The sequence below is a fragment of the Balaenoptera acutorostrata genome, chromosome 9 (assembly GCF_949987535.1).
Source record: "Balaenoptera acutorostrata chromosome 9, mBalAcu1.1, whole genome shotgun sequence".
Classification (NCBI taxonomy): Eukaryota; Metazoa; Chordata; class Mammalia; order Artiodactyla; family Balaenopteridae; genus Balaenoptera; species Balaenoptera acutorostrata.
Window position 1 is genome coordinate 23,548,317 of NC_080072.1, and position 243,793 is coordinate 23,792,109.

Genomic DNA, 243,793 nt, shown 5'->3' on the forward strand with positions numbered 1-243,793 from the left:
AAATAGCACTTGGCTTGAGAAGTATCACAAGTCAGAAAGATGATGTTTCATAAAGAATGAAACCTCCTACAATATCATAGTGTTATGTTTGGAAGTCCAGACACATCTCAACCCCCCATCAACAGGTTTTTCTTTATCCTAACTTTAACCCTCAGAGGTTGGAAGAGAAAACTGTGAAGCAAAAACTTAGGATTCAGCCTCAAGTCTTCTCATCCACTCAGCCTCCCCATATGTAATCCCTCACTGAGTCCCATCAACCCCATCTCCACTATAGGTCCTGAATCCATCCACTTCTCTCCACCTTCACTATTAACACCTAAGCCACCATCACCCCCCACTTGGATGACTGCAAAACCAGCCACATAGCGGGTCATCTTGCTTCTTCTCCTGACTCCATCTCAACACCAGCAAGCAGAGTTGATCTCTTTAAAATATAAAGCACATCAAAGACTTCAAAAAAAAAAACCTCCATGGCTTCCCGTAGCACAGAGATTAAAATCCAACTCCCTACCATGACCTCCAGTGTCATACAATCTCAGGACCCCCCTACCTGCCTCAGTTATCTCCAACAACCTTTGCTTTCTCTCATTACACTCCAGCCACGCAGGCTTTCCTTATGTTTCTCTGGTCACCAAGCTTTTCCCACTTTAGGGTCTTGTCCTAGCTATTGGCTCAAAAAGGAACACACTTTCTCCTGGTCATTGCAAGCCTGGCCCCATCTTGCCACTATGGTCTCAGCTTACCTGTAACCTCCTTAACGAGGTTTTCCCTTTTCACCCAAATGCTCTCTTTCACTTCATCCAGGTTGGCGTTCCTCACAGCAGTTATCAGCAATACACGTTCTGTCTTTGCTGCTGCAACTCCAGAGTGCCAGTGCCCTGCTTATCAGAAGCACTCAATAAATATTTATTGTCTGTAGGAAAACTTGCAGAGCCATCCAGGAGCTTGTGCTTAGTTGCTACCTAGTATGAAAAATAACAAATTCACTCCAAAAAACAAAAGTGCAATAAAAGAAGCTGAGGGATTTGTTTGCTGACTTACTTGGGATTTAATTACATTGAGGATTTTGATGAAAAGAAGGAAAAATATTGTAGTACATTATGGTGCTAATGTGTGGGAGTTTTCATTGTTTACCCCTGTCTCCTTCCTGGGGTATTATTAATGAGCCAACTATCTTGTATGTGATAATGTATTACAATGAGTTGCGTTGGGTTGTGGGTCAAGATAAAATAGCAGAGTCCAATTTAAGCAAAATGCCATTTGCTTGGTGAACGGCAGACTCATTTCACGCTTGCTTCTCTCCTTCTGCACTTTAGCTGTGCTCACCCTGAGTTGAACAGCGCCAGCCTCCCTCCCATCTAGGGAGGGATGGGAGGAGGTAGATGAACCAGCTGCTCAGCAATCGAATTTGACCTCTGAGAAAACAAGCATCAAGGTGGCCCCTCCAACGGCCACTCATCGCAAAGGCTCACCACCTTGCCTTTGAATGATAGAGGGATTCTTGACAGCCACCTCTGATCTTCTGAAAATACGGGCAGGTATTCACCACCTGGTTACTCTCAGAGCAGCTCCTGGGCCAAAGCAGGGCACTGACCCCAGGGACGTGGCCTTCTAGTTCAACAGACGACCTTCAAAAGACAGGCAGCCCCTTACGCCCACCTGCATTAACTGTCAGCTGCACACAAGAGAGTACAGTGGTGGGAATGCCCCTCTTATCTCCGGCTTTCATTGCTGTGGTGGAGAGAAGCTGCTCTTGTGGGCCGAGAGGGATGGGTTTCAAGGGTTTCTTTGCTTTTGATGTCAACCCTTCACCACCGCAAGATGAACATGTGCCATCTGTGGTGTAGTGTCTGACGGGGGAGGGGGATGGGCGGGCAAATACACACAGATGCTGGTATGTGCCACTGATGCCACATCATCCGGAGGAGCCATCTCTCCCCAAAAGAACACAGGGCTCAACTTCTAGAAAGTAAGGTCTCTTTACTTCTCCCCTTAGCTATGGAATGTCAATAACTCATGTGAAGCAATGAGTCTAGCTAGGGTAGTACTAGTTCACCACTGGGTTCCCCAGGATACTGCACTGACTTCTCTTTCCTGTATCAAAACTGGCCTCTCTGTGATGTTACTAAGTATTTAGCCATTCATGTTTCTTCTCCCACATCTCATCTAATATGATGGTGAACATGTGGTAAACACTCAGTTGACGCTTAGTGTTCTCTTAATACTTTCTATTTTGATTAATTATGGCTTAAAATGTACAGACTGTCAAATTTGGGGAAAATGAACATGGGAGCACACTTTTAGCAAAGTGCAATTCATTTCTCATTCTAAACTGTGGTGATGGCACTGGACAGGTTATTTATTTGATACATAGCTTATTAGAGCTTAATTTCACCATAATGAGAAGTGATCACTTTGGGTACCATCTGTATAAAACCCTTTGTGATCCTTGAAAATTGAGGACCATAACTAAACAGGATCTAGTAGACTCATTTAGGCCAACAAATACAGAAGCCATTATGTAAGTGAAGAAATTTTCCAGAAATACCCTGACCAGCACTTTACTCAGTCCCTGACTTGTAAGGGACTCACATTTCCTTATTGTTTTGAACACAGAAACATCTCAAGTCCAACACCCAAGCCCTCATCTGCAACTTGCACATATTCTTCTTGTTTGTCTTAAATGAAAGCCCCTTCTCCAGAGTTCTGGGCACCTGCACACCAGTAGCCAGGTGTTCAACTGTTCAAACACAAAACATCCACCAACATGTACCTGTCTCTGTTACACTTATACTCGGTGGGATTGGGGGAAGCAGAAACCGATGCTATAGGCAAAGCTCACAGGGCAGAACAATAAACAGGAATAGAGCTGAAGAAACAAATGCTGCAGGTTTTTTCCCCAGAGAAAGGTTAGCAAACTCAATTTTAGCAAAACAAAAAGGTAACACAGACTAACCAAACTGTGGATTTCATTCACATTTGAAAATAAGTTGGATTCACTGCAAAATAATATAAATATATATACACATGAAATATATATTGTATATATATATATAGATATAAAAACATCGAGTCATCAGAAGTCATTAGAGTCAATACATCAATAACAGGATAATACTATAACCAAAGCATTTAAAGAAAAGCATAAACTACTCTCCAGAAACTAAAGTCTCCTCAGGAATCAGTTGACCTTTATTTTTCAAGCTAAATCCTCTATAAGTTCAAGACAATGACCTTCTTAAATCCAAAGGACTTAGGAAATCATTTTTGCAAAGACATCTGATACCATGGTTTTTTTTCCCCAAAAATGCCCCAATATGTCTGTGATTCAAATACTTTCCAGGTTTTCCCATCTTTGTGGGTAAAAATAAGAAGAATTAGCAGTTTTTTCTGCATGGTTGTTAAACACCCTAATTACTTCAAGCACCATTACCACCACTTGCACATAAGCCATCCTTTGAAAATACTTTTTAACCTAAACTAAAATTCATGCTAATTTCTTCTGAGATATAGCCAATGTTAACACAATTTGGAGAGTTATTGGATTTACTTTTTTAATCTTAACAGGGATGTCAATATTCTAAATGCACACAATGGAGATAATCTACTACCACCTGAAGTGGAACCAACAACAAAAATCTTTAGAAAGACTGCACATTTTTATAGAGATGCAAAGTATTACAATTATTTATCATGTACCATAACCTTTATTACTGACTTGCCATTATTTTGATACTAAAATGTCTTCCTACATTCCTTCATGCAAAATTCACTTACATTAGAATCATATTGTTGGGTCTTTTTTTCCTCCCGTTTTTGTACTGGATGGAATTACTTTTTCTGATTGTTCTCTTAATAAATCAACGTTCTGGTGCAGCTTGTGCAGACATTTTGCATTTCGTTTCTTTATCATAAATTCAATGGATTAACAAATCATGACATTAACTATTTGTTTCTAAAAACAAAATGTAACAAAAGAACCAGACAGTAGATAAACATTAGTTGAATGAACAAATCTTAATGGGATCCATTTTTGTGGCACTCTTCCTGGATTCTGTTAAGTAAATGAAGCCAGATAAGAACCATAATACGTAAGAGGCAGTGCTTCCTAAAGATGCAAGAATGAATGAGATTTGGTGTTTGCCTTTGGAGTCGGTGATGGGGGTGGGGGTGGGGGTTCCAGTGAGGGGGGAACATGTACACAAGGCAGAATGTGACAAGTAGCAACAGTGTTGCAAAGTGATATCCAGGTTCTGGGGAAGATGAAATTATACCTGGTTGGGAGAATCAGAAATGTTTCATGGAGGATGTGACCCTTGAGGTGCATCTTAAAGGATGAGGAAAAATTCACTGGGCAGAAATGAAGGGTGACCATCCAGAAAGAATGAACAATAAGAAGAAAAGCATGAAGGTGGGAGGCAACATTTGGGAACCACATGTAGTCAGTTTTGTCTGTATCATGGGGGTACAAGGCAATAGGGCCTTGGATGCTAAATTGAGAAGTTTTTAATAATCAGCAGGCAATGAGCAGCTAGTAGTAGTTTTGAAACAAGATAGTAACATGAAGATGAATATGGAAACAATGTGCAAAACAAGCCAGAATGGCAAGAATAGAGGCATTTAGAGACTAATTGGGAAGTAGGAAGGCTTCCTGGAGGAGATAAGTAAAAATGAAGTCTCGGGGCTTCCCTGGTGGTGCAGTGGTTGAGAGTCTGCCTGCCAATGCAGGGGACACGGGTTCGAGCCCTGGTCTGGGAAGATCCCACATGCCACGGAGCAACTGGGCCCGTGAGCCACAATTACTGAGCTTGCGCATCTGGAGCCTGTGCTCCGCAACAAGAGAGGCCGCGATAGTGAGAGGCCCGCACACCGCGATGAAGAGTGGCCCCCGCTTGTCGCAACTAGAGAAAGCCCTCGCACAGAAACGAAGACCCAACACAGCCATAAATAAATTACAAATTTTAAAAAATAAAATAAAATGGCGTTAGAGAATTAGCAATACATTAAAAAAAAAAAAATGAAGTCTTGAATAATGGCCAGGGGGTTACAGAGGAGAGATTGGAATGAAAAGGTAGCGCAGAGGCCAAAATAATAGCCTCTGGCAACCAATGTGGTGCCATAAACAGAAACAGGAACATCAGGAAGAGAAAAGGGAGCTGCTTTAGAGGATGGAGTGCCTAACACATGAATGCCTCGTACATTCCAAAGGCAACCCAGCCAAAGACCCAGCACCTAATGCATCGCTTCCCTCTCTGAGCGTTAGGGATCCTAGAACTTACCTAGCCTCCACTTGTTCACACCCGACGCTTTCTACAACATGCTGGGAATACCCAAGTCCCTCTTGGCATCTCCATCTCTTATGGCTCATTCATTCAGCATCATGAACACAAGTGCTTCCCATCGAGGGGCACCATGCTCATCCTTATCAAGGATGAGACGCTACCTTCACTCTCTCAATTCTAATCGTCTAGCCCTGATGCAGCTCTGGCATGCTGTCCTGATCCCTCTGGATGTGGTTTCTTGGTGTTTGTTTGCTTTTCATGGAATTGGCTTTACTGTTTAGCAGATTTAAAAATAATACAAAATTCAAAAAAGAAAATAATATGCACCTTCCAATAAAAACGTGGAAGATAAAGTTGAGAAAAATCTCAGAAAACAGAGCAAAAAGAAAGAAAACAGAAGAGAGTACGAAAACATTGTAGTAGCATCTAAGAAGTTCAATATCCAAAAAGCGAACATTCTAGAAAGAAAGAAAAGAGGAAATGGAAGGAAGCAAGTCATCAAAAAATAATTCAAGACAATTTCCCAGAACTAAGGATGTAGCTTTCCCGACTAAAAGGCTACTGAGTGCCCAGGACAAAAAATGAAAATAGACCTGTGTCAACACTGATCATCGTAAATTTTCAGAATACTGGAGATAACGAAATCATAGAAACTTCCAGAGAGAGAACAATATAGCCTGGCACACACATCCCTCCAGTGGAGTCTTCCCCCAATACAATACAGCCCTATCCCCTTTCCACCATCTCCTCCCGAACGTAAGTCAGATTTTGTCTCTCCTCTGTTTAAAAACCTCTTGTGGTTCACATGACACTCAAAATAAATAAAAGTGTAATGAAAATGAGGGAATTAGGCTTTAAGACCACCTCTAAAATGTGATGCCTCTTATGAGCATTAACATTATTGAATGAATGGATAAAGGCTTCTGCTTTACAGGCAGCTACCAAAATGGAATTTTTCTCCTTCCTACCTCACTCTTTAAGTTCTGTTTTCTTTTTCCCTTTCCAGTTTTCCTTTAGTCATCAGTCCACACTTTTTAATGTAGAATGTTGGCAATATCAGTATTGTATCACATGAATGGCTCCTCAATAGGGTTTTTAATGTTAAGAAGTCATAACAAGGTTTCAAAAGAACAACTGAGAAGTGGGTCAAGTTTCCATGTGAACCAAGAATCTCTCAATTTTCCATGGAGTTGTGGCAAGGAAAAGAAGGAACAGATTGGATGGAACAGTTCAGGCCAATCAGGTGAGGCTTCCCAAATTTGCCTGGGCCATCGGATTGTCATGAGTCTAAGAAGTAAGAATATATACCAAAAGTGCTCAGTATCTGTCTAACTGAACTGAATCAATGAAATGGACCTCTGGGTTCTTCAAACTAATAAGCTCATACTTTAGGTGTGATTCATTCAGTAAATATTTATTGAACACCTACTTTATTGCAGGTCCTTTTCAGGTGTTGGGGACACAGCAATAAACAGACAGAGGAGGTCCATGCCCTCTTGCAGTTTATGATCTCATGGGAGAGTCAGATAAGACACAGACAAGGTAAGATAATGGGATAAACCAGGACGGAGTGAAGGTTGTAAGAATGGGATTAGATAGGGTGGTCAAGAGAGAGACTCTGGGGAGACACATTTCACCTGAGACCTGAATAATGAGAAGGACCCAGCTACACCAAGACTTGGGAAGACCAATCAGAAAGAAGAGTGAGAGCAAAGGTCCTACGGTGGAAACAAGGTGGAGTGCTTGAAAAACAAAAAAGAATATGAACTGGTTAGAACATAATAAAAAATGAGGAAGAAGGTACAAGATGAGATTGGAGAAGTAAATAGGGGCCATAGGGTGTAAGGGCTGGGTAGGCCAGGGTGAAAAGTATCGATTTCTCTTCCACATATGGAGAAATATTTTTCTAGGAAATTCTAAGATTGTCTCTTTCATGTCATTTCCCATGCTATTGTGCTCATGTACTTTCGACCGCCAAGAAACAAGCCAATGAAATGAAAATTTTTTGTTTTTCTTTTTCATACTTTAATTCATCCATACAATTACCTAGCACATAAGGAAAATTTATTCTTTTAAATGAGGATATAGCTCTATCTCATTCATGGGAAAAGAAATTTATTGATGAAGGAATCAAGGAAGTTCAATATCAGGTCTAAGTACTTTTTCTCCTTGTGCAACTCCCCATAAGATGGATCCTGAAGGAATAAGATTGCTTGGAGTGCCACCGCACTGAACAAGCTAGGGCTGGTATTGCAGGCCTGGAGTGAAATTTTCTCCATTCAAGTTCGTTCGTGTTGTAACTGCTACATTATTTCAAGATACTCTTTTCTTCTTCCTTCCCATTTTGGTGTATACATGCAGGAGCTTCTCCTTATTTTCTACTCTTTCTTTTCCTCAATGTCACTACCTAATCCGGGTAAGCATTATCTATCAATACAAGCTCAGGCTTCTTCTAAAGGCACTTGGTTAGGGTTTGCCAACCAACGTAAAATAAACCATTCACATCGATTCAAGGGACCCATAAAGCTGAAAGTCATAGAGGAGTATTTGCTAGTTAGGGGAAGAGTAATGGTACAGTTCAGACAAAACTATTTCATTCAAAGGCCTTAAGGGACCCATTTTCCAGTGTCACTTTTGCTGTAATGCACAATTGCCCCAAATAATGTAGGAATCAAAAATTTCCAAAGGGGGGGACTTCCCTGGTGGTGCAGTGGTGAAGAATCTGCCTGCCAATGCAGGGGACACAGGTTCGAGCCCTGCTCCAGGAACATCCCACATGCCACGGAGCAACTAAGCCCATGCGCCACAACTACAGAGCCTGTGCTCTAGAGCCCATGAGCCACAGCTACTGAGCACACGTGCCACAACTACTGAAGCCCGCACACCTAAAGCCTGTGCTCCACAAGAGAAGCCGCCGCAATGAGAAGCCTGCGCACCGCAACGAAGACCCAATGCACCCAAAAATAAATAAATGAATTACTTAAATTTATTTTTTAAAAAATTTCCAAAAGGAATGAAGCCAATAATACACCAACTCTACAGATAGAAGGCTCTACAGTAACGTTCACCTGCCATGTACCCTGCCTAGTTAATGGAATACTCTGTCAAAGTGTAATTCTTTTTGAATACTTAGTTTTGTTTCTTCTATTATAAAACTATTTAAGTCCATAGAATTGGGATGTCTTAAAAATGGTGAAGTCTTTCTTTATGTAAAATACCAAAATGCTATGTGTATATATATTACGTCAAAAGAGATCCTCTGGTCTTATGAACATTATGTCACAATGCAGTTGTCTCAAGTCAGCATGTGTGTATAGATTGCATGCTAAAATCTTGTTTTAACCTCACAGTTGCTCCCTTGTCCCCTCATTGCATCAAATCCTTGCTAGTTCTACCTCCAAATCTCTAATCAAATCCATACTTTCCACATCCACCTACACTGCCTTAATTCTGGCTCTTATCTCCCACGCAAACTCTTCTAACAGCCTCCAATCAAAAAGTCCTACTGATTCTTCCTGGCCAGCCTCAAATGTCACCTCCTCTTTGAAGATTCCCCAGCTCTCCAAGGCATAATTCAATAACTCCAACTTGCTTTGCCCAGTAGCTCTTAGTACACATTACTCTTACAAAACTGATTACACTCTACTGCAGTGCTGTCAAATAAAAATACACAAGCCACATATGTAATTTGAAATGTTCTAGTAGCCTCATTAAAAAGGTAAAAAGAAATTGGTAATTTTTAATAATATATTTTATTTAACCAGATAGACCCAAAATAAAATTTCAACATGTAATCAATACAAAAATAAAACAAGATAGTTTATAATTTTTCATATTAATTCTTTGAAATCCAATGTGCATTTTACATTTATAGCATATTTTAGACACTAAGTTGTCATCAAAAATAAATGATCTGGGCTTCCCTGGTGGCGCAGTGGTTGAGAATCTGCCTGCCAATGCAGGGGACACGGGTTCGAGCCCTGGTCTGGGAAGATCCCACATGCCATGGTGCAACTGGGCCTGTGAGCCACAACTACTGAGCCTGCGCATCTGGAGCCTGTGCTCCGCAACAAGAGAGGCCGCAATAGTGAGAGGCCCACGCACCACGATGAAGAGTGGCCCCCGCTTGCCGCAACTAGAGAAAGCCCTCACACAGAAACGAAGACCCAACACAGCCAAACATAAAAAAAAATAAAATAAAAAACAAAGTCCTGTAGAATTAAAAAAAATAAATAAAAAAAAAATAAATGATCTGTATTTAGATGTCATAAAATTTACAACTGAAAAAGTAGATTCACATACCCAAGTTGTTCCAAATGGACTTGAGAGTTTTATAAGTGCATCAAATATCAACTTTATATTTTAAATGAAAATAAAATTAACATTTAAAAATCAGTTCCTCAGTCACACTAGTGGCTAGTGGCTATGATGTTGGACAGTGCAGCTCTACCGTAATTATTTGTTTATACATTTGTCTTCCCCACTACGTCAGACCATGTCTAATTTACTTGTATCCTCCCCATTGCCCAGCATAGGTTTGGCACATAAATGCTGTTTTGTGAAAGTCTTTTGACTAGATGAAGAAAAATAGATGTGGAAATCACCTGACTATAGCAATATTAAATCAAGAGCATTTTTTGTAAGGAATATAAATGGCAGTTTTTATGAATATATACACACACACACACAAGCACAGGCCTGTATGAAAACTAATTAAGACTAAGAAAAAAAAAAAAAAAAGACTAAGTACATTTGAAATTGGTGCAGCTGGTATGGAAAACAGTATGGTAGTTCCTCAAAAAACGAAAAAGAGAGTTGCCATATGATCCTGAAATCCCACTCCTGGGCATAGATCTAGACAAAATTATAATTCAAAAAGATACATGCACCGCAATGTTCATAGCAGCACCATTTACAATAGCCAAGATATGGAAACAGCCTTAAATGTCTATCAACAGATGAATGGATAAAGAAGATATGGTGTATATATATATATATATATATATATATATATATATATATATATATATATATATAATGGAATACTACTCAGCCATAAAAAAGAATGAAGTAATGTCATTTGCAGCAACATGGATGGACCTAGAGATTATCATACTGAGTGAACCAAGTCAGAAAGAGAAAGACAAATACCATATGCTATCACTTATATGTGGAATCTAATATATGACACAAATGAACTTATCTAGGAAACAGAAACAGACTCACAGACATAGACAACAGACTTGTGGTTGCCAGGGTGTCGGGGTGGGCGGGAGGCAGGGGAGGAATGGATGGGGAGTTTGGGATTAGCAGATGCAAACTATTATATACAGCAGCAGTCCCCAACATTTTTGGCACCACGGACCGGTTTTGTGGAAGACAATTTTTCCACAGACTAGGATGCGGGGGGGATGGTTTTGGGATGATTCAAGCACATTACATTTATTGTGCACTTTATTTCTATTATTATTACATAGTAATATATAATGAAATAATTACACAACTCACCATGATGCAGAATCAGTGGGAGCCCTGAGCTTGTTTTCACTTGCCACTCATTGATAGGGTTTTGATATAAGTCTGCAAGCAACTGATTTATTATGGTCTCTGTGCAGTCAAGCCTCTCTGCTAATGATAATCTGTATTTGCAGCCGCTCCCCAGCACTAGCATCACCACCTCAGCTCCACCTCAGATCATCAGGCATTAGATTCTCATAAGGAGCGCGCAACCTAGATCCCTTGCATGCACGGTTCACAGCAGGGTTCGCGCTCCTATGACAATCTAATGACACTGCTGATCTGACAGGAGGCGGAGCTCAGGTGGTAATGCAATTGATGGGGAGCGGCTGTCAATACAGATGAAGCTTTGCTTGCTCACCCGCCCACTGCTCACTTTCTGCTGTGCGGCCCGGATCCTAACAGGCCACAGATGGATACCGGTCCGTGGCCCGGGGGTTGGGGACCCCTGATATATAGAATGGATAAGCAAGGTCCTACTATATAGCACAGGGAACTATATTCAGTATCCTGTAATAAACCATAATGGAAGAGAAAAAATAGAAATAAAATATATACAGTCAAAGAAAAAAAAGACCAAGTACATTTGATTTGTTACTGATTCCTTCAATGATAAAAATTACTTCATACATACTATTCCCCCTTCGTCTGTGCCTTCACCACTTTTTCTTCTCCCTTTAAAGCATTCGTGGGTATTTTACACAATTAGCACTTCCTAATAGTTTTTACATTTTCTAGTTGTCTTCTCTATCTATGCCTTGCCTTCTCAAATTATATTGTAAACTTCTGGAAATAGAGATCATTCCTTGTACTTTGTAACTTTCCTCACACATGGCTGAATAGCAATAACAAAGTGCAAGAATTTAATATATGACATATAATCAATTCTCAGATGCTTTCTTTTTCAGTAAAGTCTTTTCCCAATCAATCCTAGAAGCCCAACCTCTCAGCACTCACATTCATACCACTATCTGTGGATAGCTGAGACCAGTGACCTACCACATAATCAGTTCTTCTCTGTGTTTTGCATGTTCAATTGCCCTTCCTCCCCAAGGGGGCGGGATGAAATTTCCAGGCTTCGTTAAAACACCCCACATTACCTAGTTTCCGCACTCTCATCAGATGGACCCTTCTGTAGGCGTTGCTTCCTGTCCCCGTTTGCCACCTCCATCTCCCCCGACCAGCCATGGATGCAGCCACGTGACAGAAGAGAACTCTGTAAGGGTAGAGAGCTCTTTGGTCTTTTTAGTCTCATCTCCCTACTGACAGATAACTCTGATAAATCAACGCACACACACATTTCCACAAAAAGGATTATAGTAGGTATATATTTTATTGTAAAGTTGCTCGAATAAGAACAAAATAAAAATAAACACGAAGATGTCTTGGTGGATCAGTCACGGGGTTTCTCTAAGTCTGTGCTCTTGCTCTTTTGCTTGCATAGCTCTTTGATGGCATCTATCTCTGCAGGAGTGAACTTGGGGGTCAGCATCACAGCGTCATAATCAAATTCTTCATCAAGTGAGAAGGGCCGAACTTCATCTCCGACTATCTATAAAAGGTAACAAACGAGGAAAATAACATATAATCATTGTAAATGAAGATAAAGTTGAAAACATAAACTGTCTATTAATATTTAAACTTTTTTTAGACTTCAGCACTCTGAGCTGATTAAGCTGTTTTTAAGTAAAGGAATAAATTCAATTATTCAATTTGACCTAATTTAAGCCTCTTAACATGCCCCATTTGTACCATCCTGCATCTGAATGAACATCATTAACTAATTCTGCCCACGGCAAGAATCAGAAAGTCTCTCTTGTACACATTCATTACATTTTCACCATTTGTAGTGTTAGGGCTACAGGCATATGGAAAAACTAAGAGTTATATTCAAATGTGAGAAAATATACCTTAAGATTTTGGTCAACCTTAAGGACACTTTTACCATTTACTAAAAAAGACTTGTAGCAATAAAACATCATTTTCAAAGATAAAAATACTCTATGCTTAATATACTTACTTCTTCAGATAATACTTTGGCCAATAACAGCAGGAATTAAAACACATAGTAGCACCCTAAATTAAAAAGTCCAGGATCCTTTCTTCCTACCAAGAATTTTAAAAATATTACAGAATTTATCTGCAACTCAGAGTAGCTGCAAAGAGATGTAATAATTTTGTATCTACTTATTCATAATCTGTGAATTTTAAAGACTTCCTAAAGGAAGGTAGATTAAAAAAAGCACATTTTCCAATAAACAAGAGATTCAATGCCTTAAATCTCACTGTATCACCCCTTAAAAGGCCTCTCCAAAAGCAAATGCTGTGTGATACAATGAAATCACCCAGCACCTCTATGTAGCTCTGTATTATGTATGGTGATGCTGAAATAATTGAAAAGGATGGCTTATGCAAGAATGAAAAAAATGCCCTGAAGCTATAATCAGCTTTCAATATTCTTGCATGGAAAATGATCTCGTTTAGTGGCTTTTGCAATGTTCTTGAAAATGGAGCATCTAGCTCAGCAACTGTGTACTGTTACCAAAGGTGCAAAAAAAAAAAAAAAAAAAAAACCACCCCAAAACATGAAAAGTAGATATCTCCTATCTGTTTAGCAAGTTGCATCTTGTAGTTGGGTGTGCAGTGCTAATAGCAAACACCCAGCCATCTATCATCCTTTCTCAGTAAAACCAGCACGAGAACAAATTTCAGAGACTTGCTCACTTCCTCTTTGTTAGAAAGTGTCTGTGTGCTTTCCTGACAAAGGTAATGATGGGAGCTGCCACTGAGTGAGTCCCCACCATGCGCCAGCCCCAGTACTAGGAACCGTGCAGGCATTAGCAGTAATCTTCAAACAACCCATCTTACAAAGCTCTGAAAGGTTAAGTAACTTACCAAGGCTACACAGTTAGTAAGGAAGAGAAGCAAGATTTGAATCCCGGGTGACCTGTAGATAAAGCTTCACCGTCGCAACAAAAAACACCAGCAAAGATCGACCTTGAAGTTTTCACTAAGCCAAGTCATAGCTCTTTGGGAGAAAAGATATTTTCTAAATAAGCTAAAAAATTCTCACAGCCTATCATAAAAAAATGCACTCAAGGATCCACATAAAACCATGACTATCTTTAAAAGAGCAGCTGTACCCTGGAAGCAAATCAGTCTGCCGAGTGGCTAATCTGTCCATTTAGGTCACTTTCTGAAAATAAAATTTATCGTCACCACAAAGTGACAGTGGGGTAATATGGCTAAGACCAGCTCAAATGAAGAAACACATACACAAGGACACAGTATGCTCATTTCCTGAATAGAAGCATCCTTGCCGTCTCTAACTCTATCCAGCAGTAAGCGCTGAGGTTTGCAGGCCTGGTCCTGGCAGAGGACGAGAAAGAGCCCCCTCTCTGCCAGTGCTTCTGTCTGAAGGGATTTTTGCTGCCCATGGACACCTGGTTGAAGACCTGCCATCCACATGTCCACCAAGTTTCAGGCTGCCCATTGCACTAGGACTTTGAACCTTATCTTGAGGCCTCTAAAACCTGCCTAGACCTTACTAGCCACTCTCACTAGATGCAGTCACTTTGCCTTCACCCAGCTCCCTCTGAGGCTGGAAAGCGGGTTCAAATTAGACAAATCCCTTTGCTGAGCTAAAATCCCAGCGAGACCATACCATCCTCCCCGCTCCCTCACATGCCCACCTCCCTGCCCTCTATGTGTTCACTCCGTAAACACTCACTGAGCGCTTAATGTGAATTAGATACTGGGAACACAAGGATGAAGAGAAGCAAAATCTGTGCCCACGAGGTTTTATAACTTCAGGGAGAAGACGGAAGTAAATGAGTGATTTCATTATCATGTTCCATGCTCCCCAACAGAGGGATGCAGAAAGGTCTAAAGAAGCACAGAGGGTTAAGTGCTGAAGCTTAACTTACTCTCAACTGAGTATGGCCACTCTCCAGAAAATCCTACTCACCTCCCCACTCATCACCCCACTCAGGACCCACCTTTTATCAGCAACCCAGACAGACTAAGGCTTGTATGTTGAACTTCCAGACTCTCTGACGAGGGCTGACTCCCGTGACCAAGTTAGTCCTTTCTCCCAGATAGGGTCCAACCCACCACCTTCTTACTCCTCTCCCTTCCCCAGGGTCCCCATATACCTTTCGGCCATAATATCCAACAGTATGGATCTAGAGATATAGAAATTTATCCTTAAGTGAAAAGTTTTTATTTTCCTTTAAGTTCTTTTTCATACACTTAAATTTTTCTCTATTGTGGAGCATGATTTCCTTCATCAGTCATTTGTTATTAACCGAAACAGCAACAAGGAATAAGTTTCTAGCTAGCCAATAAATATATGAGGCCGACACAAGAATTATTCATTTACAATACACTTGAAAATATAAAAATATACTTATAAATGTCTTCACTTAGAAACTGAGTTATTAACAGCAGCTATCTTTGATAGATTAATTCCTTAGGCAATCAGTTAAATGCTGAAATATAAAAGCAAGAAACCAAGAAGAAGAATAATTTCATATCTGCAATGCCAAAATATGATACTCAAGACCTTTCAAAACATTTTGGGGGTACCACTGTCTCTCTATACTGCAAGGTGGCCAGTACATCTCTGGATCAAAATGTCAGAGGAATAGTCTCCTGAAATCATTCAGATATATTCCATTCTTTCCACAAACGTTTATTAAAATCTAGGCACTGTGTAGGTGCTGAGGATACAAAGATGCAGACTTGTATGAAATCACAGAGAAATGAGATAGACACATCAACAGATCATTATAGTAAAATGTAGTAAGTACACATGGTATAGTTAGAAGGTGACAGGAACAGAGAAGGAACACCTAACCCAGCCCAGGTTGGAAGGCATTGGGAAGGATTCAGAGGAGGCTTTCTGGAAGAGGTGCTATCTAAGCAGAATCTTCAAGGGTAATATTATTTAACAAGGTTGAGGGGCTTCCCTGGTGGCGCAGTGGTTGAGAATCTGCCTGCCAATGCAGGGGACACGGGTTTGAGCCCCGGTCTGGGAAGATCCCACATGCCGCGAGCAGCTGGGCCCGTGAGCCACAATTACTGAGCCTGCGCGTCTGGAGCCTGTGCTCCGCAACAAGAGAGGCCGCGATAGTGAGAGGCCCGCGAACCGCGATTAAGAGTGGCCCCCGCTCGCCGCAACTAGAGAGAGCCCTCGCACAGAAACGAAGACCCAGCACAGCCATAAAAATAAAGGAATTCCTTTAAAAAGAAAAAAGTTTAAAAAAAAAAAAAAAAAAAAACAAGGTTGAGGGAAGACGAGCTTTGCAGACAAAAGCAGGTCTCGTGAAGAGGCCAAGTCAGAAACACACAGAATTTCACACGTGTGTATCTGCGAGTAGTTCAGTGTTGTCGGAGCAGAAAATGTCAGGTAGAGAACGGCAAGAGATGAAGATGGTACCAGATCATGACAGGTCTTATAAGCTATTTTTCCCAGAGATGATGAAAAGTCGCTGAAGGATTTTTTGAAAGCAGGTAGACACTTGGTATCTGTGCATTTCGAATAAATGTCTTCCTTCATTCAAATGTTAACTGAGCACCTACAATGAGACACAGGCGTGCAGAGAACAGAAGGAGACCCTGCCCTCTTGGAGGGTACATCAAGATAGATCACGCTGAAGACTGAACAGAGGGTAGACTGGGAGTCGGGAGACCAGTCAGGGGCCTGTGAAGCAGTCCAGACAAGATCATGAGAACAGGGCATTGAGAGCAGATATTTTAAAATATCAGAAAGTAAAATTAACAGCACTTGATGACTGATTTGGATATAGGAAGGGAAGAAGAGCAAGAACGCAGGAAGAGAAGCGGGTAAAGATAAGCTCAGTTTTTAACATGTTCATTTGAATGTACCTCAAGGAATCCAGATAGAATTGTCAACAGGCAATTGAACCCACAAACCTGAAGCTCAGCAAAAGGTCTGAAGCTGGAGATACAGATTTGGAGACATAAGCACAAAAGGTAGTAACCTATAGATGAAAACAGATCCAAGTATGCAAGTGGGAAGAGCTGTAGGTTTAGCATGGAACCCTGAGGAGCACCAACTCCTAAGGGAAGCATGGAGGGAAAAACCCCAAAGGAGGCAGGGAAAGAACACTCAGAGAAATACACAAAGAATCTGAGAAGAGCTGGGAAGAGAGAACCAGTGGACCATGAGTGTCAGGGAAAATCAATGGTAAAAAACACAGTGGAGAGTCCCATTAAAATAAAGACTGAAAAGTGTCCATTGGGATGATTGGCAATGATTAAGTACCTTTATTCTGAATATGTCCAGGCAGGTGATTAGACCAAGGGCATTTTGCAATGAACTGAATGAGGAGTGAGGGGAAAGGAAGCAGGGTCAATTAGAGGAGTCGAGTCTGTTGGTTTCTGAAGTCTGTATGAAAAGGGAGAAAAAAGAGCAGACAATAGCCAAGAGGGGTCCAAGGTAAAGGGAAGGTTGTTTTTTCTTTAGTTTTCTTTCATTTTGTTAAGGATGGGAGAGACTTAAACATGTTTACACATTGAGGGCAATGAACCAATAGAGAAGGAAAGAGACAATGACCCTAACCATCTTATTATACCAGAAAATCACTCCCAGTAGCAAGGAAAAGTTTCCTGATTATTTGTTCATTCAATACTTATTGCATGTCTCCTATATGCAAAGCACTGAACTCGGCACTAGTTCTGACTTTTTTGCATTTTAATTAAGTAACCTTATAGAGACACACACGAGTGAATGTAGGGTCTTCTAAGACGAGGGGCATATATGTAATTCAAAGTGAACCCTGATGTACACTGCAGTTCAGAACACATCACTGTGATCTTCAAAATGACAGCTTTTCAAATACTGTAAAGCTGCAGTTCTATTTATGCATTTCAGCTGTTGGCTACTGTGGCACACTTTGGGAATTCTCTTCTTTCAAGTTAGGTTCATTTTGAGGTTCTAAGATATAAGGCTCCAAGTTTTTTAGATTGCAAACTGAACTTCTGACTTATTTCAAAGAGCAGAATTCGTGCAATGGAACACCAAATCCCCTGCTACTAAACAGAAAACAACTGTGAATTAAGTTATTAACTTGTTATTTTTGCCTAAGGAGCTGAGAGAAACATGTGGATTTCAGGTGTCTAATTTCAAATCTAATTGCAATCTTTTTGTAGCCTCTCAGGGAATAGAATTTGTACACTATTAGAAAATTGCTAGTTTTCTTAAAATTGCCCACGTGATTTACTCTAAGAGGGACACTATTACAGAAGGAATCATTTTCATTCATAGTACCACGTAGGCAAATTAAAGTAAATAGAACTAATGCTCAAATCAATAATAGCAGCATTTAGCTGTAGGTTATCTTACACAGTAATATGGTAAATAAACTGTCTATACAGGTGAAAAATTTTAGAGTCCCATTTTGAATTGGAAAAACAGGCAATCTCCCATTAAAATACTACAAAAGTTTCTTCAATGACCTCTTCTATATCTTGGGAAGTAGGACAAGAACTCAATTTTTCATTTTCTTAATGTGAACTCTTTTTGTTCAGTAAAGCTGTTCAAAACTTCCAGAATTCATCAAAATAGAGTAACTACGGCAAGAAGTTATTCACAAAGGGAAAGTGGAAGGCTCTTGAAAAATGTTTGACTGTAAGGAGGAAATGCACATGTATAAAAGCAGTGATAAAATTAGGAAAAAAATTAAATGGGTCCAGTCCATATCAGGAAGTTACGGATTCTCATTAGGCAATTAAGAGGAAGTCAGGACATCCAGGATAAGTTTCATCTTTTGAGATTGACATCACAGAAAGCAACTACCATCTCTCATCCAAAATAGCCCATTGGTAGGTCCTTACAGGACATATGCTGGAAATTGGTGATTATGTTCTTTTACCTGCTTTGGGTATTTTAAAATAAGATCAATACTATTAAACCAAGGCAGAGTTGGTGTGGTATTGTGATTCTAGACAGTTCTGAAACATTTCTCTAACAAATAGTGGTTAGAAATTAAAATCCCACCCAAAATATTACTCCGGATATTTAAAAAGCAGCAAATTATTCATCTATGTCTCATTTTTGCCAACACAAAAATTGTTCATATCATTTTGATTCGAACATTTAAAAATTTTCACATTCTCTGGGAAGAAATTTATACTCCTTTTAAAGATACAACCATACACAGGGTTTTAACTAGCATTTTACTGGCTATATGATTGATTCCACAAATCATTCCATTTTTTTTTTTTTTAACCCATCAACTAAAACCATTTTGTAACAATTTCTATAATGGCACTAGGTGCCATTGACCACTGGCTGGTCCAATAATTTGTATGGTCACAACTGAAGTCAAGAACATGAACAAGTCTTTAAAAGAAACTGATTCCTGCTAGAAATCACCTTGCAATTATAGTTTCTTAATACTCAGAGAAAGCAATCTATAATTCAAAAAGCACGTTGAAAGGTGGCTATCTCCGCAAGTTTATCTGGTAAACAATTTGGGGTTTAATATAAGTCTGCAAGCATCCTAGATAGACTGCTGTGATGTCAGTGAACAAAAGTTCTATGAGAAAAGGGCAATTTAAAATTGAAATGTGTGGATTACTTCTGATTGAATGACTGCTTCCGTAACAGAATATCGTCAAGTGACAAGACTAGTACCCAAACAACTAAATAATCACGAAACACCCTAGTGTTTTTATTAGGAAGCAATAATAAAGAGCCCTTAACAACTTCTTGTGCCCATCCCCTTTTATGCTAGAGTTATAAAGGTGATAAAGGTCACTACCCAGCACCATCAGTAGCCTTGGCTGGCGCATGTTTGTTAAGTATATGTAGATGAGTTGCAAATGATGGTGAAAGATAGCTTTCAAGTTGTGCATTTGGGAGCGTTAACATGTGGCAGATTCCATTCTCCTGCGCTGGTGAAGCGCATGTCTAGATGACATTTCCCAGCCTCCCCAGTGACCAGATAGGAACATGCGACTAAGTGGTTGCCAATGGAATGTGAGCAGAGATGAAGAGCCCTGAGTCCTAAGCCTTGGGGGAACCTGCTGCCCCCATGCTCTCATCCCTTGCCCCTCCAGGTAGGACGGTGACCTGACTTGGAATATGCACATGAGGACAATGTCCTGAGGTGCAGTGGAGATCCAGAGAGAAGGAACCTGGGCCCTGGTGACCCCAGGGAACAGAACCACTGCTCACTTTAAAGGCTCTCTACAGACTGAAATGAGACATGAGAGAAATAAACTTCTATCTCCTTTCAGCCACTGATTTATTGTTGGGATTCCCTACTATAGCAGCCTGGCCTTACCTTAACTAATGCAAAATGTTTTTAGGACCTTGGAAACAATAATAAAAAGAAAAGTGGCCAGTGCAGACTAAAAGAGATAAGAAAACTTTCCATCCTTTCTCTTGCGGAGTCCCCAACTAGCACTGTCCCTGTAGCATGGCGAACATCATGACACAAACATAGTTTCCACGTAAAAACATAATTGCTCGCTCTGTGTGTTTAAAAGGGATTATACACATTAGAGAGAGACGGCAGTGAGAGGGACCCAATTAAGCAACCTGAATTGTAAATCTTCCCAAATCTCAGAAAAATACAGAAGCACACGGGTATAGTGGCATTTCTCGGAAAGGACTAGTTACAAAATCAAGGCAATTTCAAGAGGATTGAATTCCCTGTGGAGTACCTCTTCCCTTTGTTTGTCTGCTCCTTTTCCAGTGAGCCTTGGCTTCACTCCAGACATAAGAGGCTGGGCCACGGAAGGAATGTAAGAAGGAACACTCATGCTCATGTCCTGCTCCACCTCTCCTGGAAGCAGCAGCAAATCTGTCGAATACAAAATATTTCACTTGATCCCTTCATCAAGTCCACAATTGACCTAAGTCATCTAAAAGTCTATGATAGTCAAAAAAATGAGCAAATATGCTCAAGTAAAGCAGGTCCATTTCACAATGCCTGTCCTCACTTGGGAACTTGACTCAAGGGATTCTCCTTTCTATAAAATAGAAGTCGTCAGTGCACTAGTTTTTATTTTATAGTTGCAATGTTACAATCCATCCAAAAGGTCTGGGAGAAATGTTGTTTTGGGAATAACTTGATCACGCCTCTCACCCTCAACCCAATTTCTACTTCTACAGGAAAATAAGTCAAGAAGATGCTACTTTTGCCTCATTTTGCCATATTTTCCTGAGGGGGTGAAGAGAAAGAAAATGGTGTGCTGATTTCATCCTGTAACAATACGGCAATATTTCAAAAAAACATATTAAAAAACAATGATGCCAGAAGGAAGGAACTTTAACTTCCAGCAGCAAAATGAAATACTCTGTCATACTCAGAATGCATGGCCTACTTCTCAACGCATGCAAACAACAACAACAATGTGTTTCCGGCTTGTTTAGCACAATCACAAGAATTCAAAAGCCAATCTTGGTTTTTTGATCTATCCATTAGAAGTGGATGTGTTTCCTTATTTTTGCACGTGTGACAGAACATGGATGCATCACAGACAACTGATGACCTTCCGCAGCTTTCTCTGAAGACAGAAAAACAAACAGAAGCACAACAGGATCCCTCCTCCGTCTAAGTTTTCGCGGGACCAGAAGGGTTGCAACCAATAACTTGCAGCTGGCGCAAGATGCTGCCGCCTGCTATTCAATGATGATCCTAATTAAGACACTAATTAAGTTCTCAGTGGAAGTGATTAATTAACAACAGTCATGCCTTGGTTGTTGCCAAGGGCAGCATGTATGGGGAGATAACTGAGCAGCTATTGATATTCAAAAACTGAAACTTATTTGAAATACATCTCTCACCACTACAGCTATCACCTTCACAAAAGACATGATTACAAAATTCTTAAGACTTCAGCAACAGAGAACATGGCAAACAGCCTAGAAACTGAGCACGTGGGCAGGGGGATGGTGAAGAAGGAACTTCTACTATGATTAATTATTGAAATCATAGAATGTGAGCTGATTAATTAGGAGAAATAAGAACAATAATAATAGCTGGCATTTTACATGCATTAACTCAGCCAATCCTCTCAACAACTCTATTATTTCCTGTTTTACAGGCAATGAGCTCTAACACTGAGAGTCACCCCAGTCACCTCACTCAAGGCGCCACAGCTGCAGTCTGTCTGCGGAGCCCGTGCTCCTAGCTCATGATGTCACATCATGAACTTACTTTTAAGTAAGCATTTTCATCACATATCTTATTTAAAATCTATCAGATTGTACCTCCAAACTCAGGGCCAAGAAATGTCACTACGATAGCACATTAGCATGATTAGTAAGCGTTCAGGGCATTTTACAATTTTATAACCAGAAGGAATATTTTTTAATATATATTTCTTTTTTAAAAATTAATTTATTTATTTTGGCTGCGTTGGGTCTTCGTTGCTGTGTGCGGGCTTTCTCTAATTGCGGGGAGCGGGGGCTACTCTTCATTGTGGTGCGCGGGCTTCTCATTGTGGTGGCTTCTCCTGTTGTGGAGCACGGGCTCTAGGAGCATGGGCTTCAGTAATTGCAGCACGTGGGCTCAGTAGTTGTGGCGCACGGGCTTAGTTGCCCCGCGGCATGTGAGATCTTCCCGGACCAGGGATCGAACCCGTGTCCCCTGCACTGGCAGGCGGATTCTTAACCACTGCGCCACCAGGGAAGTCCCAGAGAAGTAATATTTTTAAATTCAATAAGGTTGGTGGAAAAACTGGCTTGCTAAGGTATCCCGTTATGAGTCCAAAGCTAATCTCCCTCACTGGTTAGGGGCCTGCCAACAAGAGAGGCAAGAAGAGAAAGGTTCAAGCCTCTTAATGCGAAAACCAATATCTACCATACCCATTGGCTGCCAGTGCAAACATCCCTTTGAATGTGAAATCAAAATCAATTCTGCTTTCAGAGCTATTTAAAATCTGATGGACAGTACTGTGCACCAGGAGGGACAACTCTGCAATTCCTTTGCTGAAACTCTTCACATCCCTCATGTGTTTGCGAAGAAGGGAGGGTTTTCAACAAAAATGGTTTCTTTCATAAGAATTCCACTGCCATGGGTACAATTCTTTCAAAACAACATGACTCAGTATCCACTGCATTTCCCATTCCTGTCATTTGTTTCTCCAGTGTAATAGTAAAATGCACAAACGCATAGCTGTTGGAGCCTAACACGACACCTTATATGTAGTAAATTCTCAGCACATACTTGCAGAAAGGAAATTAATTTCCTGCATCTCAACTTTTAAACTGAACAGCAAGTATGAAGAGTCTACCTATCCACAGGACATTGTGAATCATGCAAAATATGTACAGTCCTTTCCCTCAAAAACTAAATTTTTTTTACAGGAGTAGGATTTTTATACATAAAATCAGAGAATAAACAACACAAGAATTGAACTGCTTTAACTCTAAATAGGACAGATTTATAAAAGAGTGAAATCAATATGGACACGAATAGTCTGATAAGACACAAGTCATAAAGAAAGATACCTTATCTTTTAGCCATTTTACAATCACTGATGGGTTACTTATATATTCATTCTCTCAGGGGGAAAATGATTGTATTCATTGATGGTGGGGAATGGAATTTCTGAAGTTCTCTGCTAAGCTTTCCCAACTGAAATCTTATCTTTAAGACACTTCATCTGACCTTATTGTTTCTAAAACAATTAGTTTCCTTCTTAGCTAAATACCACCATCTTGACTGATGTGCTTTGTAGAGTTAAGGCAACTCTCAAAAACGAATCTTGATGTTGGATGGCAAGCCTGGTTGAAAGCATTTCAACCTCTTTCTCAACTACATGACAAGAATGTCCAACGTTTATAAACTATGTGTTTGTGCCATTTGTCTTTCTGTATTTAGCCAATGACCAGCAAGTCAAAGGTTATAATCATGTAATTTAATACAACATTAAAAAGTAAGCCATCTATCTGACATCTGATAATCTAGACAATAATAATATTTAGTCTGCCTGTCATATTTATAAAAATTAACCAATCCATTCCTTTGTTGCCATGTAGAAATGGCCAAACTTTCCTGAAATTTCAGGTGTTCCTCAAGACCAAAAAGGATACAGATAAGATATGCACTCAGGCCTCCTCTGCACATAGCTTCCAGCTATGATAGTTTATATCAGTGGTTCTTGTTCTTAAAATTTTTTGAAGACCCCAAAGAGCTTTTGTTTATGGGAGTTATATCTATCAATATTTACCATATTAGAAATTAAAATTTCAAATATTTGCTTATTGAATCATTAAAATACAAATTTTCAAATATTTGATTATTGAATCATTAAAATAATACTATCATATATTAAAATAAATATTTTTATTTAAAAAACCTCTTTTCCAAAAACAAAGAAAACAGAAGAGAAGCATTGTTTTACATTATCTGAATCTTTTAAATGTCTGTCATAAATAGAAGAAAGCTGGATTCTATATTTGCCTCTGCATTGAATTTTTGGAATATGCTGTTTCAGTTGATGAAAATGAAGAAACTCCAGTCTCACACAGGTATGTAGCTGGAAAGGGGAGGACTATTTTAATACTCCTTTTATATAACTGGGGATATTATTCTTTGATACAAATTAGATATTGACAAATGATAAAGGTTTTAAAAATAATTTCATTGTGCAATATGAAACCCTTTCAGTAAATTTTTCATACTCTTATGTTAAAATCCATTGGTCTATCTTACATGTTGAATGAATTGCGCTCCTGTGCATGATTTTGTCATCATATACTGGTTATTTGGAAAATGGTGGTTCACTGTGTTATGCAGATCTTTCAAATGTTGACATATTTCATTATGCAATATAAAAATCACATTAGTTAACATTACCAATTTTATCAGAAAAGGCTTTAAATATTGGGAAGCTGTCAAGCTCACAGTACTGGATATAAGTTTTCCAAAAATCCAATTTTCACTTGATCCATTGCCAATTTTATCATTGGCAATGAATACTGTCAGCTGTTGTCTTGTAGAGATGGGCTCACTTCATTCCTTTTTGAGAACTATACTTTGTCAGTCATTCTTTCAAGTAAAAACGTTGATCCATGAAAGAAAAAACAAAACAAAACGAAACAAGTTCAGCACACCACTCAATTGCACAAATGATTTTTCATGAAAAAATGTTTTTCATTTTTTCCATGAAAAACTTTTCATGTATCTCATGTATATGTGAAATACAACTGTTGTATTTCAGTATGCAGCAGAAGAGGTATACTCAAGCATCAAGGTTTAATAAAATTAATAATTTTTACCACTTCATCAAGGACATTTGCAATGGACACTGGCATTTGTTTTAACTACAAATTCAGGACAGTGAAGATTACAGTGACTACTAGTATAGTTTGGTGCTTCTACCTTGATTCACACTAAGTTACTAGCATCTTTACCCATCATTGCTTTTGCAACATCAGTGCAAACGTCAGCTTATTTGACCTTCAGACCTTGGGGTTTTCCAAGGAGCTCCCAGACCACATTTAATATGAATCTGACCCTCCCACCAAGAATATTAGAAAAGCTGAATATATGATAAAAAAATCAACTACTTAAAGGCATTAGAGAGCTACCAGGGAAGCCCAGAACTTGAGAGGCCAAGATCCTGGAGAGAAGGAAAGTAGTGAAAGTGAGTCTAAGAGTCTAAGCTGTTTTTCAACTTATGGCATTTACTGATTTGTAAGCAGAGGCTGAAAAACCAAGAAGTTTTAGAAGAAGAAGAAATAGGCTAAGAGGCTGAGAAGCTTAGCAGAACTACCAACAGGTTCACAGTGCTGTGAAGATAAAAAACGGAGTTCGGGATGTCCAAGAAGGAGGGGCTGTGATTTACCTTGAAGGGCTACACCCTAGCAGTAAGCAAGAACTAGAAGTACAGCAGCCCTCATAAAGCCTGAAACCCAGTCACCAAATCAGCTCAATCCCATATTGGATTAAGATGACCTATGACTACTCTAACTGCTAGCAAAATGTTGAAGAGAAGCTTTTCTAAAACAAGATTAAGATAATCATCCAGAGCATTATGTAATATTATAAAATACATAATATTTTATATACAATGTTCAGCATTCAAACAAAAATTTCCAGGTATACAGAGACACCAGATCAAAAGGGAAAATTAATAATATAAATGGACTCACAGGACATCTCAGTTATTGGAATTATGAGACATGAACTTTAAAATAATTGATTAATATATTCCAATAAATATATTACAAAAATGGAGAATTTTGGCAGGGAACTAAAATCTATAAAAATAGATATTCCAGACCTCTTGAAAACTATAATAACTGAAATACTGATGGCTTTAATATCATATTTGATACAATTCAAGAAACGATTACTGAACTAGAACATAGATAGTAGAAAATATTTGGACTGAAGAAAGAAAGGAAATAAAAAAGGATGGAAAATGCAGGAAAGAGCATAAGTGATATGTGGGACATGGTGAAAAGTCTGGGCACAGGTAATATTTGAAGACATAAGAACTGAGAATTTCCTAACATTTACAGGAATCTACAAACCCCAAGCAGAACAAATACAAAGTTAACAATGCCGGGGCATAGTGAAATTACTGAAAAACAAAAACAAAGAGAAAATCATAAAAGTAGTCAAATGAGGTAAAAAACATATTATCTTCCAACATACAACAGTCAGATTGACATTTGGTTTTTCGACAGTTTTCAATAGAGGAAAAATTAACACCATAACAGAATAGAATAGCATCTTACAAATTCTGAAAAAAAAATAATTACAAACCTAGAATTCTCTACCCAGCAAAAATAGGGGGCAATGAAACAATAATACGATAATACTCGATTAATCCAAGATAAGCCAAAATGAGTGAAGAAAAGAACATATAACTGGCAGGACAAGTAGAAAACAAAATAGTAAGATAAGAGATTTAAAGCCAAATATATCAGCAGCTACATTAAATGTAAATGGATTAAACACTCCAATTAGAAGATGAAGTTTTATTTGTGTGTGTATGTGTGTGTGTGTACATGCATATGAATAAACCATATGCCACTTTCAAGAGACACATTAATGAAAACTTACTTTGAGAAAAAAAAATAACTGCAAAATAAATAAAAGTGGAAATGTAAACAGAGGAAGATTACTGCCCATCCAAGGAGAAGGTCAGGAAGATCAGGGAAGAGTTACTTCATGGGTGGAGTTGGCATTTGACAGTGATAATAAATCATATCCCTCTACTTTAAATACAGAAATAAAAGAAAAATCCATACAGGAGTCAAAAAGATGGGGATCAAAATATGAGCTTTATAACTAATGGAGCTGACTTTGAAAATAGAGCTTGTCCTGCAGTCACAATTTGGCCTCTTATTTATCAAACTTTCCTTCCAAGTCTAGACCTTGGACTATCCCACCTGACAGGGAGTCTGCATAGATGACATGAATCCAGCCAGGTATAAGGAGAACCTCTTCACATCGCTAGAGCCCTTAGAGTAGGGGCTCAGAGAGTGATACCTCCAGACATTTGTCTAGAGATGGTTCTCAGCTTCAATTGCATGTTAGAGTCACCTGGGAAGCTTTAAAAACTGCCAATGCCCAGGACACACACCAGACTACTGGGAAAGGATCTCCAAAGGCAGGATCCAGGTATTGTCGGGTTTTTTTTAAGCTCCTCAAGTGATTCCAATGTATCTCTCAGGTTTAAAACCACCATGTAAGGCAGATCTGGGCCCCTTTTAAAGTGTGTCTACTATAAGAAAGGTGACACAGGCACAGAAGAGAGGACATACACCTTCCAAACAGCATGAACCCAAAAGAAGAAACAAAATGTCTCATCCATACACATCAGTTTTTTTCCCTAATCTCTCCAATTAGATAATGCCTTCCTTTTCCTTTGGGGAGAAATAAATAGAGGAATTATTGAAAGGGTGGAATTATCATCCCAATTCTGTTCTCTTCTCAGGAATGGAGTGGAAGCATTTGCCTTTGTGGTTGATATGGCTTTCAAGCTTGAATTTAATAGATGGATAAGTTTGCACATTAAAAAAAAACAAAACTGGAGGAACAGGGATAGAGGAACATTTCGAAGCAAGGATTTTTCCCTCTCAATGATCTCTTAGTGATCTTCTAAGCAATGAAAGAATGATTTTTAACAGTCCCAAGTGGAAAGTAAATGAAATGCCTAAACTCTATGTTGGCTGAAATATGCCATCTTCTCCCAGCTCAGGACCTTTACACACACTGTTCTTATGATGTTCCTATATTCTCTTACCCACCCCTCACCCAGTTAATAGTTACTCATCCTTTAGATCTCAGGCTCTCAGCACTTTCTCTGATCCATGGACAAATTAAATTCCCCTGCCATATGCTCTCATGAGATCTAGAGCATATGTAATTACATATTTGTGATATGTCTGATTCTTCCAATAAACTATGAATTTCCATAAGGACAGGAACCAGATCTGTTTTATTCTTTATTTTATTCCAGGATCCAGTCACAGTTGTTAAATATCTTTGAATAAGAGTCCAGGTCATTCATAGGCTACATAAAGCCTTAAAGTTGCAGATAAGGAAAGAATTTTTTAAAATAAGAGGGAGAGAGAGAGAAAATGATGCCTTCATTAGAACTGGGAGTACTGGAGAGCTTGAAAATGAAAATCAAATAAGGCTGCCAATCTTTGAGCAGGAACCAGTTGCCCGTTTTCATCCAACACAATCAACCATAGCATAAGTATACCCACTGGTCAAGAAACTTGTATAAGACAGTATAATTCTGAAAAGCAGACCTCAAAAAAGTCTCTTTGACCTTCTGCACTCATCCAGAGAACACGCCGGGCCAACTGAGGGGGTAAAAAATAAAGACGACCAGAAGATTCTTCCTACTCCAATGGCCAAAGCATAATAACTAATACCTATTCCAAATAATAATCTTTCCGGGTAACAGTCTGGAGCATGACAGTAACTAACCATCAGGTTAACTATCTTATCTCAAAGGAGGAAAAAATGGTTAATGTGACGTCAAATAAACACAGGGCACCAAACTCTGTGGCCAAGGTTCCCTCCAACAACTGGTCAAGAGCACAGCACTGAGTTGTCTGCTTGGAAAAACTATCTCCACCTGGGCTGCCAAAACAATAAGCCAAATACCAGGACAGAAACAAGCGCCTGAATCTTGGAGAATATTTATGAAAATGAAAAAGGTGAACAAATAAAGTCAGTGGTAGAAAAACAATACGCAACTCACTTCCTCGTTGCCCCAGGCAAATCTGTTCCTTAAACAATAATAACAGAATCTAATCAGTAAACCTCTCAGCTGCCAAAATTATACAAGCAACTTGCCTGTTTAAAATGTCACGTTTCCCGTCTGATATAAATATTCACCTTCTGCTCCCATTCCTGAAGTGTAATACAAATCAGACGTAATCTAAAATCCACCCTGGCACAACTATTTCTATCTTCTTTCCTTTCAAATGACCCAGATTGTGCATTATGAAAATTGTGAAGCTTGGTGGTCTTTTTGGTAATTGGAATAGATCACTGAAGCCTAGGTTGCTTTTTAGCCTTGGCTTTTCACATTATTTTACACCTGGGAAGGTCCTGACTAGCTCATCCAAGTCCACTGAGACTTGGCTCAGCCTCAGTAAGCTTTTATACACAAATGCAAAACTACCTGTTATCTGATTTCCAGAAAAATCATACTAGTGAGACATTTCTTTGCAATTTTTTAAACAACAGAAACAGATCTGGTAAAAAAAAAAAAAAAAACCTTCAAAGATGGTTAAAGAGGGACTTCCCTGGTGGTACAGTGGTTGAGAATCCACCTGCCAATGCAGGGGACACAGGTTTGATCCCTGGTCCGGGAAGACCCCACATGCTGTGGAGCAACTAAGCCTGTGTGCCACAACTACTGAGCCTGCGCTCTAGAGCCCATGAGCTGCAACTACTGAGCGTGCACTCTAGAGCCCGTGAGCTACAACTACTGAGCCTGCCCGCTGCAACTACTGAAGCCTGTGTGCTCTCGGGCCTGGGTGCCACGACTACTGAGCCTGCGTGCTGCAACTCCTGGAGCCTGTGCACCTAGAGCCCGTGCTGCGCAACAAGGGAAGCCACCACAATGAGAAGCACATGCACCACAGCGAAGAGTAGCCCCCGCGTGCCTCAACTAGAGAAAGACCCAACGCAGCCAAAAAAAAAAAAAAAAAAACTGTTTAAAGAAAACAGTGTGAAAATAATGGAAAAGGTAAGAAGACTAATTTAAAATACTGATACAACCAAAATCAGATTCGCTGGCTATGTAGGATTATGTCAGTATACAGACCTTCTCATTACTGGCAGAAAGCAAGAAGTGTAAACCATCACAAAAATGTTCAACCTGTGCACTTTTGTGCCCTCCTATGAAATTAATTTTATGTTGCAAAGGTATACAAGCAGACTCCAAGTATCATCCACAGATGAACTATATCAGAATCCCCTGGGGGTAGTAGTTAAAAATGCAGATCACTAGATGCCACAAAAGCCCTTCTGAGTTAGACTCCTTCTTAGGAACAGGACCCAGGAATCTGTTCCCTTTCCCCAAATCACCCAAAACCCAGAAACAGTGTGCTTGCTCCACAAATCTGGCTTTCTCATGAATCCTCAGCAATCCCTTCTAATCCAATCAGAGCCTCTAAACTGCTCTAATAAAGAAATTCAGAGATGCCTAAGGCATTAAAGTTAAGAGAACCTCTGTGTTTCTGTTAGATCTCTGTTCTCCCTTGAACCAAGCAAGTACGGGAAAAAATCTGCAAAGTCTACTGGTTAATAGAGTGCTTGAGTAACAGTGTTTTCAGTGGAGTAGTGTGATGTTTGGAAGCAGAATAAAAATGTTAATTGCTTCCAATTACCAAAGCCTCTCAAATTCAGGCAAACAGAGAAGCCAAAGCAGAGGCTTATACAGTCAGTTTACAGACAGTGGCCATCCCCCAACCAACTACACTCTGCACTTAAACTCCTGTGTGATTATAAAGAAGCCCCCTTCCCCAACAATAATGACCATAATCGCTGTTTATGACCACCTAAGGACTGTAAACAACAATCAAACACCAACAACCAAACCCCCATGGAAACTACCCCTTCCCTAACATGCAACTAATTTTGAGATATTCTTGCATATTAAATTAGGAATGAGAGTTTTCAAAACAAGTAACTCAAATTTTGAACATATTTCAAAGCCCCTTTGAGCAACAAAGGATACCTAGGCTTACACAGAAACGTTAACCAAGAAAGGAAAAGGCCTCATCTACATAAACCTCAGGGAAAGCCCCAGAAGAAACATTCACACTATATCTTTAGTTTTAATTGTTTGGTTTACATATTAATAAATATTTATAAAAGCAAAGATTTGGATTTTATTTTCTTTTTGTTTATTTTATGATCAATTCTCATAATTTTTATGATTTTTATGATCAACTGATATTTTAAGTAGCACTCAAAAATAATCTCAATTTACAACATGGTGCTTCTAAGAAATAAGGGTTTGACTTAAATGACTGAGACAATTATCCAAAAATCAATCAAATGGTAAATGGGGGGGGTGGGAGGAAGAACACTTTTCCTTCATTTAAGACCAAAGATGTTACAACCTTCAACAAGTTTTGTTTGACCTTTCAGCTGAAATCTTTATTATCGAAAAAGAGACTGGAGGACTCCAGTTTTTCCTGTCTCAGGGAAAGTAGAGGTAAGGATTGCCCCCCCAAAAAAAGAAAGAAAGAAAAGAAAAGCTGTCTAAAGTCTTATTTGTAGTTTCTAGAAAGAGGTCAAGCAGTGTAGAAAGGAAACATAAAGTATACCCTTACTCATTTGGGGCTTAATCTCTTCATCCAAGTCCAAATCTTCTAAATCAAGGAAGTTGTCTACCTAGAAAAGGATTAACATCATCTTTATGCAAACTAGACCTAGAGAAAAAAATGCAATTAAGAATCAGTGAATCCACTTCCACAACACTCAAGTGAGCAACTGAATCCCCTTTTCTCATTAACTTTTGAGTCCCAGATAGAGATCTTTGTGTTCACTGTGCTTTCCCAGAGACATCTGAAAGAAGCACTCAATCTGGAAGTTGGCCTGGATTTCCTAGGCACCACAGTAAGATCTCTATACTGAAAGGGAAAAAACAGTCTGGGAAGTTTTTGAAAAGTTTTTGTTCCTGATTCTATCCCAGAATATATACCACCATCAAGAGGGTCTGAAACAGTGTTTCTGTTTTTTGGTGTTGTTTTATTGCTTTTGCTCCTCAAGCAAATGATGGTGTTGGGTCTGGCTATTCTCCTAACAGTGTGCTTTAAACTCCAAAAAGAGAGTAGAAACTGAAGAAAGCAGGGGAGTAGGTTCATTCAAGACAAAATCATCCTGCCCCAGGTAATCACAAGAGAGGTGAACAGGGCAAAAAATCAAGTGTTCTCCCTTTCGAGCAAATAAAACTGAAAATTACTTCAAAGGTAAAAAGCAGAGCAAATGACCTTTACAGACAGTAGCAGCATTTCAATGTTGCTTTCCACTGCAAGGTGACAATGAGACATTTTAGATTAACAAAATGGTAACACTTCAGACATGAACCAATTCATCTCAGGTGAATATCAAAGAGTGTGAATAAACAAATGATTTCACCACTGGCACCAAGGCAGATCTGGTAAAGGCATGATGTCAAAATGCCTTTTATGCTTATGACCTAAAACATGTACATAACAAAATACCATAAAATTATAAATTTAGATCTCATCATTCGAATTCAAAACACAGCCTGGGTCTTTCTTCCCCACTCTCTACCTGCCAGACCATGGCTTGTAGCTTCCATTACTTGGAAGTACATAACTACAGTTATTTTTTGGCTTCCAAGTGACGCAAAAATTTATCTTCCATATGATGGTTTCAGTACTAAAACTTGAGAATCTGTTATATTGTCATTTCTCTTAATTAATGGTATATGTTCAAGGGGACGAGAGTCATGTTTCTCTATTGAAGCACCCCTTCCATTTGTGAAGCTTTGAGGAAAAAAGATCCAGAACCCAGCCAACCAAGGACAGTTTAAGATAATCAAACACCACTTTTTTTTTTAAAGCATATAGACAAAATCTGCTGAATTCTCCAAATTTGTATGACAGACAGCAAATGAGTCCTGTGAGGTTTTTATCGTTTTTATGCTCTTTCTGGGTTTTGGCCATGGAATAAAATTGAATCATGCCTTACCTTCACCTTTCCTGCCCGATTCAGATCACCTTGAAAGGAACTGCCAACTTTTTGGCCTTCATCCATCACTATCTGGGAAAACAAACAAAAAACATTGAGGACATATTGATGGGAACATGAAACAACTGAAAATAAAGGAGCTGATCTTGTAGCCCTTCAGGCACTAAAATTCCCTTTCCGTTTTCTGTTAATTAGCTATGCGTGACAAACCATGACACCTTAGTGACAGCAGATTCACTAAGTCATAGCAGCCGTCAGGGAATAGGTTCCAGGAGGTCTGACTTCTACTTCTGTCTTCTAGACTCATCTACAGTGTAACCTAGGGTAAATTATTTAACCTCAATTTTTTCATGTGTAAAATATGAACACTCCGCACCTCATTACCCCAGCTCCCATCCCATCCCAATGAACCTCTGAAGGACAAATCAGAGAATGCTAATACAACATTTTCAAGTCACTAGGAAAAAATACCGTGGAACAATTCTTTGCCTCTCACACACTGGTTAAAGACTCAATAGAAAATGTAATTCCCATTGCCAATGATTGCCAGTAGACAGTGAATCCTCTAGAAAGAAAAGTTCTTGTCCCATAATCACCTCACTGGAAAGAAGTTATAGAATTAAAGAATTATAGCCCTTCGCTGTATATAAACACACTTCTAATATGGAGATTTTTCTCCCTTGCATAAAACCATCATCTCATATACAATTCTGTCCACGATATCACAGGGGATACACGATGAGACAGAAAGTAGAAACTCAAATGGCTTAAAAAATAGAACAGCTTCCACTAGGATTCCTTGATAGTTACAAACCATAGCTAAAGAGAATGTGAATATAGTCTATGAAGTCTTGAAGATTAGGAATAGAGCATCTAACATTTATTTATTGACCAAATCTTGGAAGAACCAAGATAACATATTCTACTTTAAGTCTGAAGGACATGAATCCAGGACAGGTAAAAGAAACTCTCATTTACATAGAGAATTATAAAAAAGAACTCTTTTGTCCCAGAGGACAAGCTAAAATATAGACATAATTCCAAGAAAAACCTGTAGATGGCAGATCCTTAAGAGGTTTTTAACAAAAATTGGGGATAATTAAGTTACTATCATAAAAGTTGGCTGTTGAAATCATGAAATGTAATGATGATTTTCAGTAAAGTATCCCAAAGGCACTCCTTCTAAAATTAGGAGTCTGAGTTACTGATCCAATAGCTGTCTGATGTTTCTTATTATGCTCTCTTTCTTTTTTTTTAATTCATGATGAATTTTTTTTCTCTGTTCCTGTAAATGTGCTATGGTATTACCTGTTCCTCTTCTGAACACTGTGACGAAGTACGAAGAAAGATGGCTTTATTGCTAAGATGGTGATCATTTGGTTCATTTCTCTGAGTAAATTTTACTGAAGTAAAATTGTTTTCTGAAGAATTGGTGCCAAAGGCTCCTCTTCTGGTCACATTATCTGAAATGATAAATTACATAATATTAGAAAACACCCACCACATCCAGTCTAGTTTATTTTGTGTTTATAGAGAATCTTTCTTCCAAAACAAAAAAAATACTTTTCAAAAAAATCTACAAACTGAATGCTTGAAGCATTAAACACTCTTAACCTATAAAGTTATTTCTAAAAATGCATAGGAAGATAACACTATTTCATTCACTATTCAACAAACATTTATAAGTTTGTATCCAGCACTGTTCTCAGCCATTGTTAAAAGGTCAATAAAGTATTTGCAAGACTCTTGGACATTACCGATCTCATTTTTTTTCTAAATTTGAGGGTTTTTAAAAAAATATGGAGGCAATGTATAGATGATTTTCAAAAATTTGTAAAAGAAAAAGATTAAAATTAGAATATCACTCATAATCCTACAAGACAGAAAAGCTGCAACAAAATTTTTTCAGTGGCTATTTTTCTCATCTTTTATCTATTCACCCATAAACTTCTAAAAGTCAAATGGAATTGTACTGCACATACCATATTATAAGTCAACTTGAGAGCAATATTTTTTCATACTACTGCATATTCTGCATAATTTTAATGATTATAGAGAATTCCACTGTATATATTTAACATAGTTTATTTAACCAATTCCTATTCTCAACTATTTAAAACTATAAACAATGAATACATTTGTGCTAAATCTTTGCACATTCATGATTATGTCCTTAGGATAAGGAAAGAGTCTAAGATTCATCCTAAATTAAGAGAAAATTATGATAACATGATGTCATTAACAGAAATGTGGGGGACAAATTCAGATGAGAGAGAATGAATTAACCTTTGTCCATGCTGCATTTGAGATGCCAGTGGAAACTGTGAGGGAAATGTCCCAGAGGCAACCGCAAATGTAGGCTAAAATGTGGGAGAGAGATCACAACGATAGGTAAAGAGGTGGTAGTTGATTACACTGGGGCAGTGGTTTAAGCCATAAAATTATTTTTAATATTAGCAGCAATATTAAAATAAATAAGAGTTAACACTTACTTGAGGGTCAGACTTCTTTTATTATGCATCTCATAAATCTCATTTAAGCCTCACAACAACCCTAGAGGTAGGTACTGTTAGTATCCCCATTTTACAGGTGAAGAAACCAAGGCCTACAGAGAGATTAAATAATTTGTTCAAAGTTACACAGCTGGTAAGTAGCAGAGTGGGGATGTGAACCCAGGCCTTCCTAATCCAGCACTCACTGCTGTGCAACTTAGAATAGTACAGTAAATGAAGGGAAAGGGTTCTTAGAGAATAGAAGAATAAAGCAGAAAAAAAAGAAATTTTAAAATCCCAGAAAGGAGACAAAGGAGAAAAGTTTACAACAGTACAAGAAGAACCCAGGGCGCACGGCACATACTAAAACTAGAATTCCCCTGCTGCAAATGACAACAGCAAAACACAGGAATCTACTTCAAGGATCACTAGAAGAGTGACTAAGGGATTCAAAAGAGGCCAAGTGGCAGAAATCAAGCTACTGTCAGATTAGGGCACCCTGTTCCATCCCCTTACAATACTCCACCATGGAAAGATTCTGGAGACATGGGTTTGTTTTATTTGTGAGCAACCTGGGCAGGGATCTAACTGAAGGGGTTACAAAACAGCCTAACGCGCCAAAGTGGCATGTTTGTTTCTCTTGAGCCACTGGTTGCATGGCTTCAAAATCAGTAAAGATTCTTGTTGTTCTAATGATCTCAGCCTGGTGCAAGGCAGCCAGAATCCTCTGTTTGCTTCTGAATACCTCATCACTGGTAGAATTAAGACTTGTAGGGGGACTTCCCTGGTGGCACAGTGGCTAAGAATCCGCCTGCCAAAGCAGGAGGCACGGGTTCAGGCCCTGGTCTGCGAAGATCCCACATGCCGCAGAGCAACTAAGCCCGTGCGCCACAACTACTGAGCCTGCGCCCTAGAGCCCGCGAGCCACAACTACTGAAGTTCACGCGCCTAGAGCCTGTGCTCCGCGACAAGAGAAGCCACCACAGTGAGAAGCCCGCTCACCGCAACTAGAGAAAGCCCGCGCGCCGCAACTAGAGAAAGCCCGCGGGCAGCAACGAAGACCCAATGCAGCCAAATAAATAAACAAATAAATTTATTTAAAAAAAAAAAAGACTTGTAGGGATATCTATAGGACATTAACACAGAAATACTGTTGGGGAGCAGAGATAAGGTAGCCTAGCCTATAATACAGCATTAGCTCAATAAGCCAGAGAGGGAAAACACAAATATTTAATGCACCGCTTTTTCTTTCAAAGGGATTTATTAGCAAACACCACCAGCTCAGGCCAGCTCTCTCTACTGCCTCCTGCACCAGCACCCATGACTCCTAATTAGCTACTACTGGGACGGGTGACCCCTGCCTTGTGCCCCCAACAAATCCCTGCAAACTCTGATATGAAGCACTCGCCTTGGCTGCTGGGGGTGGAGGGGCTGAGGGGCTGAGTAAGGAAGGTGATGGGAGGGTTATAGGAACGCTGCTGGAGTAACCAGCACGATGCCAGGCCACAGAAGTGAGGACAAAATGGTCTTAGGACTTACCCTCCCTGACTTCTTCCTTTTTTACAGCCACAGTTATGGCTGTAAAATCATCAGTCCTAGGGCGGAGACAAGCAGTGGCAGCAGCGTGGAGCAAGATAGGCATGGAGATGCTTGGAAACAGGAGTGAGGAGGAATGAAAGGGTTCTTCAAACTTCATCAAAGTTAGAGGCAAGCAGACTTCCAGTGGCTCCCTGCCATTCCTCAGTGCCCTGTTCTAATAAGAGGCGGAATAGTTTCAGTTCTCCTTGCTTATCCTTTAAGTCTAGCACAACCTAAACCTAGTATTTCCTGAGAAAATACCGTGTACTCAGCACAACATTACTGTAATAATCTATTGATTTACATACTTGAAAACCACAGTGATGTCTGGGAAGAACAGATGTTCCGTGAGGACAAGTTCTGTTTGTTCTTATAATCACTCGGTGTACTCCTCTGCCATTTCCAATAAAACACCAGGTTATTTGACAAATAACCAGATGAAACTCCTTCAAAATAAAGAGCAAAATATAATGAAGTCCCAGCTTCTGATGCTGATGTGGAACGATGGTTGAGGTCTCAGATCTAACACAATTTCTTGTTTACTCTTTCAAAACTTCGTCCTTTCATAAAGATAAAGCTTTCATTTTTAAAATATGGAAAGATTCAGAAAAGAACTTGTTCTCTCTCTGACTGAACCTACAGTTTAAGACTCCTTCCTAAACCTTGAAAGCAGTTTCACAAGAGTAAGTACTATTTCACTCCAAAGACCCCGAAGGGCTTCTTACAAATGCTTTTATCATTTTTTTAAAAAACAGCACAAACAAAATCTCTTGGCAGAAGAAGATAGGAAAAAAGTCCTTTTTCAATATGATAATGACAAAATGCCAGATGTTGGCACAGCCCAGAATCCAAAGTGGCCTAAAGCCTGATTAGAGTGCCAGATGCTGCTTCCCAGAGTTATCCTGGTGGCCATCCAAACATGCCACCCAAGTGTGCGTTTCATCTTCTTCTGTTTCTGCTTTTCATCAGAGTCCTTTTCTACCTTTTCATCTTATCCCTAATGTTCCTTGCTTTGAAATAAGTGCCAGACATAATACACTTGGGAAATCTAACAGCAATATTTCAGAGAACAAGTCGGTTACTGAGACCTGAAAGAGTGTTTCTTTGGGCATTTCTGAGTCAAAACTTCAATACACATGAAACAAAGGTTTTTTGCTAAAGGTTTCATTATTCTGAAGCAATGGAATTTCAATGTTCTTTTGATACCAAACAGACAAGCTTCCAACAGATCTCCCTTACAAGGTCACCAACTACACCTACAATGTCTAATTTCAGGCCAAAGGAAAAGGTTACACTCCTGCAAAAGGTTGAAACTATGGACGCCTTGATAAATTAAATACCAATCGTAAATTGACTGTACATCTTCCAGATGAAAGCAGTCAGTTTCAGAGAACTCGGTTTTGAAAGAAACTTTTTAAAAATTCAAATTCATCCATTCAAAGGCCAGACTAGTGTCCATGAGCTGAGAAGAAAGTTTACACTTACAGGAAAGTTCTCACAGATCAACACAACCAACATCAGAATTCATGACCTAATTCTCCCAGCAACACCTGAGTGTCTGTTCTTCTGCACCATGGTCAACAGAAATACAAATCAGGAGCATGTTCTCAGTTGTGAAGAGATACTGAATATGTTGCTAAGGAGGAAAGAAAAAAATCACGGGGGGGAAATCGTGTGCAACACTGGGTAGTTGCAAAAAGCCTCCTGCCGAGAGCATAGGGGATAAGCAATCATGCTTATAACAAGACTGGGTACTCTGAAAGTCAGGGGGGTGATTTTCATATACTCCTAGCCTAAAGCAATGTTGCTGTGGACAATATTCACTCTTCATTTGCCCAGCCAAACTACTTCACTCCACTGCTTCTTGATCACATTCTCCTTGGTATATGGCCTCCCCTGAAGCGATAGTCATTAGGATTAAATAAGCAATTTAAAAACCAATCAATCATAAATCAGAATAAGTCCAAAGAAGCTAAATTCAGCAGACAAATGTCTTGTCTAAATTCCCTTTGCAGTGGTCTGAATTCCAACTGTTTCATGTTCTTCACTGGAAAGGGCACAGGGAGGAGAGGATTACCTTAGCCTGGCCAGTCAGGAATAACTGTACTTTCCCCGAGGCTGGATGATAATTGACTCATTATTCATAGACATAGCTCTCCAGCTGCCAAGACACAAATGCACAACCCTAGCTCAGAAAAAAAAAAAAAAAGTGTGTCAAAAGTCCAAGGTGAGGGACACAATAGCAGTAAGTTGACATTTTTTAAATATCCAGTGTTAGGCACTTACAGAGAGAAAAAAAAGTGAGGAAAGTGTAAAGTTGCTGTAAGTTTATTTTCAGGGAGAAAAGCTGAGTGGTAGTTGAGTTATGCAACTTATTCAACCCACAGGTTGTATCGTGGGCATCAACTATGTGCAAAGTGACCCAAGATGGGTAAGACCCAGTCCCTGCCCTTATGGAGCCTACAAACTAAGAAGTTAAGCCAGGTATGCAAACCACCCAAATAGAACACAACTAACGCAGAGGATATAAGGGAGCACAAAGTTAGAGAAGGGTGAAATCACAACTGGTTTGGGAGAATCACAGAAGGCTTCATATAGGAATGGGGAGTCTGAGCTGGGCTTTGAAAGACGGCTACGATTTCAGCAGGTGCGCCCTGTGAGGAGGTATCCCACAAAGGGAAAACTGCACAAACAAAGCTCCCAAGGTGGGAACACGTGGGGCCTGCGGAAGAACCACCATGTATTCCAGGAAGGCAGGAGCACATATTCTGCGATGCATGGAAGGACTGCTATTTGCAGGGCTTGACAAAAACTCTGTACTATACCAAGGCCCTTGGAAGTCATAACTAGAGCTGTGCTCTAAGATGAAATGGATGGAATGCAGCAGAGTGGTTCAGATACTTTCATACCAGAAAGTATGGCGCTACTGTGGCAATCCAGGTGAGAAGTAAAGGGAGCCTCAGCGATGGATTTAAGAAAGGAGAAAAGAGCTCACAAAGTAGGTTCTTTCTGTGTTTCTAGAACAGATATGAAGACACTGTCTCCAAGCAGTTATGTTTCCTCCCTCTAGATATCTCAGAATGTTCACCTTATCTTCCCATGGCAATCTGTATTATTCTTTTAGTTTAATTTGGCATGCCCCAGATAACGTAAAAACAACTACAACAACTAAACAATCTCTGTGATGGTGGCAGTAGATACTACAGCATGCTTGCAACCTGTCAAATGGATTACATGTTGGTGCAAAGAGGCCACACATATCATCCCATAAGATAAACTCACCTTCCCAACTGCTTTAGTCAAGGCCGCAGAAGGCAGCTGGTCCAGCGTGGGAGCAGATGCAGCGTATTTGAGCACAGCTTCCCTGAGCTCCCAGAATGCCTAACAGGGTGACACCTGTTGGTGACACTGTCTACACAAAGTAGGATCTTGTTTCTTTTTGTATCACTGTCCTTATCTACTTAAAAATTTCAAGTCTATGCACAAATGGTTTATTTTCTTAATAGGAAATATTTATGACAAGCAGGATCCTCCTAGTTCTTCAGCCAAATGCAGAGTCACGAGGCCATACGCTCATCCAGTGAAGAACTCAGGTAAGGATCTAGGTATCCATGAATAGTAGCTCCACCTCTCCATAGCTTTAGTGAGGTATATTTATAGAATTCACTTAAGTGTACAATTCAATAATTTTTAATACATAGAGTTGTCCAACCGTCACCACAATTACATTTTTAGATCATTTCCATCACCCCAAAAAGTCCCAGGTACTCATCTGTAGCCACTCCCCATTCCTACTGCCAACACAGGCAGCCACTAATCTACCTTTTACAGCTAAAGATATGCCTTTCCTAGACATTCCATATAAATACAATCATATGATACATGGTCTTTTGTACCTGACTTCTCCACTTAGAATGACATCTTTGAGGGTCATCCATGTTGTAGCATATATCAGTATTTCACTCCTTTTTATTGTCAAAAACTATTCCATTATCTGGATAGACCACATTTTGTTTTTCCATTCACCAGCTAATGGACATTTGGATTGTTTCCACATTTGGTACCCCCTTGATTCTAATACTGAGTTCGATCCAAAGACCACCATCACTAATCCAATTCCAAGAGGTGCCACGACATGCTGAAATCAACACAAAGGCCAACCACAGAGTCCCAGCTTCCCTTCACACCCCCACAAGGGGAAAAATGCATATAGTAACTGAAGCTACACCTCTGATCATCTTATTGTCTCATATGGTCACAGCCTTAGAAACATGATCCTGTTTTCTTCTTCAAATGTATCTGAAATCATCTGCAATTACCCTTCTTAGTTGTCCGTGCTCTATCTCTTCCCACTAAAATGTAAGCCTAAGGAGAATAGGGACCTCTCCAATTCCTGAAAGGGAAAATGTTGTTTCCCCATTCCCAAGGACATGTAATGATTAAGACTGGAAGGTAGACTGACACACTACACTTCACCCAGCGAGCTCACTGTGTGCTTAGCACCATGCTAGGCTGGAAGACTAGGAATTGGGAAAGTTAAAGGACATGACTTCTGCCTATGAGAAACAGAATCTATCCCCTTAAAACTTTTACTCACTCAAAGGCATAACATTCTGCATATCTTTCAGCCAGCATTTCCATGTCTAAGAATTTATCCAAAAAAATAACTAAATATGTGGGCAAAGATTTCATTACAAAGCCAAAAATGTCTGATCTATTCCCCTGAAAATTTTTACTTAATCAAGGCCTTACATTTTTTCATATCTTTGAACCAGTATTTCCATGTGTAAAAATTTATCCAAAGGCCATAAATAAGAAGGGTACAAAAATGTAGCTACCAAAAATTAATACTACTACTAATACAGCCAAAGTCATTACAAGGACCTACAAGGCTATCCACGCCTCATCCACCCCCACCTCCACACCCCCTGACCTCAGCTTCTCCTCCTCTCACCCCTGCTCAGGCCACTCTGGTCACTCTGGCCTCCTCGTTGTTCCTCAATCAGCCCAGGCACTGCTGTCACTAGGCCTCTGTACTAGTTGTTCCCTTGGCCTCAAATGCTTTTCCCTCAAGTCCCTGCAGGCTTAACTCCCTCTCTTCCTTCCAATCCTCATTCAGATTTTACCTTCCCATGGAGGCCTAACCAAATCACCCTACATAAAATTGCCACCTTACACCCCTGCTACCAGCACTCATGATCCTCCATACTCTGCTCTGTATTCTTTTTCTTTCCCAGAGAAATTACTGTTTTCTAACACAGATATTTTTCTTATTTGTTGTGTTTATTGTTTGTTGTCTATCTCCCCCTTACAGGATGCAAATTCCCTGAAGATAATGATCTTTGTCTCTTTTGTTCACTTATGTGAACAGCACTTCGCACATACTAGGTGTTCAATGAGCATTAACTGTATGAATGAGGATGTGCAATATAACATCATTTATAGAAACAAAAAATTCGAAATAACTTGTGTTCAACAAAAAGGATGGCTAAATAACTAATGGCCTATCCATACGATTACATACAATGCAGTCATGAAAAATACTGTTAAATAACCAAATTTATTGACATGGAAAGATGTTCATAACATAATGTTATATGAAAAAGCAAGTTACAAAAAGAGTACATAGTATGATCACACTTTTACAAAATAATTATAATAAATTTGCTGAATATATAAATGAATGAAACTATTAGGTTGAGCCCTTACTATAATTCAGGTACTATTAATATATACAAACATCTATGTGTATGTGTGTTTTATAGATATGTAATTATTTAATCCTAAGAATAAGCCTATGAGGTAGAGCCTATTACATCCATTTTATAGATAATAAAACTGAAGCTCAGAGATATTAAATAACTTTCCTAAAACCACCTAATTTGGAAGTAGCAGAGCTTAGGTTCAAATCCTGGTTGTCATCAAGTCTATATTCTTAACTAATAATTTATACATATATACAAATTAATCAACAGAAAAATTCAGGAAGGATGTATAATACACCCATGGTTTATCTCTAAGACACGGGATTATGGCTTTATTAACTAGATATAGGTTTGCCTACATGAAACAGATACCCAAAGTAACAATCAGTTAAACAAGATGGAAGTCTATTTCTCACTCATGCAATAGTACAGGTGTAGATAATTCAGGGCTAATATGGCTGTTCTGCTCCACAAAGTCATCCTAGAACCCAGGCACCTTCTATCTTTCTGCTCTGCCATTCCTAAGACACCACCCTTCTCCACATAATCCAGCATGAAGCACTACCGCACCCTTGCTCCAAGCAAGAGGATGAAGAAAGAGAAAGAAGCCTGGACATCTTTTTCCCTCTGTTATTAGTGAAGGCGTGGTTTAAGCTACTATATCAAGGAGGCATCAAAATAGAGCAGCTGAAATAAGAATTTTATTTCTCATGTGACAGTCTAGGGCAGGTAGACAGGCTCTGTTCCATGAGATGACCCAGGGATCCAGGCTGGTGGGGTGCTCTGCCATCCTCAGCACATGGCTTCCACCTTTGGGTCTAAGGAGTTGCTCTAATGACTGCCTAGTTCCTGCCAGGGGAAATTGAATTAAAAGGGTCCAGGGCACATTTCTTAAGGATTTGACCCAGAAGTTACACATATCAGTTCCCCTCACTTCTTACTGGCACATACTTAGTCAAATGGCTATACCCAACTGCAAGGGAGAATGAGAAATGTAATCTTCATTCTGAATGACCACAGAGTAGTTAAAAATTTTACTGCTGCAGAAAGAGTATGTTTTTTTGTTTTGCTGTATATGTGTATATGCATGTGTTTTGGTGCCTCTCTGTATTTTCTAATTTTCCTACCATGAACAAAAAAATAAACATTCATTTGTAGAGGTGAAAAGCATTTTCTTCAAACCCTCCATCCAGGGAGAACACATACATGCATCTCCTTCCTCCTTAAGCAGTCTTTCCTAGAAATACCAAAGAAAAATATACATATACATATATGATATTTTACATTTACATTTTTTAATATTTTGGATTCATGTTTCATTTAATATTTAACTTTGAGGTCCCTCTTTTAAATCACAGTTACCCCAATCATAAAATTTTACACTTGAGTAAATTTTTTAAACTTACAAAGTACCCTCATGTATGAAATACAGAGCAGAAAAGTTACCAAAAGCACAAAATTATTGGAGGGGCATTTCCTAAAAGTACATGCACCAAGATGCCTTCATAGCCTATGTGGTCTCCCAAGTCTCTTGCCTGTGCACTCGCTAATGGCAAAATACTCAGACACTCTTCTGGCAACAGTAGAAATAGACAGATTTCCCTGTGATTGGGTAACTTTGGCCTGCAGACACATGCACTATAATCTTTCAGACTTGGGACAGAATATATGCTGAACCAAAGCCCACCCTAAAATTCTGTAAGCTATCATATCCTAGCCTCTGTATCAGAGATTAGCAAGATCAAAGTAAAACCATTCCTGTAGTGCTTTGCTTTGGTAACACAGATAATAAAATTGGAACAATACAGAGAAGATTAGCACGGCCCCTGTGCAAACATGTCGCACAAATGCGTGAAGTGTTCCATATTTTTTGGAACTAGAGATTATCATACTAAGCGAAGTGAGTCAGAAAGAGAAAGACAAATACCATATGATATCACTTACATGTGGAATCTAAAATATGGCACAAAGGAACCTATCTATGAAACAGAAACAGACTCACAGACATAGAGAACAGACTGTGATTGCCAAGGGGGAGTGGGGTGGGAGAGGGATGGACTGGGAGTTTGGAGTTAGTAGATGCAAATTACTATATATAGAATAGATAAACAACAAGGTCCTACTGTAGAGCACAAGGAACTATGCTCAATATCCTGGGATAAACCATAATGGAAAAGAATATAAAAAGAACGTATATATGTGTATAACTGAGTCACTTTGCTGTATAGCAGAAATTAACACAACATTGTAAATCAACTATATTTCAATTAAAAAATCATTCCTGTAACATGTCATGCTTTTTCACTGTCAAAGTATCTTTTAAATAATATAAAATGATGACATTAAACTAAAGTTATATTTAAAGTAAAATAATTGTTCTTACACTTTGGGTGAAGAGTGTGGACAATTTCATGAAAGCTATGGAACTTATTCCTAGAGAAATACTATATATACAAAAGCACAGAATGTTGATGAATTCATCCATCTTCCCATGCCCCTCCTTAATCTCATTTAGGGTGTTTCTCAAAGCTGGTCTGAAAGTCAAGCTTCCTGGGCTGCACACTAGAACTAGTAATTCAGAATTGGGGGACTGATCCCCAGGAAGCTACATTTTAATAAGCATCTCCCAGGTGATCTTTGCATATACTCAAGGTAAGAGTCCCAAGTAAAGATTCTGTGGAGCAGAATCTAAAAATTTAGAACTAAAAAGAAGTTTCTGGGGGCTTCCCTGGTGGCGCAGTGGTTGAGAATCTGCCTGCCGGTGCAGGGGACACGGGTTCGAGCCCTGGTCTGGGAAGATCCCACATGCCACGGAGCAACTGGGCCCGTGAGCCACAATTACTGAGCCTGCGCGTCTGGAGCCTGTGCTCCGCAACAAGAGAGGCCGCGATAGTGAGAGGCCCGCGCACCACGATGAAGAGTGGCCCCCGCTCGCCACAACTAGAGAAAGCCCTCTCGCACAGAAACGAAGACCCAACACAGCCATAAAAAAAAAAAAAAAAAAAAAGTCAACTCAAGAAGTTTCTGATACCTCATCTTTGTCAAAGCACATAAATACCTTTGCCTGAAGGTTATGTGTAGACATATTATTTAGTCCATCCACCAGAGGCCAGTGTAGGATTATTCCCTGCATTGTATAGTGTTACACTACACAATACACACTATACATAGATACTACACAATACATACTATACATAATTGGTTTTAACTACTTCAGTGAAGAGGTGTGGAAAACTATACTGAAATATATAAAATTTTATAAAAATATAAAATACTGTAGACAGTATTTTACATTTTTTATATTGTATAATCAAGATTTCTTTAATATTTAACCTTGATGGTCCTCTTTTATTTTTTTTATTTTTTTTTATTTTTTAATATTTATTTATTTATTTATTTATTTATTTATGGCTGTGTTGGGTCTTCGTTTCTGTGCGAGGGCTTTCTGTAGTTGTGGCAAGCGGGGGCCACTCTTCATCGCGGTGCGCGGGCCTCTCACTATCGTGGCCTCTCTTGTTGCGGAGCACAGGCTCCAGATGCGCAGGCTCAGTAATTGTGGCTCACGGGCCTAGTTGCTCCGTGGCATGTGGGATCCTCCCAGACCAGGGCTCGAACCTGTGTCCCCTGCATTGGCAGGCGGATTCTCAACCACTGCGCCACCGAAGCCCTGATGTTCCTCTTTTAAATAATAAATAGTCCCCATAGTCATAACACTTGAGTAAATCTTCAAAACTTATCAAGTATCTTCATGTATATTTCATCTGATTCTCTCCATAACCACGAGACACCAAGCAGACAGAATTATCCCTGATTTATAGATTCAGAGAGAGTTAAGTGGCAGGACTGCAGTCTCAAAGAGTTAATAAATGCCTGGACCAGGTCTTCTGCATCCTACATTAGAACAGCATCCTTTCCATTACACTGGTCCTGCCCACAACAAAATAAGAAATATAAGGGCAGTATACTAAATTCTTCATAAAACTAAATTCCTCCAACCTAAGAAATTTCCCTTCATCTTGAGATCATGCCCTTCTGCCTGCCTACACAAAGATGCATCTACTCAAGACAACCTCTTTTATTCATATAGGTTGGAGAAAGCTGGAGTAATTTTTTTCTGTCTCCTTTATAAATAAATGCTTCCTAGAAGTTTTCAAACTTTATGAGGTAGAATAACCTCTTCTATATAAATCTGTAATAATATAGGACTCGTACATTGGCATATGAGAGCAATGCAAGAACAGACTTAAATTATACATGTCTCACACTCCCTCGTTTTTTTCAGAGTGCTCCAAGACATCCCTTGAATATAAAAAAAGCTTGAAGTAAAAAAAAGAAGAAAAAGTCTTTAAATCCGCTGTTCTAAGCATTCTTATTGCTCTTTTCTTAACTCGTATTAAGTGTTTATTCAATCTAAAATTGAGACTCGAAAAGCAAAGGCAATATTCTGGATACTGTTTTATGCATTGCCTTACCAATCAATCAACCTGTAACTGTACGTAGTCTACAAACATATAGATTGCTATTGTGCCTTCACACATCTAGAGCATTTGGAACACCCAGCACACAGAAATAAATAAGAACAACATATTTCTGTCCCATTCATCTTGTATTCCCAGATTCTAGCTCAATGCCTGAATTATAGCAGGAATACAGTCAATACAGAAATGACCTCAACATTAGCAAGAACTGGATTGATACTACAATTAGGGACTAAGCCCAATACCCAGAAATTAGATGACTGGCTATAAGTCACACAAAGCCTAATTTGGAGAAGGTGGAAAAAAAAGAGAAAATGGTACTTGATTCACAATCCCTTTTTTCTAATCGGGGATTCACACACTACAAAAACTAATACAAAGGCAGGCTAAGTCCGGAAAGAACATGAAAATGGTACAATGGTTCCTCACTGTGCTAAGGGAGCAATGGGCTGCAGAGTAAGCTAACTAGTGTTCACTTCAATCTATCCCACCTGGAATGAATCCAAATAGGAAGAAAAAAAAGACACAAAAAAATCTCATACTAGACTGATTGTGGTTGGATTTTCATATAAGGAAGATATGAGTTTGGTTACAATAAAGTTTCCTGTTTGTATCCCTTTGGGTTTAGCTGACCATTTCAAAGAAAATATTATTGTTCTATGGCTGAAAGAACATTTGCTAAAACCATCCAGATGTGAATATGTACCCATTCACTGAGTCAAAGGACACAGTCTCATGACCACCTCAGTTTCAAGTCCAATAATTCACTCTCTTCCATCAAGTATAACAACATATTGACAACAATAAGTAAAAATTAAAGAAAAATGCATATGAAACAAATGCGCATGCACTTAATATTGTTTAAATTGGCTACTTAAAGGTTGATAGTAACCATCTTAAAAGTTTCTTTGGCTACCAGTAATTCTTTGCTTGTGTTTTGTAAAAGTTCAAAATTCCATTTGCCTAAGAAAGTTCACCTCTCTAATTTATATGTACATATAAAATATACTATATAATATATATGTATATGTGTGTGTATTGAAAAGTTATAAAGAGAGAAATAAAATGATTCATTTATTTGGACATAAGTCAAATTTAAAACTTCACATAATATCTTATGTGTGTTTTACTGAGAAAACACACTAGAAAAGATATTTATTGCAAGAAAATGTGTTAAAAACACTGCCGAAAATAAATGTAATGATTGTAATTCAAAATGTTGTAAATACTTAAATACATTTTCTTTCCTTATCCAATTACACCTAGACTACAGCAGAGAAAACAAATGACTATCTATGGACCAAATACTCATGTGTAAAATGAATATGAATTGTTAACAACTGTGGCTGAAGATTTATGGTAATATCTCTAAAACAAAATGGCTTGATCAGCTCAAAATCCATCATAATTTGAGAGGGGGAAATTTCCTTCTGCAACTGAACCAGCAGTTTTCTGTGTTTCATAATTTGTCAATTTGTTCCCTAAGTGAAGTGATTTAGTGATGACAAAAGAAATAGAGAAACAAATGAAAATTGTTTAATGACAGTTTGCAGATGGTCCCCCAAAGAGAAAGAACAGGTTAAACAGCTGATGATGCTTCTTCCATAGGACTCTGCTATAAAGTAGTTCACTTCATCCAATACTTTTTTCTCCTTCAGTGTTCTATGTGATACTTGATGTTATGCTGTGATAAATAAGTCACATACAGATAGCTACTAAATGTATGATCAATATAAAACCATGAGCTTTTTTTCTTCTCCTTTTAGTCTTTTCAGCAATACCAAAAAAAAAAAATCAATCAATCAATCAATAACTGCTTCCTTATTCTCTCCCCTGGGACGCCAGGTTAATCAGGTGGGGTTTTTTTTTTAATTGCCTAGTTGCTTTTATTACCAAGTCCTCATATGATGCCTTCTACAAATTTCTCTTGAATTTAACATGCCAGTGGTCTATGTCTTAAGTTAAAGCAAGTTTACTGCTACTTGCTGTGCTATTTTCAATAGTGCACTTTACTGTTAAACTCACATTTGCAAAAGTGCTTCCCGAGTTGCCTTTTTTTCTTAATGTGGCTAATGTAAAAAAGGAAACAGAAAGACACTGCAAATGGCCTGTGAACTAAAAACACCACTCAATATTCAGTAGGGAATTAAATGACTGATAACAACAGCGCAGAAAATGTGGCTTAAGTGCCACCTGGAAGCATAAAGCTGGTCAGTTCGTTTCCAACTTCCGCTGGCAGGCAATCTGCCAGGTGCAAGGGTGTCAAAACAATGCTAAGCCTGCCGGTCTCTATCTAATACTCGACAGAAAACAACTGCAAAAGGCTTCACAGCGAGGATTATTTTTTGTTGTTGCGTTTTCTTTATGAGAGAAAGCTGTTTTTATGCTCTACTGAAATTCCTTTTCTGCTCTGAAATTGGTAAGAGGGCCAGCTGCTTTCTCTATTTTTCTCTGGGGTATTTTTCTACAGCAGATTTTAAATTCATTCTTCAGATGGGGAAAAGACTCTTCGTCCCTCTTTGGAAGTTTAAAGATGCATTTCTAACGTTCTAATTCAAAATAGCTTTGGGGACCAAAATGATATGTCAACTTCGGAAACATGCTGTTTTATGTGCTGTCACCAGTTTCATTTTTAATTACATTTTTCAGAAGTTGTCAAGGGTGAGTGGTGATATTCCTTTGGCTTAACTGACAACTCAAAAGTTATCAGTCCAGAAGTGTAAACCCAGTCCCAGCCCAAGATCCTGAGCTCATGACAGAACATACACTCATTAAGGGAAAAAATAAAAGGCTCCTGAAATGAGAACTTTGAACAAGTCACTTGGCCTCGGTGGGCCTCAGGATCTCCAGGCAAAACACTTGTGACTCATCTTTGTTTCTTTTCCCTAATCCTCTGTCAGTCACCTGTTACCAAGTACTGTCACTCTCACTTGCATTGGCCCTATTTTCCTTTCCATTTCCTCCTCCACGGCCCTAGTGGAGTCCGCTGCAACCGTATATGCATTTCTGCTCAGCCTCCTAGCTAAGCCAGTCTCCCTGACTCTAGCTGCTTCTCTCCTTCTTTGCCTCTATTTTCAAAATCACTTGCAGTGTGTGTGTGTGTGTGTGTTGAAATTCTACTATGGTTCCCAGTTAGCTAGTATATCAAATCCAAACTCGGGGCATCATGACATCAGGGCATCCTTTCGCGGGCTCTTCTTCCTGTGCCTAGCCATTAACTGTGGATGTTCTTTAGGGTTGGTCTGAGGCCCTCCTATCTGTGTTTCTGACATCCCTCGTTCTCTTATTTTCTTTTTGTTTCATTTATTCAACAAATATTTATTAAGCATTGATTTATTCTACATTACCAGACACTGCTTTAGACACTAGAATAATAATGGTGAACAAAACCCCCAAGCAATCAGCCATCATGGAGCTTACACTCTGGAGAAGTACAGAGTGTAAGCGTTTTGGGGTAGCACATCCATTCCTATGGCTCACGTTATCCACATGCCCGTGAATCCCAGATCTTGAGAACTGCCCGATGCTGTATGGAAGGCAGAAAAGCAAAATGGTTCAGGGTACGGGCTCTGGAGCCATAATGACTAGGCCCATAATCCAATGCCATCACTAACTAGTTACACGACCTTAGGCAGTTCTGTTAGGGCTGCCATAACAAAATACCACAGGCTAGGTGGCTGAAACAACACAAATTTATTTTCCCACACTTCTGGAGGCTAGAAGTCCGAGATCAAGGTGTAGGCAGGTCTGGTTTCTCCTGAGGCCCCTCACCTTAGCTTGCAAGTGGCTGCCTTCTCGCTGTGTCCTCCTGTGGTGTCTTCTCTGTGGCCAGGCATCCCTGGTGTCTCTTCTTATGAGGACACCAGTCATCCGAATTAGGACCCCACCTTTATGACCTCATTTAATCTTAATTACCTCTTAAAAGGCTCTGTCTCCAAATACAGTTGCCTTACTGGTTAGGGCTGCAACAGATAAATTTTGAAGGGACACAATTTAGTCCATAATAGCAATTTACTTAACCTTAAGCCTCGGTTTCCTCATCTGTAAGTTGAGAATAATAAAAATAATAAAAATTAAAAGTAAAAAAGAAATTCGCTAGGTAATTACAAAGATTGAGATGACCCAGGTAAAGTGCTAAGCATAATACCTAGTACTTAACAAATGTTAGCTGCTTATCAGTAAGAGAAGGTCAAACTCTCTCATGATTATTAAGATTATTAAAACCTAAGAAAAACTGAAACCTATTCAGAGGTTTTGAAACTAAGAGTGTGGGACAATCAAAGACTAGACCACCACCAGATTATAAAGCCACAGGCATAGCCATTTGTCCAGAACATTCAGACACACAATGTTCTACCTAAGGGGGAATTTAATTCAAATATTAACAAGTGTGAAGGGAGAAAGGGAGACTGAGATGACAGGATTTATTTTTTCAAATATATGTTGAGAGAACAATAAAATGCTAAAAGCATGAAGTATTGAAAGTGAAATGAGAATGGCATAAAGAAAACAAGAAACAAAATTACACATCAAAATCAGAAACAAGATCTTTGATCTCGACAGAAGAAAATAGGTTAAAGTAGATAAATATGGCAGTTGAGTAAAAAGCTATTATTATGTGGTAATATAGAAACTAGTAAATCTGGATCCTAGGGTGTGGTAATACAGAAACTGGTAAATCTGGATCCTAGGTATTTTAAGAATGAAATGAGAGAATGAAATACAAAGTCCTATTTAAGAGTTAATCATAAAATCACAGTAGATTCATTTCAATTTCCAAAGCATTTTAAGCTGAAGTTGGTAAAATTGGCAACCTTAATGGAAATTAATCATTTAACCTGAAGCACAAAATCATAACAATAATGGTATGTGTGTGTGTGTGTGTGTGTGTGTACGTGTGTACGTGTGTGTATGTGTGTGTGTGAGACTATGAGTGCTTGAGAACACAAACTATATCTTAATTGTTTTTGAGTCCTTAGCATCTAAAACAAGAAACTCAGATTATAACAAGACACACAGAGGATTACTGAATGAATAAATGAATGAATGCATGAACAGAAAATCAAGTATAATTATTTATATCTGTGTTTTTGTAACCTAAAAAAAGATGGAAACATAACAGATGAGGAAGAAGCATTTTCTCCTTTAGACAAATAGTCTAGTATAAATTAATTATATTCACAAAGAAACTGAAATACCAAAGATTGAAAGTCAGCCTCTTATCATTATCCACAGTAATGTCAAAAATATAATGTCTTCACTGATAATGAACAAAACCAAAATCTGCATGCTGATTTTCGAATACAAATCTTAAACTCGGTCTTACTTTCTTGAACTGATGACACTAATTAAGAATTCAATTATAAATGTCTGCTTAAAACTAATACGTAATAGGTCTCTTTAAACATTCTGACAAGACACTGGAGTTATCATCAACTATGCGCTGTGATTATTAAAACCAGAGCTGCTTTTTAAAAAAACTGCAAAACATGGTCAACATAAATGTACTGCAGTTACAGTTATGGTACAATATTAACAGTTTCCAACTGTTTTCCAAGCATCTGAAGCAGTAATGTGAATTTCTTCAATAAGGTTACAGTTTAATTTTTTCCAGGGAAATATTTTTAATAGGATTACTGACCCCTTTAACACTCTTGGAAAGAAAATGAATCCCATAAACATTCTGGCATGTAACTATTATAAAAATAAATAGAACAATCAGTGGAAATGGTAATGTACTTGAGATACTAAACTGACTAAAGAAATGTACATAAGTATATGTGGTGATAGCCAGTTTAACACAGAAAAGATTCCACTACGTATCAGCAAAACAACCAAATACACTAAGACAAATGAAAGGCTGGAAAGAAGGAGAAAACTTTGAAGAAACAGCTTTCATGTCTTCCGTCAAACAGAACTAACAAACAGAACACATTGACTGATCAATTCTGCTGGCTATCATTCAACTCTTAGGCCTGACCCTAAGTACTATTTGGTTTTACAGAAGGTATTTAAATGTTTCTGGGGGAAAAAAGCACACTTACTGATTTAAGACATATTTTTCCACTCACAAATCTTTGCTGTAGGAGGAATTTTTTCAGGTCATTAGTTTATAATGTGAACTGGCGCCTAGGGACATTTTGAAAGGGAAAAAACTAGTGAGCTTGGAGATGCAGTTTATATGACTTGTGTCATCATTTATTTCAGCTCAGTTTGGGGCCTAAAACTGAACTCAAAATGAAGTCACCACATCTGAAACAGTTTCTCTCAGCATGGAATGAGCATACAGAAATTTGAAAAAAGAATAGACCCCTTATCCCAAAAACAAAAACAGCATAACCTCCTTAAAATATCCAAGTCCTTGCAAGAAGTTCTTAGTCTTTCAGAGTACAAAAATAAAGTCAGCCTTCTGAATAAATTTCCGAAATAATTTGGATTATCAAAATGCCACTGGCATACCAAAATGCATTAATTCTGCCAGTTTTACCCTTGTTTCCATACCCTACCCCAGCCAGTCATACTGCCATGTTTGGCTCTGGAAAACATGGAACTAAATCATTAGGCTCAGAGAAAGCAAGCAAGCATCTTCCTAAATCCATGTGCATAGATTGAAAGATGATTTGGCCATCATCAAGATTAATTTGATCCACGTATCATGCCAAAATAGATCATTCACAGCCCAAGTTAACAAGAATTTCCTAAATTCTCTATTTCCCTTAAGTGTAAACAAAATAGATAATGATATTCCCACTACCTAGCACAATAAAAGAATCAGGTTGGAATCACTTTTCCTTTTCTTCATTATAACTACCCTTCTTTTACATTTCTTAAGGACACATGAACTATGACTTCAAATCATGAAGTCAGGTATCCTGAGATTGTCATGACCAGATGTACATTGGACTCCACTTAAGAGCTGAGTCAACAGTCTCCCGAATGTGGATCCCATGACCCAGAAAGGACCAAGGCTGAGAGCAAGAACCCAATGCCTACAGGAGCCACTTAAGGGAAGGAAGCAGGCAGGGTATACACAGGTTTTTCGAGTGTGTGAGAGCCAGAGAGTGTGTCCAACGAGGGAGGTCACATGGCAAGGGCTCCTGAACTCCAGCTGATATTGCCATCAGGGAAGTAAGAGGTAACCGACCTTCTCACTTAATCAGCAAAAAAAAGCAAATCAAGATCTTTATGTAAAATTTCCAACTTTTAACTATTGGTGCAATAAAACAACAATACTGCATGAGGCAACCAAACACATCACGAGAAACACACAGCACGGGTTTGGCCCTTAGGGTTTTAGTTATCACTCTGGTCTAAAAGGTTGTTTCCATTCTACAGAAAACATAGTATCATCATCATCACAACAACAACAACAATAATACTAATACCTAGCCTTCATTAAGCATGTATGTGCTAGCCATTATGCTAACAGTTTCACATGGATTATCTCAAATAACCTTCATCAACCTTTAAGGTACTATTATTATCCCCTCTTTACTCAATGACCTCCCCCCAAGGCAGAAAGTGGCTATGGCAGAATCCAAAAGTGTGCAGTGTACAAAAAACACCCTACACTATGCTAGATTTCTTCAATGTTTTCAATACGCTTTTAAAAACCTCCACTTTTTGCACTTGTGTTTCTTCAAAAATAAAACGAAGGGATTATACTAAATGACTTCTCAAGTCCTCTTCAGTTCTCAAATTCAATGGCTCTGACTCCATAATACAACTCTTGATTGGATAAAAATGTTAGTATTTACATGCATCAGTTGCAAACGCCCTGATGAGAATTACCTGATCAAAGAGATAGAATGAATGAATGCTCATTCAATAGTCTTTCTGAAAAAGACAGCAAAGACATAAAACTATAATAAAATTCATTGTCTCAGCTGCTATAGAAAGTTTACTTCTCCATTTTACCTTTTGAAAGATGAGTGAAAGTGCTCAGAAATTCTTCATATGTTTGCTCGTGACAATTAACAAACTTATCCAAGACTTCTTCAATATGCCGATCTTCATCCATCACCTCCAATTCTGGTATCTGGCAGGCATTCCTATTCATGAAGCCACTTTATCTGTAAGACAAAGAAAAACATGAGCTACAGAGAGTTGTGCAGTACCAGCCTCTCCCAAAAATACTCCAGATGTGTAGGTAGAAGAATTCCAAGGCCCTAAAAGGACAAATCAAGATAGTTAGTAGAGCAATAAACCCTAGTTCAAGAGACCAGAGTTTTATTCCTATCTCAACTGCTGAACTGTTAACTATCACAATTTTATTTTTGCTTCAGTTCCTCATTTCCATCCTCTTAATTCACAGAAATATCATCACACAGTTACACAATTAGAAACCCAAAATCTGTCAAGGTAAGGTGAACTTCAAAGAATATGTCAAACAACCACCCTTCCAATGACAACAATAGTGGCTAATATTTATTAGTTCCTTTTGAGCACTTATTAGGTAACAGGTGCTGTTCCGAGCACTTTTATGTTAACTTCATAAAAATTCTAGCTCAGATCACAGAGCCAGTAGGCAGAAGTGTCAGTTCTAGATGTGTGATCCTAGAACCCATGTCCTTAAGTACTTCACCATGTTTCTCTAACCATTGCATGACACACACACACCCGTCCATACTATTGCACTATTGCTGCCAAACAGCTGACTTGTCTGTACTTTAACACATCCAGACACTGGAAACTCTGAATGGTCCAAAGAAGCCTTTGGACAGCTCTATTAAAGCCTCCTTCTAAGACTGAGCCTAAATCTGTCTCCCTGTACCCTACCCCAACTGGTCCCGAGTCCCTGGATGGGACTGAATAATTTCAATCCTTTTTATCCGTGATATCCTTTCAAATATTTGAACAAGCCTATACTGTCCTTTCTCAATCTTCTCATTTCATTCACTTAATTTCTTTTTCAAAACCCAGCTCAGAATTCAGTTTCTCTTTGAAAGCTTTAGCTTCCCATCTCCCATCATCACAGGAAGAGCAAATCATAATTTCTGTGCTGCCTCTCTATACTGTGTCTACTGTTCCACTTATCACATTGTATTGTAAATAGCTGTATACATTTTTGTGTCCTCTATTAGACTTAGAGCCCGTGAAAGGCAGGGTCCATGTCTTTTCATAGCTCAGGAGGTGGCATAGAGCTGGCAGTCCATCAGTCTTAAGCTAAAATTACGCATTTGAGCAGGTACTATAGTCAGATATTGCTAGAAGCTGACAAGAGACTCAACTAAACCTGCCCAATCACTATATCTGTACCTTGTATGACATGGCTTTGGGTCCTTTCACCCTTCTGATCAATCTACCTGGAAAAGATTTCACACTGCCTGCATCTCTTTAAAATATGCCGTCCAGAAATGAAGACAAGACTCCAGGTATGGTCTGGAGACAGTGAGATTTGACTAACTCTCACATTCTAAATGTTACACTCCTGCTTTATACCTGAAGATCACGTTCACATGCTAGTGGCCCCTTCACATTGTCAGCTCATTGACTGCTTCGCTAACTAAATGCTTGTCAGCTAAGAAACAATGCCTCAATCCCTGAGGAGTTTGAACTTTGTTTTTAGTTGTGATATTTCATCTTGTTAAATTCCATTCATTCTGTGTGAAATATGATTCTTACACGGCTTTGAGAAAAATGACTATCTACAGAAAGCAGAAGAATAATGACAGCCTAAGCACCCAGTGTAATTCATGGGGGATAATAAAAAGGAGGGGTTCTCTGATACTGTATAGACACCATGGTTCTTCTATTTTTCCAAAACAAGAGTGAAAATCTGGTGTCTGTTATTAACTTTATTTATTTGGTATTTACCAAAAAGCTCAGAAAAAATAATAGTAAAACAAAAATGTATTCGTAGGATAATACCCAAAGTCACCTAGTGGCAAGACCTGACCTGAATTAATATGAAAGTGTTTATGACTTTTATTTATTCTATTTAAATAGTATAACTATTCATATGCTTCCCTGAAAAAATACTAATGGGCTTGCTTTTGAGGTGCTTTCCTGATCCCACTGGAGATTTTCTGTAATATGTGGCATTTGCCCTGATTACCTTTCTAAACTCCAAAAACTTCTGAATTCTGAAAGACATCTGACCCCAAGGGTTTTAAACCGGAATTGCGAAGCTACGAGAGCCTCCCAAGATTGCTATGAGGATTAGATGAATATACATGGGGCCTCAAGAAATGTCAGCCGTGATGATGATGATGATAATGGATCAGTCTTAGTACTCTGTCCTTTGTCTACATGAAGACATGTTTTGACTGTGACCCCTTTGACTTTGAAGGTACTAATATTACCCAAAGATCAATCAAGAGAATTCGTGATACATTACAACCCTAGATAAAACATGGTATTGTAGAAGTCCAAGTGAAAATAAAAAGTGTAGCTATGTGCCAACCCAAAATGAAAGAAACTGTTTCAAGCTATTTGTACCTGAAAATTAGATATAGGAAAAAGCACCAGTTACAGTGTATGCAAATTTACCTATAATACTGCCAGGCTTCAGCAATCCATAGTTTAATATATTATGCTTGCAGTTGCTAGATAATAAATAATGATAAGTTCAAAGGTGGCTATTATTTTACTATCAGTAGGACATGTACTTAATTACAAAAATGTCTGCTCTTCCAGAAGTGCATCCCAGCAAGATTCCAACACTGTATTACATCAATCTCTTTCTCAAGGCTTCTCAGGTAATCTACTTCTACAGGCAAAATATCAAACAGAAGCAGCCAGGTTGTATTTTATATTGCTGTAAATGCCTTCTCATGGATGCTTTAAGGGTGATAATAGAAATTTCTTTAAACTTCCTTTGCAATTCTCAAATTGGTGTATTTTGAGTATTTAGCCTTAACACATCTCAGTTTTACTAAAAGGCAAACAATCAACAGGCTGTACACAGCACAAATTCAAAATCTTTCAATGCCTTTAATTTTATTCATGTGGTTACCAGAATACAGGAGAGGTTGTTTTTACTGACTTTTTAAAGACTTTTGGAAAATCCAGTTTTACAAGCTGTCATTGTTTAGAGAGTTTAACAGATACCCACCTTCAAATTTAGAACTTTCCTTATCTATAAAAATATAAATAACCTCATGTTAAAAGTCCCCAGAGACTGACAGAGCAGATAATCATTTACCAGACAGTCAAGTGGTTTATGCAAATCTTAGTGGTTTTCTAGAAGGAAGCAATGCTTTTTCAGTTACCATTCACATTAGTTTGTGTTTTTACCATAAAGTATTTTTCTAAAAGAGAAAAAGGAAGAGAGAGAGAGACATATACTTGGATAACAGGATTCTTTGTTTTGGTTTGGTGTTTTGTTTTAAGGCTTAAAGCTCCACATAAAAGACCCAGAGCATATTGTGATAACTAAATGTATAACAACGCCAACTGGTAAATCAGAAGTAACACTTTCACAGTCACAGCACCCAGTAGGAACCACTGGGAGGATGTATTGCTCTGCTTGGACTACTGAACTTCACAGGGAGACCACAAGCTTCCTTAGGAGCACGGGTCTCTTCTTACTGAGTCACTGGGAGCTAGCAAGAAAGTCACATAACCTTCCTGGAGTCCCCTTTCCTACTAACAAATAATGAAACTAACGACCACTCACACTCAAGCCGGTTAGTGTCACCTGCTCTCTGAAAGGACATGTAACTAGATGAGGCTGGTACTGAACCCAAGTTTGACTGCTCACTGCTGGAAAGACCAATACTTGAGAGACAAGTGTTGGTGAAAATGGAAAAGCTGCTTTATTCAGGAGCTTATGCCATGGCTATAATTCCCCACTGTCAACCCTTCATTCCATTGCGATGGAATAGCAGCCACGGTCTGTCTTTTGTAACTTTTTCTAGGAGAGAGCAAAAGCAATGGTTGCAACATTGTATTATATACTCAGAGCCTTCAGTGAATGGTTTAGGAGTTTCAGTTTTTAATTGATCCTCCCCTGTCATCAAGTTCAGGTCCACTTGGGGCCAGCTGGTTGAACCCACAGGACATTATCTCGACAGTGTGGGGTCATAAATCAAGGCATTGGTTTAAGATAACAATCATGAAAAAAATTAAGTTGGGCTTGTTCTTCCTTTGTTTGTACATTCCCTCACTTCCCTAGATAGTAGCTGTTTGAATCTGCTCTTTGGAACTCAGACAAGATCTGGGAGACTAGAGCCTTTTTACAAACAAGAGGCAGGCAGAGGTCATGGGGTGGGGAGGGGGGTGTCTGTCTCAGGAAGGTCCCTGTAAAGGGTACCTGCTCCTTTACAGACATTATTATAAAATTTGGTATGTGGAATTATCACCATTGCTGTAGCATATCTTTGATGCTTATCTTCAGATCCCTGCTTCATGCGACTTAGCTAAACAAAACACAACTGTCAGAGACGAGAGTGATAAGCCTTAAGAAACAAGTCACCCTGAGCTAGTAGTGTCCTCTCAAAATACATAACCTGCTTTCTAATAGCACAGAAAGGTGTATGTCTGCAAAAAGGTTTGTTTGTGTTTTTTTAAATTGTGAGGTTTACCACTGATGCTTGAAAGTAATAAATAATAACACATTTTTAAAGAGTTGTGCAGGGGCTATCAAAGCCCACATTCTCAAATTCTCATAGTTCTTCTCAAGAAGCTCCTGCTGTGTGAAACATAAAATGGGGTATTTTAAAAAGAATTCACCTAGCCTGAGGAATGAAACCATCAACCTTGATACTTCAAAGGTTAGGTCTCCTTTTATACTTTGGAAAATGGACAAATCTCAAAAGACCAAACTACACTGTAAGGGTACAGATTTATTGACATGATAGAAGAGACCCGGTGTGAACTGATGGCTTCTGCCTTGACTGAACAACAACTATTTTGCATCCTATAATATTTTTTATGTCGCTTAGATCATATTAAGGAGTACGAAATCCAGTGACAGAAATTGCCAAAGATTCTCAGAGTTGAGAGAAACCTAAAGGTCATCTAGTCCAATCACAGAGAACAAATAAAGGAATCTGGAAAAGAAACTGTAAGTGAGGTTTTTGTCAACTAATGACTCTATTGATGAGCGGTATCATGTGGTTCTCGTATCACAAACAGTAATGAGATGCTCTTGATTATGATTTTTAAGACATACATGAAGTCATCAGGAACTTAAACAAAAAGCAGCAATCTCACCCTGGTTGGATGTATCCATGCATCTGACTACAACCATATTCTGTACCCCAATAACATACAAAACATGTTGAGACAAAGCACACACAAACACAGACACATATGCATATATACCATTGTTTTAGACATCTACCAGTAGGAACAAGAAAACAAAGGAAAAGAGGAAGGCATAAATACAAAACACCTTACAAAACAGAAAAGGATCTAAACTCCTTTACAGTTTATCAGGATGAGATAAAGACATACATTCTAGCATCTAAGAATACACAGCATTCCAATTTATAAGCTTCTCCCAACAAGCCTTTTCTAATACGTTAAAAAGCATGGAATTCTCCATTATCACCGAAAAAGCTGACAGTATAAGCCTCTGGACTTCCATATAAACTCCCCTAGGTACAAGCCTCTGCAGTGAATATTATGGAAAGCATTTGTGGGAGGCAGGAGAGGCTTAGGGCTGAATGTTGATTACAAAGCTTTAGAAGACAAAAGTTGTGTATTGTCATCTGTGCAGAGGTCTCAGAAGTACGCATGTCTTTGTTTTACTTTTTCCTTGACAAATGATCTCACCTTAAGGAAAAGAGAAAGAGAAGACACCCAGTAGAAGTTTACCAAGAAATGCTGGAACTCAGGCGTGTTGACTGTTTTCCTCTTGCAGAAAGCTCTGGAGGATGGGAATACTACTAATCTATAAAATTACATGTTTAAGCAGAAACTTTCCTCTTGAAAAATTTGCTTCCCTTTCCTGATCATCCATCCAAGTTACTGCAATGGGGTTTCTTGAGGCTATCATTCATTAAGCCCTGTTGTTCATCAGCAGATTGTATAAAATCAATTTTATTTCCCCAAAATATACTCTTCCTCCAAGCTGTTTAAGTCAATCCAGAAATGTCTACATTGACTCACTGAGGCAGGTCAACTATTAGACTGTTTTCAACTACACAGTTATTAATTCCATTAAACAAAAATGCAAACAGTTAAGCATTCAGAACTGCCTCTCCCTGCTCACTCCCTACTGTTTTTTTAAAAAGCAAATTACCTGTGGACATGGAAGCTGAAGGATATACCCATAAGACAAATTTCAGAAAATCCACTGTTTTTGAAAGCAGAAAGATACCTTTTCACTACCATTTTTTGTTTCTTAATTTGCTTTTTTGAAAAATTTAAGTCATGTGTAATCACAAGTCAATACCCTACCTTCACCCCCTAACAAAACTCCTACAAGCATATTAACTGACCTCTAGACTAGTACATTATATCAAGAAAAATGTACAATACACATATTTCAATCTTATTCAAAACTGATCTCCTAGCCTCAGGAATGTGATCAACTACCTCAGTGAGTTACAGACAATAACAGTGAGTTTTTCAGTGAAAAACTGATAAAGCTGTGAATCCCCTGATAAAGCTATGAATCCATAAGGCAGTAGAGTTTCTAAGTTAACTTTAGAGCTCTATAATCACGCAATAAGACTTCAATCATAAAAGATTTATTAGCTCAACTGTAATCCCACCTTCCCATGGGACGCAATGTCCCATTATTGCTCATTTTATCTGTACTGCATAACTACTGTGGCACAAAGGCATCTACTCTTAATTAAAATCATCCCTTTTTCTCCAGCTCCGGAGCCCGTCGGCCACACGCACGGTGCACAGCACTTTCACAAAACCAGAAAGCCTGCTTGAAAGCAACACCTGCACAGCTAGTTAGGAGCAGGTGTAGACCAACCAAACTAAATCAACTCTGCTTTTAGGAATTCATTTCCAAGTGTTTTGAAATGCCAGATCTTGCAAATAAAATTGACCCTTTCATTTGACATTCTCTTAAAAGAAATAAGATTTTAAAATGTATTTCTCAGCTATTTTTGATTCTAAATTCCTATGACCGTGGAATAATAAATGGGCCTTAAGAAGTAATACAGTGCTTCCCTAGCTTCCAATTTCTCTCAGCATTTTATTTGCAACTTTGCCTTGATGTACACCACATAACATACACACACACCAAGATAAAAACAATTTCTTTTTGCCATCATGGTTTCTATACTCAAAGGTAGAAATTAACATACACAAATTCCCTCCTTGTCTAAGAATAAAAATTTTTTTTTCTTTTTTTTTTTTTTTTTTTTAAAGATTTATTGATTGATTGATTGATTGCTATGTTGGGTCTTCGTTTCTCTGCTAGGGCTTTCTCTAGTTGCGGCAAGCGGGGGCCACTCTTCATCGCGGTGCGCGGGCCTCTCACTATCGTGGCCTCTCTTGTTGCGGAGCACAGGCTCCAGACGCGCAGGCTCAGTAGTTGTGGCTCACGGGCCCAGCTGCTCCGCGGCATGTGGGATCTTCCCAGACCAGGGCGCGAACCCGTGTCCCCTGCATTAGCAGGCAGATTCTCAACCACTGCACCACCAGGGAAGCCCCTAAGAATAAAAATTTTAAGTGCATTTTCTTTCTAGTACAACATTGTAAACACCTCTGAAATTTTGCTCCATTTTATTTTACAACTAAGTGTCCACCTTAAATCATGGAACATTCTGGTCAGGTGGCTGTATTCAATTCATTACTTTAAATAAAAAATGACAAAAAAAAATATGACAAGTCACTTGTCACATTCTTCTCTTGACAATCCATCATACTAACTGTAGATTGCTTCTTTCTATACGTTTCCTTTTCCTTCCTCTTTTCTCCTCTTGGCTAGTTTCAGTTGTGGCTTCTATCATGGGATTCATTCAACAGACCAAACATCTCCCTTTCCCACACTATTTATATTATTTCCTGAAAAATCAGCCACTTATTAAAAAAGTAAAAATTGTCTATGCCTATTTGAATGCTATGAAAAGCTGCCACTGACCTCATTTCAAACACTTGCTAACCCATTGAGCAACAATGTCATTTAAGTTTTTTCTCCATTTATAAGATGGGGATGGAAATGCCTGAGAGGTCACTGCATTTTTTAAGAAACACTGTCATGAGTTCACAAAACTGTGCTCCTCCCCTGCCCACCTCAACCCACCATGTACACACACCCCTGCAGCTATGTTACCCTTTCAAGTTTTTTAACTTTTCTGGCCTTAAGCAGTTTGAATGTAGGTATAAGGGGACTGGACTTGAAGTTGTCTTCCATCTCTGATGTTCTATTTTTCTCCAATTATGCTTCCTTTTCATTCAATTACTATGTCAGTATATCCCATTACTAAGTTTTTTATCTCCTCTGTGGAATAAAAATTATTCTACTCTGTAATGACACTGACTTGTATTCTTTAATTGTCCACTGTCTTTGGATTTAAGGCACGAGAAATCCATATATTTCAGTAGGAATTTGACTCTGCCCCTATAATTGTGATTGCTTGGTGAACTTTTAAGAACTTTTAAGAAAAGGTGAGCATAGGAAGAATGTAAAACATGTTTATCCACAATCAAAAAGTTGCTTCATCCTACTATCATGCATGTTCCTTAAGGGCAAGAGCTGAGTCTGTGATTTTTTTTTCCTAATTCTCCGCATGACTCTATACATAGTGGATACTCAATAAATATTGTCCATGACTTCACATTTAGTTTCTATGCTGAGGACTCTGGTAGACCGGGGGCTCTGAAGGAGATCACTGCGAGTCTAATGCTCTCCTAATGTGTGGCAAGGGCTCAGGGTTTAAAAATCCATTTCCAAATATGTTGCTGATTTCCAGTCTCTTTAGGAGACAACTAACCCATTTAGCAAAAAACTGCCTGTTTTCTGGTGTTAGTAGAATGCAAAGGCTAAGACACTTACCTAAACCTACCCCTGGTCTCTAGGTTGCATTTCTTACTTTATATTTACTGTGGAGATAACCAATATGTCAATTTTATGAGAGCTGTCACTGATGCTGGAATTTCAAGTGCCATAATCATTACACAACACCATGAATAGGTTAGAGAAATAACCCAATACTCTTTTGCAGACAAAGAAAAAAAAATCATCATGGAAGTAACAGAAGAGATGATGACACTTTTTTAAGGAATGGACCAACATTCCAAATGCAAGAATCAGCCAAACAACTGAGCTACTTGTCAGTTTTTTAGAAGTCAACCTTGAAAATATATCCTAAAATTTGGCAAAAAATGAAAATCTTCACTTACACAAATATATTTATGCCACCATCATCATTACACAAGATCTACTGAGTACACTCTTTATAACAGACAGTTTATATCCATTAATCCTCCCAGTAAGGCAGGTATCGTCCCTGTTTTAGAGATAAGGAAATTGAAGGTCAAAAAGGCCATTCAGCTAGTAAGTGGCAGAACTAAGACTCAACTCCAAATCTGTCTACCTCTGACCCCTGCATTCTATCATCTAAGCCACATAGAACCTGATTAAATGACCAACAATACTGAATAGTCAGATATATTTACTTAATGGAATTTTAGGCAACTAGTAAAAATTTTGGAAATAAAATATACATTTCATAGTATATATGAAATAATGTTACATTAAAAAGATAAAACAAAATTTAAATACATTCTTATCATAACTAAGTAAAAATATGTATACATTTGGATAAAAATTAGAATAGAGCACAAAGAAATGAAAAGTTTTATGGTCGGGAAATGGGCTTAATAAATGGTATACATTTTTCTTGATGTAACTGTTTTTAATGAATTGTTTAAAATTAGGTCAGCTACAGTAATCAAGACAGTGTGGTACCGGTGAAAGAATATACAAATAGATCAATGGAACAGAATAGAGAACCCAGAAATAGACCTACGTAAGTATAGCTAACTGATCTTTGACCAAGGAGCAAAGGCAATACAATGGAGCAAAGACAGTCTTTTCAACAAAGGGTTCTGGAACAACTGGACACCCACATGCAAAAACAGGAATCTAGACACAGACTTTATACCCTTCACAAGAATTAACTCAGAGTGGATCACAGACCTAAGTGTTAACAACAAAAATTATAAAACTCCTAGAAGATAACATAGAAGAAAACCTAGATGACCTTGGGTATGGCAATGACTTTTTAGATATAACAATAAAGGCACGATCCATGAAGGAAATAATTGATAAGCTGAACTTCATCAAAATTAAAAACTTATGCTCTCCAAAAGACACTAACAGGACTTCCCTGGTGGCACAGTGGTTAAGAATCCGCCTGCCAATTCAGGGGACACGGGTTCGATCCCTGGTCTGGGAAGATCCCACATGCCACAGAGCAACTAAGCCCGTGCACCACAACTCCTGAGCCTGTGCTCTACAGCCCATGAGCCACAACTACTGAAGCCCGTGTGCTCTAGGGCCCGCATGCTGCAACTACTGAGACTGTGTGCTGCAACTACTGAAGCCTGAGCGCCTAGAGCCCGTGCTCCACAACAAGAGAAACCACCACAAAGAGAAGCCCGCTACAACAAAGAGTAGCCCCCGCTCACCGCAACTAGAGAAAGCCCGTGCTCAGCAATGAAGACCCAATGCAGCCGAATAAATAAATAAATAAAACTATAAAAAGATAAAATAACGAAAGACACTGACAAGAGAATGAAAAGAAAAGCCACAGGATAGGAGAGAATACTTGCAAAGGACACATCTGGTAAAGAACCGTTATCCAAAATATACATAGAACTCTTAAAATACAATAATAAGAAGACAAACAACTTGATTAAAAAATGGACCAAACACCTTACTAGACACCTCACTAAAGAAGACATAGAGATGACAAGTAAGCAAATGAAAAGAAGCTCCACATCATATGTCATTAGGAAAATGAAAATTAAAACAAGATAACTACTACACACCTATTAGAATGGCCAAAATCCAGAACACTGACAACACCAACTGCTGGCTAGGATGTACAGCGACATGAACTCTCATTCATCGGTGGTGGTTATGCAAAATCACACGGCCACTTTGGAAGACAGTTTGGAGGTTTCTAACACAACTAAACATATTCTTACCATATGAATTATCAATAGTGCTCCTTGGTATTTACCCAAAGGAGTTGAAAACTTATGTCCACACAAAAACCTGAACATGGATCTTTGCAGCAGCTTTATTCATAATTGCCAAAACCTGAAAGCAACCAAGATGTCCTTCAGTAGGAAAATACAATAGATAAACTGTGGAATATCCAGACAATGGAATATTATTCAGAGCTAAAATGAAATGAGCTATCAAGTCATAAAAAGACTAGGAGGAAACTTAAATGTATATTACTAAGTGAAAGAAGCCAATCTGAAAACTATATGACATTCTGGAGTATGCAAAACTATGGAAACAGTAAAAAGATCAGTGGTTACCATGGATTGAGGGGAGGGAGCAACAAACAGGTGGAGCACAGAAAATTTTTAGGGCAGTGAAATTATTCTGCATGATACTATAATAGTAGATACATGCCAGTATACATTTGTCCAAACCCATCGAATGTACTTCACCAAGAGTGAATGTTAATGTAACTTTGAGTGATAATAATCTGTCAATGTAGGTTCATCGATTGTAACAAATGTACCTCTGGTGGGAGATGTTGGTAATGAGGGAGGCTATGAGTGAGTGGGGGGCACGAGGTATATGGGAACTCTCTGTACCTTCCACACAATTTTACTGCAAACCTAAAACTGCTCTAAAAACTTAGGTCTATTTTAAAAAATTAAGTCAGCTTTTTCATCTGTTCTCAACCCTTCGGTTTATTCTTCCTTTGATTATGAAACTTTGGAGTGGGAATGGGGAGGCTACTATCATAGTTTTTAAGACCACGGTGGAATATTTTCCTGGGCTGAGCACTTCAAAGACATTATCTCATTTAGTCTTTTTGCAACAATCTTTTGATGTAAATATTTCTATCCCCATTTCAGAGATGGGGAAAAAAGAGGCTTAAGGATTAAGATGACTCCACCTGGAAAATGGCAAAGCTGGCAGAGAAAACCAGGTCAGCTTGACTCTAAAGCCCATTTTCTTAATCATTCCACTATACAATATTACACAGCAGTTCCCTGATACAAAGTTGGTGGTAGGCCTCCCATAATCAGAACTCCTTCTAAGCCTTGCATTAAAGAAAATGAGACCATTGAGGAGCAATTCACGGTCAAAATAACTGACATTAGTATTAGTAGTCTCTGCTTTAGGAAAAGTAATTTCCCATTTGACTCATGATAGTATTTTTTAAATCATGTTAATTATTTAAACATTAAATATTAATGTTTAAATAATAAACATTATTATTAATGTTTAATTATATAAACATTATATTATTAATGTTTATTAAATGTTTAAATAATAAACATTTAATAAACATATTAAACATTCTAAAACGTTTTTAATAAATCAGGATTTTACCAGTTTTTTGGGTTTTTTTTTTTTTTGGTCTTTACAGTTAATAGTAGATTGTTTCCACTGTTCACCAGTAAGGAAACAGTTAAATCTTGAGGGTACACCCTGGTTGGATATCTCCCTTAACCGTCTAAAGAAAAAAAAAGGTCACAGTCAGTTACTCCCGTTAGATCAGTGTTCACTGGAACATCTGTAGGCACACATACATACTCTCTTTACCGTCATCCTTCTGCAGGCCACGGTCAGAGAGAGCAGTCAGTGAATCTTCCCCAAGTGCTGACATTTAATACCTGGTTTAGCGGCAAAGATTCAGAGAGGGGTGAGCAGTGCCCCTGGCCTTCAGGTAGGTCCAATAACTTCATTTCTACCAGAGCTAAGATACGGGAGCCTACGTTTGTCAACTTTAAGGGAAAGGTGCCCCCCTTCAGCAGTATGTTAGTTCCAGGTGGATTGGGTGTCTAGATGGGGACGGGATGATGTAGAATTTGGAAAGAGAGGGGCTTTCTGGTCTCAGGCTGCTGCAAGGATTTTATTCCTGTGGTATCAGTGTTGAAATTTTAATCTTAGTGCATAAATGCTTCTCTGGCGTAAGTGTCAGAAGGCAGACCTAATCCTGGTTTTACTGCCAGCAAAAAAATCAAACAATGTACACCTCAAACCTGATAAACCGTGCAAGATAGTGTTAATTCGTACACTAAACGACTGCAGTTACATGAGGTTACCTGCTATTTTGGAGCAATCAGGAAAACGGGCAACACTGATCAGCAAGATTTAATGCTTCCGAGTACAGTAGCTTTCTTTGGAAGGAAAAAAGTGTCAGTTCAGACACAGGAAACTACAAACCCAGACCTCACACCATTAGCCCTCTTTTGATTCTCAACTATGCCCTAGCTTCACAGTGAATAAATGAAAATCTCCCTGCTGAGGAATGTTAGCATGGGGTTGGGAGACTTGTATAAATTTATTGGTCCTATACTTCTGACCTTTAAAAAGAATCTTTAATGTGTTGACTTTGAAACTTCTTTCAGTCAAAGAACAGTGTCATTTTTTTCAAAATCTGCCTGTGTTTATCTGGCCTATTTAAAGAAAACCACTTCAGTAGATTATTTTAGTTCTAGTGTCACCTTTTAAAAACTCATTTAAAAACCAAGATGTGATGAATAGAGTCATAGTAAAACTGTGGAAAATATACTATAGTCTATTCCTGTGAAGACATATTTAAGTTAGCAAAGCAAAATTGCAAAAACTAAACAAGTATGGAATAATGTGAAAACACTTTCAATGTTCTTGTTCATTCTTTAAATACATAAGTCATCTGGCCATAGTTTAAAATGAATAATCTAAAAATTAAATACACAGATTCTTGAACTGTGTTACATGAAGAGGTAATTCATCTTAACAGTAATCAACTTTACCACTATTTTTAGGGCCCTGAAATTATGAGGTGAGCCAAATAGCAGGGCACCAAAGGGAGAACAGGTCAGAAATCTTTGGGGACCCAAAATAAGCTACAAAAAGGGGTAGTATTCCTTATGTCTTGCCCAAGAAAATATTTCTGTTTAATCTACAATAACCATGTTTTCACTTATGAGAAGCCAAAATCCCTATGAACTTTAAAATGAAGCCAATAGGTTACAATGAAAACTTCTTAATTTTTCATTTAAAAGCAAATGTTCTTGTTGTATGGTCACCCCTTGGGATCTGGGACCCATTACCTCTGTAGAGCTTGCCTTCCATCCCAATAATGGTCTTCACAGGTGTTTACAACAAGCAGGCTTTGGTGCTCCCTCTGCCCAAAAGTGAGCAACTCTCTAAAAATCATCACACATCATGCTGAGTGTAATCACATATGGTTTTCCTTTACTAAACTGAGCGCCAACAATATTTCCTTTCAGTTCCTATGGAGAGCATTTTCTTAGTTGCACAGATGCCTTCTCTCATGTATACCTGGATAGGCCACGAGTAAATAAAACACTTGCCCAGGTTATTTCATAAGCAAGGCAAGTTGCTGAACCTACAAACCACCATGGTCTGAGGAAGAAAAAGGCTTGCTTTCATAACCTTAGTAATAATCCTTCTCATTCACCAGTTCCTCATTTCGTTTAATAACCCACAAGATGATTATTAAAATATCACACCTTGAGGAGTCTCCCAAGTAAGCTAAACATAAGTAGAAGAGAATAATTAGCAATTAATTACACCTGATCTTCAAGGCAAACAGCCCCACCAAGATCTTATTAGACTGACCATAAACTCCACAAGGTCCAAAGAACCTTTGCAGGAGGAATAAAAATAAATTACAGCATCAATTAACATTTATTCAATACTTATTATGTACCAGCACATATGATCACATATGTGCTATGTGATTTACATGTGTCATCCCATTTATTCTCAAAAATAACTCAATGAATAGGTACTAATATTATCCCCATTTTGCAGATAAAAAAAGAAAAGAGACAAAAAACTTGCCCAAGATAGTTACACAGCAAATAACTTTTAGAGCCCAAATTTGGACTCAGACATTCCAACTTCAGAGTCTGCATATTTAATGAGGGGTTAGAGAAAGGGTAACAAGAAGAATGAAATATTTCCTGTTATTTAAACTGAACCCACCAGCAACTCCTCTGTTGTATATGTTTATCCAATTCTCACTAGTCTAAAAAATTATCAGTCTACACCCACTAACCAGATTCCCAGATCCTAAAGCCCTTCTAATCATCTCCAACATCATAAACATCATCTACCACAACTGGCATGTAACTGTGCATTAACAACCTTACTTTTTATAAGTTCAAGCATAATCGTCACAGCTATGACCTACAGCGTACAAAGCCCTGTCCTAAGTGCTTTGCATGTATTAACTTACTAATCACAACTTACATCAACCTGTTAGGTAGGTAAAATTATTATTTCATTTTACAAATGAGGAAACCGAGACACAAACCGGTTAAATTACTTGCCCAAGGTCACACAGTAAATGACAGAGCCAGGATTTGAATCCAGTCAGCCTTCAGCGTCCATACTCTTAGACACTGTTTTATACTGTTTTTGAAGCATATTAACAATTTATTCTTAAAAGTCAAGGAATCTGTGCTATTTTGTTTCCTTTAATCTTTAGTGCCTAGGACCTCACTCTGCAAACAGGGCGTGCATTTCCCATTAAGGCTCCTGACATCTCTCCAAGGTAAGTAATAATTTTTCTAAAAATTAAAATTTATCAAGCTTACTCCATCTAGTAAATACCTGTTTTAAAAAATCATACAAATATTACATTCTGAATAATTCTGGTACCTCTTTGCTTAATGCCTGCTTACAACAGAATTACTAATTACTTCCAAGGTTCTGGGGCTGGAAAGAGAGATCTGAAATAACAGCCACTAACTCTATTTTCTTATCCAAAAAGAGGGAGGAGTGGGGGCGGGGGGAGGAAGGGAGAAGGAGAGGTGTTTAGGAAACTTCTCTGCATCCCTAAAAGAACTCTAAAAACCGGAGCAAGAGCAGCTGAGAAAACAAATGGCCTTTGGCGTGGTATCCGCTAAAGTCTCATTACTGTATTTCCATGACTAAATACAGGAGTGGTAAAAAACCATTATCAGGTAAATTCTCCCCTGCACTCCAGGTATTCAGAGACTAACCTTTCGGTTCCGCAAAATAGTCATAGCTTTTTATTCTCTGTGCCCCCGTCAAACCCCCGCCCCATTAAGCTAAGGAGACCCGGGGGTGCAATTTTGACTCGAGCTCCAAAGCTCCAAAGAAGTCCGTGAGGACACCTGGGCCGGGAGTCTCTTCGGGCTGCGGCTTCCAGGCAACCCCGCTCTGGCCACAAGCAGCCCTGCTTCCTACTGGGTCACTTATTAATAAGAGGCCCCAGGAGAGGCTCCAACAACACCCGGGCGGGGGTAGCCAGACGCAGCTCCCGGTGCCGCAGCTTTCCCTTAACCCGGATATTGGGTCTGCGTCAGCCATTCTCACCTCTTCTTCCCTAGTTTTACGTCTTGGCTCCCATCTAGTCACTTCGCATTATTGGTGTCTTTATTCAGACAGACTCCTCTCGCGGAGCCACAGAGACAAACTATCGTAGCCACACATCCCATAGACAACGGATTCCTGGGAAATGTAGTTCTTTCTGCTGACAAGCGGTGAATCTTTAAGGGAAAAGGACTACAATTCCCAGAAGTCTAAGGGACGCTAGTCCATGTCTCAAACAGGTCCCAGATTCTTGAATGGTATTAAGCTGGAAGGTTCTGCTTCTCTTTGCTTACCTAGCTGCCTGAATTTTTGCTATTTTGCGAATTCAGGCCACTACGAGCTTGTGGGACAGCTCTTTTTTAAACATGCTTCTTACGTGTGAGGGGATCTAAGCACAGTGATTTTATATGAAGGGATGTAGTAAGGCAAAAAAAAATTTTGTAATTCTTTCAGGTAAAAGATCTATCCACGATCAGAAAATATGTCACTACAAATGGTAACAGTCGGTAATAACATAGCCTTAATTCAACCAGGCTTCTCATTAATGAATTTTGATGGGCAAGTTTTCTTCTTTGGCCAAAAAGGCTGGCCCAAAAGGTCTTGCCCCACTGGAGTTTTCCATTTTGATGTAAAGCATAACCATCTCAAACTGAAGCCTGCAGTTTTCTCTAAGGATTCCTGCTACCTTCCTCCTCTTCGTTATCCAGCCACTTGCACATTCAAAGGCAACTTAGAGTCTGAAAATCATCAGTACATCATCCATGGAGGGAAAACACCAAACAACGAGCTTTCAGATAAGATTTATATCATGTCTGTTGTTTGCAAGAACAACAAAAAAGTTACTTTTCGCTGCACAGAGAAAGACTTGGTAGGAGATGTTCCTGAAGGCAGGTATGGTCATTCCATTGATGTAGTGTATAGTCGCGGAAAAAGTGTGGGTGTTCTCTTTGGAGGACGGTCATACATACCTTCTGCCCAAAGAACCACAGAAAAATGGAACAGTGTAGCTGACTGCCTGCCCCATGTTTTCTTGGTGGATTTTGAATTTGGGTGCTCTACGTCATACATTCTTCCAGAACTTCAGGATGGGCTATCTTTTCACGTCTCCATTGCCAGAAATGATACCGTTTATATTTTAGGAGGCCATTCACTTGCCAATAACATCCGCCCTGCCAATCTATACAGAATAAGGGTTGATCTCCCTCTGGGTAGCCCAGCTGTGAATTGCACAGTCACGCCAAGAGGAATCTCTGTCTCCAGTGCAATCCTGACTCAAATAAGCAATGATGAATTTGTTATCATTGGTGGCTATCAGCTTGAAAATCAAAAAAGAATGGTCTGCAACATCATCTCTTTCGAGGACAACAAGATGGAAATTCGTGAGATGGAAACCCCAGATTGGACCCCAGATATTAAGCACAGCAAGATATGGTTTGGAAGCGACATGGGAAATGGAACTATTTTCCTCGGCATACCAGGAGACAATAAACAGGTTGTTTCAGAAGCATTCTATTTCTATATGTTGAAATGTGCTGAAGACGATGTGAATGAAGATCAGAAAACAGTCACAAATAGTCAGACATCAACAGAAGACCCAGGGGACTCCACTCCCTTTGAAGACTCAGAAGAGTTTTGTTTCAGTGCAGAAGCAAATAGTTTTGATGGTGATGATGAATTTGACACCTATAATGAAGATGATGAAGAAGATGAGTCTGAAACAGGGTATTGGATTACATGCTGCCCTACTTGTGATGTGGATATCAACACTTGGGTACCATTTTATTCAACTGAGCTCAACAAACCTGCCATGATTTACTGCTCTCATGGAGATGGGCATTGGGTCCATGCCCAGTGTATGGATCTGGCAGAAAGCACACTCATCCATCTGTCAGAAGGAAGCAACAAATATTATTGCAATGAGCATGTGGAGATAGCAAGAGCACTGCAAACCCCCAAAAGAGTTCTACCCTTAAAAAAGCCTCCACTGAAATCCCTCCACAAAAAGGGTTCTGGGAAAATTATTACTCCTGCCAAGAAATCCTTTCTTAGAAGGTTGTTTGATTAGTTCAACAAGACCCTTTCAGATTCAAGTGCATCAAAATTTTAAACCTATTTTAAAGAATCATAACAATGATAAAATGTATGTCCCTATTTTTGTTTACTGAAAATGTCTAATGTTTTCTTTTAGTTATACGAATGAAGTGCCAGGGGAAAGTGCTTATAATACAATTCTAACTACAGTCATTGTATTTAGACCTATACAGGACCTATAACCTATATTTTGAAAATATTTTACTCAGTTATCTTAATGAGAATTTATGATCTGAATTTTTTATTCAAGGAATCTTAAACACAAGAAGCAGTAATAATAATCGAGGTATGCTTATATCCCTTATAGGACTTTTGATAACAAATAATCCATAGAGCAGTTAAAACAAATTTAACCAGCAAAGAAACTAACACTCAAAGAAATTAAATGAATTATTTTGTGAACTATAGCAATTTGGTAGTTGACCAAAAACTAAAACTGAATCACCTGTATCCCACACAAATGTTCTTTGTACACCTCTAAGATGGCCACTTGACTATGCCCATGTACAGAAAACGCTATGAGGAGCTAGGTAGGTAGGTAGGTAGATAGATAGATAGATAGATAGATAGGAAGAAATAAATAATCTCCATTGACATGAAGGAAGAGAAAAAGAATCTACATCGTTTGTTACATTTTATCAAACTATCCACATGCACTTTCTTCAAAGGATTTCCCCCTCCCCATCATATGGTCCACAGATGATGAACCAAAGCTAGGCACTTGAACCAATTCTTTGAGAGATTGAATGAAAACTGCAGTCCACTGCTTCTTAGCTCTCTGAAACAGGGCACTAAGAAAGAACCACCAAATAAATCTCATGGAGAGGTTATTTCCCCAAGTAATATTGATTACTTACCCAAATAATAAAAGTTTAGAGAATTTGATAAAGTTAACAGGTAGATGATTTTAAAAGAGAAAAAAAGAAATGTACGTGTGTTTATGAGTCTAGTTAATATGTGGAGTTTGCTGCCAACGAAAGTTATAAAATCAGTGAGCTTGCTAAGGTTCAATTAGATACTTGCTAGAACTGAAATTAAAAGGACTGTTAATTTTGAGGCTTCACAATATCAATTGATAATTAGATGACCTTAGATACAAATGTCTTCCCTCCTGGAATATTTTTCTGGAAAAGCATTTCACTTTAGCCTAAGAGCTTAAACCATAGCCTCTTATTCATCAGTTTTCACTAAGAGTCCACAGTGTATAAGTTCTTATTGCCAAATTTAGGGGAAATATGAACCATACAGGAGATGAAATCCTGGAACAAAAGTTCTTCTGCTAATAGTTCCATGTTTCAGATACTGAAATTAATTTGAAAAAATTAAATCATGTTCACTTTGTTTCAGTAATGTTGCTTGATGAATATACCTTTTGAATAATTTGCTGTACCATTGTTTTGATTTTTGTTGTTTCCATCACCTATATAAAACTAATAAAATATGAAAATGTCTTCTGTCTATATTGATTTATTTCAATTATTAACATTTGTAGTTACCTAGTTGCAGGCAAAATGATACTGCTTAATTTTCTCAGGAGCTCTCTGTTTTATTTTTTAATCTGTTAGTAGAAAGTAGCACAAGTTGGAACTGAGATATCCTCCACAGGGTTCAAAAGGGTTATTCCCTCAAGGACTATATACGTTCTCTTATCTTGACTTGTCTTCAGTGACCAAGTGGCTAAAAAATAATTACCCATATTTGTTTTGTAATCAGTGAGATCAACATACGGTAATCTGAGTGATTCAATTATAAACTCACTGGGTTCTACAGTCAAGCTCAGATCTCATTAGCATAGCTGTTTGTGTGTGTGTGTGTGTGTGTGTGTGTGTGTCAAGAGCAAGTACTTTGGTTTTACTTACCATAAATTTTTGTAAAAATAGGTCTTTTAAGTCATCTCACCAATGAGTCCACCAGATGTGATTTTAAGATAATAAGGTTTCTTTTCTACTAAGCACATGCAAACTTTCAAATGAACCACATTAGAAGAGTATTCACTTATCCCAATGATATAATGCTTTTGCCGAAAACATTTCTAGGACTCACTTTTCAATCACCGTCAGAGCCTATGTTTCATTCCTTTGAAGATACTCAATAGTTAGAGATGGATTTGGTTTCTGGAAACAGACAAATGTCCAAAGTCTAGTAGGGTGTAACTCTCAGTATTATTGGCACTTTAGGCCCAAAAATGAAGTCTGAGATAACAAAATGGGTTTTCTGATATACCTCACAAATAGGTCCTAAAGGTAAGTCCCAAAACGCTTTACACAAGAATAATATCAATAAATAAGTATATGGCTTTCCAGAGTGACTATTTTAAGGGACTCTACTCATCTACAAGTACAAATGAGTTCAATGTGTTAGGAGGAGGGAAAGCATAGTGGAAAAGGAGTAGTTAGTCTAAAGGGTGAGATGAAGCTTGTCACGTTAGAGGAACTGAAAGAACACCAGTCTGGGGAACACATAGTAAACAAGGGGAGCATGGAGTGGCATAAGCATGGAGGGGTGAGCAGGGCAGGGGCCCCCAGTTTTTCATCAGTACAATAAAATCACATACAATTTCATTCCTATCATGTTGACCTGTCCCCTACTGCTTACCTCTCTATTTTACTACTCTCTTCACACTTTGTGCTCAGTCTCCAAAAATGCTGAACTGATAACATTTCTGGTGAGCAGCCCTAGTCGTTTCACAGGTACTCAGGGCCTTGGGGCAACCCATTCCTTCTGCAGGGCACACTTGCTCTCCTGCACTTTATAGCACCTGCCAATACCCTAGTCCATCTGGCCCACTCCTATCCACTCTTTACATCCCAGTTCAGACATCTGCTCCTCCTCCAGGAAGCCTCCTCCGAACCCCATCACCTCCTTAATAGCTGTAATGCTTACAAATCTCTGCTGATAGACTCAGAGTTACAAGAAATAAAACTGTATTTTTCTATACATCAACTCACATTACATTATGCATCCCTTTTCCTGTGCGTTGGAAATTTAGTTTTAATAAATTTAGAGTTCTCTGTGTTCACCCAACTTTTTCTCCAAGTTCCAGAAGAAATATAATGCTGAGGTGTCAGGAGTAGGAACGAGTGAGGGTGAAGTATCTGGTACTTAGGGTCATTGACCCGCCTCACTAGCTGCTTCTCAACATCCACGCTCCCACCTGGCCTGAGGTTAGCTTGGAAGATGACTCCTGGGTTGCACCTCAGCCTTAACCACAAGGTATTATAAGGTCTAGAATGCTCTCTCTCTCTCTGCCTCGTTCTCTCCCTCCCTCTCTCCTTCTCTCCCTCTCTCCCTCTCTCTCTCTCTCTCTCTCCCACTTTCAGGTCCCTTCTGGGATCACATGATGAGAAGATCTTTCTGCCCCTTCCTTTCCCAGCGTGGCCACAGTTCTCTCTGTGAGACCATCTAGGACTTGTCTATTTTCTGTACCACTCCTGGGCACATCTTCCTGCTCCTGCACCTTTACTGGGTCACAGAACCTCTTCCCAAGTTTCTCTGGCTAAACCACTTCATCACCGTTTGCCTCTGAAAGTCACTTGCTTCTTCCACTCTGTCAGGAAAGTGAGGTGCACCTTCGCTCTGCTCCTGACTTCCCCAAGCTTATCTGGGGTTTCTATTGTTCTCCCAACTCCATAGCTCAACCCATGGTATAGGATACTTTGTAATTTCTATATACCTAGTACTTAGCATAATGCCTGGCGTATTGTAGGCATTTAAATTGTCATTGAAATGAATTGAATTAAATTCTTCAGTGAGTTGCATCTGTATTCCAGTATGGGCAGTCAAAGTGACTTATTCATTGCCTAGCTTAACACTGATATAGATATTTAGAGTAAAATAGAGTGAATAAATTATACTAACTGAATAAGTAAGAGATGTAAGAATAAATGGAACCAACAAACTTCTGAGTGACCCCATAGATGAGAATAAGAAAATAAGTATTAGTCAGGATAATTGACACTGGCTGTGGTAACAAAAAAATCCCAAATACCAGTAAATTGTCACAAAGTTTATTTCTCACTCAAGCAGATTGCAATGCAGGTTTCCCTTATTAAGCTATCCATCTGAGTGGCATTCCTCCAAGATGTGTCCCAGGGAATCAGGCTTTTTCTGTTTGGCAACTCTACCATCTTCATCTTTATCTTGGATCCTGAAGACTTCAGATACAAGGAAAAGAAAGAACATGGAGAAGGCACACCCTCGTGCAAATGTTTCAGACTGCAAGTGATAGATTATTTCCTCTGACATTCCACTGATTAAAGAAACAAAAAAACAAAAACTAGTTGTATGTCCCCACCTAGATGCAAAGGGGCTGGGAAATGGGAAATATAGTTTAACTGTGTGCCCAGAAAAGGGAAATGGATGTGGTAAGCTTGAAGCCAATACCTGCTATAGCATATATTTAAACAGCCAGATGAAAGTCACAGTACCTTGAAGTAATAATGAAGGGTACTAACAGAGTCCTGTTAAAGTAGAAACAAAGCTCCATGCTCTTCAGACTCATTGCCCTTGTCTGTATTATCTTGTGCTTAGACTGTTTAAACAACCTCCTGACTTGGTCTCCCTGCCTCCACCATGGCCCCTCCAATCATCTGACTGTTCTGAGACCACAGAAATCATCCCAAAACGACATCACATAAGTGAAAACTTTCCTGTGATTCCCCATCTCCCATGAGGAAAAAAGATCCAAATGCCTCAGTATTATATGGGATGATTCTCTAGGCTCATCCCTCCTCTACCTTTACCCATTTTGTACATGATTCCTCATCAAAGCTGAACTTCTTCTATCTGGAAAACCCTTTCCCCTGGTGAATGATTACCATCCTTCAAGATTTGATTCAATCTTGAGGTTCTCGGTGAAGACTTCGGCCCAAGCAGAGCAAAGCACTCACGTTTGTGGCCAAGCCATCCCTCTTTCCCCACTGTTTGTCTTCATAGCATTTACCCACTTACATGACATTTATATGCCTGCCTTCTCTATTTGGCAGTGGGCTCCTAGAAAGCAACTTTGTATCCTTAGTACCAAGCATGGTTTCTGTTACATTATAGTTGCTCTGAAAATGTTTCTTGAATTAAGCTCACTGAATATGAACTGAAATGTACTCACTTCTGCAGTTGTCTTTCTATCTTTCCAGTCTTTAATAAATGAAGGATGAGATATGGAAATAAATCTGTGTTCTAAATATCTTGATCAATCAAACTATCCCATCTCATAGAACTTGGGAACAAAAAGTATGGTGAAATTCACAGAAAGAGATGAGGTGAGGTCTTGGGTTAAAATTATTCTCTTTTCTAGTGAAAAGAGTTCACACAAGATTAGAATGGATATCATGGTATATTTAGATAGAACAGGCAGTCATACTAATCCACAGTGCCAAGAATTCCAAATTATTTATATGCCACCAAATTCCATTCCAGTATAGAATATCGCTTTTTGTCTTGGAATTTACCATTTCCCAAACCTAATTCTGTCAGGAAACATCTAATATAGCCCACTTATTCCTAAGAGAACTAATACCTCATTCTGAAAGCCAAGAAGGAAAGGAAATTTCCGTGAGAAAGAAGGAAAAATGTCAGGGGAAGAAATGCTAACTTTATGAACAGGTGAGGCTGTCAAGTTGAGGATACTGCAGAATCTCCCTGCATCTTCTCCAGCCTAGAGTTGGACACAGTCACCTAACTAAGGGAGTGAGACATATGAATTAGCAGGCAGTGTGTAACCGATGTCAAAAATGTTTGAAATAGCGACTCCACCATTTAAATTTATATGCATAACCTTCTCAATCTTGGAAATCCTTTCACATTTAATACATTCCAAAAGCATTTCACTTGTGTCCCTCTCCTGGCGTGGCATGGATTGCAACAGTTACCTGCCTCAAACTCCTCAATGGTTTCCATTTGCACTTGAGGTAGGATCCAAAGTCTTTACCAAACCACAGAGTCCTACATGATGAGGCATGTGCCTGATTCTCTAGACTCATGCAGCACCCTCTTCCTCTCTATCTGCTTCTACCACACAGACCTTCCTTCAGTTCCTAAAACATCTCCAATCACTCTCCCACCTCAGTCTTCCCATAGGCTAAGTTGGCCCAGGTCTATCACCTCTCACCTGCCCTCACCCCACTCATCCTACCAGCCTCCATTAAAGATTCCTTCTTCCTAGACACTTCTCTGATTCCCCAGTTTAAATTCCATTGTCTTACTGTACTTTGATTGTACCTAGTACTTTTCCTTCATAACACATACTAGACTGTGGAGTCATGCATTTGCTAGGCTTATAGTTGATTCAATGTCTACCTCCACACAGTTCTTTGTAAGCAGAAACCATCTGTGTTCACCACTATATCTCTGGCGTGTGCCAAGCACACATTGCCTGCTCGTAGAAGACATCCTATAAATATTTGTTTTAAAAATAGGCTGAAGTAGTTACAAAAGGTATTGGGAATGATATAGAAATTAGCTGGACCTTAAAGTGTGAGGAGATGCTTCATTCTCAAATGCAGGGGGTAATGTTCAAATACTTGGTCAAAGGGTACAAACTTTCAGTTATGAGTAAGTTCTGAGGATCTAATGTGCAGCTTGGTGACTATATTAATGACACTGTACTGCCTTGTACACTTAAAATTTGTTAAAAGCGTAGATCCTAAGTGTTCTCACCGCACACACAAGAGGTAACTGTATGAGGCACTGGATGAGCTAATTAACTTGATTGTGAAAAGTATTTTACAATGTATATTTATATCAAATCATCACTTTAAACATATATAATTTTATTTGTCAATAATACCTCAATAAATCTGGGAAAAAATAGTACAAGGCAAGGATAGTAGGAGTTTTTTTTAAAAATCAGTGAAAGAAGAGGGTGCTGGAGCAGGTCCTTAAGGCTCCCTGCTGTGCCAAAAGTTAACTTGTTAGTTGCTGGATCTGAGTTCCTGGGGGACGGGGGTGGGGGAGGGCTGCAGGAACAGGGCCTTTGGGGAACAGGCTACCTACCTACAGGTACAAACATATTTCGATATTTAAAAAACTGGTATGGTTGCATGGAAGCAGCCGGGCTAAATCTGTGTTCTGAGTAGGAGGGAGCTTGGAAGTCTCCAGAAAGTGGCACTAAGTTACTTGAAATTTCACGGGTGATGTGGAGATGACAGACTAGTATGAAGGTAAGATGGACAGAACTAGGGGGAAGATTGCCAAGACGTGGTTCTGCCATTTTCTGGCTGAGATAAGCTTCAGGGACCACGTGTATAACATGAAGAAAATAGTGGTACTTACTCCAAAAGGATCCAATGAGAAAAACATATGCAAAGTGTCCACCACACTGTTTGGTCAGTGGTAGCTATCATTACTGTTGTTGTTACTGCTGCTTTTGTTGTTATCACTAGGAAAAGAACTGGTCAAAAGAACCTGGGCTCTAGCTCACTTCTACCATTATCTGTGTGGCCCTGGACAAGTCAGTTACTCTGACCAAAATGTTGGTATATGAATGTGTGAATTTTCTGGGGAACAGAGTCATATTTTTATCAGACTCTCAAAGGAGTTTAAATACGACTCATTTTCACATCCTACATTTACCTTAAGTATCTGGAACCAAATTGTCTCTCCTATAGTAGTATAAATTATACTCATTGTCACCATTCTGTTGCTTTTTATTATAAGATCACCAAATTTATTTTGTATTTCCCTCAAAAAAAAAAGTTACTTCATTTTTTTAAATGTTGCACTCAATATTATTATTTGAATACAAATCACAATACTCACTATTTTCAAATTTTAAACTTTTATTTCAAACACTTAAACATAAAGCTGTTCACAATAACCATAACATTAATAAGGAATGAAAATATTAAAATATAAAAATAAGTATTGAAACACATATTTTAATTGAAATCATTTGACATGAAAATACAGGTCCTTTGCATCAAATCATCAAATAAAACCATTGCATCCTGGTACCTGAATTTTTCCCAAAGCCAACACAAAAAATAGAAGAAGAAGAGTCTTGGAAGCCAGTAAACAAACTTTACAATTATTTGTATGAAAACAAAGTGAAGTGCAATTCCACAGAAAGAAAAATCTCACCAAAAACGAATGAGGTATATTTATGTAGATTACTATGGTTAAATGAAAAAAATAAAATAGGGACAAAATACCTACTCTTATTAAAAAAACCTCTTAACATTGAAAGAATAGTACCACCTCTCATACAATAACCAAAGACACATACATATCTGCAATCAAAAATCACTTGCATCTAAATGATGATTCATTTTCCCAACCACCACTGGTGCTTACAAACTCTACCTCCTAGCTGTGTGTAATTTGAATTCTGTTTGATCTAATGTGAGACCCACACGCTCAACCAAAAAAATCTTCATCATCTATATTTTGTGAAAACAAATTGAGGCAAAACTAAATTTCAGTTCACCTGGAAGGAAAAGACATCTTTTCCTCCTGCTCTTGCTTCTTGGTACATATTTATTAATCCCAAAGCACTTTTTGGCCTCATACTGACCATTCATCAATTTTCATCAACCATTATCACTGGTCCCTGCAGTGCACCTCAGTGGGTTGGCAGGAGAACTTGTAGAATCAGGTTTCATGGGAGAAAAATGCATTGCACTTCTCAAGTCTCAGCCTATACTTTAAAAAAAAAAAAAAAAAAGCTCCACTCAGTGTGGTGAATTTCCCTAGAGTGTGTGGTTGCATTTACAGTGGGCATTGTCAAAAATAAAACTTGAATATAAAACCAGGGTCTAGTATATTACAATCTCAACAGTGAGGGCGAAAACAACCATAGGCAGCATTTCTACATATTGAAATTCCTGCAGCCAGATGTTCCTGGGGTTTATCAAAATGTGATCTGATTAAGGGATTATTGGGAGGGTTGTGCTATAAATCATGTTGTTACTCACATGCATTCAGAATAGTTCCTAAATGCTAGAAAAGTTGAATTTAATATTGGAAAGTATTTACATTGCCACCAATCAATGTAGTAGAAGTGGGGAAAAAAATCTACAAACCAGCGCCAGCATGCTTCAGGGAGTAAGATGATTACATGAATTTAGCTGTTTATTAGTGCAGAGACATGCTGTAAGGATTAAATGGGATGAAGGAAAGTCATGGCTTCAAAGCCCATTTGTTTACAAAATGCAAAACTTAAACATTTTCAAGAAAAAATAAAATGAAAATATGTATATCTTTTTGACAACTAAATTACAAATGTCTTTGTAATTTATGTATTCTGTATATAAAAAGCAAGAAAAACCGCTGTATTTTTTAAATGGAAAAATACCAGGTTCAATCCCTGTAAAAGCACCAAATGCATACCATTTAGGATAATATCACTGATGCACGTTTGACAACCAAATTACAAAGCTCTTTGATATACTCTGTATGAAGAGTGGCAATTAAGGCCAATAAAATCAAAGGAAGAAAAGAAACTAATTAACACTAACATATCATTATGACTCACTAGCATATAAAATCCCACGCCTGCTCTAAACTGCCAGCAATTGGCAATTCCCAAATTTCTAAGGATACAGACAATAGTTTCCAAAAACTGGAGCCACCAGAGGTTTGGGAGACCCTTGGGAATTTTGGCAATTCTTTCTTCTAGCAAAAGGCCCGAAGCACACCAAGGACTTAAAACCCACCCATCCCTGCCCCCAAGAAATGTAATCCCAAGATTACAAACTATAGTGATTAGTTGTAGATTCTAAACAAATTATATTACTGCCTTATTTAAAAAAAGAAAAAAACAAAAAACAGTGGTTCATTTTCGTGGTAGGAACAACGTGGAATTTGGAGACAAAAGGACTGAGTTCAAATTCCAGATCAGGTATGTACCATCCCTGTAACTTTGGGCAAATCATTTAACTCTCCACCAAATGAGAATCATAACAATGCCTACCCCACAGAGTTGTAGTAAGGAAAAATGAGGCAAAATGAATGTGGAAATATTCTAAAAGTGGCAAAAAAACCACAACCCTCTACAAATGTTAACTCTTCCACTGTACCACGAGCAGACTCCATGTAAACTTAGCAGGTGAGAAAAGTACAAAGATATCCTGCTACAAAAATCTTAATATACTGAAAGTAAACTGATCATAATAGAAAAAAATAACACATTGCAAAGGGAAAAACTCCATGAAAACTGGATTTAGTAAAACTGACCCAGGTTTCAAATGAAGAAAACCTGGCAGAAATTTTCAGCAAGACATTGAATCTGTTTTCATACAGTAAACAAAACCAGATTTTAATAGCCTCTGTGGCTTTGAGATTGTATGGAAAAGCATTTGGAGAATCTAAATTAATTAAAAGTAAAAAATTAAAATCATACCTGGCTACTGATCGCTAAGTAACCATGTATTATCACAAGATTTAGTAACCAACTGCAGCTAACAGTTGTATTCTAACTTTATAATTGAAAAATCCATGGTACCAGATGATCTCCTAAACTCCAAGAGTTACAACAGAGACATCATTTAAATCCAGAAAAGGACTGATTTTCCCAAAATATTCCGGATGTAGGGTATTTCTGCATAAGTGTACCAAATGACAAAATGCACCAGGAGCATTGTCAAGGTCATTGTGCCATACAAATGTAAAATATTATTATTAGAGAAATCTGAAAAGCTTTCCTGAATCTTGTAGAATAAGCCCAAATATGTGAAATTTATAAAATAAATAATTCTACAAAAATGATATAGAAAACACATCTCAATATAAACTAGAATAACTGGGGAGGTGGTGGTAGATGGAAACCACAAGTCAAATTCCTTTCCTGCCTTCACTGGCTGTCCTTTGACAACCTTGACTTTGATTTTCCTGTCACTCGGTCACACATACACATATCTTTGTTCATCTCTGGTCCCCTGCAGTTACTCCTTTTCTCAGCTATTGAGCTTTCAAATAACTGATTTCTCCTGTTGCTTTTCTGAACTCCCTAAACGGCTCAAGCAATCAGCTCACCAGTTAGCCATTCCTGACATGGGTTCAGCATCTGTGGCCTCTCCAACCTACCACCGCTTGGGTGGTGAAGCCCCATACACAGGAGTGAAGGGTACCAGGAGAAGGTCACAATGCCACCCAGAGGAAAATGTATTTGCAAAACCAACTCATAAGTGGCTGCCCTGCTTAAAATTCCATTGAATCTTGAGGTTCTGGAGAGTTCTCTAGGTTTAATGAGTCCCCTAAGCTTCCCTGTGAGTTTATGGTAAACCCTGAAGTCTTCAGTGCATTATGAGCATTCATAAACTTCTGCAGGTATTTGGAGGTATACAACCAGTGATGTTTCAAGACATCTTCCATTTCGTAGTACTTGGACTGCCTGGCATTCATTTTCCGGAAGCGCCTGAACAATTTGTTGCCAGACTCATTTCCCTCGCTTGCCCAGGCCCCAATGGAGCCATCCCTCTCAATAATTTCAGGGACATGAGCCAGGGTTTTGTGAAAATAATTGGTGATTTTGCCCTCGTATCTATACTTGAACTTGGTGGAGAGGAGCTCAGCAAAACGCTGTGAATTGAAACTATACTGGCAGAGGGATTCTGGACACTCCTTAGCAGGGCATGATGATCGCCAGACGGGTTTCATCTTCAAATAAAGGTCCATTAGTTCCCTCAGAGCTTCGTGCCTCTCCTTGGAGGGAATTAATTCACAAACTGCTTCAACCGTCTCTTTGGTCATGAGCTTCCTGGCAAAGTTGCCATTCATCCTCATGATTGGTTTCAGATTCATCTTCTTCCGGAGGTGCTTGTCCAAGGCAGCCTGCCATCTTTTCCTCTCCTCTTTGGAGGCACTGGGGTTCTTATACACCTCCCCTATCTCCAGCTGGAAAATCTTGTAGAACTCAGCTGCGTTGCCGATGTCGCAGTGGAGTGCATCTATGGAAGGGACCGTCTCAATGAAGGGTTTGGCCGAGACCCCCTTCACCCGGTCCCGCAGTTCCTCCACCGTCTCGTGGTATGGGTTGGAACGCCAGACCTCATAGCGCTCCAGATTATCAACGTGGCTTCTGGTGATGGAGTGGAAGACAAGATTTTGAGAGGCTTCCAGGCGGGTGGCATCACAAAGGGTACAAATGTAGACTGAGCCCGAAGCCTCGAGGCCTTCCACTTCCCGGACAAGTTTCTCATCATACCCAGTGCCCCTAAAGATGAACTTGAAAGTCCGGAGGATGCCTCCCATCTCAAGCATTAATTTGCTGCTCTTCATGGCCTCCCTCTCGGCAATGAGAGGGCTCAGGATGGCCGTCAGGGTCTCGTGGTCAGACTCATCTGCCAGCATGAGGCACAAGGGCTTGCAACACAGTTCAGAGTTAGGCTTGGCTTCCTCAAACACCTTCACATTCTGTGACCCGTGAGCGATGGTGATTTTCATGATCGTGAAGGAAAACCGAACTGCCTTTTCCGGAACTGCTGGCCCACTGCCGTGCTTCTCGCCCACGTCTCCCATCCCATCACAAGACTCCTTCACCACTACAGTGAAGGGGCCATTCAGGTAGTCGTCAAGGTCTTGGTCTCTCATGCCCGCCAGGATGTCTTCTTCCATGTCCATCAGAGCAGACACCAAAGCTGAATCATAGCGGAAGCGCTTGGCGATGGTGTCCACCGGGTAATCGTCCACAGAGGAGGACAGTCCGGACAACCCATCAATAATGCCCACGTCAGTGCTGGAAGACACGTTCTTCAGAGGTGGCTGCCACTCAAAGGGGTGGTAGCCCGGCAGAAGGGCCTTCTCAGCAGTCCGAAGGGCATGCAAAGGCTGGAAAATCTGCCTCCCCGTGATGGCCTTCACAGTCCTGTACATCTTGTGGTACTGGCTGCAGCTGAGGAAGGTGTTGACACGGATGGCCAAGCAAACAGCCGGCTGCAGGCCGGAGCCCCGTCCCTGCATGATGGCCTCCAGCTCGTCGGCTTGTCTGTGCTCGTTCCTTGCCCTCAGAGCCAGCAGGAACAAGGTCAGGCACACTGACTTCACATCTCCACCTTCTTCTTTGTCAGCAAAAGCCTTGACTTGCAGCTTGAGCTCCCTCAGACGGTGCTTCTGAGCCCTCCGGGTCAGGGACAGGAGATGCTGGCGGGGCCGGCCCCCTTTATTAATATGCACGAAAGTCTCTTTCGATTCCTTGTGTCTTGAGACATGGTGATTATATTTTTCCAAGCTGACCTCCTCATTGCACTCTTTGGCTGGACATTTCACCATCAGGGTATTCAAGATGCTCAGAAAAGACTTCACTGGACTCTCCAGGTCAGTAGGGAAGCAGGGGTACCGGCAAGAAGGACAATAGCTTCCCATGACTTTGAGGCATCTGAGAATGCAGATCCTGCAAAATACATGCTTACAGCTGGTCTCTACAGGGTCCGCCAGAATGTGTTCACAAATTTGGCAGGAGATAGATTTCACAAAGCGCGCCGGGAAGTCCACTGCCAGGAGCTGGGTACTGAGATGTATCTTACTGCAGTTGGCAATCTTCTTCATCAGTTCCTTGTTGCTGATCCTGGCCTGAGCTCTCCTCTTGCGCCGACGGACTTCTCGAGCTCGGTCAATTACAGTTCTGAGTTTTTTGCTGAGCTGCGCGCTTGGCTGATGACCCTTCCTCTTGAGTCCCTGACGGGCAGTGTGGCAGATGTCACAGGATGTTGTGTGGGAGGACCACTCCATGGTTGCATTCCTTGGGGAGTAAGCCTCACACGGGGCACTGCTAAACTTCCTGTGCATGAAGCTCCAGCAGTTATGGCAGAACTCAGTGGGATGAATCGAGTCCACGTCGGCCTTCACATCGATCCGGAAAACCTTGGCAATGAGGTCTGGCCAGGACGTGGCCCTCTTTTCCTTCTTTCGTAAAAGGACTTGGGTTTTACCATCCACAGGCCCGTGGACTGGGTATCTCCTATTGTGCCCATCAGCTTTGAAAGGATTCCCGCAGATGCGGCAGAGATGTCTCAGGTTGGCTTGGTGCATAGCTTTGTCTCTTGCTTTCCTGTCATCATGGGATTTCTTCAGAAACTTTGGGTGGGGCTTCAATGCCGGTTGAGTCAGAGCTGCTTTCTGACCACCAGCCTTGTCCAGGACTGCTGGAGACTGCTCTAGAGAGGATTTCCCCTTGGAGGAATCTTGCTTTTCCGCTTGAGCATTTTCAGGCGCCTTTTCAAAGGATCTCACCCTGAATAGCTTAAATTTCCATTCTGAAAATTTAATATGTGGGTGCTGGATTTCGTCTGGGGCAGAACTGAGTCCCAGGGTGGGTGGCAAAGAGACAGCCATGCTGGCTGAGGTACCTGGAAACAATAAAAACAAGTCAGATTAGGAAAAAGTTTCAATATCCCACTGATGTACCTTGGAAGGAATACAAATTAGTACATTCAATTATTCACTTATTAACTCATCCAAAAAGATAAATATTAAACCTCCTATTTTAATATACTATGTTAGGTGCTGATCATATAGCAGAGAAGAGAGTCATTCCCTGTTCTGACAATGCTGATGGTCATTTATATCATGTATCTAATTACATGCAACACCATGGTTTATTTCACATATATATGCACAATCTTATTTTTTTAACTTATTATCTTTCATCGAGGTATAGTTGATGTACACTATTATATATGTACAATATTATTTCCCTTCCAGTGAAACCTTAAGGTCTTTGAGGACAGAATCCTTGAGTGATTTATCTCTGTCTCCCCAAGTTTCCTAGCACACATTATGTGCTCAGTAGTTATTTGCTGAATAAACGCAAGGAAAAGCTGTCTACTAAACCAAAGAAAAGTCATATTTTCTGCATTGTATCTGTCTCATTGCACTAGCTGGACAATATATTTCCAGCTTTTTAAAGCTGTCTCCTGGGAGGTTGGTTGTTGATTTCTTCCAAATGGAACATAAAGGGATGACAAAGCGACAAATCCAAAGAAACTAATTACTCAGTACGTGAAAGGATGAAGTGAATTTTGAGCATTATGAATGCATGCTAATAATAAGTATCATGGATAGTAATTACGCTTACAATTTTAATTAGCGAACGCTGCTATAAATTATAAGGTTGTTTCTCCATTAGGAACAAAACCCACAGAACTCTCTAAACCTGCAACACACCACAGTGTGCATGTACAAAGATTCTGAAGAATTTTAAGATGAAAATTTCAAGTATTTTCAGATAAAATTACACAGGCCATCCTGAAAGTCATTACTGGGCACTGGTCATTAGCTCTATAGTTTGTAATAAGAAGAGGTGGGAGTAATATTTTTCTTCTTTGAAAAACATTAGCAATTATACATTCCAGGAAACCCTAGCAATCTGGCTTGTGGTGTACACATCATGGAGCAGCAGAAAAAAGTCTAAAAATGCCATTTGAGTGTCTCTAGACCCAATTAGCCCAATATTCTCAAAATTCTTTAGTACACATAACTGGGAAAACAGCAACTGTATTTTCAGACTATCATCTATATTTCTCATATTTGCCTGGGTTAATACTCTTGACCTGCCAATTTTATCAAACAAAGTTTCCCCCTCAATTAACTAACTAACCAAACTGATGATATTTTTCCAGTCATGTGATCATGGAGACTAATCCTCAGATGAACACACTTTGCCCAGAGGTGGGATTTGGGGGTAGGGGTGGGAGAGGAAGCCACAAGGGTTGTCCTGACAGCTGCTAACAAAGCTTCCTGTCAGATCGCCCCTTTAAACCACTGAATTTTGTTGCATCTTGCATGCATTATGCTTCAGAGGTTTATGTTTTTCATAAAAACTAAAAGCCAACTTCCAGTCTTTGTTGAAAAGGAAATCCTGTTACCTTGTCCTATATGCAGAGCTGTGTGAGAACCAAACAGTTCCAAACCATTTCAAAGGTCTCATTAACATCAGAAATATTCAATATTTCATCTGCAGCCCAACCAACACCTCAGAGTTGTTTACAGTTCTATTATATTCCTAAATTCTGTCCTGGGTCAGGGCAGAGGACTTTCTGTGTCCCCTGCCCTCTGCCCCATTGCTTTGAACTCATTCCCAAGTGTCTTTTTTATTTATTTAGGCTTTCCCTTCCCTGTCTTTTTCTGCACTAGTTCTCTGGAATTCCAAGATAATATTTTGAGTTCTTCTTAAAAAAAAAAATGCATGACCATCTTTAGAGCTACTCAAGTTAAATACTGAACTTTCACAATGAGTAAGTCAACCACAAGGCATGTTGGAAGGCTCCCTAGAACTGTCTCCCCTCCCTACCCACCCCTCTCCTGACTGGCACTGGCCTGAAATGTTGGGTCAAAATCTGCCAAAATACATTTGTGTAACTACTCCCACAGAAAGAGTACCATCACCAAGCAGTTATTAGCCATTGACATCCAAATCAAATTTATTTATTAGATTGTTTTTCTACTTAATTGCTAAAAGTTTATCCAAACTAGAAGCAAGAGGGAGTGGGAGAAATGTGTTATTCTTCTTATTTTTAGGGGAACATACACCAAGATGCTAATAGTGGTGATCTGTGAAAGCTATAGGCGTTTTATATTTTTTATCTTTATCTATGATTTTTACTTCCTCTGAAATACACTTCCATTACTTTTAGAAGATAGAACTTTTAATAATTAGTCCTAATAAGATATCATTTATCTATCTGATTAGCAGAAATTAAAAATATTGATATTAATCAGCATTAATATAAGCATGGGGATTGCAGATATCTTCATACAGTCTTGGGAGAAGTGTAAATTGGTATAATATTTCTAGTGGAAATGTGACAATGTCTTTAAATTTTTAAAATATATATTATCTTTTGTGCAATAAATTTGCTTTTAGAAAGTTATCCTATAGAAACATTCCCACAGGTTATTCCCACAGTGATATTTATATGGAGAGAGACAGAGAGAGAGAAAGGAAAAAATTAAAAATCTGTTTAAAAGATTTGTTTGTTACTTTGAAAAATAGAAAACAGCATAAATGATCACCAATAGGGCACTATTAAATAAACTCTGGTCCAGATATACAATGGAAAACAACACAGAAATTTTAAATTTCTATATGCATTGATACATATGTGCAATTTCTATATACATCAAGATACAAAAAGATGCCCACATGACAAAGCAGAGACCAGAACAACAATAGCAAGTAAAATAAGACTTCATTTATGCATGTTTGTATATATCTGAAAATACAGAAAATCTGGAAGGATATGCACTAAAACCTTAACAATGTTAACTCTCTAGAAAATAGAATTGGCACTGGTAAGGAGATCTCTAATTTTCTGTTTAATTCATTTTTATATCATTAGAATGTTTCACAACAAATAGAGATTATTTTTTTAATTTTTGTGATATATTCACTTTAGGGGAAAAATGTTTTAAAGGCTAGATTTCTATGTACCCATAGTCTCTTTTCTGTATTTCTTCCTAAATTTCCCCCCAGAAAAGTTTAAGATTTGGCTAAGCCTCAAATCTGACCACCATTCTTAGCTTACCTTTCTTTTCTGGTAAACATGTTGAAAGGGGACTGAAATATGGACCTGCAGACAACATGAAGTTAGGACTATGAAAGAGTTATCTTGTCCTCATGGATTTTTTTTGTTTTTGACACTCAGGAATCTTGCAAATGCTTGATCTCCTCTCTTCTAACAAAAGGTCTCAGCAGTGGACCAGCCTCAGGCTCTACAAGGCGGGGTGGCTGTTGCTGGCTCAGCCCTGTTCCCATGGGCTCTGCCCTCTCAGCACTGCCATCACCTGCTATCACAGTTACAGGGCTCCTTCTCCCCACAGGGCGTGGATTCATTTTGACAAGCCGGTCTGGGGTGGCTTGGCTGGGGCAGAATCTGTCATTTGTATGAGTGCATCCTTAGTTATTTCGGGAGGTAGAACCACAGCAGTACCACCCCTGACTCCCAACCCAGCCCTACACACACACACCCTACACACACACACCCTACACACACAGACCCTACACACTCAGACCCTACACACACAAACGTACTGGTACTTGGTCCACAATCTCTCCTCTTAACATCTTCAACTTGGTCCATACACAATGTTCAAGTGTGGCCAAGAATTATCCCTTATTGTCACTGTCCCACTCATTTATTCGTTCATTCACTCCACAAATACTATTGTCTACTATTTGCCAAACATCAGCATCAAAAAGCTGAAAGCATCAAAAGACTTTTTATGTCTCAGGCATCCACAAAATGACCTGAAGATTCTGGTTCTTCCGCCAGGCAACTTCTTGCTTGAACCACTTCAGAAAGAGAAGTGCACTGTCACAGCCCCTGTTCAGGAATCCCATTCAAGAATGTAACCTCTGTGTAGGGTCTCTACAGTGGCAATTCTCAAAATTGCCATGTATCAGAATCACTAGGGAGCTTGTGTTTAAAAAAAAATATCATCAGGTCCCAGAGAGTCTGATTCTCCATCTGGGATGGAGTCCAGAAATCATATTTTTTAACAAGCATTTCAGTGATCCTGCTACTAGGGGCCCACAGGTCATGCTTTGACAAATACTGATCTCCTGCTTAGTCCGATCTAGTTCAGGAAATTCCTGGCAGTACTTGGCAAATACCTGAGCAAGTATACATTTCCTCCAACCCCGGAATTCGTTTGCTCCTGATTATATTTCTTGCCTGGACCAGCATGGTATTTTTTCCAAGTTCCTCACACCTTTCCTTCTGCTGATTCATTTTACAAATCCATTCAAGAAGCACTCCTTAGGGAATTCCCTGGCAGTCCACTAGTTAGTACTCTGAGCTTCCAATGCCGGGGGCCCACGTTCAATCCCTGTTTGGGGAACTAATATCCCCTGGTGTGGTGTGGACAAAGAAAAAAGGCACTCCTTAAACGCTTCCTTTGCCTGCAGCACTCATTTACAGTAATTCGGATATTTTGCATCTTCTCTATGAACCTACAGTGTCTTCCTCAACTTGGTTTTTTGTTCCTTTCCTATTTTCGTACATTAGAGAGAAAAACCAAATGTACGTCAGCTTCCCTTGCTCCCTCCTCTCATTCCCTGCAAGGAAAAAAGCCCAAGTACTTCTAAGTAGAAACATAAAAATGTAATAAATATTGTGACTCAAGGCATGAAAAATATGAGTGTTACCTTGCTCAGCAGGCTGCCTGGGCAAAGTGTTGGGATGTCTGCAATTTGGTTGATATTACTTGATATCAAAGAGAAGGCAGAGTGTGTCCTCCTGTCTTTCAGAGCAGACTGCTGCAATATTTATCAGCCTCCACTGTCCTTCCCAGCCTCCCCCACCACACAGGGCTAACCACAAATGATGGCAGCCAATCACAGGCCAGGAGCCCCCAGCCCCAGCTGGCACCTGGCTCCTCAGGAAGCTTAGCTGGGGGACCTGAGTGTAGAACCACACATGGGCGTGTGCTGGAACACTGCCAAAGCTGCCAGTTCACTCCCCAAGACTGTTTGGTTGGAAATGATCTTGTCAACATAATCTGGGGCTTCTGCCAGGGTTCTATAGCTCTGCGCCTCAGTTTCCTCATCTGTAAGATGGAAATACGAACTGTGTATACCTCAAAGAGTCAATGAGGTTATACAGTGAGAGTTATTATAAGAAAATACTTGGAACAGTGTCTGCCTTTAGTAGGTACTCATCAAATGCTAACGATATGATCATTTTTATCATAATTTTGAAATGACCTACCTGGTCAGTTCTCAGTCAGGTAAGTTTGTGCTCCTTGTAACAACATTACGTTTACATTACTAGAGTTTTGAAGTCACAGACCAGGATTTAAATCTTGCCTCAGGTCTTGGATTTATTACTTAAACTTTATGAGGTGCCATCTCCTCATGTACAGCCCAGGATTGATAATATTAGCCCCTATTGATAATATTAGCCCCTATTGATAATATTAGCCCCTATTGATAATATTAGCCCCTATTGATAATATTAGCCCCTATTGATAATATTAGCCCCTAGTTATCCAGAGCAATAGGCCAAGCTTCCAAGTGCTTTACATATCACTTACTTTTCACAACAATTCTATGCATTTGGTATTATTTTCTCCAAAGAAAAGCAACAGAAGTTTAGAGAAATGGAGAAACTTACCCACAGATACACTTCACTAAATAGTGAAGTGGGTTTCAAAGTGCATGTCCTTAACCACTTCGCTATTCTGTAAAAGGAGAATACTGAAAGCCATTGGCACCAATGGTGTGAGAATGACTCAAAAATGAGTCATCAGTCTACCTAGCACGGTCTCTGTTTCAAATCCCCTTTATAACTCTTAGACCAGCTTTATCCCCCAAGTGAGGGTGGCCTTGCTCTCATTTCATCTTCAGCAAAACTGTCAAAGAAGCGGGTGCAAGGATTTCTCTGCGCTGTGCTACCCTCTTTAGATACCTCTTGTATATCCCCACTATTTTTAACTCAGGCCTGTCCAATCACACAACAGTCGTGGGGGACACAGCTTCTGCTCATTAAGATAAAGAGTGAGCAGAAACCACTGCAATAATATGGGAGAGATGGCCTGTGGCTTCCAGGAGCTTCCGTTTGTTTATACCTAAGGTTCATATGACATCGTGAGGCTGGGCAGGTGGGAGCTGAGAAGTTCCTGAAGATGGAGCCCATGTTCAAATCAGCAGGAAGTAGGGTCTCTGGGATGTGGCTTTATGGGTCTTCATGTCCTCTTTGTACAAGGGGTCAAGTGGAGAGGAGTCACAGCATGGCTGACGTGGAAGAAGATTTCCTTCCCATCCATCCTCCCACACTGCAAAACCCTGCATCTCCACTGGACTTCCAGAAAGAAGAAGGGCCAGAGGTTCTTGCTTCACCTTGAAGGAAACAGGAAAACAGTAATAGCTCACAGAATTGGAACAAAGCATCAAGTCCCAGCTTCAGAGGATCAAGCTCCAGTTCCATAGACCCACTTAGAAGTTAAGTGACACTAGAGTGACCAACTGTCCCACTTTGCTTGGAACTTTCCTGGGTTCAGCCCTGAAAGTCCAAGGCAAACAGGGTCAGGGGGTCATCCTTCAACCCCAAGCCAGAGTTGGAAAATTTCTCCATCTCAAACATTCATAAATGGAGTCCTTTTCAATTTTTCTTAGGAAAGTTAGATGTTTAAAGAGACTCATTGAAGAATACACACCAGGCCATAGGGGCCAGGGGCATAAGTGTCAGACCAGATTAAACAAGAGCTTTATCTTTTTTGTGTCATATTTACCAAAAATTTCTGTACTGTTTAATTTTTTATCAGTCATATGTTCCTCTTAAAATAGAAAAAAAAAGATACACAATAAAATGTTAATAATTAATTTAAAATGAAGCAAAATAAAATATTGGGTGCATATGAAGAAACTCTTCTATTTTTTTATATGTGAAAGTCTGGATTTTTATACATCAGATTCTTCAAGAGCAGGATTTCCCATGTTTTCTTGTCCTTCCCCATTACACCTGGGGACCTCTTTCTCCCATCCATGTTGAAATCATGTCGCTGTCCCCTGTGCCCTGCTGAGAGATGACACCTCCATTGGATTACCAGGAAAACATGCTGAGCCCCTTTTCCTGGTCACTAAAATTCCACCCACTCTTCTCGTTTCAAATCTTTTCCCTGTGACAGACCCCACCTAGAGCAAACCCTGACTTCCATCATGAAACAGCAAAGTCAAAGCTGCCAAGATTTCCATGTTGCTCCAAGCAAATTAAAACTAAAATATGGCCAACAGATCTTGGCTAAATTTAACAGTAGGAAAAGGGCAAACTAGAGTTTGGATGATTTGATGCCAGGTCCCAGTGTTGAGTAGAGCCCTCCCGTCTGAGTGACTAGCTGTGGTTAATCCTAGAAGTGCGGACAGGGTCTGCACTGGCCCTGCTCCCTCTGGGCACATGCACTCTGCTGTCCCTCCCTTAACCTGTCTCTCCACCCAAGCCCCAAACCTGTAGACAGGTTGCCTACACTTATTCCCCTGGGCTCCCTGCAGGCTCTTTTAAAAGAACTTTTCAAATTCAGTTTCCTCCCAGACAGCCCAGAACTCCAGTTGCTGATATCAATCGAAATCTACTCCTGCAGCTGTGGTCTGAGAGTGTGAACACTGCACTTTGTGCTCTTATCATAATCCAGCAGATGCTGTTTACTGACACTGTGATTACATATATAAGCATGTATCTACATATTTCCAGCTCACAAAACTCTTGTCTTCTAACATCACCGAATCGAATGCCAGAGCTAGAAGGGAACTTAGAGGTTATCTGACCCAATGGATGTATCTTAGAGGCGAGAAACAGTACCTAAAGGGCAAAGTGTCCTGTTCAATGTCACAGGAGGGAATTAGTAGCAAAAATAGCATCACAAGCTGGTCTCTGGAGTCCCAAGACAAGATTCTTCCCACTACAGTGAAAAGGGAGCATTCCTCCCCTGCCCACCCGGATGCCTTCTTGCTTCTCTTAGCCTGGAAAGGAACTCGACTTGGCATCAAAGCAGAACCGTAACAGGTCATTGCTAGATTAGAGCCTTCAGTGATAATGCAAACTTGCCACAGCGCTGGTGGTAGAGAGCGAGCATCTCCACATGCTCGTTTCTCCCCCACTTTCCCAGTCTTGAAATTACTTTCTAATTAACTCAATGTGGATTATCCCTGTTAGTAAATTTTCTAATGTGTTATTAATTGCTGTCAACGTCAGCTGCAGCTCTTTCCCCACAAATTCAGGAGTGCCTTGGCGGGCTTTCTGCCGTTAGCTAAGCTGTTTTCTAAACAACTAGTGCCATCAAGTGGGCAAAAAAAGGCTATATCATTGAGTTATCGGGAAAAGTGTCAAGAAGTCTATGAACTAGTTCAGTAGTCAATAAGTTTGGTTCTCTTCTCTCCTCCATTTATCCCAACCTCTATCTTCCCTACCCATCCCCTCCACCATCACCTGCCTCTGTAGGAATCTCCCATAATTCCTATTGACTATGAAACAACATCAAAAGCTGAGATGGTCAAAGTAACTTGCTTAGGACCCCAGACCTAGTTAACTCTAGTCTTCCACTAAAATCAAGGGTCTAACCTGGAACTCACTATTTTGCTACTGCTATCTGGTCCCAGAAAATATGTAATAAATGCCTTCTCCCCATTCCTCAAACAAGTGAAGATGTAAGGAACATGTCTTCATGAGGGAATCTGAGGAATGAGAAGTGATGTCCAGTGTTTCGGACTCTACTAGACATCCTTTCTAAACTGGAGACATCTGTTCCATTTTCAGACCCCAAATATAGAAAGCCATTTCTTTCCTCCTCATTTCATTCAGCTGTATAAGGCCTAAGAATGAGTTCAAACATCAATGTAGAATGAATTTGATCTAAATGTCTCAGGGTTAGAATTCAAGTTTGAGAAATGGGCTTTCTCAAGCCTAGAGTAAACATAATGGCCTGGAACAACTAATTGCAGGACAGCAACAGATATCTTTACAAAAAGCCAAACTGGGCAACTATCCCAAGCTCTACAGTTTGGGGGCTCCAAAAATTTCATAATTGTTTTTGGAGAGTGAGAAAGGAATACTTTTAAACAAAAGTGATTTAACTATAATTTAATTTGACTTGTGTTTCTATCTATAGTTACTATGTGGCTTAATTTTCTATCTAATGAGAACAATTGCTAAGTTTTTAATAAATTTTAGTTAAAAACTATATTCCTTTTCAACTTATGAATAGTGGTTCTGGAAAGGCATAGGTAGAATCAGCTTCTAATTATATTTGTTCAAAAACCTGCCATTGAATTGTCGATAACACGTTTATAAAAAAAAACTTTAAAAATTACTATGTGATTTAAATGTATATCTTGTTATAAGTTTTTCCTGGGACATTCCTCCCTCCCAAAAAGAGTACAATTTTCATATGTGGATAAAAGCGCCCTTTACCACTATCATTACAGAAAGAAGTCTGTATCTTTATTTCCACATCTGAAGATAGTATTGCTAATAGTAATACTTTATTTATTTCATTATATAAGTTTCTATTAAAAAAGTCTGGATTCTACTCTTTCTTGTCTACATGTCAGTTTTAAAAAGTAACTTTGGGGAATTCCCTGACGGTCCAGTGTGTAGGGCTCTGCACTTTCACTGCCTTGGGCCTGGCTTCGATCCCTCGTCAGGGAACTAAGATCCCACGAGCTGCACAGGGCAGCCAAAAAAATAAAAATTAAAAATTAAAAAAAATAATAAATTTTTTAAATAATAAAGATAAAAAGTAACTTTGCTTTCTGACAAATAAGGGGAGATCAGTGAATTCAGCTTTAACTGAGATTGGCTGTTCCTTGTACTTCTTTCAAAGAAGAATTTACCTTCATTCTCCTCAAGCCCCCCTCAACATTTCCAGGATCTCCAATGCCCCCTTCAATCCCCCAAAATCACCAGCCATAACAAAAATCCATGATTATCTCTAATATGTACATATTACATATGTTATACTAGAAAAAAAAAGGTTCTTAGTAACATGATATCAGAATAGTCCTCAGACCTCAGGGCCTTTGTGGCTTCTCTGTTCCTCATGGACCACAGACCATTATGTAGAGACTTGCATAAAATTCCAGGAATCAACTCCAGGTTCCAGGGCCTTTTGGTCACCTGGATACATAGCTCCCTTTCTCCAACAAAGCTATTTCTCCTGGTAGTAATCAATAATAACATAGTATAATGTTGAAGTAACTTGTGGTTTATGCCTATGGATCTAAAGGTAGGCTGAATTATGTTCTCCTCAATTCGTATGCTGAAATCCTAACCCCCAGTACCTCAAAATGTGACTATTTTTCAAGATAGAGCCTTGAAAGGAGTGATTAAGTTAAAATAAGGTCATTAGAGTGATCCCTAATCCAATCTGACTTATGTCCTTATAAGAAGAAATTGGGACACACTGAGGCATGTGCAAGCACAGAGGAAAGACCACGTGAGGGCACAGTGAGAAGGTAGCTGTCTACAAGCCAAGGAGAGAGGCCTCAGAAGAAACTGACCTGAAGACCCCTTGATATCTGACTTCTAGCTTCCAGATCTGTGAGAAAATAAATTTCTATTGTTTAAGCCACCCAGTCTGTGGTATTTTGTTTCGGCAGCCCAAGAAGGCTAAGAAAGTAGAGATCAGTCTCTCATCTTGTACACACCTTTCACTCATCCACTCAAGGAGGAAGAGTTTCTTTGGATGGTCAAGTCTGAGGACGCTCACTAGACCTCAGTCTTAATGAGCAAATATGGCTATCGTGGCCACTATTATCTGTATAATGTTGGGCTCTGGTGTGGGGTACCCCAGGCTTTGGAGTGACATAAACCTGGGTTTAAATTCTAGCATCACCTCTTGCAAGCTGTGTGACCTTGGGCATATTTCTTAACCTCTCTGACTCCATTTCCTCATTTAAAAATGGGAATAATAATATGTACCTGGTAATGTTCTTGGGAGAATTAAATGAGTTAATACATGTAAGCTGCTTAGCACATTGTTAAGCACAACGTTGCCTCAAGAACTCCCAATCCTCCCACTCAAAACCATCCTCCCCACAACCTTTTTCATCAAAGGTAAATCCCCATTTCAAGGCAAACTCTTAAAGTCATCCTTCATTTCTTTCTTTCTCTAAATCCTCACATCCAATCAGTCACCAAATTCTCATCTTATTCATTTTACTTCTCTGATCAAAATCTTCCTGTTGTTCCCCACCTTGGGTTAAAGTAAAAGCCAAGGACCACACAAGGACTAACAAGGAGCATTTCTTCTTCTACCCACTTCACTACAGCCACACTGGCCTCTGTGCTGGTCCTCAAAAAGTCCATATATGCTGCCACTTGCTAGTCTCTCTGCCTGAAATATTACATTAGACACTGCCATGTTAGGGCTCTCCAGAGAAGCAGAACCTAGAGGAGATACCTCTATCCTTGGTATCTAGGACAGAAATTTATTATGAGGAATTGGCTCACATGACTGTGGAAACTGAGAAGTCCCATGATGCTCCATCTGTAAGCTAGAGACCCAGGAAAGCCAGTGGTGTGAGACCCAGTCCGAGGGCAGGAGAAAACTGACGTCCTCCCTCAAACAGCGAGAGAGAGAGAGAAGGGGGCGGGAAGGGAGAGAAAGTGCTCAAATTCTCCCTTTCTCCACATTTCTGTTCTATTCAGGCCCTTAACAGATTGGATGGTGCATGCCCACCCACATTGAGGAGGGCAAATTGCTTTACTCAGTCTACTGATTCAAATGTTTTTCTCATCCAGCAACATCCTCACAGACACACCTACAAATAACGTGTAGTCAAATATCTGGGCACCTGTAATCCAGTCAAGTCGTCACATAAAATTAACCATCACAGCTGCCTTTGACTTCTAGGAACTTGCAGTCTAATGTGGAATTAAGATAAACAAACCTGGAGTAGCAGGTAGGGTAGATAGAGGTAATGAGATAGAGAAGCACGAGTCAAGGGATACGAGATGTGCTTTCTGCTCTGTCACTATGGAGCTCTGTGACTTTGAACCATTCATGTAACCACTCGAGTGAGGATTTTCTCAGTTTAGTTTCTATAAACATGGGTAACACCTACTTTCCAGCATCCCTGGGGGATCAAATAATTAAATGAAAATGCCTGGCCCAAGAGTCTGACACTTGGTAAGTACTTAAAAAATATTAAGTGCTACATAGAAGGAGGGGAGGTGAGAATAGAACCACATTCCAGTTAAGTTTTGGGATCTGAGAGCACAGAGTAACTTCCTGGGTTGAGCCTGGGAAAATGAGCAAACTCCCACAGTTTCACTGCTGCATGATTGCATGAGGTCACACAGCAGAGCTGATAACACAGTGTGGGGTGCTGGGGATCAGAGGTCGGAGACAAGCCACGGGTTCTCTGATGCTGGAACAGTGAAAAGGACACAGACAGGTCAAGAGAGGACTTCACCACTACAAGGAGGAGAAGGCTGAGCTAGAGTCAGATGACCGGTGATGAAAAAGAGTTACGTCTGCAGATTCTGGGATGTGATCAAGACCACACCTGACAACCTGAACAGATGTCAGTCATGTCCCTACCCTCCATCTCCAGCCATGATGTCAGACATGTAGTAGTCACCAAGGAAGAAGGAGAGAGAGAACAAGAGAGAAAATCACAAGGACTGGCTAGTTTCATCTGAAATGACAGGGAAAACTAGGCATTGTTTAGATTAATTTTCCTGCCTTTGGATTGAATGGGGGCTCCTAGTGGAAAGGCTGCTGGCTTCTGAAAATAAAGACATTCACTTATGTGCAACTGAACTTTGTAACTGCTCTGCACATGATTGTATATATAGTTTCCATTTTTTCATATTTTTCTACATTGAAGGTAAATAAAATTTATAACAATAATTATTTGATTGATCAATTAAAAGGGAAAAATCAAAAATATAATTTAAGGCCCCAAGTTCAACTATTGACACCAAGCTCTATTGCCTTCACACAGCACCGCCAGCTCTTATACCCCTTTGATATGACTGAAAGTACCAGGTTTCTCATGCCTCTTAATGCCATGAAGACCACACTCCCAAATACTAATATGCTTTCTCCTAGCAAAGAGACCAGTGGAAGGGTGGCTGGCCAGAGACCCTCCCTGTGTGTCAGGCATTGCCATCGTGAAGGTCCAATGCCAAGCTCTGGTTACTTCTGGAGCAACCTCTTTTTCCTCTTGGGCATACTGGCCATAACAGGTGCCACTAGTCAATTATCTCGACTCTTCCAACTCAGCCTTTCAGTGAAACATTACAATAGAGGCCTCAGTTTCTTCATTTGTAGAAGCAAAAGGGAGGGGATGGGATGCCAGTATCTTTATAATTTCACGCTGTACCACATTCACGATTTTTGCCTTATCCAAATGCCACCTGCACCATTATTTGTTTAATATTTGTCTTTAAAGGAAGTTACCTTGTTTACTTAAATCAGTTTACTTAGAGAAGGATTTTGTACGTTATCAAAGGTTTGTAGCAGAAATACAATGTAGGAAGGAAAATGCTCTCTCTGTTAGAAAGAAAGGCGAGTGTGTGTCAAGGTCTACTGGCATCAAATAGACACTTTTTCCTTCCCAAATTAAAAAGGATTGAAAGAAAATTGGAAAAGCAATTCAGCGTTAACCTGCACCCAATGTTAATATGTCCCCACCTGAAGTCATCTTGTGTGCTACCTAAACTCATTTCATGCACCGCAATGAGACTTTGTTAAACATCAAAGGATGTGATGTCTGAGAATCCTCCCAACTCTAAGAAGCTGAGACTTGTGTCTGTTACAAATCATTGCATACCTGTCACTGAGCAGCTGACTGCGGAAAGTCAATTTGGGAACATGCCCAGTGGGTGGCAGGATTGAGACAGTGCTGTAGATGGAGACCTTTCTTAATATAGCTCCCCTTGTTTACAGCTCTCAGCCTGCCCGGTGCGCAGCAATTCCTCCTCACCTGCTGTTTTTCTACATCTGCCTCGAGGTCCCCGAGGAAAACAACAGACCAGCACATCACTTCATGTGGAAACCAGACTGGGGGCTCCAAAATACACACATTTGTTGGAAGAAGCCCCCAATTCCTTCACTCCTCATGGAATCTGCCTTCACCATTTAAACATAGGAAACTGAAAGGATCAAGAAGATCCCTGTGCCCTGGATCCAATTCGAGGTTTTAAACCAATCAACCAAATCTTCAGCATTTTTAAGCATAAGTATTGTGTTAGACAGAGATTAAAGAACTTAATAACCTGCTGCTTGCGAGCTAGTTTATTTGGGCAGATGATATTAAAGCTGTTGCTATTAATGAATGGAACAGATAGGGCATAACTGCTAAATTACATGCTAGAGACCATGAGAAATATAAAGTTTCAGAGGAGATTGAGGGAAGGCCATGGGGACCCTTCTTTCCCAATGCCCAATGAAAGTGCCCACAAAATCATCCAAAATGAGAGAAAATTTCAGCAGTACCAGATGTAAGTGAAAAAACTTAGACATATGCCAAGATCCCCAGAAGGAGTCTCTGTAGATGAGCAGAATGATGATAGGGTCTGTATTAGTTTGCTAGGGCTGCCATAACAAAATACAGACTGGGTGACTTAACCAGTAGAAATTTATTTCGGACAGTTCTGGAGGCTGGAAGCCCAAGATCAAGGTGTCATCAGGATTGGTTTCTCCCAGAACCTCTCTCCTTGGCTTGCAGGCCACTTTCTTGCTGTGTCCCCACATGGTCTTTCCCCTGTTCTTACAAATCCCTGCTGTCTCTTCTACTTCTTAAAAGGACACCAGTCCAATTGAATTAGGGTCCATTCACATGATCCCATTTAACCTTAATTACCCCTTTAAAGGCCCTATCTCCAAATATAGCCACATTGGCAGTTAGGGGTTCAACATGTGAATTTGGGGGGGGATATAGTTCAGTCCATAACAGGGTTCCAATCCACTCTTCAATTTTTGCAGAGAAAATAGTCTGGAAAGAAAATAGGCAAGAAAGGGGGAGGGAGGGGAAGAGGAGAAAGGGGAGGAAAGGGAAAGCTCATTGAGGATTGACCTGAAGCCCCCTTCTTGACAGCCTCAGGGATACCTTCCAACTCGGAGATGGGAAAGGAGGCTTCCCTGATGAACAGGGTTGCCCAAAACAGAAAGGCAAAGATCAGGATAGAGAATCTGCTTAGAGAAGCAGCTGTTCCAAGTATCTAGAAGCCAACTCCAAAGACAAGAATAAAAATCCATTTCAGGCAAGCAGCAATGCACTAGCCAGGAAATCAGGCAGAGGGGACAGGTTAAGGAGCCCCTCAAAAAGCCTCTCCCTAAAACCCCTTTTGCCTAACCACAGCTTTAGAGGCATATTAAAGTTTTCTCAGTTCAATGACGGTGTATTGGTTTTACCATACTAAAAATATGTTACAAAACTAAAAGGAGCCTGCAGAAGATACAATAAGCCAGGAACCTATCCCTATTTGCCTTCTTATCCTGTCAAATAAGAACGCTTTAAACAAGTAAGAACAATTTTACTGAGTCTCTTTGCATTTGCATTGAAGAGCTTTAAGTTTGGAAAGAAAGCTACCATTGTTTTTTCTTACAGGGAGACCTCATTTTTATTGCACGTCACTTTATTGCACTTCACAGATGCTGCAGTATTTTACAAATCGAAGGTTTTGGCAACCTTCCATTGAGCAAGTCTATCAGCGCCATTTTTCCAACAGCATTTGCTCACTTCGTGTCCCTGTCACAATTTGGTAGTTCTCACAATATTTCAAACTTTTTCATATTCGTTATGGAGATCTGTGATCAGTGATCTTTGATGTTACTACTGTAATTGTTTTGGGGCTCCATGAACCACGCCCAAATGAGATAGTGAACTTAATTGATACATGCTGTGTGTATTCTGACTGCTCCATCAACCAACTGTTCTTCCACCTCTCTCCCTCTCCTTGGGCCTCCTTATTCCCTGAGACAATTATCAAACTTAGGCCAATCAATAACCTTGCAATGGCTTCTAAGTGTTCAAGTGAAAGGAAGGGTTGCATGTCTCTTACTGCAAATCAAAAACTAGAAATGATTAAGCTTAGTGAGGAAGGCGTGTCAAAAGCTGAGATAGGTCTAAAGCTAGGCCTTTTACATGAAACTGTTGGCCAAGTTGTGAATGCAAAGGAAAACTTCTTGAAGGAAATTAAAAGTGATACTCCAGTGAACACACACAGCAAAATAGCCTTATTGCTGATATGGAGAAAGTTTGAGTGGTCTGGATAGAAGATCAAACCAGCCACAACTTTCCTTTAAACCAAAGCCTAATCCACAGCAAGGCCCTAACTCTCTTCAATTCTCTGAAGGCTGAGAGAGGTGAGGAAGCTGCAGAAGGAAGGTTTGAAGCTACCAGAGGTTGGTTGATAAGGTTTAAGGAAAGAAGCCATCTCCATAACGTAAAAGTGCAAGGTAAAGCAGCAAGTACTGATGTAGAAGCTGCAGCAAATTATCCAGAAGATCTAGCTAAGGTAAATAATTAAGGTGGCTACACTAAACAACAGATTTTCAAGGTAGACAAAACAGCCTTATATTGGAAGAAGATGCCATCTAAGACTTTCACAGCTAGAGAGGAAAAGTCAATGCTTGGCACCAAAGCTTCAAAGGATGGGCTTTTTCTGAAACAGAAGACAAATGGGAAAATATTTATTTACTTATGTTCCTATAAGGAATTGCCTCTGTTGAACAAGCAGTGTCCCTGATGAGAAGATAAACCAAGATAAGAAGGATGTGTAATGAAACTAACACCCAAGGAGAAGACATACAATGAATACATTGGATGCCATAAGAGACAAATTTGCAACTTACTGATATAGAAAACAAACTGGAGAAAAACTCTGAGATCACATAGGAAGTGAATGCAGAGATGAAAATAATGAGGAAAAGGTTAGGGATAGATATTATAGAATAAGTGAAATAGTGAACGGAAACCCACAGAATGGTGGGTGTTCCCCTAAAGATAATTGAATCCAGTCAAATCACATGGAAGAAAAGCATTACTCAAGGTAGCATTGAATTTTCCAGCACTAAACAAAGCTTTAGCTCTAGGAGAGCTCATCACCATACTCTGAAAAAGATAATGAACAGGGAGATCTCTTCCAAAGTGTAGGCTATTAAAATGTCAACACTTAAAGAGTAATAAAGATCATGAAAATATCCATTCATGGAAAAAAATTACCTTTGAAAAGGAAAAATTAAGAAATATGATCAATATAAAATGACGTTCATTATGCCAGTTATGCTTTTTCCTTGATTTCTACTGTGGGTAGGATAACTCTTGCTGCCCTGCATTGGTTTATTTTTGTTTTTATTTTTAATTTACCATAGATGATGATGATGAAGATAGATAGATAGATAGATAGATAAATAGACAAACAGACTGACTCCATCCTTTTATCTATCTATGCTACTTTTCTTTTTAACTTATTTTTTTAATGTGCTATAAAATATATTACACATACAGGAGAGTGCATAAAAACATTCATGTGTAAATCTCTTCCCCTTGAATCAGATAGAACCTGTGACTTGATGTAAGCAAGGGAATATGGCAAAGGTGATAATTATGTCTTTGACTATGCTACATCATATAAGACCCTGTCTTAGTAGCCCAGAGAGGGAAAATTTTCTTCCTTGCTGGTTGGAGGAAGTAAGCTTCCACATTGCAAGAGGGCCTATGGAGAATGTCGCCAGACAGGGAAAGGCCAGCAGCCTCTCTTAACTGAGAGCAGGCCACCAGACAATAGCCAGCAAGAAAACAGAGATCTCAGTCCTATAACCTCAAGGATCTGAATTCTGCCAACAGCCTAAGCTTGAAGCAGATTTTTCCCCAGTCAAGTTTCTGATGAATTTGCAGCCCAGTGAAACTCTGGGTATAGCTAAGCCTTGCCTGAATTCCTACCATACAGAAACAATGAGATAATGCAATAGCCAAGGGGTGAAAGCAACCCTTGTTTCCATCAAAGAATGAATGGGTAAACAGAATGTGATATATACATACAATGGAATATAATTATGCAGCCTTAAAAAGGAAGGACATTTTGACATATGCTACAACATGGATGAATCTTGATTCAATTATGCTAAGTGAAATAAGTCAGACACACAAAACAAATACAGTATGATTCTAAATACTTAAATGAGGTACTCAGAATAGTTAAATTTGTAGAGACAGAAGGTATAATGGTAGTTGCCAGGGGCTGGAGGAGGGGGGAAATGGAATGTTGTTTAATAGGACAGAGTTTCCATTTGGGAAGAAGAAAAAGCTCTAGGGGCGAATGGTGGTGATGGTTGCACAACAATGTGAATGTAATTAGTGTCACTGAATTGTACACTTAAAAATGGTGAAGATGCTAAATTTATGTCAAAAATTACATGATTGGATGGAAGTGTTGGCTAATATAATCATTTTGCAATATATAAATGTATCAAATCAACACATTGTACACCTTAAACTTACACAATGTTACATGTCAATTATATTTCAATAAAGCTGGAAAAAATAAAAATAATTTAAAAAAGAAACTGTGAGATAATAAATAGATGTTGTTTTAATCTGCTAAGTATGTGGTAATTTATTAAGCACCCTAGGAAAGTAATGAAGCATTCTATTCATTTATATATTATATATTAAATATATATTATATATTTATATATTATATTTAATATATAAATATATATTATATATACATATACAGTCTGATGAACACTTTAAAGTGAATACCCATAGAACTACTACTCAAATCAAGAAATAGTATATTGCCAACCAGCACCTTAAATGTCCTTGTGGGTCCCTTCTTATTCACACCCTAGAGCAAATGCTTTCTGGTTTTATTTTATACCTTTACTGTCTGGGAACACCACATGTTAAAACTGAAGGATACAACCCAAAGCTTTAATCAAATGTAAGTTTATAGGCCTAAATATATTTGTGATATTGTGATATAACAAGAAATATGTATTTGATCTTAATCCATGTTTTGTTGGATTTTTACCTAGGTTTTTTCAGGTTTTTTGAGCTATTGTAAATGATATTATATTTTAAATTCCAGTGTGCACAGGCTCACTGCTAGCATAATGAAATACAACTTTTTAAAATGGTTATCTTATATCCTGAGACCTCCTGACTCATTTTTTTAATTCTAGGAAGTGTGTGTGTGTGTATCCTGTAAGATTTTCTACATAGATAATCATATCATCTGCAAGTAGGGACAATTTTATTTCTTTCTTTGTGATTTGTATGCCTTCTACTTCCTTTCCTTGTCTTATTGCATTGAATACAACTTCCAGAACTATGTAATATAAGAGCAGTGCCATTGGCTATCCTTGCCTTGTTCCAATTCTTAGGGGAAAGCATTTAGTCTTTCACCATTAAGTATGTTAGATGTAGGTTCTTGGAAACACTCTATCAAGTTGAAAAAGTCCAAAGTGCTGATGAAAGAAATCATAGAAGATGTAAATAGAGACATACTATGTTCATTAATTGGAAGATTCAACATAATAAAGATGTCAGTTCTCCCACAAATTGAAGCATAGGTTTACCACAATTCCTATCAAAATCCCAGTAAAATATTTTTCAGATAGGCAATATTATTCTAAAATTTATATGGAAAATCAAGGGAACTAGAATAGCTAAAGCAATTTTTAAAACGAAATCAAAAGTAGGAGGAACTCATCTATTTGATTTCATGACAATAAATAACTACAATAATCAAGACTCTGTGGTATTATGGGAGAGATAGACATACAGATCAATGGGATAGAATAAAGGAACCAAAAATAGACCCACACAAATATACCCATTTATTTTACAAAGGTGCAAAAACAGTTCAATGGAGGAAAGATAGCCTTTTAAACAAGTGATGGTGGAGTAATTGGACACCCAAAGTCAAGAAAAGAAAGTAGCAAGAAATGGAAGGGGAGGAGGGAGGAAAGAAGAAAAGAAGGAAGGAAGGAAGGAAGGAAGGAAGGAAGGAAGGAAGGAAGGAAGGAAAGAAGGAAACCTAGTCTCACACTTTATACAAAAACTAATTCAAAATGGATCACAGTAAAAAGACTAAGAATATAATTAGAAAATAGGCAAAAGACATGAAGAGACATTTTGCCAAAGAGAATGTACAGGTGGCAATAAGCACATGGAAAGGTGCTACACATCATCAGCCATTAAGGGAGTGAAAATTACAACCACAGTAATATATCACTACACATCTATCAGAAAGGCTAATACAATAAATGTGAATCACACATACATTGTTGGTGAGAATGTATAATGATAGAGCCACTCTGGAAAACTATTTGGCAGTTTCTTAAAAAGCTAAAATACAAATACCATATGACTCAGTGATTGTACTCCTGGACATTTGACCCAGATAAATTAAAATTTATGTTCACACAAAAAACCTTATAAGAATGTTTATAACCAATTCCAATGCAAAAGTTTCCATACTATGTGATTCAATTCATGTGACATTCTTTTTTTTTTTTTTTTTTTTTTTAATGAGGATCTTGAATCAGATGCGTATGTTTGATTGATTGATTGATTGATTGATTTTGGCTGTGTTGGGTCTTCGTTTCTGTGCGAGGGCTTTCTCCAGTTGTGGCAAGCGGGGGCCACTCTTCATCGCGATGCGCGGGCCTCTCTCGTTGCGGAGCACAGGCTCCAGACGCGCAGGCTCAGCAGTTGTGGCTCACGGGCCCAGCCGCTCTGCGGCATGTGGGATCTTCCCAGGCCAGGGCTCGAACCCGTGTCCCCTGCATTAGCAGGCAGATTCTCAACCACTGCGCCACCAGGGAAGCCCCGTGACATTCTTGAAATGGTAAAATAATAGAAATGGAGAACAGATTAGTGGTTCCCAGGGTATAAGGAGGGTACAAGGAGTAGGGAACTAGGTATGGCTATAAAAGGGCAACATGGGGGATTCATGTGGTGATGGAAATATTCAGTATCTTGACTGGATCAATATCAAGATATTGTGATATTGTGCTATAGTTGTACAAGATGTTACCATTGGTGGAAATTGGGTAAAGGGTAAATGAGATTTCTCTGTATTATATCTCACAATTGCATATGAATCTACAATCATCTCAAAATTAAAGTTTATTTTTTTAAAGATTATATAATGACAAGCAAATGTAATTGCAAACTTGGGCTGGACCCTGGATGGAAAATCAAACCAAAGTAACAGCTCTAAAGGATTATTGGGGTAGAACTGAGGAGATTTAAATATGGTTGTATGTTAGATAATATTTATTGTACAAGTTAAATTTCTGAGTGTGATAATAGCATTGTGGTTATATAGGAACCTATATAACTGTCCTTGTTCTTAGTACACTGAATTATTTAGGGACAATATGATAATATGCAACTAGTTCTCAAGTAATTCATAAATAAGTTTTTTTGAAAACTCTCAAATAATTAAGGGAGGGGGGAGAAGGAGGGAAAAAGAGAGTGAGCAAGACAGCCAGCCAACATGGAACATTCCTGAAAGATAAGCAAATAGGCAAGAGTGATGATGAGGGAAACAGCCTCCATAATCAGTAGTTATGAACTCTGTCCCATACTAAGAATCTTTAATGTCCTATTTGCCTAGACAAACACCATCTCCTTTTCTAGTCCTTTAGAAAAATGCTGTAAACTTTTTATAAATCTTAAACATTTTACTGATCAGCTACTGTGACCTGTTTCAGTACCTTTAAATAGGCTTTTTCAAGTTTGCCAACTTATGTCTCCAAAGTATACCTTCCCCTCCTGTCTGGATGTCTTGGGGTCTCATCTTCCCCAGTGGAATGTCAGTAAGCTGCTAGGAAATTCCTAAAGGTGGCTTTAGATTGTACTCGTTAAAGTGTTGTGACGTTGATGAATGCAGGGATTGGGGTGTAGTGGTCCCCAGATCTGAGCAATAAGCACTCTCCTCCTTCCAGAATGTAGTCATATAAATAGCAAGGCCACGTTTAAAAACTTTGTTAGTCATTTTTTTTCCTTCACAGTGGTTTCTTCAGGAAAGTAGAAGTGAGTTTCAAAACTGTAAGGGGACATTTTTTGTTTTATATTTTTTACCTTCTGTAATGAATATTTTATCTTGTATGTGAGTTTTAATTTCTTTTTAAAGTTATTGGGGTATGTGGTATATGTATGTGTGTCCATTTGTTTTTTAAAATAATACACTAACCTAGAATCCTAAGGAGAATGAGTAAGATACACACCAAGAACTAGATGGAACAAAAATTGACAGTCATTCTGGGAAGTCATTTGAAACAGAAGTCATAAATATCCATAGCCTTTGACCTACCAATTTCCATTGAAGAAACCCATCTTAAAGTCGTAATTTGAAATGTGGGCAAAGATTCATCCACAAAAGTTCACTGACACGTTATAAAAGCAAATACTATAATAGAAATAATCTGATATTCAAACTTAGAGGAATAGTTAATTTATTACAGATGCAGGCATTTAGATAGGAAACTGCACATTTTTTAATATTATCTTGAGGCATTTTTAATTAATTAGGAAATGCTTGATGTAAGAAGTGAGATAAATATAAACTATTTTATGGGCTACAGAACTAAAGCTGATGAATCATTTCCAGTTTCCAATTGTGTTCCAATTTCTAATACTTTATTTCCTCTTTGGAGTCTGTTATTTGGCACTTTCCTAATTTAGTTTTGAGGAATTTCCTATCAGAAAACAATGCCTCTCTGGTCATGGGCAAAATGATCTCTCGTTTATTGATTTCTAGTGTTGACCCTTTATATCCCTAGTTCACTGGTGCAGAAAACAAAAAATGCAAATGACCCTTAATAAATGCCTTGAGAAGAAATTACCACCACCATCCTCAAGAAACCATTTTGGAAATCTTCCAATGTGCACATGTAGAATCTTCAAAGATCATTATTAGTTTAACAGAATTCTTACATGTTGTACCCCCTACAGAAACTCCTTCAGGAAAGCCTAGAAGATTAGCTATCATTCAGAACATGAAAATTACTTTGTTATAAGAAAGTAGTCAGTCCCATGTTATTCATCAAAGCAATGTTTTATTTAGAAAATCCAGAAAGAAATATACTCTGTTCTGGCAGAAACGGAGGTGAAAGTATGATATTTTTGGTGGATGAAATGCTGAAAGTTCAATTTGAAACTGAAAATTGTTTCGTCTTAACAATCACAAGCCATTAACAACAGCACCACGTGAAAAGGGTAAACGTGGGCAAAGGCTTCAGGAACCTGGAATGTGTCCTACTCTATGTGATGAAAAACTTAAGAGTGACAGCATTAACCCCCAAGCACACACACACCTTCCATTCCCTTTCATAGTAAAGCAGCTTTTAATTTACTTAATTTTGTCATTGTAATAATCCTCATTTAGGCTGTTTCCAACCTATGAAAGAATTGTATATTCTCCCCAAAGCATTTTTATTGAGTTATTTGCAACCAACTACATATTCTATAAAAACAATATTATTAATTGGGACTGGCTTTCCCTCTCCCCACCACTGTCTGCCCCACAAAAGACTATTTGACTCATACTGTATCTGAAAAAATGTTTGCAATGAAAGAGATACAATTACGGAAAATAATACTGTTGCATAAAAGACACATTATTTCAACTTCAATTGTGGACAATTCAGGGAAACTAAACATTTATTTATTTAACTGTCTTTTGGGGAAATTATATTATAAAATCTAATGAGGAACACTGGAAATATATCTCCTGTTCTTCCCACCAAGCAAGCTCACACCACAGTTCTGAACACTTCCTCTTTCGTGCCTCAGATTTTCTCTGCTTTCTGCTGCCTCTGTGAGAGTTTCTACACCTGGCAAGGAGCAGGAACTCACACACAAGAGACTTTTGAACTCAAGAGCCTTCCTGAATGGTAATCCTCTATTTGTTTCAAAATATAAATAAGCCAAACGCTTAAGTATACATTTTTGATTTTGTGTTCCAGTGCCATGATTAAGATTTTTGTTTTGTTTTGTTTTTTAAGGATCCTAATGTCCTGAAAGGTTTAACATTCTTCCATTCAAACATCAACCATGCAAAAATCTGACTGAGAAATTCATTCAATATGCAGATGTTGTATAGAAGCAGAGTTAAGCAGGAATGTTGTAATGTTAAAGCATAATTTTCAAAAACTTCAACACAAGACTGCCACAGAAATCGAGAATGAACACATTCTAAGATTTTATTCAGCCCATTAATTAATGAGAGAATTAGTAAGATGATAAAGCTGGTCCAGAGGAAGTTTGGAGAAACAGAGGTATTAAAGTCAGTCAAAGGAATGCTGAAATTTACCAGCTTAATAGATACAAATTAGTTAATATCCCATAGTGCATTAACCTCAGGGGGTATGTTTTTTTACTGGATGGAAATCTATGAGTTAATGTATAACTTCAGTGTCTGGTCTCTAATCAAATAGTAAATAGCAAAGTCAAACAGGAGAATTCTCAGACATAGATAATTAATTATTAGGCAAACATGTTAAACAATGACACTGTTGCCTTCCTCTTACTTTATTTCAGGTTTTGGATGATTTTTCTTCATAGTAATGCTTTTTAAAGTGTTTAGAAGAGACTGTACCAAGAGAAATCATAAGGTATTGTTTACCTTGGTGAAATACTCTGACCCTTAGCCCTGTAAGTTCAAAAGCTGATTTTTTTTTCCACCCAGTGTGCCTATACACTAACTCAGCTCACAGGAAGCAAATCTACAAATCAGACAAAAGCAATTTGTTTTCATTAAAAATATAACTCATGAATAGATCAGATTCTTCTATTCTATGGCTGGTACATTCTTTCCCCCAAGGAAAGCAGTAAATTCGGTCCACTTACCATCTCAATGTTGCTTGATGATCTCTGGTGAAACTAGCTAAGAAAATCTAGCTGCAATGCTGTGGAAATGTCCCCACCCTCCTCATTTTCCCAAATGAAGGGCGGAAAAAGATCTCCTCCTTTCTCCAAGAGCAGGAAAAATGAGTATGGCCACAAAAAGTCTAGGTTCTTGCTTGGGATTTGGGAAGAGGGTGGAGAAGAATGGTGAGTACTTTTACTCCTTGCCAGTGGATAGGCTTTACCAAAGAAAACTCTGCTATGGACAATATTGGGAAATTCCATAGATTCCAAGGTAGGTTCCAAAACTAAGCTTCTGCCTCCTAGTAGCTCAGAGTCTTGTTCTCAACCTAGACAGTGAAATGAGCCAAGGGCATAGTCCCAAATCCTGTTATTAGTGCCTGCAGTCTCCCCAGGAGCCTCCCCACACACACCCACATGTCCACACGCCTCACTCATCTTCCTTTATTGCCCATCTCCTTCATTTCTCATCACCCACGCCCTCCTCTTCTCTGAGAACTTTCCCTTATTTTGGTGGAGCGGGGTGGGAGGAGAGAGGGAGAAACGGTGGAGGAGGCTACCCTGAAACTTACTGTACTTGGAGTATATTCCAAGACCGGAACCCTCTGTTGGGTAACCTTCCTTCCTGTGCTCCTCTGGCTTCACTTAGCTACTGTTAGTGACCATGAAATCATTCAATAGGTAAATTGCTTTTGCAACTCAACGATTAATGACATCAGGACATCTCCAAAACTCCTGCCTTTGAACATGGATAGCTAAGGGGAGAGTTTGATCCAGGACACTTCCTCCCCCAAGCTGAATGTACATGGGAGATACCAGACTGGATCTCGTTGACCTTTTCTAGGTTCCATCATATCTAATGCCTCCTCTGACTGACTCAGTCTTTCTTGGTCTGTAATTTTATCCACGGTTAACATATTCACTTTCTTGCTCTTCCTGCTTCTGGTGTGAGAAAGTTTCTGACTCTAAAGTGCTTTTGTAAGATGATATATTCCATTGCATACCCTTAGGTTGGCACATGTACATTTTTTTATGATAAATTTAAATAATTGCGAAAGATGTAATTCTACCATACTGTATATTTTACAAGTCTGTACATATTTTTTGACAAAACTCTGCAGATTTAGTTCATTCAAGTCTCATTCCATTTATGGGGGAAATTTACTACACAACCTAATTAATAAAGCCAGTCCTTATTGACAAACCATTTCAACCAATCAGATTCACTCTCCATCAGTTTTCAATCAAAATAAATCTAATAATATGCATCATGAAAACCATCTCATTTATGAATTTTAACTCTAAAATAGACATATCAGATATCCATATAGATGGGTGGATAGACAAATGGATGGATGTGAAAGAAAGAAAGAAAGGAAGGAAGGAAGGAAGGAAGGAAAGGAGAGAGAGAAATGATAGAGCACTGAGACTTGTTTTGAGTTTGTTACCTAAATAAAATAAGATGGAATCACTTAGAATATTTCTTACTGAGTCTGTCCTTGATCACGAAGAAATTCTCCCTTGCCAGCTATGAATTCTTTAATTGGTTCCTTTGGAACGCTGGAGACAACCTAGCCTAGGAAGTCACATTCTGTCATTTTCACAGCATCCTATTGGTTGTACCCTATTCATTGTGCAAGGGGATCACATATGGGCATAAATAGCATCTTCAGGGCTGACTGCCACACACACATGATGGTTGTTCAGTAAATATGGTTTGAACTAAAGAACTGTGTTCTACTTTTATCATTTAAAACTTAGAGAGCCGTCTTATTTCTAAATGGAGGACAATCTCTCACCCTCCCACCCCTACCTGGGACAGCCTACAAGGTGAATCTTATTTCAGTTTTCAAATAGAGTGTGAAAAACAGCAACCCAGAAATGATACCGTGATGATATTTTTGCCCACTTTGAATACTTATATAGGACACTGGAAAATATTTTAAATTAGTGACATTTCAGGAAACCTAGGTACTGTGGTTGCTGTACATATCAGATAACCCTACTGATCAGAATATTCAGTTCCTTCCGCCTGTATAGAGCTTCCTAGTTTACAAAGAGTTTTCACATGTATGATCTCATTTGAACTAATAAAGTCTCTGAGAAGGAGACAGGATGGATTTTATTCCAACTTTACAGATGAGGATACTTGACCAGGTCCAGTTTTAATAAGAGGCAGAGCCAAGAGGAAAACTTTGTTTTCTGATTCCTAGTCCAGTAGGGGTGTGAACGATCAGAAGAGACTTTAAGGAGGAATTTGCATAGGATAGGCTGGGTTGTGCTGCAGAAAAGACAACCCTAACATCTCAATGGCTTGAAACAACAGAGATTTGTTTCCTGCTCATATAAGTCCAATGAAGGTGGATTGACTTTCCAAGGCAACTGCCCTCCATACAGCAATTTAGCCATCCAGCCTCTTACAGCTGCCCCATGGTTGTCACGTGGGGAAGAGGGTCTTTCAATGAAAATCAAATGCTTTGGTCTTAAAATGACACACACCCCTTCCCCTGAACAGCCTGTGGGTCAGAACTAGTCATATGGCGTTGTCTGACTGCAAGGGGACAGGGTAGTGTAAATCTCCTGTGTGCCCAGGGCGTGGGTGAGCACCAACACTCTCTACCAGTATAAACAGGGAAGAATAAATAGGATCTGTAGAAGTAGGAGGAAGCCCCTCAAGGACACGTGTGAAAATGGTGAAATACACGCACAATACCTAATCTTTCTGAAAGCCCAGTGCTGGGTTCTCTCACGTACATTTTTATTAGTTGATGCTGACAACAGCCTGGAAGGTAAATATTATCCCCTAGTTTATGGTTTAGGAAACTGAAGTTCGTAGAAGTTACAAAACTTGCCCCAGAGCACATATTAATACGTGGAGCAAAGTCTACCTCCCTTGTTCTTCTTTTTCTCCATCTCTCAGTTTTGTATAATGATCTCTTCACCATCACATAGGGAATTTATTTTAACAGGGCCCTGGGAATCAGTGGGGAGGGATGCACAAGAGCTGGCAATTCCACTGGCAATGTTTTATTTATTGAGCTGGGTGGTGAGCACACAGATGTGTGTATAATTCTTTTTATGTCTTAACTATTTCAAAACACTTTTTAAAAAGGGGGGGGGCAGAGTGAGTTTGAAAACTTGTGACAGTTTCTTATCTTAAAAACATAAGTATTTTTTATGAATATCAGCAGCCAGAAAGCAGGAAATACAGTATTGTTAACATTTATTGAGCACATACTATGTCCTAGTTTTAAATAATTTATCAACATGTACTAACTTATGTTACCCTTCCAACAATGCTACCGATGAGGTAGGTACTGTCATTATCCTTATTTTAATGAGATGAAAAAATTGAAGTCAGATTAAGTAAATTATTTAAAGTCAAATAATTTATAAAGGGGAAAAACTAGATTGGAACGAAGCACTCTGGTTTCAGGACATGTACATATGAAACCCAACCCCCTGTAATACCTCCCCCAAGAGGTGAAGGATGAGTCAGATTTGCAGAGCTGGGCCAAAATCTTTCACGCATCTTCATGTTACATTCCTTAGAGGTTTGCATGCAGTTAAACAAGGAATTAAAAATAGCTTTCTTGTGACGTTGACAGAAAAAGAGATGATGTGTTTGGCAGCAGTTTCAAAGAAATATTTAAATATATGGGTTTGACTCCCTTGGACTGGTTGAAGGGGAAGGACCAGGTGATAACAGAGGGCTCTACGTATCATGTAAACTTCCTTGGCAAGGAGGATGGAGTTAGGGAAGGAGTGAAGACTTTCCGAAGGTCAAGTAATCTCGCCGAGTTGGGGTTTTTCTCCTGCTTGGATTGGGAAACTATAAACACACAGTTTGGGATTACTGCTGTTGCTGCTGCTCACTAGATCACAGTTACTCCGCGACAGATCTCAGTTCAGGATTGCTGGGTAAGGAATTCCCAGGTGGTATTCGCACCCAAGCGAGGCGGAAGCGCAGCGGGAGAGCTCTAGATTGACAGCTGGACCTACCCACGCCTGCGCCGCAGCGCACGCCCGTGGAGGACCGCCGCCAGGGGGCGCCAACGCCCGGATGGGCCGCTCTGTCTCCTCCCCTGCCCGCTCCCCGCCCCTCGCTCCCCCGGGCGAGCAGAGAAGGCGGAAGTAGGGGCGTCCGCGGTTGGGGCTGGGGCTCCCGGGGGACGCAGTAACGGCGGCCTTCAGGTCAAGGGACTGGCGTCCTGGCCCACTCGGCTTGGAATGCGGTGCCTTTCTCTCCTGGCACCTTGGCTGAGTGGAGTTCTGCGGCCGGGCGTAGTCGGCGGCCCAGCGGACCGGAGCGGTGAGTCTCCTTCTGACGGCTCCCCGCGGTGGCGGCCTCTCTCCCCACGGGCTGGGATGCCTCCTCCTCTACTGTTTCTCACTTGGGGACGCCGCCCCTGGCTTCCCACGGGTTGGGGACGCCGCCTCCTCTCCCCTGGGTTCCCACAGGTTGGGGACACCGCCCCCTGTCTCCTCACCTCTGCTCCGCCGGCCGGTGGGGACCACCTCCCCGGCTCACTCCATCCCCCGGCTGGAATCTCGCGCCAACTTTCTCGGCCCGACTTGCTCCACCCCGCGCATTCCCCTTCCCAGAAAAGGAAATCGCCTCCTGTATTTTCCCGTCGCTCGGATGTTACCGGCTTTAAAAAAAAAAAATCCTCTTTAGGTTCTCAGCGACTCCCTCTGTCACTGTCATGGGAGAGCTATTTTTGGGTTCTCTGTTGAACTCGGTAGATGTCCCGGGCAGCAAGTTTTTTTTTTTTAAAGAAAAGGTTCAGCTGACACGAATGTTTCCTCCCCCGCCCCTGCACGCGGGAGTTCTAGCGATTGTTCCAGACGCTGGGTTGATAAAGCTGTTCCTAGTATTTGGCTTCAGGGGAACTCCAGCTGAGTTACGACTGTCTTGAATGTGAACAGAAAGCACCTACAAATTTTAGGAGCTTCATTCAACGTGTAGTATTTGCGTGTTTTCTCTGGTTTCTCGGGAGTGTAAATCACTAAATGTCTCGCTACACAGGCATAGAAACAAGAAAAACTTGAAATTCTGAGTGTTGGCCTTGTGAACCTGGCCACTGGTATTTTATCCACTCCCCTGTGATTACTCGGGAAGGGAGAAGGGGCTTTTCTGATGTTGATGTGGGAGTGGGGTGAGGACGCTGTGGCTTCTTCTGTGACTCAAGGAAGGAATGTGTCTCAGGCCCTTGTTGCCCATGTGATGATCAGAGTTTCAACCTGCATGCACTATATACATCACAGTATTTAAGAATTGTAACTTGAAGTCTTTTCTGTGACAAATTTGGATACGTGATGCTGATAAATTTTGGCCACTTAGATTTTGAAAGAAGTTCAAATCTTTGCCTCCTGGAGGAGAACAAATCATGCCTAGGAAGGGGAATGTCCCCTCAAATTTGTGATCAAAAATCAGGCATAGCAGTTGACTCTTTTGCAGCACCTTGGCCATTGCAGCCCTTTTGCAGGTCTTTGCAATTTTAAGAATAGATCTTAAGGATTTGGTAAATAGTTCTTGTTTCTAAAGCTAGTAGCAAATTAAAGGTAATTTCTCAGTGTTTTGTATTATGTGGTTTTACTTAAAAACTTAAAATTGACCAGTTGAAGACATAACTTACTGATTTCGTTAGCTTGGTACGTTTCTCTCATTAGCATCTGTTGATCTTAAAGGAACAAAGTTTTGTGTATCGCCCTACTCCCCCTCCCACAAGATATTTAACAGTATACTCTTTGGAGCATAATATATAACCGCATACTAATAGGTGAATTTAAGCCATGATTTCTTATAAGGTTATTTTTGATATTCATTTTGCAGTCAAAATAAGTTGGCAGTGGTTACATCCCACAATATTTAATTAAGGCAGTGCTTACTGTACTAGACTCACAATTACAAAGAGGGAATTACAGTCATGAAGCTCTTAACGTACTAAAGAACCATTTAACCTTTGTGCTGTCTCTTCTATTAATTCATATAGAAAGCCACATGAATTCTGAATGTTAGAATAGAAAAGAGGCCAAAGAAATCTTTATTTGAAGGTAAGAATATCTGTTCACTCTTATTTATTTTAGCTTATGTAAAGCCAAGCGTACCTCTGTAGCATCTCATGAAGTGGATACCTAAGGCACCATATGAGGTTTAAAAAAAGAAATACTAATAGAGCATAGTATTTTCTACACGGTTGCCAGATCATCATCTTCTTTTTTTTTAAATAAATTTATTTATTTATTTATTTATTTTTGGCTGCGTTGGGTCTTTGTTGCTGCACGCGGGCTTTCTCTAGTTGCAGCGAGCGGGGGCTATTCTTCCTTGCAGTGGCTTCTCTTATTGCCGAGCATGGGCTCTAGGTGCGCAGGCTTCAGTAGTTGTGGCTCGTGGGCTAAATAGTTGTGGCTTGCGGGCTCTAGAGCGCAGGCTCAGTAGTTGTGGCCCATGGGCTTAGTTGCTCCGCAGCATTTGGGATCTTCCCCGACTAGCGCTCGAACCTGTGACCCCTGCATTGGCAGGTGGAGTCTCAACCACTGCGCCACCAGGGAAGCCCCCAGATCATCTTCTGTAGCTGACTCTAAGCACTTTTTGGGTTTTTTTCTTGGTGTTAATTAAAATAGTTACTCACTGTAGTTAAGAAAGTGATTTTCAATTAAGTCATCACAGTCCCTAAAAATAAAGGGAAAAAATGTTTTAACTTGCCAAAAAGAAAGAGTAAACCTAAAAATACTGAATGGCACTCAGAATACTGCTTTAGCTTAATTTTCCCTTTGCAGTATAGTTACATGGGACTACATACTGTAGACAGAGTGACTACCTAAAGAAGTTTATTTGAAAGATGTAAAGCTTCTGTATTACTTCTTAAAGCATGAAAAATAATGGCATCTATATTTTTAAGAGTGCTCACTTTCATGTCTTGACAACTGCATTCCTGCAGTGGAATTCCTTTTAAAGAATTGTGACTTATTGGACAGATTTTCTTAGTAACACATTTGCTATAAAAGGTCTCTAAATCTAAAGACCTTCAAGTCTTTTGGACTGGATAGCAAGAGGGCAGTGTATCGACTATCCAATAAACTGAATTTTAACTGGACATTTGGGCAGAAAAGGTAGACTTAGCTCAGGGACTTTTGCTTTTGTCTCCTGGCTAGCATTTTGATATATGCTGTACAACCAAACAAATATTAATTTCTCAAAAGTGATTTTACTTTAAAAAAATAAAATGGTTAAAGTTTCAAAAGGTAACTATACCTGGAATTATCAAAGGTATATAAAATGTGTTCTCTCATACTTACTCTGCTTTTGGGAGTGGGAATTATAAAGCCTTTGATATTGGATATCAAAACATATCATATTGGATAACCAGCATCTATCAGAAACTATAAAAAATTATATACTTTTTGACCTAATAATTCTACTTCTAAGAAATTTAACTAAGGTAGTAATTGAACACAAAAATGTATATGGGAAGAAAAATAACAAAGGATATAAACACTAGTATAGCATTACAGTGTTATCTATCAACAGATTTGGAGGGTATAACAGGGGCCTTATACCCCATCCTGGAGCACAGGCGTAATAACTAGTTCTGCTGTTTGCCAGTATCTTGCCATCCCTTCCTTTTTATCAACTTGTACTGAGTCTTCCACGGGATTCTGCATTAGTTATAACAAGGCTTTGCAAACTGTTTTTAACTTTTCAAAAATACTATATTGAAACTAAAAAGGTAAAACAAAATGCCAGTTTTTCTTTACTGATTTTTTGGAATTCTGTCAACCCAACCTGATAACACTGGACAGCTCATGTTTAACAGAAGCTGTGGTCAGCATCTTAGTCTAGTATAATAAAAATACATGGAAAGAAATTTTAAATTCAGCTTTATAGACAAAGTTGTCAAAACATAGACAAACATAGGATAGTACAAATTGCACAGGCTCTGGGGGGAGGTAGTCTTGGGTTCTGATTCTAACTCTGTTTCTTATTAGTTGGGTAATCCTTGGCAAGTTACTGAGCCTTTTAAAGCTTCAGAGTTTCCACTTTGATAACGGGGTGGGAGGGCAATAAAATGGTTAAATAACTCTATAGAGCTACACATAATAACAACTCATTTTTACTTCCAGGCACAGTTCTAAGTGCTTTGCACATATTAACACATTTAATCCTCTCGGTAATTCTGAGGTGGATTCTTTTGTTACCCCCATTTACAGATGAGGAAACTGAAGGTTATATAGTTTGCCCAGGTCATACACCAAATGATGGAGACAAGAGTTAAACCCAGATCATCCGATTCCAGCATCTAAGCTCTTCACCACTTCATGATATTGCCTCTCCAGCCAGAACAGTGCCTCATCCTTTGTAGGTGGCCATCAAATGCTACTCAAAATCTTTTTGAGAAGAAGAAAAAGGTATCTATAGGGGTAAAAAATAGAGGATTACTGTCTTAACCCACTATTTGACATGGTGGCAGCCAGGAATTTTATATAAAAATGAGACAGGCGGGGGATACATTGTCTACCATATTGGCTGGAGGCTTACATTCTGTTTTCTAGAACTCTGGTTGATGCTTGAACAACATAGGTTTGAACTGCATGAGTCCACTTATACGTGGATTTTTTCCAATAAATACTACAGCACTACATTATCAGAGGTTGGTTGAATCAGTGGATATAGAACCACAGACACAGAGGGCAAACTGTAACGTTATTTGTGGATTTTTGAGTGCTTGGGTGTCGGCACCCCTAACCCCTGTGTTCAGGGGTCAACTGTATATCTGGCACATAGTGGGAATTTTCCTTACGTGTAATTACCTACAAGAGAGACCTGGTTAATTAGGCTGTGAATTGCTTTTAGACCTTAGCTTCTCACTTGTAAATTCTGGTAATGGTTTAGAATTTGAAAGCATCCCACCTACCTTGAAAGCAATAGTTTTCCATAGGCAAACAAAACCTCACTTGTTTTTCCAGTCATTAGTAATGAAACATAGTCACTTGACACGACTGAAGGCACAAGGACATACAGATGTACTTTTTCAATTCCGTTCTTTCTGCGTAATAGAAATTGCCACACTGAACATTTGGAGGTACAGTTGACCCCTTGAACAACACAGGTTTGAACTACACAGGTCCACTTAAACGCAGATTTTTTTCAGTAAAGGATCTGTGGTTATTGCTTCTGAGGATGTGGAACTTTGGGAACAGAGGGCCAACTCGGGTTTTCTATTGCGTGGGGGTCGGCATCCCTAACACCTGCCTTGTTCAGGGCTCAACTGTAGTCAATAGAGTTTTAGATCTAGAAGAAGAAACTGAGATCCAAATGGTTAGTTGCCCAAAATCACACATCTAATAGTTTCTCAGGATCATCTGATTCCTTGTGCATTGCTCGTCCTCGCACTGCCTGCTGGCCGTGCTGTTCTCTGCAGCTCTGGATACTTGAAGGAAGTTCAGCAGCATAATTAAGTTCTTCAGCAGCTGCCTAATGAACACCTGTTAGGCGAAAGAGCTCGTGCTGAGTACTGAGGAAATGAAAATTCTTGAAACTCCAGTCATAGAAAACAGACATTTAAACAGATAATTATGCTAATTATTACAGTTGAGGTATTTTTCTTCTTTTAACCTTATATTCCATCCTTCTACTAGATCATGAACTCCTTAACTTGTAAAATAGTAGTCATGAAGCAAAGCTGAAAAAACTTTGAGAGTTTTCTGTAAATAATATTAACAGAGCTAATGTTTATCAACTAGAAGGTGGCTTGCATAGATAGCTATAATATATGTGTGTGTGTGTGTATATGTGAAGGCACTTTTTGTCTTGCTATTTCTTCAGAGCAGTCGATAATCACGTTACTATGAGTCTGCTACACTGTGAAAACAGCTGTGGATCCAGCCAGTCTGAGAGCGACTGCTGTGCTGCCATGGCCGCCAGCTCCTGTGGTGCTGCAGCAAAAGATGACAGTGTGAGTGGAACGGCCAGCACAGGGAATCTTTCCAGCTCTTTTATGGAAGAGATCCAGGGGTATGACGTGGAATTTGACCCACCCCTGGAAAGCAAGTATGAATGCCCCATCTGCTTGATGGCATTACGGGAAGCAGTGCAAACACCATGCGGCCACAGGTTCTGCAAAGCCTGCATCATCAAATCAATAAGGTACGTGAGCATAAGAATGAACCTGTAACAACCAAATAGAACATTATTAAATAGAACACAGGGCATCCCAAGAATAGTCTTATACATAAAAAGCTACTTCAGGAAAAAGAACACTGGACAGAAAACTGAGAAATTTACATTCTTATTCCAGTTCCTGCTGTAGTATGAAAGGTAATTACTATGTTCTCTCCTCCTTTGACCCTCAGATAAATAAACAATAAGTAGCTACTTCTACTTAAAGCAGTTGTATTGTAGACTAGAGTGTGTCTCTAAGCTTTAAGAAAATAATTTAAAATAATGTACCTTAAATGATGATCCTACTAGAATACGATAATCTCAACCATACAAATAATGCTGACTTTATGAGTAACCATTATTCTCATTTTAGCCACATTAAATTTTGTCTGCTACCTGCTGCCTATGGACAACTGTAAAATAACCAGTATTTTTAAGGAAAGTATTGATTGATGGCTCTGCCTTCATAATGTATCCAAAATTCAATCCCTGCCTCACCCTGTTCTGAATCACCATCAGCTCTCTCACAGGCCTCCCTACTTCCACCCTTGCCTTCTTCCAGGCTGTTCTCAATATAGCAGCCAGAATGAACCTGGTAAAATAAGTAAGATGATGTCATCTCTGCTCAGAGCATTGCAGCAGGTCATCTGGGAGTAAAAGCCAAAGCCCTTGTAAGGCCTTATATGATAGGTCCATAAATTTTCTGATCATTTCTCTATTAGGCTCCCCTCCCCTCTACCAATTCACTCTTTGCTGTTCCTTGAACTTGTCAAGCATGCTCTTGGGGAGTTGGCTTCAGCTGCTCTCTCTGCATCTTACTTCAGCTAACTGCTTAGTCAGTGCCCTTTACTCCCTCCAGTGTGGCTCAGATCTCACCTTCTCGTAGGTACCTTGGCTACCCTGTTTATACCGCAGCGTGCCTTCCCCCACCTCTCCCCACACTCTCTATCTCCCTTACCTACCTTTTTTTCTTTAACACTTTTCATATTTAAAAATACAGATAATTTGTGTGTTTATCGTCTGCTTGCTCACCTGGAGTATAAGCTCCTTGAGAGCAGGGGTTGAGATCTATTTTAGTTCTTGATATTTCCTAAGTGCTGGGAATAGCACCTGATACCTAGTAGGTGTTCAGTAAATCACGATTGCATCAACTGAATGAAAGTAAAAGGGGTTTCCACAAATGATTAAAATTCATCTCCTAAGAAATAGATACATTTTACTATAATTCAAAAGTTAGATGGGAATATTTTTAGGTGACTGAGGAGTTCTATACAGGACAAAAAAATGGAACAAGTGGGGGAATTTTAGGTTCTTCAACTAATAAGCATCTAGTCATATTGGTGAAATCATTTTTAAGTAGGTTAGCTGGCTATTCACTCATCTTGTAAGTTTTTCTCTTTCGACTTTTAAATTAACTTTTTTTTTTTTTTCTTGTGGCATCTTTGTCTGGTTTGGTATCAGGGTAATGCTGGCCTCATAAAATGAGTTTGGAAGTGTTCCTTCCTCTTCTGTTTTTTAGAAGAGTTTGAGAAGGATTGGTATTAATTCTTCTTTAAATGTTTGATAGAATTCACCGGTGAAGCCATCTGGTTCTGGACTTCTGTTTGTTGGGAGGTTTTTGATTACTGATTCACTCTCCTTGCTAGTAATGTAGTCTGTTCAGATTTTCTGTTTCTTTATGGTTCAGTCTTGGTAGGTTGTATGTTTCTGGGAATTTATCCATTTCTTTTAGGTTGTCAAATCTGTTGCCATATAATTGTTCATAGTAGTCTCTTTTGATCCTTTGTATCTGTGGTATCAGTTGTGATGTCTCCTCTTTCATTTCTGATTTTATTTGAGTCCTCTCTTTTTTTTTTCTTGTTAGTCGAGCTAAACTTTTCTATAAAATTTGAATTTGTGGTAACTACATCCATACTTGGGAATTGGCTTAATTTAAGTTACAAGGGAGCATGTGTCTTGTTTCAGTTTGGGGGAAAGATATGTTACCCAGTGGTGAATTGGCAATATCTCTTTAGGGTTGGTTTTCTCATCCTCCACACTATTGGCATTTTGAGCCAGATACTTCTTTGTTGTGGAAGAATGTCCTGGTGTTGTAGGATGCTTAACAGCATTCCTGGCCTCTGCTCACTGGATGGTGAAATAGCCCCACTTCCCCAGTTGTGAGACCCAGAGTGTCTCCAGATGTTGCCAGATGTCCCCTGGAGTCAAAATTGCCCTAGTTGAGACCACTGGTTTAGGGTATACATGAGAGCAGTGTTAAAGGCTCACCTTTTTTTTCTGTTTATAATGATTTTCAGTTTATATTGTATTTAGGTAGAAATAGGACCATATTATGGATCGTTGATTTTCCTGTAGGTGGAGGTGTACAGAAAAACCCAAGTGTCACCCATGCCCAGGAAGGTAGCTAATCTTTAGCAGTTTTTTAATAGCAAGATATTCATGAAAGTAGTGGAACAGTGGTCTGAAAAGGAAGTAAAACCTACAAAAGGAAGTGTGAGGCTTTTTTTTTTTTTCTATCTCCCTCTAAGCTAGAAATGACCACTTACTTCAACTTTAATGTTCTTAAAGGAATGGCTCGGAAATTTCTCATCGGTTATAGTCATTCAGAGAATCAAAAGGCAGCATCTCAATCCAATTCCATTTTCCTTTGGAGTGATTGCTAATGCAGTGGATAATGGTTTCCAGTTTACTTTGAAAGGTTCTTATTTTCTCTTAGATATCCATCACTTATGTTTGGGGAATATATTTCAATAAACTTGTTTACGTCCCTGGTTCTCAAAAAATATTCAACAGTAGAATAGTAACATCATGCAGTGTGAGAGAGGCCCTATAAAGATTGACTGTGTTGGTCACCTTTTGTAGTTCTAAGGCATTTGACAGCAGACTCCCATTTTCAGCACCTTTACGTGCACAAGAACCACCACTGTTGCTTTACACGTAGGAGGTGTGCAACAAATGTTTGAGTGATTGATGCTCTGTAGCCTATCTGACCTGCCACATTTTGTGAGTGAAGATTGAAACATCCCAGAAAGTTAAAGGGGAATGACAGACACCCAAGCTTCCTGGGGATAGTTCTTCCCATCGTAAGATGGAATAAACCATTGGGAAGCAGGACATAGAGGTCCTTTAACTCCTGATTGCATTGTATGTACCCTAGACATAAAAATAAAGGAAACCTTTGTTGCCCATGAGCCAGTGTTGATGACTGTTCAAAGTAAACCTTAAAATGTGGCCTCTTGGGGCTAGTTACTGCTAATTGGTTAATTTTTACTTATGACTAATAACTATAGACATGTTATTAGTATATTCTGAGCAGCATATAATTAGTTACATCTCCCTAGTATGTTGAATAGCTGCTGATAGAACAGAGGCCTGCTAGACTGCCAAAATTCCCATCCTTAACTTTCACTTCATTTGTGTTGTTCAAAATATGATTTTATTCAATTAATTTCTCATTTTTTCGTTGGAATCTATCCCACAATCTAAAATCCCATACTAGTTTTTGATAGATAATCCATATGGTGCTAGTTGTATCCATTTCATAAAAGAATGGTTCATAAACTGTCTATAAAAGGACAGTTTATTTTAGTGATATTATACAATATAACATGTTAATTTATTTTCTATAGGAAATAAGTGGAGAATTTATATGTGGTGAATTAAAGTTGTGTGTATTTTCTAATGTGAATGTTTGTTTAAATCTACCAAATATATGTATTTTATTTGTTTCTTTTAGAGATGCAGGTCACAAATGTCCAGTTGACAATGAAATACTGCTGGAAAATCAACTATTTCCTGACAATTTTGCAAAACGAGAGATTCTTTCTCTGATGGTGAAGTGTCCAAATGAAGGTTGTCTGCACAAGATGGAACTGAGGCATCTTGAGGTATTAAAGTTATTTTCTAGCTGTTAACATATAGGCAGGGAAGTTCCTAGAGGATAGGAACTTGGCCGTGTCCATCTGTATATTGCCAGTGCCTAGCATATAGTGATTGGTTAGCAAATTCTTGCTGAATTAATACCAACCCTTTCCCTTTCATTATTGAGTATAAATATGAGTAGAAACCAGAAATTTCTTTTTCCATCTACTCTGGCTTTGCCCCAGTGATGATAAAAAATAAATCAGTATTGTATAAGTTTTTTGGGTGAGCATTATCTGCAGTAAAACTGAAGAGCATTTTAAATACAAGTGTCACATTTTAATTCCATAGCTTCATTTCTCTCATTTTGAAATAAGCAGCAAGTCCCATGTAGCCATCATCTTAGCGCCATCGTCTTAGCACCCTCATACTTTTTTCTCTGGTTTTCTAAATTATTCATTTTATTATGAACTATAATATAGTTCTCCTATAGCTTGAGATTAACTGAAGCCACGAGATAAAGAATTTGCTTTTAAATTAATCAATCCTTAGTGTGGTGGTTTTACAAGAAGTTAAATATTGCTTATGTTCCATTTGAAATTAAGCGTTTAAAATATATTTGTAACTTGCCCCCTTTACTTAGCTCCTTTTGGAGGAGCGGCCTTTTCGACACTACTAAATTGATAATGAGAAAATCTGACTTCTTTCCAACTCTCTTCCCTAATTGGATACATGAACCTGAAAAGTCACATCCTTTGTATAAACTTTCAGTTCACAACCATTCTTTGAAAAAAACCCATTAAGGCCTTCCTATTGTGGTTCTGTGGTGTGTACTAGACAAAGTAGGTTCAGTGGACAATTCTATAGAAGAGAACAGTATATTCTTAGAAGAGATTGTTTTTAGATTTCTTAAGGATTGGCAAATACTAATTGATAATTTTTTTCATCATAGGATCATCAAGCACATTGTGAGTTTGCTCTTATGAATTGTCCCCAATGCCAACGTCCCTTCCAAAAATGCCAACTTAATATTCACATTGTCAAGGAGTGTCCAAGGAGACAGGTTTCTTGTGTAAACTGTGCTGTATCGATGGCATTTGAAGATAAAGAGGCATGTACTAACTTGGATTTGTTAATTCCACTACTATTTTTTTTTAATGTTCAGTGGAGGGGGTTAGCAGTAGATGGAGATGTTAATCCAGTTCTGAGTCTGTATTATAAATTGTGAGAAGACTGATTTTTAAGAAAGTAAGTTCAATAAACCATTCTAGTAAATGAGTGTAGAGTTTATATTTTGATCTCTTTCTGAGAAAGCATTGTTTCTGCTGCTTACCACAGTAGTAGATCTACAAGTAACAAAAGTTTTTAGGAAAGGTATATGCTGATCTGTTTCCCTATGTGATATTTTAATGACAAGTCTTGGATTAGAGACAAATAAATAAAATAATTACTGTGTAAGACTTATATTTTTCTCTTTAAAAAAGAGAATGAGTTGTTAAAACTTTTAGGAGATTAAATTAAATCCTACAAAGTGTGTTCCTTTGGTGATAATTCATCAAACACACATATGATGAATTTACTTTTCTGTACTTATGTTATACTTCAATTAAAACATTTATTTTTAAAAATAAACTTCATGGCACTTGTCAGCAGCATGATCATAGAATATTTTTCCCATTTATAAACTGGGATGTAGAGAGATTAAGAGATAAATTTTATATTAATATTATCAATGGCAAAGCTAGCACTGAGATCCTAGATCCTGGATCCGTATCCTATGTCCTTTTTACTAAAATAGTGTACATACAATTTATGTTCTTTTGTAACTATTAAGGTACTTCCTTAAACTGTATTTCTTACAAATTTATCTTGTTAATTTTCCCTACTTTCTTATGAGATCAAGCATATTATGTTCATTAAGTTGATGAATTATTCAAAAAAATGTCAGCTAACTTGCTAGAAAGTCTGAGGCATAATTAGAGCAAATTGGTGTCTTCTTAAACTTCAGTAAATTAAATGGATCTAACCAGAAGGGTTAATTATTTCTTAAATTTTTTGTATTCTAGAAAACAAGGCTCATCTTTCTGGGGCCTTTGAGAACATGGGCCTCCTGCCCTAATCATGCTTCTGTTCTTTACCCTCCTGATAAGAGTTTTAATTGAATCATGCTGCTGCTGGAAGTTTTTGGAAAGGTGTCTTTGGAGAATTATAATGTTGTTAAATGATGCCCAAACAGTCACAGATGCATCTTTTGTATACTGTCATATTCTTTTAAAGAGCTGGAGGGTGAGATGAATCTCATTACTACACTGGCAAAGGGAGAGAAAATAACCTTTATAGATTATTCTCACATTTTTGTTTTACACACATCAAAAAAAAATAGGTTGGTTTTACCTTTTCAGGTTTTCTCACTTTTTTTCTTACATTTCTTTAATAAAATTTAGATTCATGACCAGAACTGTCCTTTGGCAAATGTCATCTGTGAATACTGCAACACCATGCTCATCAGAGAACAGGTATAATGATTCCCTTTCATAAATCAGTATTTCCATAAATAGGTTAAAGAAGTGAATTAGGTTTTTAATTGAAAATTTAAATCAATAAGGCAAAATGAACACAGGTTGAAGAAGAATTAAAACTATGTGAATTTTAAATGCAAATCAGAATCACAATGAGGTATCACCTCACACACTATCATCAAAAAGTCTACAAATAACATTCTGGAGAGGGTGTGAGGAAAAGAGAACCCTCCTTCACTGTTGGTGTGAATGTAAATTGGTGCAGCCACTATGGAAAACAGTATGGAGTTTCCTTAAAAAACTAAAAATAGAACTACCATATGATCCAGCAATCTCACTCATGGGCGTATATCCCCAAAAGATGAAAACTCTTAATTGAAAAGGTAGATGGGGAATTCCCTGGCGGTCTGGTGGTTAGGACTCTGCGCTTTCACTGCCGAGGGCAAGGTTCAGTTCCTGGTCGGGGAACTAAGATCCTGCAAGCTGCACGGCATGGCCAAAAAAAAAGCAAAGGTACACGCACCCCAGTGTTCATAGCAGCATTATTTATAATTGCCAAGACTTCGAAACAACCGACTGGTTTAAGAAGATGTGATATATATAGATAATAGAATATTACTCAGCCATAAAAAAGAATGAAATACTTCCATTTGCAGCAACATGGATGGACCTAGAGAATATTATACTAAGTGAAGTAAGTCAAAGACAATTGCTTTATGTTACCACTTATATATGGAATCTAAAAAATACAAATGAATCTTATATACAAAACAAATAGACTCACAGACATAGAAAACAAACTTAGGGTTACTAAAGGGGAAAGGGAAGTGTGGAGGGATAAATTAGTATAGATTAACAGATACCAACTACTATACATAAAATAGATAAGCAACAAGGATATACGTAGCACAGTAGGGAACTATATTCAATACCTTGTAACAACCTATAATGGAAAGTAATCTGAAAAATATAAGTATATACATAGCTGAATCACTTTGCTATATACTTGAAACTAACACAATATTGTAAATCTATATTTCAATTTTAAGAAAACTATGAATTTTTTCAAATAATTTAATATAATGAATAATTTCAGAAAGAACAAAATACTCAGCCCTTGAGTACTTAAAATTCCTAAGTCATTAACATAATACCTGTGTTTATGTATATTCATAGAAGTTCCAAAGCCAAGTAATTTTTAGATAAAAATAATTTAAAATGCTCATTTAAACACCAAAAACTTTATAAGAAATATCAATACATCTTTAGACTCTGTGAAATAAGGATCTTAGGTATCCAGAAACCAGTTGAAAGAGTAAGAACAATGAAATAGAAGGAAACAAGTCTATTCAGTAGCAGGACGTTATTTGTAGCCGTGTCCTCGAGGCATGTTGGGAGATACTGAGATTTCCAGTATCTGTAGGCCCTCTGTTCAGTTGCCTGTAGACCACTGATGGGGCATCATCAGAAGTAGTAGTTATATTAGAAAACTATTCATTTTTTTTATTAATAGAGAAGGGAAAATTCCATGTGATTGCTATCTTCTGACATTTGGAGGGTTTACCCACAAAATATGAATATTAGTCACTAAATATTTATACACTCAGGAAATCTGCAAACCCAGAGATCATAATTGATTCCCTTACTAAGTAGGAACAAGCAAAACCTGTCCCTCAACTAAACTTTTCCATTCATTTGTTAACAGAGTCCTTTAGTTTTTTTTCCAACGGGGCCTTAATTTGAAGGTGTAAGTAACTTTTTGCTTGTGAAGTCTCACCTCCCAGGTTTTTCTTTTTGCTCTGTTTTAATGCTTAAGGAAACCACACAGCACATCTAAAATCCAGCAAAAGTAAAACTTAATGTAGGAAAAAAACCCTAGGTTTAGAGTCAGAAAACCTAGATTTTAACCCTGACTGTGCCACTAACTTGCCCACTGATCTCTGACAAGAAAGTGGACATTCTAGATCAGGGATCAGCAAACCAGCCCACCAGCCAAATCTGGCTGCTGCCTGCTTTTTTAAATAAGTTTTATTGGAACACAGCCATGCCCATGTGTTGTATGTGGCTGGTTTTGTGCCACAATGGTAGAGCTGAGTACTTGGGACAGAGTCCATAGGGCTTACAAGGCTGAAAATATTTACTATATGACCCTTCGCAAAAAATTTTGTTGACCACTATTCTAGATTATGCGAAATGAAGGATTGGTTTAAATGGTCTCTGATGTTGTTTCTGCTTGAAATATCTATGATTACAGCTAAACTAAATTTCTAAAGGAAATTTAGTACCACTTTCAAAGAACATGATTCTACATAATGGATCTTATCTTAAAGAATGTGTTTTAGAGTCCCCAAATCAAAGCCTGAGACTTTCTTTAAAACTTTTATTAAAGTGCTTAAAATATCCTCTAGCATCTGAGTCTCCCCATTGTAGTCAAAGCATGCGCAGGTTAACAAAAAGTAAGAAGATTTATGAAAGGTGGTCATGAGGGAAAGACAGGGTGCAGTCAGTGGCTCTAACGTATAGTTTACTGAATAGGGATTCAGTGGCCTGGACCACAGTGAGAGTCTTAGTTGGGTCATGGTTGACATCAGAAGGTACTTTTTCTTTAAAATGCCGCTAGAGGGTGCCAGTTCCCCGGCAATAGGAATAAATTCATTTTCTTGAAATGAATTCTGAGTGATTTTGGGGGCATGGTATGAGACGTTGATATTTCCTTTCTTTGTGACTTTTGGAAATAAATAGCATTTTTTTAAGTTGATAAAATACATTTTATGTTGATGCAAAGCCAGTCTAAATCAGCTAAGTCTAAATTATAAAATAAGCTTAACAGAGCTGCAAAACAACTTTTATATATATGCATTAGCCAATCTAAATTAATCCAGCCAGGTATTGCTTTGAAGAGGTCCTTGGATACCTGGAGTTAATTTGAAAATGAAGAAAAAATTGCTTAAGAACATCATATTGCAGTTCCTGTTCAACACAGCTATGTATTGGATTGGCCAAAAAGTTCGTTCGGGTTTTCCATAAAATGTTTGGAAAAACCCGAACGAACTTTCTGGCCAACCCAATGTGATGCCTGTGAATTCACCTCCTCCCAAGAGTCTACCGCTACACATGGAACAACTTCCTCTTATAAAAACCTGAAGGCTGGCTGACTAATACACATTAGGCAAATGAGAAGAAAATCACATCAAAGTGGGTAGGAAAGGCTAGGAAACAATCTCACCATATACAAGCAGGAGGGAACTCAAACCCTGGAGCTTCTCCCTGAGGACTGAAGGGTCCAAACCCACTCCTCAGGCATTTCAACCTTTAAGGCATACACTGGAGAGATAAGCTCCCCAAATATCTAACTCTGAAAACCAACAGGGCTCATGTTCCTAGACCCACCAGACTCTAGTGATCTTGGAAGCTGCTCTTTTTTTTTTTTCTTTTTAACATCTTTATTAGAGTATAATTGCTTTACAATGGTGTGTTAGTTTCTGCTTTGTAACAAAGTGAATGAGCTATACATATACATATATCCCCATATCTCCTCCCTCTTGTGTGTCCCTCCCACCCTCCCTATCCCACCCCTCTAGGTGGTCACAAAGCACTGAGCTGATCTCCCTGTGCTCTGCAGCTGCTTCCCACTAGCTATCTATTTTACATTTGGTAGTGTGTATATATCAGTGCTACTCTCTCACTTTGTCCCAGCTTACCCTTCCCCCTCCCCGTGTCCTCAAGTCCATTCTCTGTGTCTGCATCTTTATTCCTGTCCTGCCCCTAGGTTCTTCAGAACCTTTTTTTTAATTCCATGTATATGTGTTAGCATACGGTATTTGTTTTTCAATTTCTGACTTCACTCTGTATGACAGACTCTAGGTCCATCCACCTCACTACAAATAACTCAATTTTGTTTCTTTTTATGGCTGAGTAATATTCCATTGTATATATGTGCCACATCTTCTTTATCCATTCATCTGTCAATGGACACAGGTAGCTTCCACATCCTGGCTATTGTAAATAGAGCTGCAGTGAACATTGTGGTACATGAGTCTTTCTGAATTACGGTTTTCTCAGGATATCTACCCAGTAGTGGGATTGCTGGGTCGTATGGTAGTTCTATTTTTAGTTTTTTAAGGAACCTCCATACTGTTCTCCATAGTGGCTGTATCAATTTACATTCCCACCAACAGTGCAAGAGGTTTCCCTTTTCTCCACACCCTCTCCAGCATTTATTGTTTGTAGATTTATTGATGATGGTCATTCTGACCGGTGTGAGATGATATCTCATTGTAATTTTGATTTGCATTTCTCTAATGATTAATGATGTTGAGCATTCTTTCATGTGTTTGTTGGCAATCTGTATATCTTCTTTGGAGAAATGTCCATTTAGGTCTTCTGCCCATTTTTGGATTGGGTTGTTTGTTTCTTTGATACTGAGCTGCATGAGCTGCTTGTAAATTTTGGAGATTAATCCTTTGTCAGTTGCTTCATTTGCAAATATTTTCTCCCATTCTGATGGTTGTCTTTTCATCTTGTTTATGGTTTCCTTTGCTGTGCAAAAGCTTTTAAGTTTCATTAGGTCCCATTTGTTTATTTTTGTTTTTATTTCCATTTCTCTAGGAGGTGGGTCAAGAAGGATCTTGCTGTGACTTATGTCATAGAGTGTTCTGCCTATGTTTTCCTCTAAGAGTTTTATAGTGTCTGGCCTTACATTTAGGTCTTTAATCCATTTTGAGTTTATTTTTGTGTATGGTGTTAGGGAGTGTTCTAATTTCATTCTTTTACATATAGCTGTCCAGTTTTCCCAGCACCACTTATTGAATAGGCTGTTTTTTCTCCGTTGTGTATTCTTGCCTCCTTTATCAGAAATAAGGTGACCATGTGTGCGTGGGTTTATCTCTGGGCTTTCGATCCTGTTCCACTGATCTATATTTCTGTTTTTGTGCCAGTACCATACTGTCTTGATTACTGTAGCTTTGTAGTATAGTTTGAAGTCAGGGAACCTGATTCCTCCAGCTCCGATTTTCTTTCTCAAGATTACTTTGGCTCTTTGGGTTCTTTAGTGTATCCATACAAATTGTGAAATTTTTTGTTCTAGTTCTGTAAAAAATGCCATTGGTAGTTTGATAGGGATTGCATTAAATCTGTAGATTGCTTTGGGTAGTATAGTCATTTTCACAATGTTGATTCTTCCAATCTAAGAACATGGTATATCTCTCCATCAGTTTGTATCATTTTTAATTTCTTTCATCAGTGTCTTATAGTTTTCTGCATACAGGTCTTTTGTCTCCTTAGGTAGGTTTATTCCTAGGTATTTTATTCTTTTTTGTTGCAATGGTAAATGGGAGTGTTTCCTTAATTTCTCTTTCAGATTTTTCATCATTAGCGTATAGGAATGCAAGAGATTTCTGTGCATTAATTTTGTATCCTGCTACTTTACCAAATTCATTTATTAGCTCTAGTAGTTTTCTGGTAGCATCTTTAGGATTCTCTGTGTATACTATCATGTCATCTGCAAACAGTGACAGCTTTACTTCTTCTTTTCCGATTTGGATTCCTCTTATTTCTTTTTCTTCTCTGATTGCTGTGGCTAAAACTTCCATAACTATGTTGAATAATAGTGGTGAGAATGGACAACCTTGTCTTGTTCTGGATCTCAGAGGGAGTGGTTTCAGTTTTTCCCCATTGAGAATGATGTTTGCTGTGGGTTTGTCATATATGGCCTTTATAGTGTTGAGGTAGGTTCCCTCTATGCCTACTTTCTGGAGAGTTTTTGTCGTAAATGGGTGTTGAATTTTGTCACAAGCTTCTTCTGCATCTATTGAAATGATTATATGGTTTTTATCCTTCAGTTTGTTAATATGGTTTATCACATGGATTGATTTGTGTATACTGAAGAATCCTTGCATTCCTGGGATAAACCCCGCTTGATCATGGTGTATGTCCTTTTAATGTGCTGTTGGATTCTGTCTGCTAGTATTTTGTTGAGGATTTTTGCATCTATGTTCATCAGTGATATTGGCCTGTAGTTTTCTTCTCTTTGTGACATCTTTGTCTGGTTTTGGTATCAGGATACTGGTGGCCTCGTAGAATGAGTTTGGGAGTGTTCCTCCCTCTGCTATATTTTGGAAGTTTGAGAAGGATAAGTGTTAGCTCTTCTCTAAATTGATAGAATTCTCCTGTGAAGCCATCTGGTCCTGGGCTTTTGTTTGTTGGAAGAGTTTTAATCACAGTCTCAATTTCAGTGCTTGTGATTGGTCTGTTTATAATTTCTATTTCTTTGTGGTTCAGTCTCGGAAGGTTGTGCTTTTCTAAGAATTTGTCCATTTCTTCCAGGTTGTCCATTTTATTGGCATATAGTTGCTTGTAGTAATCTCTCATGATGCTTTGTATTTCTGCAGTGTCAGTTGTTACTTCTTTTTCATTTCTAATTCTATTGATTTGAGTCTTCTCCCTTTTTTTCTTGATGAGTCTGGCTAATGGTTTATCAATTTCATTTATTTTCTCAAAGAATCAGCTTTTAGTTTTATTGATCTTTGCTATTGTTTCCTTCATTTCTTTTTCGTTTATTTCTGACCTGATCTTTATAATTTCTTTCCTTCTGCTGGCTTTGGGGTTTTTTTGTTCTTCTTTCTCTAATTGCTTTAGGTGCAAGGTTAGGTTGTTTATTCGAGATGTTTCCTGTTTCTTGAGGTAGGCTTGTATTGCTATAAACTTCCCTCTTAGCACTGCTTTTGCTGTGTCCCATAGGTTTTGGGTCGTCGTGTCTCCATTGTCATTTGTTTCTAGGTATTTTTTGATTTCTTCAGTGATCTGTTGGTTATTAAGTAGTGTACTGTTTAACCTCCATGTATTTGTATTTTTTACAGATTTTTTCCTGTAATTGATATCTAGTCTCATAGTGTTGTGGTCAGAAAAGATACTTGATATGATTTCAGTTTTCTTAAATTTACCGAGGCTTGATTTGTGACCCAGGATAATGATCAATCCTGGAGAATGTTCCATGAGCACTTGAAAAGAAAGTGTATTCTGTTGTTTTTGAATGGAATGTCCTATAAATATCAATTAAGTCCATCTTGTTTAATGTGTCATTTAAAGCTTGTGTTTCCTTATTTATTTTCATTTTGGATGATCTGTCCATTGGTGAAAGTGGGGTGTTAAAGTCCCCTACTGTGATTGTGTTACTGCCAATTTCCTCTTTCATGGCTGTTAGTATTTGCCTTATGTATTGAGGTGCTTCTGTGTTGGGTGCATTAATATTTACAATTGTTATATCTTCTTCTTGGATTGATCCCTTGATCATTATGTAGTGTCCTTCTTTGTCTCTTCTAACAGTCTTTATTTTAAAATCTATTTTGTCTGATAAGAGAATTGCTGCTCCAGCTTTCTTTTGATTTCCGTTTGTGTGGAATATCTTTTTCCCTCCCCTCACTTTCAGTTTATATGTGTCCCTAGGTCTGAAGTGGGTCTCTTGTAGACAGCATATATACGGGTCTTCTTTTTGTATCCATTCAGCCAGTCTGTGTCTTTTGGTTGGAGTATTCAGTCCATTTACATTTAAGGTAGTTATCGATATGTATGTTCCTATTACCATTTTCTTAATTGTTTTGGGTTTGTTATTGTAGGTCTTTTCCTTCTCTTGTGTTTCCTGCCTAGAGAAGTTCTTTTAACATTTGTTGTAAAGCTGGTTTGGTGGTACTGAATTCTCTTAGGTTTTGCTTGTCTGTAAAGGTTTTAATATCTCTGTCAAATCTGAATGAGATCCTTGCTGGGTAGAGGAATCTTGTTTGTAGGTTTTTCCCTTTCATCACTTCAAATACGTCCTGCCACTCCCTTCTGGCTTGCAGAGTTTCTGCTGAAAGATCAGCTGTTAACCTTATGGGGATTCCCTTGTATGTTATTTGTTGTTTTCCCTTGCTGCTTTTAATATTTTTTCTTTGTATTTAGTTTTTGATAGTTTGGTTAATATGTGTCTTGGCGTGTTTCTCCTTGGATTTATCCTGTATGGGACTCTCTGCGCTTCCTGGACTTGATTAACTATTTCCTTTCCCATATTAGGGAAGTTTTCAACTATAATCTCTTCAAATATTTTCTCAGTCCCTTTCTCTTTCTCTACTTCTTCTGGGACCCCTATAATTCGAATGTTAGTGTGTTTAATGTTGTCCCAGAGGTCTCTAAGACCATCCTCAATTCTTTTCATTCTTTTTTTATTCTGCTCTGCAGTAGTTATTTCCACTATTTTATCTTCCAGGTCACTTATCCGTTCTTCTGCCTCAGTTATTCTGCTATTGATTCCTTCTAGAGAATTTTTAATTTCATTCATTGTGTTGTTCATCATTGTTTGTTTGCTCTTTAGTTCTTCTAGTTCTTTGTTAAACCTTTCTTGTATTTTCTCCATTCTATTTCCAAGATTTTGGATCATCTTTACTATCATTACTCTGAATTCTTTTTCAGGTAGACTGTCTATTTCCTCTTCATTTGTTTGGTCTGGTGGGTTTTTACCTTGCTCCTTCATCTGCAGTGTGTTCCTCTGTCTTCTCATTTTGCTTAACTAACTGTGTTTGGGGTCTCCTTTTCACCGGCTGCAGGTTTGTAGTTCCCGTTGTTTTTGGTGTCTGTCCCCAGTGGCTAAACTTGGTTCAGTGGGTTGTGTAGGCTTCCTGGTGGAGGGGACTAGTGCCTGTGTTCTGGTGGATGAGGCTAGATCTTGTCTTTCTGGTGGGCAGGACTGCGTCCAGGGGTGTGTTTTGGGCTGCCTGTGACCTTATTATGATTTTAGGCAGCCACTCTGCTAATGGGTGGGATTGTGTTCCTGTCTTGCTAGTTGTTTGGCATGGGGTGTTCGGCACTGTAGCTTGCTGGTCATTGAATGGAGCTGGGTCTTAGCATTGAGATGGAGATCCCTGGGAGAGCTTTCGCCATTTGATGTGACGTGGAGCTGGGAGGTCTCTGGTGGACCAGTGTCCTGAACTCGGCTCTCCCACCTCAGAGACACAGGCGTGACACCCGGCCCGAGCACTAAGACCCTGTCAGCCACACAGCTGTTCTCCCAGGTACCAAGCTGATCCTCTCACAATCATTTTACACTGAATCAGGCTTTTTCAAATGCCAATCTGATCATCTCATTCTTCAGCTGCAGATATTTCAATGACATCTTATTGTTCCTAATTATTCTTTCCAGTGGTGGACCAACAGTGGGGCAGGGAGAGTGGTTTGTCCAAGCTAAAATCCAGCTGGAGGATGTCTGTAAATATCATTTTAATCTTTGTGGGCTAACTGGTTTCTATTGCAACTAGTCACTCAGCCATTGTAACAAAATCAGCCACAGACAGTATATGATTTTGTTTAGATGAAGTGTAACTCTTCATTTCAAGTGTGATCTTGTCAAACTGGACTATGATATGCAGGGGAAAACATTTTTCAACCTTTTGGTTTTGGTTTTCAGATGCCTAATCATTATGATCTAGACTGTCCTACAGCCCCAGTTCCATGCACATTCAGTACTTTTGGTTGCCATGAAAAGGTAAGGTTTTTTTTTTTTTCTTTTAATTCTTGAATATAGACCAAGAAAATTAAGTTATATAGTGTAGTGGAGGATACCAGTGGGATTGGAGATGGCCAACACACATTGTTTATGTGGTCTTAAGCTCCAAGAAATTGGGACTCAGAATATTAATTTGGGGAAGTAGTTGGTGATGATAATGGGAGGTGTGATTGTGATCATATAGAGTGTACAGGAAAGAGAAGTAGACCAGGAAAGGAGCCATGAATGAACAGTCTCAGACGTTGTTGAAACAGGCAAGGAGAAGGTATTGTTATGATCTCCAAAATTAGTTTCAAGACCTAGTGATCAGTTGTGTCAAATGTCTGAGAGGGAGCATTGTTTATGATAAGTTGATCTTTCTGGAGAGTGCGATTACACTTCGGCTTTCCACTGTGCCTTTTTATCTGACTTTTTTTTACAGTAAGTATGTGTTTAATAATTAAAAAAATAAAATGAGCAAATAGTGTATAGTATGGTTACACTTTGTGAGAAAATTCTGTATTGTTTGTGTGCGTAGAGACAAAGACTTAAAGGAAAGGTATCAAAATGTTAATGGTAGTTAGGTGAGATAATAGGTTACTTATTTTCTTTTTGATCATCTACACTTTTTATTTTTCTATAATATACATGAATTACCCTTACAATAAAAATTGTTATATGATTGTTTTTTCATATAACAGGCTATTCTTGATGATCTTAGAAGAGTATGAAGACAGGGAAGATTCCACTTTGCAAGAGATTTGTAAAAATAAGTGAGGGATTGGGGGCAGGCAGTGCAGGTGGACTCCTCTTGGTTATAAAAGGAAAAGGGAGAAAATGATACTAGCTAGAGGGAGATACAAGATCAATAGAGAGGTCTGCCCCTTTTTTTAAACAGGAAAGACTTTACTAATTCTATTCTGAGGGGAAGGGTTAAGAGGAGAGAATGTTTGAAGATAAAGGAGAAAGGGGATAGCTAAGCAAAATCTCTGAGGTGTTGAAAAGGGGCAGGTGCCAGTTAATGCCCAGGTGAAGCATTAATCTAGGACAAGAGGAGAGTCAGCTCTGAATCAGAAAAGAAGGACGAGTATAGATCCTGATACTTTTACAGGTGGGAGGGAGGTTTTTTTCTGAGTCCCTGAACGAGTATTCAGCAGATAGCCTCTCGGTTTTTCAGGGAATTAGGAGGCAAGATCATCTTACTGGATCGAGAATCTGATGAAGTCAAAGAAGGTTGTAGGGGATTGAGGGAAGTGATGACATGACTTAAAAACCTTTTATTTGGCTCGGCTAGGTCCCTTTCCTGGTGCCCACGTCTCTGTTCCTAACCTAAGGCCTGTGCTTGATTTTCAGATGCAGAGGAATCACTTGGCACGCCACCTGCAAGAGGATACCCAGTCGCACATGAGAATGATGGCCCAGGCTGTTCAGACTTTAAGCCTTGCGATAGCTCCCGCACCTCAGCGTGGCATGCTGCCATGTGATTCTACCTCTCTGCCCCGGGTTTCCTCTGGGTGTCACTCAGAGGTCCAGAATTTCCAAGAAACCATTCAGCAGTTAGAGGGTCGCCTTGTAAGACAAGACCATCAAATCCGGGAGCTGACCGCAAAAATGGAAACTCAGAGCACGTATGTAAGTGAGCTAAAACGAACTATTCGAACCCTTGAGGACAAAGTTGCTGAAATAGAAGCACAGCAGTGCAATGGAATTTACATCTGGAAGATTGGCAACTTTGGGATGCACTTGAAATCTCAAGAAGAGGAGAAACCTGTTGTCATTCACAGCCCCGGATTCTACACAGGCAAACCCGGCTACAAACTATGCATGCGCCTGCACCTGCAGCTACCGACTGCGCAGCGCTGTGCCAACTACATATCCCTCTTTGTCCACACGATGCAAGGAGAGTATGACAGCCACCTCCCGTGGCCCTTCCAGGGTACGATACGCCTTACCATCCTTGATCAGTCTGAAGCACCTGTAAGGCAAAACCATGAAGAGATAATGGATGCCAAACCAGAGCTGCTTGCCTTCCAGAGACCCACAATCCCACGGAACCCCAAAGGGTTTGGCTATGTGACTTTTATGCATCTGGAAGCCCTAAGACAAAGAACCTTCATCAAGGACGACACGTTATTAGTACGCTGTGAGGTCTCCACCCGCTTCGACATGGGCAGTCTTCGGAGGGAGGGTTTTCAGCCACGAAGTACTGACTTGGGGATATAGCATCCCCTCATTTGTTTAAGAAACAAAAAACAGAAAAAACATCTGGAGAAAACTTGCCCTGTTTTCAATAACATACAAACAAAAAAAGCAATGGGGAAGATATTATACCCACCAGTGAATGTGGTTAGAGAGGTCACTTACCACTTTCCTGTTAAAAATATCTGAAGTAGTTTTCTCAGGAATGTAGTGTTCCATGCCTTTTCAAAATTGTTACAAAGTGCCTGTGGCCTACTGCAGCAGTTGTTTGTCTAGTAGGATATCTCTTTGTTTTATTTTCATGGGCTCTTGCTCCAGGGGGGTTTATTGTCAAACCCAGGGTTGGAGTAGTAAAGCTCAAACCTTTTAATAATAATGGAAGTTCCATAAAATTTCCACGTATTTTTATAGTGTTAGATGCAATATATTAAACTTGAGAATCACTACCGCCTCGTGCTGGTGCCAGCAAGAAGAATTATTACTCTTGAGTTCTCATTTTATTTGACCTCCTATAGATTTCAGAGGATTTGAACCATAATCCTTGGAAAGTTCAAGTTCTCATTAACCCTATTTTTTCCGCCTGCAGGGTGTTATTAAGGATATTCAGGGACTAGTTTAAACCCTAAATATAACCTTACCAAGTGTGGATGTGTTGTTTGTTGAATAATTCTTGTTTAATTGTTTCATTGTACCTTGCTTGCTTATATCCTTGAGGCTACAAAGTAGCATCTTATCCAGAGTTGAGAACTCTGAGAACCATATGGAAACCAGCTGCTGGGTGTTATGCTATAAATCCCTTTTGTCTATTCCAGGCAGAGTGAATTCCACAGCCCTACCTATGTTCTCTCTTGCCTAATGGTTGTAGGACAAGGAGATGCACACACATAATCACCAACATAAAAATTTTAAATGGCTCAACTAGTCAACCAATAGGGCAGCTCATTGGTGGTGAGAAAAGCTATTTGAGCCAGAAATTTTCAGCTCTTTTGAACACCTTCTGGTTTAGTTCAATTAATGGAAGAAAATTGCTGTCCTAAACGCAGAATTATTAATACTTGGGAGATCATTGGTGTACCTGAGAGGTCACCAAGCCAAGGTTGGAAGTCATAGTGATTATATCAGGACTTGGCTGGAGTGGGTGGCTTTAGTCCAACAGTTCATACCTGAGGAGGATCATGTGGAATGTATTGAAGTGGCCAGTTGTTCCGAATGGGGAGAGATGGTTTTTGTGCCACTATATGTTTGTTAAAAGCCTATAGATATTAAAGATTAAGGTGAAATGTAGTTCTCAGGGAGTCCCACAACTAGTATAGGCTCTTATGAGGAATCTGAGAGGACCCATACACCATGCTGTTTACACAAGATTGTTTAAAGTTGTCTGAGGTAGTCCTGCAACTCCAGAGAGGCCAAATCAGAGCCCCTGACCGGTGTTCAAGATCAGCCTTCATGGGGCTTCCCTGGTGGCGCAGTGGTTGAGAATCTGCCTGCTAATGCAGGGGACACGGGTTCGAGCCCTGGTCTGGGAAGATCCCACATGCCACGGAGCAGCTGGGCCCGTGAGCCACAATTGCTGAGCCTGCGCGTCTGGAGCCTGTGCCCCACGACGGGAGGGGCCGCGATAGAGAAAGGCCCGCGCACCGCGATGAAGAGCGGTCCCCGCACCGCGATGAAGAGTGGCCCCCGCTTGCCGCAACTGGAGAAAGCCCTCGCACGAACCGAAGACCCAACACAGCCAAAAAAATAAATAAATAAATAAATAAATAAATAAGAAAATCCTTTAAAAAAAAAAAAAAAAAAAAGATCAGCCTTCATGTCAAGAGGAAGCCAAGAGACCGTGCCAAAGAATGGTCTCGGTTCCGGGCAGACCCAGCAAGTGTCACTCTGACCTTTCCCTTTACTTTTCTTTCTACTCTCCTTACCCACCCCACATCCAGGCTCCTGCTCTGGTGGGTTTATTCTATAAAGTGGAACAAAAAAAGGTCATACAGGGACCCTGTTCCCAGTGCCACCATCAGCGGCACCTACCCGTCACGAGCTCACAGTTTGCTTGCTGGCAGTTTGTTCCATGGCTACTGAGCTCTCCAACCCGCTCCTGAGAATCACGGCAGCACGACCCTCTAGGTGAGGAACCCGGCACCGCTGCTGTTCCTGTGATTGTTTTCCAAAAATAAATAACTGTCGAGTTCCATGTAAAAAATAAATGGCAGTTACTCTTGTATAGAAAAAAAAAGCCTGAAGGAAATATACTAAACTTTTTGATGACTTATTTTCTTCTTTGTGCTTTCTTACATGTTTTACATTTTTTTACAATAAACATGTCCTTTTCTCGGAGAAAAAAATGTTGCCACAAAACATTCAACCCTAACAGAGAAGGAAATAGTATTTAAAAGCTTCCTGGTCAAATTTCTATTAAAAGCATGGCTGTGCATTAGGTACTGATGTGAGCCATTTCCTGCTTTGGTTATGTTATTTTTTTCTACGAACTTGGGAGCCTTAATCCAAACAAAAACAGTTTTTTGCCTCACTTCAACTTTTAGCTTCAGGTTTCCCTGAAGGAGTTGGATTAGCTGTTTCTAAGGTCCATGCCAACCATAAAATTCTGTTTTAAGAAATGAAGTGCTAACCAACAGAAAGTTGGCAATATTTACAAGAGGATTTTGCCAGTAGAAAAATTGCTTTAACTTATTTTTTTTGCTGACATAATACTTCAATTTAGTATCAATTTAGGGTCTCCTTTTAATTTGAACAATTTTTTTTAACCCCCAACATTTGGCATTTTGTAATAAACCTGCCACTTATTTTATACTGGTCGTTCATTGTGAATATAGAATAAAAGTAATGGTCAAACTATCTTTCCACATAGAAACTTTTGGTGACTTCAACTCAGAATCAACTCTTAGCTGCAAAGTGGCTCTCTTCCGTTCATTTTTCAAACCTCCTGCCCCACTCTGAAACATGCTGGTTTCACCCAGCTGGCTAACAAGTATTTGAGCTGTGTATTTATGTTTTATTAACCTTTTAACATTTATCTTTGGACATTGCCTTTAGACATTGTTAAATTAAAAATAAATTATTTTTTCTTTTTCCAGAGGTGTCCAACCCAATGTTGGATGAAACTTGCTGCAGGTCATACCCTTTGTTATTGGAAAACAAAGTCAGGATGTTATGGTAGTTTGGTAGTTTTTTACTGTCCGTTAGCGGTTGCAGCGATGACAGTTTCTGGCTATACTACAAAATGATTAAACTTTTATTGGGGGGAATAAAAATAGAATAGAAAAAAGTGAAATAGGATGAAAATTGAGGGTTTTTTCCCCTAAAAGATGGACTAACATAGAGATGTTGAATGATCTCTAGCAATTAGTTTTTGTGGCAGGTATAAAATTATAAAATTGTCCCCCATTGCTGTTTTTATACCGTAAGTCTTAGATAAACTAAGCATGTTTATGAATTATGCATGCAGTTAGAGTACATTCTCATCAGAAAGGAGCAGTTGCTTGTCATTCCTTTATCCAGGGAATCCTCAAGTCTCTGGTGACCAGAAAACATTAATTATTAGAGAGGTTTTTCTAACTTAAGGCTTTGAAATAGCTTTCCTTAATTCAGTTACTGCTGTTCTTGTTTTGCCTCAGTTAAATTCTACTCACTGTTTTATGAGAAATACCATCAGGTGTTTTTGTGATGCCTAGTTCCATAGAACCTAAGCAGTGCAGTGCCTTGAGGAAATGAAAAAGGGACAATAAATAGTCATTTGTGTTTTTCCTTTGAAATACATTTTTAAAAAATTCCCGGGTACATATATATGATAAGCTGTAGTTAGTTTCACAGTTGCTATTGTAGAGTCTGTAGAATGGATTTGGCACTTCCAAATTCCTAGTATCCAAAAAGGTGATATGATGAAATCAAATCAGATGCATCTCTGCAGATCATGATGTTCAGTCACAGCCCTCACTTTTAGTCAAAGGCAAACACCTGCAAGGAGATGCCCAGTTGCTTTGCTCAGATGTGGTCTCTCAAAGGGAGAACCTCCTCTTGATAGAGCTTTCCTGTCTCTGCTGACGAATTGCATTTATCCCAGCTTTCTCCCAGATAGATCTCAGGATAAAAGCTAAATAGAACGCCACTGGGAAGAAGGGCAGATGGATTTCTGTATTCCAAGAAAGAGATGCTATCAGTGACCCTGAGGGGAACATCAGCTGTGAGCGGCAGGGGCAAGGTTCTGTCCGTAGCTGAAACCCCAGACTTAGCACAGCGCCTGGCACACAGCACACACTCAAATATTAACAATGAACATTTAGTGAAAATACTGGTTGAGGTGCACCACTTTTTGGCAGGTTATTTGTCATGTACGTTTTCGGTAATAAGGAATAAATGTTACTTTTATTTTGCTTTTTTCCCCCAGCACTTTATTATGAAATTTTTCAAACATGCAGAATTGTTGCAAGAATTGTACAATGGCCATCTACCACCTGGAATCCACAAATAGCATTTTGTTACATTTGCCTTCTCGCTTCAGAGATGCTCCTTTTAATGAGACTTCTTAAGGTGGGTTTCTCTTTAAAAATCGCACTGCTAAGATATTGAACACCTTTAATTGAGTTGTCTTAAGCTCCTCGGGGAAACATATTTGCATTATAGCTGAAATTGTAGTCTGTCCTTTAAGCTAGTTTTAAAATTGTAAATCTGTCATGCTGAATTTCAATCTTATTTATTTTGCCTGAAGGGATGTTTTTTATAATAGAATTATTTGAAAGTCCTTGATCAATTGTACAGAATATTCTAATGTTATTTCCACACTTGATTAATTATCCAATTAATTTCTCTGGTGAGAGTGCAATTTTGGCCCCATTTTGCTTATACAGCGTTCCAGGATTATGTTCCCAGAGGGCTTAAAGAGGCAGGGTAATTTAGCGTATAAACCAGTAAATTAGGAGCTAAGAGATTTAGATTTTATTCCTGACTGACCACAGGCAAATCACTTCTCTTCGTGTCCATTTATCTACTTGTAAAGTGGGGACTAGAATTTGAAATTTAGATATTATTAAGTAATGGGTAACATTTATTAATGCTTGGATCTATTAAGAAAGACACTTGACTTAAAGAAAAGAAAAACTACACTGTGAATCCGGGGAGGCTCTCATAATTCTCTAACTGTATGACAAGCTACGGAATGAACTCTGACTTTTGAAAAGTTGAAGCATGGGAAATGGTCAAAGTGTCTTATCAAAAACCCGCTGTTGCTTAGAACTTACTATTGCCACAGAATTTGTGTTTTCCTAATCCATCTGAACTCTGAAAATAATGTGTTTTGTGGGGGGGTGGGTGGTGGTGAATACAAAGATGGGAGGAGGCAGACATTCAACACAGAAAGATAGAAAATCAGTGTTCAGTTTAAGAACAGGTTGTGTGGAAGGGCCAGGCTTAACGCAGTCGTCCCGATTCACTGCCACACCCTCCTCTGCTCCCCGAGCATCAACCCACACCGCACACAGCACCAGCCCTGCTCCTGCCAGCCCGGCCTCAGGTGGCCTCCATCAGGTCGATGGTCTGTTCTCCATTTAGCAGATAAGTGTGCTCTGTTCTTTCTAAGCCCAGGTGATGAATGTAGATTCACGTTTATCTCCAAAGGCACTTAGAGTTTTTACCTTAGATAGCATCTTAGTGGTTACAAAGATATGACCAAAACAGTGCTCCTTGATTGGGATCTTGTTGAATATTAATTTAGATGAAAACAAATGCCAGACTGACACACCTAACCCCTCCTGTCTATTGTTATAATGCAGCTTATCTAGTGTGGAGACAATGCTTATTCTTCACAGTCATTGGTTACAATATTAGAATTTTCTTAAATGAAAGGAAATTGGTTAGTGGTTACTTCATAGCAATTTTGGGGAACAGTTTAAGTTTTGCTTATGATTTTCAGAGGCATAAGCAAGAAGTGACTCAGGTCAAGTTAGCCTTGCTTGTCTTGCAAAATAAGCTAAATTAAGCTTTTCTTGTATGACCAAACTGGTTGTGTCTGCTCAGGGAGTTTTCAAGTGTGGTCTTCATTTGTGTTTAACAACGCATCTGTCTTCTAATCCATTCTTACGGATGTCTGTTACGCTGTTGTCACATTTTCAAAATTAACTTTTGTAATTAAGGGACCAGCAGGAGTAGGATTGCTTTCTAAAGTGACAGCTGTAGCCGTGGCAGAAAATGATGCATAATCACAAAATGTTTGCTTGGTCTGGGGAGGGATTTGTACATTTTAATATAAAAGTGGGTCAGCAAGTCTGATCTTCACAGAATTTATACTGCTGAAAGATAAATAATAAAACTGCACTGAAAAGTAGATCTCAAAATCCTGAAAAATAATCCTTCCCCTCCTTACCCCACCTTCCTCCTGGCTGCTCTATCCTGACTGGCAGGGGTTGATGTAAAAATGGTGAGCTTCTGTCTGAGGAGGTCTGGCCTCTTTGTCTCAATCCCAGGTTCCTTTCCCCCGGCTGGTCATTGCTCTTGAGGTGTCTAGCTAAAGTAGATGAAGCCCCACCAAAAGTGCTTAAAGATGGTAACTAGTCGTTCCCTTTAGACTAGTTAGGAGCCTGAAAGTAAAATTTTTTCCAATCTAATCTGAAATTCCTTTGGAGCCATTGTGAAAGAAGAGGAAAGAAGCCAGCCAGGTTTACTGAATACAACTAGACCGATAGAACAGAAATCGACTGTTTATTAATGCTTTTAGGATCAGTTTCGCAATCTTTTTTTTCTCACTACCCACAGTAAATTAGATAGATAGAGATAAATGAATAAATAATATGTACACCAACTCACCTGACATGAAAGGTTTCTGAAACACTTGCTTTTACTACACCTGATCCGTTCTGGCATTTTCTGTTCTTTCTTCACTTTTAAAATGTAGCCCCCAGAACACAAACGACTTTAACAGAATGCAGCTTGCCTCATGAGTCAAGATCTGAGGGTTTTAAATAGCCCAGAAGGCTAGAGGCCAAATTCATTCACACACACACACACACACACACACACACACACACGCACACAAGTGTCCACTGGGGTTAGCGGGGCCTTCCAGCCTGTGCCTTGCTCTTGTTCCATCCATCCCAACCCTGCAGCCTCGCCTCTCAGGGCCTGGTCCTGTTGCTCCTGCCTCTCTCTCCTTCTCTTAGCCTGAGGGAACCTCATGGTTCCGTAGAAGGAAAGCTCCATTTCCTGTTTCTCCAAGATTCAGGTCCTCTCCTGCTCCACTGCTCCTCTAAATTCTTCTATGGACTGAAGCTTTAGTAAAACAAAACCCAGAAAGATTTACAGAATCCTTAGTTGTTTCGTTTTGTTTTGCTTTTGCCATATACCTCCCTCCCCTGAGGCAAAGAGGTGGCATGCTACCTGAAAGAGGCAGGTGGGGTACGGGGAGAGGAGGGGAGGATTTCTTAATATCTCAAAGAGTTGCTGGCAACACTGAGTGTCTTCTGAATCAGACTATGAGCTTTCAAGGAAAGGAATCAGATGGGAATCAGAGATCTCTAATATGATCCTGGCCTTTGTTAAAGGATAATTTTCAAAAAAGAGTCAAATTACGGTTCTCATACAGATATCAAATGAGCATGTGTTAAAGATTTTCTGTAACTCTTAATGAGGGAATCAGGCAGATGCTATAACCGTCCAAATGAGAACCCAAAGAACAGACACACCTAGAGACCAGGAATATTTACATGAATGTCCAAATGGAAGCAAACCCAGCTTCTTCCTTGGTGTGGGGCGGAGGGGGGCAAGTCAAGCAAATCTCTCCCCACAGGACATAATTTCTGTTTCTAGAAACAAGAATCATTTTGCATTGCTCTCGGTTATCTACAGGACAGAGCTGTAAAGTAGCTTCCTTAGAATGAGACTCTGATAACCGTGAAGGGTGTGCTTTGGACTAGACAATGCATAGTGTTCCATCAAAGCACAAAATGCCCCTGCACCCTGCACTAACAGGAATTCCCTGCAGTGTGTGAATGATGATTAAACACATCTGTGGGGCCCATGCCTGCCTAGAATTGGACGACTCCAGCTGGTGTGAGATGACAGCGGGTTCTAGCTCCTACAAAACTCCAAACTGGAAGACAGGCCTGCGTAGAGCAAAGCCCGCTGGAGCCTCATTTGGCAGTAGGGGGCAGCAGAGCCTCATCCCTAAAGCAAGCAACCTTCAGGAGGAAATCTGGAAAACAGGATTAGCCTGGAGTCCTTGCACTTTTAAGGAGTCCATAAATTCCCCTAGATTATATGCAAATAGGTGTACTTTGTGGCTTTTTAGGGGAAGAGAGTCCTTAATTTTTTTTGCTTTAAGTCTGATGAATGCTACAAAGCACTTTCCCCCATATTAGAAATTACACGCCCCAGCTATCATATTCACAGTTTGGTTGCCAAATTAGCTTCAAATTAGAAACACCTGAGGAATTATTAGGTCGACCCATACAAAATCACCTTTTTTGTAAGGTCGATAAAGAGTTGAGTATCAGCAATTTCTCGAGGTTCAACTTATGTATTCAGATTCCTGGTCACCCCCACTCCTCTGCCCCTGTTCTGATACAGCCAATGCGTGGATGAACATTTGAGATCAACTGCCATCTCCAAGTTGAAGTTTAGGAAAATGGACTGTTGGACTCCAGCACATCCCAAGGCCTCAACCTTTAACCCCGGTCATCTCTGTCCTCGCTGAACAGTGAGAATCAAGTCAGCATTAGTACCATCGCCACCACACAGTTCACCGGGGGCTTTCACAAGGTGTCTGGTCTGAGGACCATCAGCCTCAGAATCTTCTGGGGTGCTTATTAAAATGCATATCATTGGGTCCTGGCCAAACCCCCAGAATTAGACTTTTTGAGCGGTGGGCTGGGGAATCTGCATTCTAAACAGGCTCTCCAGGTGACTCTTCACAGGAGATGGAAGGAGAGCGTATGATCTGAGGCCTACCAGCTCAATCAAAGTATAATTGTTAAGATGGTAAAATCATGGCTCTCATTCAAATATAGAATATGTCAAAGGTTTTGTTCAGCTCATTAATTTATGACGGAACCATTAGATGGTAAAGCTGATTCCAAGAGCATCTGGGTAAAAAGAGTTTATGTAATCTACCAGGAAAAGCATTTTCAAAACAACAGAAAAAGAATGTTAGAATAAAATGGCTAGGTTACAGAAGAAACTGGTTAATGTCTTGCAAGCTAATAAAGCCATAAGCTTTGGGGTTATCTTTCCTACCAAATAGAAAAATACAAATTAACATGTAACTTTGCAGTATCTGGGCTATGATCAAATAATAAATAGCAAAGTCAAACAGAGAAATATTCTCCCAGAAAATTAAATAATCCTCAGGCAACTTGTTAAATAATTCCCCAGTGTGACTCTGAAAGGACATACAGCCCAACTTTTTGCCTTATTTTCAAGTTTCAGTTAATTCTTTCTTGCAGTGAATAAAGACAGCTGAACATAGAACGTGTGGACTCCACACCTCTGGGTGAAAAAATTCAGGCTGGAGCAGATATATTCAAAAACAAGAACCAGTTAATTCAAGAGAGGAGGAAACTGACAGATACTCAGAATTCATGTGTAACCTCCTTGGATTTATTTTATTTATTTATTTATTTATTTATTTTAAACACTAGCTACAATCACTTCCTCCTGCTTTGAAAGTGATTTGTCATTTTTGTAGTTACTTGGCTTACGAACTAGTCATTCCCTAATAATTTCTCTTAGAAGTTTATCTTATAAGTTGGCTGAGGTTTTCAACATTGTTCTTTTGTTTTTCATCTAAAATTTCAGGTACTTAATTTTTTTAAACATCAGAAATATCCTCTGATTTTTATGAAACAGTTGTCCATCTGGGAGATTAAACTTTGACCATTAAGAAACATGAACTGAAATAGAAAAACCATGGGTCCCAATCCAACCTCAATATTTTCTCATAACTTTTTTTTTTGCCTTTAGAGAGAGAGTTTAGGAATGAATCTCTCTGTTCTAGATAAACATATGAAGTTCAGCAACTTCTTCATTTCAGTTCAGTTCAGTTCCTTCTACTAATTTCAAGTAAAATTAAAATTTGGTAGTTCTTGTAAAGTAGTCTTTCAACGGTTTATCTCCAAGTGAGATTACAGATTTTTTTCTTTTTTGTACTTTTCTGTGTTTTTCCTTTTTCTAAACCATGTCTTTTTTATTAAATTAATTTTATTTTTAAAAACTCACTTCATTGATCAAATTTGCCACTCTAAGTTATTGATATAACAGCATCTACCATTTATTGGCTCTTTAAATTTTGGAAAAAAGTTTTATTTTAAAATAACTTAATTGAGATATGTTTTACTTATCACAAACCCTACCAGTTTCTAGATATTTACACAGCAATATTCATAGCAGTATTATTCACAATAGTCAAAAGATGGAAATAACACAAATGTCCATTAAGGGATTAATGAATAAACAAAATGTGCTACATACATACACTGGAATATTTCTCAGCCTTAAAAAGGAAGGACATTTTGACACATGCTACAACATAGATGAACTTTGAAAACATTATCCTGAGCAAAATAAGCCAGTCACAAAAGGACAAAGATTGTATGATTCCACTTACATCAGGAGCCTAGAACAGTCAAATTCATAGAGATAGAAAGTAGAGTGGTGGCTGCCAGGGGCTGGGGGAGGGAAACGGGGAATAATTGTTTAATGGGGACAGAGTTTCAGCTGGGGAAGATGAAAATGGTCCGGAGATGGATGCTGGTGATGGTTGTACAACAGTGTGAAGGTACTTAATGCCACTGATCTATACACCTAAAAAAGATTAAAATAACAAACTTTATGTATATTTTACCACAATAAAAAAAAAAAGAAAAATGCAATTTCAGGTGTGCAGTTCAAACGACTTTTAGTAACTTTACCAAGTGGTGCAACCATCATCATAAATCAGTTTTAGGACATTTTCCTCCCTGCAGTAAGACCCCTGATGCCCATTTATCGTTAATCCCCACTCCGATTCCCCACCCCAGGCAACCATTAATCTGCCTTCTGTCTCTATAAATGTGCCTTTTCTGGACATTTCATATAAATGAAATCATACAGTGTATGGTCTCCTATGTCTGTCTCTTTCACTTAGCATGACATTTTTGAAGTCTGTCCATGATGTAGCATGTGTCAGTAGTTTATTCCTTTTTTGTTGCCAAGTAGAACTTCACTGTGTGGATATATCTCGTTTTGTCTCGCCATTCATCAATCGACAGATGTTTTGGTTTACAGTTTTTGGCCATTACACAGAAGGCTGCTATGAACACTCATGATTTTACCTAACCCGGAGACAGCCTGGACCTTTTCTATGCCATCTGTATGCATGCATGTGTGTGTATGTTAAGTATGTGTATATGTGTGTATATGTGTGTGCATGCACATACATATGTTTTTTTTTCTCTAATTTTGCAAGGTAGGCATAATTAGTTGCATTTTGTGGAAGAAAAGAGAGGTTAAGGAATTTGTCAAAGGTCACCAGCTAGTTTTGCTGGGCATAGAAAAAGGTCTGTCTGCAGTGGAGCAGGACAGAGGAGAAAGAGAATGAAACTACAGATAGTAGCCCTGGTTTCCCTGTGGAGTTAATTCTCTTCCTGTGCTCACCGGCTCTCTGGGGGCAATTTGGGGGGCCGAGCCTCAGGGCAGCTCTCTCACACTGGTGGGGAGCCTCAAGAGGGAATTTCCCTCCAGTGCAACAACTTCCCTGTGGAAAATCGGGGGCTTTGAGGGGCCACCCAGCAAGCTCTCACTTTTCTCAATGACTGTAATTTGGTTTAGTAATTTAGATTACATTTTCCAAAGAGTGGAAGAAGAGTTTATCATAGTGGTTAAAAGCAAGGCCTCTGGAGCTGGACTACCCTAGGTCCACATTCTGGTGTGGCCCCTTATTAGCTCTGCCACCCATCCTCCCCTCCAGGCATCTTAGCATCTGGGGGAAGACCAGTGCTAGAATTGAGTTGGGAAGGATTATCTGGGGTTTTCCTGCTCTGGTTCCCACTACCCACATATGCATGGATTCAGAGACGAGTCTCTCCTTTACCGTGAGAACTGCTGAACCTCCCCTTAAATTCCAAGGGAAGGATTTAACAGAGTTAAATCTGAAACCCTGGGAGATGGCACTCCTTAGCAGCAGCCTATTGACTGAATCAAGGATGGATACATGATTCTTGAACTAGACCAGATTCTTGAGAATTTGGACTGAGAAATTCAAAGAAGTCAGGCCACAGTAGTCCATGAACTGGAAGGTCTCTGTACCTTTCAGGGATCATGTGCATAGAAGAGAAGAACATTTATACAGAATGTGTGTGTGCGTGTAAGAGTCGAACAGACTATCTTAGGATCTTAGTTCTTGAAGGGTTCCCAGTCCAGAATTCCAGGAATCCCCACAGAATTATCTTCCCCTTAGGTTACAATGTACTCCTGTGCTTTCAGGGGCCTCTCCAACTGGTTCAAGCGAGCATACCACAAGCAATATGGTGCTTAGAAAGCAGAGCAGTGATTAAAATCTCTTTGGCAAGAGGTCAGACCAAACTAGATTTAAATCTTGTCTCTCTGATTTTCTGGTTACGTGATCTTAGGAAAATTGCTCAATCCTCTGAGTTTCAATTTCCTCATCTAATGAGGATGATACATTTTACTTCATAAAATTTCTCAGAGGATTACACAAAACAACGAATGTAAAATACTTAGGCTGGTGCATGGCATATAGTTGGTGACCAATAAATGATAACTTACGTATTATAATATATATCTTTCTTTTGAATTGACCTTTTATCATTATGAAATTTGCACGATTCTAAATTAGCAAGGCCAAATTTCTTTTGCTAACATTTATGTGGTATATGCTTCCAACCTTTTATTTTCAATCATTCTCTGTTCTAAGATTTAAAGTGTGTCTCTTATAAACAGCATATTGTTACTTTTTAATCTGGTCTGACCTTCTCTGCCTTTTCATTGGCGTGTTTAGTTCATTTACATTTGATGTAATTTCTGATATCATTGTAGTTTAGTCTACCATCTTGCTACTGGGCATGACCCTTACTCCCAGAATGTGGCCTTTCTTGGGCCTCAACCAAAAGCGTAGGATGTTTGCCAAAGCCCCTCCACTTTGGTGGGACTTGAACCTCTGTCTCCTCAGCATTCTGTAAGAGCTGAAATCTGTTCAGCTCTTTAGGGTCCCAGAGTTGCTGTTTTCTGCTGGGTTTCTTGGAGTTCTCACTGCATGCTCAACTTAGGAGTGAGCCAACAACTTGAGGGGACCTAGTATGCAGATTTCCCATTTAGTCCTCTCCATCATTCTCCCTTCAAGTTCCAGCTACTCTGGCAACGTGAACCTCTGATCTCAGCACAGTAAGACTGCTGCTTGCTGCTGTCACCCACTCCCTCTCACTCCCACCTCTATCAGTGAGTTTGGGAAAAACCCTTTGGAAAAACCAGGATGAATGTGAAGTTTTGCCTCATTTGTTTCCCTTCTCTTAGGGATCATAGCAGTTCAGATCCTGCCTGCACTGGGTGCTCTCCAGTTCCTTTGAACAGTTGCTTTATATATTTTATCCAGGTTTTATAATTATTTTGGCAAAAAGATTCATCTGATACAAGCCATTCCCCTATGGCCAGAACCAGAAGCTGTATGTTATTTCCACCTATTGAGCCCTTCTTCTCAAAAATGCCTTGGAGTGGGCAGCAAAAGTTTCTGTTGGCAGGCAATTGACTTGATCCTAGTTCAGTTTACAGAGAATGGAATGACCTCATAACTTGGACCCCAGACAAAGCTATCTGAGATATATAACTGATATCAGACTGAAGTTAGGTATTTGTTAAAAGTTATGTGTTCCTGAGAAGATGAAAGAATTCAGGAGACTGTTAGGTTCAAGATATTTACATTGCTTAGTATTCTTCTCAAAGGTAATTAGACTTAGGCCAGAAAAACCAGGGAAATTAAGAACCAATTTAATGAGTGACTTGGTGAGAAGGGCATACTTCTGAAGGTAGACTGAAGAAGTAGGCAATTGTCTTATACTTCTTTTAGGTTTTGAAGTCATTGACTAAACAATCATAAATAGCACCCAGTGTCTCTTGGGGATGCTGACAAGAATCTAGTACACTTTGCTCATCATTTCAAGAATGCTGAGGAACAATCACCAAAATTACTTGAAATACTACGGTTTCCTTAGGTGGAGGTGAGAAGAATCACTCCGAATGTCTGCAGGTCTGAGTCTCACGTCCAAAGGAAATTTCTGGTAATGCGTAACCTTGGTTAACTGGGATGGTTACTGTCTTCTTTAGCAGGTGTGTAGTTTTCAACCCTGGTTCATCAGTCTGGGTCTAGGCAGGGGCAAAAGCCACATCCATCATTTTAACAGAGAGCATTTAATAGAAAGAATTATCAATCAGGTATTGAACAAGTAAAAGGGCAAAGAGTGGACACCGAGGAATCACAGAAGTAACTGCAGGAGGCAACGACCACCCTTAGAAGGAAGAGCTGGGGATGACTGAGATGTAAAGGGTTGGAGGATGGCCGCTGAGAGCTGGGCTGCAGACGTCTGAGGGGGGGCCCAGGCCAGCGGTGCTGCTGTCTCTGAGCAGGAATGTTGAGGCGGGTTCTGGGGGGGAGGAAAACCTGCAAACTGGAGGTAGCTACTGCCACCGGACCCAACTGTCAGTGCAACGCTGACAGGACCGGAAGCGGAGACTCCACCAGCCTCCCAGGCTCCCTCTAGCGGCCCCCACTGGCAGAGCTAACAGGGACCCAGCTAGCAATCAGATGTGTGATGTGCAGGATCCCAGCCCCAGAGTCCCCAAATATAGAAAAGTCTCGAGGCTGAGACAAGAGCTTAACAACCACCACACCAGGAAGATTGAGGCTTAAGTGGAGAAAGATTTAAAGGAAACAAAACTATAATATTTTTATGTTAGAAAGCAAACTGCATATTTGGTATTTTAGACACGTGATATTTAAGAGAATAAGGTCCGTTAGAATGACAGTTTTATAATTCCACTTTAAAATGTATAATTGAGTAATTAATTTAGACTTGCGATTTTTTTATGGTGACATCTAAAAGTTTAAGTAGAGTATGAAAACATTTAAAGTTTCCCTTATTTATAAGTTTAATTTATTAGTTTCTATAAGAATTTAGGATTGGGGAACATTTTGCATGCTGTCAGAAAAACTGAAGTACTTTAAAAAGAAATTAATATATTAAATTTATAAATGCATTTAAAAGCGTTTCAAGTGCTGAGCTAAGCTTGTAAATAGGACCAAGCATTCTGCAGAAGGCTCCTCCAAAGTTATTGCTACAATCTGCTAGACTTATAAATAGAATACTAAAATTTGTAGGATAATAAAATTAAAAGCCTGAAAAAGTTTAACTTGTATCTTAAATTGAATATTGATTCTAAAGACAAAATTATTCATTGTATTACTTATTAAATGATTACTAATTATTAAACTTATTACAATAGTATTTTAAAGCCAAAATTAAACTCATTAATAAAAATATCCATTGAAATCTTTCCTACATAAGAAATCCACTTTCCTGGGCCCCCCTCCCCACTCTCTGCTCTCAGGTTTTCTAGAAATAGCTAGAGAAGACCAAAAGAGGCAGCTTTGTTTCTCTGCTTTTCTGGAAACCCTGAAACCAACTCACCTTGCAGCAGGCAAAGGAGACTATGCCCCTGGCTTATCTGTTTTGCTTTCTCATTTTCTAAAGGTGGGATACCCCCATGGAATAGATAGGGATGACCACTGGATTTGAGGTGAAAGAACCTGGGGTTGAGTCCCAGCTCCACCGCTTAAAGAACCCAAGCCTCAGTTTCCCCATCTGCAAAATGAGGGGACACCTGCCTTGCAAGGTTGCCACGAGGATCAGCACGGTGCGGGGCACACCAGGGTGGCAGCATTGGAACCTCCCCTGTGCTGGATCCTGAGGGCAGGGGGCTTAGGACAAGGAGGTTCTTGCCTGAGCACAGGGGCCTAGGCCGCTCCCTCTTACTTTGTGGCAGGAGGGTTTCTTCAAGGAGATGGCCCTGCGACAAGCAAGGGCTTTCTCTCTCCCTCAGGCACAAGGTCCAGGCTCCAAAGGAATTTCTCACCGCAGACAGAAAGGGGAAAGGCCAAGAAAGAGGTGGCTGGCTCAGGAGCAAGGTAGCAGCCCTGTGGACAGAGGTAGCTGTCAGCACGGCCACGGCAGCCACTGGCTGGAGCGGGAGGGGGCAGGGATACAGGGACGGACTCAGACCTGCCTCCAGCCCCTGCCTTGCTCACAGGGTCACCTGGCCGCGCAGCCTCAGTTGGAACATCCCTAGAGAGCATCATGGGGAAGGTCCCCACGGAGGAAGAAAGGAAAGGGGATGAAGGTGCTTTCTATAAATACCTGGGAGGGAGGGGGTAGAGATCAGAATTATCACCACCCCCATTAATTCATTCAATGCGCAAGACTTGGATCTCTCTCTATGGCTAGGCTCCAGGCATGCAAACAGAAATCCTACACATCCTCACCTTCCCAGGGCAGTACCTGAGAGTGTGCAGAGGCTTCTACCTGGATGAGGGAGAAGGAGCAGCAGGGGCACGGCGGAGGGTGTGGAGGTGGAAGGCAGCTTCCTGGGATAACGGACAGTCAGGGAGCAATGAAGGAGGCGGGAAAGGCAGGTGGGGATCAGCTCGGGGAGTCAAGTTCAGGTGTGTGCATTTTATTGGAAGCCAGGGAGAAGTTTTAAGCAGGGACTGCATTTTAGAAAGATCAGTTGGGGGGTGTCCATAGGGTGAAATGGAATCTGGAGACCAGTACAGGGAGTACCAACCAAGTCATAGAAGTGAATTCAAGGGATGATGTGGGCCTGACAGGCATATGAGATGGGAAATGAGATTTGAGTGAGGGACTCCAGAATCATGGTCACCATGGGAGTCTGGGCCAGTGGGTAGAAATCAGGCTTAAAGGCCCCTGGGCTAGGCAGGCCAGTCTCCCTGGGGACCAGCACCCATCCGCTCGATGCAGCCTCATCTTCTCGGGGTCCCCAGCATACCAGGTGGCTGGCCTTTCTCCCACTGAGACATCAGCAGAGGGGGCAGGAGAGGCCTTGCCCACAGAAATCTTGAGATAAAGATTATCCAGGTGGGCCCAATGGAATCACAAGTGTCTTTAAAAGTGGAAGAGGGAGGGGCTTCCCTGGTGGTGCAGTGGTTGAGAATCTGCCTGCCAATGCAGGGGACACGGGTTCGAGCCGTGGTCTGGGAAGATCCCACATGCCGCGGAGCAACTAGGCCCGTGAGCCACAACTACTGAGCCTGCGTGTCTGGAGCCTGTGCCCCGCAACAAGAGAGGCCGCGACAGTGAAAGGCCCGTGCACCGCGATGAAGAGTGACCCCTGCTTGCCGCAACTAGAGAAAGCCCTCGCACAGAAACGAAGACCCAACACAGCCAAAAATAAATAAATTAATTAATTAATTTAAAAAAAAAGTGGAAGAGGGAGGCAGAATGGAGGCTGGCATGAGGGATTCAACCCATTGTTGCTGGTGTTGAAGATGTAGAGGCCACGAGCCAAGGAATATGGGTGGCCCCTAGAAGCAGGCGAAGGCGAGGAAATGGACTCTCCCGCAGAGCCTCCAGAAAGGAATGCAGCCCTGCCAACACCTTGACTTTTAGCCCAGTGAGACCCAGGTCAGACTTCCAGCCTACACAACTGTGAGATTATAAGTGTTCGCTGTTTTAAGCCACTTATTCGTGGTAATTTATTACGGCAGCAAGCAGGAACAAAAGCAGGTTGTAAAGCTGGCTCCAATTTTAGAGAGACCTTCTCTAGCCACCTGACCTGGGGTCACCTTCACATCACCCTCTAGTCACTGCATCTTGCCATTTTATGTCATCCAGTGTTGTTCATTTTTTGAAATGCCTGTGTTGACCTGATTGCCAGCCTTCCCGCATTCAGTGGTAAGCTCCAAGAGAGCAGGCACGTAGGTTATCTATCCATCACTGCATCCTCAGCGCCTACAAAGCAGTGGCAGTTCCACAAATGTTTGGCTGGAAGATGAGTGGCTGGCTGAGTGAATACAGGTGGTGTGCCAATGGCATGAAATCTACCAAGGCGGAACGCTCAGTGTTCATAGTTCATACTTCCAGCCTCTGAAGGCCCAATAAAAAAATGTGAACGCTCTCCTTGACCTCCTCCAGGATCTTCAATCAGTTCAGGTCACACCTCTCTGAAGCCTCTTACAAAGCCTTCAGAGGTCTCAAGCTAACACTGCTGCAGCCCTCCCAGGAAAATACTGGGTTGGCCAAAAAGTTCGTTCGGGTTCTCCATAGGCGCGAATGGAAAAACCCGAATGAACTTTTTGGCCAACCCAATATACGTGGAGAGCAAAATATTACAAATTGCCTCTGCGGGATATATGTATATGTATAACCGATTCACTTTACTGTACACCTGAAACTAACACAACATTGTAAATCAGCTATACTCCAATAAAAATTTTAAAAATAAATAAATAAATTGCCTCTGCCCAACAGAACCGAAGGGGCATATACGAGGAGATGGTTCACGAGTAAATACGGTAAGTGCTCCCTCCAGGTCAAACACTCAGGAAAGAGACCAAGCTGGCTTCAGAAGAGGCCTTGCCTTCTCAGACTTTGTTCGGTGTTTTCCAAGCTCCTTTGCAGACAGGCTGTTCCTCCAGGAAATGACTTGCCAATCCAGACAAGGATGGCAAGCCAAGCCCAGGGGAGACTGGCTGAGGTCAGGCTGCTGCCTAACCCTGCGGTGGGGGCAACAGGAAACGGAACATAGCGCCAGGGAAGGCAGGCTCCTCACACAGGGAGTGTGAGGACAGGAGGCAGAAAACATCTAACGGACGCTCTGCGCTTGCAAATTCAATCAAGACACGCAGCCTGGGAACAGGGCAGCATGTACAAAATGATGTTTATTGACTCCATTTTGGAAACAGACAGCATGAAAGGCTTTTGGTTTCTGAGCCCACTCGGAGTTTAAGAGTCGTGATCATTTCCTGTCATTAAACCTCAGCCACCGGAAGATGCTAACTTAAATAACGAAAACTAATCACCTTGTGAAGGGGAGAAAAAGTGGTTAAAAACACTACGGTTGGACTTCCCTGGTGGCGCAGTGGTTAAGAATCCGCCTGCCAATGCAGGGGACACGGGTTCAAGCCCTGGTCTGGGAAGATCCCACATGCCGTGCAGCAACTAAGCCCGTGTGCCACAGCTACTGAGCCTGCATGCCACAACTATTGAAACCGGCGCACCTAGAGCCCGTGCTCCGCAACAAGAGAAGCCACTGCAATGAGAAGCCCGCACACCGCAACAAAGATTAGCCCCCGCTCGCCACAACTAGAGAAAGCCCATGCGCAGCAACAAAGACCCAACGCAGCCAAAAATAATAATAAAATTTTTTAAAAAAACAAAAAAACAAAAAACAACACTACAGTTGTCGCTCTTGCAATAGCTCTGATGGCTAGAATGCTCATAGACATCAGCACAATTTTTATATGTACAGTGTGAAATACTGTACAAATATCAGGTGTGTACATCAAAGGTAAAGTTGTAAGCTGGCTAACATTCATTAGCAATTAAGTACACTGGGTCTGTACTGACACTCCCATTCTCAACCTAAGAGCTTACATATTTAACTGATGACTGCTGTCCCCATCAGGGGCATTTAGTGTGTGGAAAAAGCATTTAAAGACATATATCATTCAGGTTGTAAACTAAAAAAGCAAACCCAAGCATGACTAATTATTTTGCCTGGATCAATAAATACTAGTCCCAAGTGCTAAGTGTACCAATAAGGACAGAAGCCATCAGTTAAATAAATCATCATGTTGTTACCTACTGATACCTGTTAGTGAATTTGTGGACTTTATCCAACGCATACACAGATTATTTTTTTGTTTGAAATTCTCAGAAGATCTCCTTTGGACATTTCTCTTCCATCAATCTCTTAAAAGGATGAAAACGAAACCACTTTTTAAACAAAATTTCCAGATCAAAAGCCATCAAAAGCATGACTCTAGCTAGTCATATTTCAAATCTTCACCCAGAAGGGAAATGCTGTCAAGGCTTAGATGAGCTTAGAAGGTTTCCTCCTCTGCTGGCAGCTTAAACTGTCCTCATTCTCTCCCGGCCACCTCCTGCCATATTGGAAGCCAAACTGGCTCATGTCTCTGACATTTCATAAACAAAGTTTCCAAAGATTAACAGGATACCTAGAAGGTGCCAGAAGGTCCCAGGGGCCTTCTCTTTTTTCTGGAGCTGTTATCAGCGGGGCCAACAGGCAAATACAAAAAGAACAGGGAGGTCAAAGGAGATAAAAAGCCCAGACCTGGATGGAGGGAGGAGTGCTGAGGATATATATAGCACAGTACCAAAGCCTGCTGCCCCAAAAAACATTTCAAGGCCCCACAGGTTATACATTCCAGGCACTTCTTTAATCACAGGGAATGGACATCTCTCCAAAAGGTCCTGCCCACATCTTTCCCAGCTCCCTGCACTATAGAGCGCTGAGACATCCCATTTGCTAGAACTCTCTGCTCATGAGGCAAGCTGAGTCTCTCTATCTCAATGCAGCTTTTCCTATAAACCACAACACTCACAAACACAGGCCACACTGGATTCAAGTCCAGCTGCTTCCAGAGCTCTGCGGCCTCTGAGCCCTGCCCACCACGGATCACTTTCACCCTGGACCACTTCCAGTCTCCTTTCCTAGGGGGTTTGCTATTTTTCAGTTTGAAGACACACCCCATTGGAAATGAGCGGTGCAAGATCCTACGTGCAAATACTTGCAAGCAATTTATTTTTGAAACGATGCACATTTAAAAAATTCAAGTCAAATCCAGGAACAGACTGGTTGGTTGGTATCAGCTGGCCCCTTCCGCACAATAGGAAAAGGGACGGTTTCTGAAATGAGAAAGGGAGGAAGGCACCAGCTACTCCACCGGGAAGGTTAGTTCCTTGAGTCGGGGAGGAAGCCTGAGAGGGGAATGCTGAGGCTTAATCAAAGACGGGGTTCCTCCAGCACTGTGGCCCTCCTGGGCCAAAAGCCAAAGGCAGCACATAGGGTCTGGATATAGGTGAGGATGGACCCTCACCCACCAGTGGGGCCACTCTTTCCCAGTAATTCTGAAACTGAAATGAAAGCTGCATTCCCAGAGTCAGGCTTTGGAAGGGCTGCAGTCTACTTTTACTCCACACAAGACGGAGAGAAGAGGTACCTCTCTACTGCCTCTTTTCACCCATCGGCCTCTGTATCACAAGGACCCTCAAGGGGAACTCCACATGCTAACACATCCTTGCTGGCTGTGTGTGTGGGTCGGACAACTTCCTGCTATAGGAACGCCAGGGGCACTGCGATAAAGGGCTGGGAGGATCAGATAGTCCAATATCTGAGGGGAAAAGCCCAGAGAGGAGGATTTGAGTTGAGTCAGGCAGGCAAGGCTGAAAGTCAGAAGGTGAACATTAGGCAGTTGGATCTGTGTGGCCGCCAAGAGGTAGGTGGTCACAGTCCCAAAAATGGAGAGGCTCACGGCGGGGATTTGCCCTAGGGCGCTCAGACTAGCCTGTACCTGGAAAGGCATAAGGCGGCATTGCCCAAAAGAAGAGCTCCACTCGGCGGTCCTCGGCGATGAAGCCGCCCTCATCCTGGTGGCCAGGCAGGAGCTGGGAGGTCCCAGAGGCGGGCATTCAGCTGAGGGATGCACAGTTCAGCTCTGAGTCCTCCTGGCTGCCCGCTGCCACCTGCTCCGGCTCGTCGGGGCTGTCAGTGATGTTGGGCTCACTGGAGCACTGCCGGTGGGGCGGCGGGAAGCTGGGTGGCAGAAGCAGGCACTTGTCCTCGCCGCCAGGCTCCTCCCCTAAGCCCGAGTGCATCCTGGTGGCCATGGCCAGCAGCTGGATGTCCGAGTGGGCATTGGCCACCGTGTGTCGCCGGACACTGCCACACTTCTCTAGGTAGGCCTCCCCCTCTTGCTCCGTCAGAGGGGTCAGGGCCATCTCGTTTAGGGGCCGGCTGACGGTGGTCATCGGGCAGGCGTAGTTCAAGAGCGTGACCTTGGGCCGGGCCCTGGAGTGGCGCCTGGCTGCAAGAGAAAGACCAGCGAAGGTTGTGATTGCAGAGGGGATAGTGGGAGTCAAAAACTCCTAATGAGTTTGGGGGACGAGGGAGGTGGTGGCCCCACCTTCAGAGAGAGCTTTAGATGAAGCCCTGAAACGTAGGGGAAGAACTGGGCTATGTCTAAAGGCTTCTGTGGTAACTTTGCTTGTTTATGCCTGATACTGCCCCCCACAGTAGGGGTCACCAAAGGACTTTGCATGATTGATTAGGTCCAAGGGAGTCTCCCCCGCTTTCCCCGCTGCTGCCTGAGCTTCACTGGATTTGCCCTCAATTCCCTTTCAACCAGTCTCCTCTGAAGACCCGGGACCAGCTGCCAAAAGAAGCCCTCGGCTCTATTCAGCATGACGTGCCCTCTGCAGTGTCAACACAGGAAGTGGAAAAGGCCTCCTAAGCTTAAGTCCGGAGGAACAGGTAACTGGAGGGGGGGGCTCGGCTATCAAAGCGAGGGCAGTGGGACGTCCTCCAGATCGTCCTGAAGCAGGACTATCAACGCTCCCAGCAGGTCAGAGTTCTGTTCAAGTCAACACTCTGGATTCAGCCAGCCTTTCACAGCACCAAAGAATGGGTGACGCTCCGTGGATGGCCCCACTGGGGAAGACAGAGAGAGGGCTGGACAGGAATTATTATAAAACTGCTGCTTCTTGAATTCTCACCACATTCTAGAAAATATGCTCAACCTCGACATGCTTTTATCTTTTGAATCCTCCTTAAACTGAACCTAAGCTATGATCGTTTTCTCATCTGTAAAGTGGGAGATAATATGAATATCAGAGAGGTAGTAACTAGCCTACGCTCACACAGAAAGAATGTAGTAAAGCTGGGATGCAAACAAGGTCTGTCTCACTCCAGACCTCACTCTTGCAAGCTGCCCATACAAAGTACACATAGTGATAGTAGACTGAGCATCTCGTGGGAAGGACAAGCCAAGTACATGGGGTTCAAATCCAGGGAGAAGAGTCCAAAGGAGGAAGCACGTGTACCAGCAACACCCAGTTCTGATGGCCTCTCATCTCCCGCCTTCACAAGGACGAGGCCAGTCCAGAGACCTACAGTGTGGCCGGAGTAGGGACCAGGGTAAGCCTGCATCCCCAAGGTCCCAGGGAAGCCTCCTCTGCAGGCACTGTCCTCTTCTCCCGCTCAGGCACTGCATCTGCATCACGAACTGGAAGAAAGATCCCAGCGAGGCAGAGGAGGTGAGGATGGAAGGCTGAGGAACGGTGGGTTCTGGTCAAAGCCTTTTCTCCTTTTCTTTGGCCCCCTTCCTGCCAGTGCACACGTCTCCCAACCTTCCAACTGCCCAGCCCATTGCGTGTGTCACTGCTTTCCCCAGCTCCCTCATCCCTGGGACCCCAAAGACCCCTAACACATCCCTCTCTCAGCAGGGGATGCCGTGAGGAGAAATGAAGAAGGGCTGACCGCGCTGGTGCTCCCACCACCCCTGACAGGATCACAGAGGGGGAGGGGGAAACTAGTCTCTAAAGGGAGAGCAGACAGTGCTCACTGGTCACACACTGGCCTTGGGGACACTCAGCCCATGCTGCTCTAGTTTACTCTCAGTTCTCCCCATGGATCTGGAGGCCCTGATACATGCTCTCAGCACCTGCTCCTAGATGGGCATCGCAGTGAGGCTGCCATGTCCAGCTGCAAAGCTCTCAGCAGTTCCCATCACTGGATGATTTTACATGTCCATATATGCACATATGTATTTATGTATATGTGCATATGTATATACATACATGTGTCTCTCTCTCTCTATATATATATACACACACACACATAGGTATAAACAATGACAACCCTTAGGGCTAAGTTCACCGAGACTACTGGCTCAGAGCCCCAAGGGAGCTGTTTGCTGCGAACAGCAATTACTGATATTTCTCAAAACCAAATAATAATACATAGAGTTTAGAGCTTACTGAGTGTGTTCCCATCTGCCGTCTCACTGTTGAGTCCCAATCTCCCTCTGAAACACTAGCACGGCTCTCATCACCCCCATTGCTCGGAGGAGGAAGACTGAGACTTGGCCCAACCCTCTGAGGCTCTAAATGGCAGTGCCCAGACGTTCCCCACTACACACTACTGCCTCTCAGGGCTCCGCCGCTGCCCTTGAGCCGGCCCACTCTCTGAAGTCAGGTAACAGCAAACACGGCCTCCAGTAGTGCCAGACAGAGACTGCGTCATCAGCCCCTTCTCTGGGGAAGAATGAATAGGAGACAGAATGCCAAAGAGCCACCAGGACAGAAGAATCAATGCCAGACGTCGGCAGAGGTCCTCTCTGAAGCATGGGTGCTCGAATGTGCCAAGCTGCACATTTCTATAATGTTCCCACATTTTTACAATAACCATGTATTACTTTTATGATCACAAAAATCGATAACTATAAAGCAGAAGCACCGGAAGAGTTCAAAGAAGCAGGGGCCTCATTAAAGAACCATCCTTTAAAAAATGCCCTTGAAAACAATTCATTTCCCTCCTGCTGCTGTTAAAAGCAAGCACACTCTAGGTTGGCAGTGGCAAAACCCAGGTTGTGGTGCTACAGCCAGCCTAGCAGGAGACTGGGCTGGACTGTTTGGTGAGCATTTACTACGTGCAGATCCAGGAAGAGGAAAAAGCTAGGACAAAGCCCAGGCCCAGGACATGGGATGAGGTGAGGACCTGGGGGACAGATGTGCATGGTGGACACACACAGAAGCTCTGGGGGAAAGAATTCATTTGATGATTTCCATAGTAGAACGAGCTAGCAAGGTGTCACAGATGGGGACTTGGGCATTGCCCATCTCTCTCACACCGTTAGTCCAGCACCCCAAAGGCCCTGGAGGGTTCAACAGGCAGCAAACTGACAAGAGAGGCCACCTGGGCTGATGCGGAGAGACAGAGCCAGAGGGAGGGCGGCCAGCCTGGAGGAGGGGGTCCCCATGACATCTGCCCCCTCTTTCAGCAAACACATCTTGAACTTCGTGCAAGATGCTGTGCACACTGCTGACAGCAAGAGAAATGTAAATCTGATATGGGGCCTGCACAGGGGCTGGAGCGCAGCGGGTGTGTGCGTTGGAGAGGGGTAGGGTCTCAGGCGCAATCATTAACTGAGCATCTACTCTGCACTGTAGCAAAAAAGGAGAAGCTTCACTGACATGATCTCCTGCTAACTATTCTGCAGAAAAGGAACCTGAGGTTGAGATGCTAAATCATTTTACAGTCACGGTTAGTGATGAAACCGGGATTCAAACCCAAGGCTGACAGCACAGCCCTTGCTCCTGACCTCTGGGAGGCCTGCACGCAAATCAGTGTCAAGTGGCAGGGCAGGGCTACAGACAGAGCACTCTGGGGATTCAGAGGAGGAGGAGTCATGAAGAGGGGTCCTTCTAGATGGGCCTGCTCCTTTGAGAGGGATGGAAAGACTGCACCCCAGCTGGCAGTTCATTGATTCCCTCCCTCGGAGGAGAGGTCTGTGCCAGGCCTGGGATACAGGTGAGCCACATGCAACGAGCTCCCGGTCTAAGGCGGAGACCAACAAATAATCAGGCCATGGCTACACACCATGGCAAGGGCCAGAATGTGGTCTGGGGTCCAGAGAAGGGAAGGGGAGGCACACACAACTCCTCACCTGGGGTGATTCCACAGGCCCCAGGCCATCCTATCTGGGGCCCATAATACAGCAGGTGGCAGCTCTGCCTGGGCCCTGCCCTGAGACAGGGCGTCTTCTTCCTCCTCTATGCTCGGCCCTCTGCAGCTCAGAGACGTTAAGTAACTTACTCCAGGGCACACAGCTGAAGCCCAGCCCTTGTGGTTTCCAGGGCCCTGCTCCTTCTGCGGCTGGCCTCACCTCTCTCCGTAGGGCTGTTCCCTGACGCTGACTGAGAGGCCTCCAGCTCTTCCTCCTGCTTTCTGGGTGGAATGTTTTGGCTCCCAAGACTGGGTGTGGGCACAGCCGAGACCACAGGGGCCGCTGGGCTGTGTGAGTCCCCTGGGCAGACAGTGTGTCCTTACGAAGCTCCCACCAGATTCCAGAGCCAACCCCAGGACAAGTATACGCCAAGCTGTGTCCCCGGCGAGGTCAGACCCCGCTAGGGCCCCTTGGGAGGCCTTAAAACTGAAGCGTAGGCCTGGAGCTGATAGTGGCCTCCCCACACTGCGGCTGCTTGCTCTCTTTCCCCTCTTTTCCTTATTTGCATCAGGGAAAGCTGGGCCCTGCCACTCAGAGAAGGAAATTTCCATTAAGGGACTGACTAAGCTGTGGATCTCCCTCTGGGGCCTAAAAACTGGTCCCTCCCCTGCAAGGGGGCCCTTGGAGCAGGGAGAGGGGCTGGGCCCTGCCACCTCCTGTACCCACTTCCAGGCCTCCTCCTGCCTGTCACATGGGGTATGGCGAGGGGAGCCTTTGTTCCCCCCTCACTCCCCGGGCGCCCCGCTGAGCCCTGGCATTCATCCCCCTGCTCTGGAGCCAGCCAGGGCAGCTCCTTTCAACCCCCCAGAGAGAAGCAAAGCCTGGAGGAGGCGGTCCTTTCTTGGGGACTCAGTTCCCAGGCCTTTGATCTCCCAGGCTCGCTGGCCGGGCCTCACCGGCCCCCATAAGGCAGGCATTGTGATCCCTGCCCACCACGTCCACAGTGGGTGTCCCTCTTCAGGCCCCAGCACCTGAAAGCCCATGAATGCCTACTGGTCACGGGGACAAGTTACAGTATGTTGAGGAAAAGGGCCCTCCCCCTGAGGGAGGACACAATGGAGAGACATGGGTGGGAGGCCAGGCTTCCATGTGGGAGAAACCGCACACTACCCAGGCCAGGGCAGCAGCCTGGAAACTTGGGAAACCAGAAAGGTAGAAACACGGGCCTGGCCTCTGACAAATCAGCCTGTTTTTTTTTTGTTTTCTTGGTTTTTTTTAAGATTTCATTATCTTCCTCCTCATCCCCACACTCCATCTGCCCGAGAAAAGCAACAGCTTTGGCAGGGAGGACACACACACACACACACACACACACACACACACACACTCACTCCATCACGGCCTTGGACTCATCTTTTCTCTCTGAAGCTAGCCTTGCACATCTGCAGGGAGAGGCTTAACTCTCAGACCCATCGGCCTGGCCAGTAGGAAGAGGGCCTGCCCTTGAGTCCCCAGATCAACCTGTGTGGGCACGTGGGTGCAGTGGGGAGCCCCCTGGAAAACCACTTCTCTGGCTCTGGTCACCTACCCCATGTGACCCGGGGGACGTTTCTTACCAATGCTGAGTCTGAGGTCACGAGAGCAGGCACCCTCACAGCAGTCCGTGAGGATGATTACATGCCAAGCCCTTGCTCAGGGCCTGGAAGGTGACGAGCACTTGATAAGGGGTGGCTGTGGAGATGACGGTCCCAGCTGCCCTTGACCCCTCCCACCGAGTCAGGCCCAGAGCGGACGTGGCAAAGCCCTCCCGAGGGTCCAGGGATCTCTCACGTCCACTCCATCTCCTCAGTCTCTACCTCAGCCGGTCGTCATAACAGGCAGCTGCCTCTTCCACAGGCAGGAGAAATGTCATTGCCTCCAACTGACTGAGGCCCAGAGACTCCACTCTTTATCTAGAAAGGGGTGTCCTCGATAAGGAAGGGCACCTTTGTGGCCGTGTGAGCTTTCTGGTACCCAGGGGTTTGGGATGACATGTCGGCCTCGGATATCTCTTGGGCTAAGGAGTGTGTGGACAAGGAATGTTGCCTGCGTGTCAGTAAGCAAAGGGGTTGTGGCCGTCAAGCCATCAGCCACAGACGCTGCCCCCTGAGGGGATTCAGGATGGAGAAGAGCAGGATACTGGCCCTAGAGAGTTAAGGTGGGTATCAAAGGAATGATTTCAATGAGCCCAGACTCTTGCATCTTCCCATATGCAGAAAAGCGCAAAATTCACCGATGTGAGATGTCTGTTTTCCTTTAACAGTATTCTTTCAATGTTCCGACTACCTGGTCTTTGTTGCTAAGACTTCTGCATATCCTGGCTCCTCCCTGACCTCATTGGAACAGTCCCTCAGAGCTCTCGAGAGGCTGTCTTCTGCACGTGAGTCCTCAGTTTGTCCGTTGGATAAAACATAATTCTCAACTTTTAGGTTGTATATATTTTTCAGTCGACAACAGAGAGGGAAGGACCAGCTCCTCTGCTGTCCCTCAGTGAAATCAGTCACCTCCTAGGAGTTGACGGGGTGGGTGGGGTGCGGGCGGAGTGTGGGGAAAAGCTGGTAAAGTGCAAACAGCTCGGGGCTTTGGAAGCCTGTCTCCACTAGCCAAGCGACCTTGACCTTCATTTGCCTCCGCTGTGCGTGGGAAGGTGGTATCCAGCCCACCCGCACAGTGCCCAGGATGTGGTCTGTGTCCCGGGGCTTCCCCTGCCATCAGCCACTCTGAAACTCTAAGGCCTTCTCAGTTCCTCCAATGCTTCACCCTCCTGCTCCCCACCCTCCTCCCCCCAACTCCAAAACCCTCCCAAAGATCCTTCCCTTTGCCTGGGACAGTCTTCCTTTCCCGTTTACTCAGCTAACTTATATTCATCCTCCAGGTCCCATTGCAGATACCACTTCCTCCAGGGAGTCCTCCCTGATTTCCCAGTCCAGGTGTAGTCCTCCTGCCGTGGGCCCTGGACTTCCCCACTCAGAGCACTGGTACACTGATGAGTCATCATCTATTGTTTGTGACTTCCTCACCAGACCCTGCGTCCCAGAGGGCAGGGGTGGGTCAGTTTTGTCACAGATATACCTGCAGCACCTCACAAGGCGCCAGGGACAGGGTCTCAGTATACATTTGCTGAAATAATAATATAATAAAAAAATAATCAAAAGAAGGTCATTTCCTTCCCTCTCTGCCCCTACTGTGACAACGCCCCAGAGCAAAGGATTGTCCTTGGTATAAGAATAAAACCTCAGGCCTTTGGTTTATAATTTGATGAAAGTATGTTTTAGTCTTATTATAGCCGAAAAGTTGAAGGTATCCCTTCTTAGAGCAAGTCCTCACTGAACAAACTTCCAAATCTATTCTTGTTCCCGGCTCTAGGCCCAGTGGATGGCGGGCTCCGTGCCATGGCCTGGCTAACCCGCTGGCATCTTGACATCTGCCCGAAAAACTCGGGGGCCAGTTGCCGGGACAAAGCAGGAAGGTGGCGCCCAGGCCTCCTCACGGGGAGGGCAGGGAACTGTTTTCCTTCAGCCGGGTGGAATGAGGGAGGGAGGGAGAGAAGGAGGGAGTGTGAAGGTCCAGGCTCGGGCCAGCACCCTCAGATCTGTGGTGGCTGTAGTTATACTGGTGTCTCCAGAGAAGCATAAAGGGGCCCTGAAAACTGTGGCCGGCCCTGCCTTTTTCCTGCAGTCCTGAGGCCCAGGAAGGGGCGGGAAGCCTGCTGGAGGCTGCTCCTCCCCCCTTTTCTTTGAAGCTCAGCTAGGCCTCCATTCAAGCAAGAAGAGGGGGCAAAAGGTTCCAAATTTGGGGAATCCTTTTCCGCCTCTACACCTGTCTGTGGGTGCTGGTCACCCCAGCCCCAGGTACAGACGCCGCCCATCCATCTAACAAGTATTTTTTTTTTGAGTGTTTACTGTATGCCAGGCACCATTCTGGATGCTGGAGGTAGAACCACAGACCAAAAGTTCATGCATTTGGGGGATTTTCATTTCAGAGGGTAACTGAGCCATATCGTTTATGATATTCTGTAGCTATTTTCCCATCTAGGCTGTGGTCTCACTGAGCTAAGGAACAGACCCAATTCAACTCTAGATTCGCCAGGGTGACTAGTACAGAGCCTGAATGCTAGCTTTACAGCCACTGAAAAAGGCCACAACGGGATCTGTCCCCCAGTCCAGGAGCCCCTGTCCTTGGTGTGAAGGCCCTGGCGGTAACTATATAAATGTAGTGGGAAGCCAGCAGGTGTTATCTCCAGCCACACACACAATGAGCTGGTTTCACATTCTGAGCTGCTTTCACAGGGAAATTCATCACTGGTGGTTTTTCCACTCATGGGGGGATGGGGTGCAGTAAGGCAGTTTCTGGTATGAGATACAGGAAAATTAACATCGCAGACACCGAAAAAGATCAAAGCCACCGATCAAAGATGCGGATCAAACAAGCGCCACCACGGAGGTGTGGTAACAGCGCCTTGGGAGGAATTGCCAAGAGGGGAGGTTACCGAGACACAGGCCAGCGGGAAACATGAGCGATGGACATGCAGAGATTTGCACGACCCACATGGGAAGCAAAGGGCTTGGGGTGTAATTGGGGCTCGGTAAAACATAGCTGGTACCATTGCCACGGAGGCTCCTAGCGGCTTGAGAGCCGTGCCCCTTACCCAGTGTGTACGTGGGGCCTGAGACGCTGCAGTCCTCGCTGATGCCGAGGAAAGGAGAAACCACCTGCTTCACCAGCTCCTCCAGCTGCAAATAACCCTCGCTTGGGCCTGTGGGCTCGTGAACACTCTGGAAATAAACATCCAAGAGAGACAAAGGTCAGTCAAAGTCACGATGCCCAGCCGCATCCTTGTGGCTGAAATGAAGGACAGCCAGGACTGAAGCCTCAGGCCCTTGTCGTGGGTGGCGGTGATTGGCACTGCGCACGGAGAGCACCGTGGCCTCTGCAGTTGGATCCCACCCCGATGCCGGGCCCGTGGGAACTGTCCCCACCCCAGCTCCGGGGCTGAGGTCTGAATGGCTCCAACCACAGCACTCTCACCCTCCCTGTCACAATGGCTGTTTCACAGCTGGCACACAGGCGCTTTAGATAAGCACGTCACGTGTATCAGAGCACAGGGGCCTCCCGACAACCCTCATCATCTGCCTTTTACACATGAGGGAAGTAAGACCCAGAAAGCTCATGTAACTTGCCCAGGGAAACACAGCTGGAAAGTGGCAAAAACCTGGGACTGGAACACAAGCTGTCTGGCTCCAAGCCCATCTTACTGCCCCTTGTTAATTAGCTAGAAAAGAAAGGGGGACAGAATATGGAGAAGTCCAGAAGAGTAGAAGAAAGGGAGTGTCATTGTGGAACTAGACACCCATTTAGCACCAAGATGAAGGATCAGTTCTAAAGCCCAGCGCGACAGGAGTCCTCAGAGCTAAAAGAAGCCAGAAAGTCACCAAGGTTTTCTAGAAAACCAGCAGACTCCAAGGGAATTCAATTTCTTGCTGAAAAGGCCTAGAAGCCACGTGCTCATGTTGAGGGGCTGCAGGGGAGCAGAGACAAGGCTCTGCGGGGCCTATGCTCAGCCCAAAGGGTTGTCCCATCAAATTCTCAACACGGAATAGATTTTATACCACCCTCACTTGAAAAGCGAAAACTCTCCATTGCACTGGAGTTTTGGAGGCTGGGCCATGAAGAGGGAAGGGCCAGTCCTACAGGCTGGAGATCGCTGGGTGAGGGGTAAGCCCCCAAGGAAACTGGCTGACGTGGTCCTTCGTCAGCTCCATCACCGTGCGAAGGAGGTGGCTGGGGGCAGTGGGAGGGAGGGGGAAGCTTAAGGAAACACAGAGGAGGCTGAGGAGGGGGCTATGGTGCAGAAGACTTGGAAGTTAGGGCTGGGAAGGGCTTGGAAAAGAAATGAAGAGAAAATGCGAATGGGGCTGCCTGGCGCTTGAAGGGGGTGATGAAGGGGAGACGACTTGGTGGTTTTTCACGCCCCCAGGTTCCAATACTGCTTAGCAGGAGCTGAAGCATTGGGAAAGGCCAGCAGTGGAAATAAGATGCTTCACACACAAATCTGCCCAAATGGAAGGGGCTCCTCCAGGCAGTAGAAGGGAGAGGGGAGCCTTATTCATGCACCCAGAGACCCACCCCCGGCCTCAAAAGTGGACCAGTTTCAGCCCCAAAACCACCTCGGTTGGGTTTCAGAGCTGAGGAAACTTTTTTTCTCATTTTTTTATGCCTTGATATTTCTCATCTGCCTTCTCTCCCTAAGCCTCTCCCCCTCTACAATTCCTAAGCACTAAACAGAGAGGGATGACAGAATAAGGAAAAGAGGAAGGAGGTGGGAAGAAAATGTTTAACTAACAAATGCATTGATTCGGAGCTGGATGGTTTTCTCCCTGGGCTGAGAACTTGACTTGCACACAGCCCTCTAGGAGGCAGCTGCCCTCAGCCCTTGGCCTGGCTGCTGGACCGGCTACGTATCTGCAAGGCCCAGTGCAAGAGGAAAATGTGGGGTTCCTTGTTCAAAAATTCTTAAGAGTTTCCCGACGGCGACAGGAGAGAATTAAACTAAGCACGGGGCCCTGCTGAGACTGGGGGCCCTGGGGGACGGCCCGGCAGGGAGCACACCTGCTTGACTTGGCAGGTCCCCTAGGAAGGGACCATTCTAGGATGGTCTCAAACCTGTCTGCCCCTGCCAGGGGGAACCAGATCTCCACCGTGGTCAAAACCTCTGGCTCAGCCTCTTCCTGGACAGCCTAAGGACAGGAGCTCATGGCCCACAGCAGGAAAGTTTGAACCCCTTGTATATTTTGGGGAGGGGGGTTTTGTTCAGGGACATTTTGGAAAAGCACTGGAAAAGGGAGAGATGGCCTGAGAAATGGCTCTTTTCTCCATATGAGTTAGGCAGGGAAAAACCAGCCCCAGATCTCATGGCGCTGTGGAAAGTAGGGGCCCAGGGAGAGAGCAGAGCAATTCTAACTACTGGGGCCTAACCTTCCTGCAGCAGGAATGGTCCCAGGGTAGTACAGCCTGCACGTTCTATTCAGATCCAGAAGCTGCCGCCCCTGCCACCCAAGGAGCTGGACCTGGACTGGGGAAAAACCTGCCTTTGTCACTGTCACACTCACGCCTCTGGCTTCCTAGCTCCCAGAGTGTAGAAGAACATGGACCAGGGAACCAGTCCCAGGAGGCCCTCGGGGAAATGATGTCAAATGTCCTGTGTTAAACAGACCATCTCAGAAGCTCATGGGGCGGCTCCAAGTACCCTGGGAGACTGCAGGAGGGGAGGCAGTGGCAGCCGGGAAAGGCTAGGTGGGAAGGTAGAAACAGCAAGAGCTGAGGAATGGGTGACAAATCCAGCTCTCTCACAAATCAGTACGTGACCTTGAGTTAGTCTGCCAACCTCTCTGAACCTTCATCTCATCTGTGAAATGGGAAAACAGAGACTGTTTCCTTGCCCGACTTCCCAGAATATAAATGGAAATGGAAGTGTGGAAGCCCAACTTTCCTTTCCTCATCTTCCTCTCCGAATCCCAAAGGGCTCCTTTTCTAGACTCCTTCTTCAGGACCCAAGCCCTATTTTATGCTTCACAGACCTGAGCTGCATACACATACTCTTCTATCCCCATTCCTTCTCCTTCCTTTTCATAGAAATACTTGACCTGGTATTCTAGCCAATGACACCCCCTCTCGTTCTGTTGGGTAACTCTTCCTCCTCTCTGACCTCAGGCAAGGGGGAGAAGGCCCAGAAGGACGGCCCAGCTAGAGAACCGGAAGAAAACAGCAGCTGGTGGGGAGGGAGAGATCAGGGGTTCCACGCCTGACGTTCCACCCCTGCCGAGACGGCAGCCAGGGATCTTCACCAGCCTGACCAAGAATGAAACTGTCTTCCCTGAGGACGGGCTCAGAGCTGAGCATCTGAACTCGGTACAGAGGTCGGAGAGGCACAGCAGCCACCTTTTTGGGGATGTCCTTAGGCCACAAGCCTTGTTTCGTGGAATTGTGCACCCCTATCCATAGAACTGGCCTCACGGAGGCCATGTGTATTCTATGTGATCCTACTCAAGGTCACGGCCGATTGCGCAAAGGGGAGTCATGTGGCCCGAGCTGGGCCAATCAGTCTTTCCCCTGAGTGTACACAGTTCTAAATCTTACTACCTCGTGCTGCGGGACCTCAGGCAAACACATAAACCTCCTGGGTTTCAGTCTCCTCATCTGTAAGATGGCACTGACAACAGTGTCCAGCTCGTAAGGTTTAGATTATTTGATTCAGAAAGCGACACACTTTAAGCCCTTGGCCCATGCCTGGCAGGTAGCCGGGAGCCAGCCAGGGTTAGCTCATCTTCCTATCGTTGATTTAGAATTGGGATTAAGAGATGCTAGGCAACCACCTGGGTCATCTCTTGGTGGAAACATGCAAGCCGTGGGATGCCACGCTTGTCGGTGCAAACCAAAGCACTGAATGCAACTCTGCAGAGAGAGAGAGAGAGAGAGACCAAGTCCAAGAGGGCCAGGAGAGGCAGCGTCAGAGAGAAGCCAGGTGGACCAGACATGAGTAGAGACCAGTAAGTGGAGAGAGGCTGGCAGCTTTGTGGCCTGACGTGGTCTCACTTGTGGCTGTAGCCCCTGAGGACCTTTCCTGTGGGTTCCTGGTCTGGCTTGAGCTGGGATGCAGTGGGTTCTGGTCGTAACTTACAACTCGAGGCTCCCTGACATGACCGGATGGGGGAGAAGGGTGTCTACTCCCTGAAGGACGGGACAGTGCTCCCCTTGCTCCCCCCGGGATCCCAGCACCCAGCACAGCGCCAGGGACCCTGACGGTGCACCGTGGACACACAGCAAATGAACTGGAACGTGATCGATGACACTAAAGGACACTAAACTGAGCCAGGGTGCTCTGGGCACAGGGCCCTTTCCCCCTCAACCTGCGGTGATGTCTCCGCCCGGCCTCACCTGCAGGATGAGCAACATCTGGACAATGGACGAGGGCAGCTGGGGCTGGGCCAGCAGCAGCAAGTCATCTAGCTTCACCTTCAGCAGGACCAGGTCACGGAAGCCCAGCAGGGAGATCTGGCGGATGGTCAGCTCCTGGCCCTGGCAGGCGAGAGGCAGCAGCGTCAGGAGGTGAGAGAAGAAGCAGCGTCGGGAGGTGAGAGCTGGCAGGATCTGCCACCAACCACATGGGGGCCAGCAAAACAAATGGATGGTTGGGGGGAACGAGGTGTCTGCAAGGCCCAGGGGGGCTGTCAAACAGTCAAAGCCTTGGCCCCTGTCCTTCAGAACAAAAGCTTCATTTACGATAAGGTGTGACTCGCTGATTCGAAAAGATCCATGTACCCCAATGTTCATAGCAGCATTATTTACAATAGCCAAGACGTGAACACAATCTAAATGTTCATTGACAAATCACTGGACAAAGAAGGTGTGGTGTGTGTATATAAATACACACACACACACACACACACACACACACACACACACAAAGGAATACTACTCAGCCATAAAAAGGAATGAAATTTTGCCATTTGTAACAACATGGATGAAACTGGAGGGTATTACGCTTAGTGAAATAAGTCAGACAGATAAAGACAAATGTTGTACCTTATCACTTATATGTGGAATCTAAAAAATAAAACAAACTAATGAATATAACAGAACAGAAACGGACTCATAGATACAGAGAACAAAGTAGTGGTTACCAGTGGGGAGAGGGAAGAGGGCAGGGGTAACACAGAGGTAGGGGATGAAGAGGTACAAACTACTAGGTATAAAATAAATAAGATACAAGGATATAGTGTACAGCACAGGGAATATACCCAATATTTTACAATAACTTTAAATGGAGTATAATCTATAAAAACATTGAATCACTATGCTGTACAACATTGTAAACTAATATTGTAAATCAATTATACTTCATATAAGGTGTGACTCAACCTGCCTAGATGACCCAAAGATGATACAAGACACGTAGAGTGGGGGCCGTGGTGTGCTAGTGGTCAGGAAGGAGGAAGATGAGGAGAAACGAGAGGGGAGATCAACAGCACTTCCCTGCAGCCAAGGCTGCTTCCTCAGCTTCACCCATTCAATACTTGCTCACCTATCATATGCCAGGCAAAGAAGGAAATATAGGACCTGTTAGACTCTTCTGCAAATGCAAGAAATATAGGAAGAAAAATCACTGGGAAAGTAGAAGAAGGGGACTTGTTCAACCATGTAGGCTGGGGGCAGAGAATAAAAACAGTAATTAATCATCGTAAGAGTGGACCCTTACTAAGCTCTGACCATGTGCTAGGCTTGATTCTCAATATCCTAGACGTAAATGGCACATTTAATCCTCACGACCACCTCTGAGATAGATACTACCCTAAAACCCGCTCCACAGATGAAAAACCCTACACCCAGAGTGACAGGAATTTACCCAAGGTAGAGCTGGATCTCAAACCTAAACTATTTGATTTTAGAGCTCCTAAAGTTTCCCAAAACAGAAAGGGAAAGGAGGGCCCATTTCCTGGACTCTCCTTTGCACATATACATACAACACACAACAAAAATCACCTTGGTAGGGGTGAGGTATCACTAGGGTCTCCTCCCAAAGACGACATAGCTTCCCACCCCTCAAGGTTGACCAAGGTTTAAGGAAGTTTTGCACTTCCTGCAACTCCTTAGGGTTTTACAGAAACATGGGCAAGAGTGGTTTTGCCATCCCCACATCCCCCTGCCCTCCAGTCCCAAGAGATACACGACACCCATGCTTCACAGGCTCAGTTTAACCACTCCTTGATTGCCTTCCCCAACCAGCTCCAATGACAGTGGTCCCCCCACTTTTCCCAAGGTCCTACAGTTTCTATTCTTTGCACCACATCCCAGCACTCGGCACTGACTTTCTATCATCTCAGATGTATCTGTGCCCTCGCTTCATCGCCAGGACTCCTTTCACTTTACAAGACAGAAAAAGGCAGGCAAAGTTCCACACCCTTGAACACAGTGGGCACGCAAACACGTTGTCCAGTGAGGAAGCAGGTCTCACACAGACACTTACACAGCGAGTTGTGAGAAGGACCCAGATGGACTAACAGACACCTCTGGGGGTGTTACTACCAGTAGTAAGAGTCCCTAACTCAGGGGTCCTCAGAGTGGGGTGTCTGGACCAGCAGCAGCACTTGGGAAATTGTGGGGGGGGGGAGGGGCAGACAGGGGCAATAGCAACTCTTGCCAGATCTTAGAATTTTTCAAGAGAAGCAGGACAGTATCATCCTCAGACTCATGCAGCTGGGCTCCTGCCTGGATTTGAGGCTAAGAGGGCCCCTCTTGGCCCTCCAATGACTGTACGGGGCCATGCTCACTCAGATCCCTCCCTCCCCATTCTAAATCCATCCGGGTTTCCGCACCTTGGAGTTCCCTGCCCAAATGGTCCTAAGGGGGACCTAGGTCTACACCCCTTCTCCAGTAGGACTGCCAAATAAAGCAGAGGCTGTCCAGTTAAATTTGAATCGTTTTTTAGCATAAGTATATCCCAAATACTGCATTATTTATTGTTTATCTGAAATTTAACTCAGCATCCTGTATTTTGATTTGCGAAATCTGGCAACCCTACCTCCCTGGTGTGTCTTCTTAAGACCCACTGTTGGCCGAGGAGTGAGTATTGCAGAGAAGGGAGACGTCTGTGGACACAGGGAGTGAACCATCCACATAAATGCTTCAAATCCTCTCACAGGGGTGCAGGGTGGAGCTGAGGCTGGGATGAGAAGAGCAGTGTGCTGCAGGCCAGACGCTTCTACTGGAATTGTTAGGGGCAAACCTGAATTGGGAAATGGACTCTGAAGGCACAACCTCCCAATTTTTAAATATTTGACATGTATTTAAAAGAATTCCAACTTCCTTTAAAATACCACTCAGAGCAAACAAAGCACGTGGGCCCTTACCTCTGGTACAAGGTAATTCCTACCTTTGCTAATGGCTGTATTATTGCAGCGCCCACGCCTGCACTTCAACAAACCTGATTACATATGATGTCTTAACCGCAGTGGGAGGAGCGCTCACGAGCACATAGCAGCATAAGCGAATGACAGAGACATATATTTTGGAGAAGAATACTTATTGGTCAGTCTGCCTGAGGGGCTGTCCATTCTGACCCGGCACTGACCAGTCCTGCTATTCGCCCCTTCAGGAAGGTAGAGGGAAACCAACGCAGGTGGTAGAATGAGCTGAGCTCACAGAATAAGAAGCATAAGAGATGCTACTCGGTTTTACTCTAAATTCTTCATTCTGCAGGAGATGAAACAGAGCTGTGCCTAGAAACAGGAAATGAGTTTACCCAAACCCAGCAACTGATTCCAGGTCCACAGTTCTTCCTGCGACATCATGGGCCTTCTCGTATTCAGGAATCCCTTACAAAGGGCAAGGAACATTGTCGCTTTCCCACAATTTGGGAGCCACAGAAAACGTGCCGGAAAATTGTGCTTCAAAGAAGGGGGGGGTGGGTGGAGAAAAGAAAGAAAAGGACAGAAAAAGTCTCCTTCCCCCATCTTCCCTACTTCTGAAAAGTAAGAAGAAACAAACCACTCCAAGAATATACAGACATACTCAAAACCAAGAGGGAAGAGAGTGCCTACAAATTGCTAGGTATGCAGGCACTGTTCATTGCTTGAGGTTAGATGCTGAATATAGAACAGAGTGGCCTTCCAAAGATGTCCGAGGTCCTGAGCCAGCTCAGGCAGTGCCCAATCCCCTGGTTTTCCCCCATTCGCTGGCAGGCCCCAGGGGGCAAAGGCCAAGGAATAAGACAGACTGCCCAGGCCGGCAGGAGGATGTTCCCCAGTAAGACTGACCTGAACTGGATAGAATATTGCCTGCAGGGTGGGGAGAGTCTCAGTGAAGAAGTGGTCCCAGACTTCAGCCAGAACCTCAATGCGATTTTCACCTACATGAGGGCGAGAAGATGGGAGGGGAGAAAGAAAGAAAAGAACTTGGTCATTACTTGCAGGAGAAGCCGGGAGACAGTTCCACGTCAAATGGAGCATGGGATGGTAGTGAGAGGAAGCTCATTACCTACTTTTGATCCAGAAGTGTTACTACAGTAAACATGGGATTGGATGGGAAAACTCGACCGAAAATATGCAAACATGCCTTCTCTCCCTTAATCCAGAAAAGGGAGCTGAATTTTGAAAAGCACGCCATAACTGCTATCATCACGAGAATGGTTACAACTTTATCAGGACCTCTGCTAGATTATTTATCTATAAGCTATCTCATGAGTAGATGCTATTACCCCATTTTACAGCTCAGACAGGCCAGGTATCTGGGCTCAAAGTCACATAGGTAGAAGGCCAAGCTGGGATTCCAGAACCTGTGCTCTTACCCGTATAATCCAGAAAGATCATGTGCACAGTTATAAATTATTTTGTTTTTCATAATCACTAAGACACTGGCTTTTCAGTCTAGATTTGAGCTGTCACTTGAGAGAGACGGAAAGAGGGCTCAGAAACTATCACCTCCACCCACTGTAACCGGCAGGGCATTATTCTCTGAACAGTCGCCTGCAAAACACGGGACCCACCTCCTGACACTATGCCTACCCTCATCCCCCGGATCAGGAAGCCCGAGCCCTGGCCAAGCGCCACCCGCAGGCTGGATGGACATAGGTCACCCAACGCCACCGGAAGGCTGTTCGAGGGACTTTGCACCTGCAGGAAAGGCAGGCACTGGCAGGGCAGAGCCTGCACGGTGGCTGCTGTTTAATGACCTAGATAACAGAGCTGACTGGGCACTATCTCTGCTCAGCTGAGGCAGGGAAACTGGGTCAGCCAAGATTAGACCCTGAGAGATGCGTCTGGCAACGCACGGCCAGTTCCACTGAACTGATCTTGAAAGACTCATTTAGTGTTGTCCATCTATTAATCTAACGGACAACAAAAGCAGTGGCTGGGAGAGAAAACAGAACGAGGGCACGACTAGTAGATAGCGGGGCCAAAGCTGTGCAGATTTTGAAAGGTCGGAGTGAAATTCACTGGAGAGAAATGCAAATCCACAGCAGCCTCTACTTTCCCTCACCGTGTGCTAATTACGCATTGTTGGAATCGCTCATTTACTTCTTTCTCTGTCTCCTCCACTAGAATGGTAGTGAGGGCCCCGGCCCTGTCTGTCCTGTTCACCGTTCTATTTCTAGCACTTAGCCAGACACATCAGTAAATCAATGTTTGGCAATCTTTAAATGAATGAATGGCAAGTATTGAGAGCATAGGATTTTGCAGATGCTAGGGCTGGTGAGTGGAAGGAGGTTACCTTTTAACCCAGATATGGGACAGGACAGAGCAGGACTTAATAGCTAGCTCCAACACTTTCCTTTGCTCTTAGATAAAGAAACCACAGCATAGGCAACCTGGCTGGGCAACCTGCTTCCTTCTTCTGTGTCTTCATCCTCTTCTGTATTCCCCTTGTATGTGACTTTTATTTCAGCCCCTCATGCTCACCATGCCCCCCTCCATGCCACAGGGCCTTTGCACGTGCTAGTTCCTTTGGCTAGACTGTTCTCGCTCTCCTCTCTTTGCCTAACGTACATCTGTTTATCTTAATATTTTCAACTCCAGCATTACTTCCACAAGAAAGTCTCCCCCACTGGCCAAATCCTCCTATTATGGATTATATTCTTAGTACTTGTCCCAGTTGGGGTTTTATATCTGATGGTGATTTGATTAATACCTGTCTCCACTACCAGGTAGTGAGGGCCTCGAGGACCTGTAATCCTATGAAGTTTTGTTCAGCACTGTGTCCCCAGCACCTAGCAAAGTACCTGGTAAACAGTAGATAATCAGGGACTTTCCTGGTGGTGCAGTGGTTAAGAATCCGCCTGCCAATGCAGGTTATACGGGTTCGAGCCCTGGTCCGGGAAGATCCTACATGCCATGGAGCAACTAAGCCCATGCGCCACAACTACTGATCCTGTGCTCTAGAGCCCGTGAGTCACAACTAAGTCTTCCATCACAAAGACAAGCAGAGGCCCTCCCAACTGGAAGGAAGTGACAGAGAAGCCTGATGCTCAGTGCTGGTGCCTACTTACTCCCCTTCACCTCCAAGATGGAATACTCATCAGCAGTGAAGTCATCCTTCAACCCGGCAGCAGGAAGGCGCCTCTCCTGGGAGCCTGGGTCTAACTGCCTGCTGCAAATTTCAGAGAGGAGTGGAGGTTTTGGAAAGTGTTCAGAGAAGAACATCAGAGAGACACAGGCTAACAAGGCAGAGTAGCCCCGGGAAGAAAGAGTTAAAGGAAGGAGGTGACTCCATCTCCAAGAACAGCCCACGAGTCAAGGCCTTAGCCCCCTGCAACGATGAAAGGGGTGTGGATGGGAGGTTCTAGATGACTGTCCTATAAAAACTGTCCTCTAGTTGCCACAGAAGTTTAGATCACCAGAGAGGTATATAGAATAAGTATGAGAAACTTCTTTAAAGCCAAGGTCACTAAAGCTCTAGAAAAGATTATGGAAAGTAACAAGGCATATTCTGTCCACGAAAGTGCACCACAGAATGAGGGGTTACCTGTGCCCCTTCTGCAGCCGTCAGGTAGAGGCGCTGTGTACAAGCCAGGTCAATAAAGTAAAGGTTGTTCAGTGATAGGATGGATCCAAAACTCTATTTTATAGCCAAAGAATCCTTATATCCAAATAAAATCTTTCTTGGAGTTATAACACACAAAATGAAAAAGTAGAGATGTTCTGGTTAAAGATGTGAAAGACCCTTACAGGTTCCCACCTGCCCGTTCACTGTGCAGAAAGAACCTTGCCACCCAGACCCCAGGACAAGAAGGGACCCAGCAAGAGCATCCCGGCCCACTGCTCTCTAGTCGTGCTTTGGGGCAGAAACACAGAACCTTGGATGCCCTTTGTTTATCCCGTCTAGCTCTGTGCCTGAGTTTTCACTCTGAACGTAGCTATGTTAAGTGTCACTTGGATGACAGACAGTCAGCTTTCCCTTTTAAGGGTCCTTGACGCTCTGGTTTTGCTCAGCATCTCTTTCATAATGCTGGCTTTCCGCATTTCCAGGAGCACAGAATAACTGCAAATGACTTACTACGATGTGGCCAGAGACCGGACAGGCAGCTACCTTTCACACTGGTGTGCTAGCCTCACTCCAACATGCAAAAGGGCCACGAAGCTCTTGTCAAAGCCAGTCACTCAAAAATAAGGCCTCGGGTTACTGGGTATCTCTAAGGTTGAAAAAGATCTCAACGTAGTTGCATTTGAGGGAAACAAGGCTGCAGGTTCAGTCAATTCTTGAATAGACAGAGGTTAATTTCAAACCTCTCATTTTCCAAAGGTTTGGTGAGCACTCACTGTGTGCTGGACACTGGGACCTTCCAGGGTCAATTTCTCATTTTTCTTCCTACTTTGTCTTTCTAGGAGACACTTCACTGGACACAAGTGTCTCTCCCAGGGAAGGGGAAGAAAAAAGGAATGACCCACTGCCTGATAAGTCTGAATCTAGAAGTAAACTTGACCTACAGATGGAGGTCTCTAGGCTGGAATAGGAAAAAAAAAAGAAGGAACCAGTTTGCTTACCTACTATGTGCCAGGTATGGAGCTACGCCAGTTATGCTCCTTTTACTCCCTACGATCCCTAGTCCCATTTTATCATTTTAAACATTATTTTAGGGCTTCCCTGGTGGCGCAGTGGTTAAGAATCCGCCTGCCAATGCAGGGGACACGGGTTCGAGCCCTGGTCCGGGAAGATCCCACATGCCACAGAGCGACTAAGCTCGTGCGCCACAACTACTGAGCCTGTGCTCTAGAGACCGCAAACCACAACTACTGAGCCTGCGTTCTAGAGCCCATGAGCCACAACTACTGAAGCCCATGCACCCTAGAGCCCGTGCTCTGCAACAAGAGAAGCCACCACAATGAGAAGCCCGCACTGCAACGAAGAGTAGCCCCCGCTCGCCACAACTAGAGAGAGCCCGCGCACAGCAACAAAGACCCAATGTAGCCAAAAATAAGTAAATAAAATAAATAAATTTATTTTTTTTAAATTGTTTTTAAAAAACCAAGGCTCAAAGAAACAAGAAACTTGCCAAAAGTCAGCCAAGAAGTAGGTGGTAAGCTGCATCAGGATCCACAATGGTGGGAGCTGAGATTAGCCGTTGGTGGAGTCACGGGGTCGGCCGACTCTTGCCCTTGGCCACCTCCCAGATCCATTCAGTGCCTTTCTATCCTGTCAGCTTAACTCTAGCCTCTTCTAAGGCCGGGACATTTTTCTTTGTTGATTAAATCAGCCCCCATCGAGCAGGTGCCTGCGTAGCCTCCTGTCCCTCAAGTGGGTTGGCCTCCTGACACGCACCACCTCAAGAAACAGTATTATACAAAGGCCAGTAGGAAATAGCCTGGATCAAACCAGAGGGAACAGCACGGCAGGATCTGCAGTATAAGTTGTCCCTTCAAAGGAGACCACCAGCATGCATCCCAAGAAAACCCCCCTTAACGGGGTCTCCAAAGAGGCCACCCTAATTCCCCCTCAGGTCTCAAAACACAGTCTGACTTGCACCGCTGGGAGTGGCTGACTCAGGCGGAAGTGCTGCCCCCCTAGCTGGAGAAGGGGCGGCCGGGGCGACGCACGCGCTTGGAGCCTGCCTCCCTGGGACAGAAGCATTCCAGCTGTCCAAGCATCAAAGGCTGTCAGAGGCCCGTTGGACAGGGGCTGCCTTGTACTTGCCTTCACACAGCTTAATCTTCTCCTCCACAAACAGCAGTCCTTTTGCTAGAAGCTGGTTCTGCCGAAAGAGAACAAAGGACACAAGAGTTGGGCTACTTCACCGCGTGACAAACCCAGGTCTACTCCCAGTGGGCGAGGGCACAGGGTTCCAGGCACTCAGGTACTGCTCATGCCTCCAGGCTGAAGAAGACTTCTATCCTCTAGGAAGGCCGAGGCTTCCGGAGGCAACAGTGAGACAGCCCGAAGCAAAGGAAGGAGATGAGAGCCAAACCCAAGTGCCACCCCCATCCCTCCGACCAGGGAATGGGCTGCCCCAAGCTTGGCTGAATTCTCTGGAAGGACTAGGGTAGACACCCAATGTCCTTCAAGCCCTTCATGTAAAACTCAGAAAAGGGAGCATGGAGGCAATGGGAAATTATGCAGAAATAATGGATTTTTTTTTATAAAAATGATTTTTTATAAAAACGATAAATCTCTCATGCTAGCATGAAAGAGACTGCCTGCAAGACTTTAAGCAGCAGTGAGTGTATGTCCGTCAATGGGCGTGTGCGTGGGAAAGTTGTGGAAAGAGGGAGTAAGAGAAAGTCCCTTTGCAATTACAACTAACAACCGCTGAGTGTTTTGCATGTCCAGAGGGTTTATATTCTTGATCTCATCTAATTCTGACCCCCCCAATAATCCGGTCAAGTTGGTGACATTACCCTGACTTTACTGATGGTCGGGGAAGAGGCTGGAACACAGGACACAGATCTGGTCTTCCTAGCTCCACAGCCACGTTCTGTCCACTCTGTTTTGCTGCCTTCCAGCATGTCTTCCCACCCAGACCCCTCCTTCCCTCAGAAGGCTACAGCTGGTCCCACACGACGCGGGCAGCCTCTCCAAAGGCCACAGAAGCTCAGAGAGTAAGGATGCCTCCCCACTCACCTCACATCCCTAGATTAGCAAAGGCCTATGCTTACAGGGTAGGGGACACACAGTGGTATATATCCTACCCAAAACCTAATGCGTTTCTTAGTACTCTCTTTTATAAAACCCTAAAGCCCTGTTACAGTGATGATGGGAGCATACATGGCAGAGAAGAAAGAACCTGGACATCGGACAGGAGTTCAAGTCCCAGCTCAGCTACTTTCTAGCTGTGTGATCTTGGACTTCATTTCCCTGAGTTTGAGTCCCTTATCTACAAAATGGCATCACAACAGCAATATCATTAAGTTCTTATAATAATTAATCATTATAAATACACACACACACGGTGTTTTATGTTCCCAGTAATCTGTGGAAATGGGTAGTGATGACAAGAGTTGCTCTTTTAGCCCAACTATCTTCACAAAAGGAGTGGCAGGTAAAGAGAGTCAGTAATGAATGGACCTACATCAAATATATTAAAGTATTTGATCAAAGGTACTATCACATTCCTGTGACTAACACATATACACCAAATTTTACAGATCCTATTAAAATTCACAAGCTATAACCTAATTTAAAAGTAATTGGCCACCATTTAGTTTCAAGATGGAACCCCAACTCAAAGTTAGAGTGACATCCTATAGGAATCTACCGACTCTGTTAAAGGAAAAAAAAAATCGATTCCTTTACTAGGAATCATGGAACAGACAGGTACTTAAGGTGAAACTCTGTGTTCTCTACCTTCTAGCCAAGCACACGGATCCCAGCAGCAAGAAAACACCACAGCACCAAACTGAAACGATCCAAGACTTTGTGCCAGCTGAGCTGGGCAGGAATGGATGGTGGAGGTGTTTCCAGATGGCAGTCACTCCCCCTGACTGGTTCTGAGCAAAAATCCCAATTGAGGTCTGAAGTGTCTGCCCAGGTCCCTTTCACTGGCCCAGAGGAGGGCCTCAGGGAGTCCCCTTGGCACTCCACGCAAGGACTCCTGATGCATTGTTCTCTGTCACCACCTCTACTGCCAACACTGACACCTCAGACTTCTTCCAAAACATCTACAAACCCTCCTTAATTTCATGTGTCTGAGATGCACCTACAAATGTAAGAGATACTCCTCCCTACGATGCAGGCTTCATAAATTTGTTCCATCACTGTAATTATCTACATTTTAAAGGTGTGGGGGGCTAACCAAGGCCCTGAGAGAAATAAAAGCCTAGTCCAGGTTATATCATGAGTTAACAACGGAAATTAATTCAAACCCTATATCCTATGTGTTAGGATTTTAGGTCCTTAGGAGTGAAGACCACTTAACTTAGTCCTCCTGGCTCTGAGAACAGTGCCTAGAACATAGTAGAAGCTAATAAATATTGCGTATATATTGCCTGTTTTGATGCTACAGACCATTTTTTGGTTTTAAGAAATCAAGATAAGAGATAGAATATTTGTAAGAGAAGAGAAAGTGATATCGGTCCTTAAAATTCGAATACCCCTGTGCATTTGTACATCTTGCTCTTATTTTACAAATGGCATTTATTTTCATTTGATAAAAACTACTTTGCATCTTAAGAGATAAACTTTAAAAAGTGGCCTAGGTTCTCCTTCCTCCTCTTTTCTATGTCTCCCCCTTCAAGGAGATATTTGGGGCAAAAAAAATTTTTTTCTCAAGGAGAAGTTATTTGTGTACTATGGAGAAATAGAAAACATTCATTTTAAAATTTCTCATGATACACGGCATAGAAATTCTGTAGCTTAGACCAAAATAACAGTAACAAAAACTTAAAAGGGGCCTTAAGAATCATCTAGTCATTCCCCCCTCTCCCCAGCCCTGTGGTCCAAATCAATTGGTCACATACAGTTTCAATCATTTTTAGGTGGACATATTTTCCAGGAAGCTAAAGCACCTTTCAAAAGCATCTTGAAAATGTTTATACCCCTACGCTTTGTAGGTTTTGCTCTTATTTTACAGTTTAATAAGCTGCAGCTAGAAGTACGGTCTCCATCTTTTACTTGGCACGTGCTAAGTGAGTTAGGATCTTTTGGGCCAGCCTGGCTCACAGCCCCGCTTCTCTGGAGAATCGCCCGCTACCGACGCAGTGGTGCTTTGCCCCATCTTGCATGCTCGAACCATTTGAATCCAGCCTGCATCTTCAGCTTAGCTGATTGGCTTGGTGCCTGCCCTCCACCCTACCTGGGTCTCAAACTGAGCCAATCATTTTCTCCTCTGGGAATCTGTAGTCACACAGGCCCCCTGTGCCCCAAAGGGCCCTGTAATCCTGAGGGTCCGGTGCTCTGAAGGGCCTCATGCTTGGGGTTTAATGCTCTGCAGTTGCCATCTTCACTTCTTAATAGTTTTAGCTTTGAATCTGTGTTTTGTAAGTGAAGGCTGCTGGGGAAACGGAACACACCCCAGGGGCTCAGCCTCAGCTCACTCATGGTCCTGCCTTCTACAGTCACCCCAGGAGGGGTTTTCAGGGCCCTGCTCCCCACCCCCTGCTGTTCCCCACCCTGCTGGTCTCCCCTGCCCTGCCCCACCACTGCCATCGTTCTATTCCCAAGGTGGTGACAGGGTTGCGTCGGCAGGGGCCCAGGCCCTGGTGCTCTGCGGCATCTTGGGGAGAGGCCTGGTGGCAGCCCCGCTTCCCTGCCCTGGGCTGGCAGAGCTCTGGCTTGAGTGCTGATGACTCAGCTGGGGGCCTCTCGACCACCCCTGAGCTATGTACCGAGAGCATGAAGGTTACAATCTCTTGGGGGCCCCCTGTCCACGACGGGTTGTGGCCACAGGTCCATGGGAAGGGGAGTGCCTTCCTCACCCTGGTGGGAGCCGCATTTGCATTCTGCACTGGGCCCTGCAAATTACGAAGCCCACCCTGTCTGCTGGTCACTTCACCTAAGGACACGCCAACTGGACATCTGTGGGGCTTAAGGCTACTGAGACCTAAAAAAAAGAAAGAAAAAAGAAAAGAAAACCAGCCTCGATTTAGACAACTATCTTGCATTGTTTGTCTTTTGAAGTGTCTGTTCCCTCTGGCCTCACTTGCCAGTATTCCCAGCCCCAGGCAAACGCCTGACTCTGGAAGGTGCTGAGAAAATGTATGGGAACAGAGCTGGAGAAGTTCCTGACTTTTCTCTTGTCCCACTCCCTGCCTGACGGCACCAACCGCGTCACCTCCCCCGCCCAAAGGCTTCAAGCCAAAAAACATTACAAGTCAACATTACTAGTTAACATAACCAGCTAACATTACTAGTTACATTCAATAGCAGCCACCTAGGAAATGGGCCCATTGTTACTTAATGCAGCCCCCATAAATGAACTTGGACGGGGAACACACAGCACTCTAAGGAAGTGGCAGAGGATCCGGAAGTAAAAAACAGCTGACCTATCTGTTTTTATTAAGACATCGAAAATGGGCTGCCAACAGAAGAACAAGCCTCAAAGGAAAAATGCAAAAAAACACGGATGTCTGTGGAAAGGCATCCAAAACCATGCAGCCTTCAGTGGGTTGGAAAGACTGAGCTCATCCTGGGTAATCACGGAGGGTGGGCAGGAGGAGGCGAGGAAGGCAGAGGAGAGGGTGGGCCGCTGTAGTGCAGGGCTTGTCAATGTCAACCACATGCATCTCCAGTCAAGCAAGCTCGTCCTTAACCCGGCCAGAAGGACTCAGGAAAATGGGGAACCAACAAGCTAGGGGGCGAGGAGAATGATGCTATTCCCACACAGGGTAGGAATTCTGTAAATGCTTAAGGCTTCTAGCCACCTGTCGCTTCTAATGCTTTAGCAGTGACGATAATAATGAGAATACAAAGAATGACGGTGGAGTTTTTTATTGGTTTTTACTCTTTGTCAGGCACTGTATTATACCCTTCTCATGCATTATCTCACTTTACCTTTGCCACAAACGTATCCCCTTTATACAGATGAAGAAACTGAGGTTCAGAGAAGCAACTAGCAAATGGGAGACCAGAGTTTGCACCCAGGTTGGCTGGAATCCAAAGCCCAAATCTTTCCCCGAGGATATTACTCTGGTTTACTTCAACAATGATTAAAAAAATACTAAGGTGAACAGGTATCATTCATTCACTGCTCACTTTTTGTACAAAGCACTTGATATACGTCATCTCATCTAGTAACTGCATCAACCTTTTGAAGTAGGTACTATGATTACAACTAGATCACCACTAAGAAGACTGAGGTTCAGAGAGGTTAAGTAACATGCCTACAGTCACACAGCCAGTAAGTGTTGTAGCAAGGACTGGGATCCAGACCTTCCTGGCAGAAAGGCTGGTGCTTTTAGGCATCACACTCTTCTGCCCTATCAGTTGGAGAGGTTTGCAGTGCCCTTGCCCACAAGGGAAAGTAGATGAGATCCATTCGGTTCAGATACTGGGGGAAGTTGGCTTGGCAATTTCAGGCCATGTAACTGGGTTCCACCAAAGCTTCCATCCAGCTGGGTCATTGCTGCTGCCCAATCCTGCTACTAGCTTCTCAACTTCCGCCTCTCCAAAAGTACTTTCCTGGGGTCTCCCTCTCCACTATCCATATGTGAGGTCTGGCAAGGCATACACCTGGCTCCCAGGTGGATGCTATTCCCAAATGAGACATTCTTTCCCATCCCAGAGGTGTCTGGCAGCATGTCACTCTGCCTACTGAGAACTTGTATTAACCAATAATTCCATTCTAGGCATTTGTTTCCAGGGATAGCAATGTCTGCAAAAGTTGCTGTTGTTGGCACCAAGCCAGTGATGGAAATCATGGGCCACCTCCATTTTTTTTCTCTTCTGTAACTTTGAAAGTACAGCCATCATCTCTTAGGATGTCTACATTTCCTGTGAACCTGGATGCCTTCCTAGATAAGCAACAAAAAGTCTTATACACACAACTGACCCCCCAGGACCAGAGAGTTCTTAATAAACCAGTCCTGGGGTGTGTGTGTGGGTGTGATGAGACCAGAGAGAAAGCCCCAGATGGTGAATGAAGAAAATTTGAAACTTGGTACAAGTTTAATCTTCATTTAGCACCATTTCACTGGTAAAAGGGTAAAATTCACTAAAAGGGTGAATTTGGGCTTTTTTCAAAGTTATTTTACAAGGAAGCAGGAAAATAGTCCCATGTCTGTTTTGCTGGATACTAAAAAAATAAAATTAAATAAAATTTAAAAGCACTGAAATTTCTCTTCTCTGGGGTTTTCAGGGGATATCTTCAGGGCATTTTTAACATTTAAAGTATAATCCAAAAGATTTTCTTCTGTGGCCAGATGGCCTGGGTTTGATCTCCGCTCTACCTTTTACTAGCTGTATGATTGTGGATAACCTTCCTTTACCCAGGTTCAGCTGCAGTATGTGCTAAACGGTAATAATGAATTTTCCTCATCAGCTGTCAGGAGGAATACATGACTTAGTGCAGGAAGGATGCTTAGAGCAGTTCTCAGACTTGAGCACACATGAGAATCACAGAGGACTTGCTAAAACACAGGCTGCTGGGCCACAGTCCCCTCAGTTTCTGACTCAGTTTATCTGAGGTGGGGCCTGAGAATTTGCTTTTCTGACACATTCTCAGGTGACGCTGAAGACGCAGGTCCAGGGACCACACTTTGAGAACCAACTGCTCAGAACTGTTGAACAATGCCTGGCACATAAATGTTAGAAAATATTAGCTGTTACAATGATGGTTATTTTTGTCTTCCTTATAGCTGTGAAACAGCCTCCGAGCAAGGTCGCCCGTTGCTTTCCAAGTCTAACAAATATTTCTCAGACCTCCCACCTCGGTCTTTACTTCTTGTGGCCACTGAGTTGCTGGATGTTTCCAGTATTTGGATGTTTCCACTTTTCCAGCATCTACCCCTGCCTTCCATCCCTCCCCCCAGTGGTTCCCTAAACCTGTCTCCTGCCATTTCTGGCCTAGTCTACTTGGAAGTCACCCAATTTCATCCATAATGGGTTCCTGAAAACACATACCCATGTGGACCTAGACACTTACATGATATCAGGGGGAGTTCTGTTCCCACAGAGCCAAAAAGGATGATAAAATCCCAAATTACACCTCATTTTCAGAGCTAGTCTTCAGGTGATATATTTGCAGCATTTGGTACCTACATGTTCCCTTCTTAACAACTGAATGTGTAATAACCTCAGTCCAATGAGGCTGAAGAGTTGCCATTTCAGCATACCCATTGATTTCCATCCTTCTCTCAATTATACTAAGATCTGTGGTTATCAATTTCAAGACTCATTTTTCCATTTATCTTCATAAAATTGCAGGAAAGTCCAATAAAAATATTCAAATAATTGCATAAAATTCAAGTAACTGCCGAGGAGATTAAGTATGGCAAAGAGGGCAGCCTGAAACATCCAGGGGTCCTCCTGGCAGCCCCCAGACTAGCACCTTTTCTCTCCCCTCTCAACAGCCAAGGGGGAGCTTTAGGCCACCCCAATGTTCACAGACACCCCAAGGCCTCTCTTCCAAGTACTGGCCAAACCCAAGATGCAACTTCTAACGACCTTCTCACCTAAAGACATCATCCTCTCCCCTCTTGCCTGTCTCCTCACTGGAGCCCAGCTCCTCTTGTTCAAAGCCCCTCTGTATACTGGTCCCAATTTTACCTTCAAAGCAGAGTATATGGGAATTGTGCCTTACTACCTTCTGCCCACCTAATTATCTCTTTTCCCATTTTGGGAATCCCGTTTGTTTTAGAAGCCTTCGCAGGTGGATTAAAGAAGATTGTTATTTAATAATCTTAAAGAATTAAGATAATCTTTAAGATTATTATTAATCTTAAATAATAAGATTATTGTTAATAATAAAGATGAATAATCTTAAAGAATAGTAAAGATTATACTGGGCCTGTTTTTAAGCCTTTACCATCCACTCAGGGTTTCAGTTAACACGATGCTGTGTGTTTCCTATACGGATGCATCTACCTCCCTGCACTTCAGTTTCAAACTCCATGGTGACCAGGATGCTTCCATGGGTCTCTCCTTCAGCTCCCTGCCACATGCCACATGCCCTTAATGAATCTTCTCTGATAATGATGAGCTAAGGGGATAGTGGCCTCTTGTGACTGCCACCGATACGAGCAGTAGATGGAAACCTTTACATCAAACCTTTACATCATCCGTGCCCTACTGACAAGCATGGTGGCCACATTTCCCCTTTTCTTAGGTACTATCTTATTCAAAGCCACTGTGTACACACTGAGTCTCTGTATCAAGCAAAACTCTAGTTCCACCAAAAATAATTTAACTTTCTGGGCTTGGGGAAAAGCTTTCAATAGACACAACACAGCCAGCAGATGCAGAAGCACAGAAAGTATGATCTGCCACCTCTCCCATCCCCATGCCCCGAACCACCAAGGCACCTAATCAGGTAAGAGAAAAATGAGCATTTCCTGTCAACCATTTCCAAAGATAAAAGAAACCAATTATCCCGCAGAGCTGTCTCTAGGATATAGAGTTCCTGTCGGAAACCCCAATTTTCCTTGCGGGTGCAATTCAAAACAGACGGAGGAAAAAGGAAAATCAATACTGGAAATGTCAAAGATTTTTCTGGCCGCTGTCTTATGGAAATCTATCTGTGCTTTTGTCAGTCAAACAGCCTGTCTTCTCTGTGTCCAGACACAAGATAAGCACCATCTTTCCGCCTGCTCTGCCCCTGCCCTCACCTCGGGTCATTTTCATTATTCTTCACTGAAGACAACCTTTCTGTGAGTCTTTCTTCAAAGCTACAAAATGAGAATGTTCGCTTTCAAAAGCGGAGCCACGTGGGGCTTCCCTGGTGGTGCAGTGGTTGAGAGTCTGCCTGCCAATGCAGGGGACACGGGTTCGAGCCCTGGTCTGGGAAGATCCCACATGCCGCGGAGCAACTGGGCCCGTGAGCCACAATTACTGAGCCTGTGCTCCGCAGCAAGAGAGGCCGCGATAGTGAGAGGCCTGTGCACCGCGATGAAGAGTGGCCCCCGCTTGCCACAACTGGAGAAAGCCCTCGCACAGAAACGAAGACCCAACACAGCCAAAAATAAATAAAAAATAAATAAATTTAAAAAAAAAAAAAAGCAACCTTCCGGTATTCTCAAAAACAGAAAAGGGGAAAATTATTTTAAAAAAGCGGAGCCACGGTGATGCCTTTTACAAGTAGTAATCTCTGGGGTGGCGGGTCTGGGTCCCAGGAGACAGACCTCATTGCTGAGTCCAGATGTCCAGGCCGGGGGGCGGCCATCTCATCCTCCACACGGAGGAACCCACTCGTCACCTTCCCCAACAGCCACGTCCATGGCATTTGGGTCTTACCTGCCCACACCCCTGGTTCCGTTCCTCACTTGTCCCCAGACCTTCCTCCCTCCTCCTTGCTGGAGGAATGTTCTTTCTGGAGCCCATTCTGACTTTCCCTCTTGAAACTACCTCTGATAGTTGAGTGTGAAGGCTAAGGTCACCTCTATCAGCCTTGCCTCCTGGATTTCCCTCTTTATCTGAAAAGCTCTTCTTGGTGTGGCTTTGAAACCAGCCCATTTTCAAGGGTGCCTAGCGAAGGACTTTCCAAACCTGAGTCTCTCTTGAACCACCTTCACCACTTGGTCACAGCCAGGGCCACGTACACTATTATTCTTTGTATACTATTTTTCTTCAATCGATCCACATTTTAAAAACATAAATATGTTTATAAAAGAAACCACAGCAACACCATTTACCATAAATAGAATGTATCTCAAGGATCAACTCAATGCCAACAAAATGATGTTATGTAATCCTAATTAGACACTGCTTCTAGCTGAAGACACTAATTTTGAAACCTGCTCTCTCTTCCTTAAGAGGGATCACCAAGTCTTGCAGAAGTGTAACAGACACAAGGGCCCAAACCAAGACTCTCCCTGGCACAATCAGAAGTGCTAAAGGAAAATAAGGAAAGGAAACACTTACCACAAAGGCGAATGTTATTTAATACCATTGTGTGCAACTCCTAAAATCTCTCATGTATCTGTGGTGGACAACCCCTCCCTCTCTCCCAATAAAGTTTATTGAGCATCTACTATGTGCTAGGTAATTTCTAGGGACTGGAGAACCAAACACATTTTAAAAAAGGCTCTGTGCCCACATGAGACGTAAAACCTACATTTTAATAAACAGTGTCTAGGATAGGCTTTTCTCCAGTCTAGCACCTTAAACTAAGGAAAAACCCAGATTCAAAACTGTGAAAACCAGTTCAGACCCCACACCCCCAGAAAGAGACTCAATATTCACCAAGCAGTTTCTCTGATTAAGCACTCGATAAAAAATGACATGTGGTTACCAGCTGTTAAGTGTCTGGCATACTTTGTAAGCAGCACTTACTGCCCCCAAAACCTCAGGGCTTTCCAGATAAATAAATCCCCACCCAAATGCCCTTCCCCACCCATCCGAGGGGTAGCCCCCAAAGCCAAGACATGACTGACATTTCAAACTTGACTGAAACCACACAGAACCCTGTCTATTTTAAATGTCAATGAGGAAGGCAGCTGGGCTGGCAGGTTTCACCAGGAGGGATTGAAAAACCACTTCTCTGTAGTTGGATTTAAAACTCAATCACTAGAGACAGCAAGAGAAGAGAGTGAGGACAAGATTGACCTTTGAGTCAAGGGCAACTGAAATGATTCACATTTGTGACTAATTATCTCTTTTTTAATCTTTGTCCCTCCCTAGACAGGGGTTTTCTTTCAAGCAGCTGAGACATTTGACCTGATTGAATTCCAGGCTTCTGCTGGGTCTTGCTTTGTCCAGATTTAGAGTGGCCAAGTGGTCATTTTCTGGTGTGTGTGGGTGTGTGTGTGCGTGTGAGAGAGAAACAACTGACATTTGTCATTCTTTTAAAGTGCACATAAAAGTTTTAGCTTCCTGATTTATGGAAAGAAAATGGAAGGATGCCTGTGTTGTTTTTAAAAGCTAAAAACTCTTTAAACTGTCTTAAAAGTATGCTCACCTGGGATACAGAATAATATCACCAACCTGAAACCAATTTATTATGGATTTTTTTTTATGTCACCTTCCCATTAAAAGGGATGGATTACACTTTAGAATAACAAATATGTATACAGTTGACCCTTGAACAACGCGAGGGGTTAGGGGCACCAACCCTCCGTGTAGTCGAGAATCTGCATATAATTTATAGTTGACCCTCCGTATCTGAGGTTTTTTTGTATCCACAGATTCAACCAACCATGGATCCTGCAGTACTATAGTATTGACTATTGAAAAAATCTGTGTGGGGACTTCCCGCCACGTGTCTTTGGATGGAGTCAGGAAGGCATCTCTGAGTCAGTGGATTAGAAACCATCCTGACTGCACCTGGAATCTTGAACTCCTTAGCTGCATGACAACAGTGTCTAGGCAGGAGGGATGTTAGCTTATCTGATTCAATTCTATCTTTAACAGAACAGACCGAGAGGCTTAGTGACAAGAAAGAACTTGGCTGAAGGGACATAGCATTACACTCAATTAGGTACCATACACGGAGTGGGAGGGAAGTGGGAGGGAATGGCACTAGGAAAGCAGTTCTCAAAGTGTGGTTTGGGGTCCCCTGAGGGATCCCCCAGACCTTTTCCACACGGTCAAAACGATTTCCTTAACAACACTAAGCTGTTATTTGCCTTGCATCCTCCGTGAGTGTACTGTGGAATTTTCCAGAGACGAGGTGCAATATTTTCCAGACGGGCAATATCACAATAGACTGACTATGAAGCAGATATGAGGATCCGGTCTGCAGGCAGAGATTTGCAGACATATAAAACAATACCACTCTCCTATTTTTTTATTTTCAAAAAGTTATTTTTCATAAAAATGCCATTTATGCTAACATGTATTAGGTTTATTATTTGAATGAATTAAGGCACACAGTAAATTTTCTCAGGCTTAATTTCTAATATGGTGAAAATGCATAGATAACCCAAACAAATGATCATTTTTAAGAGTGTAAAGGGGTCCTTGAGACCAAAAAGCCTGAGAACCGCTGTCTGAGGCTATAGTCTCCATAAGAGCAGGGACCACGCTTGCCCTGTACGCCTCCACTGCCACTGCACTGCAGTGCCCAGCACATAGTAGGGCTGCACTGCAATGCCCAGCACGTAGTAGGAACTCGGGATACATAATTTTGGATGTTGAAGGCATGTCCAGGTGTACAGTATCTGTCACCCCTTTAGGTACATGTACCCATGTGCACAATATAACACATGCTCAGACCCACACAGCTTACCTGAAAATAGTCTGTAATGAACGATCCAAGTTCACTCTTCAGCAGCCGCCTGGAAAGAGAGAAAAACCGTCAAGCAGCCCTTGATGCTATAGCTCCTGGAGTTCACGGATGCGTGGTGAATTGCCGTGCTCACCAGTGGCACAGGGGCCGAGGCCAGGCCTGAGCAGGAAGTGTGTTTTCCTAGGCCCTAGTAATACCCCACCCCCACCAAGGTCATTAGGGAATTGGGGCGCATGGAACTCCTAGAAGGCATCTGCTCCTTAGTTCACATTTACAGATAAAGCATCTCAAGAGGGCAGCCACAGGAGATCCCAATTCTAACAGAGGTGGAGGCAGGCAGGGGCACCTGGCTTCATGTGCAGCAAAAAATAAGGAAGAGAAAGGCCATGGTTTTGTAATCCCCCCGGCATTTGCAGACTTTACGGTTTAAAATGCATTCTTCATACATTCTTCACCCAAGGATTGTAAAGTATGTGTGTGTGTTGGGGAGCAATTATTATCTCTCGTGTATAGATAAAGAAATTGAGGCTCAGAGAGGTCTCCCAAATAAGTCAGTGGCAGAGTTAAGATTCAAACCCAGACCTTCTGCAAATTCAACATCTCTTTGCATAACCCTACCCAGTCTCGCCTCCAAATCCATCGGAGACATTGAGCTTGGTGCCATGGTTTCGGTGGCCTTACTGCCCATCCCAAAGGGAATTAAAAGTCCTTCAAGGGAGAACAGATCGATTTTATTATCCAGCACGAACATTTATTCAGCTGCTCTTTATGAGCCGGACGTTGTTCTAGCACCAGGCTTGCCGAAGTGAACAAGACAGGCGAGGTCTCTGCTCTCAAGGAGCTTACATCCTTGGGGGGAGGGGTGTGGAGAGCCAGCAGGTTAGTCGATACACTCCCGAGGTAAGTGCAAAGAGTCTTAAGTGCTTAAAAAATAAAAATAAAAAATGGTGGTATTGGCAGCAGACCTCCTTCTCCCTGAGAGAAATCATGGGACTATCCCTACTGCTCTTTCTTTAATTTGATCCAAATAAGGTGAGGAAACTAAAACCAAGAATCCAGGGAAAAAAAGTCTTCAGGACTTCCAATAATTTCATTTATGCATCCCACCGGACACAGTTACTGAAGAGCAAACACTCAAGCTTCTGACAACACCTGCTGGGTTTTAACTCCTCAAAAAATGCATTCTCACGTGTCGCTGTAGGATAAACAGGAAGTTACAACAACATGTCACAATGTGCAGAAGATAGACACAATAAGACTGAGTCACAAGAAGAAGAAACATCCATGATCTAAATTTCTGCACCAGAAAGAGCCCTGGAAAGCTGAAAACTCATGCTGAGCAAGGAAAATACCTTCCTTTTCCCAGGACAGAAAATGTATCTGTGGTGGACACTGCATTTTGAGATCCAAGTGAATGGCAGGCTCTCGGAAGGCCATCCCATCCACAGAACCCAGGGGTTCACCCAGATGTGGGTGGGTCTGACAGAGACAGGGAAGCCTTCATCGGTCACTGGGCCAAGAGCAGGTGGGTTGTGGCTGGTCTTCGAGGCCAGAGGCTTCGCTCAGACGGGACACAGAAATCAAGTGGGCAGCCCCAGAGGGAGGTCCTGAAACAGGAAGAGGCAGGGAGGCTGCTTCTGGCTGCTGGAAAGAGAAGCACCTCCCAACAAAGTCTTCATGGCTACTGGGAAGTCTCAAAGCCATAGGTGAAGAAGCCAAGCTTCATCAAAAAGTGGAAAAACAAGTCATCATAATGGGCTACTACTAACAGAGTTTCTTAAGCATATCTTGGGCACTCACAATGTTGAGGGGTCAACACAGCTCTGAGACTAACATGCACGCTATGGAATTGGTGTCCCGAGGAAGCCACGCTGGGAGGACACTGTGTTCATGTAGACGCTTCAGGTAAAATGGAAAGAGACACAGAGGTCGTCAGTACAGGTAAGCCTTCAGGGTCAAGAGCTATGGAAACCCACTTGGAGCAAGGCGGAGGGGTAACAATCGTGAACTGAGGCTGGACGTGATTAGACAAGTGGTACCCCGGGAGCATCGTGATGCTACACAACTGAGGAATCCAAGAGGTCTCCTCCCCTACCTATCAGGGAGGGCAGAAAGGCTGCAGACCGCAGTGACAGGAACGGTACATCACCCTTATGTTACAGCCGGGACTGCAGCAAGCCCCGGCCAAGGCCAGAATTCTGCAGAGCATTACAGGAAGACAAAGCTTGAGGTAGAAATCAGCTGATAAAGGAGCAGAGGTTAAAGAGTGAACTTGTTGCAACTGCCAAGACAAAGGCATAGCAAAAAGGACCCAGAAGCTAGCAGCAGCCATACCAGGGGCAGCAAGATGGTGATGGATAAGAATAAAGAAGCAGGATATGAAGAGGTGCTCCCACCACACTGATAAGAGTGGTCCTCAGTCCTTTACTGAAGCGGAACCAGACACAGGTGTGGCAATCTGCTTTATATATGTTAAATGTAATAGACTATAACCAGGTATTGTAAGAGAATTCCATGTTTAAAACCCTCTCTACTAGGTATTGTTGTACAGAATCATCAGAACAGAATAGACCCTAGCTGATCATTTAAGCCAACATTCTATTGTCCTGGGTGGGTAAATCAGTAAGCTGCCCTGTTCCTTACAAAATCCTGTCTTATTTGTGTCTGCACATGTTATGAGTTAGACAAGGTCAATACATACATGTACAGCTCTTCTGCTGCGGTGAAATATGGAATCAACGTAAATGTGCACCAATAAAGTGCTCATAAAAACCTGGTTCAGGGCTTCCCTGGTGGCGCAGTGGTTGAGAATCTGCCTGCTAATGCAGGGGACACGGGTTCGAGCCCTGGTCTGGGAAGATCCCACATGCCACGGAGCAACTGGGCCCGTGAGCCACAACTACTCAGCCTGCGCGTCTGGAGCCTGTGCTCCGCAACAAGAGAGGCCGCGATAGTGAAGAGGCCCGCGCACCACGATGAAGAGTGGCCCCCGCTTGCCACAACTAGAGAAAGCCCTCGCACAGAAACGAAGACCCAACACAGCCGAAAATAAATATAAAAATAAATAAATAAATAAAATATTTTTTTAAAAAAACAAAACCTGGTTCATTCATACAATGAAGTTCTAAGTAGCCATAAAAAAACAAAAGGGAATAAGGAAGTGCTCTTAAGTAATGATATGAAAATATCTACATTACGTTAAGTCAAAAAGAAGCAAGATGCAGAACAGTGTGTATAATGTGCTACCTTGTGAAACGGGAAGAGAAAATATATGTATTTTTTATTTACACGATAGCAACAAATTCACTTGTCTAATCTGCTCTAACTTGCTGTTCTGTCATAGCTATGATTTGGTTTCCAAGAGGCCCTTTGAACTGAAATATACAGTACCTTGATTTTTAAACACACAAAACACACATGCATTTTCAAAATTATATGTAAATGCACTGGGTTGTGTCTCCTCCTCTCCGTCTTCCCAAGTAGGAGGCTGGAGAAGGTTGAAGCTGTTACTGGAAATTAAGTAGGGCAACAAAACACTTTAGCAAACTTTATCCCCTGAAGTTGGGAAACGCTGTGCTAGAAACACCAAACCACCTCGTTAGACCCCAGTCTGTGGACCTCGTATAAAGTGTCAAGTATCCCCAGCTGCTTTTCCACAAATATTCCTCATATATGCGTAAAGAAGCTCTGGAAGAATAACCAATAAACTACTGTAATAAAAGTTATCTTTGGCAGGGGAGTAGGAGCTGGGTCTCTGGAGTACAAGGGAGGGAGATTCTTCAATGTATATCTCGTTATATATGTAAATTTTTAGTACACTGTGAACACATCCTACTCAAAAACATTAAAAAAATTTTTTTTAATTAACAATAACCACCATCAGGGTTACCAACAGATGGCTTGAGGCCAAGAAGGAATTGTGGGAGTGCGTTCCCACATCAAGGGCACAATATCAGGAAGCAGACTGTCCTAGGGGAACAGAGAATCCCACAAGTCCTGAGAATCTTCCAATGCAAACCCACCCCAGGCTGGTAACCCGAGAACTTAATGCAGAGAGAGGGGGGTGAGGAGAGGGCAGAGCTGGCCCAGCCAAGCTGAGAACAATCTGCGGCTGAGTCACAGTGCAAGATCCACCATCTATTTCTATATTCTGTGTTTACTCTGCTTGCACTTGGTTTACAAGGAAAGGGTACTTCTCAGAAACTCTACCCTGGTCTTAGCTGAACTGAGAGAAAGGGATTTTCCGCCCCCCTACCTTGAGGTACCATCTCCAGGGGGAATTCATCAGTAGCTTCCCTCCAAAACAGGAAAGGGTGACTGATAGAACATCGGGACCCCATGAGTTAATTCATCGAATCACAAACGTTTACTGAAAACCTACTCTGTGTCAGATGTGGTGTGAGGTGCTAGGAGAGAAGGATGCAAGAGCTCAGACAATGACTCCTCCCCATTGGGACCCCTCTCTCAGGAGACAGGGGTACCATCTTGTCCAAAAAAATGGAAAGTATCAAGGCATTATGGATGCACAGACCTAAATTCACAGAGGGACCACTCACCCTAGAACCTTCCTCACTACATTTGCCAGTTTAGCTTATAAAGCACGAGAAAGAAGAGAAAAGCAGAAGAAAGACAACAGAATCAAAGAGCCCGTGCCTTGTGGTTCCCTAGATACAGAAGAGATGGAAATCCTGATTCCCGAAACCTAGGACATATGTTCCTACTGGGCACAGAGGCACAGAACCTGGCAGCCTTCCTTCCACTTTTTCCATCCTTTCCTAGGGTATCTTCTCAGGAAACAGGATAGTAATTACATATTGGAGCAAATAATAATAATAAACAAAAAACAAATTGCTCCTAGGATGGAGCCTAGCTTTTATTCCCAATTAAAGTTTACTGAGCACTTACTAAGTGCCAGGCACCATTGTCAACAACGTGTATGTATTTCCTCATTTATGCTTAAAAACAAAACTGTTTTTTATACACAAGAAAATGGAACTGCAGAGGTTACTGAGGAGGGCATGCAGCAAGCTCAGGATGGAGAGGAGAGAAGTCTCACTGAATGTGAGGGTCTGGAGGCAGCTGCCTGGGTCTGAAGCCTGTGGTCAGCAGTAACCTTTGCAAGTTAACTGTACAGTTTAGTCCCTTGTACCTGTTTCCTCAACTGGAATTTGGGGATAGTAAGGGTAGCCACTCCACAGGATTATTGTAAGGGCTAAACGAATTAATCCTTGAACGGTGAGTTCCTAGAACAGAGCCCGGCATACAGCAAGGCTCGCCAAGTGTCACCACCACCATCATCACCACCATCATGACCATGGTCACCACCACCACCACCACCAACATCACCACCACCATCATCACCACCATCATGACCATGATCACCACCACCATCACCACCATCATCATCATCACTGCCACCACCATCACCACCATCATCACCATCACCACCACCACCACCATCACCACCACCACCACCAACATCACCACCACCACCACCACCATCATCACCACCAACACCATCATCAACATCACCACCATCACCACCATCATCATCACCACCATCACCACCATCAGCTATTGAGCTAGAAAGAGAAGGAAGTGGGGACCTGAGAGTAATGGGAAGTGAATGCTTATGTGGGACTCAACCCAAAAGGGAAATGGGGCATGAAGTTCAGTCAGAAGCCAAAAGGGCGGTAATAAGGAGAAATGCGGAACCACTCACAGGCTGATCTGTACTATCTCACCCCCTTTTCCTCCAGGCTGACTGGGTGAGACACCGCCCCAGATGACAGGATTTCCTGTTATTACACAGACCGTCATCTCACCCCGCACCATCTTGTCAACTCAACTTCCCACTTCTGTGGGCTTGAAGGTAAACGAGGCACAGCCCAAGCTGGATTCTAGCTGGTTACGAGGTACAGGGAGGACCAGATGGCAGGCAGGGAATGGAGTGGCAGAAATGATGTAGAGAAATCACCTTAGATGCGAGCCACAGTCTCTCTTGTGCACAGGGAAAGCCCCAAGGCAGCAAAATCCCAAAGGATAATGAAACAGCTTGGAGACAGGTGCCACAGGGCTAAAGTTTAGCCAGCACGAGTGGGGAAACCATATCAGTTGCAAAGTATTTCTGTGCCATTTGGCAATCAGGGGCTGCCGCAAGTACCCAGGTCCTTTGGTGGGATCTAGCCAGACGTCCTCATGGTCTAGGAACAGCAGGGGGCCTCAGGGTCCTGTGCCTGACGCTATAGCTCGTCAGTCAGTGCCTGTCCAACCTGATCATTAAATCCTCCTGAGACCACCCACCTCGCTTCTGCAATAGGACACGTTTCAAGGAGGTGGCGTCTTTTTTTTTTTTTTTAATTTTATTTATTTATTTATTTATGGCTGTGTTGGGTCTTCGTTTCCGTGCGAGGGCTTTCTCCATTTGCGGCAAGCGGGGGCCACTCTTCATCGCGGTGCGCGGCCTCTCACCATCGCGGCCTCTCCCGTCGCGGAGCACAGGCACCAGACGCGCAGGCTCAGTAGTTGTGGCTCACGGGCCCAGCCGCTCCGCGGCATGTGGGATCTTCCCAGACCAGGGCTCGAACCCGTGTCCCCTGCACTGGCAGGCGGATTAGCAGTAACACAGGGAAACATCCCTTTCCTCTGCTGGCCCATTCTATGGGGACCCATCGGAGGTTGTGTGCATAACTCAGATAAAATTCTAGGATCCTGACACCTCTCTGTTTTCTGCACCCCAGCGGGTGGCAGTGGGGACAGTGAAAAAGATGGAGAAAACCAACAAAAAGCATTTCCAGAGTTCCTAATTATGTCGCATGTACTATGCTAAGCGGATGGCACAAAGCATCTTGAATTCTCCAGTAGCCTCTAAGGTAGGAATTTATTTTGCAGATGAGGCAACTGATGCTCAGAGCCTCCCCTGAGGCCACACACAGGCAGATCCCAACTCAAACAGAGGCCCGCCTGAACATCAAGCAGTGCTACCCCCATCCCCACAGGGGCAGGCAGGTAAGGTGAGTGAGGGAAGCAGACGGGCACGGACAGTGGGGCTGCAGCAAACTCCACTGAAGCCAGCAGCCAGGCCTCGCTCCCACTGACCACTTCCAGATGCAGCGTTGCCCAATGTAAACCTTCCAGAGAGGGCTGGATCTTTAGGTGGGATGTCCAGATTTCCAAACACTGTGCAGGCCGACCCCCTCATGGGCCAACCCTGGAGGTTTCTGATTCGCTACTTCCCTTCAACTCTGCTTCCTGCCCCCAAAGATGAGTTTGTTTCTCAACTAGAGCAGACACAAGATATCAACACACGGCCAGGCAGAGCGGCCTGGGCCGAAAAGAGAAGATCCCGCCTGCAGGCCTCCCAAACGAGGGTCCTCAGAAGACAGTGCCCCACTCATTTGATGATCTGCTCATGAATCTACATCCAGGAGCATCAGGCCTAAATCTGGACGATGCCAGGCATGTGCCTCTTGCAGCCCACTTACTGTGTGTTGAGGAACACGGGAGGCTCAAGTTAAAGTCCCAGGTCAGCTACTAACTAGCTCTGCGACTCTGGGCAAGTTATTCCAGTCATCTGTGCCTCTATTTCCTCATCTGTAAGATAGGGATACAGTGGCACTCGGCTCACAGGGGCGTGGTGAGTTTTACAAGAGTTAACACACAGAGCCTGGCATGCACTAAATAGATGTTCTGCTGACGTCTACTGTTATTATTACCTCACAGAATCTTGACTCAGACTGGTCCCTTCTGCCAGCCCGTGGGCTCCATCCGGGCTCTCCTCTCCTCTCCTCCCCTCCCAGCTCTGCCCGCAGCTGTGGGTCCCAGTACAGTCAACAGACACCCTCACGGAGCTGGAAGCATCTGACGTGGAGCTCCCTTCCGGGCCTCAGACAGCCAACTGACTCAGAACCAGGATGTTTCAACTCCGACCTGTCAGAGACCAAGCTCGATTCTTGGTATCTCCTCTTTCCTTGAAAATCTCTGGGGTTTCCTTCATGACACCTCCCTCCCAACAAGAACAGAAGCAGGGTGGTTGGAAAGAGAAGGAAAATGCGAGTTTCCTGCCTCAGGCCAGCTGCAGATAACTCATCTCTGGTTTCCGGAAACCTCATCTCTGAGCATTTATTTCTGCTGAGAAAAAAAAAAAAAATCCCCCCCAGGAAGAAGGAGGGGTGAAAGGGTATGGAGAGAGTAGTGGCAAGATTTTTATATCCTCACTTGCCCTTTCTACCTGATTCCCACCTGCTCATCCTGCAGATTTCAAAGGAGGCATGGCTTTCTCCCAAATTTAATCCTGTGCCCAGCCCCTCACACTCCCCAGCACTCTGGGTTCTGCCACCACCCCATTTAGAACATCCTATGATAACTGCCTATTCAGTCCCAACTCTCACTCTGCCGTTAAGTTCCCCAAGAGCAAGAACAACCCACCTCAATGGCTGCCCCAGAACCTGGCCCAGTACCTGGCAGAGTCCACAAATATTCACTGACTAAATGAAGAAAAGCATCAATGACCCCTCCCTCTACACGTACCCCCCACTCCCACCAGCCAACCAAAAAGTGAAAGCACTTTTAAGAAACTACTTGCATAGGTTCTTATAAGAACCAGTACAAATAAATCATAGCTTTCTCATGCTTTCCTTTCTATCATCAGTGGAATAGTTGCCGAAAGGCATGTTTAGCAAGAGCATGCTTGTGTGTCAGAGTTTGGCCACTCTTGTTCCTGGGAAAGCTCGTGAAACCCGAACCTCTAACAGAGACTTGTGCCCACTGCCAAGATGCAGCCACATTAGAATTGAGGCTGGAGAGGGGCGTTCAAAACCACGTCGATGCCCCGTAGAGAATTTAAACCAAGAAGACGCTCAGGTCCAGCCCACACCAGTGCAGACAGACACTCAGGGCAGGCAGAATTGTAGACTGTGATGACGAGGGAGTTCACTAGAATATGTCTATTCTGAGGGGTCATTTTCAATAGAAAAGATCCTGATTTATGGTCTTCATATTGACAGACCATGAGCCCTGACTTTAATTTGGGGAAAATCGGCCACTTGATTGAGGTATGACATTCCTGATGAATTTGTTCTTAAAAGGTCTCCGCACCTAAATAGACATTTCTCCACCTAAGACATACAGATGACCAAGAAGCACATAAAAAGCTGTTCAACATCACTAATTACTAGAGAAATGCAAATCAATACTACAATGAGGTATCACCTCACACCAGTTAGAATGGGCATCATCAGAAAATCTACAAACAACATATGCTGGAGAGGGTGTGGAGAAAAGGGAACCCTCTTGCACTGTTGGTGGGAATGTAAATTGATACAGCCACTATGGAGAACTGTATGGAGGTTCCTTAAAAAACTAAAAATAGAACTACCATATGACCCAGCAATCCCACTACTGGGCATATACCCAGAGAAAACCATAATTCAAAAAGACACATGCACCCCAATGTTCATTGCAGCACTATTTACAATAGCCAGGTCATGGAAGCAACCTAAATGCCCATCGACAGATGAATGGATAAAGAAGATGTGGTACATATATACAATGGAATATTACTCAGCCATAAAAAGGAACGAAATTGGGTCATTTGTTGAGACATGGATGGATCTAGAGACTGTCATACAGAGTGAAGTAAGTCAAAAAGAGAAAAACAAATATCGTATATTAACGCATATATGTGGAACCTAGAAAAATGGTACAGATGAACCGGTTTGCAGGGCAGAAGTTGAGACACAGATGTAGAGAACAAATGTATGGACACCAAGAGGGGAAAGTGGCGGGGGGTGGGGGTGGGGGTGGGATGAATTGGGCAATTGGGACTGACATGTATACACTGATGTGGATAAAACTGATGACTAATGAGAACCTGCTGTATAAAAAAATAAATAAAATAAAATTCAAAAAAAAAACTAATGAGGAAATAAATGCTAATGAGAAATGGGGTTAAGATCATGTGGAGTTAGATGACAAAAATCCTATATCCTGGCTTCTGCATCAGGAGGTAAACTGGCTCACTGTGAGCAAAAGTTGTTTTTAAATTAATATTTAAGAAAAAGCATGAAATTTCGGACTGCTAATTTTACCATAATTACCATGCATGTTATCATAAATGTCCTTATATTTTTAACCTGTTTAATTTATTATTTTTGTAAAAAACCTTTGTGTAAATTTGGTGATCCAGAAATATGTGCAATTAACAGCAAAGGCGATAGTGAAGGACTCGTAACTCCATCCATAGGGTATGGACAATGTATCAATAGCATACTCTGTTATGTTCTTTCAACAGCTATATAAATATACCAGTGAGATTAGACCACCACTTCCAGGGTTGTGTTCAGAAGCATATCTGTTCTTGGCAATAATAATGGGTAGCGTGAGAACCACATTTCCATTGTTAGCTTGAGGAACACTATATAAGGAGTCTTCTTGTTTTCTAAAACACATAATATACACAAGCATCTTGTATCCTTTAAGTTGCTAATTAATGTGGACACAAGTGCATGGAAAGGCATTATCTCTGTACCTCCAATAACTTTCATTTAAATAAAAATGCAAACTATGGCTGGACACTTTCCAGTCTTTTTTTCAAAAAAAAAAAAGGTCTCTTCATCCTTCTCTTGATCTAGTAATGTGTTTTAGAAGTTGACCATCCTTAGTCCAGAGCTCTTCCTCAGAGATACCCCAAAGTCTATCTGCTTAAGTTTAAACTGAAGTTCATTTTCAAGACATGGAGACACGTCTTAGAAGAAAAGATCAATTGTTTGTAACGACTGCATTTCAGGACCCAGTTATATAAAACTTACCTTCCTGGTCATCCTTTGCATTGACTAGTATTTACACGAATTCACATTTCCCAGGGAACTCACTAACTAACTCCACAGTTAGAAAGATGGCCAGGGCTGGCTGGTGTGACCGGGGAAAGCTGATTTAGGCTTTGACATTGGACTTGGATAATCCATCAAAGTTTATTACTGTTTGGCTGGAGTAGAATGAAGAACTGAGAGAGTCATTTCCTCTTGTTCTTTCCTCTGCAGAAAGGAGAAACAGCTGGCTCTCCTTGTAAGAACTTAGCCTCACCCACACTTCCAGGCCAGCACATTCTTGGAAGGGCCTGTCCTGGACCTCTCTAGTTCAAAGTCAGCTCACCTCATCCAAACAGCTAGAGAACTTTGTATACAGTACTGTTCATGGGGCAATTCATCACACTGCCCTGTGCTCTCACGCATGGTACTCAGCCAGCATTTATCACTTTATTATTGCTCAATTTTCACAATAGGAATAATAATGGCTAACATCTATTCGGCACCGGATCTTGTAATAATGACATTTTTAGCATTATCTTAGACCTCCCAACCACTATGAGGTTCATGTCATTATTATCCCCGTTTCATAAAAGAAAAAACAGAGATTGATAAATGAAGTAACTTGCCCATGTCACACAGCTGGTCTAATCTTGAGCCCTAGTCTCTCTGAATCCAAAAGCTACTCTCTTAAGAAGTTAAACTATTCTCTTGAATCTGGCAGGGATCTTCTTGCACATAGAACTGTCATAATTGATTGAAAAATGGGCTTGAGATTAATAGCCTTCTCTCCTTTGGCATCTTCTTCCCTCATCCCTACCGCCTCTGCCCCTCACCCCACCTGGTCGGGCCTCAACGCTGGTGAGTTTGCCGTTGTGTTCTGCGAACAGGTCTTTTCACAGGAAAAAGAGAGTGAAGAAAAACCAAAACCTGTCTATTTAAATGTAACCAGAGAGTAGTATGTCTGTTTTGGTGTCTTAATTACTAAAATAAAGGCAGCTGTGTTTATTTCCATGTTGGCTCTTGCAGACATGGGTTCACTTTATTTAACTTGGGACGACCAGGTCATACATATGCCTGGGACGTGTTTCATGTTCTCAGTTATACTCTGAGTGTCTGTGCTGGGAAAGCCCATCTCCGTTCTAACCACCATCCTAAAGAAGGACAGAGGGTAGACGGTCCAGGACATGGTCATCGAAGCTCTGGTTTTTGACAGCTTTGAGTTATTCTGGGCTCAATTCACATTCGGGCAATTAGTTTCAAACCCCAACCATATGTGTTTCTCACTAGCCTGCAAATTGCCCAAAACATAGAGAGGAACATCCAACAGCCCCCGCTAAACCCAATACTGGAAAGGAGTGTTGGAGGAGTGCTGTGATCCTTGGAGGGGTGTTAAGAATCACAGCACATGGTAGAGATGGAGTCCCGGAGGCCTTGGGAAAGGAACAATGGCAGAAAGAAAGATCAAGACCATTGGCTTAACACTTCTTCCAGCCTAGAAACTCCCTCTCTGACACTACGATATAGTGCAAAGAGCACAGATTCCACTGGGGACTGAATTGTGTCCCCTCACCCCCCAAATTCATATGTTGAAGCCCTACACCCACAATGTAACACTATTTGGAGATGGGGCCTTTGGGAAGTAATTAGGTTCTGATGAGGTCATGAAGGTAGGACCCCCCTCAACACTCATGCTGGGATTAGCCCTTCTTATGAAGGGACACCAGAGAGCTTGCTCTCTCCCCGTCCTGTACACAAAGAGGCCGTGCGAGGACACAGCAAGATGGCGGCCAGGAAGAGCGCTCTCACCAGGAACCCAATCTGCCAGCACCTTGACCTTGGACTTCCCAGTTTCCAGAACAGTGAGAAATAAACATCTATCGCTTAAGCCTCCCAGTCTATGGTTACAAAAACCATTCGGCAGCCTGAGCAAACTAACATAGGTGTCTACGTCAGACAGGGGTTCACATCCTGACTCTATCGTTCATAGCTGCGTGACCTTGCACAAGCTATTTTGTTTCTCTTGCCCATCATTTTGTGGATAAACTATGCACTGAGAACAATGATTGTCTCTCAAGACGGTGAGGAGGGTTGAATATGATGTATGTGAAAGGTGCCTGGCACTTTTCCTGGCACCTCCATCCAAGTCAGCTCCCTTCTCCCCCACCTGGGTGTCCTTAGCGCTAGAATGTGGGACACGACACCCCATCAGCGATGCCACCCCATGTATGCTATGGCCGATCTCATGAATGGGCAGCCCGTTGGTCAAATTCAGCCCACAGATGTGTTTTGTTTGGCCTGTACCAATGTTTGGGGACATTTGGATTACTTATCAACATTTAAAAGACAGAAAATTTCACATAAAAATCTCAATTTCTGGTTCTTCTTGAGAAATAAGATGGTATGTCACTGGACCTGCATTGTTCCGGGCAGGAGGGATCCCCTTGGACAGAGGGTGAGCTCTCATCTCCACTCTCCAGGCTGGCTTCACCCACTTAGACCTGCTGGGTACCTGCGGACTTCTGAGTGAGCAGCCCGGGGTTAACAGGGCTGTTGAAATCTAGCGTGGCCTGTATTTTTCCTAGCTGTCCACAAAGGTTTTAAGTACAATTTCAGGATCAGTCCCCTGATGTGAGGAACAATTAGCATGTTCCTGAGTCACCGTTTTATTTATTTATACGTCTATTGTGAGCTAAGGAACGTTCACGGAAGAGACCGAGATCTTAGTTCTTGGAGTAAGATTCAGCTCTTGCAAGCTGGGAGGTTGGCCGACCCAGCTTTGTCCTTGTCACTCAACATCTCAGGGCCTCAGTTTCCTCCTCTGTAAAAGGAGGGCTTGGGTGAGATGATCTCTATTGTCTTTTTCCATATTTGTGTAATTATTAGGTGAAATTCAAGTGCCTGGCTAGAAATTTAACACAACTCTGTTTTCTTCCGAGCTCTAAAGGTTTTAATGAAAGCAGAGCTCTTAAGACACCTCACTGCCCCTTAACACAGGTCTTAACTAAATGTAAACAAGACCTGAATAATGGCCTTGTTTAATGTTCTGCCCATTCCAGGGTTGGGTCTTCACCCTTGATGTTCTGCACTTAACACACCCAAGAGGAATGAACACCAGGACATTAAAAGACCTGATGTTCAACCTCCTGTCCCGGGAGACCTCGGGGCTCTGGGCCCTGCTTGCCTCTCTGCCCTCATTTCACCAAAACACAAACCCAACCGCACCACCACCCAACCTCCAGTACTCTGCGCATGTGGGCCTTCTTTCAGTTCCTTGCTCATTGCTACCACTGGACCTTTGCACGTGCAGTTGCCCCCACCTGGAGCCCTCTTCATCTAGTTAATTCCCACCGATCCTTCGGATGACAGCACAAGTGTCACATCGCCATTCCTGGCCTCCTTGGCAAGATCAAGTCCTACTAACATACACTTTCATCACATCAGCTGTGTTGTAGTAGCCGTCACAGGTGCATTATTACAGTTTTACATGTGTGATCAGTTGACTAATGATTATCTCCTCAACTGAATATAAATTGCAGGAGAGCAGGGGCCACATCTGTCTTTGCTCATTGTTCTTTCCAGTGCCTGGCTAATAGGGAGGCACTCATATATCTGACGAATGAATGAACAAGTAGCGGACACTACTGGGAAGATTCTCGAAGACATTAAACTCCTCAAGGACCATGTCTTATTGAGGGTTTCATCACCAAAACCTAACAGCAATGACAGTAACGATGATGATAAGAGCTCCAAGTACCAAATACTTGGTGTGTTCCAACCCTGTTCTTACAGACTATTTATGTAGTAACTCAATAACTCACAAGAATCTTGTGCATTGGAAGTAGGTGCATTTCCTATCTCCGTTTCACAGAAGAGGAAACCAAGGCACAAAGAAGTTGACAAGCTACTTAGTAAAAGGAAGAATAGTAATAAAATCCTAAGCAGTCTGCTACCAACTGCTAGGCCATCCTTGCCTAATACGGCACCTAATAATCAAGCGGGGCACAAGAAATGTTTACAGAATAAATGGCAGCTACCAGATGTCAACCCTCTACCCCCTGCACCCCAGTGACCCAAACATACATTATACACATGGACAAATGGATGAGCCCTCTCTGGAGCAGAAGTCTAGACAGATCAGGGCCTCAGAACTTAACGGTTACAAGAGTCTCATTAAAGCCAACAGAAGCAGCAATAGGAACCAAGCAGAAAACAGAACTTAAGGTAAAGCTCCTGGGGGTGGGGTAGCCCCTTCCACCCCAGCTCAGGCCCATGGTGGGAGGGTCCCGGCCTGGCCAGCCACATACCTGATGTTTTCGTTCAGTGTGTAGAGCTCATTGCTTTGCAAGCCGCCCCCTTTAAAGACATTGATCACGGCAGTCTGGACACTGCAGGGAAATAGAAACGACCCCTGGTGAGTGGATCTGTCTCCCCGGGGCCATTTCCACAAGCAGCTCAGAGCTGAAGGTGGGTGGAAGGGCCGGGAAGCCTGTGGCACAAACACTTCCATCTGAGGGTCCTTGGAGAGGAAGGGAGACTGAGGCCAGGAAGACCCAAAAGTAGGCCCTCTCCCACCCCCGTACTTTCTCACAAGCTGGCAGCCCTGCTGGGGAGCAGCCTTAATGAAGGGCAGGCAGTGGGATCTGCTCTCAGGAAAGTGCGTGGCCACCACCGCTGGGCCTGAAAGAATCCCCAGTGGCATTACCTGCAAGCAGGAGCTGACCCAGGTCTGGGGTTCTTTCACTTAGGAGACCTGTCTTCACAGGGCAGCCTGGACACCCAGGGCCAATAGGAAAGGATAATTCCTTGCCTTTTTTTAATTTTTAATTTAAAAAATTGTTCAAATATGGATTTTAATTGTCCTTGCCTTTTAATAGTACCCTCTGGGAAGAACTCCAGCAGGGCTGGCCTCACTTCCCCTTCCACTCCCACTCCTGCCACTGTCTAGGCAGAAGAGTTAATCCATTGAGGGGCCCAGGTAAGTCTTGACTCCACGTCCTCTGGACCCCAGCCCAACATTTCAGCAAGGAGCTGATCACAAGCTTGTCTTTACCAAGGGTTCCAGGCCTTTTTAAATGAACAAGCCTCCATTTAACATCAAAACATTTCGGACACCCCCTCCCTCCCCATCATAAGGGTTGGGCATTCATTGGAAAAATCCATAATGATCCAAATGACAAAGAATTCCATAATGCTTTAAAATAATGATGCATTGATTTATCCAAAGAGGAACCACACAGATTTGAAAAACAGCTCAGAGAAGGGCGAGACATAGAACGGATTCAGTCTCTACGCAGTGCTGGGTGCACAAAAGTTCAGCGGGACGCCTTACAAAGGCTAAGTGTCTCCTCTCCCAGCCACCTGTGGCTCCCAGGTATGGGTCACCCCTGGTTTACGCTGCTTAGTTAGCTTTTCACAGATGCTGTCTTAGCGCTCCAAATAGGTAACAGGTGACTTGAGGTTACTTATATGTTCCCACCCCCGGGTCCTCTTACAATTGACGTGTGACTGATGGGCATGAACGGTAACTGTAAGTTCACATCCAACTGTCCCGGGCTGGTTAACTGACTCTGAGAGCCCAGAGGCCCCCAGTGGTCCGCTTTCCCTTTACTAAAACAAGGAAAGCTGGGGAGAGGGAGGGGGAGAGGGACAAATTAGGAGTATGGGATTCACAAACTCCTATACATAAAATAAATAAGCAACAAGGATTTACTGTATAGCACAGGGAACTATATTCAATATCTTGGAATAACCTATAATGGAACACAATCAGAAAAAAAAAATAACTGAATCACTACGCTGTGCACCTGAAACTAACACAACATTGTAAATCAACTATACTTCAATAAAAAAAGAAAAAATATATTTTTAAAAAAAGGAAAGCTAACGGATACAGTTGCTGTAGGGAAAAGCACTCTCTTCATCAATCACCTCTATACTCACGACCTTCTGGAGCTGAGATCTCAGGAGATGCTGAAGCTCAGCCAGCCCCTGGCCCTGCTCTGGTGCTGGCGGTGCCCCTCTGCCCGCCCGTGCCTCCTGTACCTGTTCCAGGCCGAGTTGGAGCTCAGCTGCAGAGCCTGGCGGGCTGCCTGGAAGCGGGGCAGGTCGCTGAGCGCCGGGGAGCTCATGAAGCGCGGTCTGGGCCTGCGGAAAGAGCCCATCTTGGGGAACTCGACAGGCAGGCTGGGGGCGAAGCCACGGGTCATAAGTCCAGGTGAGGGGACGGCTTCTCCTCTGGACCTGAAGGTTCCGACTGCCCACCCAGAGGGCTTCTCCCAGGACTGCTTTCTGGCCCTCAGGCTTTCTCAAAACCACAACGTTAGCCAACACCTGAAAAGAGAGGGCAGCTTTTGTTGAAAAATGCCTAGGCTGAGCAGACCCCATCTTGGAGGAAGTTGGCTGGGGCTTCCTGGCCAAACTATCCTAAAAACAATTCCAGGACCCCACAGCACTGTCTATACCCTGCAGGGTCCCATTCACAAGTGTTTACAGGCCTCTTGTTAGTTATAACAGTGTGGTCACTTCCCAAAATGGGAAGCCAGCGACAGCGGGTTGAGGCCAGTCCTACAGAAAAGTGATTTCTAAGCTGTACTTGACTGTGGTTCCCAGGCACGCTCATCAGAGTTCGGGTGCTGGCTGGGTTTCTGTAGACCCCACGATGCTGTGCGTTAAGAGATGGCTTTTTAAAAAATGGAGAACACAAGAGCTCCTTGTCCCGGCACTGAAGACCGTCCGTGACACGCCCTGACCACGGCAGCCCATGCGTATCGCTCAGTATTTCCCAAAGCGTCAGTGCCATTTCACTCAGGCTCATCTCCTCACCCTCTCTTACCTGCTGTTCATTCATTCATTCCATCAGAACATATTTATTGCTTACTATTTATTAACCATGTGAGCTGTGGAGCATCCAAAGATTTCTAAGACCTAGTCCCTGCCTTCCAGAGGCTCATGGTGTATGGGAAGATGACTGGTCATGTATTTGTTCACACAATAAATATTTATTGAGCACCTACTATGCTCCAGGCACTCAGGTACTGGGGATACAATGGTGGCCCTGGAGAATGTGGTCCCTGCCCCATGGAGCTTACAACTGGCCGGCAATGTTCCATGCCAGGCTGACTCCCTCCCAGGCTTTTGATTGTATCTACCGTTTCCCTTGCCCAGAACCCCCTCCCTCTTCCTCTCTGCTTGTCTAAATCTAATCTACCCTGAAGGGTTGGGTTCAAGGATACTGTCTCCTGGAAACCTTTAAGGCTTCATGGTTAATGGCAGAGACTTTGAGTGAATCTGGATTTGAGTCTTAACAAGGCCACTCCCAAGTTGTGTGACTTTGAGCTCATTAAGTCTGAGAGTCCACACCTGTTAGCACTGCCAACTTCCCAGGACTGATGAGAGAGGAAATGAGATGGTGTGACATGCCCAGCAGAACAGCAGACCCAAGGCTCTCAAGCATCAGCTGTCTCTGTTCAAGACTCACCTCTTTCTTTCCTCGGCACTTTTGAACCTGTCATTTCAGTCTTTTAATCTTTAGTGAGCCTCAAGTCCAAACTGACGACTTAAAGTGAGTTTTGAAACTGGTCAGAGTGAAGGACAGAAGGAAACCACCAAAGGTCATAGTTACTTTTTCCTTCCAAGGCTTTAAGGTTTAGCCCAGAAGTATTCTCACTGGCACCTGTCTCACCAGCTTACTCTGCTATGACCCCGAAAACAATGCTGAAAGAAGACGACTTTCCAGCCATAAGTGCCAACTTTCAGGTTGGCAGGAGGAGTAAGTTTTGCAGGGCCAGCTGCAGCGTCAGGAGAAGGAGGAACCGAGGTGCCTCCTTCTAAGGAAACACGCTGCTCTGGTCAGAAGGGGAGTGAGGCTGCTAGACGGGCACTGAGGCCGTCCATCCAGAGGGTGCGGGCGCTGCTAACACTGTCTGCAGACAATGGGCACAGTGACAGTGAACTTGTAAAGCCAGGAGCCAAAAAAGCAATGACTCGGCCCACCTCTCACATTTTTCTAAAGGAAAGCAGACTTGTGTCCCATTTTCTTTTACAATCTCCTGCCCTTCGACCCATTCTCAGACTGAGCAAATAGTGACTAAACTTTACCAGTAAATGCTGGGGAAGTTGTAACAAGCCCGCTCAGTTTCAGAGGGTCTCAATACTTCCACAAGTGCCCCTGGAAGGTGGAAAGATCTGTGCAAATCAATGAGTGAGGCAAGGAAGTCATACAACCCCAGAAGCCCCTTGGGAAGCCTGAAACTAGCTAGCTTTGGGATTTGATTTGCCCGGTAAAGGTCACACTACTAAGAGAGGCTCTGTTTCACCACCCTTCTTTAAATGGGCCTGCTAAGTGCAATTCGTCTGTGTAATTACGGGCTATTAACTCCTTTTATGAGCATCCTAAACTCCAGGTGATGCAGTTGCCGCCCACTCAGGGGCACTTGTACAGGGAAGTAGAAAGGTGAGCAGAACGGATCAATCAGGTGTTCAGCTTCCGGCTTCCTGTTGAAACACCACTTCTCCAGGAGGCCGGGCGACACGGAGGATCCCAGGGTGGGCTCCTGTCCCCACCCCGGCCCCGCCCGACTTCTCAGTTAGCGCCCCCCACCAGGCCGCCTGCTCCAAGCCGTGTGTGCGTCCAGCAAGATGCATGGGCAGACCCATGCCACCCTCAGATACAGACAATCCAAAGCTGTCTGGGTCTCTACCATTCTCACTTGTGGACGGAGCCAAGAGGACGCCCCAGAGCACGCAGAGGAAGCTGCTGGGCGTGGTGGCAAGAGTGGTCTAAAGGGAAAAGCTGACACACCCTGCATCCACCTGCTACGGTGCTGGCTCCTCAGACGTGGGTTTGTCCTGACCTAAATAGGACAGATCGGAAAGTGACAAGACGGATGGGGCTTTGGGGTGAAGCCAGTCCAGGCCCCCATTTACAGGTGACAAAAGTGAGGCCCAGAGGAGCAGGGAAACGTCCAATGTGTCTGAGGTAGGAGAGAGCCAGGACTGGCTAGAACTCAGGTCCCCTGCCTCCCACCTAGGCCATCTGTAAACTCCTTGAAGATGGGCATCGGGACTTACCTCTGTTACCTCAAGCCTAAGCACAGTGCTCAAGATAAAAAAGAAGGACAGGACAGCAGCTAATAAGGCACCACTGCCTGCCTGACGTGATGACAAGCACTGTCACGGTAGGGAAGCTTAATCCTCATAAAACCCCATCTGAAGATCAGAGAAGTTAAGGAACCGGCCAGTTAAGTCACACAGCTAATAAGCGGCAAATCGCCGACTGACAAATGGCCTCATTCTACAGCTCATTCCCACTTTGCCAGGCTCCCAAACGCAGCCAGAAAATCAGCATCGAAACTACCAAGTTAGTCAGGAACATCTAGTCACAAGATTTCTTATCAAAGTTCAAATCTCACGCCCAGGAGATAAACAGGCATAAGGAACTCTAAGACCACGTTTGATGCCGACAAGAGGAGAACGAGGAGAGAAAATGAAAAGAGAAAGCGTGACTGCCTTAGTTAGACACCCCACTCCTTACTCCCTGCGTGACCCTGGCAAGTTTCTTGACCTCCCTGAGGCTCCACTTCCCCCTGCACGACATGAGCTTGCTAGCACGACAACCTCAGGGTTGAATGAGGATAAAATGAGTACATATTTGTAAAGCACTTAGAGAGGACAGCACATGGCAAAGAGCAAATGCTTCGTAAGTGCTTGTTAAATAAATAAAATAACTTGCTGTTATTTCTAAATCTCCAAGCAATGACAGCCGTAGACACAGAGCAACACTTCCTCTAGCTTATGGCAACCTCACAAGCATCTGGAAAATACTCCACTTGGGAGCAGGCCAGGCCTCTGACCTCCCATGGTGGTCACAGCGCATTAGGGCCTTTGGTAACTCACGATGCTATTTATTGAGGCATGATGCCTCTCAACTCCTTTCCTGCAGCGTTCTTTCCGGGCTGCAGCGGGGGCGGGTGTTGGTCACAGAGTGAAGCAAGCTAAGAATTACCAGCCCTTTGGCCCAGCAGTTCCACTTCTAAGAATGCACCCTACAGACACAGTCACATGTCCCCAAAGACTGGCAGATATGCTCATTCCTTGCAGTAACAAAAAACTGGAAACTACCGAAATATCCACCCAAAGGGGACAGGTTAAATCAAGTATGGTACCCCCTAAATGGAAGAGTTAACATACCATTAAAATTAATGCGAATGCCTGTAGTTCTGAAGGAGGAGTGGTCACTAGAAGCTTTGGAATCAGACAAACCCTGGCATCAATGCTCATTCTGCCACTCACTGACTGTATGAGGCAGAAAAACCGGCCCCCAAAGATATATTCACTTTTTAGTTCTTAGAACCTGTGACTATTACCTCGGGTGGCAAAAGGTGTGATTAGGTCAAGGACCTTGAGAGAAGGAGCTTAGCCCGGATTATCCAGGTGGGCCCATAAATACAATGACATGTATCCTGATAAGAGGAATGCAGGAGACTGGAGACAGAAGAGGAGAAGACACAGATACACACAGAAGATGTGAAGATGGAGTCAGAGACTGGAGAGATACAGCCACAAGCCAAGGAATGCTGGCAGCCAACAGAGGAAGCTGAGAGAGGAAAGAAATAGATTCTCCCAATGCAGCTAGAAGTGGGTATACTGGGAAAAAGAGAAAAAGAGATTCACCGCTAGAGCCTCTGGAAGGAGTGTGACCCTGTGACACATTGATTCTGGACTTTTGACTCCAGAACTGTGAGAGAATACATTTCTGATGTTTGAAGCCACCAAGGTTGTGGGAATTTGTTAGTGCAGCCAACAAAAAGAGAATATACTCACTCTGTGTCCCTGGACCACTCTAAACTGCAGTCTCTACCTCTAAAACATGGGAACTTGGAGAGTTGTGGTGCTGATGAGAAAGATTATCTACGAGGTGCTTGGCATGGCTCCTGGAACTATGCAGGTGCTACCACAGGTGCAGTGGAGGTTCAGAGCAAAGGGGCCAGAGCCAGGCCCCATGTCACCACTTCCAGCCAAGGCAGGCGATTTAGGATTGGTGGGGGGCTGGATGAGATGATTCAAGTAAGGCTTAAAATAGTCTTGGTATGCACCAAGTGCTTGATATATGCTACCTATTGTTTATTTTTATTACTGCCACCATCACTACTGTATTAGCCTGTTCAGTCTGCTATAACCAAATACCACAGATGGGATGGTTAAAGCAACAGAAATTTAGTTTCTTGCAGTTCAGAAGATACACGTTCAAGATCAAGGCATCAGCAAGGTTGGTTTCTCCTGAGGCCTCTCTCCTTGGCTTGCAGATGGCCACCTTCTCCCTGTGTCCTCACGTGGCCTTTCCTCTGTGTATGTGCATCCCCGGGTGTCTCTTGGTGTGTCCAAATCTTCTCTTCTTATGAGGACACCAGTCAGATTGGATTAGGGCCCACCCTAACAAGCTCATTTTAACTCAATCACCTCTGTAAAGGCCCTATCTCCAAATACAGTCACATTCGAAGGTACTAGGGGCTAGGTCTCAACATATGAATTTGGGGGGGGACACACTTCAGCTACAACCACCACCATCATCATTGTCACCACCACAAAACCTTCTTTGCCTAAAGTCTCTGAGTTACAGAAGCCACAGCGTCTCAGTAGATATTCCCTTGTGAAGGACCGATGAGGTTAACATTTAGAAAAATGTGCTTCTAAGATGGTTTAAGGGGTTAAGTTTTGGGTGCTGGAAGCGTTCACTTCAGTAATCTGGAAAGCCGGGGTCCTGTGTCCATGAAGCGTGAGGCAGTTAGAGGGTTACTGGGTGCTGTCACTGGCCTTGCTCTCCCAGGCTCACTGCACAGGGGTCTCTTTGGAAACCTCTGCACTCACGATCCAGAATGTGTTTCTTGGAGAAAAAGAATGTGGTTTCTTGCCTTCTCCTCCCAGCTTCCAGGGCCAGGGCACGGAGAGGGGGGTGCAGCTTACGGGCCAGGCCAGTGGGCAGAAGGTGGTACACTCAGTGGAAAATGCAAATGAATTCTACTAAGGCTCCAACCCTCAACTCTGAAAAGGGAAGTAGGACCATGGCACAACTTAAAATAAAGAAGTGGGTGGCTTACAGTGACTCTGAAGCTTCCAGGAAAAAGCCACTCTGAGTGTAAATAACAAAGAAGTCAAAGAAAACTGGGTACTCAGTCTGATGTGTACGCCCAGAAAATGGAAAACGAGGAGAAACCAGTTCCCAGGGAAACCAGACAGAAAGCCCATCTGACACATCCGCCCCCCCACCCCACCCCGCCCAGGAGACCTTGCAGGCAGGAAGCCCAGCGTGGAGCTCCTTCCCTGGGACACAAACACAGAAATGAAGAGGCAACGTCCTTAAGCAGCCTCAGGATTTAGATACTGTCATTCAACTTCACCCATCCATTCTCTAACTGTGGCCAGAGAGATCTTTATAATGATGAGAGCGGAGAATGATAGCACATTCGCTGAGAGCGAAGTAAGGTGCAGGCACTTGACATGTATTATCTCGGTGTTTCTAAAATAAATTTAGGGGATCTTGTCCAAAAACCTTTAATGATATAGATTAGAACAGAAAATATCAGAGTGCACTGCATTTGGGAGAAGCGTGTATATTACACATGTACTCGTACTGAGTCTAAATGTACCAGTATTTCCTACTGTCTGTAACATTCAAAATGTTTGGAAAGCCCTGTGTGCCATCGCCATCCCCATCTTACAGAGAAGGAAATGGAGGTGCTGCTTAGGACAAGAATCCAATAGCCCAGTGCCTGTGTTGCTTATGGCTGATGTTGCTTCAATGACTTCAAAGGCTCCCCACAGGTCTTAGAATAAATCCCCAAACCCCAACCTCACACTCTCACCTCCCTTCACTCTGCACGCCAGCTCACTGACTTTCCTTCATTTCCTCTAATACCACCCACTCCTTCCTGCCCCAGGACCTTTGCACATGCTGTGCCCTCTGTGTGAAATACTTCCCACTCACTTCTCCAGGCTCAAACCTGCACACCCTTTATTGTCTAAACTTCCTTTGCTCAGAAAGGCCCTCCTTCCCCTCCCCCATGATCAGGTCACATCACCCCATAGAGTGTCCTCCTCACCTCCTTTGTTGTCATATCACAATCTACCTCAATAAATCACTACAGAATTATTTCTTATTGTTTTTATGAGGTCCATAAGGTCAGGGACTATGTCTATCTTGTTCTCAGGTGCATCCCCAGAGCTTGGTATAGTGCAGGAATTCCACAGATATTTGATGAATGAGCGAATGAACCAGCCCCCTGAGAGGTACTATTGCTGGGAGACACAGAAACTATAAGCAAGTGTCAGCTGAGGATACCGACACCTCACATTACATACGGCTTTACTGTATGAAAACATCCTGGTATTGAAATCTGACAAACCTGGGTTCAAATCCAGCCTCTACAATTTATTAACTGGGTGACCTGGATAAATGGCTCAACCTCTCTGAATCTCAGTTTCCTCATCTGTCAAATGACTGTGATACTTCCCTCGATGTTGTTAACATTAAATGAGACAGCCCAGACCATGGGCTGGCCCATAGTAGGGGTCCCCCAAATTGTAGCTAGCATTAAAGTTTTTATAGAACACTGCTCTTCACGAAGCCCTCATAGGTCCCAAAAGGTGACACCCAGCCATGGTGTGGGGCAACAGGCACTCTCACGCCCTGCTGGAGGGACAGCAGTCTGGGGCAACTGCTATGGAGGGAAATTTCACAAGGTCTACCAAAATAACAACGGCTGTACCCTCAGACACAGCAAGTCTACTCCCAGTAATGTTATTCCAGGCATGTCAAGTGGCTTATGGAACCAGGGATTTTACTAGAGCCTTCTTCATAAAAGCAATGGGTTGGGAAGACCCTAAATGCTCAGCAACAGAGGACTGACTATGTCAACTATGGTATCCCATACTCTGGAATCTAAGAAAGAAGGGGAGAGCCAGGGATGCTCTCCAGGGGACACTCTGAGTGAAGCGTGTTGAAAAGCTAAACATAGAATCATTTGTATATTAGGCTCCCATCTACATAAAAAAGATGAAAAAGAGTATTTGCATACTTCATTGCATGAGCATAAAGTATCTCTGATAAGGACAAACCAGGAACTGGTAACACAGGTTTTCCCCAGGAAAGGAGCTGAGTGGTAGGGATACAATGGGAAACACTTTTCTCTATAAACCCTTTTGTACCTTTTGAATTTTGAAACATGAAGATGTATTACTTATTCAAATAAATAAGTAAAAACAACAGTGACCGCCTCCTACTTCCCTCCATCCTCCAAAAGTAAAAATCAATAGAGGTTATATGATTTGTTCAAAGTCACTCAGCTATCGGGGGAAGTCAGGATTCAAACTTGGCTCCTGATCCCAAGCAGCCCTCTATCTATAACTATCCATTCACTCATTCATTCAACGCAAATTTATTTATTCAGCACACTTACTCTATAAAAGGAGCTGCCTTGTTAGGGATACATGGGCCAGAAAATAAACCCTGGTAAGAAACGAAGATGAAAGGAAGAACCAATTTCTTTCCGTCTTTGCATCATGCATCACAAACAAGCCCAAAGGGCTGAGTCTGGAACATCCCAGAGAGTGGGCAGGACCAACCCAGGCTAAAGGAGCCAGCCATTGCTCAATCCAATCTGGTTTTTGCCATCTCAGTATAAAAGCCCAGCAGTCCCAGATCTGAATTTTCTAAGAAAAGCCCTGAATCCAGACTTTTTAAAATGTTGAAATCACTTGATATGTAAGTATTGGCAACTAATTCACCAGGCTGACTAACACTTTGGGGGCCTCACATATAGGTTGGTGACCTTTATTTTCTCCCATCGTAGCTATGACCACCAAACCTTCTCACACCTTTTACCCAAGCCTAATGGGGGTGTAACGTAAGCCAGCACTACCCAGCCACTGTGGCCTTGGGTAAGTCACTTCCCTTCCCTAGATCTATTGACTTCTCAGCTAATTAAGAGTGTGGCTTTGCTGATGGCCATGATAACCTCTCAGCATCACCAGCCATGCATTCAGTCCCTACCCTGTAAGCCACACGAAACTGGGTGCCTCTGACAGACTTGGAGGGGGATCAGACCCTGACACGGTGCGTACGCAGAACCAGCCCTCAGCCGATGTATCAGCTCCCACCTGCCACATCATCTAGTTGACCAGCCTCTTTACCAACCAGTTCTCTCTCTTATCTCACTCTTACCCCATCATCGATTCCTCGGTAGAGCCACAAGCAACCCCCCACCTCCATATCACATACACACCCAGGTATACTCTTCACCAGGGAGAGCCAGCAGCACCTGGGATTTCAGTAAAAGAAACACACACCAAACAGAACCCTCTAAGTCAACCTAGGAAACCAGATTTGAACTCCCCAGCCTCTGCCCATGGGATGGAAACCAAGTCAGAAGTGGGTTTTTAAGAGCAGTGGGACCATTTTGCAAATCAATTGCCTACCACGCCGATTTTACTATTGCTGTTGCTCCTAAGAATATACTAACCATCCTCAGAGGCTGGTCGTGACGGTGGGATGGTGCCGAGCCTCTACGGGCATCTATCGCCTTAGTTCATTTCCACCCTAAACCAACCCCCAGGAAGCAGGTTTTGTTATTCCCGTTTTGCAGAGGAAGAAACTGAAGCCTGGGAATTAACTTGCCCAAGGTCAGAAGACTATTAAGTGGGGCCAAAAGTCAAATCCTACCTGATTCCAGGGCCTGAACTCCCAACCCTCTGTTTTAACAACATTCCTGTCTGCCACACAGTCACCACCCATGGCTTCCCTTCTCAACCATCACCAACAGCTTCTTACCAGGTTCAGGCAGCCTTATGCTCTGTCCCTTACAGGAAGGAAGCTTCGTTTCTTCATGGTACCTTCAAGCGAGCTGAAGTCATTGTGTTTACTTGTTCACTGTCTGACCGGCCCTGAGAACACGTAAGTTCCTTAAAGACCTGTAAGACCTTGCTTGTCTCGTCCACTGCTGTATCCCACTATGAGCACAGTGCTGGGCACATAAAAGGTGCCCAGTAAATAATTTTGAATGATGGGATGAAATGTGGACTTCCGAGCCAGCAGAAAGAGCAGCCCTCCCATTTCTGGGGGACCAGAAAAATGCCCTTCCTTCTGCGTGAACTGGGGTCCGCCTAAGCATTATTGGACCTGGGTCACGCGGGCACAGAGTCCTGGGTCTGCATGCTGGTCAGTGGATCCTACAAACACAGCAGAGGAAGGAGACTGCTGCAGAGCACAGCACGCTTGTTGGGATTAAGGACCAAACTTCGCAACTTGGAGGAGACAAAAGACAGCCGAGAGACAGACACTCCCACAAACAAGAAAATGTTAAAGGTCAAGTTTGGACTATGGAAAAGGCTCAACAGGAAGAATGAGGCAACTTTCTCAGCACTCCGCTGGAAACCAAGTGCAGACAGAAGAGTCTGGGAATCTGAATTTGTGCAAGAGTAAATATCGGCACAAACAGGATGCAAGCGCATGTTTCTCTCTGTTTCAAAGTGTTGGCTAAATGTCCACAGGACTCAGAGCACTGACACTTCAGATCCATCTAGAAGTAATTATTTCATCCCATCATCATCACCACCCAGGCCTGCAAACCACAGTATAATCACCAGAAAAATCCCCTCCTGTGATACAAGTCAAGCAAAACCGTGGGGAGCAACCACACATCTTATCTACTCCTCTATAAGCCCCAGTTTGAGGAGGGAGTTTCTTGGAGTGCAGATTGTTTGGGTGTGGCCTATAAATGCCATCCAGAGCAACTCTGCAGTGCCTCCCAGATGATAAAACAAAAGGCTAGACACCAGCAGTAGCCGAGACCGACCGTGATGTCAGCAATTGCATTGCTGACATGGAACATACATAAATCCCTGGGGGGTGACAGAGCGGTCAAAAGCTACTGTCTGGCAGCCAACAAGAGTTTTCAGTGTGGGGAAATGTGCTCTAGATTAACATGTGCGATTTATTAAAAATTAGCTTCACTCTCCCGTTGCAGAAACAGGATGGAGTGCTTTTTCGTAAGAAAAGGAGATGAAGGGGAAGGGCACTTCTTCCTATGTCATGGGGCCAAGTGTAAACAGCACTGGATAGAGAGAGTCAGAAGCCTGAAGGGGCTCTTGGGATCTGATCATTTCAGGGAGGTCATGAGTTCGATTCAAGTTCATGCACCACCACATGTTAGAAGGTCCACTGTGTGCCAGGATCTAAGTAGAGAAAGCCATACGGGGCAAAGAAGAATAAAGTATCTGCCCCCAGGGGGCTCAGGGGCTCGCAGGAAATACTCAGAAGTAATGTTATAAATGCAAGTCGGCACCGAGGGCTGTAACTGAAGATGGACAGTTGAGACAAGATTGACGCAGAAAGGTTAAATCACCTTCTCCAGTTACAAAGTAAAGTTAATGAAAAGTCAACCGAAAATACATGCTCTCCATTTTCTTGTCTGTTTCTCTAAAGAATATGGGCGCTGGACACTGGAAAGGAAATTTGGGGAAGGAAAAGCAAGCTTTCATAGGTAAAGCTCAACGAGTATCCTTTTTTTTTTCATCTGTGACAGGAAAGGATGGGACAAAATATCGCATTTTAATAAATAGCTAGTGAGCACCCACTACCCAGGATGCAAAGATGAGCCAGATGTTGTCCTACCAGTAATAAAGAAAAGAGAAAAAAGGAATAGTAATTTGGTCACGATGAAAGAAAAACACAGGAAGGCCTAAAGCTGAGATGGCAAACTCAGTGTCTACAGAGGCCAAGGCAGAAAACACAACCATGCTTAGAAGGCCAGGTGGGGACCATACCAAACTAAAGAGAACATTCAGTCTTCTTTTTGTTTTTTTAAAGAAAAGCTGGAAACCTGTGTTTATATGTCAAATCTCCCAATTTTTAAATACTGGAAAAAATAATCATTTTTTTTTCAAAACACGACTCAAACCAAATGAGACATTTCTGATGCCAAAGTTTGGCTCCCAGGCTGCCAGTTTTTGACTGCAGAAAAAGACGCACAGCTCCTAACTGCCAGCGCCGGAGGAATAATGAGGGAAAAGTGTGGAGGTCACTTAGGCAGACCTGTGGGAAGATGAATCCAGTCCTGGGAAAAATAAATAAAGTAATTGAACAAATAAAATAAAACTCCAGGGGCCTGTGGTATAACACTCACCACTGACGTCTGCACAGCACTTTATACAGTCAGCCTTACATATCTGTGGGTTCTGAGCCCTTGGGTACAGAGGGCCAAATGTAAAGAACTTGAGCATCCTTGGATTTTGGTATAGGGAAGTGGGGAGAGGTCCTGGAACCAGTGCCCTGCAGATACTGAGGGATGACTGTAGTTTCTAAAGCTCATTTTCATGTCATGTCAGTTGATCTTCCCAACAACCCTCAGAAGTAGGCATCATTATGACCTCTATTTTAGAAGTGAAGAGTTTCTGGTTTGGAGGCCAGAGGAGCTGGCCCACAGCTATGGAAGGATAATAGCACCAGGACTCAAGTCTGGGACTAGTACTTTTCCAGAATTTAAGAGAACTCCAGACTATTGTATTTTCTAGACATCTTCCAGGTGATTCTGATGTACAACCAGGATTGATAACACTGTTGTAGGGAGAACCAATGTTCTCAACCAGGGGTGATTTTGCCTCCCTCTCCTCCTGCAGGAGACATTCAGCAATGTCTGGAGGTATTTTTTGGCTGCCATACTGGGGAGGTGTGAAGGGTACTACAGGCATCTAGCAGGTAGAGGTCAGGGATGCTGTTAAACTTCCTCCAATGCACAGGACAGCTTCCCACAACAAAGAATTGTCCAGCCCCAAGTATCAATAGGGCCAAGGTTGAGAGACCCTGGTCCAGACTCTAGTGCCTGGCTACTTAACCAGCAACCTGAGAATCAGCGGAATCAGCATCACCCGGGAGCTTGTTAGTCATTCAGGCCCCAACCCAGACCCACTGAATCAGGTTCTGTGGCTTAACAAGATCCCCGGGTGATTCGTATGCACTTGGAGAAGAACTGCTCTAGACCACACATCCTTGGCCATCACAGAATTTTAGAATAGGAAGGAACCTTCGCGGAAGACCAATCTCATTATTTTGTAGACAGGAACACTGAGCAACTGGCCCAGGGTCAGACAGCTTGCCCACAGCAGAGTCGGGATCAGACTCCAGATCTCAAATCCCTGACCTGTGTTGTCTCCAAGATGCCAGTTAGGACCAATGCGTGCCCTCTTTGAACAACTCTCCCCTCTGCAAAGTTGATTCTAACCTTTGGGGGTGTCTTGGGGGCTTTTCTGAAGCCTGAAAGGAATCGATTATCCTGTTGGTCAAGTTTTTTTTTTTTTAATTATCTCAGAACACTGCAAAGGATTACCATGTTCACCCACTACTTTTGCCTCCAGATATTTTACAATGAAAGTGGCCATACAGCTGCACGGTGGTGGACCCCAGCGGCCAGCAAGCTGTAGTGGAGTTCTCCAGAATGACAGTAGCAGCTGACGTGGTCTCCCCCAAAGACATCTGGGGAATGATGCTGAACCCGTTCCAGAGGAGTATTTAGAGTTCAACAGCAAGCGTAAAAGGGTTTACACGGAGGATTTACGCAGCTGAGGTCACGAGCAGGTTGTAACAGGGTTTGAGGCAGCTTAGTTCAGAATAATACAGACACACATCAGAGCCCTTGCTGGATTTTTGCCCCCAGTCCTTGGGAAGAAGAGGAAAACAAATTCCTTCACGTATTCTCCCAGGCTCAGCTTAAATGGACATATACTCTAGTTCCTGAATGGCCAAGGGAGCCCCTAAGTGTCCTCTTAATCCTAGTATTTGCTAGAAACCTAACCGCTGTCACAGATGCCTTCAACAAAACACAGAACTCGTCCTGTGTCCAAAAGAACCAGCAAAGTTGAAGGAAGTTCTGTAAGAAATGAGAGAAGCAAGAAACTGGAGGTGTTGCTGGTGTTTGGCGATCATCTAAAGTGAAAGCAGAACACTGATGAGTGCCTGAGAGAAATCTCATATTTACACCCTAAAATTGAGGTGAGGGAAAGAGAATGAAAGTTTAGAGGGAAATACATGCTTTTTGTAACATATGATTATATGCAAAATAAATCGTACAAATAATTATGAGAGGCTGTTTGGGCAGTGGCAGGGGTAGATGTTGACCTGGCTTTTCCATAGGCCATGGTCAAGAGGGAGAGAGATCTTTTGGTGCGTTCCACTGCTCTCCAGAACCCTTCTGGGCACAGTTCACCGTAAGCACAGCAGGGCTGGGAAGAGGGGGTGGCGAGTGAGGCATCTCTCTCAGGGCCATGCTCTTGATGCCTCGCTCGCCTCACCTTAGTCCCAGCCCCAAAGAACATGCACCACCCACTTTGATAAAGAACACTCATAATTTTGACTCAGAGCTTCCACACAGAGTAAAGGTGGCTGATTTTCATTCTAACCCTAACTTTTTACTACAGAGAAAAATAAGCGAGCCATACTCCACCCTGAAAGCCTAACATAGGTGTCTCTACATTTCTGACAAAGAACTCGGTTAACTGACTCGCTCTCCAGCCAGCCAGAGCCGGCTGAACCTGGCTATGAGCTTCTGCTTTTTAACCAAGCCAGTATATAATAATATCATTTATTATCCTCTTACAGAAATGTAATATTTTTTAAAGGGAGGAGGCAGAGAATGTCCTCCACACATTTGAAGAATATATAAAAAGCCCCCAAACTTCCAGAATATGTTAAAGCTGCAACTATCAGAGGGCCAAAAAAAAAAGAGAAAGAAAGAAAAAAAGTCAGCTTAAATTTAATAGACCGTTTAAATTCATAGTTGATGGTAATTAGAGAGCCAGCAGTATTTCTTTAAGCGGCTGCTAGACAGAGCTTAATCCAATTTAGATAATCACTAACCTTTGCTTTTTTTTTTTTTCTTCCTCTTTCTCTCTCTCGCCTCTAAATGAAATCCAAGGATTGATCTACAAAGGCCATAAACTGGCAAAACGTAAGAAAAGAATAAAGAGAGAGATTGGGCGACTGTTACCTCAAAGAGCCAAGTCCAATTAAAATGGAAACAGGTCTCACGGACTCCCTAATTTACATCAACTATAACCTGGGGTTTCCAACAAGTCCTCTTCACAACAGAAGCCATGCCAAGGGAGGTGGCAGTACTTCCTCCCCCATTTTCCCCTCTCAGCACCTTGTCGGGCAGGCTAATTGCCAGGTCTTGCCCAGCAATGTGACAGCCATCCCCAGCCAGACCAATGCCAGTAATTCTTAAATTCACAATACCTTCTGGGCCTCTCTCCTTCTTCCATGGGATAACTACTGTCAGAATTATCCAGACTGTCCCTTCAGTTCCTCCATTGTTCACCCAACTCCTGTGCCCTCATTTTAGTGCTACCACACTGCTCTGATCCAGAAACTTCCAGAAACTTCCATGTGAACAAGTAGGACCTTCTTGAGTACTTGGGACCCTGGGTTCTTCATGGAAGGCCTTCAAGGGTAGATATCAAAATGAACTAGAAAGAACAAGGGGCTTTAGTTAATAGCTGTGTGACATCAGGAAAGTAATTAACCTCTCTGAGCCTTCATTTTCACATCTTAAAATAGAGAAAAGAATAGCTACCTGCACAGTTGTTGGGAGGTTCAGATAACATTACCATGGCTGGACCTGGCTCACAGTTACTGCCCAGTAAATAAGTTGGCTCATTTAACTGTACAAGTTTCAAGGTAAACCTTGCCTTGGATCTCCAGCCCCTGACAAAAGCGTAAATAACTCAAGTTCACCTCTGATGCCCCATTATTGCCTTGCATCATCTATGCTCCCAACCTCCTTCTTAGCTCCAAAGGGGACTCTTCCCTTGTAAAACAGTACCTTCTGCTTAACAGGGTACCACCGTCTCTGTTCCAAAATTACTAACCTCATACCCCATACGAAGCCCACAAAATATTTTATTCCCAATTTTCAGCAACTGAAATATTAATTCCCACTGACTTGTTCACAAATGATACTTTCTATAAGCATTGCTTTTAGCAAGCATTTACATTTTGCACATACAGAGGCAACTCTAAGGAATAAACTTTCAATGATGAATGCTAAACACAGTAGGGATCTTTCATAGGGCCTCACACTCTATTTCTCAAATCAATTCTGTATTGGTCTAGCTCTGCAAAAAAAGATGAACATGAAAAAGGCTACAATTCAAGAAAGATTTCAGTATATTTTACCTTGTACAAGGGTAATACAAAAGGAATGACCACAGCGGATTATATACATGCACACCTACAAATTCCCTAAGACAGAGAAATCATTAAGAAATCCACAGGGCTTCCCTGGTGGTGCAGTTGCTGAGAATCCGCCTGCCAATGCAGGGGACACGGGTTCGAGCCCTGGTCTGGGAAGATCCCACATGCCACAGAGCAACTGGGCCCGTGAGCCACAACTACTGAGCCTGTGCGTCCGGATCCTGTGCTCCACAACAAGAGAGGCCGCAATAGTGAGAGGCCCGCGCACCGCAATGAAGAGTGACCCCCGCTCGCCGCAACTGGAGAAAGCCCTTGCACAGAAACGAAGACCCAACACAGCCAAAAATAAATAAATATATTTAAAAAAAAAAAATCCACAAAGCCCTTACTGATTTCAATTTTCTACAGATGAATGGTTTAAATGTTGCACATACATTGTCGATGAATGAATTGAAGATTATGACATTAGCTCTGGATTTCCAGCATGAAATTTTCAGATAGCAGTGTGATAGTTTTCTAAAGACAAGACTGGGATTATTTTTTTTCAGTTATTGAACCACTCTGTGATATTATGTGACATTTAAAGAAAAAAGCCACCAAGTTAATCAACTATAAGATGATCTAATTAACAACGGAGGCCCTGAAAGGAAAGACATCTCCAGAACAGGCTGGCACTACAAGGCTGGAGTAACAGATCTGGAACCCATTCTCAGCTCCACCCCTGTGTGTGTCGCTTTGGACAAATTACTGAAGTTCTCTAAGCCTCAGTGGGCTTACCTATGTAATGGGGATATGATAGTACCTATTTCACCATTGTTCTGGTGCAAATTACATAATATTATCAGAGTCTGTTAGTGCAGAGTTTAAGACATTATTAAGACCACAAGAGGCACTTGCCCTCTCCCCTTTTTTAAAATAAAGGGAACATTTTTGTAATGTTCAAACACAGACCATTATTGAAATTTCACCCATTGAAATAAATACACATCCATGACCCTCTGGATCTGAAAGAAACGAGGTCTCCTCATTGAGAAATAATTTTGTCTAAACTAAGCCCTTGAGAAAGAACCCAGTCAAACAAGTCTATTTCTAATGCCTTTCTTTTTTACACTACTAATGGTTCTGGCTGTTAGAAGCTTCAGTAAAATACTGAAAGGACAATGGTTGGAGCTGAAAAAACCAAAGACAACTTTGTGGACTGACCAAGCATTGTTTCCCTTATCTGCTACACTCTACAAAAACACTCTGAACAGCACCCTTGGTCAGATTCTTGGGCTGAATGCAACCAGAGAAGACCGGCCAGCCAGGTTCCACAGAGAGGAGGGCTGCACTTTCCTCAGTCGTACTAGGAACCTCATGTGTGAGGTTTAAAATGTGGCTGAATTAGTTTCTGCAAGTTCCACCTCTCCTCCTGACCCGCTTGCTGCTTCATGCTGTCAGTAACAGCGCCTTCCAGCCAGAGAGCAATTTACCAGAGCACAGCACCGTGAAATACTGCAGCATGTAGGCCAGTGAAATGTCATGACTGCACCCACGGTGGTCACTAAAGGGAAGTAAAAAGGGCAGTCTCTGAGGCTTGATCAGCGAGCAGCCTTTGATGGGGGAGGGGCAGGGGATGGAGACAATCTGGAGTTGGCGTCCTTGACTGCTTTGGTCCTTTGCAATGGGTCATTTGGATTTGCACGTATCGTCTGGGCAACAGGTCCAGAACTCTGCCCCAGCAGGGATGCCCGGAGACTCCGGCCCAGAACTATTTCCAAGCGGGTCTCCGGAGCAGACCTGCCGCTGAGCCGCCTCGCGTGAGCCTTCCGTCTTGTGGGGCGCATCGCAGTAATTGAAACCTTGCACTCCGCAGACTGTAGTGCGTCTATAAATACTCACCGCCTTACCGCTGACAAACAAAACGCGGGCTCCCGGCACCGCGGGGGAAGAGGCGGTGGCATGTGACCAAAGGCAGGTGGGTAGAACAAGGGGAAAACCCTGTTGCCAACCACAGAGGCACCCCACAGCCGATTCCTGAAGCACGGTTTGCAAGTAACACAACCTGGTCTGCCCTCGGACGGCCGTCCCTCGGAAAAGGGGCGGAAGACTGGGGACAAGAGGGTGCCGGCTGCAGGGGCGGAGGCTCCAGGGCGCCCCCTGTGCGCGCAAGGAGCTCTGCGCGCGCACAGTAGGCGCACAGGGGAAAGCCTCTCCAAAAGGAGGTCTGGCGGGAAAGGTGAAGCAGAAAGGGGATGCCGCCGGCGAGCAGAGCCGCCCGCCCTGCCGGGTCTCCGCAAGCTGCGCCCGGGCCCGCCCCAGTCGGCAGAGCGCGCACGTCCAGCGGCGCTCGGGACAAAGCGGCTCACTTCTCTGGCCTCCCCTCCCACGCCTCTCTCCGGAAAAAGGGGGAATGGCAGGAAAAGATGGGGTGTTTCGGGGCGCCGAATCGCCCGCGCCCGAGTAGGGGCAGCTCTTTAGATTTGCCCCTCAGGCCAAAGAGGAGAACGAGAAAGACCGACAAGCAAACTTTCTTTTTCGATCTCCTGGCACAGCCTGGGTCCCAGGATCGGCGGCGTCCCGCGTTCCACCCCACAGCGGTCCCTCGCCTACCCTAAGGTGCGGACGCTGGGCGCCTTTCCCGCCCCCCACCCCGCGCCCCCCATGGTGGTCGCGAGCCCCTTCCTCTATACCCGCCTGCAGCGTCCGATCGGAGAATCCTTAACCACGCGGGGGCCCCCACCCGGTTGCCCCCAAATGTAACGCTTTTCCCCAAGGCCCCTCCCCGTGCCCCGCCGGATTGTGCCCGGTGTGCCCGGCGATTTTGTTCTCAATCTCGTGCCACTGCTGAGCCTAAGACTCCAGCCCCTCCTGAGTCACCTCGAGTCACGCACACCCGCAGCTCGCCTCCGCCCCAGACTCCGCGCGCCCAGGGAAAAGTTTCCGGTCTTCCCGGGAAAGTTTTCTCACCCGAGAGCAGTGAGCGACCTGGATGGCTCTCGCCGCCGCGCTCCGCTCAGCCGCCTTCTCTACCTCCTCTCCCGGCTCTGCCCTCCGCGGGGTCCGGTCAAGACTCAAGTCCTCTCCGGCGCGAGTCCACAAACGCGGCGGCAGCGGAGCTCCCGGAGCCGAGCTGGTGACACGTTTCCCTCCTCTCTCATCTTACGACCTCCTCCTCCCCCCCTCCTCTTCCTCCTCCTCCCACTTTTCCTGTCCTGTGCTCATCGCTTCAGTTTCTCTCCAACAGCCCCCATCCCAGCCCCACCTCACCCCCTCCCACTGCTCCTCCCCAACAGCAACTCTCACCTTGCTAGGGAGGGGGACAGGGGAAAGGGGGCGCCTGCGCTTAGATCCAGTTCAACAATTTCAGGAAATCCAACGCTTTAACTTGAAAAGCTGGGGAGGATGCAACAGGTCATGGGAGCTTGGCTCTGCTTTCCCCTCGCACAAGACGAGACCCCCCCACCTACCTCCACCCCTACGAAGAGAAACTCTACCAAGAAGCCAAGGGAGTGACTCTAGGGCGCACTAGAGGACTAGAGCCTGGGGCTTTTGTCGTGGCTTTAAGGAGCAGTCCTGAGGCTGATTCCAGGAGAAGTTGTTTTAAGTGCATCAATGAACATATAATTCCAGTGAAGTCTCTCCCTTAGATTTGCAAAACTCTCTTAAAATTCCCCACTTCTCTTTCCAACTGAAGGTTTAGTGAATTGGAGGGTCCTTCAGAGTTTGAAACAGCAGAAAACCAACCAATCCCCAAATTAAAAACAATGAAAAGTTATTTTCAAAACTTTTTTTTTTGCAGGTGTTAAGAATTTGATGCAGCTGTTTTCAGGACTCACTGGCTTGCATAATTTCACCCTATGGCTGAGCAGGAAATACTTTACAAATGCTGCCCCGTTCACACATCACACTTAGGCTTTGAAACCACAGTGACATTTGCTGAAAAAAGATGTCTTTTTATGTCAAAACTGAGAAAAAAAAATTCATGTTTATTTTGATCACTGTGACCTTACAAAACCGATGTAAGGGTGGCTGGTCAGAGTGAGCCCAAGGAGGGTTTCATGAAGCTCTGGGTGCCCCCGCCTTGTCCAGTGATATCAGATAAAGCTAAAGTATTCTCAACAAACCCCAGGACGATGAAGAGACTTTAAGCCTCATCCCAGGAATCACAGACAATGAAAGGCACTGGACAAAGCACGTGCCTGGGAAAGAAACAATTGAGAGGGCAGTGGTCAACGAGGAGACTTGGGAGATGCATTGAAAAGCAGCTGTGTTGAGCGTTTGAGAGCCAAAGCCTGGAGCCAGAAGGTCAAGGTTAGTCAACCACCATCTCTTACTTAGTTGCATGATATTAGCCAACTTAACCGCTACCCCTTAGTGTGCTCTTATGAAAATGGGGATAAAAGTAGTAGCTAGCTCAGGGTTTAATGGAGGATTTAATGAATTTCATAGAGAGAAAGTGCTTAGAATCTCTGCTGGGATTCAACAGATACTAAGCTATTATTATTACTATTATTATCCTGCAGGTCTGGGAAGTGGAAAGGGAATCTTTGTTCAATGAGGCCTACCCTATTCAGTCTATTTAAAATTGTAGCTCACTCCTCCCTCCCAATCCCCTTCATTCAACTCTACTCTTTCTTTTTTCCATGGTATCTATCACCTTGTAACATTTTATGTGATTTACTTTTTAAAAACATTTATTGTCTCTCCCACCACCTCTTGCTTCTGCGCTAGAACATCAGCTCTACAAGAACGTGGATTTGCTCTGATATTACTCAAGATCCTAGGAGAGTTCCTGGCATATAGTATCTCCCCAGTAAACATCGTATGAAAGAATACGTGAATAGATTTCATTTAGCAAATTTATGCTATGCTGACTGCGTGTGGTGGGTTGGGCTCTGTGCAATAAGAAAAAACTTAATCACCAGGCTATCCGAGGATAAACATGGCTCCCTTTACACTCCCTGTAAAGAGAAGTATTCACAGTATAGGCGATGCCAGCTTGGTGGGGACGCCATAAAAGAATATTCAGGGATTGGAAGGGAGGTTTAAAGAGGTTAAACTCTCTTCTAACCCTAAGGGTTGCTAATTTTGTGAACAGAATTTTCTTAAAATAAGAAGGAGCCAACATTTTGGTGCAAATCAGAGCTTTGCTCTAAGGACCATTAATACCAATATATTATACTTGTCACCACCCACATTTTTACCAAAATTCTAACTAAATATCAGTGGAACATTGCTTTTTCTTATTAAGAAATAGAATTTTGTTAGAAGAAACCAATACAGATCATGCTACTTAAATATTCATTTATGGAGGAGGAAATTCTAGTTCTTTATTAGATATATCAGGTACACAGCTTACCATGGCTACAGCCTCTGAAATGGAAGTTGGCCCAATCAAGGTTCCTGCTGAAAGGCTAGGCCTTAGGCAGCCCCAGTGGGCACTGACCCAAATGCAGCCAAACTCTGTGATAAACTCCTCTGAGAAACTCTGGCCTGAAAAGGTACATTGGGCCAATCAGATTCCATTTCAGGAATGTGAAAACACACACACACACATGTACCTAGTATCCAGAACAAAAGCTGAAAGGTCATGACTTTATCTGAACTCTAGTTTCTAAAAACTGTCTATAGACTAACTAGATATATATTAGATGTATACTGTTTGAACCCCGTGGTGTCAACATTTTCTAAATTACTTGCCAACATGTAAAAAGCAGCAAACTTCATGCAAAAATGTGGATTTTCAGCTTGCCTTGAAAACTCTGGATGACCTGGCATTGTCCGTGGTGCAGGCCCGCACGGCCACAATTAGCTGGTGCGACGGTGCTTCTTTCCTGTTAAACAGGGCATGCACTTTCCAGTTTGCCACAAGCCCAGCCACTCCCTACTCTCTACTTCTCTTGTTCCCAGCCTGCTTCACCCACTTCCCTGCCACCCAGATGCAGCTAGAAAAGGGATGCTGGCATATAGTTGGAGGGGCGGGGGTGGGGGAGGGGGGCAGAGGTCTGAGTCAGCAGAAATTATGTAAGAGGATGGCATTGGTTCAAACCATTTTTCTCCCAGCAAGAGAACCCCTTTATAAACAAACTTTGCATGGAATTGCAGAATTTGAATACTACTGAGGTGAAGGAAGCTATGGGGTAGGTAGGGAGGCAAGTGGGCACAGGGGGCAGCAGAGGCCCTCACTAGGGCTGCCTTGGGATCAAAGCCGCCATCCAGTTCTTGCGCTTCCAGAGGTCTGTTGTTCCTGCTTTTCCTTTGTTCCCATGACAATGCCTACCCCTCCCAATCCATTACTCATTTCTACCCCCCAAAGCCTAATCAGACCACGTTTAGGAAGGGTTAGATGACGTGTCTAAAATTATACACAAACAAGGAAGGACAGAGCAGGGACCCTTAATGCCAATTCAGGACTCTTGTTCTATACTATACTCCCTCTTGGTCTGATTAACTGCTTTCCTCTCTAAATAATAATTAAAATTACTTCAATTTGCAGAAGCATAGCATGTAGTAGCTTAAGGGTCTGGTATATAATAGGTATGAAATAAATATCTGCTGAATTTAGGTGTTTAAGCTCTGATCTCCAGTTCAGACCTCCTTCCATGACACCTCACGGTCTCATATCGTATCATAAAAGTATTCCAATGAAGAAAAAAATCATCAGATCATTCCATAAGTTTTCTCCTTTTTATAAATAGAAAACTGGAGGCCCAGAAAATCCAAGATCCTTTGCTAATGGCTGGTACAGAGCTTGTGAGGAGCACAGGTAGGTGCCCAGGCATACGCAGTTTCGAACACATAGTTTTTCAGGACCTTGGAGCTCAGGTCATAAAATAAGTTAATGTAGTTACTCATGATAAATGCCAATCTAGATACAGAACTTGCATAAGCCCTCAATATATGTCCACAGCATTGCACCATCCATAAAAACAGGACCATTTGAAAAATAAGCTCAGCATCTGATCTAACACTGGGGTATAAAATCAGTGACCTTTGGTATAGCAGGAGGACTTAACACACAAATGAAAACTCTTGCTCTCCTTCTGCCCTCTTTTTAACTTCCACAGTAAGAAAAACTGAGAACCTTGAAGTTTGTTTTCGGGAAGAATTTTGGATGATACAAAAAAAAAATTGTTTTTGTTCGTTTCATTCTTTGTTTGATAGCAATGGGCTGTTTCTGGTATGTTGGGGTTTTTTCTATCAATTTTATCTTTTAGTATTGGGAAGTGCCTCTCCATTCTAAAGGGATTGGTATTTAATTCAGTCTGAATGTGTTTTGAGAATAACTTGAATGAGCAAATCTTAAAAGTGAAAAGAACTTTAGCAATCCTACGTGAATTTTCCCCAGATAATCCAGATATCAATTATTCCTTCCCACAATTCCAAGTCAGTCAGTTGGTCGACAAACATTGAACCATCACTTATTGGTGTCAGGTACTGGGGATGCCACAGTGAGCAAAAAAGACAAAGTCCCTGCCATCAAGAGGCAGAAAACAAACAATAAACGTGGAAACGAACACATAAAGGTAATTTCACATAATTTCAGGTACTGATCTGTGCTATGATGAGGATAAAATGGGGTATTAGAGTGATTGGAGGGAAGAAGAGAAATGCTTTATCTTTGGTTATCATGGATGGTCTCTCAGAGAAGGTAGCTCTGGAGTTGAGATTTAAATGATGACAAGAGGCAGCCATAGGAACAGAAGAATGTTCCAAACAGAAGGAAAGGTCAGTGTAGAGGCCTTGAGTCAAGAAGAAGCCTATCAAGTTAGAGGGATAAAAAGAAGGGCAGTATGGTTGAAGCCTAGCAAACAGGTCCAAGAAATAGATCAGGGTCAGATCATATGGGACCTGGTAAGTCATGGTAAGAGTTGGGTCACAGTGGGAAGTTATTGGAGGGTTTAGGTAGGAAGTAATGTGATCTGATTTCTGTATTAGAGAGATCCCTCTGGCTGATATGTGGTTCATAAACTAGGAAAAGGACAAAAGTGAGGGCTGGCAGTCCCTTAAAGGAGGTGGCCACCGTAGACCAAAGGAGAGATGATGATGCTTGAATTAGTTTGAAGCAATAATGTTTGTAAAACATTATAGAATTAAAGATGATGAGACTTTCTGATAGATTGGATGTGTGACGTAAAGACAACCATCATGGGTGGCACTTCCATTTCTTTGAGCAATGGGGTGGATAGTGGTACCATTTACTGAGATGGCAAGGACAGGATGGAGAGTGAAGTTAGAAGGAGAATTAGTAGTTCTGCTTTAGCCATGTTATGTTTGAAATGCCTGAAGTGAGAGCCAAGCAGAGATGTTAAAGAGACATTGGAGTATATGAGATGGCATTGAGGGCTGGAGAGAGAAATAGGAGACCTTTCAGCGTACATAGAAGGTACAGAAAACCAAGGAACTAGGTATGATGCCTTGGACAGTATGACTGGAGAAGAGAAGCCGGGAAGAATAGAGGAGTCTAGTGAAAGAGGAGGAACCAGCAGAATAGAAAGAAATGAGTTGCTAATGAGACAGGGAAATCCAAGGGAGTGTGATATAGAAGCTTCGAGAAGATATTCCAAGAAGGAAGGATTGATCAAGTATGTCCAGTGCTGTCAAAAGGTCGAGTAAAATGAAAACAGAGAATAACATTTCTTTGGCAAAATGTAGGTCATTGGTGACCTTGATAAGGGTCCTTTCAAGGGAGCGGTATGGAAGGAAATTCCATCAGAGTGGGCTGAGAAGAGAAAGAGAATTGAAGAAATGGAGACAGGGAATACTAACAACTTTTTCAAAGAGTTTTGCTATGAAGGGGAGCAGAGAAATGGGGCTGTACCTGGAGGGTGAACGGTCAAAAGATAGTCTGCTGGTTTGATTGATGGTTTATTTTTAAATGGGTGATAGATAGCAAGGCATGTTTTAAAGGCTGACGAGAATTATCCAGTAGAGAGGGAAATTGATTTATATCCCTACACACATTTTGGTGGGAGGGGATAGGGAAATAAATGCTCTTGTTGAACACATTCTCCAAACGTGGCACCATTTAAACACATTTTAAATGCAATAAATTGACATGTTGAGACTATGACGAAAAGATGTTAGAGGAAACCATGTGGAAGTAAGATACTGACGTGCACAGGGAAGGTTCTCACATCAGAGCTTCTGCATTTCACAGCTGCAAAAAACATCAGTCACTTAGACCACAGTGCGAATGGTATCTTTTAGAAGTTGTGCAATATGAAGACTTAACCTTAAGATTGTTTGGGCTAGATCCTCTACCAACCAACCATTGGTGCAGACCCAGGCCCAAATTTTCTTTGCAGATTTAAGAATCTGACTACATACATCAACCCACTCACCACTGGCACCTCCACAGATGCTGTCATTGTATTGCCCGATGCACCTCTCAGAAGGTCTTTTGCATCCAGAGGCAATGGAATACATTCATGGTAAACCATATACCCCAGTTTTCATGTCACAGTGTAAAATCTGCACACACCCAATCCATCTCTGCACCTTCAGGCAGAACTGAATTGGAAAAATTCCAAATAATCAAAGTTGTTCCAAACATATTTTTTTATTTTCCTCCATCATTGTAGCAGGCATTTGAGAATGCCTGCCCAGACCATACTCCCTTCTCTAAGAACCATCACACTCAGATTCTGCAGAATCGGGCAGCAGATCATCCTGTGAGTTGTGACAGGTGACTGGTCCTGGGAGCAGGCAGATGAGCAGTGCCTATGAGACTGCCCTCTAAAAATTCAAACTAAGGTGCCCAGATACCATATAAGTCAGCTTCATACCTCGCACAGCAGGAGCTGGCTCCATGTGCCCCTGGCTTCCTGGAAATGCTCACACCACTCTATGCCTTCAACATGAGAAGCCAGGGCTCAAGGTCACCATTAATCCTCCAGACTGTCATCACCACATTTGGTCTTTCCATTCCCATTTCTGACCTGTCTCCCAGCCCTTCCCCATTCCCCAAAAGCTTCTGTTGTGTGCTCTGGAACCCGTAGTCCATCATCAGCAAAATCCCCTTTATGTTCAACTTCTCTGAACATTTCATTAGCCTTTATGCCATAACCTTGTAGTTCTCAAGCATTTTGGTCTCAGGGCACTCAAAAAAGTATTCAGGACCCCCCAAAAAAACTTTCGTTTGTGTGTGTTATATCTGTCAATACTTACTGGATTTGAAACACAACATTTAAATTAACTTATTAATTTAAAATAACTATAGTAAAACCATCACGTATTTTATGAAAAATAACTTTACATATATGTATCTTTTTAAGTCACAGGAAGAATGACATTGTTTTACATTTCTGCAGATCTCTTTAACTTCCAGCTTAATGGAAGACAGCTGGATTCTTCTATCCACTTCTGCATTCAATCTGTTGTGTTATCACACATCACGTAGCCTCTGGAAAATTCCACTGTAGACTTGTGAGAGAATGAGAGCAAAAAGGCAAATAATATCTTAGTGTTACTATGAAAATAGTTGTTGACTTATGGATCTCTGACAGGGTCTTGGGGACTCCCTGGGGTTCCTGAACTACACTTTGAGAATCACTATTGTAAATGAACACTGGTTCTCCCCTGAGGGCCTTCCATCCTCCAAAGTCCTCTCAAATGGCGGTGTTTTTTCTCCCGCACTCCTTGTATCACTGAATTTTGAGGGAGAGTAGTTGTTTTCCTTGTTCCTTATGCCACTTCCAGACCATAGTCCCTCCCTGAAAATCCCATCAAACCATCAGATTATTCTACCCACTTTCCCTCCTTGTTGTGGTCATTGCAGTCTCTTGGGTTATCCTTCTCTTTCCTTGAAGCTTTAACTCCCAGTTCAAGGTCACTCTCTTAGGTATTGCTCTTGGTGCTTTCAATGTCCATTCAATGTCCATTGAAGAATTATCTTGGTGATTTCAATATCCATAGATAGAATCCTTCCAATATCCTCAACGCTCAGTTCCTTGACCCCTGCTCCAATGACCTTGTCCTTCACTCTACCGCAGCCACTCACTCTCTTGGTCAGCCTTGACCTTGTCATTTCCTATTGCTTGCCACTCTCTCCCACTCTCTAACTTTCCACTTCTCTCCCTCTAGTTCCCTGACTCCCATAATTCTTCAACTCCCTGGGATATACTACCTTTTCATGGCTCTCAACCCCTCAGGTCCTCACTTCCCTCCTCATTCAGCTTAGATTCCATTATTATATTAACTTCTTCACATACACCCTAGACTCCCTTGCCCCTTTCTCATTGCATGGCTTTGCTAAGCCAAGGTTGTTCAATCCAATTCTCCTCTACTCAGTGCCTACATCAGTATAAACATAGCTGGAGAAATACAGGCAACCGTGTGTTCACACCCACCACCTTCCTGGGCCCCTACTGCCACTCTGCACCCGCACCAAATGTCTCTAGTCTTTTCACGCTTCTGCTGTCTCCCACATTCCAAAGTTTTCTTCCTCATCCTCACTCTCAGATGAGAACCTTCATTCCTTCTTTGCATGATAATATAAGAACATCTAATAGCAATTTCAATAATGCTTTGGACTGAATGATTGTGTCCCCCCAAATTCATATGTTGAACCTCTAGTTTCCAATGTGATGGTATTTGGAGGTGGGGCCTTTGGGAGTTAATTAAGGTTAAATGAGGTCATGACGTTGGGGCCCTCATGAAATAACGAATACCTTTATAAAGAGAGAAAGAGACACAAAAGCGATATCTCTTTCTGTTTCTCTGTATTTCTCTGTCTCTCTCTCTCTCTCTCAAAAAAGAAAATCCATGTGAACATACAGTAAGAAAGCAGTATCTGCAAGCTCCGAAGAGAGCCCTCACCAAGAATCAAACCTGCTGGTACCTTGATCTTGAACTTCCCAGTCTCTACAACTGTGAGAAGATGGATGTCTGTTGTTTAAGCCCCCCAGTCTATGGTATTTATTACAGCAGCCTGAGCTGACTGACACACATACCACCACTTCTGTACCTATGCACCTGCTAGACTCTGTAGCCATATTCCGCCTCCCTCCTACTGCTGGAGATGGACTGCCAGTGCCGAATCTGAGGCTAAACCCTCCATTGTGCAACTGATCCCATCCCCCCACATCTCCTAGCGGGGTGTTACTCCGCTCCCACCCTTCCAGTTTATGTAGAACAAGACAGCTTGAAAGATTTTTCCATATTCATTGTCCCTAATATTTATTCTCTTTTTCTTTCTTTGACCCTCTCCAATCAGTCTTTCATCTTCTCCATTCTGCTGAAACTACTTGTCAACATCATCCATGATCTCCATGTCACATAGGAACTCAAATACTTGTTGAATGAATGAATGAATGAATTCTCAGAGAGTGAGGATCTCCCAACAGAAAAGTCACACATGTGTGTGCGTGTGCACACACACACACACACACACACACACACACAGATAGAGGGGGAGGGGCAGAGAGAGGGAGAAGGACAGAGAGAGAGAGAACTCTTCCTGGCCCCAGCTCCCACAAAGCCTGGCTTGGCCTTATGTCTTCGAGAGGCCTCTTTTATTTAAGAGTGGGGTACGGGTAAGGCTGTCCTTTGCGACACAGGTATCTTGACCAGAACAGTCATCTCTTCTAGTATTGATATAACCCAAATCTTACCATCAAGAAATGCTTCCTTGTGGGGAAGAAGCCTAAACCTTGATTTAGACCTAGTAGCATTATTTCAGGGCAGTTCCTTAATCCATGAGAGTCTCAGTTGCAGACACAATCTGGTTTTCAGGGATTTTTATAAAGTCTAAATGAAGTTTATGAGAGTTATGTGAAATATTTGGCATAGTGCTTGGCACACTGCAGTACATTTTTTTAGTAGCAATAGAAAAGTAACGAGGCATCATATTCAAAACAGGAGATCTTGTGTGTTTATTGTGTATAATGTTTGTTTCCCTAAATAAATAATCCCAATTCCTTTATGATAAAGCCTAGTATTGAGCTTGATTCCCAGTTTGATTCACATATGTTTCAGCCTCTCTTTATTCTCTAATGTTTATTGTATTACTGCAATACAAATGTACTCTTGTATTAAAAAATACTGTTGAGTATAAAGGAGACTTCGACAAGTGGTCCAAGAATATGGAAATAAAATGGTAATCCTAAAACGTGATATTCACATGCTCCTCACTTCATAAATAGATAAAATAAAAATAAGGAGCAGAATCACATAAATATAACATAAGGACATAAGATAGTAGTCTTCATTGGTTATATACAAAGACAAATGGAATAAGTAGGAGTGTGTTTATGCTTGTTCATTCCTGTTGGGGTAGGGGAAGCGAAAGGAAGAGGGGAGGATAAGAAAGGGAAGAATGTGGAAGAGGAGAAAGAAAAAGACACGGGGAGAGAGATGGTTTTGGCCAGTGAAAGAGTTCTGGCCAGGAGAGTTCATCTAGGCTGTAGTCAAGAGGCCTGATGAAAAAAATCCCTCAAGGCAATCTATCCCCCTTTCCTCAGAGTCCGTGCCCATCTCTCAAGTCTCTAACCACAAATTCAGTGTCCTGGGTACCATGATGCAGCCACAAGGTGTATCCCATGCAAAGTAAGCTTCTGGGGATTGACTCATGCTAACTAAATTCTCCAGAGCCTGATGTATAAACTAACATACTAATTAATATGTAACCAGTAATTTTGGTTTCTAGGACTCTGCCTAGAATCACATTGATAAATTTTCTCTTTTTCCTGCATTAGTAGGAAATTTATTCACTTTCCATTTTAATCTAAATCTTCCTCTGCACGATGGAATTCCCATTATACCCTAAACATTGCATCCTATGCCTCCCTCTTCTCTCCTCCCTCTCTTCTTCTTCCCTTCCTTCCTTCCTTCCTTCCTTCCTCCCTTCCTTCCCCCCCCCCACACTCACACACACAAATGTGGAATCTACAATAACAACAGTTACAACTGACAT

General features: G+C 42.2%; 5 protein-coding genes and 1 non-coding gene across 16 annotated transcripts; 3 read left to right on the forward strand and 3 right to left on the reverse strand.

Moving 5' to 3' along the window:
• Positions 1 to 12,113: 12,113 nt before the first annotated feature.
• Positions 12,114 to 71,786, reverse strand: IFTAP (intraflagellar transport associated protein). 6 transcript variants are annotated; one of them, XM_057553994.1, is made up of 8 exons: positions 71,661 to 71,786; positions 55,163 to 55,317; positions 37,371 to 37,508; positions 34,301 to 34,455; positions 32,993 to 33,064; positions 31,606 to 31,666; positions 20,496 to 20,635; positions 12,114 to 12,351 (listed from the first exon to the last, which is right to left on the reverse strand). In XM_057553994.1, the coding sequence occupies exons 2-8, from the start codon at positions 55,302 to 55,304 to the stop codon at positions 12,193 to 12,195; spliced, it is 867 nt and encodes a 288-aa protein (XP_057409977.1). In that variant the 5' UTR covers positions 55,305 to 55,317; positions 71,661 to 71,786; the 3' UTR covers positions 12,114 to 12,192. The 6 variants fall into 6 exon arrangements, with proteins under 6 accessions (XP_057409977.1, XP_057409975.1, XP_007181155.1 ...); XM_057553992.1 differs by lacking the exons at positions 55,163 to 55,317; positions 71,661 to 71,786 and adding exons at positions 37,024 to 37,237; positions 51,017 to 51,141; XM_007181093.3 differs by lacking the exon at positions 37,371 to 37,508.
• Positions 44,531 to 44,638, forward strand: LOC114237847 (U6 spliceosomal RNA). Its single transcript, XR_003623323.1, has one exon. It is a non-coding gene; the product is annotated as a U6 spliceosomal RNA (small nuclear RNA).
• Positions 71,787 to 72,138: 352 nt separating the features above from the next.
• RAG2 (recombination activating 2) lies at positions 72,139 to 73,722 on the forward strand. Its single transcript, XM_007181094.2, has one exon. It carries the CDS (start codon positions 72,139 to 72,141, stop codon positions 73,720 to 73,722), a length of 1,584 nt encoding a protein of 527 aa, XP_007181156.1.
• Positions 73,723 to 84,881: 11,159 nt separating this feature from the next.
• On the reverse strand, positions 84,882 to 88,013 carry RAG1 (recombination activating 1). Its single transcript, XM_007181092.2, has one exon. The coding sequence runs from the start codon at positions 88,011 to 88,013 to the stop codon at positions 84,882 to 84,884; it is 3,132 nt and encodes a 1,043-aa protein (XP_007181154.2).
• Positions 88,014 to 116,688: 28,675 nt separating this feature from the next.
• Positions 116,689 to 141,913, forward strand: TRAF6 (TNF receptor associated factor 6). Of its 5 annotated transcripts, none has more exons than XM_007181090.3 (8): positions 116,689 to 116,931; positions 119,007 to 119,067; positions 122,840 to 123,160; positions 126,912 to 127,062; positions 127,989 to 128,147; positions 129,481 to 129,552; positions 138,989 to 139,066; positions 140,420 to 141,913. In XM_007181090.3, the coding sequence occupies exons 3-8, from the start codon at positions 122,862 to 122,864 to the stop codon at positions 141,287 to 141,289; spliced, it is 1,629 nt and encodes a 542-aa protein (XP_007181152.1). In that variant the 5' UTR covers positions 116,689 to 116,931; positions 119,007 to 119,067; positions 122,840 to 122,861; the 3' UTR covers positions 141,290 to 141,913. The 5 variants fall into 5 exon arrangements, with proteins under 5 accessions (XP_007181152.1, XP_007181153.1, XP_007181150.1 ...); XM_007181088.3 differs by lacking the exon at positions 116,689 to 116,931 and adding an exon at positions 117,009 to 117,322; XM_007181091.3 differs by lacking the exon at positions 119,007 to 119,067.
• Positions 141,914 to 152,600: 10,687 nt separating this feature from the next.
• On the reverse strand, positions 152,601 to 233,050 carry PRR5L (proline rich 5 like). Of its 2 annotated transcripts, XR_009009188.1 has the most exons (10): positions 232,846 to 233,050; positions 213,702 to 213,989; positions 211,964 to 212,044; positions 196,852 to 196,900; positions 184,734 to 184,791; positions 179,864 to 179,955; positions 175,986 to 176,126; positions 171,700 to 171,826; positions 162,861 to 163,373; positions 152,601 to 155,617 (listed from the first exon to the last, which is right to left on the reverse strand). XR_009009188.1 is itself a non-coding variant. In XM_007181084.3 (9 exons), the coding sequence occupies exons 2-9, from the start codon at positions 213,863 to 213,865 to the stop codon at positions 162,979 to 162,981; spliced, it is 1,107 nt and encodes a 368-aa protein (XP_007181146.2). In that variant the 5' UTR covers positions 213,866 to 213,989; positions 232,846 to 233,050; the 3' UTR covers positions 159,652 to 162,978. The 2 variants fall into 2 exon arrangements, 1 of the variants encoding a protein (XP_007181146.2); XM_007181084.3 differs by lacking the exon at positions 152,601 to 155,617 and having other exon boundaries at positions 159,652 to 163,373.
• Between the last annotated feature and the right edge of the window lie 10,743 nt (positions 233,051 to 243,793).

Excerpts from the sequence above, each read along its gene's own strand:
- IFTAP (XM_057553992.1), bottom strand. The coding sequence starts at position 51,115 with ATGACTGGTGTCCTCATAAGAAGAGACACCAGGGATGCCTGGCCACAG. Across the intron at positions 37,509-51,016 it reads GCAGCCACTTGCAAGCTAAG|GAGTTTCATCTGGTTATTTG; the intron begins GTGAGGGGCCTC and ends TTTATTTTGAAG. Across the intron at positions 34,456-37,023 it reads AAAGGAAGAAGTCAGGGAGG|ATAATGTGACCAGAAGAGGA; the intron begins GTAAGTCCTAAG and ends TTATCATTTCAG.
- RAG2 (XM_007181094.2), top strand. The coding sequence starts at position 72,139 with ATGTCACTACAAATGGTAACAGTCGGTAATAACATAGCCTTAATTCAA.
- RAG1 (XM_007181092.2), bottom strand. The coding sequence starts at position 88,013 with ATGGCTGTCTCTTTGCCACCCACCCTGGGACTCAGTTCTGCCCCAGAC.
- TRAF6 (XM_007181087.3), top strand. The coding sequence starts at position 121,388 with ATGCTACTCAAAATCTTTTTGAGAAGAAGAAAAAG. Across the intron at positions 129,553-138,988 it reads CCATGCTCATCAGAGAACAG|ATGCCTAATCATTATGATCT; the intron begins GTATAATGATTC and ends TTTGGTTTTCAG. Across the intron at positions 139,067-140,419 it reads CTTTTGGTTGCCATGAAAAG|ATGCAGAGGAATCACTTGGC; the intron begins GTAAGGTTTTTT and ends CTTGATTTTCAG.
- PRR5L (XM_007181084.3), bottom strand. The coding sequence starts at position 213,865 with ATGACCCGTGGCTTCGCCCCCAGCCTGCCTGTCGAGTTCCCCAAGATG. Across the intron at positions 184,792-196,851 it reads TCATTACAGACTATTTTCAG|AACCAGCTTCTAGCAAAAGG; the intron begins GTAAGCTGTGTG and ends CTCTTTCGGCAG. Across the intron at positions 176,127-179,863 it reads CAATATTCTATCCAGTTCAG|GGCCAGGAGCTGACCATCCG; the intron begins GTCAGTCTTACT and ends CTCGCCTGCCAG.